This window comes from Schistocerca americana, chromosome 7 (assembly GCF_021461395.2).
Source record: "Schistocerca americana isolate TAMUIC-IGC-003095 chromosome 7, iqSchAmer2.1, whole genome shotgun sequence".
Lineage (NCBI taxonomy): Eukaryota > Metazoa > Arthropoda > Insecta > Orthoptera > Acrididae > Schistocerca > Schistocerca americana.
The window spans coordinates 30154208-30442565 of NC_060125.1; positions in this window are offsets into that span (position 1 = coordinate 30154208).

Sequence of the window (288358 nt, forward strand, 5' to 3'; positions counted from 1 at the left end):
TCCCTTGGACCATCTTATTGACGATGAAACACAGAAATTGCATCGGAATTAAATACAAAAGGCACAATGCCGACTTAAGTACATGAAGACCGACACTTCTTACTGACTATATTTTGAACCATTCCTGTGACACTAGTTATAGTTTCCGATGCTTCACTTCAGGTTCACTGTATCCCCTGGACCTTCTTAATGACGATGAAACGCAGAAATTGCATCGGGATTAAATACAATAGGCACAATGCCGACTTAAGTACATGAAGACCGACAGTTCTTAGTGACTATGTTTTGAACCATTCCTGTGACACTAGTTATAGATTCCGATGCTTCACTTCAGGTTTACTGTATCCCTTGGACGTTCTTATTGACGATGAAACACAGAAATTACATCGGAATTAAATACAAAAGGCACAATGCCGACTTAAGTACATGAAGACCGACACTTCTTACTGACTATGTTTTGGACCTTTCCTGTGACACTAGATATAGATTCCCATGCTTCACTTCGGGTTTACTGTATCCCTTGGACCTTCTTATTGACGATGAAACACAGAAATTGCATCAGAATTAAATACAAAAGGCAGAATGCCGACATAAGGACATGAAGATTGACTCTTCCTGCTGACAATTCCTGTGACACTAGTTATAGATGCCGATGCTTCACTCCAGGTTTACTGTATCCCTTGGACCTTTTTATTGACGATGAAGCCCAGAAATTGCATCGGAATTAAATACAAAAGGCACAATGCCGACTTAAGGACAAGAAGACTGACTCTTCCTACTGACCATTCCTGTGACACTAGTTATAGATTCCGATGCTTCACTTCAGGTTTACTGTATCCCTTGGACCTTCTTATTAACGATGAAACACAGACATTGCATCTGAATTAAATACAAAAGGCACAATGCAGACTTAAGGACAAGAAGACTGACTCTTCCTACTGACCATTCCTGTGTCACTAGTTAAAGATTCCGATGCTTCACTTCAGGTTTATTGTATCCCTTGGACCTTCTTATTGACGATGAAACACAGAAATTGCACCGGAATTAAATACAAAAGGCACAATGCCGACTTAAGGACATGAAGACCGAAACTTCTTACTGACTATATTTTGAACCATTCCTGTGACACTAGTTATAGTTTCCGATGCTTCACTTCAGCTTCACTGTATCCCCGGGACCTTCTTATTGACGATGAAAGGCAGAAATTGCATCGGGATTAATTACAAAAGGCACAATGCCGACTTAAGTACATGAAGACCGACGGTTCTTACTGACTATGTTTTGAACCATTCCTGTGACACTAGTTATAGATTCCGATGCTTCACTTCAGGTTTACTGTATCCCTTGGACCTTCTTATTGACGATGAAACACAGAAATTGCATCGGAATTAAATACAAAAGGCACAATGCCGACTTACGGACAAGAAGACTGACTCTTCCTACTGACCATTCCTGTGACACTAGTTATATATTCCGATGCTTCACTTCAGGTTTATTGTATCCCTTGGACCTTCTTATTGACGATGAAACACAGAAATTGCATCGGAATTAAATACAAAAGGCACAATGCCGACTTAAGAACATGAAGACCGAAACTTCTTACTGACTATATTTTGAACCATTCCTGTGACACTAGTTATAGTTTCCGATGCTTCACTTCAGGTTCACTGTATCCCCGGGACCTTCTTATTGACGATGAAAGGCAGAAATTGCATCGGGATTAAATACAAAAGGCACAATGCCGACTTAAGTACATGAAGACCGACGCTTCTTACTGACTATGTTTTGAACCATTCCTGTGACACTAGTTATAGATTCCGATGCTTCACTTCAGTTTTACTGTATCCCTTGGACCTTCTTATTGACGATGAAACACAGAAATTGCATCAGAATTAAATACAAAAGGCACAATACCGACCTAAGTACATGGAGACCGACACTTCTTACTGACTATGTTTTGAACCATTCCTGCAACACTAGTTATAGATTCCGACGCTTCACTTCAGGTTTACTGTATCCCTTGGACCTTCTTATTGACGATGAAACACAGAAATTGCATCGGAATTAAATACAAAAGGCACAATGCCGACTTAAGGACAAGAAGACTGACTCTTCCTACTGACCATTCCTGTGACACAAGTTATATATTCTGATGCTTCACTTCAGGTTTATTGTATCCCTTGGACATTCTTATTGACGATGAAACACAGAAATTGCATCGGAATTAAATACAAAAGGCACAATGCCGACTTAAGAACATGAAGACCGAAACTTCTTACTGACTATATTTTGAACCATTCCTGTGACACTAGTTATAGATTCCGATGCTTCACTTCAGGTTTACTGTATCCCTTGGACCTTCTTATTGACGATGAAACACAGAAATTGCATCAGAATTAAATAGAAAAGGCAGAATGCCGACATAAGGACATGAAGATTGACTCTTCCTGCTGACCATTCCTGTGTCACTAGTTATATATTCCGATGCTTCAATTCAGGTTTATTGTATCCCTTGAACCTTCTTATTGACGATGAAACACAGAAATTGCATCGGAATTAAATACAAAAGGCACGATGCCGTCCTAAGTACATGAAGACCGACACTTCTTACTGACTATATTTTGAACCATTCCTGTGACACTAGTTATAGTTTCCGATGCTTCACTTCAGGTTCACTGTATATCCTGGACCTTCTTATTGACGATGAAACGCAGAAATTGCATCGGGATTAAATACAAAAGGCACAATGCCATCTTAAGTACATGAAGACCGACAGTTCTTACTGACTATGTTTTGAACCATTCCTGTGACACTAGTTATAGATTCCGATGCTTCACTTCAGGTTTACTGTATCCCTTGGACCTTCTTATTGACGATGAAACACAGAAATTGCAGAGGAATTATATACCAAAGGCACAATGCCGACTTAAGAACATGAAGACCGACACTTCTTACTGACTATGTTTTGAAATATTCCTGTGACACTAGTTATAGATTCCGATGCTTCACTTCAGGTTTACTGTATCCCTTGGACCTTCTTATTAACGATGAAATACAGAAATTGCATCGGAATTAAATACAAAAGTCACAAAGCCGACTTAAGTATATGAAGACCGACGCTTCTTACTGACTATGTTTTGAACCATTCCTGTCACACTAGTTATATATTCCGATGCTTCACTTCAGGTTTATTGTATCCCTTGGACCTTCTTATTGACGATGAAACACAGAAATTGCAGAGGAATTATATACCAAAGGCACAATGCCGACTTAAGAACATGAAGACCGACACTTCTTACTGAGTATGTTTTGAACCATTCCTGTGACACTAGTTATAGATTCCGATGGTTCACTTCAGGTTTAGTGTATCCCTTGGACCTTCTTATTGACGATAAAACACAGAAATTGCATCGGAATTAAATATAAAATGCACAGCGCCGACTTAAGGACATGAAGACTGACTCTTCCTACTGACCATTCCTGTGACACTAGTTATAGATTCCGAAGCTTCACTTCAGGTTTACTGTATCCCTTGGACCTTCTCATTGACGATGAATCACAGAAATTGCATCGGAATGAAATACAAAAGGCACAATGCAGACTTAAGGACAAGAAGACTGACTCTTCCTGCAGACCATTCCTGTGACACTAGTTATATAATCCGATGCTTCACTTCAGGTTTATTGTATCCCTTGGACCTTCTTATTGACGATGAATCACAGAAATTGTATCGGAATTAAATACAAAAGGCACAATGCCGACTTACGTTCATGAAGACCGACACTTCTTACTGACTATGTTTTGAACCATTCCTGTGACACTAGGTATAGATTCCGATGCTTCACTTCTGGTTTATTGTATCCCTTGGACCTTCTTATTGACGATGAAACACAGAAGTTGCATCGGAATTAAATACAAAAGGCACAATGCCGACTTATGGACAAGAAGACTGACTCTTCCTACTGACCATTCCTGTGTCACTAGTTATATATTCCAATGCTTCACTTCAGGTTTATAGTATCCCTTGGACCTTCTTATTGATGATGAAACACAGAAATTGCATCGGAATTAAATACAAAAGGCACAATGCCGTCTTAAGTACCTGAAGACCGACACTTCTTACGGACTATATTTTGAACCATTCCTGTGACACTAGTTATAGTTTCCGATGCTTCACTTCAGGTTCACAGTATCCCCTGGACCTTCTTATTGACGATGAAACGCAGAAATTGCATCGGGATTAAATACAAAAGGCACAATGCCATCTGAAGTACATGAAGACCGACAGTTCTTACTGACTATGTTTTGAACCATTCCTGTGACACTAGTTATAGATTCCGATGCTTCACTTCAGGTTTACTGTATCCCTTGGACCTTCTTATTGACGATGAAACACAGAAATTGCATCGAAATTATATACCAAAGGCACAATGCCGACTTAAGTACATGAAGACCGACACTTCTTACTGACTATGTTTTGAACCATTCCTGTGACACTAGTTATAGATTCCGATGCTTCACTTCAGGTTTACTGTATCCCTTGGACCTTCTTATTGACGATGCAACACAGAAATTGCATCAGAATTAAATACAAAAGGCAGAATGCCGACATAAGGACATGAAGATTGACTCTTCCTGCTGACCATTCCTGTGACGCTAGTTATAGATTCCGATGCTTCACTCCAGGTTTACTGTATCCCTTGGACCTTCTTATTGACGATGAAACCCAGAAATTGCATCGGAATTAAATACAAAAGGCACAATGGCGACTTAAGGACCAGAAGACTCACTCTTCCTACTGACCATTCCTGTGACACTAGTTATAGATTCCGATGCTTCACTTCAGGTTTATTGTATCCCTTGGACCTTCTTATTGACGATGAAGCACAAAATTTGCATCGGAATTAAATACAAAAGGCACAATGCAGACTTAAGGACAAGAAGACTGACTCTTCCTACTGACCATTCCTGTGACACTAGTTATAGATTCCGATGCTTCACTTCAGGTTTACTGTATCCCTTGGACCTTTTTATTGATGATAAAACACAGAAATTGCATCAGAATTAAATACAAAAGGCACAATACCGACTTAAGTTCATGAAGTCCGACACTTCTTTCTGACTATGTTTTGAACCATTCCTGCAACACTAGTTATAGATTCCGATGCTTCACTTCAGGTTTACTGTATCCCTTGGACCTTCTTATTGACGATGAAACACAGAAATTGCATCGGATTTAAATACAAGAGGCACAAAGCCGACTTAAGGAAAAGTAGACTGACTCTTCCTACTGACCATTCCTGTGACACTAGTTATAGATTCCGATGCTTCACTTCAGGTTTACTGTATCCCTTGGACCTTCTTGTTGACGATGAAATACAGAAATTGCATCGGAATTAAATACAAAAGGCACATTGCCGACTTAAGGTCAAGAAGACTGACTGTTCCTACTGACCATTCCTGTGACACAAGTTATGTATTCCGATGCTTCACTCCAGGTTTACTGTATCCCTTGGACCTTCTTATTGACGATGAAACACAGAAATTGCATCAGAATTAAATACAAAAGGCAGAATGCCGACATAAGGACATGAAGATTGACTCTTCCTGCTGACCATTCCTGTGACACTAGTTATAGATGCCGATGCTTCACTCCAGGTTTACTGTATCCCTTGGACCTTCTTATTGACGATGAAACCCAGAAATTGCATCGGAATTAAATACAAAAGGCACAATGCCGACTTAAGGACAAGAAGAATGACTCTTCCTACTGACCATTCCTGTGACACTAGTTATAGATTCCGATGCTTCACTTCAGGTTTACTCTATCCCTTGGACCTTCTTATTAACGATGAAACACAGACATTGCATCGGAATTAAATACAAAAGGCACAATGCAGACTTAAGGACAAGAAGACTGACTCTTCCTACTGACCATTCCTGTGTCACTAGTTAAAGATTCCGATGCTTCACTTCAGGTTTATTGTATCCCTTGGACCTTCTTATTGACGATGAAACACAGAAATTGCACCGGAATTAAATACAGAAGGCACAATGCCGACTTAAGAACATGAAGACCGAAACTTCTTACTGACTATATTTTGAACCATTCCTGTGACACTAGTTATAGTTTCCGATGCTTCACTTCAGGTTCACTGTATCCCCGGGACCTTCTTATTGACGATGAAAGGCAGAAATTGCATCGGGATTAAATACAAAAGGCACAATGCCGACTTAAGTACATGAAGACCGACGGTTCTTACTGACTATGTTTTGAACCATTCCTGTGACACTAGTTATAGATTCCGATGCTTCACTTCAGGTTTACTGTATCCCTTGGACCTTCTTATTGACGATGAAACACAGAAATTGCATCGGAATTAAATACAAAAGGCACAATGCCGACTTACGGACAAGAAGACTGACTCTTCCTACTGACCATTCCTGTGACACTAGTTATATATTCCGATGTTTCACTTCAGGTTTATTGTATCCCTTGGACCTTCTTATTGACGATGAAACACAGAAATTGCATCGGAATTAAATACAAAAGGCACAATGCCGACTTAAGAACATGAAGACCGAAACTTCTTACTGACTATATTTTGAACCATTCCTGTGACACTAGTTATAGTTTCCGATGCTTCACTTCAGGTTCACTGTATCCCCGGGACCTTCTTATTGACGATGAAAGGCAGAAATTGCATCGGGATTAAATACAAAAGGCACAATGCCGACTTAAGTACATGAAGACCGACGGTTCTTACTGACTATGTTTTGAACCATTCCTGTGACACTAGTTATAGATTCCAATGCTTCACTTCAGGTTTACTGTATCCCTTGGACCTTCTTATTGACGATGAAACACAGAAATTGCATCGGAATTATATCCCAAAGGCACAATGCCGACTTAAGTACATTAAGACCGACACTTCTTACTGACTATGTTTTGAACCATTCCTGTGACACTAGTTATAGATTCCGATGCTTCACTTCAGGTTTACTGTATCCCTTGGACCTTCTTATTGACGATGAAACACAGAAATTGCATCAGAATTAAATAGAAAAGGCAGAATGCCGACATAAGGACATGAAGATTGACTCTTCCTGCTGACAATTCCTGTGTCACTAGTTATATATTGCGATGCTTCACTTCAGGTTTATTGTATCCGTTGGACCTTCTTATTGACGATGAAACACAGAAATTGCATCGGAATTAAATACAAAAGGCACAATGCCGTCCTAAGTACATGAAGACCGACACTTCTTACTGACTATATTTTGAACCATTCCTGTGACACTAGTTATAGTTTCCGATGCTTCACTTCAGGTTCACTGTTTCCCCTGGACCTTCTTATTGACGATGAAACGCAGAAATTGCATCGGGATTAAATACAAAAGGCACAATGCCATCTTAAGTACATGAAGACCGACACTTCTTACTGACTATGTTTTGAACCATTCCTGTGACACTAGTTATAGATTCCGATGCTTCACTTCAGGTTTACTGTATCCCTTGGACCTTCTTATTGACGATGAAATACAGAAATTGCATCGGAATTAAATACAAAAGGCACAAAGCCGACATAAGGACAAGAAGACTGACTCTTCCTACTGACCATTCCTGTGACACTAGTTATAGATTCCGATGCTTCACTTCAGGTTTACTGTATCCCTTGGACCTTCCTATTGACGATAAAACACAGAAATTGCATCGGAATTAAATATAAAATGCACAGCGCCGACTTATGGACAAGAAGACTGACTCTTCCTACTGACCATTCCTGTGACACTAGTTATAGATTCCGATGCTTCACTTCAGGTTTACTGTATCCCTTGGACCTTCTTATTGACGATGAATCACAGAAATTGCATCGGAATGAAATACAAAAGGCACAATGCAGACTTAAGGACAAGAAGACTGAGTCTTCCTACAGACCATTCCTGTGACACTAATTATATATTCCGATGCTTCACTTCAGGTTTATTGTATCCCTTGGACCTTCTTATTGACGATGAAACACAGAAATTGCATCGGAATTAAATACAAAAGGCACAATGCCGACTTACGTTCATGAAGACCGACACTTCTTACTGACTATGTTTTGAACCATTCCTGTGACACTAGTTATAGATTCCGATGCTTCACTTCAGGTTTATTGTATCCCTTGGACCTTCTTATTGACGATGAAACACAGAAATTGCATCGGAATTAAATACAAAAGGCACAATGCCGACTTATGGACAAGAAGACTGACTCTTCCTACTGACCATTCCTGTGACACTAGTTATATATTCCGATGCTTCACTTCAGGTTTATTGTATCCCTTGGACCTTCTTATTGACGATGAAACACAGAAATTGCATCGGAATTAAATACAAAAGGCACAATGCCGACTTAAGTACATAAAGACCGACACTTCTTACTGACTATATTTTGAAAAATTCCTGTGACACTAGTTATCGTTTCCGATGCTTCACTTCAGGTTCACTGTATCCCCAGGACCTTCTTATTGACGATGAAACGCAGAAATTGCATCGGGATTAAATACAAGGGCACAATGCCGACTTAAGTACATGAAGACCGACAGTTCTTACTGACTATGCTTTGAACCATTCCTGTGACACTAGTTATAGATTCCAATGCTTCACTTCAGGTTTACTGTATCCCTTGGACCTTCTTATTGACGATGAAACACAGAAATTGCATCGGAATTATATACCAAAGGCGCAATGCCGACTTAAGTACATGAAGACCGACACTTCTTACTGACTATGTTTTGAACCATTCCTGTGACACTAGTTATAGATTCCGATGCTTCACTTCAGGTTTACTGTATCCCTTGGACCTTCTTATTGACAATGAAACACAGAAATTGCATCAGAATTAAATACAAAAGGCAGAATGCCGACATAAGGACATGAAGATTGACTCTTCCTGCTGACCATTCCTGTGTCACTAGTTATATATTCCGATGCTTCACTTCAGGTCTATTGCATCCCTTGGACCTTCTTATTGACGATGAAACACAGAAATTGCATCGGAATTAAATACAAAAGGCACAATGCCGTCTTAAGTACCTGAAGACCGACACTTCTTACTGACTATATTTTGAACCATTCCTGTGACACTAGTTATAGTTTCCAAGCTTCACTTCAGGTTCACTGTATCCCCTGGACCTTCTTATTGACGATGAAACGCAGAAATTGCATCGGGATTAAATACAAAAGGCACAATGCCATCTTAAGTACATGAAGACCGACAGTTCTTACTGACTATGTTTTGAACCATTCCTGTGACACTAGTTATAGATTCCGATGCTTCACTTCAGGTTTACTGTATCCCTTGGACCTTCTTATTGACGATGCAACACAGAAATTGCATCAGAATTAAATACAAAAGGCAGAACGCCGACATAAGGACATGAAGATTGACTCTTCCTGCTGACCATTCCTGTGACGCTAGTTATAGATTCCGATGCTTCACTCCAGGTTTACTGTATCCCTTGGACCTTCTTATTGACGATGAAACCCAGAAATTGCATCGGAATTAAATACAAAAGGCACAATGGCGACTTAAGGACCAGAAGACTCACTCTTCCTACTGACCATTCCTGTGACACTAGTTATAGATTCCGATGCTTCACTTCAGGTTTACTGTATCCCTTGGACCTTCTTATTGACGATGAAGCACAAAATTTGCATCGGAATTAAATACAAAAGGCACAATGCAGACTTAAGGACAAGAAGACTGACTCTTCCTACTGACCATTCCTGTGACACTAGTTATAGATTCCGATGCTTCACTTCAGGTTTACTGTATCCCTTGGACCTTTTTATTGATGATAAAACACAGAAATTGCATCAGAATTAAATACAAAAGGCACAATACCGACTTAAGTTCATGAAGTCCGACACTTCTTACTGACTATGTTTTGAACCATTCCTGCAACACTAGTTATAGATTCCGATGCTTCACTTCAGGTTTACTGTATCCCTTGGACCTTCTTATTGACGATGAAACACAGAAATTGCATCGGATTTAAATACAAGAGGCACAAAGCCGACTTAAGGACAAGAAGACTGACTCTTCCTACTGACCATTCCTGTGACACTAGTTATAGATTCCGATGCTTCACTTCAGGTTTACTGTATCCCTTGGACCTTCTTATTGACGATGAAATACAGAAATTGCATCGGAATTAAATACAAAAGGCACATTGCCGACTTAAGGTCAAGAAGACTGACTGTTCCTACTGACCATTCCTGTGACACAAGTTATGTATTCCGATGCTTCACTCCAGGTTTACTGTATCCCTTGGACCTTCTTATTGACGATGAAAAACAGAACTTGCATCGGAAATAAATACAAAAGGCACAATGCCGACTAAAGTACTTGAAGACCGACACTTCTTACTGACTATGTTTTGAACCATTCCTGTGACACTAGTTATAGATTCCGATGCTTCACTTCAGGTTTACTGTATCCCTTGGACCTTCTTATTGATCATAAAACACAGAAATTGCATCGGAATTAAATATAAAATGCACAGCGCCGACTTAAGGACAAGAAGACTGACTCTTCTTACTGACCATTCCTGTGGCACTAGTTATATATTCCGATGCTTCACTTCAGGTTTATTGTATCCCTTGGACCATCTTATTGACGATGAAACACAGAAATTGCATCGGAATTAAATACAAAAGGCACAATGCCGACTTAAGTACATGAAGACCGACACTTCTTACTGACTATATTTTGAACCATTCCTGTGACACTAGTTATAGTTTCCGATGCTTCACTTCAGGTTCACTGTATCCCCTGGACCTTCTTAATGACGATGAAACGCAGAAATTGCATCGGGATTAAATACAATAGGCACAATGCCGACTTAAGTACATGAAGACCGACAGTTCTTAGTGACTATGTTTTGAACCATTCCTGTGACACTAGTTATAGATTCCGATGCTTCACTTCAGGTTTACTGTATCCCTTGGACGTTCTTATTGACGATGAAACACAGAAATTACATCGGAATTAAATACAAAAGGCACAATGCCGACTTAAGTACATGAAGACCGACACTTCTTACTGACTATGTTTTGGACCTTTCCTGTGACACTAGATATAGATTCCCATGCTTCACTTCGGGTTTACTGTATCCCTTGGACCTTCTTATTGACGATGAAACACAGAAATTGCATCAGAATTAAATACAAAAGGCAGAATGCCGACATAAGGACATGAAGATTGACTCTTCCTGCTGACAATTCCTGTGACACTAGTTATAGATGCCGATGCTTCACTCCAGGTTTACTGTATCCCTTGGACCTTCTTATTGACGATGAAGCCCAGAAATTGCATCGGAATTAAATACAAAAGGCACAATGCAGACTTAAGGACAAGAAGACTGACTCTTCCTACTGACCATTCCTGTGTCACTAGTTAAAGATTCCGATGCTTCACTTCAGGTTTATTGTATCCCTTGGACCTTCTTATTGACGATGAAACACAGAAATTGCACCGGAATTAAATGCAAAAGGCACAATGCCGACTTAAGGACATGAAGACCGAAACTTCTTACTGACTATATTTTGAACCATTCCTGTGACACTAGTTATAGTTTCCGATGCTTCACTTCAGGTTCACTGTATCCCCTGGACCTTCTTATTGACGATGAAACGCAGAAATTGCATCGGGATTAAATACAAGGGCACAATGCCGACTTAAGTACATGAAGACCGACAGTTCTTACTGACTATGCTTTGAACCATTCCTGTGACACTAGTTATAGATTCCAATGCTTCACTTGAGGTTTACTGTATCCCTTGGACCTTCTTATTGACGATGAAACACAGAAATTGCATCGGAATTATATACCAAAGGCGCAATGCTGACTTAAGTACATGAAGACCGACACTTCTTACTGACTGTGTTTTGAACCATTCCTGTGACACTAGTTATAGATTCCGATGCTTCACTTCAGGTTTACTGTATCCCTTGGACCTTCTTATTGACAATGAAACACAGAAATTGCATCAGAATTAAATACAAAAGGCAGAATGCCGACATAAGGACATGAAGATTGACTCTTCCTGCTGACCATTCCTGTGTCACTAGTTATATATTCCGATGCTTCACTTCAGGTTTATTGTATCCCTTGGACCTTCTTATTGACGATGAAACACAGAAATTGCATCGGAATTAAATACAAAAGGCACAATGCCGTCTTAAGTACCTGAAGACCGACACTTCTTACTGACTATATTTTGAACCATTCCTGTGACACTAGTTATAGTTTCCAAGCTTCACTTCAGGTTCACTGTATCCCCTGGACCTTCTTATTGACGATGAAACGCAGAAATTGCATCGGGATTAAATACAAAAGGCACAATGCCATCTTAAGTACATGAAGACCGACAGTTCTTACTGACTATGTTTTGAACCATTCCTGTGACACTAGTTATAGATTCCGATGCTTCACTTCAGGTTTACTGTATCCCTTGGACCTTCTTATTGACGATGAAACACAGAAATTACATCGGAATTATATACCAAAGGCACAATGCCGACTTACGTACATGAAGACCGACACTTCTTACTGACTATGTTTTGAACCATTCCTGTGACACTAGTTATAGATTCCGATGCTTCACTTCAGGTTTACTGTATCCCTTGGACCTTCTTATTGACAATGAAACACAGAAATTGCATCAGAATGAAATACAAAAGGCAGAATGCCGACATAAGGACATGAAGATTGACTCTTCCTGCTGATTATTCCTGTGACGCTAGTTATAGATTCCGATGCTTCACTCCAGGTTTACTGTATCCCTTGGACCTTCTTATTGACGATGAAACCCAGAAATTGCATCGGAATTAAATACAAAAGGCACAATGGCGACTTAAGGACCAGAAGACTCACTCTTCCTACTGACCATTCCTGTGACACTAGTTATAGATTCCGATGCTTCACTTCAGGTTTATTGTATCCCTTGGACCTTCCTATTGACGATGAAACACAGAATTTGCATCGGAATTAAATACAAAAGGCACAATGCAGACTTAAGGACAAGAAGACTGACTCTTCCTACTGACCATTCCTGTGACACTAGTTATAGATTCCGATGCTTCACTTCAGGTTTACTGTATCCCTTGGAACTTTTTATTGATGATAAAACACAGAAATTGCATCAGAATTAAATACAAAGGGCACAATACCGACTTAAGTTCATGAAGTCCGACACTTCTTACTCACTATGTTTTGAACCATTCCTGCAACACTAGTTATAGTTTACGATGCTTCACTTCAGGTTTACTGTATCCCTTGGACCTACTTATTGACGATGAAACACAGAAATTGCATCGGAATTAATTACAAAAGCACAAAGCCGACTTATGGACAAGAAGACTGACTCTTCCTACAGACCATTCCTGTGACACTAGTTATAGATTAAGATGTTTCACTTCAGGTTTACTGTATCCCTTGGACCTTCTTATTGACGATGAAATACAGAAATTGCATCGGAATTAAACACAAAAGGCACATTGCCGACTTAAGGTCAAGAAGACTGACTGTTCCTACTGACCATTCCTGTGACACAAGTTATGTATTCCGATGCTTCACTCCAGGTTTACTGTATCCCTTGGTCCTTCTTATTGACGATGAAACACAGAACTAGCATCGGAAATAAATACAAAAGGCACAATGCCGACTAAAGTACTTGAAGACCGACACTTCTTACTGACTATGTTTTGAACCATTCCTGTGACATTAGTTATAGATTCCGATGCTTCACTTCAGGTTTACTGTATCCCTTGGACCTTCTTATTGATCATAAAACACAGAAATTGCATCGGAATTAAATATAAAATGCACAGCGCCGACTTAAGGACAAGAAGACTGACTCTTCTTACTGACAATTCCTGTGACACTAGTTATATATTCCGATGCTTCACTTCAGGTTTATTGTATCCCTTGGACCTTCTTATTGACGATGAAACACAGAAATTGCATCGGAATTAAATACAAAAGGCACAATGCCGACTTAAGTACATGAAGACCGACACTTCTTACTGACTATATTTTGAACCATTCCTGTGACACTAGTTATAGTTTCCGATGCTTCACTTCAGGTTCACTGTATCCCCTGGACCTTCTTAATGACGATGAAACGCAGAAATTGCATCGGGATTAAATACAAAATTCACAATGCCGACTTAAGTACATGAAGACCGACAGTTCTTAGTGACTAAGTTTTGAACCATTCCTGTGACACTAGTTATAGATTCCGATGCTTCACTTCAGGTTTACTGTATCCCTTGGACCTTCTTATTGATGATGAAACACAGAAATTGCATCGGAATTATATACCAAAGGCACTATGCCGACTTAAGTACATGAAGACCGACACTTCTTACTGACTACGTTTTGAACCATTCCTGTGACACTAGTTATAGATTCCGATGCTTCACTTCAGGTTTACTGTATCCCTTGGACCTTCTTATTGACGATGAAACACAGAAATTGCATCAGAATTAAATACAAAAGGCAGAATGCCGACATAAGGACATGAAGATTGACTCTTCCTGCTGACCATTCCTGTGACACTAGTTATAGATTCCGATGCTTCACTTCAGGTTTACTGTATCCCTTGGACCTTTTTATTGATGATAAAACACAGAAATTGCATCGGAAATAAATACAAAAGGCACAATGCCGACTTAAGTACATGAAGACCGACGCTTCTTACTGACTATGTTTTGAACCATTCCTGTGACACTAGTTATAGATTCCGATGCTTCACTTCAGGTTTACTGTATCCCTTGGACCTTCGTATAGACGATAAAACACAGAAATTGCATCGGAATTAAATATAAAATGCACAGCGCCGATTAAAGGACAAGAAGTCAGACTCTTCCTACTGACCATTCCTGTGAAAGTAGTTATAGATTCCGATGCTTCACTTCAGGTTTACTGTATCCCTTGGACCTTCTTATTGACGATGAAACACAGAAATTGCATCGGAATTAAATACAAAAGGCACAAAGCCGACTTATGGACAAGAAGACTGACTCTTCCTACTGACCATTCCTGTGACACTAATTATAGATTCCGATGCTTCACTTCAGGTTTACTGTATCCTTTGGACCTTCTTATTGACGATGAAATACAGAAATTGCATCGGAATTAAATACAAAAGGCACATTGCCGACTTAAGGTCAAGAAGACTGACTCTTCCTACTGACCATTCCTGTGACACAAGTTATGGATTCCGATGCTTCACTCCAGGTTTACTGTATCCCTTGGACCTTCTTATTGACGATGAAACACAGAACTTGCATCGGAAATAAATACAAAAGGCACAATGCCGACTAAAGTACTTGAAAACCGACACTTCTTACTGACTATGTTTTGAACCATTCCTGTGACACTAGTTATAGATTCCGATGCTTCACTTCAGGTTTACTGTATCCCTTGGACCTTCTTATTGACGATAAAACACAGAAATTGCATCGGAATTAAATATAAAATGCACAGCGCCGACTTAAGGACAAGAAGACTGACTCTTCCTACTGACCATTCCTGTGACACTAGTTATAGATTCCGATGCTTAACTTCAGGTTTACCGTATCCCTTGGACCTTCTTATTGACGATGAAACACAGAATTTGCATCGGAATTACATACAAAAGGCACAATGCCGACTTAAGTACATGAAGACCGACACTTCTTACTGACTATGTTTTGAACCATTCCTGTGACACTAGTTATAGATTCCGATGCTTCACTTCAGGTTTACTGTATCCCTTGGACCTTCTTATTGACGATGAAACACAGAAATTGCATCGGAATTAAATACAAATGGCACAATGCCGACTTAAGGACAAGAAGACTGACTCTTTCTACTGACCATTCCTGTGACACTAGTTATATATCCCGATGCTTCACTTCAGGTTTATTGTGTCCCTTGGACCTTTTTATTGACGATGAAACACAGAAATTGCATCTCAATTAAATACAAAAGGCACAATGCCGACTTAAGTACATGAAGACCGACACTTCTTACTGACTATATTTTGAACCATTCCTGTGACACTAGTTATAGTTTCCGAAGCTTCACTTCAGGTTCACTGTATCCCTTGGAACTTCTTATTGACGATGAAACGCAGAAATTGCATCGGAATTAAATACAAAATGCTCAATGCCGACTTAAGTACATGAAGACCGACAGTTCTTACTGACTATGTTTTGAACCATTCCTGTGACACTAGTTATAGATTCCGATGCTTCACTTCAGGTTTACTGTATCCCTTGGACCTTCTTACTGACGATGAAACACAGAAATGGCATCGGAATTATATACCAAAGGCACAATGCCGACTTAAGTACATGAAGACCGACACTTCTTACTGACTATGTTTTGAACCATTCCTGTGACACTAGTTATAGATTGCGATGCGTCACTTCAGGTTTACTGTATCCCTTGGACCTTCTTATTGACGATGCAACACAGAAATTGCATCAGAATTAAATACAAAAGGCATTTAGCCGACATAAGGACATGAAGATTGACTCTTCCTGCTGACCATTCCTGTGACACTAGTAATAGATTCCGATGCTTCACTCCAGGTTTACTGTACCCCTTGACCTTCTTATTGACGATGAAACCCAGAAATTGCATCGGAATTAAATACAAAAGGCACAATGCCGACTTAAGGACAAGAAGACTGACTCTTCCTACTGACCATTCCTGTGACACTAGTTATAGGTCCCGATGCTTCACTTCAGGTTTACTGTATCCCTTGGACCTTCTTATTGACGATGAAACACAGAAATTGCATCGGAATTAAATACAAAAGGCACAATGCCGACTTAAGGACAAGAAGACTGACTCTTCCTACTGACCATTCCTGTGACACTAGTTATAGATTCCGATGCTTCACTTCAGGTTTACTGTATCCCTTGGACCTTCTTATTGACGATGAAACACAGAATTTGCATCGGAATTACATACAAAAGGCACAATGCCGACTTAAGTACATGAAGACCAACACTTCTTACTGACTATGTTTTGAACCATTCCTGTGACACTAGTTATAGATTCCGATGCTTCACTTCAGGTTTACTGTATCCCTTGGACCTTCTTATTGACGATGAAACACAGAAATTGCATCGGAATTAAATACAAAAGGCACAATGCCGACTTAAGGACAAGAAGACTGACTCTTCCTACTGACCATTCCTGTGACACTAGTTATTTATTCCGATGCTTCACTTCAGGTTTATTGTATCCCTTGGACCTTTTTATTGACGATGAAACACAGAAATTGCATCGGAATTAAATACAAAAGGCACAATGCCGACTTAAGTACATGAAGACCGACACTTCTTACTGACTATATTTTGAACCATTCCTGTGACACTAGTTATAGTTTCCGAAGCTTCACTTGAGGTTCACTGTATCCCTTGGACCTTCTTATTGACGATGAAACGCAGAAATTGCATCGGAATTAAATACAAAAGGCACAATGCCGACTTAAGTACATGAAGACCGACAGTTCTTACTGACTATGTTTTGAACCATTCCTGTGACACTAGTTATAGATTCCGATACTTCACTTCAGGTTTACTGTATCCCTTGGACCTTCTTACTGACGATGAAACACAGAAATTGCATCGGAATTATATACCAAAGGCACTATGCCGACTTAAGTACATGAAGACCGACACTTCTTACTGACTATGTTTTGAACCATTCCTGTGACACTAGTTATAGATTGCGATGCTTCACTTCAGGTTTACTGTATCCCTTGGACCTTCTTATTGACGATGAAACACAGAAATTGCATCAGAATTAAATACAAAAGGCAGAAAGCCGACATAAGGACATGAAGATTGACTCTTCCTGCTGACCATTCCTGTGACACTAGTTATAGATTCCGATGCTTCACTCCAGGTTTACTGTATCCCTTGACCATCTTATTGACGATGAAACCCAGAAATTGCATCGGAATTAAATACAAAAGGCACAATGCCGACTTAAGGACAAGAAGACTGACTCTTCCTACTGACCATTCCTGTGACACTAGTTATAGATCCCGATGCTTCACTTCAGGTTTACTGTATCCCTTGGACCTTCTTGTTGACGATGAAACACAGAAATTGCATCGGAATTAAATACAAAAGGCACAATGCAGGCTTAAGGACAAGAAGACTGACTCATCCTACTGACCATTCCTGTGACACTAGTTATATATTCCGATGCTTCACTTCAGGTTTATTGTATCCCTTGGACCTTCTTATTGACGATGACACACAGAAATTGCATCGGAATTAAATACAAAAGGCACGATGCCGACTTAAGTACATGAAGACCAAAACTTCTTACTGACTATATTTTGAACCATTCCTGTGACACTAGTTATAGATTCCGATGCTTCACTTCAGGTTTACTGTATCCCTTGGACCTTCTTATTGACGATGAAACGCAGAAATTGCATCGGAATTAAATACAAAAGGCACAATGCCGACTTAAGTACATGAAGACCGACAGTTCTTACTGACTATGTTTTGAACCATTCCTGTGACACTAGTTATAGATTCCGATGCTTCACTTCAGATTTACTGTATCCCTTGGACCTTCTAATTGCCGATGAAACACAGAAATTGCATCGGAATTATATACCAAAGGCACAATGCCGACTTAAGTACATGAAGACCGACACTTCTCACTGACTATGTTTTGAACCATTCCTGTGACACTAGTCATAGATTCCGATGCTTCACTTCAGGTTTACTGTATCCCTTGGACCTTCTTATTGACGATGAAACACAGAAATTGCATCAGAATTAAATACAAAAGGCAGAATGCCGACATAAGGACATGAAGATTGACTCTTCCTGCTGACCATTCCTGTGACACTAGTTATAGATTCCGATGCTTCACTCTAGGTTTACTGTATCCCTTGGACCTTCTTATTGACGATGAAACCCAGAAATTGCATCGGAATTAAATACAAAAGGCACAATGCCGACTTAAGAACAAGAAGACTGACTCTTCCTACTGACCATTCCTGTGGCACTAGTTATAGATTCCGATGCTTCACTTCAGGTTTACTGTATCCCTTGGACCTTCTTATTGACGATGAAATACAGAAATTGCATCGGAATTAAATACAAAAGGCACATTGCCGACTTAAGGTCAAGAGGACTGACTCTTCCTACTGACCATTCCTGTGACACAAGTTATGGATTCCGATGCTTCACTCCAGGTTTACTGTATCCCTTGGACCTTCTTATTGACGATGAAACACAGAACTTGCATCGGAAATAAATACAAAAGGCACAATGCCGACTAAAGTACTTGAAAACCGACACTTCTTACTGACTATGTTTTGAACCATTCCTGTGACACTAGTTATAGATTCCGATGCTTCACTTCAGGTTTACTGTATCCCTTGGACCTTCTTACTGACGATAAAACACAGAAATTGCATCGGAATTACATATAAAATGCACAGCGCCGACTTAAGGACAAGAAGACTGACTCTTCCTACTGACCATTCCTGTGACACTAGTTATAGATTCCGATGCTTCACTTCAGGTTTACTGTATCCCTTGGACCTTCTTATTGACGATGAAACACAGAATTTGCATCGGAATTAAATACAAAAGGCACAAAGCCGACTTATGGACAAGAAGACTAACTCTTCCTACTGACCATTCCTGTGACACTAGTTATAGATTCCGATGCTTCACTTCAGGTTTACTGTATCCCTTGGACCTTCTTATTGACGATGAAACACAGAATTTGCATCGGAATTACATACAAAAGGCACAATGCCGACTTAAGTACATGAAGACCAACACTTCTTACTGACTATGTTTTGAACTATTCCTGTGACACTAGTTATAGATTCCGATGCTTCACTTCAGGTTTACTGTATCCCTTGGACCTTCTTATTGACGATGAAACACAGAAATTGCATCGGAATTAAATACAAAAGGCACAATGCCGACTTAAGGACATGAAGACTGACTCTTCCTACTGACCATTCCTGTGACACTAGGTATATATTCCGATGCTTCACTTTAGGTTTATTGTATCCCTTGGACCTTTTTATTGACGATGAAACACAGAAATTGCATCGGAATTAAATACAAAAGGCACAATGCCGACTTAAGTACATGAAGACCGACACTTCTTACTGACTATATTTTGAACCATTCCTGTGACACTAGTTATAGTTTCCGAAGCTTCACTTCAGGTTCACTGTATCCCTTGGACCTTCTTATTGACGATGAAACGCAGAAATTGCATCGGAATTAAATACAAAAGGCACAATGCCGACTTAAGTACATGAAGACCGACAGTTCTTACTGTCTATGTTTTGAACCATTCCTGTGACACTAGTTATAGATTCCGATGCTTCACTTCAGGTTTACTGTATCCCTTGGACCTTCTTACTGACGATGAAACACAGAAATTGCATCGGAATTATATACCAAAGGCACATGCCGACTTAAGTACATGAAGACCGACACTTCTTACTGACTATGTTTTGCACCATTCCTGTGACACTAGTTATAGATTGCGATGCTTCACTTCAGGTTTACTGTATCCCTTGGAACTTCTTATTGACGATGAAACACAGAAATTGCATCAGAATTAAATACAAAAGGCAGAAAGCCGACATAAGGACATGAAGATTGACTCTTAATGCTGACCATTCCTGTGACACTAGTTATAGATTCCGATGCTTCACTCCAGGTTTACTGTATCCCTTGACCTTCTTACTGACGATGAAACCCAGAAATTGCATCGGAATTAAATACAAAAGGCACAATGCGGACTTAAGGACAAGAAGACTGACTCTTCCTACTGACCATTCCTGTGACACTAGTTATAGATCCCGATGCTTCACTTCAGGTTTACTGTATCCCTTGGACCTTCTTATTGACGATGAAACACAGAAATTGCATCGGAATTAAATACAAAAGGCACAATGCAGGCTTAAGGATAAGAAGACTGACTCTTCCTACTGACCATTCCTGTGACACTAGTTATAGATTCCGATGCTTCACTTCAGGTTTACTGTATCCCTTGGACCTTCGTAGTGACGATGAAACACAGAAATTGCATCAGAATTAAATACAAAAGGCAGAATGCCGACATAAGGACATGAAGATTGACTCTTCCTGCTGACCATTCCTGTGACACTAGTTATAGATTCCGATGCTTCACTTCAGGTTTGCTGTATCCCTTGGACCTTTTTATTGATGATAAAACACAGAAATTGCATCGGAAATAAATACAAAAGGCACAATGCCGACTTAAGTACATGAAGACCGACGCTTCTTACTGACTATGTTTTGAACCATTCCTGTGACACTAGTTATAGATTCCGATGCTTCACTTCAGGTTTACTGTATCCCTTGGACCTTCTTATAGACGATAAAACACAGAAATTGCATCGGAATTAAATATAAAATGCACAGCGCCGACTTAAGGACAAGAAGTCTGACTCTTCCTACTGACCATTCCTGTGACACTAGTTATAGATTCCGATGCTTCACTTCAGGTTTACTGTATCCCTTGGACCCCCTTATTGACGATGAAACACAGAAATTGCATCGGAATTAAATACAAAAGGCACATTGCCGACTTAAGGTCAAGAGGACTGACTCTTCCTACTGACCATTCCTGTGACACAAGTTATGGATTCCGATGCTTCACTCCAGGTTTACTGTATCCCTTGGACCTTCTTATTGACGATGAAACACAGAACTTGCATCGGAAATAAATACAAAAGGCACAATGCCGACTAAAGTACTTGAAAACCGACACTTCTTACTGACTATGTTTTGAACCATTCCTGTGACACTAGTTATAGATTCCGATGCTTCACTTCAGGTTTACTGTATCCCTTGGACCTTCTTACTGACGATAAAACACAGAAATTGCATCGGAATTAAATATAAAATGCACAGCGCCGACTTAAGGACAAGAAGACTGACTCTTCCTACTGACCATTCCTGTGACACTAGTTATAGATTCCGATGCTTCACTTCAGGTTTACTGTATCCCTTGGACCTTCTTATTGACGATGAAACACAGAATTTGCATCGGAATTACATACAAAAGGCACAATGCCGACTTAAGTACATGAAGACCGACACTTCTTACTGACTATGTTTTGAACCATTCCTGTGACACTAGTTATAGATTCCGATGCTTCACTTCAGGTTTACTGTATCCCTTGGACCTTCTTATTGACGATGAAACACAGAAATTGCATCGGAATTAAATACAAAAGGCACAATGCCGACTTAAGGACAAGAAGACTGACTCTTCCTACTGACCATTCCTGTGACACTAGTTATATATACCGATGCTTCACTTCAGGTTTATTGTATCCCTTGGACCTTTTTATTGACGATGAAACACAGAAATTGCATCGGAATTAAATACAAAAGGCACAATGCCGACTTAAGTACATGAAGACCGACACTTCTTACTGACTATATTTTGAACCATTCCTGTGACACTAGTTATAGTTTCCGAAGCTTCACTTCAGGTTCACTGTATCCCTTGGACCTTCTTATTGACGATGAAACGCAGAAATTGCATCGGAATTAAATACAAAAGGCACAATGCCGACTTAAGTACATGAAGACCGACAGTTCTTACTGACTATGTTTTGAACCATTCCTGTGACACTAGTTATAGATTCCGATGCTTCACTTCAGGTTTACTGTATCCCTTGGACCTTCTTACTGACGATGAAACACAGAAATTGCATTGGAATTATATACCAAAGGCACAATGCCGAATTAAGTACATGAAGACCGACACTTCTTACTGACTATGTTTTGAACCATTCCTATGACACTAGTTATAGATTGCGATGCTTCACTTCAGGTTTACTGTATCCCTTGGAAATTCTTATTGACGATGAAACACAGAAATTGCATCAGAATTAAATACAAAAGGCAGAAAGCCGACATAAGGACATGAAGATTGACTCTTCCTGCTGACCATTCCTGTGACACTAGTTATAGATTCCGATGCTTCACTCCAGGTTTACTGTATCCCTTGACCTTCTTATTGACGATGAAACCCAGAAATTGCATCGGAATTAAATACAAAAGGCACAATGCCGACTTAAGGACAAGAAGACTGACTCTTCCTACTGACCATTCCTGTGACACTAGTTATAGATCCCGATGCTTCACTTCAGGTTTACTGTATCCCTTGGACCTTATTATTGACGATGAAACACAGAAATTGCATCGGAATTAAATACAAAAGGCACAATGCAGGCTTAAGGACAAGAAGACTGACTCATCCTACTGACCATTCCTGTGACACTAGTAATATATTCCGATGCTTCACTTCAGGTTTATTGTATCCCTTGGACCTTCTTATTGACGATGACACACAGAAATTGCATCGGAATTAAATACAAAAGGCACAATGCCGACTTAAGTACATGAAGACCGACACTTCTGACTGACTATATTTTGAACCATTCCTGTGACACTAGTTATAGATTCCGATGCTTCACTTCAGGTTTACTGTATACCTTGGACCTTCTTATTGACGATGAAACGCAGAAATTGCATCGGAATTAAATACAAAAGGCACAATGCCGACTTAAGTACATGAAGACCGACAGTTCTTACTGACTATGTTTTGAACCATTCCTGTGACACCAGTTATAGATTCCGATGCTTCACTTCAGATTTACTGTATCCCTTGGCCCTGCTATTTGCCGATGAAACACAGAAATTGCATCGGAATTATATACCAAAGGCACAATGCCGACTTAACTACATGAAGACCGACACTTCATACTGACTATGTTTTGAACCATTCCTGTGACACTAGTTATAGATTCCGATGCTTCACTTCAGGTTTACTGTATCCCTTGGACCTTCTTATTGACGATGAAACACAGAAATTGCATCAGAATTAAATACAAAAGGCAGAATGCCGACATAAGGACATGAAGATTGAATCTTTTGCTGACCATTCCTGTGACACTAGTTATAGATTCCGATGCTTCACTCCAGGTTTACTGTATCCCTTGGACCTTCTTATTGACGATGAAACCCAGATACTGCATCGGAATTAAATACAAAAGGCACAATGCCGACTTAAGAACAAGAAGACTGACTCTTCCTACTGACCATTCCTGTGACACTAGTTATAGATTCCGATGCTTCACTTCAGGTTTACTGTATCCCTTGGACCTTCTTAGTGACGATGAAACACAGAAATTGCATCAGAATTAAATACAAAAGGCAGAATGCCGACATAAGGACATGAAGATTGACTCTTCCTGCTGACCATTCCTGTGACACTAATTATAGATTCCGATGCTTCACGTCAGGTTTACTGTATCCCTTGGACCTTTTCATTGATGATAAAACACAGAAATTGCATCGGAAATAAATACAAAAGGCACAATGCCGACTTAAGTACATGAAGACCGACGCTTCTTACTGACTATGTTTTGAACCATTCCTGTGACACTAGTTATAGATTCCGATGCTTCACTTCAGGTTTACTGTATCCCTTGGACCTTCTTATAGACGATAAAACACAGAAATTGCATCGGAATTAAATATAAAATGCACAGCGCCGACTTAAGGACAAGAAGTCTGACTCTTCCTACTGACCATTCCTGTGGCACTAGTTATAGATTCCGATGCTTCACTTCAGGTTTACTGTATCCTTTGGACCTTCTTATTGACGATGAAATACAGAAATTGCATCGGAATTAAATACAAAAGGCACATTGCCGACTTAAGGTGAAGAAGACTGACTCTTCCTACTGACCATTCCTGTGACACAAGTTATGGATTCCGATGCTTCACTCCAGGTTTACTGTATTCCTTGGACCTTCTTATTGACGATGAAACACAGAACTTACATCGGAAATAAATACAAAAGGCACAATGCCGACTAAAGTACTTGAAAACCGACACTTCTTACTGACTATGTTTTGAACCATTCCTGTGACACTAGTTATAGATTCCGATGCTTCACTTCAGGTTTACTGTATCCCTTGGACCTTCTTACTGACGATAAAACACAGAAATTGCATCGGAATTAAATATAAAATGCACAGCGCCGACTTAAGGACAAGAAGACTGACTCTTCCTACTGACCATTCCTGTGACACTAGTTATAGATTCCGATGCTTCACTTCAGGTTTACTGTATCCCTTGGACCTTCTTATTGACGATGAAACACAGAATTTGCATCGGAATTACATACAAAAGGCACAATGCCGACTTAAGTACATGAAGACCGACACTTCTTACTGACTATGTTTTGAACCATTCCTGTGACACTAGTTATAGATTCCGATGCTTCACTTCAGGTTTACTGTATCCCTTGGACATTCTTATTGACGATGAAACACAGAAATAGCATCGGAATTAAATACAAAAGGCACAATGCCGACTTAAGGACAAGAAGACTGACTCTTCCTACTGACCATTCCTGTGACACTAGTTATATATTCCGATGCTTCACTTCAGGTTTATTGTATCCCTTGGACCTTTTTATTGACGATGAAACACAGAAATTGCATCGGAATTAAATACAAAAGGCACAATGCCGACTTAAGTACATGAAGATCGACACTTCTTACTGACTATATTTTGAACCATTCCTGTGACACTAGTTATAGTTTCCGAAGCTTCACTTCAGGTTCACTGTACCCCTTGGACTTTCTTATTGACGATGAAACGCAGAAATTGCATCGGAATTAAATACAAAAGGCACAATGCCGACTTAAGTACATGAAGACCGACAGTTCTTACTGACTATGTTTTGAACCATTCCTGTGACACTAGTTATAGATTCCGATGCTTCACTTCAGGTTTACTGTATCCCTTGGACCTTCTTACTGACGATGAAACACAGAAATTGCATCGGAATTATATACCAAAGGCACAATGCCGACTTAAGTACATGAAGACCGACACTTCTTACTGACTATGTTTTGAACCATTCCTGTGACACTAGTTATAGATTGCGATGCTTCACTTCAGGTTTACTGTATCCCTTGGACCTTCTTATTGACGATGAAACACAGAAATTGCATCAGAATTAAATACAAAAGGCAGAAAGCCGACATAAGGACATGAAGATTGACTCTTCCTGCTGACCATTCCTGTGACACTAGTTATAGATTCCGATGCTTCACTCCAGGTTTACTGTATCCCTTGACCTTCTTATTGACGATGAAACCCAGAAATTGCATCGGAATTAAATACAAAAGGCACAATGCCGACTTAAGGACAAGAAGACCGACTCTTCCTACTGACCATTCCTGTGACACTAGTTATAGATCCCGATGCTTCACTTTAGGTTTACTGTATCCCGTGGACCTTCTTATTGACGATGAAACACAGAGATTGCATCGGAATTAAATACAAAAGGCACAATGCAGGCTTAAGGACAAGAAGACTGACTCATCCTACTGACCATTCCTGTGACACTAGTTATATATTCCGATGCATCACCTCAGGTTTATTGTTTCCCTTGGACCTTCTTATTGACGATGACACACAGAAATTGCATCGGAATTAAATACAAAAGGCACAATGCCGACTTAAGTACATGAAGACCGACACTTCTTACTGACTATGTTTTGAACCATTCCTGTGACACTAGTTATAGATTCCGATGCTTCACTTCAGATTTACTGTATCCCTTGGACCTTCTAATTGCCGATGAAACACAGAAATTGCATCGGAATTATATACCAAAGGCACAATGCCGACTTAAGTACATGAAGACCGACACTTCTTACTCACTATGTTTTGAACCATTCCTGTGACACTAGTTATAGATTCCGGTGCTTCACTTCAGGTTTACTGTATCCCTTGGACCTTCTTATTGACGATGAAACACAGAAATTGCATCAGAATTAAATACAAAAGGCAGAATGCCGTCATAAGGACATGAAGATTGACTCTTCCTGCTGACCATTCCTGTGACACTAGTTATAGATTCCGATGCTTCACTCCAGGTTTACTGTATCCCTTGGACCTTGTTATTGACGATGAAACCCAGAAATTGCATCGGAATTAAATGCAAAAGGCATAATGCCGACTTAAGAACAAGAAGACTGACTCTTCCTACTGACTATTCCTGTGACACTAGTTATAGATTCCGATGCTTCACTTCAGGTTTACTGTATCCCTTGGACCTTCTTAGTGACGATGAAACACAGAAATTGCTTCGGAATTAGATACAAAAGGCACAATGCAGACTTAATGACAAGAAGAGTGACTCTTCCTACTGACCATTCCTGTGACACTAGTTATAGATTCCGATGCCTCAATTCAGGTTTACTGTATCCCTTGGACCTTTTTATTGATGACAAAACACAGAAATTGCATCGGAATTAAATACAAAAGGCACAATGCCGACTTAAGTACATGAAGACCGACGCTTCTTACTGACTATGTTTTGAACCATTCCTGTGACACTAGTTATAGTTTCCGATGCTTCACTTCAGGTTTACTGTATCCCTTGGACCTTCTTATAAACGATAAACCACAGAAATTGCATCGGAATTAAATATAAAATGCACAGCGCCGACTTAAGGACAAGAAGACTGACTCTTCCTACTGACCATTCCTGTGACACTAGTTATAGATTCCGATGCTTCACATCAGGTTTACTGTATCCCTTGGACCTTCTTATTGACGATGAAACACAGAAATTGCATCGGAATTAAATACAAATGGCACAAAGCCGACTTAAGGACAAGAAGACTGACTCTTCCTACTGACCATTCCTGTGACACTAGTTATAGATTCCGATGATTCACTTCAGGTTTACTGTATCCCTTGGACCTTCTCATTGACGATGAAAAACAGAAATTGCATCGGAATTAAATACAAAAGGCTCATTGCCGACTTAAGGTCAAGAAGACTGACTCTTCCTACTGACCATTCCTGTGACACAAGTTATCTATTCCGATGCTTCACTCCAGGTTTACTGTATCCCTTGGACCTTCTTATTGACGATGAAACACAGAACTTGCATCGGAAATAAATACAAAAGGCACAATGCCGACTAAAGTACTTGAAGACCGACACTTCTTACTGACTATGTTTTGAACCATTCCTGTGACACTAGTTATTGATTCCGATGCTTCACTTCAGGTTTACTGTATCCTTTGGACCTTCTTATTGACGATAAAACACAGAAATTGCATCGGAATTAAATATAAAATGCACAGCGCCGACTTAAGCATAAGAAGACTGACTCTTCCTACTGACCATTCCTGTGACACTAGTTATAGATTCCGATGCTTCACTTCAGGTTTACTGTATCCCTTGGACCTTCTTACTGACGATGAAACACAGAAATTGCATCGGAATTAAATACAAAAGGCACAATGCCGACTTTAGTACATGAAGACCGACACTTCTTACTGACTATATTTTGAACCATTCCCGTGACACTAGTTATAGATTCCGATGCTTCGCTTCAGGTTTACTGTATCCCTTGGACCTTCTTATTGACGATGAAACGCAGAAATTGCATCGGAATTAAATACAAAAGGCACAATGCCGACTTAAGTACATGAAGACCGACAGTTCTTACTGACTATGTGTTGAACAATTCCTGTGACACTAGTTATAGATTCCGATGCTTCACTTCAGATTTACTGTATCCCTTGGACCTTCTAATTGCCGATGAAACACAGAAATTGCATCGGAATTGTATACCAAAGGCACAATGCCGACTTAAGTACATGAAGACCGACACTTCTTACTGAATATGATTTGAACCATTCCTGTGACACTAGTTATAGATTCCGATGCTTCACTTCAGGTTTACTGTATCCCTTGGACCTTCTTAGTGACGATGAAACACAGAAATTGCTTCGGAATTAAATACAAAAGGCACAATGCAGACCTAATGACAAGAAGACTGACTCTTCCTACTGACCATTCCTGTGACACTACTTATAGATTCCGATGCTTCACTTCAGGTTTACTGTATCCCTTGGACCTTTTTATTGATGATAAAACACAGAAATTGCATCGGAATTAAATACAAAAGGCACAATGCCGACTTAAGTACATGAAGACCGACGCTTCTTACTGACTATGTTTTGAACCATTCCTGTGACACTAGTTGCAGATTCCGATGCTTCACATCAGGTTTACTGTATCCCTTGGACCCTCTTATTGACGATGAAACACAGAAATTGCATCGGAATTAAATACAAATGGCACAAAGCCGACTTAAGGACAAGAAGACTGACTCTTCCTACTGACCATTCCTGTGACACTAGTTATAGATTCCGATGCTTCACTTCAGGTTTACTGTATCCCTTGGACCTTCTTATTGACGATGAAATACAGAAATTGCATCGGAATTAAATACAAAAGGCTCATTGCCGACTTAAGGTCAAGAAGACTGACTCTTCCTACTGACCATTCCTGTGACACAAGTTATCTATTCCGATGCTTCACTCCAGGTTTACTGCATCCCTTGGACCTTCTTATTGACGATGAAACACAGAACTTGCATCGGAAATAAATACAAAAGGCACAATGCCGACTAAAGTACTTGAAGACCGACACTTCTTACTGACTATGTTTTGAACCATTCCTGTGACACTAGTTATAGATTCCGATGCTTCACTTCAGGTTTACTGTATCCCTTGGACCTTCTTATAGACGATAAAACACAGAAATTGCATCGGAATTAAATATTAAATGCACAGCGCCGACTTAAGGACAAGAAGTGTGACTCTTCCTACTGACCATTCCTGTGACACTAGTTATAGATTCCGATGCTTCACTTCAGGTTTACTGTATCCCTTGGACCTTCTTATTGACGATGAAACACAGAAATTGCATCGGAATTAAATACAAAAGGCACAAAGCCGACTTATGGACAAGAAGACTGACTCTTCCTACTGACCATTCCTGTGACACTAGTTATAGATTCCGATGCTTCACTTCAGGTTTACTGTATCCTTTGGACCTTCTTATTGACGATGAAATACAGAACTTGCATCGGAATTAAATACAAAAGGCACATTGCCGACTTAAGGTCAAGAAGACTGACGCTTCCTACTGACCATTCCTGTGACACAAGTTATGGATTGCGATGCTTCACTCCAGGTTTACTGTATCCCTTGGACCTTCTTATTGACGATGAAACACAGAACTTGCATCGGAAATAAATACAAAAGGCACAATGCCGACTAAAGTACTTGAAAACCGACACTTCTTACTGACTATGTTTTGAACCATTCCTGTGACACTAGTTATAGATTCCGATGCTTCACTTCAAGTTTACTGTATCCCTTGGACCTTCTTATTGACGATAAAACACAGAAATTGCATCGGAATTAAATATAAAATGCACAGCGCCGACTTAAGGACAAGATGACTGACTCTTCCAACTGACCATTCCTGTGACACTAGTTATAGATTCCGATGCTTCACTTCAGGTTTACTGTATCCCTTGGACCTTCTTATTGACGATGAAACACAGAATTTGCATCGGAATTAAATACAAAAGGCACAATGCCGACTTAAGTACATGAAGATCGACACTTCTTACTGACTATGTTTTGAACCATTCCTGTGACACTAGTTATAGATTCCGATGCTTCACTTCAGGTTTACTGTATCCCTTGGACCTTCTTATTGACGATGAAATACAGAAATTGCATCGGAATTAAATACAAAAGGCACAATGCCGACTTAAGGACAAGAAGACTGACTCTTCCTACTGAAGATTCCTGTGATACTAGTTATATATTCCGATGCTTCACTTCAGGTTTATTGTATCCCTTGGACCTTTTTATTGACGATGAAACACAGAAATTGCATTGGAATTAAATACAAAAGGCACAATGCCGACTTAAGTACAAGAAGACCGACACTTCTTACTGACTATATTTTGAACCATTCCTTTGACACTAGTTATAGTTTCCGAAGCTTCACTTCAGGTTCGCTGTATCCCTTGGACCTTCTTATTGACGATGAAACGCAGAAATTGCATCGGAATTAAATACAAAAGGCACAATGCCGACTTAAGTACATGAAGACCGACAGTTCTTACTGACTATGTTTTGAACCATTCCTGTGACACTAGTTATAGATTCCGATGCTTCACTTCAGGTTTACTGTATCCCTTGGACCGTCTTACTGACGATGAAACACAGAAATTGCATCGGAATTAAATACAAAAGGCACAATGCCGACTTAAGTACATGAAGACCGACAGTTCTTACTGACTATGCTTTGACCCATTCCTGTGACACTAGTTATAGATTGCGATGCTTCACTTCAGGTTTACTGTATCCCTTGGACCTTCTTATTGACAACGAAACACAGAAATTGCATCAGAATTAAATACAAAAGGCAGAATGCAAACATAAGGACATGAAGATTGACTCATCCTGCTGACCATTCCTGTGACACTAGTTATAGATTCCGATGCTTCACTCCAGGTTTACTGTATCCCTTGGACCCTCTTATTGACGATGAAACACAGAAATTGCATCGGAATTAAATACAAAAGGCACAATGCAGGCTTAAGGACAAGAAGACTGACTCATCCTACTGACCATTCCTGTGACACTAGTTGTATATTCCGGTGCTTCACTTCAGGTTTATTGTATCCCTTGGACCTTCTTATTGACGATGAAACACAGAAATTGCTTCGGAATTAAATACAAAAGGCACAATGCCGACTTAAGTACATGAAGACCGACACTTCTTACTGACTATAATTTGAACCACTCCTGTGACACTAGTTATAGATTCCGATGCTTCACTTCAGGTTTACTGTATCCCTTGGACCTTCTTATTGACGATGAAACGCAGAAATTGCATCGGAATTAAATACAAAAGGCACAATGCCGACTTAAGTACATGAAGACCGACAGTTCTTACTGACTATGTTTTGAACCATTCCTGTGACACTAGTTATAGATTCCGATGCTTCACTTCAGATTTACTGTATCCCTTGGACCTTCTAATTGCCGATGAAACACAGAAATTGCATCGGAATTATATACCAAAGGCACAATGCCGACTTAAGTACATGAAGACCGACACTTCTTACTGACTATGTTTTGAACCATTCCTGTGACACTAGTTATAGATTCAGATGCTTCACTTCAGGTTTACTGTATGCCTTGGACCTTCTTATTGACGATGAAACACAGAAATTGCATCAGAATTAAATACAAAAGGCAGAATGCCGACATAAGGACATGAAGATTGACTCTTCCTGCTGACCATTCCTGTGACACTAGTTATAGATTCCGATGCTTCACTCCAGGTTTACTGTATCCCTTGGACCTTCTTATTGACGATGAAACCCAGAAATTGCATCGGAATTAAATACAAAAGGCACAATGCCGACTTAAGAACAAGAAGACTGACTCTTCCTACTGACCATTCCTGTGACACTAGTTATTGATTCCGATGCTTCACTTCAGGTTTACTGTATCCCTTGGACCTTCTTAGTGATGATGAAACACAGAAATTGCTTCGGAATTAAATACAAAAGGCACAATGCAGACTTAATGACAAGAAGACTGACTCTTCCTACTGACCATTCCTGTGACACTAGTTATAGATTCCGATGCTTCACTTCAGGTTTACTGTATCCCTTGGACCTTCTTACTGACGATGAAACACAGAAATTGCATCGGAATTATATACCAAAGGCACAATGCCGACTTAAGTACATGAAGACCGACACTTCTTACTGACTATGTTTTGAACCACTCCTGTGACACTAGTTATAGATTGCGATGCTTCACTTCAGGTTTACTGTATCCCTTGGACCTTCTTATTGACGATGAAACACAGAAATTGCATCAGAATTAAATACAAAAGGCAGAATGCCGACATAAGGACATGAAGGTTGACTCTTCCTGCTGACCATTCCTGTGACACTAGTTATAGATTCCGATGCTTCACTCCAGGTTTACTGTATCCCTTGGACCCTCTTATTGACGATGAAACACAGAAATTGCATCGGAATTAAATACAAAAGGCAAAATGCAGGCTTAAGGACAAGAAGACTGACTCATCCTACTGACCATTCCTGTGACTCTAGTTATATATTCCGATGCTTCACTTCAGGTTTATTGTATCCCTTGGACCTTCTTATTGACGATGAAACACAGAAATTGCATCGGAATTAAATACAAAAGGCACAATGCCGACTTAAGTACATGAAGAAAGACACTTCTTACTGACTATATTTTGAACAATTCCTGTGACACTAGTTATAGATTCCGATGCTTCACTTCAGGTTTACTGTATCCCTTGGACCTTCTTATTGACGATGAAACGCAGAAATTGCATCGGAATTAAATACAAAAGGCACAATGCCGACTTAAGTACATGAAGACCGACAGTTCTTACTGACTATGCTTTGACCCATTCCTGTGACACTAGTTATAGATTCCGATGCTTCACTTCAGATTTACTGTATCCCTTGGACCTTCTAATTGCCGATGAAACACAGAAATTGCATCGGAATTATATACTAAAGGCACAATGCCGACTTAAGTACATGAAGACCGACACTTCTTACTGACTATGTTTTGATCCATTCCTGTGACACTAGTTATAGATTCAGATGCTTCACTTCAGGTTTACTGTATCCCTTGGACCTTCTTATTGACGATGAAACACAGAAATTGCATCAGAATTAAATACAAAGAAGCAGAATGCCGACAGAAGGACATGAAGATTGACTCTTCCTGCTGACCATTCCTGTGACACTAGTTATAGATTCCGATGCTTCACTCCAGGTTTACTGTATCCCTTGGACCTTCTTATTGACGATGAAACCCAGAAATTGCATCGGAATTAAATACAAAAGGCACAATGCCGACTTAAGAACAAGAAGACTGACTCTTCCTACTGACCATTCCTGTGACACTAGTTATAGATTCCGATGCTTCACTTCAGGTTTACTGTATCCCTTGGACCTTCTTAGTGACGATGAAACACAGAAAGTGCTTCGGAATTAAATACAAAAGGCACAATGCAGACTTAATGACAAGAAGACTGACTCTTCCTACTGACCATTCCTGTAACACTAGTTATAGATTCCGATGCTTCACTTCAGGTTCACTGTTTCCCTTGGACCTTCTTATTGACGATGAAACGCAGAAATTGCATCGGAATTGAATACAAAAGGCACAATGCCGACTTAAGTACATGAAGACCGACAGTTCTTACTGACTATGTTTTGAACCATTCCTGTGACACTAGTTATAGATTCCGATGCTTCACTTCTGGTTTAATGTATCCCTTGGACCTTCTTATTGACGATGAAACACAGAAATTGCATCGGAAGTAAATACAAAAGTCACAATGCAGACTTAAGGACAAGAAGACTGACTCTTCCTACTGACCATTCCTGTGACACTAGTTATATATTCCGATGCTTCACTTCAGGTTTATTGTATCCCTTGGACCTTCTTATTGACGATGAAACGCAGAAATTGCATCGGAATTAAATACAAAAGGCACAATGCCGACTTATGTACATGAAGACCGACACTTCTTACTGACTATATTTTGAACCATTCCTGTGACACTAGTTATAGATTTCGATGCTTCACTTCAGCTTTACTGTATCCCTTGGACCTTCTTATTGACGATGAAACACAGAAATTGCACCGGAATTAAATACAAAAGGCACAATGCAGACTTAAGGACAAGAAGACTGACTCTTCCTACTGATCATTCCTGTGGCACTAGTTATTTATTCCGATGCTTCACTTCAGGTTCATTGTATCTCTTGGACCTTCTTATTGACGATGAAACACAGAAATTGCATCGGAATTAAAAACAAAAGGCACAATGCCGACTTAAGTACATGAAGACCGACACTTCTTACTGACTATATTTTGAACCATTCCTGTGACACTAGTTATAGATTTCGATGCTTCACTTCAGGTTTACTGTATCCCTTGGACCTTCTTATTGACGATGAAGCACAGAACTTGCATCGGAAATAAATACAAAAGGCACAATGCCGACTAAGGTACTTGAAAACCGACACTTCTTACTGACTATGATTTGAACCATTCCTGTGACACTAGTTATAGATTCCGATGCTTCACTTCAGGTTTACTGTATCCATTGGACCGTCTTATTGACGATAAAACACAGAAATTGCATCGGAATTAAATATAAAATGCACAGCGCCGACTTAAGGACAAGAAGACTGACTCTTCCTACTGACCATTCCTGTGACACTAGTTATATATTCCGATGCTTCACTTCAGGTTTACTGTATCCCTTGGACCTTCTTATTGACGATGAAACACAGAAATTGCATCGTAATTATATACTAAAGGCACAATGCCGACTTAAGTACATGAAGACCGACAGTTCTTACTGACTATGTTTTGAACCATTCCTGTGACACTAGTTATAGATTCCGATGCTTCACTTCAGGTTTACTGTATCCCTTGGACCTTCTTATTGACGATGAAACACAGAAATTGCACCGGAATTAAATACAAAAGGCACAATGCAGACTTAAGGACAAGAAGACTGACTCTTCCTACTGACCATTCCTGTGGCACTAGTTATTTATTCCGATGCTTCACTTCAGGTTCATTGTATCCCTTGGACCTTCTTATTGACGATGAAACACAGAAATTGCATCGGAATTAAATACAAAAGGCAGAATGCCGACTTAAGTACATGAAGACCGACACTTCTTACTGACTATATTTTGAACCATTCCTGTGACACTAGTTATAGATTTCGATGCTTCACTTCAGGTTTACTGTATCCCTTGGACCTTCTTATTGACGATGAAGCACAGAACTTGCATCGGAAATAAATACAAAAGGCACAATGCCGACTAAGGTACTTGAAAACCGACACTTCTTACTGACTATGATTTGAACCATTCCTGTGACACTAGTTATAGATTCCGATGCTTCACTTCAGGTTTACTGTATCCATTGGACCGTCTTATTGACGATAAAACACAGAAATTGCATCGGAATTAAATATAAAATGTACAGCGCCGACTTAAGGACAAGAAGACTGACTCTTCCTACTGACCATTCCTGTGACACTAGTTATATATTCCGATGCTTCACTTCAGGTTTACTGTATCCCTTGGACCTTCTTATTGACGATGAAACACAGAAATTGCATCGTAATTATATACTAAAGGCACAATGCCGACTTAAGTACATGAAGACCGACAGTTCTTACTGACTATGTTTTGAACCATTCCTGTGACACTAGTTATAGATTCCGATGCTTCACTTCAGGTTTACTGTATCCCTTGGACCTTCTTATTGACGATGAAACACAGAAATTGCACCGGAATTAAATACAAAAGGCACAATGCAGACTTAAGGACAAGAAGACTGACTCTTCCTACTGACCATTCCTGTGGCACTAGTTATTTATTCCGATGCTTCACTTCAGGTTCATTGTATCCCTTGGACCTTCTTATTGACGATGAAACACAGAAATTGCATCGGAATTAAATACAAAAGGCAGAATGCCGACTTAAGTACATGAAGACCGACACTTCTTCCTGACTATATTTTGAACCATTCCTGTGACACTAGTTATAGTTTCCGATGCTTCACTTCAGGTTCACTGTATCCCTTGGACCTTCTTATTGACGATGAAGCCCAGAAATTGCATCGGAATTAAATACAAAAGGCACAATGCCGACTTAAGTACATGAAGACCGACAGTTCTTACTGACTATGCTTTGAACCATTCCTGTGACACTATTTATAGATTCCGATGCTTCACTTCAGGTTTACTGTATCCCTTGGACCTTCTTATTGACGATGAAACACAGAAATTGCATCGGAATTATATACCAAAGGCACAATGCCGACTTAAGTACATGAAGACCGACAGTTCATACTGACTATGTTTTGAACCATTCCTGTGACACTAGTTATAGATTCCGATGCTTCACTTCAGGTTTACTGTATCCCTTGGACCTTCTTATTGACGATGAAACACAGAAATTGCACCGGAATTAAATACAAAAGGCACAATGCAGACTTAAGGACAAGAAGACTGACTCTTCCTACTGACCATTCCTGTGGCACTAGTTATTTATTCCGATGCTTCACTTCAGGTTCATTGTATCTCTTGGACCTTCTTATTGACGATGAAACACAGAAATTGCATCGGAATTAAAAACAAAAGGCACAATGCCGACTTAAGTACATGAAGACCGACACTTCTTACTGACTATATTTTGAACCATTCCTGTGACACTAGTTATAGATTTCGTTGCTTCACTTCAGGTTTACTGTATCCCTTGGACCTTCTTATTGACGATAAAACACAGAAATTGCATCGGAATTAAATATAAAATGCACAGCGCCGACTTAAGGACAAGAAGACTGACTCTTCCTACTGACCATTCCTGTGACACTAGTTTTAGGTTCCGATGCTTCACTTCAGGTTTACTGTATCCCTTGGACCTTCTTATTGACGATGATACAAAGAATTTGCATCGGAATTAAATACAAAGGCACAATGCCGACTTAAGTACATGAAGACCGCCACTTATTACTGACTATGTTTTGAACCATTCCTGTGACACTAGTTATAGATTCCGATGCTTCACTTCAGGTTTACTGTATCCTTTGGACCTTCTTATTGACGATGAAACACAGAAATTACATCGGAATTAAATACAAAAGGCACAATGCCGACTTAAGGACAAGAAGACTGACTCTTCCTACTGACCATTCCTGTGACACTAGTTATATATTCCGATGCTTCACTTCAGGTTTACTGTATCCCTTGGACCTTCTTATTGACGATGAAACACAGAAATTGCATCGGAATTATATACCAAAGGAACAATGCCGACTTAAGTACATGAAGACCGACAGTTCTTACTGACTATGTTTTGAACCATTCCTGTGACACTAGTTATAGATTCCGATGCTTCACTTCAGGTTTACTGTATCCCTTGGACCTTCTTATTGACGATGAAACACAGAAATTGCACCGGAATTAAATACAAAAGGCACAATGCAGACTTAAGGACAAGAAGACTGACTCTTCCTACTGACCATTCCTGTGGCACTAGTTATTTATTCCGATGCTTCACTTCAGGTTCATTGTATCTCTTGGACCTTCTTATTGACGATGAAACACAGAAATTGCATCGGCATTAAAAACAAAAGGCACAATGCCGACTTAAGTACATGAAGACCGACACTTCTTACTGACTATATTTTGAACCATTCCTGTGACACTAGTTATAGATTTCGATGCTTCACTTCAGGTTTACTGTATCCCTTGGACCTTCTTATTGACGATGAAGCACAGAACTTGCATCGGAAATAAATACAAAAGGCACAATGCCGACTAAGGTACTTGAAAACCGACACTTCTTACTGACTATGATTTGAACCATTCCTGTGACACTAGTTATAGATTCCGATGCTTCACTTCAGGTTTACTGTATCCATTGGACCGTCTTATTGACGATAAAACACAGAAATTGCATCGGAATTAAATATAAAATGCACAGCGCCGACTTAAGGACAAGAAGACTGACTCTTCCTACTGACCATTCCTGTGACACTAGTTTTAGGTTCCGATGCTTCACTTCAGGTTTACTGTATCCCTTGGACCTTCTTATTGACGATGATACAAAGAATTTGCATCGGAATTAAATATAAAATGCACAGCGCCGACTTAAGGACAAGAAGACTGACTCTTCCTACTGACCATTCCTGTGACACTAGTTATATATTCCGATGCTTCACTTCAGGTTTACTGTATCCCTTGGACCTTCTTATTGACGATGAAACACAGAAATTGCATCGTAATTATATACTAAAGGCACAATGCCGACTTAAGTACATGAAGACCGACAGTTCTTACTGACTATGTTTTGAACCATTCCTGTGACACTAGTTATAGATTCCGATGCTTCACTTCAGGTTTACTGTATCCCTTGGACCTTCTTATTGACGATGAAACACAGAAATTGCACCGGAATTAAATACAAAAGGCACAATGCAGACTTAAGGACAAGAAGACTGACTCTTCCTACTGACCATTCCTGTGGCACTAGTTATTTATTCCGATGCTTCACTTCAGGTTCATTGTATCCCTTGGACCTTCTTATTGACGATGAAACACAGAAATTGCATCGGAATTAAATACAAAAGGCAGAATGCCGACTTAAGTACATGAAGACCGACACTTCTTCCTGACTATATTTTGAACCATTCCTGTGACACTAGTTATAGTTTCCGATGCTTCACTTCAGGTTCACTGTATCCCTTGGACCTTCTTATTGACGATGAAACCCAGAAATTGCATCGGAATTAAATACAAAAGGCACAATGCCGACTTAAGTACATGAAGACCGACAGTTCTTACTGACTATGCTTTGAACCATTCCTGTGACACTATTTATAGATTCCGATGCTTCACTTCAGGTTTACTGTATCCCTTGGACCTTCTTATTGACGATGAAACACAGAAATTGCATCGGAATTATATACCAAAGGCACAATGCCGACTTAAGTACATGAAGACCGACAGTTCATACTGACTATGTTTTGAACCATTCCTGTGACACTAGTTATAGATTCCGATGCTTCACTTCAGGTTTACTGTATCCCTTGGACCTTCTTATTGACGATGAAACACAGAAATTGCACCGGAATTAAATACAAAAGGCACAATGCAGACTTAAGGACAAGAAGACTGACTCTTCCTACTGACCATTCCTGTGGCACTAGTTATTTATTCCGATGCTTCACTTCAGGTTCATTGTATCTCTTGGACCTTCTTATTGACGATGAAACACAGAAATTGCATCGGAATTAAAAACAAAAGGCACAATGCCGACTTAAGTACATGAAGACCGACACTTCTTACTGACTATATTTTGAACCATTCCTGTGACACTAGTTATAGATTTCGTTGCTTCACTTCAGGTTTACTGTATCCCTTGGACCTTCTTATTGACGATAAAACACAGAAATTGCATCGGAATTAAATATAAAATGCACAGCGCCGACTTAAGGACAAGAAGACTGACTCTTCCTACTGACCATTCCTGTGACACTAGTTTTAGGTTCCGATGCTTCACTTCAGGTTTACTGTATCCCTTGGACCTTCTTATTGACGATGATACAAAGAATTTGCATCGGAATTAAATACAAAGGCACAATGCCGACTTAAGTACATGAAGACCGCCACTTATTACTGACTATGTTTTGAACCATTCCTGTGACACTAGTTATAGATTCCGATGCTTCACTTCAGGTTTACTGTATCCTTTGGACCTTCTTATTGACGATGAAACACAGAAATTACATCGGAATTAAATACAAAAGGCACAATGCCGACTTAAGGACAAGAAGACTGACTCTTCCTACTGACCATTCCTGTGACACTAGTTATATATTCCGATGCTTCACTTCAGGTTTACTGTATCCCTTGGACCTTCTTATTGACGATGAAACACAGAAATTGCATCGGAATTATATACCAAAGGAACAATGCCGACTTAAGTACATGAAGACCGACAGTTCTTACTGACTATGTTTTGAACCATTCCTGTGACACTAGTTATAGATTCCGATGCTTCACTTCAGGTTTACTGTATCCCTTGGACCTTCTTATTGACGATGAAACACAGAAATTGCACCGGAATTAAATACAAAAGGCACAATGCAGACTTAAGGACAAGAAGACTGACTCTTCCTACTGACCATTCCTGTGGCACTAGTTATTTATTCCGATGCTTCACTTCAGGTTCATTGTATCTCTTGGACCTTCTTATTGACGATGAAACACAGAAATTGCATCGGCATTAAAAACAAAAGGCACAATGCCGACTTAAGTACATGAAGACCGACGCTTCTTACTGACTATATTTTGAACCATTCCTGTGACACTAGTTATAGATTTCGATGCTTCACTTCAGGTTTACTGTATCCCTTGGACCTTCTTATTGACGATGAAGCACAGAACTTGCATCGGAAATAAATACAAAAGGCACAATGCCGACTAAGGTACTTGAAAACCGACACTTCTTACTGACTATGATTTGAACCATTCCTGTGACACTAGTTATAGATTCCGATGCTTCACTTCAGGTTTACTGTATCCATTGGACCGTCTTATTGACGATAAAACACAGAAATTGCATCGGAATTAAATATAAAATGCACAGCGCCGACTTAAGGACAAGAAGACTGACTCTTCCTACTGACCATTCCTGTGACACTAGTTTTAGGTTCCGATGCTTCACTTCAGGTTTACTGTATCCCTTGGACCTTCTTATTGACGATGATACAAAGAATTTGCATCGGAATTAAATACAAAAGGCACAATGCCGACTTAAGTACATGAAGACCGACACTTATTACTGACTATGTTTTGAACCATTCCTGTGACACTAGTTATAGATTCCGATGCTTCACTTCAGGTTTACTGTATCCTTTGGACCTTCTTATTGACGATGAAACACAGAAATTACATCGGAATTAAATACAAAAGGCACAATGCCGACTTAAGGACAAGAAGACTGACTCTTCCTACTGACCATTCCTGTGACACTAGTTATATATTCCGATGCTTCACTTCAGGTTCATAGTATCCCTTGGACCTTGTTATTGACGATGAAACACAGAAATTGCATCGGAATTAAATACAAAAGGCACAATGCCGACTTAAGTACATGAAGACCGACAGTTCTTAATGACTATGCTTTTGAACCATTCCTGTGACACTAGTTATAGATTCCGAAGCAACACTTCACGTTTACTGTATCCCTTGGACCTTCTTATTGACGATGAAACACAGAAATTGCATCGGAATTAAATACAAAAGGCACAATGCCGACTTAAGTACATGAAGACCGACAGTTCTTACTGACTATGTTTTGAACCATTACTGTGACACTAGTTATAGATTCCGATGCTTCACTTCAGGTTTACTGTATCCCTTGGACCTTCTTATTGACGATGAGACACAGAAATTGCATCGGAATTAAATACAAAAGGCACAATGCCGACTTAAAGACAGAAAGACTGACTCTTCCTACTGACCATTCCTGTGACACTAGTTATGTATTCCGATGCTTCACTTCAGGTTTATTGTATCCCTTGGACCTTCTTATTGACGATGAAACACAGAAATTGCATCGGAATTAAATACAAAAGGCAGAATGCCGACTTAAGTACATGAAGACCGACACTTCTTCCTGACTATATTTTGAACCATTCCTGTGACACTAGTTATAGTTTCCGATGCTTCACTTCAGGTTCACTGTATCCCTTGGACCTTCTTATTGACGATGAAACCCAGAAATTGCATCGGAATTAAATACAAAAGGCACAATGCCGACTTAAGTACATGATGACCGACAGTTCTTACTGACTATGCTTTGAACCATTCCTGTGACACTATTTATAGATTCCGATGCTTCACTTCAGGTTTACTGTATCCCTTGGACCTTCTTATTGACGATGAAACACAGAAATTGCATCGGAATTATATACCAAAGGCACAATGCCGACTTAAGTACATGAAGACCGACAGTTCTTACTGACTATGTTTTGAACCATTCCTGTGACACTAGTTATAGATTCCGATGCTTCACTTCAGGTTTACTGTATCCCTTGGACCTTCTTATTGACGATGAAACACAGAAATTGCACCGGAATTAAATACAAAAGGCACAATGCAGACTTAAGTGCAAGAAGACTGACTCTTCCTGCTGTCTATGATTTGAACACATCCTGTGACACTAGTTATAGATTACGATGCTTCACTCCAGGTTTACTGTATCCCTCTGACCTTCTTATTGACGATGAAACACAGAAATTGCATCTTAATTAAATAGAAACAGCACAATGCTGACTTAAGTACAACAAGACTGACTCATCTTACTGTCTATGATTTGAACCATTCCTGTGACACTAGTTATAGATTCCGATGCTTCCCTTCAGGTTTACTGTATCCCTTGGACCTTCTTATTGACGATGAGACACAGAAATTGCATCGGAATTAAATACAAGAGGCACAATGCCGACTTAAAGACAGAAAGACTGACTCTTCCTACTGACCATTCCTGTGACACTAGTTATGTATTCCGATGCTTCACTTCAGGTTTATTGTATCCCTTGGACCTTCTTATTGACGATGAAACACAGAAATTGCATCGGAATTAAATACAAAAGGCACAATGCCGACTTAAGTACATGAAGACCGACACTTCTTCCTGGCTATATTTTGAACCATTCCTGTGACACTAGTTATAGTTTCCGATGCTTCACTTCAGGTTCACTGTATCCCTTGGACCTTCTTATTGACGATGAAACCCAGAAATTGCATCGGAATTAAATACAAAAGGCACAATGCCGACTTAAGTACATGAAGACCGACAGTTCTTACTGACTATGTTTTGAACCATTCCTGTGACACTAGTTATAGATTCCGATGCTTCACTTCAGGTTTACTGTATCCCTTGGACCTTCTTATTGACGATGAAACACAGAAATTGCATCGGAATTATATACCAAAGGCACAATGCCGACTTAAGTACATGAAGACCGACAGTTCTTACTGACTATGTTTGGACCATTCCTGAGACACTAGTTATAGATTCCGATGCTTCACTTCAGGTTTACTGTATCCCTTGGACCTTCTTATTGACGATGAAACACAGAAATTGCACCGGAATTAAATACAAAAGGCACAATGCAGACTTAAGGACAAGAAGACTGACTCTTCCTACTGACCATTCCTGTGGCACTAGTTATATATTCCGATGCTTCACTTCAGGTTCATTGTATCTCTTGGACCTTCTTATTGACGATGAAACACAGAAATTGCATCGGAATTAAAAACAAAAGGCACAATGCCGACTTAAGTACATGAAGACCGACACTTCTTACTGACTATATTTTGAACCATTCCTGTGACACTAGTTATAGATTCCGTTGCTTCACTTCAGGTTTACTGTATCCCTTGGACCTTCTTATTGACGATGACACACTGAAATTGCATCGGAATTAAATACAAAAGGCACAAAGCCGACTTATGGACAAGAAGACTGACTCTTCCTACTGACCATTCCTGTGACACTAGTTATAGATTCCGATGCTTCACTTCACGTTTACTGAATCCTTTGGACCTTCTTATTGACGACGAAGCACAGAACTTGCATCGGAAATAAATACAAAAGGCACAATGCCGACTAAGGTACTTGAAAACCGACACTTCTTACTGACTATGATTTGAACCATTCCTGTGACACTAGTTATAGATTCCGATGCTTCACTTCAGGTTTACTGTATCCCTTGGACCGTCTTATTGACGATAAAACACAGAAATTGCATCGGAATTAAATATAAAATGCACAGCGCCGACTTAGGGACAAGAAGACTGACTCTTCCTACTGACCATACCTGTGACACTAGTTTTAGATTCCGATGCTTCACTTCAGGTTTACTGTATCCCTTGGACCTTCTTATTGACGATGATACAAAGAATTTGCATCGGAATTAAATACAAAAGGCACAATGCCGACTTAAGTACATGAAGACCGACACTTATTACTGACTATGTTTTGAACCATTCCTGTGACACTAGTTATAGATTCCGATGCTTCACTTCAGGTTTACTGTATCCTTTGGACCTTCTTATTGACGATGAAACACAGAAATTACATCGGAATTAAATACAAAAGGCACAATGCCGACTTAAGGACAAGAAGACTGACTCTTCCTACTGACCATTCCTGTGACACTAGTTATATATTCCGATGCTCCACTTCAGGTTCATTGTATCCCTTGGACCTTGTTATTGACGATGAAACACAGAAATTGCATCGGAATTAAATACAAATGGCACAACGCCGACTTAAGTACAAGAAGTCCGACACTTCTTACTGACTATATTTTGAACCATTCCTGTGACACTAGTTATAGTTTCCGAAGCCTTACTTCAGGTTCACTGTATCCCTTGGACCTTCTAGTTGACGATGAAACGCAGAAATTGCATCGAAATTAAATACAAAAGGCACAATGCCGACTTAAGTACATGAAGACCGACACTTCTTACTGACTATATTTTGAACCATTCCTGTGACACTAGTTATAGAATCCGATGCTTCACTTTAGGTTTACTGTATCCCTTGGACCTTCTTATTGACGATGAAACGCAGAAATTGCATCGGAATTAAATACAAAAGGCACAATGCCGACTTAAGTACATGAAGACCGACATTTCTTACTGACTATGTTTTGAACCATTCCTGTGACACTAGTTATAGATTCCGATGCTTCACTTCAGGTTTACTGTATCCCTTGGACCTTCTTATTGACGATGAGACACAGAAATTGCATCGGAATTAAATACAAAACGCACAATGCCGACTTATGGACAAAAAGACTGACTCTTCATACTAACCATTCCCGTGACACTAGTTATATATTCCGATGCTTCACTTCAGGTTTATTGTATCCCTTGGACCTTCTTATTGACGATGAAACACAGAAATTGCATCGGAATTAAATACAAAAGGCACAATGCCGACTTAAGAACATGAAGACCGACACTTCTTAATGACTATATTTTGAACCATTCCTGTGACACTAGTTATAGTTTCCGATGCTTCACTTCAGGTTCACTGTATCCCTTGGTCCTTCTTATTGACGATGAAACGCAGAAATTGCATCGGAAATAAATACAAAAGGCACAATGCCGACTTAAGTACATGAAGACCGACAGTTCTTACTGACTATGTTTTGAACCATTCCTGTGACACTAGTTATAGTTTCCGAAGCTTCACTTCAGGTTCACTGTATCCCTTGGACCTTCTAGTTGACGATGAAACGCAGAAATTGCATCGAAATTAAATACAAAAGGCACAATGCCGACTTAAGTACATGAAGACCGACACTTCTTACTGACTATATTTTGAACCATTCCTGTGACACTAGTTATAGAATCCGATGCTTCACTTTAGGTTTACTGTATCCCTTGGACCTTCTTATTGACGATGAAACGCAGAAATTGCATCGGAATTAAATACAAAAGGCACAATGCCGACTTAAGTACATGAAGACCGACATTTCTTACTGACTATGTTTTGAACCATTCCTGTGACACTAGTTATAGATTCCGATGCTTCACTTCAGGTTTACTGTATCCCTTGGACCTTCTTATTGACGATGAGACACAGAAATTGCATCGGAATTAAATACAAAACGCACAATGCCGACTTATGGACAAAAAGACTGACTCTTCATACTAACCATTCCCGTGACACTAGTTATATATTCCGATGCTTCACTTCAGGTTTATTGTATCCCTTGGACCTTCTTATTGACGATGAAACACAGAAATTGCATCGGAATTAAATACAAAAGGCACAATGCCGACTTAAGAACATGAAGACCGACACTTCTTAATGACTATATTTTGAACCATTCCTGTGACACTAGTTATAGTTTCCGATGCTTCACTTCAGGTTCACTGTATCCCTTGGTCCTTCTTATTGACGATGAAACGCAGAAATTGCATCGGAAATAAATACAAAAGGCACAATGCCGACTTAAGTACATGAAGACCGACAGTTCTTACTGACTATGTTTTGAACCATTCCTGTGACACTAGTTATAGATTCCGATGCTTCACTTCAGGTTTACTGTATCCCTTGGACTTTCTTATTGACGATGAAACACAGAAATTGCATCGGAATTATATACCAAAGGCACAATGCCGACTTAAGTACATGAAGACCGACACTTCTTACTGACTAAGTTTTCAACCATTCCTGTGACACTAGTTATAGATTCCGATGCTTCACTTCAGGTTTACTGTATCCGTTGGACCTATTTATTGACGATGAAATACAGAAATTGCATCAGAATTAAATACAAAAGGCAGAATGCCGACATAAGGACATGAAGATTGACTCTTCCTGCTGACCATTCCTGTGACACAAGTTATAGATTCCGATGCTTCACTCCAGGTTTACTGTATCCCTTTGGCCTTCTTATTGACGATGAAACCCAGAAATTGCATCGGAATTAAATACAAAAGGCACTATGCCGACTTAAGGACAAGAAGAGTGACTCTTCCTACTGCCCATTCCTGTGACACTAGTTATAGATTCCGATGCTTCACTTCAGGTTTACTGTATCCCTTGGACTTTCTTATTGACGATGAAACACAGAAATTGCATCGGAATTAAATACAAAAGGCACAATGCAGACTTAAGGACAAGAAGACTGACTCTTGCTACTGACCATTCCTGTGACACTAGTTATAAGTCCGATGCTTCACTTCAGGTTTATTGTATCCCTTGGACCTTCTTATTGACGATGAAACACCGAAATTGCATCGGAATTAAATACAAAATGCACAATGCCGACTTAAGTACATGAAGGCCGACACTTCTTACTGACTATATTTTGAACCATTCCTGTGACACTAGTTATAGTTTCCGATGCTTCACTTCAGGTTTACTGTATCCCTTGGACCTTCTTATTGACGATGAAACGCAGAAATTGCATCGGAATTAAATACAAAAGGCACAATGCCGACTTAAGTACATGAAGACCGACAGTTCTTACTGGCTATGTTTTGAACCATTCCTGTGTCACTAGTTATAGATTCCGATGCTTCACTTCAGGTTTACTGTATTCCTTGGACCTTCTTATTGACGATGAGACACAGAAATCGCATCGGAATTAAATACAAAAGGCACAATGCCGACTTAAGGACAAGAAGACTGACTCTTCCTACTGACCATTCATGTGACACTAGTTATATATTCCGATGCTTCACTTCTGGTTTATTGTATCCCTTGGACCTTCTTATTGACGATGAAACACAGAAATTGCATCGGAATTAAATACAAAAGGCACAATGCCAACTTAAGTACATGAAGACCGACACTTCTTACTGACTAAGATTTGAACCATTCCTGTGACACTAGTTATAGATTCCGATGCCTCACTTCAGGTTTACTGTATCCGTTGGACCTTCTTATTGACGATGAAATACAGAAATTGCATCAGAATTAAATACAAAAGGCAGAATGCCGACATAAGGACATGAAGATTGACTCTTCCTGCTGACCACTCCTGCGACTCTAGTTATAGATTCAGATGCTTCACTCCAGATTTACTGTATCCCTTGGACCTTCTTATTGACGATGAAACACCGAAATTGCATCGGAATTGAATACAAAAGGCACAATGCCGACTTAAGTACATGAAGACCGACACTTCTTACTGACTATATTTTGAACTATTCCTGTGACACTAGTTCTAGTTTCCGATGCTTCACCTCAGGTTTACTGTATCCCTTGGACCTTCTTATTGACGATGAAACACAGAAATTGCATCAGAATTAAATACATAAGGCAGAATGCCGACATAAGGACATGAAGATTGACTCTTCCTGCTGACCATTCCTATGACACTAGTTATAGATTCCATTGCTTCACTCCAGGTTTACTGTATCCCTTGGACCTCCTTATTGACGATGAAACCCAGAAATTGCATCGGAATTAAATACAAAAGGCACAATGCCAACTTAAGGACAAGAAGACTGACACTTCCTACTGACCATTCCAGTGACACTAGTTATAGATTCCGATGCTTCACTTCAGGTTTACTGTATCCATTGGACCTGCTTATTGACGATGAAACGCAGAAATTGCAATGGAATTAAATACAAAAGGCACAATGCCGACTTAAGTACATGAAGACCGACACTTCTTACTGACTATGTTTTGAACCATTCCTGTGACACTAGTTATAGATTCCGATGCTTCACTTCAGGTTTACTATATCCCTTGGACCGTCTTACTGACGATGAAATACAGAAATTGCATCAGAATTCAATACAAAAGGCAGAATGTCGACATAAGGACATGAAGATTAACTCTTCCTGCTGACCATTCCTGTGACACTAGTTATAGATTCCGATGCTTCACTCCAGGTTTACTGTATCCCTTGGACCTTCTTATTGACGATGAAACCCAGAAATTTCATCGGAATTAAATACAAAAGGCACAATGCCGACTTAAGGACAAGAAGACTGACTCTTCCTACTGACCATTCCTATGACACTAGTTATATAGTCCGATGCTTCACTTCAGGTTTATTGTATCCCTTGGACTTTCTTATTGACTATGAAACACATAAATTGCATCGGAATTGAATACAAAAGGCACAATGCCGACTTAAGTACATGAAGACCGACACTTCTTACTGACTGTATTGTGAACCATTCCTGTGACACTAGTTATAGTTTCCGATGCTTCACTTCAGGTTTACTGTATCCCTTGGACTTTCTTATTGACGATGAAACGCAGAAATTGAATCGGAATTAAATACAAAAGGCATAATGCCGACCTAAGTACATGAAGACCGACAGTTCTTACTGACTATGTTTTGAACCATTCCTGTGACACTAGTTATAGATTCCGATGCTTCACTTCAGGTTTAATGTATCCCTTGGACCTTCTTATTGACGATGACACACAGAGATTACATCGGAATTTTATACCAAAGGCACAATGCCGACTTCAGTACATGAAGACTGGCTCCTCTTACTGACTATGTTTTAAACCATTCCTGTAACACTAGTTATAGATTCCGATGCTTCACTTCAAGTTTACTGTATCCCTTGGACCTTCTTATTGACGAAGAAACACAGAAATTGCATCAGAATTAAATACAAAAGGCAGAATGCCGACATAAGGACATGAAGATAGACTCTTCCTGCTGACCATTCCTGTGACACTAGTTATAGATTCCATTGCTTCACTCCAGGTTTACTGTATCCCTTGGACCTCCTTACTGACGATGAAACCCAGAAATTGCATTCGGAATTAAATACAAAAGGCACAATGCCGACCTAAGGACAAGAAGACTGACTCTTCCTACTGACCATTCCAGTGACACTAGTTATAGATTCCGATGCTTCACTTCAGGTTTACTGTATCCCTTGGACCTTCTTTTTGACGAAGAAACACAGAAATTGCATCGCAATTAAATACAAAAGGCACAATGCCGACTTAAGTACATGAAGACCGACACTTCCTACTGACTATATTTTGAACCATTCCTGTGACACTAGTTATAGTTTCCGAAGCTTCACTTCAGGTTCACTGTATCCCTTGGACCTTCTTATTGACGATGAAACGCAGAAATTGCATCGGAAATAAATACAAAAGGCACAATGCCGACTGAAGTACGTGAAGACCGACACTTCTCACTGACTATATTTTGAACCATTCCTGTGACACTAGTTACAGATTCCGATGCTTCACTTCAGGTTTACTGTATCCCTTGGACCTTCTTATTGACGATGAAACGCAGAAATTGAATCGGAATTAAATACAAAAGGCACAATGCCGACTTAAGTACATGAAGACAGACAGTTGTTTCTGACTATGTTTTGAACCATTCCTGTGACACTAGTTATGGATTCCGATGCTTCACTTCAGGTTTACTGTATCCCATGGACCTTCTTATTGACGATGAAACACAGAAATTGCATCGGAATTATATACCAAAGGTACAATGCCGACCTAAGTACATGAAGACCGACACTTCTTACTGACTATGTTTTGAATCTTTCCTGTGACACTAGTTATAGATTCCGATGCTTCACTTCAGGTTTACTGTATCCGTTGGACCTTCTTATTGACGATGAAATATAGAAATTGCATCAGAATCAAATACAAAAGGCAGAATGCCGACATAAGAACATCAAGATTGACTCATCCTGCTGACCATTCCTGTGACACTAGTTATATAGTCCGTTGCTTCACTTCAGGTTTATTGTATCCCTTGAACCTTCTTATTGACGATGAAACACATAAATTGCATCGGAATTGAATACAAAAGGCACAATGCCGACTTAAGTACATGAAGACCGACACTTCTTACTGACTGTATTTTGAACCATTCCTGTGACACTAGTTATAGTTTCCGATGCTTCACTTCAGGTTTACTGTATCCCTTGGACCTTCTTATTGACGATGAAACGCAGAAATTGAATCGGAATTAAATACAAAAGGCACAATGCCGACTTAAGTACATGAAGACCGACACTTCTTACTGACTATGTTTTGAACCATTCCTATGACACTAGTTATGGATTCCGATGCTTCACTTCAGCTTTACTGTATCCCTTGGACCTTCTTATTGACGATGAAACACAGAAATTGCATCAGAATTAAATACATATGGCACAATGCCGACTTAAGGAAAAGAAGACTGACTCTTCCTACTGACCATTCCAATGACACTAGTTATAGATTCCGATGCTTCACTTCAGGTTTACTGTATCCCTTGGACCTTCTTATTGACGATGAAACACAGAAAGAGCATCGGAATTAAATACAAAAGGCACAATGCCGGCTTAAGTACATGAAGACCGACACTTCTTACCGTCTATATTTTGAACCATTCCTGTGACACTAGTTTTAGTTTACGAAGCTTCACTTCAGGTTCACTGTATCCCTTGGACCTTCTTATTGACGATGAAACGCAGAAATTGCATCGGAATTAAATACAAAAGGCACAATGCCGACTTAAGTACATGAAGACCGACAGTTCTTACTGACTATGTTTTGAACCATTCCTGTGACACTAGTTATAGATTCCGATGCTTCACTTCAGGTTTACTGTACCCCTTGGACCTTCTTATTGACGATGAAACACAGAAATTGCATCGGAATCAATACAAAAGGCACAATGCCGACTTAAGTACATGAAGACCGACACTTCCTACTGACTATATTTTGAACCATTCATGTGACACTATTTATAGTTTTCGAAGCTTCACTTCAGGTTCACTGTATCCCTTGGACCTTCCTGTTGACGATGAAACGCAGAAATTGCATCGGAATTAAATACAAAAGGCACAATGCCGACTTAAGTACATGAAGACCGACAGTTCTTACTGACAATGCTTTGAACCATTCCTGTGACACTAGTTATAGATTCCGATGCTTCACTTCAGGTTTACTGTATCTCTTGGACCTTCTTACTGACGATGAAACACAGAAATTGCATCGGAATTATATACCAAAGGCACAATGCCGACTTAAGTACATGAAGACCGACTCTTTTAATTGACTATGTTTTGAACCATTCCTGTGACACTAGTTATAGATTCCGATGCTTCACTTCAGCTTTACTGTATCCCTTGGACCTTCTTATTGACGATGAAACACAGACATTGCATCGGAATTAAATACAAAAGGCACAATGCCGACTTAAGTACATGAAGACCGACACCTCTTACTGACTATATTTTGAACCATTCCTGTGACACTAGTTATAGTTTCCAAAGCTTCCCTTCAATTTCACTGTATCCCTTGGACCTTCTTATTGACGATGAAAAGCAGAAATTGCATCGGAATTAAATACAAAAGGCACAATGCCGACTTAAGTACGTGAAGACCGACACTTCTTACTGACTATGTTTTGAACCATTCCTGTGACACTAGTTATAGATTCCGATGCTTCACTTCATGTTTACTGTATCCCTTGGACCTACTTACTGACGATGAAACACAGAAATTGCATCGGAATTATATACCAAAGGCACAATGCCGACTTAAGTACAAGAAGACCGACACTTCTTACTGACTATGTTTTGAACCATTCCTGTGACACTAATTGTAGATTCCGATGCTTCACTTCAGCTTTACTGTATCCCTTGGACCTTCTTATTGACGATGAAACACAGAAATTGCATCAGAATTAAATACAAAAGGCACAATGCCGACTTAAGGACAAGAAGACTGACTCTTCCTACTGACCATTCCTGTGACACTAGTTATAGATTCCGATGCTTCACTTCAGGTTTACTGTATCTCTTGGACCTTCGTATTGACGATGAAACACAGAAATTGCATCGGAATTAAATACAAAAGGCACAATGCAGACATAAGGACAAGAAGACTGACTCTTCCTACTGACCATTCCTGTGACACTAGTTATATATTCCGATGCTTCACTTCAGGTTTATTGTATCCCTTGGACCTTCTTATTGACGTTGAAACATAGAAATTGCATCGGATTTATATACAAAAGGCACAATGCCGACTTAAGTACATGAAGACCGACACTTCTCACTGACTATATTTTGAACCATTCCTGTGACACTAGTTATAGATTCCGATGCCTCACTTCAGGTTTACTGTATCCCTTGGACCTTCTTATTGACGATGAAACGTAGAAATTGCATCGGAATTAAATACAAAAGGCACAATGCCGACTTAGGTACATGAAGGCCGACAGTTGTTACTGACTATGTTTTGAACCATTCCTGTGACACTAGTTATAGATTCCGATGCTTCACTTCAGGTTTACTGTATCCCTTGGACCTTCTTATTGACGATGAAACACAGAAATTGCATCGGAATTATATACCAAAGGCACAATGCCGACTTAAGTACATGAAGACCGACACTTCTTACTGACTATGTTTTGAATCATTCCTGTGACACTAGTTATAGATTCCGATGCTTCACTTCAGGTTTACTGTATCCGTTGGACCTTCTTATTGACGATGAAATACAGAAATTGCATCAGAATTAAATACAAAAGGCAGAATGCCGACATAAGGACATGAAGATTGACTCTTCCTGCTGACCATTCCTGTGACACTAGTATAGATTCCGATGCTTCACTCCAGGTTTACTGTATCCCTTGGACCTTCTTATTGACGATGAAACCCAGAAATTGCATCGGAATTAAATACAAAAGGCACAATGCCGACTTAAGGACAATAAGACTGACTCTTCCTACTGACCATTCCTATGACACTAGTTATATAGTCCGAAGCTTCACTTCAGGTTTATTGTATCCCTTGGACTTTCTTATTGACTATGAAACACATAAATTGCATCGGAATTGAATACAAAATGCACAATGCCGATTTAAGTACATAAAGGCCGACACATCTTACTGACTGTATTTTGAACCATTCCTGTGACACTAGTTATAGTTTCCGATGCTTCACTTCAGGTTTACTGTATCCCTTGGACATTCTTATTGACGATGAAACGCAGAAATTGAATCGGAATTAAATACAAAATTCACAATGCCGACTTAAGTACATGAAGACCGACAGTTCTTACTGACTATGTTTTGCATCATTCCTGTGACACTAGTTATAGATTCCGATGCTTCACTTCAGGTTTACTGTATCCCTTGGACCTTCTTATTGACGATGACACACAGAAATTACATCGGAATTATATACCAAAGGCACAATGCCGACTTCAGTACATGAAGACTGGCACCTCTTACTGATATGTTTTGAACCATTCCTGTGACACTAGTTATAGATTCCGATGCTTCACTTCAGGTTTACTGTATCCCTTGGACCTTCTTATTGACGATGAAACACAGAAATTGCATCAGAATTAAATACAAAAGGCAGAATGCCGACATAAGGACATGAAGATAGACTCTTCCTGCTGACCATTCCTGTGACACTAGTAATAGATTTCATTGCTTCACTCCAGGTTTACTGTATCCCTTGGACCTCCTTACTGACGATGAAACCCAGAAATTGCATCGGAATTAAATACAAAAGGCACAATGCCGACCTAAGGACAAGAAGACTGACTCTTCCTACTAACCATTCCAGTGACACTAGTTATAGATTCCGATGCTTCACTTCAGGTTTACTGTATCCCTTGGACCTTCTTATTGACGAAGAAACACAGAAATTGCTTCGGAATTAAATACAAAAGACACAATGCCGGCTTAAGTACATGAAGACCGACACTTCTTACTGACTATATTTTGAACCATGCCTGTGACACTAGTTTTAGTTTACGAAGCTTCACTTCAGGTTCACTGTATCACTTGGACCTTCTCATTGACGATGAAACGCAGAAATTGCATCGAAATTAAATACAAAAGGCACAATGCCGACTTAAGTACATGAAGACCGACAGTTCTTACTGACTATGTTTTGAACCATTCCTGTGACACTAGTTATAGATTCCAATGCTTCACTTCAGGTTTACTGTATCCCTTGGACCTTCTTATTGACGATGAAACACAGAAATTGCATCGGAATTATATACCAAAGGCACAATACCGACTTAAGTACATGAAGAAAGACACTTCTTACTGACTAAGTTTTGAACCATTCCTGTGACACTAGTTATAGATTCCGATGCTTCACTTCAGGTTTACTGTATCCGTTGGACCTTCTTATTGACGACGAAATACAGAAATTGCATCAGAATTAAATACAAAAGGCAGAATGCCGACATAAGGACATGAAGATTGACTCTTCCTGCTGACCATTCCTGTGACACTAGTTATAGATTCCGATGCTTCACTCCAGGTTTACTGTATCCCTTGGACCCTCTTATTGACGATGAAACCCAGAAATTGCATTGGAATTAAATACAAAAGGCACAATGCCGACTTAAGTACATGAAGACCGACACTTCTTACTGACTATATTTTGAACCATTCCTGTGACACTAGTTCTAGTTTCCGATGGTTCACTTCAGGTTTACAGTATCCCTTGGACCTTATTATTGACGATGAAACGCAGAAATTGCATCAGAATTAAATACAAAAGGCAGAATGGCGACATAAGGACATGAAGATTGACTCTTCCTGCTGACCATTCCTGTGACACTAGTTATAGATTCCATTGCTTCACTCCAGGTTCACTGTATCCCTTGGACCTCCTTATTGACGATGAAACCCAGAAATTGCATCGGAATTAAATACAAAAGGCACAATGCCGACTTAAGGACAAGAAGACTGACACTTCCTACTGACCAATCCAGTGACACTAGTTATAGATTCCGATGCTTCACTTCAGGTTTACTGTATCCCTTGGACCTTCTTATTGACGATGAAACACAGAAATTGCATCGGAATCAATACAAAAGGCACAATGCCGACTTAAGTACATGAAGACCGACACTTCCTACTGACTATATTTTGAACCTTTCCTGTGACACTAGTTATAGTTTTCGAAGCTTCACTTCAGGTTCACTGTATCCCTTGGACCTTCTTATTGACGATGAAAAGCAGAAATTACATCGGAATTAAATAAAAAAGGCACAATGCCGACTTAAGTACATGAAGACCGACACTTCTTACTGACAATGTTTTGAACCATTCCTGTGACACTAGTTATAGATTCCGATGCTTCACTTCATGTTTACTGTATCCCTTGGACCTACTTACTGACGATGAAACACAGAAATTGCATCGGAATTATATACCAAAGGCACAATGCAGACTTAAGTACAAGAAGACCGACACTTCTTACTGACTATGTTTTGAACCATTCCTGTGACACTAGTTGTAGATTCCGATGCTTCACTTCAGCTTTACTGTATCCCTTGGACCTTCTTATTGACGATGAAACACAGAAATTGCATCAGAATTAAATACAAAAGGCAGAATGCCGACATAAGGACATGAAGATTGACTCTTCCTGCTGACCATTCCTGCGACACTAGTTATAGATTCCGATGCTTCACTCCAGGTTTACTGTATCCCTTGGACCTTCTTATTGACGATGAAACTCAGAAATTGCATCGGAATTAAATACAATAGGCACAATGCAGACTTAAGGACAAGAAGACTGACTCTTCCTACTGACCATTCGTGTGACACTAGTTATATATTCCGATGCTTCACTTCAGGTTTATTGTATCCCTTGGACCTTCTTATTGACGTTGAAACACAGAAATTGCATCGGAATTATATACAAAAGGCACAATGCCGACTTAAGTACATGAAGACCGACACTTCTCACTGACTATATTTTGACCATTCCTGTGACACTAGTTATAGATTCCGATGCCTCACTTCAGGTTTACTGTATCCCTTGGACCTTCTTATTGACGATGAAACGCAGAAATTGCATCGGAATTAAATACAAAAAGCACAATGCCGACTTAGGTACATGAAGGCCGACAGTTGTTACTGACTATGTTTTGAACCATTCCTGTGACACTAGTTATAGATTCCGATGCTTCACTTCAGGTTTACTGTATCCCTTGGACCTTCTTATTGACGATGAAACACAGAAATTGCATCGGAATTATATACCAAAGGCACAATGCCGACTAAAGTACATGAAGACCGACACTTCTTACTGACTATGATTTGAATCATTCCTGTGACACTAGTTATAGATTCCGATGCTTCACTCCAGGTTTACTGTATCCCTTGGACCTTCTTATTAACGATGAAACACAGAAATTGCATCGGAATTAAATACAAAAGGCACAATGCAGACGTAAGGACAAGAAGACTGACTCTTCCTACTGAACATTCCTGAGACACTAGTTATATAGTCCGACGCTTCACTTCAGGTTTATTGTATCCCTTGGACCTTCTTATTGACGATGAAACACCGAAATTGCGTCGGAATTGAATACAAAATGCACAATGCCGACTTAAGTACATGAAGACCGACACTTCTTACTGACTATATTTTGAACCATTCCTGTGACACTAGTTCTAGTTTCCGATGGTTCACTTCAGGTTTACAGTAGCCCTTGGACCTTATTATTGACGATGAAACACAGAAATTGCATCAGAATTAAATACAAAAGGCAGAATGCCGACATAAGGACATGAAGATTGACTCTTCCTGCTGACCATTCCTGTGACACTAGTTATAGATTCCATTGCTTCACTCCAGGTTCACTGTATCCCTTGGACCTCCTTATTGACGATGAAACCCAGAAATAGCATCGGAATTAAATACAAAAGGCACAATGCCGACTTAAGGACAAGAAGACTGACACTTCCTACTGTCCATTCCAGTGACACTAGTTATAGATTCCGATGCTTCACTTCAGGTTTACTGTATCCCTTGGACCTTCTTATTGACGATGAAACACAGAAATTGCATCGGAATCAATACAAAAGGCACAATGCCGACTTAAGTACATGAAGACCGACACTTCCTACTGACTATATTTTGAACCATTCCTGTGACACTAGTTATAGTTTTCGAAGCTTCACTTCAGGTTCACTGTATCCCTTGGACCTTCTTATTGACGATGAAACGCAGAAATTGCATAGGAATTAAATACAAAAGGCACAATACCGACTTAAGTACATGAAGACCGACAGTTCTTACTGACTATGTTTTGAACCATTCCTGTGACACTAGTTATAGATTCCGATGCTTCACTTCAGGTTTACTGTATCTCTTGGACCTTCTTACTGACGATGAAACACAGAAATTGCATCGGAATTATATACCAAAGGCACAATGCCGACTTAAGTACATGAAGACCGACTCTTCCAATTGACTATGTTTTGAACCATTCCTGTGACACTAGTTATAGATTCCGATGCTTCACTTCAGCTTTACTGTATCCCTTGGACCTTCTTATTGACGATGAAACACAGAAATTGCATCGGAATTAAATACAAAAGGCACAATGCAGACTTAAGGACAAGAAGACTGACGCTTCCTACTGACCATTCCTGTGACACTAGTTATATATTCCGATGCTTCACTTCAGGTTTATTGTATCCTTTGGACCTTCTTATTGACGTTGAAACACAGAAATTGCATCGGAATTAAATACAAAAGCCACAATCCCAACTTAAGTACGTGAAGACCGACACTTCTCACTGACTATATTTTGAACCATTCCTGTGACACTAGTTATAGATTCCGATGCTTCACTTCAGGTTTACTGTATCCCTTGGACCTTCTTATTGACGATGAAAAGCAGAAATTGCATCGGAATTAAATACAAAAGGCACAATGCCGACTTAAGTACATGAAGACCGACACTTCTTACTGACTATGTTTTGTACCATTCCTGTGACACTAGTTATAGATTCCGATGCTTCACTTCAGGTTTACTGTATCCCTTGGACCTACTTACTGGCGATGAAACACAGAAATTGCATCGGAATTAAATACAAAAGGCACAATGCCGACTTAAGGACAAGAAGAGTGACTCTTCCTACTGACCATTCCTGTGAAACTAGTTATAGATTCCGATGCTTCACTTCAGGTTTACTGTATCCCTTGGACCTTCGTATTGACGATGAAACACAGAAATTGCATCGGAATTAAATACAAAAGGCACAATGCAGACTTAAGGACAAGAAGACTGACGCTTCCTACTGACCATTCCTGTGACACTAGTTATATATTCCGATGCTTCACTTCAGGTTTATTGTATCCTTTGGACCTTCTTATTGACGTTGAAACACAGAAATTGCATCGGAATTAAATACAAAAGGCACAATCCCGACTTAAGTACGTGAAGACCGACACTTCTCACTGACTATATTTTGAACCATTCCTGTGACACTAGTTATAGATTCCGAAGCTTCCCTTCAGGTTCACTGTATCCCTTGGACCTTCTTATTGACGATGAAAAGCAGAAATTGCATCGGAATTAAATACAAAAGGCACAATGCCGACTTAAGTACATGAAGACCGACACTTCTTACTGACTATATTTTGAACCATTCCTGTGACACTAGTTATAGATTCCGATGCTTCACTTCAGGTTTACTGTATCCCTTGGACCTACTTACTGACGATGAAACACAGAAATTGCATCGGAACTATATACCAAAGGCACAATGCCGACTTAAGTACATGAAGACCGACACTTCTTACTGACTATGTTTTGAACCATTCCTGTGACACTAGTTGTAGATTCCGATGCTTCACTTCAGCTTTACTGTATCCCTTGGACCTTCTTATTGACGATGAAACTCAGAAATTGCATCGGAATAAAATACAAAAGGCACAATGCCGACTTAAGGACAAGAAGACTGACTCGTCCTACTGACCATTCCTGTGAAACTAGTTATAGATTCCGATGCTTCACTTCAGGTTTACTGTATCCCTTGGACCTTCGTATTGACGATGAAACACAGAAATTGCATCGGAATTAAATACAAAAGGCACAATGCAGACTTAAGGACAAGAAGACTGACGCTTCCTACTGACCATTCCTGTGACACTAGTTATATATTCCGATGCTTTACTTCAGGTTTATTGTATCCTTTGGACCTTCTTATTGACGTTGAAACACAGAAATTGCATCGGAATTAAATACAAAAGGCACAATCCCGACTTAAGTACGTGAAGACCGACACTTCTCACTGACTATATTTTGAACCATTCCTGTGACACTAGTTACAGATTCCGATGCTTCACTTCAGGTTTACTGTATCCCTTGGACCTTCTTATTGACGATGAAACGCAGAAATTGAATCGGAATTAAATACAAAAGGCACAATGCCGACTTAAGTACATGAAGACAGACAGTTGTTACTGACTATGTTTTGAACCATTCCTGTGACACTAGTTATGGATTCCGATGCTTCACTTCAGGTTTACTGTATCCCTTGGACCTTCTTATTGACGATGAAACACAGAAATTGCATCGAAATTATATACCAAAGGCACAATGCCGACTTAAGTACATGAAGACCGACACTTCTTACTGACTATGTTTTGAATCTTTCCTGTGACACTAGTTATAGATTCCGATGCTTCACTTCAGGTTTACTGTATCCGTTGGACCTTCTTATTGACGATGAAATACAGAAATTGCATCAGAATCAAATACAAAAGGCAGAATGCCGACATAAGAACATCAAGATTGACTCATCCTGCTGACCATTCCTGTGACACTAGTTATATAGTCCGATGCTTCACTTCAGGTTTATTGTATCCCTTGGACCTTCTTATTGACGATGAAACACATAAATTGCATCGGAATTGAATACAAAAGGCACAATGCCGACTTAAGTACATGAAGACCGACACTTCTTACTGACTGTATTTTGAACCATTCCTGTGACACTAGTTATAGTTTCCGATGCTTCACTTCAGGTTTACTGTATCCCTTGGACCTTCTTATTGACGATGAAACGCAGAAATTGAATCGGAATTAAATACAAAAGGCACAATGCCGACTTAAGTACATGAAGACCGACAATTCTTACTGACTATATTCTGAACCATTCCTGTGACACTAGTTATAGATTCCGACGCTTCACTTCAGGTTTACTGTATCCCTTGGACCTTCTTATTGACGATGAAACACAGAAATTGCATCGGAATTATATACCAAAGGCACAATGCCGACTTAAGTACATGAAGACCGACTCTTCTAATTGACTATGTTTTGAACCATTCCTGTGACACTAGTTATAGATTCCGATGCTTCACTTCAGCTTTACTGTATCCCTTGGACCTTCTTATTGACGATGAAACACAGAAATTGCATCGGAATTAAATACAAAAGGCACAATGCAGACTTAAGTACAAGAAGACTGACTCTTCCTACTGACCATTCCTGTGACACTAGTTATATAGTCCGATGCTTCACTTCAGGTTTATTGTATCCCTTGGACCTTCTTATTGACGATGAAGCACATAAATTGCATCGGAATTGAATACAAAAGGCACAATGCCGACTTAAGTACATGAAGACCGACACTTCTTACTGACTGTATTTTGAACCATTCCTGTGACACTAGTTATAGTTTCCGATGCTTCACTTCAGGTTTACTGTATCCCTTGGACCTTCTTATTGACGATGAAACGCAGAAATTGAATCGGAATTAAATACAAAAGGCACAATGCCGACTTAAGTACATGAAGACCGACAATTCTTACTGACTATATTTTGAACCATTCCTGTGACACTAGTTATAGATTCCGACGCTTCACTTCAGGTTTACTGTATCCCTTGGACCTTCTTATTGACGATGAAACACAGAAATTACATCAGAATTATATACCAAAGGCACAATGCCGACTTCAGTACATGAAGACTGGCACTTCTTACTGACTATGTTTTGAACCATTCCTGTGACACTAGTTATAGATTCCGATGCTTCACTTCAGGTTTACTGTATCCCTTGGACCTTCTTATTGACGATGAAACACAGAAATTGCATCAGAATTAAATACAAAAGGCAGAATGCCGACATAAGGACATGAAGATAGACTCTTCCTGCTGACCATTCCTGTGACACTAGTTATAGATTCCATTGCTTCACTCCAGGTTTACTGTATCCCTTGGACCTCCTTATTGACGATGAAACCGAGAAATTGCGTCGGAATTAAATACAAAAGGCACAATGCCGACTTAAGGACAAGAAGACTGACTCTTCCTACTGACCATTCCAGTGACACTAGTAATAGATTCCGATGCTTCACTTCAGGTTTACTGTATCCCTTGGACCTTCTTATTGACGATGAAACACAGAAATTGCATCGCAATTAAATACAAAAGGCACAATGCGGACTTAAGTACATGAAGACCGACACTTCCTACTGACTATATTTTGAACCATTCCTGTGACACTAGTTATAGTTTCCGAAGCTTCACTTCACGTTCACTGTATCCCTTGGACCTTCTTAATGACGATGAAACGCAGAAATTCCATCGGAATTTAATACAAAAGGCACAATGCCGACTTAAGTACATGAAGACCGACAGTCCTTACTGACTAAGTTTTGAACCATTCCTGTGACACTAGTTATAGATTCCGATGCTTCACTTCAGGTTTACTGTATCCCTTGGACCTTCTTACTGACGATGAAACACAGAAATTGCATCGGAATTATATACCAAAGGCACAATGCCGACTTAAGTACATGAAGACCGACACTTCTTACTGACTATGTTTTGAACCATTCCTGTGACACTAGTTATAGATTCCGATGCTTCACTTCAGCTTTACTGTATCCCTTGGACCTTCTTATTGACGATGAAACACAGAAATTGCATCAGAATTAAATACAAAAGGCACAATGCCGACTTAAGGACAAGAAGACTGACTCTTCCTACTGACCATTCCAGTGACACTAGTTATAGATTCCGATGCTTCACTTCAGGTTTACTGTATCCCTTGGACCTTCTTATTGACGATGAAACACAGAAATTGCATCGGAATTAAATACAAAAGGCACAATGCAGACTTAAGGACAAGAAGACTGACGCTTCCTACTGACCATTCCTGTGACACTAGCTATATATTCCGATGCTTCACTTCAGGTTTATTGTATCCTTTGGACCTTCTTATTGACGTTGAAACACAGAAATTGCATCGGAATTAAATACAAAAGGCACAATGCCTACTTAAGTACGTGAAGACCGACACTTCTCACTGACAATATTTTGAACCATTCCTGTGACACTAGTTATAGATTCCGATGCTTCGCTTCAGGTTTACTGTATCCCTTGGACCTTCTTATTGACGATGAAACGCAGAAATTGAATCGGAATTAAATACAAAAGGCACAATGCCGACTTAAGTACATGAAGACAGACAGTTGTTACTGACTATGTTTTGAACCATTCCTGTGACACTAGTTATGGATTCCGATGCTTCACTTCAGGTTTACTGTATCCCTTGGACCTTCTTATTGACGATGAAACACAGAAATTGCATCGGAATTATATACCAAAGGCACAATGCCGACTTAAGTACATGAAGACCGACACTTCTTACTGACTATGTTTTGAATCTTTTTTCTGTGACACTAGTTATAGATTCCGATGCTTCACTTCAGGTTTACTGTATCCGTTGGACCTTCTTATTGACGATGAATTACAGAAATTGCATCAGAATCAAATACAAAAGGCAGAATGCCGACATAAGAACATCAAGATTGACTCTTCCTGCTGACCATTCCTGTGACACTAGTTGTAGATTCCGATGCTTCACTCCAGGTTTACTGTATCCCTTGGACCTTCTTATTGACGATGAAACCCAGAAATTGCATCGGAATTAAATACAAAGTGCACAATGCCGACTTAAGGACAAGAAGACTGACTCTTCCTACCGACCATTCCTGTGACACTAGTTATAGATTCCGGTGCTTCACTTCAGGTTTACTGTATCCCTTGGACCTTCTTATTGACGATGAAACACAGAAATTGCATCGGAATTAAATACAAAAGGCACAATGCAGACTTAAGGACAAGAAGACTGACTCTTCCTACTGACCATTCCAGTGACACTAGTTATAGATTCCGATGCTTCACTTCAGGTTTACTGTATCCCTTGTACCTTCTTATTGACGATGAAACGCAGAAATTGCATCGGAATTAAATACAAAAGGCACAATGCACACTTAAATACATGAAGACCGACAGTTCTTACTGACTATGTTTTGAACCATTCCTGCGACACTAGTTTTAGATTCCGATGCTTCACTTCAGCTTTACTGTATCCCTTGGACCTTTTTATTGACGATGAAACGCAGAAATTGCATCGGAATTAAATACAAAAGGCACAATGCCGACTTAAGTACATGAAGACCGACAGTTCTTACTGACTATGTTTTGAACCATTCCTGTGACACTAGTTATAGATTCAGATGCTTCACTTCAGGTTTACTGTATCCCTTGGACCTTATTATTGACGATGAAACTCAGAAATTGCATCGGAATTAAATACAAAAGGCACAATGCCGACTTAAGGACAAGAAGACTGACTCTTCCTACTGACCATTCCTGTGACACTAGTTATATATTCCGATGCTTCACTTCAGGTTTATTGTATCCCTTGGACCTTCGTATTGACGATGAAACACAGAAATTGCATCGGAATTAAATACAAAAGGCACAATGCCGACTTAAGTTCATGAAGACCGACACTTCTTACTGACTATATTTTGAACCAATCCTGTGACACTAGTTATAGTTTCCGATGCTTCACTTCAGGTTCACTGTATCCCTTGGACCTTCTTATTGACGATGAAACGCAGAAATTGCATCGGTATTAAATACAAAAGGCACAATGCCGACTTAAGTACATGAAGACCGACAGTTCTTACTGACTATGTTTTGAACCATTCCTCTGACACTAGTTATAGATTCCGATGCTTCACTTCAGGTTTACTGTATCCCTTGGACCTTCTTATTGACGATGAAACACAGAAATTGCATCGGAATTATATACCAAAGGCACAATGCCGACTTAAGTACATGAAGACCGACACTTCTTACTGACTATGTTTTGAACCATTCCTGTGACACTAGTTATAGATTCCGATGCTTCACTTCAGGTTTACTGTATCCCTTGGACCTCCTTTTTGTCGATGAAGCACAGAAATTGCATCAGAATTAAATACAAAAGGCAGAATACCGACATAAGGACATGAAGATTGACCCTTCCTGCTGACCATTCCTTTGACACTAGTTATAGATTCCGATGCATCACTCCAGGTATACTGTATCACTTGGACCTTCTTATTGACGATGAAACCCAGAAATTGCTTCGGAATTAAATACAAAAGGCACAATGCCGACTTAAGGAATAGAAGACTGACTCTTCCTACTGGCCATTCCTGTGACACTAGTTATATACTCCGATGCTTCGGTTCAGGTTTATTGTATCCCTTGGACCTTCTTATTGACGATGAAACACAGAAATTGCACGGAATTAATTACAAAGGCACAATGCCGACTTAAGTACATGAAGACCGACACTTCTTACAGACTACGATTTGAACCATTCCTGTGACACTAGTTATAGATTCCGATGCTTCACTTCAGGTTTACTGTATCCCTTGGACCTTCTTATTGACGATGAAACACAGAAATTGCATCGGAATTAAATACAAAAGGCACAATGCCGACTTAAGGACAAATAGACTGACTCTTCCTACTGGCCATTCCTGTGACACTAGTTATATATTCCGATGCTTCGGTTCAGGTTTATTGTATCCCTTGGACCTTCTTATTGACGATGAGACACAGAAATTGCATCGGAATTAAATACAAAAGGCACAATGCCGACTTAAGTACATGAAGACCGACACTTCTAACTGACTATATTTTGAACCATTCCTGTGACACTACTTATAGTTTCGGAAGCTTCACTTCAGGTTCACTGTATCCCTTGGAACTTGTTATTGTCGATGAAACGCAGAAATTGCATCGGAATTAAATACAAAAGTCACAATGCCCACTTAAGTACACGAAGACCGACAGTTCTTACTGACTATGTTTTGAACCATTCCTGTGACACTAGTTATAGATTCCGATGCTTCACTTCAGGTTTACTGTATATCTTGGACCTTCTTAATGACGATGAAACACAGAACTTGCATCGGAATTATATACCAAAGGCACAATGCCGACTTAAGTACCTGAAGACCGACACTTCTTACTGACTATGTTTTGAACCATTCCTGTGACACTAGTTATAGATTCCGATGCTTCACTTCAGGTTTACTGTATCCTTTGGACCTTCTTATTGACGATGAAACACAGAAATTGCATCAGAATTAAATACAAAAGGCAGAATGCCGACATAAGGACATGAAGATTGACTCTTCCTGCTGACCATTCCTGTGACACTAGTTATAGATTCCGATGCTTCACTCCAGGTTTTTACTGTATCCCTTGGACATTCTTATTGACGATGAAACCCAGAAATTGCATCGGAATTAAATACAAAAGGCACAATGCCGACTTAAGGACAAGAAGACTGACTCTTCCTACTGACCATTCCTGTGACACTAGTTATAGATTTCGATGCTTCACTTCAGGTTTACTGTATCCCTTGGACCTTCTTATTGACGATGAAACACAGAAAATGCATCGGAATTAAATACAAAAGGCACAATGCAGACTTAAGGACAAGAAGACTGACTCTTCCTACTGACCATTCCTGTGACACTAGTTATATATTCCGATGCTTCACTTCAGGTTTATTGTATCCCTTGGACCTTCTTATTGACGATGAAACACAGAAATTGCATCGGAATTAAATACACAAGGCGCAATGCCGACTTAAGTACATGAAGACCGACACTTCTAACTGACTATATTTTGAATCACTCCTGTGACACTAGTTACAGTTTCCGAAGCTTCACTTCAGGTTCACTGTATCCCTTGGACCTTCTTATTAACGATGAAACGCAGAAATTGCATCGGAATTAATTACAAAAGGCACAATGCCGACTTAAGTACACGAAGACCGACAGTCCTTACTGACTATGTTTTGAACCATTCCTGTGACACTACTTATAGATTCCGATGCTTCACTTCAGGTTTACTGAATCCCTTGGTCCTACTTACTGACGATGAAACACAGAAATTGCATCGGAATGATATACCAAAGGCACAATGCCGACATAAGTACATGAAGACCGACACTTCTTACTGACTATGTTTTGAACCATTCCTGTGACACTAGTTATAGATTCCGATGCTTCACTTCAGGTTTACTGTATCCCTTGGAACTTCTTATTGACGATGAAACACAGAAATTGCATCAGAATTAAAAACAAAAGGCAGAATGCCGACATAATAACATGAAGATTGACTCTTAATGCTGACCATTCCTGTGACACTAGTTATAGATTCCGATGCTTCACTCCAGGTTTACTGTATCCCTTGGACATTCTTATTGACGATGAAACCCAGAAATTGCATCGGAATTAAATGCAAAAGGCACAATGCAGACTTAAGGACAAGAAGACTGACTCTTCTTACAGACCATTCCTGAGACACTAGTTATATATACCGATGCTTCACTTCAGGTTTATTGTATCCCTTGGACCTTCTTATTGACGATGAAACACAGAAATGACATCGGAATTAAATACAAAAGGCACAATGCCGACTTAAGTACATGAAGACCGACACTTCTTACTGACTATATATTGAACCACTCCTGTGACACTAGTTATAGATTCCGATGCTTCACTTCAGGTTTACTGTATCACTTGGACCTTCGTATTGACGATGAAACGCAGAAATTGCATCGGAATTAAATACAAAAGGCACAATGCCGACTTAAGTACATGAAGACCGACAGTTCTTACTGACTATGTTTTGAACCATTCCTGTGACACTAGTTATAGATACCGATGCTTCACTTCAGGTTTACTGTATCCCTTGGACCTTCTTATTGACGATGAAACACAGAAATTGCATCGGAATTAAATACAAAAGACACAATTCCGACTTAAGGACAAGAAGACTGACTCTTCCTACTGACCATTCCTTTGACACTAGTTATATATTCCGATGCTTCACTTCAGGTTTATTGTATCCCTTGGACCTCCTTATTGTCGATGAAACACAGAAATTGCATCGGAAATTAATACAAAAGGCACAATGCCGACATAAGTACATGAAGACCTACACTTCTTACTGACAATATGTTGAACCATTCCTGTGACACTAGTTATGGTTTCCGATGCTTCACTTAAGGTTCACTGTATCCCTTGGACCTTCTTATTGACGATGAAACGCAGAAATGGCATCGGAATTAAATACAAAAGGCACAATGCCGACTTAAGTACATGAAGACCTACAGTTCTTACTGACTATGTTTTGAACCATTCCTGTGACACTAGTTACAGATTCCGATGCTTCACTTCAGATTTACTGTATCCCTTGGACCTTCTTATTGACGATGAAAGACAGAAATTGCTTCGGAATTATATACCAAAGGCACAATACCGACTTAAGTTCATGAAGACCGACACTTATTACTGACTATGTTTTGAACCATTCCTGTGACACTACTTACAGATTCCGATGCTTCACTTCAGGTTTACTGTATCCCTTGGACCTTCTTATTGACGATGAAACACAGAAATTGCATCTGAATTAAATACAAAAGGCAGAATGCCGACATAAGGACATGAAGATTGACTCTTCCTGCTGGCCATTCCTGTGACACTAGTTATGGATTCCGATGCTTCACTCCAGGTTTACTGTATCCCTTGGACCTTCTTATTGACGATGAAACCCAGAAATTGTATCGGAATTAAATACAAAAGGCACAATGCCGACTTAAGGACAAGAAGACTGACTCTTCCTACTGACCATTCCTGTGACACTAGTTATAGATTCCGATGCTTCACTTCAGGTTTACTGTATCCCTTGGACCTTCTTATTGACGATGAAACACAGAAATTGCATCGGAATTAAATACAAAAGGCACAATGCTGACTTAAGGACAAGAAGACTGACTCTTCCTACTGACCATTCCTGTGACACTAGTTATATAGTCCGAAGCTTCACTTCAGGTTTATTGTATCCCTTGGACCTTCTTATTGACGATGAAACACAGAAATTGCATCGGAATTGAGTACAAAAGGCACAATGCCGACTTAAGTACATGAAGACCGACACTTCTAACTGACTATATTTTGAACCATTCCTGTGACACTACTTATAGTTTCGGAAGCTTCACTTCAGGTTCACTGTATCCCTTGGAACTTGTTATTGTCGATGAAACGCAGAAATTGCATCGGAATTAAATACAAAAGTCACAATGCCCACTTAAGTACACGAAGACCGACAGTTCTTACTGACTATGTTTTGAACCATTCCTGTGACACTAGTTATAGATTCCGATGCTTCGCTTCAGGTTTACTGTATCCCTTGGACCTTCTTATTGACGATGAAACGCAGAAATTGAATCGGAATTAAATACAAAAGGCACAATGCCGACTTAAGTACATGAAGACAGACAGTTGTTACTGACTATGTTTTGAACCATTCCTGTGACACTAGTTATGGATTCCGATGCTTCACTTCAGGTTTACTGTATCCCTTGGACCTTCTTATTGACGATGAAACACAGAAATTGCATCGGAATTATATACCAAAGGCACAATGCCGACTTAAGTACATGAAGACCGACACTTCTTACTGACTATGTTTTGAATCTTTTTTCTGTGACACTAGTTATAGATTCCGATGCTTCACTTCAGGTTTACTGTATCCGTTGGACCTTCTTATTGACGATGAATTACAGAAATTGCATCAGAATCAAATACAAAAGGCAGAATGCCGACATAAGAACATCAAGATTGACTCTTCCTGCTGACCATTCCTGTGACACTAGTTGTAGATTCCGATGCTTCACTCCAGGTTTACTGTATCCCTTGGACCTTCTTATTGACGATGAAACCCAGAAATTGCATCGGAATTAAATACAAAGTGCACAATGCCGACTTAAGGACAAGAAGACTGACTCTTCCTACCGACCATTTCTGTGACACTAGTTATAGATTCCGGTGCTTCACTTCAGGTTTACTGTATCCCTTGGACCTTCTTATTGACGATGAAACACAGAAAATGCATCGGAATTAAATACAAAAGGCACAATGCAGACTTAAGGACAAGAAGACTGACTCTTCCTACTGACCATTCCTGTGACACTAGTTATATATTCCGATGCTTCACTTCAGGTTTATTGTATCCCTTGGACCTTCTTATTGACGATGAAACACAGAAATTGCATCGGAATTAAATACACAAGGCGCAATGCCGACTTAAGTACATGAAGACCGACACTTCTAACTGACTATATTTTGAACCACTCCTGTGACACTAGTTATAGTTTCCGAAGCTTCACTTCAGGTTCACTGTATCCCTTGGACCTTCTTATTAACGATGAAACGCAGAAATTGCATCGGAATTAATTACAAAAGGCACAATGCCGACTTAAGTACACGAAGACCGACAGTCCTTACTGACTATGTTTTGAACCATTCCTGTGACACTACTTATAGATTCCGATGCTTCACTTCAGGTTTACTGAATCCCTTGGTCCTACTTACTGACGATGAAACACAGAAATTGCATCGGAATGATATACCAAAGGCACAATGCCGACATAAGTACATGAAGACCGACACTTCTTACTGACTATGTTTTGAACCATTCCTGTGACACTAGTTATAGATTCCGATGCTTCACTTCAGGTTTACTGTATCCCTTGGAACTTCTTATTGACGATGAAACACAGAAATTGCATCAGAATTAAAAACAAAAGGCAGAATGCCGACATAATAACATGAAGATTGACTCTTCCTGCTGACCATTCCTGTGACACTAGTTATAGATTCCGATGCTTCACTCCAGGTTTACTGTATCCCTTGGACATTCTTATTGACGATGAAACCCAGAAATTGCATCGGAATTAAATGCAAAAGGCACAATGCAGACTTAAGGACAAGAAGACTGACTCTTCTTACAGACCATTCCTGAGACACTAGTTATATATACCGATGCTTCACTTCAGGTTTATTGTATCCCTTGGACCTTCTTATTGACGATGAAACACAGAAATGACATCGGAATTAAATACAAAAGGCACAATGCCGACTTAAGTACATGAAGACCGACACTTCTTACTGACTATATATTGAACCACTCCTGTGACACTAGTTATAGATTCCGATGCTTCACTTCAGGTTTACTGTATCACTTGGACCTTCGTATTGACGATGAAACGCAGAAATTGCATCGGAATTAAATACAAAAGGCACAATGCCGACTTAAGTACATGAAGACCGACAGTTCTTACTGACTATGTTTTGAACCATTCCTGTGACACTAGTTATAGATACCGATGCTTCACTTCAGGTTTACTGTATCCCTTGGACCTTCTTATTGACGATGAAACACAGAAATTGCATCGGAATTAAATACAAAAGACACAATTCCGACTTAAGGACAAGAAGACTGACTCTTCCTACTGACCATTCCTTTGACACTAGTTATATATTCCGATGCTTCACTTCAGGTTTATTGTATCCCTTGGACCTTCTTATTGTCGATGAAACACAGAAATTGCATCGGAAATTAATACAAAAGGCACAATGCCGACATAAGTACATGAAGACCTACACTTCTTACTGACAATATGTTGAACCATTCCTGTGACACTAGTTGTGGTTTCCGATGCTTCACTTAAGGTTCACTGTATCCCTTGGACCTTCTTATTGACGATGAAACGCAGAAATGGCATCGGAATTAAATACAAAAGGCACCATGCCGACTTAAGTACATGAAGACCGACAGTTCTTACTGACTATGTTTTGAACCATTCCTGTGACACTAGTTACAGATTCCGATGCTTCACTTCAGGTTTACTGTATCCCTTGGACCTTCTTATTGACGATGAAAGACAGAAATTGCATCGGAATTAAATACCAAAGGCACAATACCGACTTAAGTACATGAAGCCCGACACTTATTACTGACTATGTTTTGAACCATTCCTGTGACACTAGTTATAGATTCCGATGCTTCACTTCAGGTTTACTGTATCCCTTGGACCTTCTTATTGACGATGAAACACAGAAATTGCATCGGAATTAAATACAAAAGGCACAATGCCGACTTAAGTACATGAAGACCTACAGTTCTTACTGACTATGTTTTGAACCATTCCTGTGACACTAGTTACAGATTCCGATGCTTCACTTCAGATTTACTGTATCCCTTGGACCTTCTTATTGACGATGAAAGACAGAAATTGCTTCGGAATTATATACCAAAGGCACAATACCGACTTAAGTTCATGAAGACCGACACTTATTACTGACTATGTTTTGAACCATTCCTGTGACACTACTTACAGATTCCGATGCTTCACTTCAGGTTTACTGTATCCCTTGGACCTTCTTATTGACGATGAAACACAGAAATTGCATCTGAATTAAATACAAAAGGCAGAATGCCGACATAAGGACATGAAGATTGACTCTTCCTGCTGACCATTCCTGTGACTCTAGTTATAGATTCCGATGCTTCACTTCAGGTTTACTGTATCCCTTGGACCTTCTTATTGACGATGAAACACAGAAATTGCATCGGAATTAAATACAAAAGGCACAATGCTGACTTAAGGACAAGAAGACTGACTCTTCCTACTGACCATTCCTGTGACACTAGTTATATAGTCCGAAGCTTCACTTCAGGTTTATTGTATCCCTTGGACCTTCTTATTGACGATGAAACACAGAAATTGCATCGGAATTGAGTACAAAAGGCACAATGCCGACTTAAGTACATGAAGACCGACACTTCTAACTGACTATATTTTGAACCATTCCTGTGACACTACTTATAGTTTCGGAAGCTTCACTTCAGGTTCACTGTATCCCTTGGAACTTGTTATTGTCGATGAAACGCAGAAATTGCATCGGAATTAAATACAAAAGTCACAATGCCCACTTAAGTACACGAAGACCGACAGTTCTTACTGACTATGTTTTGAACCATTCCTGTGACACTAGTTATAGATTCCGATGCTTCGCTTCAGGTTTACTGTATCCCTTGGACCTTCTTATTGACGATGAAACGCAGAAATTGAATCGGAATTAAATACAAAAGGCACAATGCCGACTTAAGTACATGAAGACAGACAGTTGTTACTGACTATGTTTTGAACCATTCCTGTGACACTAGTTATGGATTCTGATGCTTCACTTCAGGTTTACTGTATCCGTTGGACCTTCTTATTGACGATGAAACACAGAAATTGCATCGGAATTATATACCAAAGGCACAATGCCGACTTAAGTACATGAAGACCGACACTTCTTACTGACAATGTTTTGAATCTTTTTTCTGTGACACTAGTTATAGATTCCGATGCTTCACTTCAGGTTTACTGTATCCGTTGGACCTTCTTATTGACGATGAATTACAGAAATTGCATCAGAATCAAATACAAAAGGCAGAATGCCGACATAAGAACATCAAGATTGACTCTTCCTGCTGACCATTCCTGTGACACTAGTTGTAGATTCCGATGCTTCACTCCAGGTTTACTGTATCCCTTGGACCTTCTTATTGACGATGAAACCCAGAAATTGCATCGGAACTAAATACAAAGTGCACAATGCCGACTTAAGGACAAGAAGACTGACTCTTCCTACCGACCATTCCTGTGACACTAGTTATAGATTCCGGTGCTTCACTTCAGGTTTACTGTATCCCTTGGACCTTCTTATTGACGATGAAACACAGAAATTGCATCGGAATTAAATACAAAAGGCACAATGCAGACTTAAGGACAAGAAGACTGACTCTTCCTACTGACCATTCCAGTGACACTAGTTATAGATTCCGATGCTTCACTTCAGGTTTACTGTATCCCTTGTACCTTCTTATTGACGATGAAACGCAGAAATTGCATCGGAATTAAATACAAAAGGCACAATGCACACTTAAATACATGAAGACCGACAGTTCTTACTGACTATGTTTTGAACCATTCCTGCGACACTAGTTTTAGATTCCGATGCTTCACTTCAGCTTTACTGTATCCCTTGGACCTTTTTATTGACGATGAAACGCAGAAATTGCATCGGAATTAAATACAAAAGGCACAATGCCGACTTAAGCACATGAAGACCGACAGTTCTTACTGACTATGTTTTGAACCATTCCTGTGACACTAGTTATAGATTCAGATGCTTCACTTCAGGTTTACTGTATCCCTTGGACCTTATTATTGACGATGAAACTCAGAAATTGCATCGGAATTAAATACAAAAGGCACAATGCCGACTTAAGGACAAGAAGACTGACTCTTTCTACTGACCATTCCTGTGACACTAGTTATATATTCCGATGCTTCACTTCAGGTTTATTGTATCCCTTGGACCTTCGTATTGACGATGAAACACAGAAATTGCATCGGAATTAAATACAAAAGGCACAATGCCGACTTAAGTTCATGAAGACCGACACTTCTTACTGACTATATTTTGAACCAATCCTGTGACACTAGTTATAGTTTCCGATGCTTCACTTCAGGTTCACTGTATCCCTTGGACCTTCTTATTGACGATGAAACGCAGAAATTGCATCGGGATTAAATACAAAAGGCACAATGCCGACTTAAGTACATGAAGACCGACAGTTCTTACTGACTATGTTTTGAACCATTCCTCTGACACTAGTTATAGATTCCGATGCTTCACTTCAGGTTTACTGTATCCCTTGGACCTTCTTATTGACGATGAAACACAGAAATTGCATCGGAATTATATACCAAAGGCACAATGCCGACTTAAGTACATGAAGACCGACACTTCTTACTGACTATGTTTTGAACCATTCCTGTGACACTAGTTATAGATTCCGATGCTTCCCTTCAGGTTTACTGTATCCCTTGGACCTCCTTTTTGTCGATGAAGCACAGAAATTGCATCAGAATTAAATACAAAAGGCAGAATACCGACATAAGGACATGAAGATTGACCCTTCCTGCTGACCATTCCTGTGACACAAGTTATAGATTCCGATGCATCACTCCAGGTATACTGTATCACTTGGACCTTCTTATTGACGATGAAACCCAGAAATTGCTTCGGAATTAAATACAAAAGGCACAATGCCGACTTAAGGAATAGAAGACTGACTCTTCCTACTGGCCATTCCTGTGACACTAGTTATATACTCCGATGCTTCGGTTCAGGTTTATTGTATCCCTTGGACCTTCTTATTGACGATGAAACACAGAAATTGCACGGAATTAATTACAAAGGCACAATGCCGACTTAAGTACATGAAGACCGACACTTCTTACAGACTACGATTTGAACCATTCCTGTGACACTAGTTATAGATTCCGATGCTTCACTTCAGGTTTACTGTATCCCTTGGACCTTCTTATTGACGATGAAACACAGAAATTGCATCGGAATTAAATACAAAAGGCACAATGCCGACTTAAGGACAAATAGACTGACTCTTCCTACTGGCCATTCCTGTGACACTAGTTATATATTCCGATGCTTCGGTTCAGGTTTATTGTATCCCTTGGACCTTCTTATTGACGATGAGACACAGATATTGCATCGGAATTAAATACAAAAGGCACAATGCCGACTTAAGTACATGAAGACCGACACTTCTAACTGACTATATTTTGAACCATTCCTGTGACACTACTTATAGTTTCGGAAGCTTCACTTCAGGTTCACTGTATCCCTTGGAACTTGTTATTGTCGATGAAACGCAGAAATTGCATCGGAATTAAATACAAAAGTCACAATGCCCACTTAAGTACACGAAGACCGACAGTTCTTACTGACTATGTTTTGAACCATTCCTGTGACACTAGTTATAGATTCCGATGCTTCACTTCAGGTTTACTGTATATCTTGGACCTTCTTAATGACGATGAAACACAGAACTTGCATCGGAATTATATACCAAAGGCACAATGCCGACTTAAGTACCTGAAGACCGACACTTCTTACTGACTATATTTTGAACCATTCCTGTGACACTAGTTATAGATTCCGATGCTTCACTTCAGGTTTACTGTATCCTTTGGACCTTCTTATTGACGATGAAACACAGAAATTGCATCAGAATTAAATACAAAAGGCAGAATGCCGACATAAGGACATGAAGATTGACTCTTCCTGCTGACCATTCCTGTGACACTAGTTATAGATTCCGATGCTTCACTCCAGGTTTTTACTGTATCCCTTGGACATTCTTATTGACGATGAAACCCAGAAATTGCATCGGAATTAAATACAAAAGGCACAATGCCGACTTAAGGACAAGAAGACTGACTCTTCCTACTGACCATTCCTGCGACACTAGTTATAGATTTCGATGCTTCACTTCAGGTTTACTGTATCCCTTGGACCTTCTTATTGACGATGAAACACAGAAAATGCATCGGAATTAAATACAAAAGGCACAATGCAGACTTAAGGACAAGAAGACTGACTCTTCTTACAGACCATTCCTGAGACACTAGTTATATATACCGATGCTTCACTTCAGGTTTATTGTATCCCTTGGACCTTCTTATTGACGATGAAACACAGAAATGACATCGGAATTAAATACAAAAGGCACAATGCCGACTTAAGTACATGAAGACCGACACTTCTTACTGACTATATATTGAACCACTCCTGTGACACTAGTTATAGATTCCGATGCTTCACTTCAGGTTTACTGTATCACTTGGACCTTCGTATTGACGATGAAACGCAGAAATTGCATCGGAATTAAATACAAAAGGCACAATGCCGACTTAAGTACATGAAGACCGACAGTTCTTACTGACTATGTTTTGAACCATTCCTGTGACACTAGTTATAGATACCGATGCTTCACTTCAGGTTTACTGTATCCCTTGGACCTTCTTATTGACGATGAAACACAGAAATTGCATCGGAATTAAATACAAAAGACACAATTCCGACTTAAGGACAAGAAGACTGACTCTTCCTACTGACCATTCCTTTGACACTAGTTATATATTCCGATGCTTCACTTCAGGTTTATTGTATCCCTTGGACCTTCTTATTGTCGATGAAACACAGAAATTGCATCGGAAATTAATACAAAAGGCACAATGCCGACATAAGTACATGAAGACCTACACTTCTTACTGACAATATGTTGAACCATTCCTGTGACACTAGTTATGGTTTCCGATGCTTCACTTAAGGTTCACTGTATCCCTTGGACCTTCTTATTGACGATGAAACGCAGAAATGGCATCGGAATTAAATACAAAAGGCACCATGCCGACTTAAGTACATGAAGACCGACAGTTCTTACTGACTATGTTTTGAACCATTCCTGTGACACTAGTTACAGATTCCGATGCTTCACTTCAGGTTTACTGTATCCCTTGGACCTTCTTATTGACGATGAAAGACAGAAATTGCATCGGAATTAAATACCAAAGGCACAATACCGACTTAAGTACATGAAGCCCGACACTTATTACTGACTATGTTTTGAACCATTCCTGTGACACTAGTTATAGATTCCGATGCTTCACTTCAGGTTTACTGTATCCCTTGGACCTTCTTATTGACGATGAAACACAGAAATTGCATCGGAATTAAATACAAAAGGCACAATGCCGACTTAAGTACATGAAGACCTACAGTTCTTACTGACTATGTTTTGAACCATTCCTGTGACACTAGTTACAGATTCCGATGCTTCACTTCAGATTTACTGTATCCCTTGGACCTTCTTATTGACGATGAAAGACAGAAATTGCTTCGGAATTATATACCAAAGGCACAATACCGACTTAAGTTCATGAAGACCGACACTTATTACTGACTATGTTTTGAACCATTCCTGTGACACTACTTACAGATTCCGATGCTTCACTTCAGGTTTACTGTATCCCTTGGACCTTCTTATTGACGTTGAAACACAGAAATTGCATCTGAATTAAATACAAAAGGCAGAATGCCGACATAAGGACATGAAGATTGACTCTTCCTGCTGACCATTCCTGTGACACTAGTTATGGATTCCGATGCTTCACTCCAGGTTTACTGTATCCCTTGGACCTTCTTATTGACGATGAAACCCAGAAATTGTATCGGAATTAAATACAAAAGGCACAATGCCGACTTAAGGACAAGAAGACTGACTCTTCCTACTGACCATTCCTGTGACACTAGTTATAGATTCCGATGCTTCACTTCAGGTTTACTGTATCCCTTGGACCTTCTTATTGACGATGAAACACAGAAATTGCATCGGAATTAAATACAAAAGGCACAATGCTGACTTAAGGACAAGAAGACTGACTCTTCCTACTGACCATTCCTGTGACACTAGTTATATAGTCCGAAGCTTCACTTCAGGTTTATTGTATCCCTTGGACCTTCTTATTGACGATGAAACACAGAAATTGCATCGGAATTGAGTACAAAAGGCACAATGCCGACTTAAGTACATGAAGACCGACACTTCTTACTGACTATATTATGAACCATTCCTGTGACACTAGTTATAGTTTCCGATGCTTCACTTCAGGTTTAATGTATCCCTTGGACCTTCTTATTGACGATGAAACGCAGAAATTGCATCGGAATTAAATACAACAGGCACAATGCCGACTCAAGTACATGAAGACCGACAGTTCTTACTGACTATGTTTTGAAACATTCCTGTGACACTAGTTATAGATTCCGATGCTTCACTTAGGTTTACTGTATCCCTTGGACCTTCTTATTGACGATGAAACACAGAAATTACATCGGAATTATATACCAAAGCCACAATGCAGACTTAAGTACGTGAAGACTGACACTTCTTACTGACTATGTTTTGAACCATTCGTGTGACACTAGTTATAGATTCCGATGCTTCACTTCAGGTTTACTGTATCCCTTGGACCTTCTTATTGACGATGAAACACAGAAATTGCATCGGAATTAAATACAAAAGGCACAATGCCGACTTAAGGACAAGAAGACTGACTCTTCCTACTGACCAATCCTGTGACACTAGTTAAAGATTCCGATGCTTCACTTCAGGTTTACTGTATCCCTTGGGCCTTCTTATAGACGATGAAACACAGAAATTGCATCGGAAATAAATACAAAAGGCTCAATGCCGACTTAAGTACATGAAGACCGACACTTCTTACTGACTATGTTTTGAACCATTCCTGTGACACTAGTAATAGATCCCGATGCTTCACTTCAGGGTTACTGTATCCCTTGGACCTTCTTATTGACGATGAGACACAGAAATTGCATCGGAATTAAATACGAAAGGCAGAATGCCGACATAAGGACGTGAAGATCGACTCTTCCTGCTGACCATTCCTGTGACACTAGTTATAGATTCCGATGCTTCATTCCAGTTTTTCTGTATCCCTTGGACCTTCTTATTGACGATGAAACACAGAAATTGCATCGGAATTAAATACAAAAGGCACAATGCCGACTTAAGGACAAGAAGACTGACTCTTCCTACTGACCAATCCTGTGACACTAGTTAAAGATTCCGATGCTTCACTTCAGGTTTACTGTATCCCTTGGACCTTCTTATTGACGATGAAACACAGAAATTGCATCGGAATTAAATACAAAAGGCACAATGCCGACTTATGTACATGAAGACCGACACTTCTTACTGACTATGCTTTGAACCATTCCTGTGACACTAGTAATAGGTCCCCATGCTTCACTTCAGGTTAACTGTATCCCTTGCACCTTCTTATTGACGATGAAACACAGAAATTGCATCGGAATTAAATACAAAAGGCACAATGCCGACTTAAAGGACAAGAAGACTGACTCTTCCTACTGACCATTCCTGTGACACTAGTTATAGATTCCGAAGCTTCACTTCAGGTTTACTGTATCCCTTGGACCTTCTTATTGACGATGAAACACAGAAATTGCATCGGAATTAAATACAAAAGGCACAATGCCGACTTAAGGACAAGCAGACTGATTCTTCCTACTGACCACTCCTGTGACACCAGTTATAGATTCCGATGCTTCACTCAAGGTTTACTGTATCCCTTGGACCTTCTTATTGACGATGAAACACAGAAATTGCATCGGAATTAAATACAAAAGGCACAATGCCGACTTATGTACATGAAGGCCGACACTTCTTACTGACTATGTTTTGAACCATTCCTGTGACACTAGTTATTGAGTCCGATGCTTCAGCTCAGGTTTACGGTATCCCTTGGACCCTCTTATTGACGATGAAACACAGAAATAGCATCGGAATTAAATACAAAAGGCACAATGCCGACTTAAGTACATGAAGACCGACACTTCTTACTGACTATGATTTCAACCATTCCTGTGACACTAGTTATAGATTCCGATGCTTCACTTCAGGTTTACTGTATCCCTTGTACCTTTTTATTGACGACGAAACACAGAAGTTGCATCAGAATTAAATGCAAAAGGCACAATGTCGACTTAAGGACAAGAAGACTGACTCTTCCTACTGACCAATCCTGTGACACTAGTTAAAGATTCCGATGCTTCACTTCAGGTTTACTGTATCCCTTGGACTTCTTATTGACGATGAAACACAGAAATTGCGTCGGAATTAAATACAAAAGGCACAATGCCGACTTAAGTACATGAAGACCGACACTTCTTACTGACTATGTTTTGAACCATTCCTGTGACACTAGTAATAGGTCCCCATGCTTCACTTCAGGTTTACTGTATCCCTTGCACCCTCTTATTGACGATGAACGACAGAAATTGCATCGGAATTAAATACAAAAGGCACAATGCCGACTTAAGGACAAGAAGACTGACTCTTCCTACTGACCATTCCTGTGACACTAGTTATAGATTCCGATGCTTCACTTCAGGTTTACTGTATCCCTTGGACCTTCATATTGACGATGAAACACAGACATTGCATCGGAATTAAATACAAAAGGCACAATGGCGACTTAAGGACAAGCAGACTGATTCTTCCTACTGACCATTCCTGTGCCACTAGTTATAGATTCCGATGCTTCACTCAAGGTTTACTGTATACCTTGGACCTTCTTATTGACGATGAAACACAGAAATTGCATCGGAATTAAATACAAAAGGCACAATGCCGACTTAAGGACAAGAAGTCTGACTCTTACTACTGACCATTCCTGTGACACTAGTTATAGATTCCGATTCTTCACTTTAGGTTTACTGTATCCCTTGGACCTTCTTATTGACGATGAAACGCAGAAATGGCATCGGAATTAAATACAAAAGGCACCATGCCGACTTAAGTACATGAAGACCGACAGTTCTTACTGACTATGTTTTGAACCATTCCTGTGACACTAGTTACAGATTCCGATGCTTCACTTCAGATTTACTGTATCCCTTGGACCTTCTTATTGACGATGAAAGACAGAAATTGCTTCGGAATTATATACCAAAGGCACAATACCGACTTAAGTTCATGAAGACCGACACTTATTACTGACTATGTTTTGAACCATTCCTGTGACACTACTTACAGATTCCGATGCTTCACTTCAGGTTTACTGTATCCCTTGGACCTTCTTATTGACGATGAGACACAGAAATTGCATCAGAATTAAATACAAAAGGCAGAATGCCGACATAAGGACTTGAAGATTGACTCTTCCTGCTGACCATTCCTGTGACACTAGTTATGGATTCCGATGCTTCACTCCAGGTTTACTGTATCCCTTGGACCTTCTTATTGACGATGAAACCCAGAAATTGTATCGGAATTAAATACAAAAGGCACAATGCCGACTTAAGGACAAGAAGACTGACTCTTCCTACTGACCATTCCTGTGACACTAGTTATAGATTCCGATGCTTCACTTCAGGTTTACTGTATCCCTTGGACCTTCTTATTGACGATGAAACACAGAAATTGCATCGGAATTAAATACAAAAGGCACAATGCTGACTTAAGGACAAGAAGACTGACTCTTCCTACTGACCATTCCTGTGACACTAGTTATATAGTCCGAAGCTTCACTTCAGGTTTATTGTATCCCTTGGACCTTCTTATTGACGATGAAACACAGAAATTGCATCGGAATTGAGTACAAAAGGCACAATGCCGACTTAAGTACGTGAAGACCGACACTTCTTACTGACTATATTATGAACCATTCCTGTGACACTAGTTATAGTTTCCGATGCTTCACTTCAGGTTTAATGTATCCCTTGGACCTTCTTATTGACGATGAAACGCAGAAATTGCATCGGAATTAAATACAACAGGCACAATGCCGACTCAAGTACATGAAGACCGACAGTTCTTACTGACTATGTTTTGAAACATTCCTGTGACACTAGTTATAGATTCCGATGCTTCACTTAGGTTTACTGTATCCCTTGGACCTTCTTATTGACGATGAAACACAGAAATTACATCGGAATTATATACCAAAGCCACAATGCAGACTTAAGTACGTGAAGACTGACACTTCTTACTGACTATGTTTTGAACCATTCGTGTGACACTAGTTATAGATTCCGATGCTTCACTTCAGGTTTACTGTATCCCTTGGACCTTCTTATTGACGATGAAACACAGAAATTGCATCGGAATTAAATACAAAAGGCACAATGCCGACTTAAGGACAAGAAGACTGACTCTTCCTACTGACCAATCCTGTGACACTAGTTAAAGATTCCGATGCTTCACTTCAGGTTTACTGTATCCCTTGGGCCTTCTTATTGACGATGAAACACAGAAATTGCATCGGAAATAAATACAAAAGGCTCAATGCCGACTTAAGTACATGAAGACCGACACTTCTTACTGACTATGTTTTGAACCATTCCTGTGACACTAGTAATAGATCCCGATGCTTCACTTCAGGGTTACTGTATCCCTTGGACCTTCTTATTGACGATGAGACACAGAAATTGCATCGGAATTAAATACGAAAGGCCGAATGCCGACATAAGGACGTGAAGATCGACTCTTCCTGCTGACCATTCCTGTGACACTAGTTATAGATTCCGATGCTTCATTCCAGTTTTTCTGTATCCCTTGGACCTTCTTATTGACGATGAAACACAGAAATTGCATCGGAATTAAATACAAAAGGCACAATGCCGACTTAAGGACAAGAAGACTGACTCTTCCTACTGACCAATCCTGTGACACTAGTTAAAGATTCCGATGCTTCACTTCAGGTTTACTGTATCCCTTGGACCTTCTTATTGACGATGAAACACAGAAATTGCATCGGAATTAAGTACAAAAGGCACAATGCCGACTTATGTACATGAAGACCGACACTTCTTACTGACTATGCTTTGAACCATTCCTGTGACACTAGTAATAGGTCCCCATGCTTCACTTCAGGTTAACTGTATCCCTTGCACCTTCTTATTGACGATGAAACACAGAAATTGCATCGGAATTAAATACAAAAGGCACAATGCCGACTTAAAGGACAAGAAGACTGACTCTTCCTACTGACCATTCCTGTGACACTAGTTATAGATTCCGAAGCTTCACTTCAGGTTTACTGTATCCCTTGGACCTTCTTATTGACGATGAAACACAGAAATTGCATCGGAATTAAATACAAAAGGCACAATGCCGACTTAAGGACAAGCAGACTGATTCTTCCTACTGACCACTCCTGTGACACCAGTTATAGATTCCGATGCTTCACTCAAGGTTTACTGTATCCCTTGGACCTTCTTATTGACGATGAAACACAGAAATTGCATCGGAATTAAATACAAAAGGCACAATGCCGACTTATGTACATGAAGGCCGACACTTCTTACTGACTATGTTTTGAACCATTCCTGTGACACTAGTTATTGAGTCCGATGCTTCAGCTCAGGTTTACGGTATCCCTTGGACCCTCTTATTGACGATGAAACACAGAAATAGCATCGGAATTAAATACAAAAGGCACAATGCTGACTTAAGTACATGAAGACCGACACTTCTTACTGACTATGATTTGAACCATTCCTGTGACACTAGTTATAGATTCCGATGCTTCACTTCAGGTTTACTGTATCCCTTGTACCTTTTTATTGACGACGAAACACAGAAGTTGCATCGGAATTAAATGCAAAAGGCACAATGCCGACTTAAGGACAAGAAGACTGACTCTTCCTACTGACCAATCCTGTGACACTAGTTAAAGATTCCGATGCTTCACTTCAGGTTTACTGTATCCCTTGGACTTCTTATTGACGATGAAACACAGAAATTGCGTCGGAATTAAATACAAAAGGCACAATGCCGACTTAAGTACATGAAGACCGACACTTCTTACTGACTATGTTTTGAACCATTCCTGTGACACTAGTAATAGGTCCCCATGCTTCACTTCAGGTTTACTGTATCCCTTGCACCCTCTTATTGACGATGAACGACAGAAATTGCATCGGAATTAAATACAAACGGCACAATGCCGACTTAAGGACAAGAAGACTGACTCTTCCTACTGACCATTCCTGTGACACTAGTTATAGATTCCGATGCTTCACTTCAGGTTTACTGTATCCCTTGGACCTTCATATTGACGATGAAACACAGACATTGCATCGGAATTAAATACAAAAGGCACAATGGCGACTTAAGGACAAGCAGACTGATTCTTCCTACTGACCATTCCTGTGCCACTAGTTATAGATTCCGATGCTTCACTCAAGGTTTACTGTATACCTTGGACCTTCTTATTGACGATGAAACACAGAAATTGCATCGGAATTAAATACAAAAGGCACAATGCCGACTTAAGGACAAGAAGTCTGACTCTTACTACTGACCATTCCTGTGACACTAGTTATAGATTCCGATTCTTCACTTTAGGTTTACTGTATCCCTTGGACCTTCTTATTGACGATGAAACACAGAAATTGCATCGGATTTAAATACAAAAGGCACAATGCCGACTTAAGGACAAGAAGACAGACTCTTTTTACTGACCATTCTTGTGACACTAGTTATTGTTTCCGATGTTTCACTTCAGGTTTACTGTATCCCTTGGACCTTCTTATTGACGATGAAACACAGAAATTGCATCGGAATTAAATACAAAAGGCACAATGCCGACTTAAGTACATGAAGACCGACACTTCTTACTGACAATGTATTGAACCATTCCTGTGACTCTAGTTATAGATTCCGATGCTTCACTTCAGGTTTACTGTATCCCTTGGACCTTATTATTGACGATGAAACACAGAAATTGCATCGGAATTAAAAACAAAAGGCACAATGCCGACATAAGTACATGAAGACCGACACTTCTTACTGACTATGTTTTGAACCATTCCTGAGACACTAGTTATAGATGCCGATGCTTCACTCTAGGTTTACTGTATCCCTTGGTATTTCTTATTGACGATGAAACACAGAAATTGCATTGGAATTAAATACAAAAGGCACAATGCCGACTTAAGTACATGAAGACCGACACTTCTTACTGACTATGATTTGAACCATTCCTGTAACACTAGTTATAGATTCCGATGCTTCACTTCAGGTTTACTGTATCCCTAGGACCTTCTTATTGACGATGAAACACAGAAATTGCATCGGAATTAAATACAAAAGCACAACGCCGACTTAAGGACAAGAAGACTGACTCTTCCTACTGACCATTCCTGTGACACTAGTTATAGATTCCGATGCTTCACTTCAGGTTTACTGTATCTCTCGGACCTTCTTATTGACGATGAAACACAGAAATTGCATCGGAATTAGATACAAAAGACCCAATGCTTACTTAAGTACATGAAGACCGACACTTCTTAATGACTATGTTTTGAACCACTCCTGTAACACTAGTAATAGATCCCGATGCTTCACTTCAGGGTTACTGTATCCCTTGCACGTTCTTATTGACGGTGAAACACAGAAATTTCATCGGAATTAAATACAAAAGGCACAATGCCGGCTTAAGGACAAGAAGTCTGACTCTTCCTACTGACCATTCCCGTGACACTAGTATTAGATTCCGATTCTTCACTTCAGGTTTACTCTATCCCTTGGACCTTCTTATTGACGATGAAACACAGGAGTTGCATCGGATTTAAATACAAAAGGCACAATGCCGACTTAAGAACAAGAAGACAGACTCCTTTTACTGACCATTCTTGTGACACTAGTTATTGTTTCCGATGTTCCACTTCAGGTTTACTGCATCCCTTGGACCTTCTTATTGACGATGAAACACAGAAATTGCATCGGAATTAAATACAAAAGCCACAATGCCGACTTAAGTACAATAAGACCGACACATCTTACTGACTATGCTTTGAACCATTCCTATGACATTAGTTATAGATTCCGATGCTTCACTTCAGGTTTACTGTATCCCTTGGACCTTCTTATTGACGATGAGACACAGAAATTGCATCGGAATTAAATACGAAAGGCAGAATGCCGACATAAGGACGTGAAGATCGACTCTTCCTGCTGACCATTCCTGTGACACTAGTTATAGATTCCGATGCTTCATTCCAGTTTTTCTGTATCCCTTGGACCTTCTTATTGACGATGAAACACAGAAATTGCATCGGAATTAAATACAAAAGGCACAATGCCGACTTAAGGACAAGAAGACTGACTCTTCCTACTGACTAAACCTGTGACACTAGTTAAAGATTCCGATGCTTCACTTCAGGTTTACTGTATCCCTTGGACCTTCTTATTGACGATGAAACACAGAAATTGCATCGGAATTAAATACAAAAGGCACAATGCCGACTTAAGTACATGAAGACCGACACTTCTCACTGACTATGCTTTGAACCATTCCTGTGACACTAGTAAGAGGTCCCCATGCTTCACTTCAGGTTAACTGTATCCCTTGCACCGTCTTATTGACGATGAAACACAGAAATTGCATCGGAATTAAATACAAAAGGCACAATGCCGACTTAAAGGACAAGAAGACTGACTCTTCCTACTGACCATTCCTGTGACACTAGTTATAGATTCCGATGCTTCACTTCAGGTTTACTGTATCCCTTGGACGTTCTTATTGACAATGAAACACAGAAATTGCATCGGAATTAAATACAAAAGGCACAATGCCGACTTAAGGACAAGCAGACTGATTCTTCCTACTGACCATTCCTGTGACACTAGTTATAGATTCCGATGCTTCACTCAAGGTTTACTGTATCCCTTGGACCTTCTTATTGACGATGAAACACAGAAATTGCATCGGAAGTAAATACAAAAGGCACAATGCCGACTTATGTACATGAAGGCCGACACTTCTTACTGACTATGTTTTGAACCATTCCTGTGACCCTAGTTATTGATTCCGATGCTTCAGCTCAGGTTTACGGTATCCCTTGGACCCTCTTATTGACGATGAAACACAGAAATTGCATCGGAATTAAATACAAAAGGCACAATGCCGACTTAAGGACAAGAAGACTGACTCTTCCTACTGACCATTCCTGTGACACTAGTTATAGATTCCGATGCTTCACTTCAGGTTTACTGTATCCCTTGGACCTTCTTATTGACGATGAAACACAGAAATTGCATCGGAATTAAATTCAAATGATACAATGCCGACTTAAGTACATGAAGACCGACACTTCTTACTAACTATGTTTTGAACCATTCCTGTGATACTAGTTATAGATTCCGATGCTTCACTTCAGGTTTACTGTATCCCTTGGACCTTCTTATTGACGATGAAACACAGAAATTGCATCTGAATTAAATACAAAAGGCACAATGTCGACTTAAGTACATGAAGACCGACACTTCTTACTGACTATGATTTGAACCATTCCTGTGACACTAGTTATAGATTCCGATGCTTCACTTCAGGTTTACTGTATCCCTTGGACCTTCTTATTGACGATGAGACACAGAAATTGCATCGGAATTAAATACGAAAGGCAGAATGCCGACAAAAGGACGTGAAGATCGACTCTTCCTGCTGACCATTCCTGTGACACTAGTTATAGATTCCGATGCTTCATTCCAGTTTTTCTGTATCCCTTGGACCTTCTTATTGACGATGAAACACAGAAATTGCATCGGAATTAAATACAAAAGGCACAATGCCGACTTAAGGACAAGAAGACTGACTCTTCCTACTGACTAAACCTGTGACACTAGTTAAAGATTCCGATGCTTCACTTCAGGTTTACTGTATCCCTTGGACCTTCTTATTGACGATGAAACACAGAAATTGCATCGGAATTAAATACAAAAGGCACAATGCCGACTTAAGTACATGAAGACCGACACTTCTTACTGACTATGCTTTGAACCATTACTGTGACACTAGTAATAGGTCCCCATGCTTCACTTCAGGTTAACTGTATCCCTTGCACCTTCTTATTGACGATGAAACACAGAAATTGCATCGGAATTAAATACAAAAGGCACAATGCCGACTTAAAGGACAAGAAGACTGACTCTTCCTACTGACCATTCCTGTGACACTAGTTATAGATTCCGATGCTTCACATCAGGTTTACTGTATCCCTTGGACCTTCTTATTGACGTTGAAACACAGAAATTGCATCGGAATTAAATACAAAAGGCACAATGCCGACTTAAGGACAAGCAGACTGATTCTTCCTACTGACCATTCCTGTGACACTAGTTATAGATTCCGATGCTTCACTCAAGGTTTACTGTATCCCTTGGACCTTCTTATTGACGATGAAACACAGAAATTGCATCGGAATTAAATACAAAAGGCACAATGCCGACTTATGTACATGAAGGCCGACACTTCTTACTGACTATGTTTTGAACCATTCCTGTGACCCTAGTTATTGATTCTGATGCTTCAGCTCAGGTTTACGGTATCCCTTGGACCCTCTTATTGACGACGAAACACAGAAATTGCATCGGAATTAAATACAAAAGGCACAATGCCGACTTAAGGACAAGAAGACTGACTCTTCCTACTGACCATTCCTGTGACACTAGTTATAGATTCCTATGCTTCACTTCAGGTTTACTGTATCCCTTGGACCTTCTTATTGACGATGAAACACAGAAATTGCATCGGAATTAAATACAAAAGATACAATGCCGACTAAAGTACATGAAGACCGACACTTCTTACTAACTATGTTTTGAACCATTCCTGTGACACTAGTTATAGATTCCGATGCTTCACTTCAGGTTTACTGTATCCCTTGGACCTTCTTATTGACGATGAAACACAGAAATTGCATCTGAATTAAATACAAAAGGCACAATGTCGACTTAAGTACATGAAGACCGACACTTCTTACTGACTATGGTTTGAACCATTCCTGTGACACTAGTTATAGATTCCGATGCTTCACTTCAGGTTTACTGTATCATTTGTACCTTCTTATTGACGATGAAACACAGAAGTTGCATCGGAATTAAATACAAAAGGCACAATGCCGACTTAAGGACAAGAAGACTGACTCTTCCTACAGACCAATCCTGTGATACTAGTTAAAGATTCCGATGCTTCACTTCAGGTTTACTGTATCCCTTGGACTTCTTATTGACGATGAAACACAGAAATTGCGTCGGAATTAAATACAAAAGGCACAATGCCGACTTAAGTACATGAGGACCGACACTTCTTACTGACTATGTTTTGAACCATTCCTGTGACACTAGTAATAGGTCCCCATGCTTCACTTCAGGTTTACTGTATCCCTTGCACCCTCTTATTGACGATGAACGACAGAAATTGCATCGGAATTAAATACAAAAGGCACAATGCCGACTTAAGGACAAGAAGACTGACTCTTCCTACTGACCAATCCTGTGACACTAGTTAAAGATTCCGATGCTTCACTTCAGGTTTACTGTATCCCTTGGACCTTCTTATTGACGATGAAACACAGAAATTGCATCGGAAATAAATACAAAAGGCTCAATGCCGACTTAACTACATGAAGACCGACACTTCTTACTGACTATGTTTTGAACCATTCCTGTGACACTAGTAATAGATCCCGATTCTTCACTTCAGGTTTACTCTGTCCCTTGGACCTTCTTATTGACGATGATACACAGAAATTTGCATCGGATTTAAATACAAAAGGCACAATGCCGACGTAAGGACAAGAAGACAGACTCTTTCTACTGACCATTCTTGTGACACTAGTTATTGTTTCCGATGTTTCACTTCAGGTTTACTGTATCCCTTGGACCTTCTTATTGACGATGAAACACAGAAATTGCATCGGAATTAAATACAAAAGCCACAATGCCGACTGAAGTACATGAAGACCGACACATCTTGCTGACTATGCTTTGAACCATTCCTGTGACATTAGTTTTAGATTCCGATGCTTCACTTCAGGTTTACTGTATCCCTTGGACCTTCTTATTGACGATGAAACACAGAAATTACATCGGAATTAAATACAAAAGGCACAATGCCGACTTAAGTACATGAAGACCGACGCTTCTTACTGACTATGTTTTGAACCATTCCTGTGGCACTAGTTATAGATTCCGATGCTTCACTTCAGTTTTACTGTATCCCTTGGACATTCTTATTGACGATGAAACACAGAAATTGCATCGGAATTAAATACAAAAGGCACAATGCCGAATTAAAGGACAAGAAGACTGACTCTTCCTACTGATCATTCCTGTGACACTAGTTATAGATTCCGATGCTTCACTTCAGGTTTACTGTATCCCTTGGACCTTCTTATTGACGATGAAACACAGAAATTGCATCGGAATTAAATACAAAAGGCACAATGCCGACTTAAGGACAAGCAGACTGATTCTTCCTACTGACCATTCCTGTGACACTAGTTATGGATTCCGATGCTTCACTCAAGGTTTACTGTATCCCTTGGACCTTCTTATTGACGATGAAACACAGAAATTGCATCGGAATTAAATACAAAAGGCACAATGCCGACTTATGTACATGAAGGCTGACACTTCTTACTGACTATGTTTTGAACCATTCCTGTGACCCTAGTTATTGATTCCGATGCTTCAGCTCAGGTTTACGGTATCCCTTGGACCCTCTTATTGACGATGAAACACAGAAATTGCATCGGAATTAAATACAAAAGGCACAATGCCGACTTAAGGACAAGAAGACTGACTCTTCCTACTGACCAATCCTGTGATACTAGTTAAAGATTCCGATGCTTCACTTCAGGTTTACTGTATCCCTTGGACTTCTTATTGACGATGAAACACAGAAATTGCGTCGGAATTAAATACAAAAGGCACAATGCCGACTTAAGTACATGAAGACCGACACTTCTTACTGACTATGTTTTGAACCATTCCTGTGACACTAGTAATAGGTCCCCATGCTTCACTTCAGGTTTACTGTATCCCTTGCACCCTCTTATTGACGATGAACGACAGAAATTGCATCGGAATTAAATACAAAAGGCACAATGCCGACTTAAGGACAAGAAGACTGACTCTTCCTACTGACCAATCCTGTGACACTAGTTAAAGATATCGATGCTTCACTTCAGGTTTACTGTATCCCTTGGACCTTCTTATTGACGATGAGACACAGAAATTGCATCGGAATTAAATACGAAAGGCAGAATGCCGACATAAGGACGTGAAGATCGACTCTTCCTGCTGACCATTCCTGTGACACTAGTTATAGATTGCGATGCTTCATTCCAGTTTTTCTGTATCCCTTGGACCTTCTTATTGACGATGAAACATAGAAATTGCTTCGGAATTAAATACAAAAGGCACAATGCCAAATTAGGGACAAGAAGACTGACTCTTCCTACTGACCAATCCTGTGACAGTAGTTAAAGATTCCGATGCTTCACTTCAGGTTTACTGTATCCCTTGGACCTTCTTATTGACGATGAAACACAGAAATTGCATCGGAATTAAATACAAAAGGCACAATGCCGACTTATGTACATGAAGACCGACACTTCTTACTGACTATGCTTTGAACCATTCCTGTGACACTAGTAATAGGTCCCCATGCTTCACTTCAGGTTAACTGTATCCCTTGCACCTTCTTATTGACGATGAAACACAGAAATTGCATCGGAATTAAATACAAAAGGCACAATGCCGACTTAAAGGACAAGAAGACTGACACTTCCTACTGACCATTCCTGTGACACTAGTTATAGATTCCGATGCTTCACTTCAGGTTTACCGTATCCCTTGGACCTTCTTATTGACGATGAAACACAGAAATTGCAACGGAATTAAATACAAAAGGCACAATGCCGACTTAAGGACAAGCAGACTGATTCTTCCTACTGACCATTCCTGTGACACTAGTTACAGATTCCGATGCTTCACTCAAGGTTTACTGTATCCCTTGGACCTTCTTATTGACGATGAAACACAGAAATTGCATCGGAATTAAATACAAAAGGCACAATGCCGACTTATGTACATGAAGGCCGACACTTCTTACTGACTATGTTTTGAACCATTCCTGTGACACTAGTTATTGAGTCCGATGCTTCAGCTCAGGTTTACGGTATCCCTTGGACCCTCTTATTGACGATGAAACACAGAAATTGCATCCGAATTAAATAAAAAAGGCACAATGCCGACTTAAGGACAAGAAGACTGACTCTTTCTACTGACCATTCCTGTGACACTAGTTATAGATTCCGATGCTTCACTTCAGGTTTACTGTATCCCTTGGTCCTTCTTATTGACGATGAAACACAGAAATTGCATCGGAATTACATACAAAAGATACAATGCCGACTTAAGTACATGAAGACCGACACTTCTTACTAACTATGTTTTGATCCATTCCTGTGACACTAGTTATAGGTCCCCATGCTTCACTTCAGGTTTGCTGTATCCCTTGCACCCTCTTATTGACGATGAACGACAGAAATTGCATCGGAATTAAATACAAAAGGCACAATGCCGACTTAAGGACAAGAAGACTGACTCTTCCTACTGACCATTCCTGTGACACTAGTTATAGATTCCGATGCTTCACTTCAGGTTTACTGTATCCCTTGGACCTTCATATTGACGATGAAACACAGAGATTGCATCGGAATTAAATACAAAAGGCACAATGCCGACTTAAGGACAAGCAGACTGATTCTTCCCACTGACCATTCCTGTGCCACTAGTTATAGATTCCGATGCTTCACTCAAGGTTTACTGTATCCCCTGGACCTTCTTATTGACGATGAAACACAGAAATTGCATCGGAATTAAATACAAAATGCACAATGCCGACTTAAGTACATGAAGGCCGACACTTCTTACTGACTATGTTCTGAACCATTCCTGTGACACTAGTTACAGATTCCGATGCTTCAGTTCAGGTTTACGGTATCCCTTGGACCGTCTTATTGACGATGAAACACAGAAATTGCATCGGAATTAAATACAAAAGGCACAATGCCGACTTACGGACAAGAAGTCTGACTCTTCCTACTGACCATTCCTGTGACACTAGTTATAGATTCCGATGCTTCACTTCAGGATTACTGTATCCCTTGGACCTTCTTATTGACGATGAAACACAGAAATTGCATTAGAATTAAATACAAAAGGCACAATGCCGACTTAAGGACAAGAAGTCTGACTCTTACTACTGACCATTCCTGTGACATTAGTTATAGATTCCGATTCTTCACTTCAGGTTTACTGTATCCCTTGGACCTTCTTATTGACGATGAAACACATAAATTGCATCGGATTTAAATACAAAACACACAATGCCGACATAAGGACAAGAAGACAGACTCTTTTTACTGACCATTCTTGTGACACTAGTTATTGTTTCCGATGTTTCTCTTCAGGTTTACTGTATCCCTTGGACCTTGTTATTGACGATGAAACACAGAAATTGCATCGGAAATAAATACAAAAGGCACAATGCCGACTTAAGTACATGAAGACCGACACTTCTTACTGACAATGTATTGAACCATTCCTGTGACACTAGTTATAGATTCCGATGCTTCACTTCAGGTTTACTGTATCCCTTGGACCTTATTATTGACGATGAAACACAGAAATTGCATCGGAATTAAAAACAAAAGGCACAATGCCGACATAAGTACATGAAGACCGACACTTCTTACTGACTATGATTTAAACCATTCCTGAGTCACTAGTTATAGATGCCGATGCTTCACTCTAGGTTTACTGTATCACTTGGGCCTTCTTATTGACGATGAAACACAGAAATTGCATTGGAATTAAATACAAAAGGCACAATGACGACTTAAGTACATGAAGACCGACAGTTCTTACTGACTATGTTTTGAACCATTCCTGTAACACTAGTTATAGATTCCGATGCTTCACTTCAGGTTTACTGTATCCCTTGGACCTTCTTATTGACGATAAAACACAGAAATTGCATCGGAATTAAATACAAAAGCACAACGCCGACTTAAGGACAAGAAGACTGACTCTTCCTACTGACCATTCCTGTGACACTAGTTATAGATTCCGATGCTTCACTTCAGGATTACTGTATCCCTTGGACCTTCTTATTGACGATGAAACACAGAAATTGCATTGGAATTAAATACAAAAGGCACAATGCCGACTTAAGGACAAGCAGAGTGATTCTTCCTACTGACCATTCCTGTGCCACTAGTTATAGATTCCGATGCTTCACTCAAGGTTTACTGTATCCCTTGGACCTTCTTATTGACGATGAAACACAGAAATTGCAATGCCGACTTAAGTACATGAAGGCCGACACTTCTTACTGACTATGTTCTGAACCATTCCTGTGACACCAGTTACAGATTCCGATGCTTCAGTTCAGGTTTACGGTATCCCTTGGACCGTCTTATTGACGATGAAACACAGAAATTGCATCGGAATTAAATACAAAAGGCACAATGCCGACTTACGGACAAGAAGACTGACTCTTCCTACTGACCATTCCTGTGACACTAGTTATAGATTCCGATGCTTCACTTCAGGATTACTGTATCCCTTGGACCTTCTTATTGACGATGAAACACAGAAATTGCATTGGAATTAAATACAAAAGGCACAATGCCGACTTAAGGACAAGAAGTCTGACTCTTACTACTGACCATTCCTGTGACACTAGTTATAGATTCCGATTCTTCACTTAAGGTTTACTGTATCCCTTGGACCTTCTTATTGACGATGAAACACAGAAATTGCATCGGATTTAAATACAAAAGGCATAATGCCGACTTAAGGACAAGAAGACAGACTCTTTTTACTGACCATTCTTGTGACACTAGTTGTTGTTTCCGATGTTTCACTTCAGGTTTACTGTATCCCTTGGACCTTCTTATTGACGATGAAACACAGAAATTGCATCGGAATTAAATACAAAAGGCACAATGCCGACTTAAGTACATGAAGACCGACACTTCTTACTGACAATGTATTGAACCATTCCTGTGACACTAGTTATAGATTCCGATGCTTCACTTCAGGTTTACTGTATCCCTTGGACCTTATTATTGACGATGAAACACAGAAATTGCATCGGAATTAAAAACAAAAGTCACAATGCCGACATAAGTACATGAAGACCGACACTTCTTACTGACTATGTTTTGAACCATTCCTGAGACACTAGTTATAGATGCCGATGCTTCACTCTAGGTTTACTGTATCCCTTGGGCTTTCTTATTGACGATGAAACACAGAAATTGCATTGGAATTAAATACAAAAGGCACAATGCCGACTTAAGTACATGAAGACCGACACTTCTTACTGTCTATGTTTTGAACCATTCCTGTAACACTAGTTATAGATTCCGATGCTTCACTTCAGGTTTACTGTATCCCTTGGACCTTCTTATTGACGATAAAACAGAGAAATTGCATCGGAATTAAATACAAAAGCACAACGCCGACTTAAGGACAAGAAGACTGACTCTTCCTACTGACCATTCCTGTGACACTAGTTATAGATTCCGATGCTTCACTTCAGGTTTACTGTATCTTTTGGACCTTCTTATTGACGATGAAACACAGAAATTGCATCGGAATTAGACACAAAAGACACAATGCTTACTTAAGTACATGAAGACCGACACTTCTTACTGACTATGTTTTGAACCATTCCTGTGACACTAGTAATAGATCCCGATGCTTCACTTCAGGGTTACTGTATCCCTTGCACGTTCTTATTGACGATGAAACACAGAAATTTCATCGGAATTAAATACGAAAGGCACAATGCCGACTTAAGGACAAGAAGTCTGACTCTTCCTACTGACCATTCCCGTGACACTAGTTATAGTTTCCGATTCTTCACTTCAGGTTTACTCTATCCCTTGGACCTACATATTGACGATGAAACACAGAAGTTGCATCGGATTTAAATACAAAAGGCACAATGCCGACTTAAGGACAAGAAGACAGACTCTTTTTACTGACCATTCTTGTGACACTAGTTATTGTTTCCGATGTTTCACTTCAGGTTTACTGTATCCCTTGGACCTTCTTATTGACGATGAACCACAGAAATTGCATCGGAATTAAATACAAAAGCCACAATGCCGACTTAAGTACATGAAGACCGACACATCTTACTGACTATGCTTTGAACCATACCTGTGACATTAGTTATAGATTCCGATGCTTCACTTCAGGTTTACTGTATCCCTTGGACCTTCTTATTGACGATGAGACACAGAAATTGCATCGGAATTAAATACGAAAGGCAGAATGCCGACATAAGGACGTGACGGAATTAAATACGAAAGGCAGAATGCCGACATAAGGACGTGAAGATCGACTCTTCCTGCTGACCATTCCTGTGACACTAGTTATAGATTCCGATGCTTCATTCCAGTTTTTCTGTATCCCTTGGACCTTCTTATTGACGATGAAACACAGAAATTGCATCGGAATTAAATACAAAAGGCACAACGCCGACTTAAGGACAAGAAGACTGACTCTTCCAACTGACCAAACCTGTGACACTAGTTAAAGATTCCGATGCTTCACTTCAGGTTTACTGTATCCCTTGGACCTTCTTATTGACGATGAAACACAGAAATTGCATCGGAATTAAATACAAAAGGCACAATGCCGACTTAAGTACATGAAGACCGACACTTCTTACTGACTATGCTTTGAACCATTCCTGTGACACTAGTAATATTTCCCCATGCTTCACTTCAGGTTAACTGTATCCCTTGCACCTTCTTATTGACGATGAAACACAGAAATTGCATCGGAATTAAATACAAAAGGCACAATGCCGACTTAAAGGACAAGAAGACTGACTCTTCCTACTGACCACTCCTGTGACACTAGTTATAGATTCCGATGCTTCACTTCAGGTTTACTGTATCCCTTGGACCTTCAGATTGACGATGAAACACAGAAATTGCATCGGAATTAAATACAAAAGGCACAATGCCGACTTAAGAACAAGCAGACTGATTCTTCCTACTGACCATTCCTGTGACACTAGTTATAGATTCCGATGCTTCACTCAAGGTTTACTGTATCCCTTGGACCTACTTATTGACGATGAAACACAGAAATTGCATCGGAATTAAATTCAAAAGGCACAATGCCGACTTATGTACATGAAATCCGACACTTCTTACTGACTATGTTTTGAACCATTCCTTTGACCCTAGTTATTGATTCCGATGCTTCAGCTCAGGTTTACGGTATCCCTTGGACCCTCTTATTGACGATGAAACACAGAAATTGCATCGGAATTAAATACAAAAGGCACAATGCCGACTTAAGGACAAGAAGACTGACTCTTCCTACTGACCATTCCTGTGACACTAGTTATAGATTCCGATGCTTCACTTCAGGTTTACTGTATCCCTTGGACCTCCTTATTGACGATGAAACACAGAAATTGCATCGGAATTAAATACAAAAGATACAATGCCGACTTAAGTACATGAAGATCGACACTTCTTATTAACTATGTTTTGAACCATTCCTGTGACACTAGTTATAGATTCCGATGCTTCACTTCAGGTTTACTGTATCCCTTGGACCTTCTTATTGACGATGAAACACAGAAATTGCATCGGAATTAAATACAAAAGGCACAATGTCGACTTAAGTACATGAAGACCGACACCTCTTACTGACTATGATTTGAACCATTCCTGTGACACTAGTTATAGATTCCGACGCTTCACTTCAGGTTTACTGTATCCCTTGTACCTTCTTATTGACGATGAAACACAGAAGTTGCATCGGAATTAAATACAAAAGGCACAATGCCGACTTAAGGACAAGAAGACTGACTCTTCCTACTGACCAATCCTGTGACACTAGTTAAAGATTCCGATGCTTCACTTCAGGTGTACTGTATCCCTTGGACTTCTTATTGACGATGAAACACAGAAATTGCGTCGGAATTAAATACAAAAGGCACAATGCCGACTTAAGTACATGAAGACCGACACTTCTTACTGACTATGTTTTGTACCATTCCTGTGACACTAGTAATAGGTCCCCATGCTTCACTTCAGGTTTACTGTATCCCTTGCACCCTCTTATTGACGATGAACGACAGAAATTGCATCGGAATTAAATACAAAAGGCACAATGCCGACTTAAGGACAAGAAGACTGATTCTTCCTACTGACCATTCCTGTGCCACTAGTTATAGTTTCCGATGCTTCACTCAAGGTTTACTGTATCCCTTGGACCTTCTTATTGACGATGAAACACAGAAATTGCATCGGAATTAAATACAAAAGACACAATGCCGACTTAAGTACATGAAGGCCGACACTTCTTACTGACAATGTATTGAACCATTCCTGTGACACTAGTTATAGATTCCGATGCTTCACTTTAGGTTTACTGTATCCCTTGGACCGTCTTATTGACGATGAAACACAGAAATTGCATCGGAATTAAATACAAAAGGCACAATGCCGACTTACGGACAAGAAGACTGACTCTTCCTACTGACCATTCCTGTGACACTAGTTATAGATTCCGATGCTTTACTTCAGGTTTACTGTATCCCTTGGACCTTCTTATTGACGATGAAACACAGAAATTGCGTTGGAATTAAATACAAAAGGCACAATGCCGACTTAAGGACAAGAAGTCTGACTCTTCCTACTGACCATTCCTGTGACACTAGTTATAGATTCCGATTCTTCACTTCAGGTTTACTGTATATCTTGGACATTCTTATTGACGATGAAACACAGAAATTGCATCGGATTTAAGTACAAAAGGCACAATGCCGACTTAAGGACAAGAAGACAGACTCTTTTGACTGACCATTCTTGTGACACTAGTTATTGTTTCCGATGTTTCACTTCAGGTTTACTGTATCCCTTGGACCTTCTTATTGACGATGAAACACAGAAATTGCATCGGAATTAAATACAAAAGGCACAATGCGGACTTAAGTACATGAAGACCGACACTTCTTACTGACAATGTATTGAACCATTCCTGTGACACTAGTTATAGATTCCGATGCTTCACTTCAGGTTTACTGTATCCCTTGGACCTTATTATTGACGATGAAACACAGAAATTGCATCGGAATTAAAAACAAAAGGCACAATGCCTACATAAGTACATGAAGACCGACACTTCTTACTGACTATGTTTTGAACCATTCCTGAGACACTAGTTATAGATGCCGATGCTTCACTCTAGGTTTACTGTATCCCTTGGGCCTTCTTATTGACGATGAAACACAGAAATTGCATTGGAATTAAATACAAAAGGCACAATGCCGACTTAAGTACATGAAGACCGACACTTCTTACTGACTATGTTTTGAACCATTCCTGTAACACTAGTTATAGATTCCGATGCTTCACTTCAGGTTTACTGTATCCCTTGGACCTTCTTATTGGCGATGAAACTCAGAAATTGCATCGGAATTAAATACAAAAGCACAAAACCGACTTAAGGACAAGAAGACTGACTCTTCCTACTGACCATTCCTGTGACACTACTTATAGATTCCGATGCTTCACTTCAGGTTTACTGTATCTCTTGGACCTTCTTATTGACGATGAAACACAGAAATTGCATCGGAATTAGATACAAAAGACACAATGCTTACTTAAGTACATGAAGACCGACACTTCTTACTGACTATGTTTTGAACCATTCCTGTGACACGAGTTATAGATTCCGATGCTTCACTTCAACTTTACTGTATCCCTTGGACCTTCTTATTGACGATGTAACACAGAAAGTGCATCGGAATTAAATACAAAAGGCACAATGCCGACTTAAGGACATGATGACCGACACTTCTTTCTGACTATGTTCTGAACCATTCCTGTGACACTAGTTATAGATTCCGATGCTTCACTACAGGTTTACTGTATCCCTTGGACCTTCTTATTGACGATGAAACACAGAAATTGCATCCGAATTAAATACAAAAGGCACAATGCCGACTTAAGTACATGAAGACCGACACTTCTTACTGACTATGCTTTGAACCATTCCTGTAACACTAGTTATAGATTCCGATGCTTCACTTCAGGTTTACTGTATCCCTTGGACCATCTTATTGACGCTGAAACACAGAAATTGCATCGGAATTAAATACAAAAGGCACAATGCCGTCTTAAGGACAAGAAGACTGACTCTTCCTACTGACCATTCCTGTGACACTAGTTATAGATTCCGATGCTTCACTTCAGGTATACTGTATCCCTTGGACCTTCTTATTGACGATGAAACACAGAAATTGCATCGGAATCAAATACAAAAGGCACAATGCCGACTTAAGTACAAGAAGACTGTTTCTTCTTACTGTCTATGTTTTGAACCAATCCTGTGACACTAGTTGTAGATTCTGATGCTTGACTTCAGTTTTACTATATCCCTTGGACCTTCTTATTGACGATGAAACACAGAAATTGCATATGAATTAAATACAAAAGGCACAATGCCGACTTAAGTAGAAGAGACTGACTCTTCTTACTGACGATGTTTTGATCCATTCCTGTGACACTAGTTATAGATTCCGATGCTTCACTTCAGGTTTACTGTATCCCTTGGACGTTCTTATTGACGATGAAACACAGAAATTGCATCGGAATTAAATACAAAAGGCACAATGCCGACTTAAGTGCAAGAAGACTGAAACTTTCTACTGTCTAAGTTTTGAACCATTCCTGTGACACTGGTTATAGATTCCGATGTTTGACTTCAGTTTTACTGTATACCTTGGACCTTCTTATTGACGATGAAACACAGAAATTGCATCGGAATTAAATACAAAATGCACAATGCCGACATAAGTACAAGAAGACTGACTCTTCTTACTGTCTATGTTTTGAACCAATCCTGTGACACTAGTTAGAGATTCCGATGCTTCACTTCAGGTTTACTGCATCCCTTTGACCATCTTATTGACGATAAAACACAGAAATTGCATCGGAATTAAATACAAAAGGCACAATGCCGACTTAAGTACAAAAAGACTGACTCTTCTTACTGACTATGTTTTGAACCGTTCATGTGACACTAGTTATAGATTCCGATGCTTCACTTCAGGTTTACTGTATCCCTCTGACCTTCTTATTGATGACGAAACACGGAAATTGCATCGGAATTAAATACAAAAGGCACAATGCCGACTTAATTACAAGAAGTCTGACTCTTCTTACTGACTATGTTTTGAACCATTCCTGTGACACTAGTTATAGATTCCGATGTTTGACTTTAGTTTTACTGTATCCCTTGGACCTTCTTATTGACGATGAAACACAGAAATTGCAACGGAATTAAATACAATAGGCACAATGCCGACTTAAGGACAAGAAGACTGACTCTTCCTACTGACCATTCCTGTGAAACTAGTTATAGATTCCGATGCATCACTTCAGGTTTACTGTATCCCTTGGACCTTGTTATTGACGATGAAACACAGAAAAAGCATCGGATTTAAATACAAAAGGCACAATGCCGACTTAAGTTTATGAAGACCGACACTTCTTACTGACTATGCTTTGAACCATTCCTGTAACACTAGTTACAGATTCCGATGCTTCACTTCAGGTTTACTGTATCCCTTGGACCTTCATATAGACGATGAAATACAGAAATTGCATCGGAATTAAATACAAAAGGCACAATGCAGACTTATGGACAAGAAGACTGACTCTTCCTACAGACCCTTTCTGTGACACTAGTTATAGATTCCGATGATTCACTTCAGGTTTACTGTATCCCTTGGACCTTCTTATTGACGATGAAACACAGAAATTGCATCGGAATTAAAAACAAAAGGCACAATGCCGACTTAAGTACATGAAGACCGACACTTCTTACTGACTATGTTTTGAACCATTCCTGAGACACTAGTTGTAGATTCCGATGCTTCACTCTAGGTTTACTGTATCCCTTGGACCTTCTCATTGACGATGAATCACAGAAATTGCATAGGAATTAAATACAAAAGGCACAATCCCGACTTAAGTACATGAAGACCGACACTTCTTACTGACTATGTTTTGAACCATTCCTGTAACACTAGTTATAGATTCCGAAGATTCACTTCACGTTTACTGTATCCCTTAGACCTTCTTATTGACGATGAAACTCAGAAATTGCATGGGAATTAATTACAAAAGCACAATGCCGTCTTAAGGAGAAGAAGACTGACTCTTCCTACTGACCATTACTGTGACACTAGTTATAGATTCCGATGCTTCACTGCAGGTATACTGTATCCCTTGGACCTTCTTATTGACGATGAAACACAGATATTGCATCGGAATCAAATACAAATGGCACAATGCCGACTTAAGTACAAGAAGACTGTATCTTCTTACTGACTATGTTTTGATCCAGTCCTGTGACACTAGTTACAGAGTCCGATGCTTCACTTCAGGTTTACTGTATCCCTTGGACGTTCCTATTGACGATGAAACACAGAAATTGCAACGGAATTAAATACAAAAGGCACAATGCCGACCTAAGTACATGAAGACCAACACTTCTTACTGACTATGTTTTGAACCACTCGTGTGACACTAGTTATAGATTCCGATGCTTCACTTCAGGTTTACTGTATCCCTTGGACCTTCTTATAGACGATAAAACACAGAAATTGCATCGGAATTAAATACAAAAGGCACAATGCCGACTTAGGTACATGAAGACCGACACTTCTTACAGACTATGTTTTCAACCATTCCTGGGACACCAGTTATAGATTCCGATGCTTCACTCCAGGTTTACTGTATCCCTTGGACCTCCTTATTGACGATGAAACACAGAAATTGGTTCGGAATTAAATACAAAAGGCACAATGCCGACTTAAGTTTATGAAGACCGACACTTCTTACTGACTATGCTTTGAACCATTCCTGTAACACTAGTTACAGATTCGGATGCTTCACTTCAGGTTTACTGTATCCCTTGGACCTTCTTATTGACGATGAAACACAGAAATTGCATCGGAATTAAATACAAAAGGCACAATGCCGACTTAAGGACAAGAAGACTGACTCTTCCTACAGACCCTTTCTGTGACACTAGTTATAGATTCCGATGATTCACTTCAGGTTTACTGTATCTCTTGGACCTTCTTATTGACGATAAAACACAGAAATTGCATCGGAATTAAAAACAAAAGGCACATTGCCGACTTAAGTACATGAAGACCGACACTTCTTACTGACTATGTTTTGAACCATTCCTGAGACACTAGTTATAGATTCCGATGCTTCACTCTAGGTTTACTGTATCCCTTGGACCTTCTCATTGGCGATGAATCACAGAAATTGCATAGGAATTAAATACAAAAGGCACAATGCCGACTTAAGTACATGAAGACCGACACTTCTTACTGACTATGTTTTGAACCATTCCTGTAACACTAGTTATAGATTCCGATGCTTCACTTCAGGTTTACTGTATCCCTTAGACCTTCTTATTGACGATGAAACTCAGAAATTGCATCGGAATTAATTACAAAAGGCACAATGCCGACTTAAGGAAAAGATGACTGACTCTTCCTACTGACCATTCCTGTGACACTAGTTATAGATTCCGATGCTTCACTGCAGGTTTACTGTATCCCTCGGACCTTCTTATTGACGATGAAACACAGAAATTGCATCGCAATTAAATACAAAAGGCACAATGCCGACTTAAGTACATGAGGATCGACACTTCTTACTGACTATGTTTTGAACCATTCCTGTGACACGAGTTATAGATTCCGATGCTTCACTCCAAGTTTACTGTATCCCTGGGACCTTATTGGCGATGAAACACAGAAAATGCATTGGAATTAAATACAAAAGGCACAATGCCGACTTAAGGACATGAAGACCGACACTTCCTACTGACTAAGTTCTGAACCATTCCTGTGACACTAGTTATAGATTCCGATGCTTCACTCCCGGTTTACTGTATCCCTTGGAGCTTCTTATTGACGATGAAACACAGAAATTGCATCCGAATTAAATACGAAAGGCACAATGCCGACTTAAGTACATGAAGACCGAAACTTCTTACTGACTATGCTTTGAACCATTCCTGTAACACTAGTTATAGATTCCGATGCTTCACTTCAGGTTTACTGTATCTCTTGGACCTTCTTATTGACGATGAAACACAGAAATTGCATCGGAATTAAATACAAAAGGCACAATGCCGTCTTAAGGGCAAGAAGACTGACTCTTCCTACTGACCATTCCTGTGACACTAGTTACAAATTCCGATGCTTCACTGCAGGTATACTGTATCCCTTGGACCTTCTAATTGACGATGAAACACAGTAATTGCATCGGAATCAAATACAAATGGCACAATGCCGACTTAAGTACAAGAAGACTGTATCTTCTTACTGACTATGTTTTGATCCATTCCTGTGACACTAGTTATAGATTCCGATGCTTCACTTCAGGTTTACTGTATCCCTTGGACGTTCCTATTGACGATGAAACACAGAAATTGCATCGGAATTAAATACAAAAGGCACAATGCCGACTTAAGTACAAGAAGACTGACTCTTCCTACCGTCTAAGTTTTGTACCATTCCTGTGACACTAGTTATAGATTGTGATACTTGACTTCAGTTTTACTGTATCCCTTTGACCTTCTTATTGACGATGATACACAGAAATTGCATCGGAATTAAATACAAAAGGCACAAAGCCGACTTAAGTACAAGAGACTGACTCTTCTTACTGACAATGCTTTGAACCATTCCTGTGCCACAAGTTGCAGATTCCGATGCTTCACTTCAGGTTTACTGTATCCCTTGGACGTTCCTATTGACGATGAAACACAGAAATTGCATCGGAATTAAATACAAAATGCACAATGCCGACATAAGTACAAGAAGACTGACTCTTCTTACTGTCTATGTTTTGAACCAATCCTGTGACACTAGTTAGAGATTCCGATGCTTCACTTCAGGTTTACTGCATCCCTTTGACCATCTTATTGACGATAAAACACAGAAATTGCATCGGAATTAAATACAAAAGGCACAATGCCGACTTAAGTACAAAAAGACTGACTCTTCTTACTGACTATGTTTTGAACCGTTCATGTGACACTAGTTATAGATTCCGATGCTTCACTTCAGGTTTACTGTATCCCTCTGACCTTCTTATTGATGATGAAACACGGAAATTGCATCGGAATTAAATACAAAAGGCACAATGCCGACTTAATTACAAGAAGTCTGACTCTTCTTACTGACTATGTTTTGAACCATTCCTGTGACACTAGTTATAGATTCCGATGCTTCACTTCAGGTTTACTGTATCCCTCTGACCTTCTTATTGACGATGTAACACTGAAATTGCATCGGAATTAAATAGAAAAGGCACAATGCCGACTTAAGTAAAAGAAGATTGACTCTTCTTACTGTCTATGTTTTGAACCATTCCTGTGACACTAGTTATAGATTACGATGTTTGACTTTAGTTTTAATGTATCCCTTGGACCTTCTTATTGACGATGAAACACAGAAATTGCATCGGAATTAAATACAATAGGCACAATGCCGACTTAAGGACGAGAAGACTGACTCTTCCTACTGACCATTCCTGTGAAACTAGTTATAGATTCCGATGCATCACTTCAGGTTTTTCTGTATCCCTTGGACCTTCTTATTGACGATGAAACACAGAAATAGCATCGGATTTGAATACAAAAGGCACAATGCCGACCTAAGTACATGAAGACCAACACTTCTTACTGACTATGTTTTGAACCACTCGTGTGACACTAGTTATAGATTCCGATGCTTCACTTCAGGTTTACTGTATCTCTTGGACCTTCTTATTGACGATAAAACACAGAAATTGCATCGGAATTATATACAAAAGGCACAATGCCGACTTAGGTACATGAAGACCGACACTTCTTACAGACTATGTTTTGAACCATTCCTGGGACACCAGTTATAGATTCCGATGCTTCACTCCAGGTTTACTGTATCCCTTGGACCTCCTTATTGACGATGAAACACAGAAATTGGTTCGGAATTAAATACAAAAGGCACAATGCCGACTTAAGTTTATGAAGACCGACACTTCTTACTGACTATGCTTTGAACCATTCCTGTAACACTAGTTACAGATTCCGATGCTTCACTTCAGGTTTACTGTATCCCTTGGACCTTCTTATTGACGATGAAACACAGAAATTGCATCGGAATTAAATACAAAAGGCACAATGCCGACTTAAGGACAAGAAGACTGACTCTTCCTACAGACCCTTTCTGTGACACTAGTTATAGATTCCGATGATTCACTTCAGGTTTACTGTATCCCTTGGACCTTCTTATTGACGATAAAACACAGAAATTGCATCGGAATTAAAAACAAAAGGCACAATGCCGACTTAAGTACATGAAGACCGACACTTCTTACTGACTATGTTTTGAACCATTCCTGAGACACTAGTTATAGATTCCGATGCTTCACTCTAGGTTTACTGTATCCCTTGGACCTTCTCATTGGCGATGAATCACAGATATTGCATAGGAATTAAATACAAAAGGCACAATGCCGACTTAAGTACATGAAGACCGACACTTCTTACTGACTATGTTTTGAACCATTCCTGTAACACTAGTTATAGATTCCGATGCTTCACTTCAGGTTTACTGTATCCCTTAGACCTTCTTATTGACGATGAAACTCAGAAATTGCATCGGAATTAATTACAAAAGGCACAATGCCGACTTAAGGAAATGATGACTGACTCTTCCTACTGACCATTCCTGTGACACTAGTTATAGATTCCGATGCTTCACTTCAGGTTTACTGTATCCCTCGGACCTTCTTATTGACGATGAAACACAGAAATTGCATCGCAATTAAATACAAAAGGCACAATGCCGACTTAAGTACATGAGGATCGGCACTTCTTACTGACTATGTTTTGAACCATTCCTGTGACACGAGTTATAGATTCCGATGCTTCACTCCAAGTTTACTGTATCCCTGGGACCTTCTTATTGGCGATGAAACACAGAAAATGCATTGGAATTAAATACAAAAGGCACAATGGCGACTTAAGGACATGAAGACCGACACTTCCTACTGACTAAGTTCTGAACCATTCCTGTGACACTAGTTATAGATTCCGATGCTTCACTCCCGCTTTACTGTATCCCTTGGAGCTTCTTATTGACGATGAAACACAGAAATTGCATCCGAATTAAATACGAAAGGCACAATGCCGACTTATGTACATGAAGACCGAAACTTCTTACTGACTATGCTTTGAACCATTCCTGTAACACTAGTTATAGATTCCGATGCTTCACTTCAGGTTTACTGTATCTCTTGGACCTTCTTATTGACGATGAAACACAGAAATTGCATCGGAATTAAATACAAAACGCACAATGCCGTCTTAAGGACAAGAAGACTGACTCTTCCTACTGACCATTCCTGTGACACTAGTTACAAATTCCGATGCTTCACTGCAGGTATACTGTATCCCTTGGACCTTCTAATTGACGATGAAACACAGATATTGCATCGGAATCAAATACAAATGGCACAATGCCGACATAAGTACAAGAAGACTGTATCTTCTTACTGACTATGTTTTGATCCATTCCTGTGACACTAGTTATAGATTCCGATGCTTCACTTCAGGTTTACTGTATCCCTTGGACGTTCCTATTGACGATGAAACACAGAAATTGCATCGGAATTAAATACAAAAGGCACAATGCCGACTTAAGTACAAGAAGACTGACTCTTCCTACCGTCTAAGTTTTGAACCATTCCTGTGACACTAGTTATAGATTGTGATGCTTGACTTCAGTTTTACTGTATCCCTTGGACCTTCTTATTGACGATGAAACACAGAAATTGCATCGGAATTAAATACAAAAGGCACAAAGCCGACTTAAGTACAAGAGACTGACTCTTCTTACTGACAATGTTTTGAACCATTCCTGTGCCACAAGTTGCAGATTCCGATGCTTCACTTCAGGTTTACTGTATCCCTTGGACGTTCTTATTGACGAAGAAACACAGAAATTGCATCGGAATTAAATACAAAATGCACAATGCCGACTTAAGTACAAGAAGACTGACCCTTCCTACTGTCTAAGTTTTGTACCATTCCTGTGACACTAGTTATAGATTCCGATGTTTGACTTCAGTTTTACTGTATCCCTTGGACCTTCTTATTGACGATGAAACACAGAAATTGCTGCGGAACTAAATACAAAAGGCACAAAGCCGACTTAAGTACAAGAGACTGACTCTTCTTACTGACAATGTTTTGAACCATTCCTGTGACACTAGTTATAGATTCCGGTGCTTCACTTCAAATTTACTGTATCCCTTGGACCTTCTTATTGACGATGAAACACAGAAATTGCATCGGAATTAAATACAGAAGGCACAATGCCGACTTAAGTACAAGAAGACTGACTCTTCCTACTGTCTAAGTTTTGAACCATTCCTGAGACACTGGTTATAGTTTCCGATGTTTGACTTCTGTTTTACTGTATCCCTTGGACCTTCTTATTGACGATGAAACACAGAAATTGCATCGGAATTAAATACAAAAGGCACAATGCCGACTTAAGTACAAGAAGACTGACTCTTCTTACTGTCTATGTTTTGAACCAATCCTGTGACACTAGTTAGTGATTCCGATGCTTCACTTCAGGTTTACTGCATCCCTTTGACCATCTTATTGACGATAAAACACAGAAATTGCATCGGAATTAAATACAAAAGGCACAATGCCGACTTAAGTACAAAAAGACTGACTCTTCTTACTGACTATGTTTTGAACCGTTCATGTGACACTAGTTATAGGATCCGATGCTTCACTTCAGGTTTACTGTATCCCTCAGACCTTCTTATTGATGATGAAACACGGAAATTGCATCGGAATTAAATACAAAAGGCACAATGCCGACTTAATTACAAGAAGTCTGACTCTTCTTACTGACTATGTTTTGAACCATTCCTGTGACACTAGTTATAGATTCCGATGCTTCACTTCAGGTTTACTCTATCCCTCTGACCTTCTTATTGACGATGTAACACTGAAATTGCATCGGAAATAAATAGAAAAGGCACAATGCCGACTTAAGTAAAAGAAGACTGACTCTTCTTACTGTCTATGTTTTGAACCATTCCTGTGACACTAGTTATCGATTACGATGTTTGACTTTAGTTTTACTGTATCCCTTGGACCTTCTTATTGACGATGAAACACAGAAATTGCATCGGAATTAAATACAATAGGCACAATGCCGACTTAAGGACGAGAAGACTGACTCTTCCTACTGACCATTCCTGTGAAACTAGTTATAGATTCCGATGCATCACTTTAGGTTTACTGTATCCCTTGGACCTTCTTATTGACGATGAAACACAGGAATAGCATCGGATTTAAATACAAAAGGCACAATGCCGACCTAAGTACGTGAAGACCAACACTTCTTACTGACTATGTTTTGAACCACTCGTGTGACACTAGTTATAGATTCCGATGCTTCACTTCAGGTTTACTGTATCCCTTGGACCTTCTTATAGACGATAAAACACAGAAATTGCATCGGAATTAAATACAAAAGGCACAATGCCGACTTAGGTACATGAAGACCGACACTTCTTACAGACTATGTTTTGAACCATTCCTGGGACACCAGTTATAGATTCCGATGCTTCACTCCAGGTTTACTGTATCCCTTGGACCTTCTTATTGACGATGAAACACAGAAATTGGTTTGGAATTAAATACAAAAGGCCCAATGCCGACTTAAGTTTATGAAGACCGACACTTCTTACTGACTATGCTTTGAACCATTCCTGTAACACTAGTTACAGATTCCGATGCTTCACTTCAGGTTTACTGTATCCCTTGGACCTTCTTATTGACGATGAAACACAGAAATTGCATCGGAATTAAATACAAAAGGCACAATGCCGACTTAAGGACAAGAAGACTGACTCTTCCTACAGACCCTTTCTGTGACACTGGTTATAGATTCCGATGATTCACTTCAGGTTTACTGTATCCCTTGGACCTTCTTATTGACGATGAAACACAGAAATTGCATCGGAATTAAAAACAAAAGGCACAATGGCGACTTAAGTACGTGAAGACCGACACTTCTTACTGACTATGTTTTGAACCATTCCTGTAACACTAGTTATAGATTCCGATGCTTCACTTCAGGTTTACTGTATCCCTTAGACCTTCTTGTTGACGATGAAACTCAGAAATTGCATCGGAATTAATTACAAAAGGCACAATGCCGACTTAAGGAAAAGAAGACTGACTCTTCCTACTGACCATTCCTGTGACACTAGTTATAGATTCCGATGCTTCACTTCAGGTTTACTGTATCCCTCGGACCTTCTTATTGACGATGAAACACTGACCATTCCTGTGAAACTAGTTATAGATTCCGATGCATCACTTTAGGTTTACTGTATCCCTTGGACCTTCTTATTGACGATGAAACACAGGAATAGCATCGGATTTAAATACAAAAGGCACAATGCCGACCTAAGTACATGAAGACCAACACTTCTTACTGACTATGTTTTGAACCACTCGTGTGACACTAGTTATAGATTCCGATGCTTCACTTCAGGTTTACTGTATCCCTTGGACCTTCTTATAGACATAAAACACAGAAATTGCATCGGAATTAAATACAAAAGGCACAATGCCGACTTAGGTACATGAAGACCGACACTTCTTACAGACTATGTTTTGAACCATTCCTGGGACACCAGTTATAGATTCCGATGCTTCACTCCAGGTTTACTGTATCCCTTGGACCTTCTTATTGACGATGAAACACAGAAATTGCATAGGAATTAAATACAAAAGGCACAATCCCGACTTAAGTACATGAAGACCGACACTTCTTACTGACTATGTTTTGAACCATTCCTGTAACACTAGTTATAGATTCCGATGCTTCACTTCAGGTTTACTGTATCCCTTAGACCTTCTCGTTGACGATGAAACTCAGAAATTGCATCGGAATTAATTACAAAAGGCACAATGCCGACTTAAGGAAAAGAAGACTGACTCTTCTTACTGACAATGTTTTGAACCATTCCTGTGCCACAAGTTGCAGATTCCGATGCTTCACTTCAGGTTTACTGTATCCCTTGGACGTTCTTATTGACGATGAAACACAGAAATTGCATCGGAATTAAATACAAAATGCACAATGCCGACTTAAGTACAAGAAGACTGACCCTTCCTACTGTCTAAGTTTTGTACCATTCCTGTGACACTAGTTATAGATTCCGATGTTTGACTTCAGTTTTACTGTATCCCTTGGACCTTCTTATTGACGATGAAACACAGAAATTGCTGCGGAACTAAATACAAAAGGCACAAAGCCGACTTAAGTACAAGAGACTGACTCTTCTTACTGACAATGATTTGAACCATTCCTGTGACACTAGTTATAGTTTCCGATGCTTCACTTCAAATTTACTGTATCCCTTGGACCTTCTTATTGACGATGAAACACAGAAATGGCATCGGAATTAAATACAAAAGGCACAATGCCGACTTAAGTACAAGAAGACTGACTCTTACTACTGTCTAAGATTTGAACCATTCCTGTGACACTGGTTATAGTTTTCGATGTTTGACTTCTGTTTTACTGTATCCCTTGGACCTTCTTATTGACGATGAAACACAGAAATTGCATCGGAATTAAATACAAAAGGCACAAAGCCGACTTAAGTACAAGAGACTGACTCTTCTTACTGACAATGTTTTGAACCATTCCTGTGACACTAGTTATAGATTCCGATGCTTCACTTCAAATTTACTGTATCCCTTGGACCTTCTTATTGACGATGAAACACAGAAATTGCATCGGAATTAAATACAAAAGGCACAATGCCGACTTAATTACAAGAAGTCTGACTCTTCTTACTGACTATGTTTTGAACCATTCCTGTGACACTAGTTATAGATTCCGATGCTTCACTTCAGGTTTACTGTATCCCTCTGACCTTCTTATTGACGATGAAACACAGAAATTGCATCGGAATTAAATACAATAGGCACAATGCCGACTTAAGGACGAGAAGACTGACTCTTCCTACTGACCATTCCTGTGAAACTAGTTATAGATTCCGATGCATCACTTCAGGTTTACTGTATCCCTTGGACCTTCTTATTGACGATGAAACACAGAAATAGCATCGGATTTAAATACAAAAGGCACAATGCCGACCTAAGTACATGAAGACCAACACTTCTTACTGACTATGTTTTGAACCACTCGTGTGACACTAGTTATAGATTCCGATGCTTCACTTCAGGTTTACTGTATCCCTTGGACCTTCTTATAGACGATAAAACACAGAAATTGCATCGGAATTAAATACAAAAGGCACAATGCCGACTTAAGTACAAGAAGACTGACTCTTCCTACTGTCTAAGTTTTGAACCATTCCTGTGACACTAGTTATAGATTGTGATGCTTGACTTCAGTTTTACTGTATCCCTTGGACCTTCTTATTGACGATGAAACACAGAAATAGCATCGGAATTAAATACAAAAGGCACAAAGCCGACTTAAGTACAAGAGACTGACTCTTCTTACTGACAATGTTTTGAACCATTCCTGTGCCACAAGTTGCAGATTCCGATGCTTCACTTCAGGTTTACTGTATCCCTTGGACGTTCTTATTGACGATGAAACACAGAAATTGCATCGCAATTAAATACAAAATGCACAATGCCGACTTAAGTACAAGAAGACTGACCCTTCCTACTGTCTAAGTTTTGTACCATTCCTGTGACACTAGTTATAGATTCCGATGTTTGACTTCAGTTTTACTGTAACCCTTGGACCTTCTTATTGACGATGAAACACAGAAATTGCAGCGGAACTAAATACAAAAGGCACAAAGCCGACTTAAGTACAAGAGACTGACTCTTCTTACTGACAATGTTTTGAACCATTCCTGTTACACTAGTTATAGATTCCGATGCTTCACTTCAAATTTACTGTATCCCTTGGACCTTCTTATTGACGATGAAACACAGAAATTGCATCGGAATTAAATACAAAAGGCTCAATTCCGACTTAAGTACAAGAAGACTGACTCTTCCTACTGTCTAAGTTTTGAACCATTCCTGTGACACTGATTATAGTTTCCGATGTTTGACTTCAGTTTTACTGTATCCCTTGGACCTTCTTATTGACGATGAAACATAGAAATTGCATCGGAATTAAATACAAAAGGCACAATGCCGACTTAAGTACAAGAAGACTGACTCTTCTTACTGTCTATGTTTTGAACCAATCCTGTGACACTAGTTAGAGATTCCGATGCATCACTTCAGGTTTACTGCATCCCTTGGACCTTCTTATTGACGATGAAACACAGAAATTGCATCGGAATTAAATACAAAAGGCACAATGCCGACATAGGTACATGAAGACCGACACTTCTTACTGACTATGTTTTGAACCATTCCCGGGACACCTGTTATAGATTCCGATGCTTCACTCCAGGTCTACTGTATCCCTTGGACCTTCTTATTGACGATGAAACACAGAAATTGCTTCGGAATTAAATACAAAAGGCACAATGCCGACTTAAGTTTAAGAAGACCGACACTTCTTACTGACTAGGTTTTGAACCATTCCTGTAACACTAGTTATAGATGCCGATGCTTCACTTCAGGTTTACTGTATCGCTTGGACCTTCTTATTTACGATGAAACACAGAAATTGCATCGGAATTAAATCCAAAAGGCACAATGCCGACTTAAGTACAAGAAGACTGACTCTTCCTACAGACCCTTACTGTGACACTAGTTATAGATTCCGAGGATTCACTTCAGGTTTACTGTATCCCTCGGACCTTCTTATTGACGATGAAACACAGAAATTGCATCGGAATTAAAAACAAAAGGCACAATGCCGACTTGAGTACATAAAGACCGACACTTCTTACTGACTATGTTTTGAACCATTCCTGAGACACTAGTCATAGATTCCGATGCTTCACTCTAGGTTTACTGTATCCCTTGGACCTTCTTATTGACGAAGAATCACAGAAATTGCATAGGAATTAAATACAAAAGGCACAATGCCGACTTAAGTACATGAAGACCGACACTTCTTTTAACTATGATTTGAACCATTCCTGTGACACTAGTTATAGATTCCGATGCTTTACTTCAGGTTCACTGTATCCCTTGGACCTTCTTATTGACGATAAAACACAGAAATTGCATCGGAATTAAATAAAAAAGGCACAATGCCGACTTAGGTACATGAAGACCGACACATCTTACTGACTATGTTTTGAACCATTCGTGGGACACCAGTTATATATTCCGATGCTTCACTCCAGGATTACTGTATCCCTTGGACCTTCTTATTGACGATGAAACACAGAAATTGCTGCTGAATTAAATACAAAAGGCACAATGCCGACTTAAGTATATGAAGACTGACACTTCTTACTCACTATGCTTTGTACCATTCCTGTAACACTAGTTATAGATTCCGATGCTTCACTTCAGGTTTACTGTATCCCTTGGACCTTCTTATTGACGATGAAACACAGAAATTGCATCGGAATTAAATACAAAAGGCACAATGCCGACTTAAGTACAAGAAGACTGACTCTTCCTACAGACCCTTTCTGTGACACTAGTTATAGATTCCGATGATTCACTTCAGGTTTACTGTATCCCTTGGACCTTCTTATTGACGATGAAACACAGAAATTGCATCGGAATTAAAAACAAAAGGCACAATGCCGACTTAAGTACATGAAGACCGACACTTCTTACTGACTATGTTTTGAACCAATCCTGAGACACTAGTTATAGATTCCGATGCTTCACTCTAGGTTTACTGTATCCCTTGGACCTTCTTATTGACGATGAATCACAGAAATTGCATAGGAATGAAATACAAAAGGCACAATGCCGACTTAAGTACATGAAGACCGGCATTTCTTACTGACTATGTTTTGAACCATTCCTGTAACACTAATTATAGATTCCGATGCTTCACTTCAGGTATACTGTATCCCTTGGACCTTCATATTGACGATGAAACGCAGAAATTGCATAGGAATTAAATATAAAAGGCACAATGCCGGCTTAAGGACAGGAAGACTGACTCTTCCTACTGACCATTCCTGTGACACTAGTTATAGATTCCGATGCTTCACTACAGGTTTACTGTATACCTCGGACCTTCTTAGTGACGATGAAACACAGAAATTGCATCGGAATTAAATACAAAAGGCACAATGCCGACTTAAGTACATGAAGACCGACACTTCTTACTGACTATGATTGGAACCATTCCTGTGACACGAGTTATAGATTCCGATGCTTCACTTCAAGCTCACTGTATCATTTGAACCTTCTTATTGACGATGAAACACAGAATTTACATCCGAATTAAATACGAAAGGCACAATGCCGACTTAAGTACATGGAGACCGACACTTCTTACTGACTATGCTTTGAACCATTCCTGTAACACTAGTTATAGATTCCGATGCTTCCCTTCGGGTTTAGTGTATCCCTTGGACGTTCTTATTGACGATGAAACACAGATATTGCATCGGAATTAAATACAAAAGGCACAATCCCGACTTAAGTACAAGAAGACTGACTCTTCCTACTGTCTAAGTTTTGAACCATTCCAGTGACACTAGTTATAGATTCCGATGCTTGACTTCAGTTTTACTGTATCCCTTGGACCTTCTTATTGACGATGAAGCACAGAAATTGCATCGGAATTAAATACAAAAGGCGCAAAGCCGACTTAAGTACAAGAGACTGACTCTTCTTACTGACAATGTTTTGAACCATTCCTGTGACACTAGTTATAGATTCCGATGCTTCACTTCAAATTTACTGTATCCCTTGGACCTTCTTATTGACGATGAAACACAGAAATTGCATCGGAATTAAATACAAAAGGCTCAATGCCGACTTAAGTACAAGAAGACTGACTCTTCCTACTGTCTAAGTTTTGAACCATTCCTGTGACACTGATTATAGTTTCCGATGTTTGACTTCAGTTTTACTGTATCCCTTGGACCTTCTTATTGACGATGAAACATAGAAATTGCATCGGAATTAAATACAAAAGGCACAATGCCGACTTAAGTACAAGAAGACTGACTCTTCTTACTGTCTATGTTTTGAACCAATCCTGTGACGCTAGTTAGAGATTCCGATGCTTCACTTCAGGTTTACTGCATCCCTTGGACCTTCTTATTGACGATGAAACACAGAAATTGCATCGGAATTAAATACAAAAGGCACAATGCCGACATAGGTACATGAAGACCGACACTTCTTACTGACTATGTTTTGAACCATTCCCGGGACACCTGTTATAGATTCCGATGCTTCACTCCAGGTCTACTGTATCCCTTGGACCTACTTATTGACGATGAAACACAGAAATTGCTTCGGAATTAAATACAAAAGGCACAATGCCGACTTAAGTTTAAGAAGACCGACACTTCTTACTGACTAGGTTTTGAACCATTCCTGTAACACTAGTTATAGATGCCGATGCTTCACTTCAGGTTTACTGTATCGCTTGGACCTTCTTATTTACGATGAAACACAGAAATTGCATCGGAATTAAATACAAAAGGCACAATGCCGACTTAAGTACAAGAAGACTGACTCTTCCTACAGACCCTTACTGTGACACTAGTTATAGATTCCGAGGATTCACTTCAGGTTTACTGTATCCCTTGGACCTTCTTATTGACGATGAAACACAGAAATTGCTTCTGAATTAAATACAAAAGGCACAATGCCGACTTAAGTATATGAAGACTGACACTTCTTACTCACTATGCTTTGTACCATTCCTGTAACACTAGTTATAGATTCCGATGCTTCACTTCAGGTTTACTGTATCCCTTGGACCTTCTTATTGACGATGAAACACAGAAATTGCATCGGAATTAAATACAAAAGGCACAATACCGACTTAAGTACAAGAAGACTGACTCTTCCTACAGACCCTTTCTGTGACACTAGTTATAGATTCCGATGATTCACTTCAGGTTTACTGTATCCCTTGGACCTTCTTATTGACGATGAAACACAGAAATTGCATCGGAATTAAAAACAAAAGGCACAATGCCGACTTAAGTACATGAAGACCGACACTTCTTACTGACTATGTTTTGAACCAATCCTGAGACACTAGTTATAGATTCCGATGCTTCACTCTAGGTTTACTGTATCCCTTGGACCTTCTTATTGACGATGAATCACAGAAATTGCATAGGAAATAAATACAAAAGGCACAATGCCTTCTTAAGTACATGAAGACCGACATTTCTTACTGACTATGTTTTGAACCATTCCTGTAACACTAATTATAGATTCCGATGCTTCACTTCAGGTATACTGTATCCCTTGGACCTTCATATTGACGATGAAACGCAGAAATTGCATAGGAATTAATTATAAAAGGCACAATGCCGGCTTAAGGACAGTAAGACTGACTCTTCCTACTGACCATTCCTGTGACACTAGTTATAGATTCCGATGCTTCACTACAGGTTTACTGTATACCTCGGACCTTCTTATTGACGATGAAACACAGAAATTGCATCGGAATTAAATACAAAAGGCACAATGCCGACTTAAGTACATGAAGACCAACACTTCTTACTGACTATGATTGGAACCATTCCTGTGACACGAGTTATAGATTCCGATGCTTCACTTCAAGCTTACTGTATCATTTGAACCTTCTTATTGACGATGAAACACAGAATTTACAACCGAATTAAATACGAAAGGCACAATGCCGACTTAAGTACATGGAAACCGACACTTCTTACTGACTATGCTTTGAACCATTCCAGTGACACTAGTTATAGATTCCGATGCTTGACTTCAGTTTTACTGTATCCCTTGGACCTTCTTATTGACGATGAAGCACAGAAATTGCATCGGAATTAAATACAAAAGGCGCAAAGCCGACTTAAGTACAAGAGACTGACTCTTCTTACTGACTATGTTTTGAACCATTCCTGTGACACTAGTTATAGATTCCGATGCTTCCCATCAGGTATACTGTATCCCTTGGACGTTCTTATTGACGATGAAACACAGATATTGCATCGGAATCAAATTCCAAAGGCACAATGCCGACTTAAGTACAAAAAGACTGTATCTTCTTACTGACTATGTTTTGATCCATTCCTGTGAAACTAGTTATAGATTCCGATGCTTCACTTCAGGTTTACTGTATCCCTTGGTCGTTCTTATTGACGATGAAACTCAGAAATTGCATCGGAATTAAATACAAAAGGCACAATGCCGACTTAAGTACAAGAAGACTGACTCTTCCTACTGTCTAAGTTTTGAACCATTCCTGTGACACTAGTTATAGATTCCGATGCTTCACTTCAGTTTTACTGTATCCCTTTTTAATTTCTTATTGACGATGAAACACAGAAATTACATCGGAATTAAATACAAAAGGCCCAAAGCCGACTTAAGTACAAGAGACTGACTCCTTTTACTGACAATGTTTTGAACCATTCCTGTGATACTAGTTATAGACTCCGATGCTTCACTTCAGGTTTACTGTATCCCTTGGACGTTCTTATTGACGATGAAACACAGAAATTGCATCGGAATTAAAAACAAAAGGCACAATGCCGACTTAAGTACATGAAGACCGACACTTCTTACTGACTATGTTTTGAACCATTCCTGAGACACTAGTTATAGATTCCGATGCTTCACTCTAGGTTTTCTGTATCCCTTGGACCTTCTCATTGACGATGAATCACAGAAATGGCATCGGAATTAAATACAAAAGGCACAAAGCCGACTTAAGTACAAGAGACTGACTCTTCTTACTGACAATGTTTTGAACCATTCCTGTGCCACTAGTTATAGATTCCGATGTTTCACTTCAGGTTTACTGTATCCCTTGGACCTTCTTATTAACGATGAAACACAGAAATTGCATCGGAATTGAATATAAAAGGCACAATCCCGACTTAAGTACAAGAAGACTGACTCTTCTTACTGACTATGTTTTGAACCAATCCTGTGACACTAGTTAGAGATTCCGATGCTTCGCTTCAGGTTTACTGCATACTTTTGACCTTCTTATTGACGATTAAACACAGAAATTGCATCGGAATTAAATACAAAAGGCACAATGTAGACTTAAGTACAAAAAGACTGACTCTTCTTACTGACTATGTTTCAACCGTTCATGTGACACTAGTTATAGATCCCGATGCTTCACTTCAGGTTTACTGTATCCCTTGGACCTCCTTATTGAAGATGAAACACAGAAATAGCATTGGATTAAATACAAAAATCACAATGCCGACTTAAGTACATGAAGACCGACACTTCTTACTGACTATGTTTTGAACCATTCCTGTGACATTAGTTATAGATTCCGATGCTTCACTTCAGGATTACTGTATCCCTTGGACCTTCTTATTGACGATGAAACACTGAAATTGCATCGGAATGAAATACAAAAGGCGCAAAGCCGACTTAAGTACAAGAGACTGACTCTTCTTACTGACTATGTTTTGAACCATTCCTGTGACACTAGTTATAGATTCCGATGCTTCCCATCAGGTATACTGTATCCCTTGGACGTTCTTATTGACGATGAAACACAGATATTGCATCGGAATCAAATTCCAAAGGCACAATGCCGACTTAAGTACAAAAGGACTGTATCTTCTTACTGACTATGTTTTGATCCATTCCTGTGAAACTAGTTATAGATTCCGATGCTTCACTTCAGGTTTACTGTATCCCTTGGTCGTTCTTATTGACGATGAAACTCAGAAATTGCATCGGAATTAAATACAAAAGGCACAATGCCGACTTAAGTACAAGAAGACTGACTCTTCCTACTGTCTAAGTTTTGAACCATTCCTGTGACACTAGTTATAGATTCCGATGCTTCACTTCAGTTTTACTGTATCCCTTTTTACCTTCTTATTGACGATGAAACACAGAAATTACATCGGAATTAAATACAAAAGGCCCAAAGCCGACTTAAGTACAAGAGACTGACTCCTTTTACTGACAATGTTTTGAACCATTCCTGTGATACTAGTTATAGACTCCGATGCTTCACTTCAGGTTTACTGTATCCCTTGGACGTTCTTATTGACGATGAAACACAGAAATTGCATCGGAATTAAAAACAAAAGGCACAATGCCGACTTAAGTACATGAAGACCGACACTTCTTACTGACTATGTTTTGAACCATTCCTGAGACACTAGTTATAGATTCCGATGCTTCACTCTAGGTTTTCTGTATCCCTTGGACCTTCTCATTGACGATGAATCACAGAAATGGCATCGGAATTAAATACAAAAGGCACAAAGCCGACTTAAGTACAAGAGACTGACTCTTCTTACTGACAATGTTTTGAACCATTCCTGTGCCACTAGTTATAGATTCCGATGTTTCACTTCAGGTTTACTGTATCCCTTGGACCTTCTTATTGACGATGAAACACAGAAATTGCATCGGAATTGAATATAAAAGGCACAATCCCGACTTAAGTACAAGAAGACTGACTCTTCTTACTGACTATGTTTTGAACCAATCCTGTGACACTAGTTAGAGATTCCGATGCTTCGCTTCAGGTTTACTGCATACCTTTGACCTTCTTATTGACGATTAAACACAGAAATTGCATCGGAATTAAATACAAAAGGCACAATGTAGACTTAAGTACAAAAAGACTGACTCTTCTTACTGACTATGTTTCAACCGTTCATGTGACACTAGTTATAGATCCCGATGCTTCACTTCAGGTTTACTGTATCCCTTGGACCTCCTTATTGAAGATGAAACACAGAAATAGCATTGGATTAAATACAAAAATCACAATGCCGACTTAAGTACATGAAGACCGACACTTCTTACTGACTATGTTTTGAACCATTCCTGTGACATTAGTTATAGATTCCGATGCTTCACTTCAGGATTACTGTATCCCTTGGACCTTCTTATTGACGATGAAACACTGAAATTGCATCGGAATTAAATAGAAAAGGCACAATGCCGACTTAAGTAAAAGATGACTGACTCTTCTTACTGTCTATGTTTTGAACCATTCCTGTGACTCTAGTTATAGATTCCGATGTTTGACTTTAGTTTTACTGTATCCCTTGGACCTTCTTATTGACGATGAAACACAGAAATTGCATCGGAATTAAATAGAATAGGCACGATGGCGACTTAAGGACAAGAAGACTGACTCTTCCTACTGACCATTCCTGTGAAACTAGTCGTAGATTCCGATGCATCACTTCAGGTTTACTGTATCCCTTGGACTTTCTTATTGACGATGAAGCACAGAAATGGCATCGGATTTAAATACAAAAGGCACAATGCCGACTTCAGTACATGATGACCGACACTTTATACTGACTATGTTTTGAACCATTCCTGTGACACTAGTTATAGATTCCGATGCTTCACTTCAGGTTTACTCTATCCCTTGGACCTTCTTATTGACGATAAAACACAGAAAATGCATCGGAATTAAATACAAAAGGCACAATGCCGAACTAGGTACATGAAGATCGACACTTCTTACTGACTATGTTTTGAACCATTACTGGGACACCAGTTATAGATTCCGATGCTTCACTCCAGGTTTACTGTATCCCTTGAACCTTCTTATTGACGATGAAACACAGAAATTGCTTCGGAATTAAATACAAAAGGCACAATGCCGACTTAAGTTTATGAAGACCGACACTTCTTACTCACCATGCTTTGTACCATTCCTGTAACACTAGTTATAGATTCCGATGCTTCACTTCAGGTTTACTGTATCCCTTGGACCTTCTTATTGACGATGAAACACAGAAATTGCATCGGAATTAAATGCAAAAGGCACTATGCCGACTTGAGGACAAGAAGACTGACTCTTCCTACAGACTCTTTCTGTGACACTAGTTATAGATTCCGATGTTTCACTTCAGGTTTAGTGTATCCCTTAGACCTTCTTATTGTCGATGATACACAGAAATTACATCGGAATTAAAAACAAAAGGCACAATGCCGACATAAGTACATGAAGACCGACACTTCTTACTGACTATGTTTTGAACCATTCCTGAGACACTAGTTATAGATTCCGATGCTTCACTCTAGGTTTACTGTATCCCTTGGACCTTCTTATTGACGATGAGTCACAGAAATTGCCTAGGAATTAAATACAAAAGGCACAATGCCGTCTTAAGTACATGAAGACCGACACTTCTAACTGACTATGTTTTGAACCATTCCTGTAACACTAGTTATAGATTCCGATGCTTCACTTCAAATTTACTGTATCCCTTGGACCTTCTTATTGACGATGAAACACAGAAATTGCTTCGGAATTAAATACAAAAGGCTCAATGCCGACTTAAGTACAAGAAGACTGACTCTTCCTACTGTCTAAGTTTTGAACCATTCCTGTGACACTGGTTATAGTTTCCGATGTTTGACTTCAGTTTTACTGTATCCCTTGGACCTTCATATTGACGATGAAACACAGAAATTGCATCGGAATTAAATACAAAAGGCACAATGCCGACTTAAGTACAAGAAGACTGACTCTTCTTACTGTCTATGTTTTGAACCAATCCTGTGACACTAGTTAGAGATTCCGATGCTTCACTTCAGGTTTACTGCATCCCTTGGACCTTCGTATTGACGATGAAACACAGAAATTGCATCGGAATTAAATACAAAAGGCACAATGCCGACATAGGTACATGAAGACCGACACTTCTTACTGACTATGATTTGAACCATTCCCGGGACACCTCTTATAGATTCCGATGCTTCACTCCAGGTTTACTGTATCCCTTGGACCTTCTTATTGACGATGAAACACAGAAATTGCTTCGGAATTAAATACAAAAGGCACAATGCCGACTTAAGTTTAAGAAGACCGACACTTCTTACTGACTAGGTTTGAACCATTCCTGTAACACTAGTTATAGATGCCGATGCTTCACTTCAGGTTTACTGTATCGCTTGGACCTTCTTATTTACGATGAAACACGGAAATTGCACCGGAATTAAATACAAAAGGCACAATGCCGACTTAAGTACAAGAAGACTGACTCTTCCTACAGACTCTTTCTGTGACACTAGTTATAGATTCCGATGATTCACTTCAGGTTTAGTGTATCCCTTAGACCTTCTTATTGACGATGAAACACAGAAATTACATCGGAATTAAAAACAAAGGGCACAATGCCGACATAAGTACATGAAGACCGACACTTCTTACTGACTATGTTTTGAACCATTCCTGAGACACTAGTTTTAGATTCCGATGCTTCACTCTAGGTTTACTGTATCCCTTGGACCTTCTTATTGACGATGAGTCACAGAAATTGCATAGGACTTAAATACAAAAGGCACAATGCCGTCTTAAGTACATGAAGACCGACACTTCTAACTGACTATGTTTTGAACCATTCCTGTAACACTAGTTATAGACTCCGATGCTTCACTTCAGGTTTACTGTATCCCTTGGACCTTCTTATTGACGATGAAACACAGAAATTGCATAGGAATGAAGTATAAAAGGCACAATGCCGACTTAAGGACAAGAATACTGACTCTTCCTACTGACCATTCCTGTGACACTAGTTATAGATTCCGATGCTTCACTTCAGGTTTACTGTATCCCTCGGACCTTCTTATTGACGATGAAACACAGAAATTGCATCGGAATTAAATACAAAAGGCACAATGCCGACTTAAGTACATGAAGACCGACACTTCTTACTGACTATGTTTTCAACCACTCCTGTGACACGAGTTATAGATTCCGATGCTTCACTTCAAGTTTACTGTATCCCTTGGACCATCTTATTGACGATGAAACACAGAAATTGCATCCGAATTAAATACGAAAGGCACAATGCCGTCTTAAGTACATGAGGACCGAATCTTCTTACTGACTATGCTTTGAACCATTCCTGTAACACTAGTTATAGATTCCGATGCTTCACTTCAGGTTTACTGTATCCCTTGTACCTTCTTATTGACGATGAAACACCGAAATTGCATCGGAATTAAATACAAAAGGCACAATGCTGACTTAAGTACAAGAAGACTTTATCTTCTTACTGACTATGTTTTGATCAATTCCTGTGACACTAGTTATGGATTCCGATGCTTCACTTCAGGTTTACTGTATCCCTTGGACTTTCTTATTGACGATGAAACACAGAAATTGCATCGGAATTAAATACAAAATACACAATGCCGACTTAAGTACAAGAAGACTGACCCTTCCTACTGCCTAAGTTTTGTACCATTCCTGTGACACTAGTTATAGATTCCGATGTTTGACTTCAGTTTTACTGTATCCCTTGGACCTTCTTACTGACGATGAAACACAGAAATTGCAGCGGAACTAAATACAAAAGGCACAAAGCCGACTTAAGTACAAGAGACTAACTCTTCTTACTGACAATGTTTTGAACCATTCCTGTGACACTAGTTATAGATTCCGATGCTTCACTTCAAATTTACTGTATCCCTTGGACCTTCTTATTGACGATGAAACACAGAAATTGCTTCGGAATTAAATACAAAAGGCACAATGCCGACTTAAGTTTAAGAAGACCGACACTTCTTACTGACTAGGTTTTTAACCATTCCTGTAACACTAGTTATAGATGCCGATGCTTCACTTCAGGTTTACTGTATCGCTTGGACCTTCTTATTTACGATGAAACACAGAAATTGCATCGGAATTAAATACAAAAGGCACAATGCCGACTTATGTACAAGAAGACTGACTCTTCCTACAGACCCTTTCTGTGACACTAGTTATAGATTCCGATGATTCACTTCAGGTTTACTGTATCCCTTGGACCTTCTTATTGACGATGAAACACAGAAATTGCATCGGAATTAAAAACAAAAGGCACAATGCCGACTTAAGTACATGAAGACCGACACTTCTTACTGACTATGTTTTGAACCATTCCTGAGACACTAGTTATAGATTCCGATGCTTCACTCTAGGTTTACTGTATCCCTTGGACCTTCTTATTGACGATGAATCACAGAAATTGCATAGGAATTAAATACAAAAGGCACAATGCCGACTTATGTACATGAAGACCGACACTTCTTTTGACTATGATTTGAACCATTCCTGTGACACTAGTTATAGATTCCGATGCTTCACTTCAGGTTTACTGTATCCCTTGGACCTTCTTATTGACGATAAAACACTGAAATTGCATCGGAATTAAATACAAAAGGCACAATGCCGACTTAGGTACATGAAGACCGACACTTCTTACTGACTATGTTTTGAACCATTCGTGGGACACCAGTTATATATTCCGATGCTTCACTCCAGGTTTACTGTATCCCTTGGACCTTCTTATTGACGATGAAACACAGAAATTGCTTCTGAATTAAATACAAATGGCACAATGCCGACTTAAGTATATGAAGACCGAAACTTCTTACTCACTATGCTTTGTACCATTCCTGTAACACTAGTTATAGATTCCGATGCTTCACTTCAGGTTTACTGTATCCCTTGGACCTTCTTATTGACGATGAAACACAGAAATTGCATCGGAATTAAATACAAAAGGCACAATGCCGACTTAAGTACAAGAAGACTGACTCTTCCTACAGACCCTTTCTGTGACACTAGTTATAGATTCCGATGATTCACTTCAGGTTTACTGTATCCCTTGGACCTTCTTATTGACGATGAAACACAGAAATTGCATCAGAATTAAAAACAAAAGGCACAATGCCGACTTAAGTACATGAAGACCGACACTTCTTACTGACTATGTTTTGAACCAATCCTGAGACACTAGTTATAGATTCCGATGCTTCACTCTAGGTTTACTGTATCCCTTAGACATTCTTATTGACGATGAATCACAGAAATTACATAGGAATTAAATACAAAAGGCACAATGCCGACTTAAGTACATGAAGACCGACATTTCTTACTGACTATGTTTTGAACCATTCCTGTAACACTAATTATAGATTCCGATGCTTCACTTCAGGTATACTGTATCCCTTGGACCTTCATATTGACGATGAAACGCAGAAATTGCATAGGAATTAAATATAAAAGGCACAATGCCGACTTAAGGACAGGAAGACTGACTCTTCCTACTGACCATTCCTGTGACACTAGTTATAGATTCCGATGCTTCACTACAGGTTTACTGTATACCTCGGACCTTCTTATTGACGATGAAACACAGAAATTGCATCGGAATTAAATACAAAAGGCACAATGCCGACTTAAGTACATGAAGACCGACACTTCTTACTGACTATGATTGGAACCATTCCTGTGACACGAGTTATAGATTCCGATGCTTCACTTCAAGCTTACTGTATCATTTGGACTTTCTTATTGACGATGAAACACAGAATTTGCATGTGAATTAAATACGAAAGGCACAATGCCGACTTAAGTACATGGAGACCGACACTTCTTACTGACTATGCTTTGAACCATTCCTGTAACACTAGTTATAGATTCCGATGCTTCCCTTCGGGTTTAGTGTATCCCTTGGACGTTCTTATTGACGATGAAACACAGATATTGCATCGGAATTAAATACAAAAGGCACAATCCCGACTTAAGTACAAGAAGACTGACTCTTCCTACTGTCTAAGTTTTGAACATTTCCAGTGACACTAGTTATAGATTCCGATGCTTGACTTCAGTTTTACTGTATCCCTTGGACCTTCTTATTGACGATGAAGCACAGAAATTGCATCGGAATTAAATACAAAAGAAGCAAAGCCGACTTAAGTACAAGAGACTGACTCTTCTTACTGACTATGTTTTGAACCATTCCTGTGACACTAGTTATAGATTCCGATGCTTCCCATCAGGTTTACTGTACCCTTGGACGTTCTTACTGACGATGAAACACAGATATTGCATCGGAATAAAATTCCAAAGGCACAATGCCGACTTAAGTACAAGAAGACTGTATCTTCTTACTGACTATGTTTTGATCCATTCCTGTGAAACTAGTTATAGATTCCGATGCTTCACTTCAGGTTTACTGTATCCCTTGGTCGTTCTTATTGACGATGAAACTCAGAAATTGCATCGGAATTAAATACAAAAGGCACAATGCCGACTTAAGTACAAGAAGACTGACGCTTCCTACTGTCTAAGTTTTGAACCATTCCTGTTACACTAGTTATAGATTCCGATGCTTCACTTCAGTTTTACTGTATCCCTTTTTACCTTCTTATTGACGATGAAACACAGAAATTACATCGGAATTAAATACAAAAGGCCCAAAGCCGACTTAAGTACAAGAGACTGACTCTTTTTACTGACAATTTTTGAACGATTCCTGTGACACTAGTTATAGATTCCGATGCTTCACTTCAGGTTTACTGTATCCCTTGGACGTTCTTATTGACGATGAAACACAGAAATTGCATCGGAATTAAATACAAAAGGCACAATGCCGACTTAAGTACAAGAAGACTGACTCTTCCTACTGTCTAAGTTTTGAACCATTGCTGTGACACTAGTTATAGATTCCGATGTTTGACTTAAGTTTTACTGTATCCCTTGGACCTTCTTATTGACGATGAAACACAGAAATTGCATCGGAATTAAATACAAAAGGCACAAAGCCGACTTAAGTACAAGAGACTGACTCTTCTTACTGACAATGTTTTGAACCATTCCTGTGACACTAGTTATAGATTCCGATGCTTCACTTCAGGTTTACTGTATCCCTTGGACCTTCGTATTGACGATTAAACACAGAAATTGCATCGGAATTAAATATAAAAGGCACAATGCCGACTTAAGTACAAGAAGACTGACGCTTCTTACTGACTATGTTTTGAACCAATCCTGTGACACTGGTTATAGTTTCCGATGTTTGACTTCAGTTTTACTGTATCCCTTGGACCTTCTTAATGACGATGAAACACAGAAATTGCATCGGAATTAAATACAAAAGGCACAATGCCGACTTAAGTACAAGAAGACTGACTCTTCTTACTGTCTATGTTTTGAACCAATCCTGTGACACTAGTTAGAGATTCCGATGCTTCACTTCTGGTTTACTGCATCCCTTGGACCTTCTTATTGACGATGAAACACAGAAATTGCATCGGAATTAAATAAAAAAGGCACAATGCCGACATAGGTACATGAAGACCGACACTTCTGACTGACTATGCTTTGAACCATTCCCGGGACACCTGTTATAGATTCCGATGCTTCACTCCAGGTTTACTGTATCCCTTGGACCTTCTTATTGACGATGAAACACAGAAATTGCTTCGGAATTAAATACAAAAGGCACAATGCCGACTTAAGTTTAAGAAGACCGACACTTCTTACTGACTAGGTTTGAACCATTCCTGTAACACTAGTTATAGATGCCGATGCTTCACTTCAGGTTTACTGTATCGCTTGGACCTTCTTATTTACGATGAAACACAGAAATTGCATCGGAATTAAATACAAAAGGCACAATGCCGACTTACGTACAAGAAGACTGACTCTTCCTACAGACCCTTTCTGTGACACTAGTTATAGATTCCGATGATTCACTTCAGGTTTACTGTATCCCTTGGACCTTCTTATTGACGATGAAACACAGAAATTGCATCGGAATTAAAAACAAAAGGCACAATGCCGACTTAAGTACATGAAGACCGACACTTCTTACTGACTATGTTTTGAACCATTCCTGAGACACTAGTTATAGATTCCGATGCTTCACTCTAGGTTTACTGTATCCCTTGGACCTTCTTATTGACGATGAATCACAGAAATTGCATAGGAATTAAATACAAAAGGCACAATGCCGACTTATGTACATGAAGACCGACACTTCTTTTGACTATGATTTGAACCATTCCTGTGACACTAGTTATAGATTCCGATGCTTCACTTCAGGTTTACTGTATCCCTTGGACCTTCTTATTGACGATAAAACACTGAAATTGCATCGGAATTAAATACAAAAGGCACAATGCCGACTTAGGTACATGAAGACCGACACTTCTTACTGACTATGTTTTGAACCATTCGTGGGACACCAGTTATATATTCCGATGCTTCACTCCAGGTTTACTGTATCCCTTGGACCTTCTTATTGACGATGAAACACAGAAATTGCTTCTGAATTAAATACAAATGGCACAATGCCGACTTAAGTATATGAAGACCGAAACTTCTTACTCACTATGCTTTGTACCATTCCTGTAACACTAGTTATAGATTCCGATGCTTCACTTCAGGTTTACTGTATCCCTTGGACCTTCTTATTGACGATGAAACACAGAAATTGCATCGGAATTAAATACAAAAGGCACAATGCCGACTTAAGTACAAGAAGACTGACTCTTCCTACAGACCCTTTCTGTGACACTAGTTATAGATTCCGATGATTCACTTCAGGTTTACTGTATCCCTTGGACCTTCTTATTGACGATGAAACACAGAAATTGCATCAGAATTAAAAACAAAAGGCACAATGCCGACTTAAGTACATGAAGACCGACACTTCTTACTGACTATGTTTTGAACCAATCCTGAGACACTAGTTATAGATTCCGATGCTTCACTCTAGGTTTACTGTATCCCTTAGACATTCTTATTGACGATGAATCACAGAAATTACATAGGAATTAAATACAAAAGGCACAATGCCGACTTAAGTACATGAAGACCGACATTTCTTACTGACTATGTTTTGAACCATTCCTGTAACACTAATTATAGATTCCGATGCTTCACTTCAGGTATACTGTATCCCTTGGACCTTCATATTGACGATGAAACGCAGAAATTGCATAGGAATTAAATATAAAAGGCACAATGCCGACTTAAGGACAGGAAGACTGACTCTTCCTACTGACCATTCCTGTGACACTAGTTATAGATTCCGATGCTTCACTACAGGTTTACTGTATACCTCGGACCTTCTTATTGACGATGAAACACAGAAATTGCATCGGAATTAAATACAAAAGGCACAATGCCAAATTAAGTACATGAAGACCGACACTTCTTACTGACTATGATTGGAGCCATTCCTGTAACACTAGTTATAGATTCCGATGCTTCACTTCAGATTTACTGTATCCCTTGGACCTTCTAATTGCCGATGAAGCACAGAAATTGCATCGGAATTAAATACAAAAGGCCCAAAGCCGACTTAAGTACAAGAGACTGACTCTTTTTACTGACAATTTTTGAACCATTCCTGTGACACTAGTTATAGATTCCGATGCTTCACTTCAGGTTTACTGTATCCCTTGGACGTTCTTATTGACGATGAAACACAGAAATTGCATCGGAATTAAATACAAAAGGCACAATGCCGACTTAAGTACAAGAAGACTGACTCCTCCTACTGTCTAAGTTTTGAACCATTGCTGTGACACTAGTTATAGATTCCGATGTTTGACTTAAGTTTTACTGTATCCCTTGGACCTTCTTATTGACGATGAAACACAGAAATTGAATCGGAATTAAATACAAAAGGCACAAAGCCGACTTAAGTACAAGAGACTGACTCTTCTTACTGACAATGTTTTGAACCATTCCTGTGACACTAGTTATAGATTCCGATGCTTCACTTCAGGTTTACTGTATCCCTTGGACCTTCTTATTGACGATTAAACACAGAAATTGCATCGGAATTAAATATAAAAGGCACAATGCCGACTTAAGTACAAGAAGACTGACGCTTCTTACTGACTATGTTTTGAACCAATCCTGTGACACTAGTTAGAGATTCCGATGCTTCACTTCAGGTTTACTGCGTACCTTTGACCTTCTTATTGACGATTAAACACAGAAATTGCATTGGAATTAAATACAAAAGGCACAATGCCGACTTAAGTACAAAAAGACTGACTCTTCCTATTGACTATGTTTCAACCGTTCATGTGAGACTAGTTATAGATCCCGATGCTTCACTTCAGGTTTACTGTATCCCTTGGACCTCCTTATTGAAGATGAAACACAGAAATAGCATCGGACTTAAATACAAAAATCACAATGCCGACTTAATTACAAGAGACTGACTCTTCTTACTGACTATGTTTTGAACCATTCCTGTGACACTAGTTATAGATTCCGATGCTTCCCATCAGGTTTACTGTATCCCTTGGACGATCTTATTGACGATGAAACATAGATATTGCACCGAAATCAAATTCCAAAGGCACAATGCCGACTTAAGTACAAGAAGACTGTATCTTCTTACTGACCATGTTTTGATCCATTCCTGTGAAACTAGTTATAGATTCCGATGCTTCACTTCAGGTTTACTGTATCCCTTGGTCGTTCTTATTGACGATGAAACTCAGAAATTGCATCGGAATTAAATACAAAAGGCACAATGCCGACTTAAGTACAAGAAGACTGACTCTTCCTACTGTCTAAGTTTTGAACCATTCCTGTGACACTATTTATAGATTCCGATGCTTGACTTCAGTTTTACTGTATCCCTTTTTAACTTCTTATTGACGATGAAACACAGAAATTACATCGGAATTAAATACAAAAGGCCCAAAGCCGACTTAAGTACAAGAGACTGACTCTTTTTACTGACAATGTTTTGAACCATTCCTGTGACACTAGTTATAGATTCCGATGCTTCACTTCAGGTTTACTGTATCCCTTGGACGTTCTTATTGACGATGAAACACAGAAATTGCATCGGAATTAAATACAAAAGGCACAATGCCGACTTAAGTACAAGAAGACTGACTCTTCCTACTGTCTAAGTTTTGAACCATTGCTGTGACACTAGTTATAGATTCCGATGTTTGACTTAAGTTTTACTGTATCCCTTGGACCTTCTTATTGACGATGAAACACAGAAATTGCATCGGAATTAAATACAAAAGGCACAAAGCCGACTTAAGTACAAGAGACTGACTCTTCTTACTGACAATGTTTTGAACCATTCCTGTGACACTAGTTATAGATTCCGATGCTTCACTTCAGGTTTACTGTATCCCTTGGACCTTCTTATTGACGATGAAACACAGAAATTGCATCGGAATTAAATATAAAAGGCACAATGCCGACTTAAGTACAAGAAGACTGACTCTTCTTACTGACTATGTTTCAACCGTTCATGTGACACTAGTTAGAGATTCCGATGCTTCACTTCAGGTTTACTGCATACCTTTGACCTTCTTATTGACGATTAAACACAGAAATTGCATCGGAATTAAATACAAAAGGCACAATGCCGACTTAAGTACAAAAAGACTGACTCTTCTTACTGACTATGTTTCAACCGTTCATGTGAGACTAGTTATAGATCCCGATGCTTCACTTCAGGTTTACTGTATCCCTTGGACCTCCTTATTGAAGATGAAACACAGAAATAGCATCGGACTTAAATACAAATATCACAATGCCGACTTAAGTACAAGAGACTGACTCTTCTTACTGACTATGTTTTGAACCATTCCTGTGACACTAGTTATAGATTCCGATGCTTCCCATCAGGTTTACTGTATCCCTTGGACGTTCGTATTGACGATGAAACACAGATATTGCATCGGAATCAAATTCCAAAGGCACAATGCCGACATAAGTACAAGAAGACTGTATCTTCTTACTGACTATGCTTTGATCCATTCCTGTGAAACTAGTTATAGATTCCGATGCTTCACTTCAGGTTTACTGTATCCCTTGGTCGTTCTTATTGACGATGAAACTCAGAAATTGCATCGGAATTAAATACAAAAGGCACAATGCCGACTTAAGTACAAGAAGACTGACTCTTCCTACTGTCTAGGTTTTGAACCATTCCTGTGACACTAGTTATAGATTCCGATGCTTCACTTCAGTTTTACTGTATGCCTTTTTACCTTCTTATTGACGATGAAACACAGAAATTACATCGGAATTAAATACAAAAGGCCCAAAGCCGACTTAAGTACAAGAGACTGACTCTTTTTACTGACAATGTTTTGAACCATTCCTGTGACACTAGTTATAGATTCCGATGCTTCACTTCAGGTTTACTGTATCCCTTGGACGTTCTTATTGACGATGAAACACAGAAATTGCATCGGAATTAAATACAAAAGGCACAATGCCGACTTAAGTACAAGAAGACTGACTCTTCCTACTGTCTAAGATTTGAACCATTGCTGTGACACTAGTTATAGATTCCGATGTTTGACTTAAGTTTTACTGTATCCCTTGGACCTTCTTATTGACGATGAAACACAGAAATTGCATCGGAATTAAATACAAAAGGCACAAAGCCGACTTAAGTACAAGAGACTGACTCTTCTTACTGACAATGTTTTGAACCATTCCTGTGACACTAGTTATAGATTCCGATGCTTCACTTCAGGTTTACTGTATCCCTTGGACCTTCTTATTGACGATGAAACACAGAAATTGCATCGGAATTAAATATAAAAGGCACAATGCCGACTTAAGTACAAGAAGACTGACTCTTCTTACTGACTATGTTTCAACCGTTCATGTGACACTAGTTAGAGATTCCGATGCTTCACTTCAGGTTTACTGCATACCTTTGACCTTCTTATTGACGATTAAACACAGAAATTGCATCGGAATTAAATACAAAAGGCACAATGCCGACTTAAGTACAAAAAGACTGACTCTTCTTACTGACTATGTTTCAACCGTTCATGTGAGACTAGTTATAGATCCCGATGCTTCACTTCAGGTTTACTGTATCCCTTGGACCTCCTTATTGAAGATGAAACACAGAAATAGCATCGGACTTAAATACAAATATCACAATGCCGACTTAAGTACAAGAGACTGACTCTTCTTACTGACTATGTTTTGAACCATTCCTGTGACACTAGTTATAGATTCCGATGCTTCCCATCAGGTTTACTGTATCCCTTGGACGTTCGTATTGACGATGAAACACAGATATTGCATCGGAATCAAATTCCAAAGGCACAATGCCGACATAAGTACAAGAAGACTGTATCTTCTTACTGACTATGCTTTGATCCATTCCTGTGAAACTAGTTATAGATTCCGATGCTTCACTTCAGGTTTACTGTATCCCTTGGTCGTTCTTATTGACGATGAAACTCAGAAATTGCATCGGAATTAAATACAAAAGGCACAATGCCGACTTAAGTACAAGAAGACTGACTCTTCCTACTGTCTAGGTTTTGAACCATTCCTGTGACACTAGTTATAGATTCCGATGCTTCACTTCAGTTTTACTGTATGCCTTTTTACCTTCTTATTGACGATGAAACACAGAAATTACATCGGAATTAAATACAAAAGGCCCAAAGCCGACTTAAGTACAAGAGACTGACTCTTTTTACTGACAATGTTTTGAACCATTCCTGTGACACTAGTTATAGATTCCGATGCTTCACTTCAGGTTTACTGTATCCCTTGGACGTTCTTATTGACGATGAAACACAGAAATTGCATCGGAATTAAATATAAAAGGCACAATGCCGACTTAAGAACAAGAAGACTGACGCTCCTTACTGACTATGTTTTGAACCAATCCTGTGACACTAGTTAGAGATTCCGATGCTTCACTTCAGGTTTACTGCATACCTTTGACCTTCTTATTGACGATGAAACACAGAAATTGCATCGGAATTAAATACAAAAGGCACAATGCCGACTTAGGTACATGAAGACCGACACTTCTTACTGACTATGTTTTGAACCATTCGTGGGACACCAGTTATATATTCCGATGCTTCACTCCAGGTTTACTGTATCCCTTGGACCTTCTTATTGACGATGAAACACAGAAATTGCTTCTGAATTAAATACAAATGGCACAATGCCGACTTAAGTATATGAAGACCGAAACTTCTTACTCACTATGCTTTGTACCATTCCTGTAACACTAGTTATAGATTCCGATGCTTCACTTCAGGTTTACTGAATCCCTTGGACCTTCTTATTGACGATGAAACACAGAAATTGCATCGGAATTAAATACAAAAGGCACAATGCCGACTTAAGTACAAGAAGACTGACTCTTCCTACAGACCCTTTCTGTGACACTAGTTATAGATTCCGATGATTCACTTCAGGTTTACTGTATCCCTTGGACTTTCTTATTGACGATGAAACACAGAAATTGCATCAGAATTAAAAACAAAAGGCACAATGCCGACTTAAGTACATGAAGACCGACACTTCTTACTGACTATGTTTTGAACCAATCCTGAGACACTAGTTATAGATTCCGATACTTCACTCTAGGTTTACTGTATCCCTTAGACATTCTTATTGACGATGAATCACAGAAATTACATAGGAATTAAATACAAAAGGCACAATGCCGACTTAAGTACATGAAGACCGACATTTCTTACTGACTATGTTTTGAACCATTCCTGTAACACTAATTATAGATTCCGATGCTTCACTTCAGGTATACTGTATCCCTTGGACCTTCATATTGACGATGAAACGCAGAAATTGCATAGGAATTAAATATAAAAGGCACAATGCCGACTTAAGGACAGGAAGACTGACTCTTCCTACTGACCATTCCTGTGACACTAGTTATAGATTCCGATGCTTCACTACAGGTTTACTGTATACCTCGGACCTTCTTATTGACGATGAAACACAGAAATTGCATCGGAATTAAATACAAAAGGCACAATGCCGACTTAAGTACATGAAGACCGACACTTCTTACTGACTATGATTGGAACCATTCCTGTGACACGAGTTATAGATTCCGATGCTTCACTTCAAGCTTACTGTATCATTTGGACCTTCTTATTGACGATGAAACACAGAATTTGCATGTGAATTAAATACGAAAGGCACAATGCCGACTTAAGTACATGGAGACCGACACTTCTTACTGACTATGCTTTGAACCATTCCTGTAACACTAGTTATAGATTCCGATGCTTCCCTTCGGGTTTAGTGTATCCCTTGGACGTTCTTATTGACGATGAAACACAGATATTGCATCGGAATTAAATACAAAAGGCACAATCCCGACTTAAGTACAAGAAGACTGACTCTTCCTACTGTCTAAGTTTTGAACCATTCCAGTGACACTAGTTATAGATTCCGATGCTTGACTTCAGTTTTACTGTATCCCTTGGACCTTCTTATTGACGATGAAGCACAGAAATTGCATCGGAATTAAATACAAAAGAAGCAAAGCCGACTTAAGTACAAGAGACTGACTCTTCTTACTGACTATGTTTTGAACCATTCCTGTGACACTAGTTATAGATTCCGATGCTTCCCATCAGGTTTACTGTACCCTTGGACGTTCTTACTGACGATGAAACACAGATATTGCATCGGAATAAAATTCCAAAGGCACAATGCCGACTTAAGTACAAGAAGACTGTATCTTCTTACTGACTATGTTTTGATCCATTCCTGTGAAACTAGTTATAGATTCCGATGCTTCACTTCAGGTTTACTGTATCCCTTGGTCGTTCTTATTGACGATGAAACTCAGAAATTGCATCGGAATTAAATACAAAAGGCACAATGCCGACTTAAGTACAAGAAGACTGACTCTTCCTACTGTCTAAGTTTTGAACCATTCCTGTTACACTAGTTATAGATTCCGATGCTTCACTTCAGTTTTACTGTATCCCTTTTTACCTTCTTATTGACGATGAAACACAGAAATTACATCGGAATTAAATACAAAAGGCCCAAAGCCGACTTAAGTACAAGAGACTGACTCTTTTTACTGACAATTTTTGAACCATTCCTGTGACACTAGTTATAGATTCCGATGCTTCACTTCAGGTTTACTGTATCCCTTGGACGTTCTTATTGACGATGAAACACAGAAATTGCATCGGAATTAAATACAAAAGGCACAATGCCGACTTAAGTACAAGAAGACTGACTCTTCCTACTGTCTAAGTTTTGAACCATTGCTGTGACACTACTTATAGATTCCGATGTTTGACTTAAGTTTTACTGTATCCCTTGGACCTTCTTATTGACGATGAAACACAGAAATTGCATCGGAATTAAATACAAAAGGCACAAAGGGGACTTAAGTACAAGAGACTGACTCTTCTTACTGACAATGTTTTGAACCATTCCTGTGACACTAGTTATAGATTCCGATGCTTCACTTCAGGTTTACTGTATCCCTTGGACCTTCTTATTGACGATTAAACACAGAAATTGCATCGGAATTAAATATAAAAGGCACAATGCCGACTTAAGTACAAGAAGACTGACGCTTCTTACTGACTATGTTTTGAACCAATCCTGTGACACTAGTTAGAGATTCCGATGCTTCACTTCAGGTTTACTGCATACCTTTGACCTTCTTATTGACGATTAAACACAGAAATTGCATTGGAATTAAATACAAAAGGCACAATGCCGACTTAAGTACAAAAAGACTGACTCTTCTTATTGACTATGTTTCAACCGTTCATGTGAGACTAGTTATAGATCCCGATGCTTCACTTCAGGTTTACTGTATCCCTAGGACCTCCTTATTGAAGATGAAACACAGAAATAGCATCGGACTTAAATACAAAAATCACAATGCCGACTTAATTACAAGAGACTGACTCTTCTTACTGACTATGTTTTGAACCATTCCTGTGACACTAGTTATAGATTCCGATGCTTCCCATCAGGTTTACTGTATCCCTTGGACGATCTTATTGACGATGAAACACAGATATTGCACCGAAATCAAATTCCAAAGGCACAATGCCGACTTAAGTACAAGAAGACTGTATCTTCTTACTGACTATGTTTTGATCCATTCCTGTGAAACTAGTTATAGATTCCGATGCTTCACTTCAGGTTTACTGTATCCCTTGGTCGTTCTTATTGACGATGAAACTCAGAAATTGCATCGGAATTAAATACAAAAGGCACAATGCCGACTTAAGTACAAGAAGACTGACTCTTCCTACTGTCTAAGTTTTGAACCATTCCCGTGACACTAGTTATAGATTCCGATGCTTGACTTCAGTTTTACTGTATCCCTTTTTACCTTCTTATTGACGATGAAACACAGAAATTACATCGGAATTAAATACAAAAGGCCCAAAGCCGACTTAAGTACAAGAGACTGACTCTTTTTACTGACAATGCTTTGAACCATTCCTGTGACACTAGTTATAGATTCCGATGCTTCACTTCAGGTTTACTGTATCCCTTGGACGTTCTTATTGACGATGAAACACAGAAATTGCATCGGAATTAAATACAAAAGGCACAATGCCGACTTAAGTACAAGAAGACTGACTCTTCCTACTGTCTAAGTTTTGAACCATTGCTGTGACACTACTTATAGATTCCGATGTTTGACTTAAGTTTTACTGTATCCCTTGGACCTTCTTATTGACGATGAAACACAGAAATTGCATCGGAATTAAATACAAAAGGCACAAAGCCGACTTAAGTACAAGAGACTGACTCTTCTTACTGACAATGTTTTGAACTATTCCTGTGACACTAGTTATAGATTCCGATGCTTCACTTCAGGTTTACTGTATCCCTTGGACCTTCTTATTGACGATGAAACACAGAAATTGCATCGGAATTAAATATAAAAGGCACAATGCCGACTTAAGTACAAGAAGACTGACGCTTCTTACTGACTATGTTTTGAACCAATCCTGTGACACTAGTTAGAGATTCCGATGCTTCACTTCAGGTTTACTGCATACCTTTGACCTTCTTATTGACGATTAAACACAGAAATTGCATCGGAATTAAATACAAAAGGCACAATGCCGACTTAAGAACAAAAAGACTGACACTTCTTACTGACTATGTTTCAACCGTTCATGTGAGACTAGTTATAGATCCCGATGCTTCACTTCAGGTTTACTGTATCCCTTGGACCTCCTTATTGAAGATGAAACACAGAAATAGCATCGGACTTAAATACAAAAATCACAATGCCGACTTAAGTACAAGAGACTGACTCTTCTTACTGACTATGTTTTGAACCATTCCTGTGACACTAGTTATAGATTCCGATGCTTCCCATCAGGTTTACTGTATCCCTTGGACGTTCGTATTGACGATGAAACACAGATATTGCATCGGAATCAAATTCCAAAGGCACAATGCCGACATAAGTACAAGAAGACTGTATCTTCTTACTGACTATGCTTTGATCCATTCCTGTGAAACTAGTTATAGATTCCGATGCTTCACTTCAGGTTTACTGTATCCCTTGGTCGTTCTTATTGACGATGAAACTCAGAAATTGCATCGGAATTAAATACAAAAGGCACAATGCCGACTTAAGTACAAGAAGACTGACTCTTCCTACTGTCTAGGTTTTGAACCATTCCTGTGACACTAGTTATAGATTCCGATGCTTCACTTCAGTTTTACTGTATGCCTTTTTACCTTCTTATTGACGATGAAACACAGAAATTACATCGGAATTAAATACAAAAGGCCCAAAGCCGACTTAAGTACAAGAGACTGACTCTTTTTACTGACAAAGTTTTGAACCATTCCTGTGACACTAGTTATAGATTCCGATGCTTCACTTCAGGTTTACTGTATCCCTTGGACCTTCTTATTGACGATGAAACACAGAAATTGCATCGGAATTAAATATAAAAGGCACAATGCCGACTTAAGTACAAGAAGACTGACGCTTCTTACTGACTATGTTTTGAACCAATCCTGTGACACTAGTTAGAGATTCCGATGCTTCACTTCAGGTTTACTGCATACCTTTGACCTTCTTATTGACGATTAAACACAGAAATTGCATCGGAATTAAATACAAAAGGCACAATGCCGACTTAAGTACAAAAAGACTGACTCTTCTTACTGACTATGTTTCAACCGTTCATGTGAGACTAGTTATAGATCCCGATGCTTCACTTCAGGTTTACTGTATCCCTTGGACCTCCTTATTGAAGATGAAACACAGAAATAGCATCGGACTTAAATACAAAAATCACAATGCCGACTTAAGTACATGAAGACCGACACTTCTTACTGACTATGTTTTGAACCATTCCTGTGACACTAGTTATAGATTCCGATGCTTCACTTCAGGATTACTGTATCCCTTGGACCTTCTTATTGACGATGAAACACAGAAATTGCTTCGGAATTAAATACAAAAGGCACAAAGCCGACTTAAGTACAAGAGACTGACTCTTCTTACTGACAATGCTTTGAACCATTCCTGTGACACTAGTTATAGATTCCGATGCTTCACTTCAGGTTTACTGTATCCCTTGGACCTTCTTATTGACGATGAAACACAGAAATTGCATCGGAATTAAATATAAAAGGCACAATGCCGACTTAAGTACAAGAAGACTGACGCTTCTTACTGACTATGATTTGAACCAATCCTGTGACACTATTTAGAGATTCCGATGCTTCACTTCAGGTTTACTGCATCCCTTTGACCTTCTTATTGACGATAAAACACAGAAATTGCATCGGAATTAAATAAAAAAGGCACAATGCCGACTTAAGTACAAAAAGACTGACTCTTCTTACTGACTAGGATTTGAACCGTTCATGTGACACTAGTTATAGATTCCGATGCTTCACTTCAGGTTTGCTGTATCCCTCTGACCTTCTTATTGATGATGAAACACAGAAATTGCATCGGAATTAAATAAAAATGGCACAATGCCGACTTAAGTACAAAAAGACTGACTCTTCTTACTGACTATGATTTGAACCGTTCATGTGACACTAGTTATAGATTCCGATGCTTCACTTCAGGTTTACTGTATCCCTCTGACCTTCTTATTGACGATGAAACACTGAAATTGCATCGGAATTAAATAGAAAAGGCACAATGCCGACTAAAGTAAAAGATGACTGACTCTTCTTACTGTCTATGTTTTGAACCATTCCTGTGACACTAGTTATAGATTCCGATGTTTGACTTTAGTTTTACTGTATCCCTTGGAACTTCTTATTGACGATGAAACACAGAAATTGCATCGGAATTAAATAGAATAGGCACAATGCTGACTTAAGGACAAGAAGACTGACTCTTCCTACTGACCATTCCTGTGAAACTAGTCGTAGATTCCGATGCATCACTTCAGGTTTACTGTATCCCTTGAACCTTCTTATTGACGATGAAGCACAGAAATGGCATCGGATTTAAATACAAAAGGATTAATGCCGACTTAAGTTTATGAAGACCGACACTTCTTACTCACCATGCTTTGTACCATTCCTGAGACACTAGTTATAGTCCTGAGACACTAGTTATAGATTCCGATGCTTCACTCTAGGTTTACAGTATCCCTTGGACCTTCTTATTGACGATGAGTCACAGAAATTGCATAGGAATTAAATACAAAAGGCACAATGCCGACTTAAGTACATGAAGACCGACACTTCTTACTGACTATGTTTTGAACCATTCCTGTAACACTAGTTATAGATTCCGATGCTTCACTTCAGGTTTACTGTATCCCTTGGACCTTCTTATTGACGATGAAACACAGAAATTGCATAGGAATTAAGTATAAAAGGCACAATGCCGACTTAAGGACAAGAAGACTGACTCTTCCTACTGACCATTCCTGTGACACTAGTTATAGATTCCGATGCTTCACTTCAGGTTTACTGTATCCCTCGGACCTTCTTATTGACAATGAAACACAGAAATTGCATCGGAATTAAATACAAAAGGCACAATGCCGACTTAAGTACATGAAGCCCGACTGTTCTTACTGACTATGTTTTCAACCACTCCTGTGACACGAGTTATAGATTCCGATGCTTCACTTCAAGTTTACTGTATCCCTTGGACCATCTTATTGACGATGAAACACAGAAATTGCATCCGATTTAAATACGAAAGGCACAATGCCGTCTTAAGTACATGAGGACCGAAACTTCTTACTGACTATGCTTTGAACCATTCCTCTAACACTAGTTATAGATTCCGATGCTTCACTTCAGGTTTACTGTATCCTTTGGACCTTCTTATTGACGATGAAACACAGAAATTGCATCGGAATTAAATACAAAAGGCACAATGCCGTCTTAAGGACAAGAAGACTGACTCTTCCTACTGACCATTCCTGTGACACTAGTTATATATTCCGATGCTTCACTTCAGGTATACTGTATCCCTTGGACCTTCTTATTGACGATGAAACACAGATATTGCATCGGAATCAAATACAAAAGGCACAATGCTGACTTAAGTACAAGAAGACTTTATCTTCTTACTGACTATGTTTTGATCCATTCCTGTGACACTAGTTATGGATTCCGATGCTTCACTTCAGGTTTACTGTATCCCTTGGACGTTCTTATTGACGATGAAACACAGAAATTGCATCGGAATTAAATACAAAAGGCACAATGCCGACTTAAGTACAAGAAGACTGGCTCTTCCTACTGATTAAGTTTTGAACCATTCCTGTGACACTAGTTATAGATTCCGATGCTTGACGTCAGTTTTACTGTATCCCTTGGACCTTCTTATTGACGATGAAACACAGAAATTGCATCGGAATTAAATACAAAAGGCACAATGCCGACATAGGTACATGAAGACCGACACTTCTTACTGACTATGTTTTGAACCATTCCCGGGACACCTGTTATAGATTCCGATGCTTCACTCCAGGTTTACTGTATCCCTTGGACCTTCTTATTGACGATGAAACACAGAAATTGCATCGGAATTAAATACAAAATTCACAATGCCGACTTAAGTACAAGAAGACTGACTCTTCCTACAGACCCTTTCTGTGACACTAGTTATAGATTCCGATGATTCACTTCAGGTTTACTGTATCCCTTGGACGTTCTTATTGACGATGAAACACAGAAATTGCATCGGAATTAAATACAAAAGGCACAATGCCGACTTAAGTACAAGAAGACTGACTCTTCCTACTGTCTAAGTTTTGAACCATTGCTGTGACACTAGTTATAGATTCCGATGTTTGACTTAAGTTTTACTGTATCCCTTGGACCTTCTTATTGATGATGAAACACAGAAATTGCATCGGAATTAAATACAAAAGGCACAAAGCCGACTTAAGTACAAGAGACTGACTCTTCTTACTGACAATGTTTTGAACCATTCCTGTAACACTAGTTATAGATTCCGATGCTTCACTTCAGGTTTACTGTATCCCTTGGACCTTCTTATTGACGATGAAACACAGAAATTGCATCGGAATTAAATATAAAAGGCACAATGCCGACTTAAGTACAAGAAGACTGACGCTTCTTACTGACTATGTTTTGAACCAATCCTGTGACACTAGTTAGAGATTCCGATGCTTCACTTCAGGTTTACTGCATACCTTTGACCTTCTTATTGACGATTAAACACAGAAATTGCATCGGAATTAAATACAAAAGGCACAATGCCGACTTAAGTACAAAAAGACTGACTCTTCTTACTGACTATGTTTCAACCGTTCATGTGAGACTAGTTATAGATCCCGATGCTTCACTTCAGGTTTACTGTATCCCTTGGACCTCCTTATTGAAGATGAAACACAGAAATAGCATCGGACTTAAATACAAAAATCACAATGCCGACTTAAGTACAAGAGACTGACTCTTCTTACTGACTATGTTTTGAACCATTCCTGTGACACTAGTTATAGATTCCGATGCTTCCCATTAGGTTTACTGTATCCCTTGGACGTTCGTATTGACGATGAAACACAGATATTGCATCGGAATCAAATTCCAAAGGCACAATGCCGACATAAGTACAAGAAGACTGTATCTTCTTACTGACTATGTTCTGATCCATTCCTGTGAAACTAGTTATAGATTCCGATGCTTCACTTCAGGTTTACTGTATCCCTTGGTCGTTCTTATTGACGATGAAACTCAGAAATTGCATCGGAATTAAATACAAAAGGCACAATGCCGACTTAAGTACAAGAAGACTGACTCTTCCTACTGTCTAAGTTTTGAACCATTCCTGTGACACTAGTTATAGATTCCGATGCTTCACTACAGTTTCACTGTATGCCTTTTTACCTTCTTATTGACGATGAAACACAGAAATTACATCGGAATTAAATACAAAAGGCCCAAAGCCGACTTAAGTACAAGAGACTGACTCTTTTTACTGACAATGTTTTGAACCATTCCTGTGACACTAGTTATAGATTCCGATGCTTCACTTCAGGTTTACTGTATCCCTTGGACGTTCTTATTGACGATGAAACACAGAAATTGCATCGGAATTAAATACAAAAGGCACAATGCCGACTTAAGTACAAGAAGACTGACTCTTCCTACTGCCTAAGTTTTGAACCATTGCTGTGACACTAGTTATAGATTCCGATGTTTGACTTAAGTTTTACTGTATCCCTTGGACCTTCTTATTGACGATGAAACACAGAAATTGCATCGGAATTAAATACAAAAGGCACAAAGCCGACTTAAGTACAAGAGACTGACTCTTCTTACTGACAATGCTTTGAACCATTCCTGTGACACTAGTTATAGATTCCGATGCTTCACTTCAGGTTTACTGTGTCCCTTGGACCTTCTTATTGACGATGAAACACAGAAATTGCATCGGAATTAAATATAAAAGGCACAATGCCGACTTAAGAACAAGAAGACTGACGCTTCTTACTGACTATGTTTTGAACCAATCCTGTGACACTAGTTAGAGATTCCGATGCTTCACTTCAGGTTTACTGCATACCTTTGACCTTCTTATTGACGATTAAACACAGAAATTGCATCGGAATTAAATACAAAAGGCACAATGCCGACTTAAGTACAAAAAGACTGACTCTTCTTACTGACTATGTTTCAACCGTTCATGTGAGACTAGTTATAGATCCCGATGCTTCACTTCAGGTTTACTGTATCCCTTGGACCTCCTTATTGAAGATGAAACACAGAAATAGCATCGGACTTAAATACAAAAATGACAATGCCGACTTAAGTACATGCAGACCGACACTTCTTACTGACTATGTTTTGAACCATTCCTGTGACACTAGTTATAGATTCCGATGCTTCACTTCAGGATTACTGTATCCCTTGGACCTTCTTATTGACGATGAAACACAGAAATTGCTTCGGAATTAAATACAAAAGGCACAAAGCCGACTTAAGTACAAGAGACTGACTCTTCTTACTGACAATGCTTTGAACCATTCCTGTGACACTAGTTATAGATTCCGATACTTCACTTCAGGTTTACTGTATCCCTTGGACCTTCTTATTGACGATGAAACACAGAAATTGCATCGGAATTAAATATAAAAGGCACAATGCCGACTTAAGTACAAGAAGACTGACGCTTCTTACTGACTATGTTGTGAACCAATCCTGTGACACTATTTAGAGATTCCGATGCTTCACTTCAGGTTTACTGCATCCCTTTGACCTTCTTATTGACGATAAAACACAGAAATTGCATCGGAATTAAATAAAAAAGGCACAATCCCGACTTAATTTCAAGAAGTCTGACTCTTCTTACTGACTATGTTTTGAACCATTCCTGTGACACTAGTTATAGATTCCGATGCTTCACTTCAGGTTTACTGTATCCCTCTGACCTTCTTATTGACGATGAAACACTGAAATTGCATCGGAATTAAATAGAAAAGGCACAATGCCGACTTAAGTAAAAGATGACTGACTCTTCTTACTGTCTATGTTTTGAACCATTCCTGTGACACTAGTTATAGATTCCGATGTTTGACTTTAGTTTTACTGTATCCCTTGGAACTTCTTATTGACGATGAAACACAGAAATTGCATCGGAATTAAATAGAATAGGCACAATGCTGACTTAAGGACAAGAAGACTGACTCTTCCTACTGACCATTCCTGTGAAACTAGTCGTAGATTCCGATGCATCACTTCAGGTTTACTGTATTCCTTGAACCTTCTTATTGACGATGAAGCACAGAAATGGCATCGGATTTAAATACAAAAGGCACAATGCCGACTTAAGTTTATGAAGACAGACACTTCTTACTCACCATGCTTTGTACCATTCCTGAGACACTAGTTATAGATTCCGATGCTTCACTCTAGGTTTACAGTATCCCTTGGACCTTCTTATTGACGATGAGTCACAGAAATTGCATAGGAATTAAATACAAATGGCACAATGCCGACTTAAGTACATGAAGACCGACACTTCTTACTGACTATGTTTTGAACCATTCCTGTAACACTAGTTATAGATTCCGATGCTTCACTTCAGGTTTACTGTATCCCTTGGACCTTCTTATTGACGATGAAACACAGAAATTGCATAGGAATTAAGTATAAAAGGCACAATGCCGACTTAAGGACAAGAAGACTGACTCTTCCTACTGACCATTCCTGTGACACTAGTTATAGATTCCGATGCTTCACTTCAGGTTTACTGTATCCCTCGGACCTTCGTATTGACGATGAAACACAGAAATTGCATCGGAATTAAATACAAAAGGCACAATGCCGACTTAAGTACATGAAGACCGACTCTTCTTACTGACTATGTTTTCAACCACTCCTATGACACGAGTTATAGATTCCGATGCTTCACTTCAAGTTTACTGTATCCCTTGGACCATCTTATTGACGATGAAACACAGAAATTGCATCCGAATTAAATACGAAAGGCACAATGCCGTCTTAAGTACATGAGGACCGAAACTTCTTATTGACTATGCTTTGAACCATTCCTGTAACACTAGTTATAGATTCCGATGCTTCACTTCAGGTTTACTGTATCCCTTGGACCTTCTTATTGACGATGAAACACAGAAATTGCATCGGAATTAAATACAAAAGGCACAATGCCGTCTTAAGGACAAGAAGACTGACTCTTCCTACTGACCATTCCTGTGACACTAGTTATATATTCCGATGCTTCACTTCAGGTATACTGTATCCCTTGGACCTTCTTATTGACGATGAAACACAGATATTGCATCGGAATCAAATACAAAAGGCACAATGCTGACTTAAGTACAAGAAGACTTTATCTTCTTACTGACTATGTTTTGATCCATTCCTGTGACACTAGTTATGGATTCCGATGCTTCACTTCAGGTTTACTGTATCCCTTGGACGATCTTATTGACGATGAAACACAGAAATTGCATCGGAATTAAATACAAAAGGCACAATGCCGACTTAAGTACAAGAAGACTGGCTCTTCCTACTGATTAAGTTTTGAACCATTCCTGTGACACTAGTTATAGATTCCGATGCTTGACTTCAGTTTTACTGTATCCCTTGGACCTTCTTATTGACGATGAAACACAGAAATTGCATCGGAATTAAATAGAAAAGGCACAATGCCGACTTAAGTAAAAGATGACTGACTCTTCTTACTGTCTATGTTTTGAACCATTCCTGTGACACTAGTTATAGATTCCGATGTTTGACTTTAGTTTTACTGTATCCCTTGGACCTTCTTATTGACGATGAAACACAGAAATTGCATCGGAATTAAATAGAATAGGCACAATGCCGACTTAAGGACAAGAAGACTGACTCTTCCTACTGACCATTCCTGTGAAACTAGTCGTAGATTCCGATGCATCACTTCAGGTTTACTGTATCCCTTGGACCTTCTTATTGACGATGAAGCACAGAAATGGCATCGGATTTTAATACAAAAGGCACAATGCCGACTTAAGTACATGAAGACCGACACTTCATACTGACTATGTTTTGAACCATTCCTGTGACACTAGTTATAGATTCCGATGCTTCACTTCAGGTTTACTGTATCCCTTGGACCTTCTTATTGACGATAAAACACAGAAAATGCATCGGAATTAAATACAAAAGGCACAATGCCGACTTAGGTACATGAATACCGACACTTCTTACTGACTATGTTTGAACCATTCCTGGGACACCAGTTATAGATTCCGATGCTTCACTCCAGGTTTACTGTATCCCTTGAACCTTCTTATTGACGATGAAACACAGAAATTGCTTCGGAATTAAATACAAAAGGCACAATGCCGACTTAAGTTTATGAAGACCGACACTTCTTACTCACCATGCTTTGTACCATTCCTGTAACACTAGTTATAGATTCCGATGCTTCACTTCAGGTTTACTGTATCCCTTGGACCTTCTTATTGACGATGAAACACAGAAATTTCATCGGAAGTAAATGCAAAAGGCACAATGCCGACTTAAGGACAAGAAGACTGACTCTTCCTACAGACTCTTTCTGTGACACTAGTTATAGATTCCGATGATTCACTTCAGGTATACTGTATCACTTGGACCTTCTTATTGACGATGAAACACAGGTATTGCATCGGAATCAAATACAAAAGGCACAATGCTGACTTAAGTACAAGAAGACTTTATCTTCTTACTGACTATGTTTTGATCCATTCCTGTGACACTAGTTATGGATTCCGATGCTTCACTTCAGGTTTACTGTATCCCTTGGACGTTCTAATTGACGATGAAACACAGAAATTGCATCGGAATTAAATACAAAAGGCACAATGCCGACTTAAGTACAAGAAGACTGACTCTTCCTACTGATTAAGATTTGAACCATTCCTGTGACACTAGTTATAGATTCCGATGCTTGACTTCAGTTTTACTGTATCCCTTGGACCTTCTTATTGACGATGAAACACAGAAATTGCATCGGAATTAAATACAAAAGGCACAAAGCCGACTTAAGTACAAGAGACTGACTCTTCTTACTGACAATGATTTGAACCATTCCTGTGACACTAGTTATAGATTCCGATGCTTCACTTCAGGTTTACTGTATCCCTTGGACCTTCTTATTGACGATGAAACACAGAAATTGCATCGGAATTAAATATAAAAGGCACAATGCCGACTTAAGTACAAGAAGACTGACTCTTCTTACTGACTATGTTTTGAACCAATCCTGTGACACTAGTTAGAGATTCCGATGCTTCACTTCAGGTTTACTGCATACCTTTGACCTTCTTATTGACGATTAAACACAGAAATTGCATCGGAATTAAATACAAAAGGCACAATGCCGACTTAAGTACAAAAAGACTGACTCTTCTTACTGACTATGTTTCAACCGTTCATGTGACACTAGTTATAGATCCCGATGCCTCACATCAGGTTTACTGTATCCCTTGGACCTCCATATTGAAGATGAAACACAGAAATAGCATCGGACTTAAATACAAAAATCACAATGCCGACTTAAGTACATGAAGACCGACACTTCTTACTGACTATGTTTTGAACCATTCCTGTGACACTAGTTATAGATTCCGATGCTTCACTTCAGGATTACTGTATCCCTTGGACCTTCTTATTGACGATGAAACACAGAAATTGCTTCGGAATTAAATACAAAAATCACAATGCCGACTTAAGTACATGAAGACCGACACTTCTTACTGACTATGTTTTGAACCTTCCTGTGACACTAGTTATAGATTCCGATGCTTCACTTCATGTTTACTGTATCGCTTGGACCTTCTTATTTACGATGAAACACAGAAATTGCATCGGAATTAAATACAAAAGGCACAATGCCGACTTAAGGACAAGAAGTCTGACTCTTCTTACTGTCTATGCTTTGAACCAATCCTGTGACACTATTTAGAGATTCCGATGCTTCACTTCAGGTTTACTGTATCCCTCTGACCTTCTTATTGATGATGAAACACAGAAATTGCATCGGAATTAAATACAAAACGCACAATCCGAACTTAATTACAAGAAGTCTGACTCTTCTTACTGACTATGTTTTGAACCATTCCTGTGACACTAGTTATAGATTCCGATGCTTCACTTCAGGTTTACTGTATCCCTCTGACCTTCTTATTGACGATGAAACACTGAAATTGCATCGGAATTAAATAGAAAAGGCACAATGCCGACTTAAGTAAAAGATGACTGACTCTTCTTACTGTCTATGTTTTGAACCATTCCTGTGACACTAGTTATAGATTCCGATGTTTGACTTTAGTTTTACTGTATCCCTTGGACCTTCTTATTGACGATGAAACACAGAAATTGCATCGGAATTAAATAGAATAGTCACAATGCCGACTTAAGGACAAGAAGACTGACTCTTCCTACTGACCATTCCTGTGAAACTAGTCGTAGATTCCGATGCATCACTTCAGGTTTACTGTATCCCTTGGACCTTCTTATTGACGATGAAGCACAGAAATGGCATCGGATTTAAATACAAAAGGCACAATGCCGACTTAAGTACATGAAGACCGACACTTTATACCGACTATGTTTTGAACCATTCCTGTGACACTAGTTATAGATTCCGATGCTTCACTTCAGGTTTACTGTATCCCTTGGACCTTCTTATTGACGATAAAACACAGAAAATGCATCGGAATTAAATACAAAAGGCACAATGCCGACTTAGGTACATGAAGACCGACACTTCTTACTGACTATGTTTTGAACCATTCCTGGGACACCAGTTATAGATTCCGATGCTTCACTCCAGGTTTACTGTATTCCTTGAACCTTCTTATTGACGATGAAACACAGAAATTGCTTCGGAATTAAATACAAAAGGCACAATGCCGACTTAAGTTTATGATGACCGACACTTCTTACTCACCATGATTTGTACCATTCCTGTAACACTAGTTATAGATTCCGATGCTTCACTTCAGGTTTACTGTATCCCTTGGACCTTCTTATTGACGATGAAACACAAAAATTGCATCGGAATCAAATACAAAAGGCACAATGCTGACTTAAGGACAAGAAGACTGACTCTTCCTACAGACTCTTTCTGTGACACTAGTTATAGATTCCGATGATTCACTTCAGGTATACTGTATCCCTTGGACCTTCTTATTGACGATGAAACACAGATATTGCATCGGAATCAAATACAAAAGGCACAATGCTGACTTAAGTACAAGAAGACTTTATCTTCTTACTGACTATGTTTTGATCCATTCCTGTGACACTAGTTATGGATTCCGATGCTTCACTTCAGGTTTACTGTATCCCTTGGACGTTCTTATTGACGATGAAACACAGAAATTGCATCGGAATTAAATACAAAAGGCACAATGCCGACTTAAGTACAAGAAGACTGACACTTTCTACTGATTAAGTTTTGAACCATTCCTGTGACACTAGTTATAGATTCCGATGCTTGACTTCAGTTTTACTGTATCCCTTGGACCTTCTTATTGACGATGAAACACAGAAATTGCATCGGAATTAAATACAAAAGGCACAAAGCCGACTTAAGTACAAGAGACTGACTCTTCTTACTGACAATGATTTGAACCATTCCTGTGACACTAGTTATAGATTCCGATGTTTCACTTCAGGTTTACTGTATCCCTTGGACGTTCTTATTGACGATGAAACATAGAAATTGCATCGGAATTAAATACAAAAGGCACAATGCCGACTTAATTACAAGAAGTCTGACTCTTCTTACTGACTATGTTTTGAACCATTCCTGTGACACTAGTTATAGATTCCGATGCTTCACTTCAGGTTTACTGTATCCCTCTGACCATCTTATTGACGATGAAACACTGAAATTGCATCGGAATTAAATAGAAAAGGCACAATGCCGACTTAAGTAAAAGAAGACTGACTCTTCTTACTGTCTATGTTTTGAACCATTCCTGTGACACTAGTTATAGATTCCGATGTTTGACTTCAGTTTTACTGTATCCCTTGGACCTCCTTATTGAAGATGAAACACAGAAAGAGCATCGGATGTGAATACAAAAGGCACAATGCCGACTTAAGTACATGAACACCGACACTTCTTACTGACTATGTTTTGAACCATTCCTATGACACTAGTTATAGATTCCGATGCTTCACTTCAGGTTTACTGTATCCCTTGGACCTTCTTATTGACGATGAAACACAGAAATTGCATCGGAATTAATTACAATAGGCACAACGCCGACTTAGGTACATGAAGACCGACACTTCTTACTGACTATGCTTTTAACCATTCTTGGGTCACCAGTTATAGATTCCGATGCTTCACTCCAGTTTTACTGTATCCCTTGGACCTTCTTATTGACGATGAAACACAGAAATTGCTTCGGAATTAAATACAATAGGCACAATGCCGACTTAAGTACATGAAGACCGACACTTCTTACTGACTATGTTTTGAACCATTCCTGTAACACTAGTTATAGATTCCGATGCTTCACTTCAGGTTTACTCTATCGCTTGGACCTTCTTATTTACGATGAAACACAGAAATTGCATCGGAATTAAATACAAAAGGCACCATGCCGACTTAAGGACAAGAAGACTGACTCTTCTTACTGACCCTTTCTGTGACACTAGTTATAGATTCCGATGCATCACTTCAGGTTAACTGTATCCCTTGGACCTTCTTATTGACGATGAAACACAGAAATTGCATCGGAATTAAATACAAAAGGCACAACGCCGACTTAAGTACATGAAGACCGACACTTCTTACTGACTATGTTTTGAACCATTCCTGAACACTAGTTACAGATTCCGATGCTTCACTTCAGGTTTACTGTATCCCTTGGACCATCTTAGTGTCGATGAAACATAGATATTGCATCGGAATTAAATACAAAAGGCACAATGCCGACTTTAGTACATGAAGATCGACACTTCTTACTGACTATGTTTTGAACCATTCCTGTGATACGAGTTATAGATTCCGATGCTTCACTTCAAGTTTACTGTATCCCTGGGACCTTCTTATTGACGATGAAACACAGAAAATGCATTGGAATTAAATACAAAAGGCACAATGCCGACTTAAGGACATGAAGACCGACACTTCCTACTGACTAAGTTCTGAACCATTCCTGTGACACTAGTTATAGATTCCGATGCTTCACTCCCGGTTTACTGTATCCCTTGGAGCTTCTTATTGACAATGAAACACAGAAATTGCATCCGAATTAAATACGAAAGGCACAATACCGACATAAGTACATGAAGACCGAAACTTCTTACTGACTATGCTTTGAACCATTCCTGTAACACTAGTTATAGATCCCTTGCTTCACTTCAGGTTTACTGTATCCCTTGGACCTTCTTATTGGCGATGAAACACAGAAATTGCATCGGAATTAAATACAAAAGGCACAATGCCGTCTTAAGGACAAGAAGACTGACTCTTCCTACTGACCATTCCTGTGACACTAGTTATAAATTCCGATGCTTCACTGCAGGTATACTGTATCCCTTGGACCGTCTTATTGACGATGAAACACAGATATTGCATCGGAATCAAATACAAATGGCACAATGCCGACTTAAGTACAAGAAGACTGTATCTTCTTACTGACTATGTTTTGATCCATTCCTGTGACACTAGTTATAGATTCCGATGCTTCACTTCAGGTTTACTGTATCCCTTGGACGTTCTTATTGACGATGAAACACAGAAATTGCATCGGAATTAAATACAAAAGGCACAATGCCGACTTAAGTACAAGAAGACTGACTCTTCCTACTGTCTAAGTTTTGAACCATTCCTGTGACACTAGTTATAGATTGTGATGCTTGACTTCAGTTTTACTGTATCCCTTGGACCTTCTTATTGACGATGAAACACAGAAATTGCATCGGAATTAAATACAAAAGGCACAAAGCCGACTTAAGTACAAGAGACTGACTCTTCTTACTGACAATGTTTTGAACCATTCCTGTGCCACAAGTTACAGATTCCGATGCTTCACTTCAGGTTTACTGTATCCCTTGGACGTTCTTATTGACGATGAAACACAGAAATTGCATCGGAATTAAATACAAAATGCACAATGCCGACTTAAGTACAAGAAGACTGACCCTTCCTACTGTCTAAGTTTTGTACCATTCCTGTGACACTAGTTATAGATTCCGATGTTTGACTTCAGTTTTACTGTATCCCTTGGACCTTCTTATTGACGATGAAACACAGAAATTGCAGCGGAACTAAATACAAAAGGCACAAAGCCGACTTAAGTACAAGAGACTGACTCTTCTTACTGACAATGTTTTTAACCATTCCTGTGACACTAGTTATAGATGCCGATGCTTCACTTCAGGTTTACTGTATCGCTTGGACCTTCTTATTTACGATGAAACACAGAAATTGCATCTTAATTAAATACAAATGCACAATGCCGACTTAAGTACAAGAAGACTGACTCTTCCTACAGACCCTTTCAGTGACACTAGTTATAGATTCCGATGATTCACTTCAGGTTTACTGTATCCCTTGGACCTTCTTATTGACGATGAAACACAGAAATCGGATCGGAATTAAAAACAAAAGGCACAATGCCGACTTAAGTACATGAAGACCGACACTTCTTACTGACTATGTTTTGAACCATTCCTGAGACACTAGTTATAGATTCCGATGCTTCACTCTAGGTTTACTGTATCCCTTGGACCTTCTTATTGACGATGAATCACAGAAATTGCATAGGAATTAAATACAAAAGGCACAATGCCGACTTAAGTACATGAAGACCGACACTTCATTTGACTATGATTTGAACCATTCCTGTGACACTAGTTATAGATTCCGATGCTTCACTTCAGGTTTACTGTATCCCTTGGACCTACTTATTGACGATAAAACACAGAAATTGCATCGGAATTAAATACAAAAGGCACAATGCCGACTTAGGTACATGAAGACCGACACTTCTTACTGACTATGTTTTGAACCATTCGTGGGACACCAGTTATATATTCCGATGCTTCACTCCAGGTTTACTGTATCCCTTGGACCTTCTTATTGACGATGAAACACAGAAATTGTTTCTGAATTAAATACAAAAGGCACAATGCCGACTTAAGTATATGAAGACCGACACTTCTTACTCACTATGCTTTGTACCATTCCTGTAACACTAGTTATAGATTCCGATGCTTCACTTCAGGTTTACTGTATCCCTTGGACCTTCTTATTGACGATGAAACACAGAAATTGCATCGGAATTAAAAACAAAAGGCACAATGCCGTGTTAAGTACATGAAGACCGACACTTCTTACTGACTATGTTTTGAACCAATCCTGAGACACTAGTTATAGATTCCGATGCTTCACTCTAGGTTTACTGTATCCCTTGGACTTTCTTATTGACGATGAATCACAGAAATTGAATAGGAATTAAATACAAAAGGCACAATGCCGACTTAAGTACATGAAGACCGACATTTCTTACTGACTATGATTTGAACCATTCCTGTAACACTAATTATAGATTCCGATACTTCACTTCTGGTATACTGTATCCCTTTTACCTTCATATTGACGATGAAACGCAGAAATTGCATAGGAATTAAATATAAAAGGCACAATGCCGACTTAAGTACAAGAAGACTGACTCTTCCTACTGTCTAAGTTTTGAACCATTTCTGTGACACTAGTTATAGATTCCGATGCTTCCCATCAGGTTTACTGTATCCCTTGGACGTTCTTATTGACGATGAAACACAGATATTGCATCGGAATCAAATTCCAAAGGCACAATGCCGACTTAAGTACAAGAAGACTGTATCTTCTTACTGACTATGTTTTGATCCATTCCTGTGAAACTAGTTATAGATTCCGATGCTTCACTTCAGGTTTACTGTATCCCTTGGACCTTCTTATTGACGATGAAACACAGAAATTGCTTCGGAATTAAATACAAAAATCACAATGCCGACTTAAGTACATGAAGACCGACACTTCTTACTGACTATGTTTTGAATCTTCCTGTGACACTAGTTATAGGTTCCGATGCTTCACTTCATGTTTACTGTATCGCTTGGACCTTCTTATTTACGATGAAACACAGAAATTGCATCGGAATTAAATAGAATAGGCACAATGCCGACTTAAGGACAAGAAGACTGACTCTTCCTACTGACCATTCCTGTGAAACTAGTCGTAGATTCCGATGCATCACTTCATTTTTACTGTATCCCTTGGACCTTCTTATTGACGATGAAGCACAGAAATGGCATCGGAATAAATACAAAAGGCACAATGCCGACTTAAGTACATGAAGACCGACACTTCATACTGTCTATGTTTTGAACCATTCCTGTGACACTAGTTATAGATTCCGATGCTTCACTTCAGGTTTACTGTATCCCTTGGACCCTCTTATTGACGATAAAACACATAAAATGCATCGGAATTAAATACAAAAGGCACAATGCCGACTTAGGTACATGAAGACCGACACTTCTTACTGACTATGTTTTGAACCATTCCTGGGACACCAGTTATAGATTCCGATGCTTCACTCCAGGTTTACTGTATCCCTTGAACCTTCTTATTGACGATGAAACACAGAAATTGCTTCGGAATTAAATACAAAAGGCACAATGCCGACTTAAGTTTATGAAGACCGACACTTCTTACTCACCATGCTTTGTACCATTCCTGTAACACTAGTTATAGATTCCGATGCTTCACTTCAGGTTTACTGTATCCCTTGGACCTTCTTATTGACGATGAAACACAGAAATTGCATCGGAATTAAATGCAAAAGGCACAATGCCGACTTAAGTACAAGAAGACTGACTCTTCCTACAGACCCTTTCAGTGACACTAGTTATAGATTCCGATGATTCACTTCAGGTTTACTGTATCCCTTGGACCTTCTTATTGACGATGAAACACAGAAATTGCATCGGAATTAAAAACAAAAGGCACAATGCCGACTTAAGTACATGAAGACCGACACTTCTTACTGACTATGTTTTGAACCATTCCTGAGACACTAGTTATAGATTCCGATGCTTCACTCTAGGTTTACTGTATCCCTTGGACCTTCTTATTGACGATGAATCACAGAAATTGCATAGGAATTAAATACAAAAGGCACAATGCCGACTTAAGTACGTGAAGACCGACACTTCATTTGACTATGATTTGAACCATTCCTGTGACACTAGTTATAGATTCCGATGCTTCACTTCAGGTTTACTGTATCCCTTGGACTTTCTTATTGACGATAAAACACAGAAATTGCATCGGAATTAAATACAAAAGGCACAATGCCGACTTAGGTACATGAAGACCGACACTTCTTACTGACTATGTTTTGAACCATTCGTGGGACACCAGTTATATATTCCGATGCTTCACTCCAGGTTTACTGTATCCCTTGGACCTTCTTATTGACGATGAAACACAGAAATTGTTTCTGAATTAAATACAAAAGGCACAATGCCGACTTAAGTATATGAAGACCGACACTTCTTACTCACTATGCTTTGTACCATTCCTGTAACACTAGTTATAGATTCCGATGCTTCACTTCAGGTTTACTGTATCCCTTGGACCTTCTTATTGACGATGAAACACAGAAATTGCATCGGAATTAAAAACAAAAGGCACAATGCCGTGTTAAGTACATGAAGACCGACACTTCTTACTGACTATGTTTTGAACCAATCCTGAGACACTAGTTATAGATTCCGATGTTTCACTCTAGGTTTACTGTATCCCTTGGACTTTCTTATTGACGATGAATCACAGAAATTGCATAGGAATTAAATACAAAAGGCACAATGCCGACTTAAGTACATGAAGACCGACATTTCTTACTGACTATGATTTGAACCATTCCTGTAACACTAATTATAGATTCCGATGCTTCACTTCAGGTATACTGTATCCCTTGGACCTTCATATTGACGATGAAACGCAGAAATTGCGTAGGAATTAAATATAAAAGGCACAATGCCGACTTAAGTACAAGAAGACTGACTCTTCCTACTGTCTAAGTTTTGAACCATTCCTGTGACACTAGTTATAGATTCCGATGCTTCCCATCAGGTTTACTGTATCCCTTGGACGTTCTTATTGACGATGAAACACAGATATTGCATCGGAATCAAATTCCAAAGGCACAATGCCGACTTAAGTACAAGAAGACTCTATCTTCTTACTGACTATGTTTTGATCCATTCCTGTGAAACTAGTTATAGATTCCGATGCTTCACTTCAGGTTTACTGTATCCCTTGGACCTTCTTATTGACGATGAAACACAGAAATTGCTTCGGAATTAAATACAAAAATCACAATGCCGACTTAAGTACATGAAGACCGACACTTCTTACTGACTATGTTTTGAATCTTCCTGTGACACTAGTTATAGGTTCCGATGCTTCACTTCATGTTTACTGTATCGCTTGGACCTTCTTATTTACGATGAAACACAGAAATTGCATCGGAATTAAATAGAATAGGCACAATGCCGACTTAAGGACAAGAAGACTGACTCTTCCTACAGACTCTTTCTGTGACACTAGTTATAGATTCCGATGATTCACTTCAGGTATACTGTATCCCTTGGACCTTCTTATTGACGATGAAACGCAGATATTGCATCGGAATCAAATACAAAAGGCACAATGCTGACTTAAGTACAAGAAGACTTTATCTTCTTACTGACTATGTTTTGATCCATTCCTGTGACACTAGTTATGGATTCCGATGCTTCACTTCAGGTTTACTGTATCCCTTGGACGTTCTTATTGACGATGAAACACAGAAATTGCATCGGAATTAAATACAAAAGGCACAATGCAGACTTAAGTACAAGAAGACTGACTCTTCCTACTGATTAAGTTTTGAACCATTCCTGTGACACTAGTTATAGGTTCCGATGCTTGACTTCAGTTTTACTGTATCCCTTGGACCTTCTCATTGACGATGAAACACAGAAATTGCATCGGAATTAAATACAAAAGGCACAAAGCCGACTTAAGTACAAGAGATTGACTCTTCTTACTGACAATGATTTGAACCATTCCTGTGACACTAGTTATAGATTCTGATGCTTCACTTCAGGTTTAATGTATCCCTTGGACGTTCTTATTGACGATGAAACACAGAAATTGCATCGGAATTAAATACAAAATTCACAATGCCGAGTTAATTACAAGAAGTCTGACTCTTCTTACTGACTATGTTTTGAACCATTCCTGTGACACTAGTTATAGATTCCGATGCTTCACTTCAGGTTTACTGTATCCCTCTGACCATCTTATTGACGATGAAAGACTGAAATTGCATCGGAATTAAATAGAAAAGGCATAATGCCGACTTAAGTAAAAGAAGACTGACTCTTCTTACTGTCTATGTTTTGAACCATTCCTGTGACACTAGTTATAGATTCCGATGTTTGACTTCAGTTTTACTGTATCCCTTGGACCTCCTTATTGAAGATGAAACACAGAAAGAGCATCGGATGTAAATACAAAAGGCACAATGCCGACTTAAGTACATGAACACCGACACTTCTTACTGACTATGTTTTGAACCATTCCTATGACACTAGTTATAGATTAAGATGCTTCACTTCAGGTTTACTGTATCCCTTGGACCTTCTTATTGACGATGAAATACAGAAATTGCATCGGAATTAATTACAATAGGGACAATGCCGACTTAGGTACATGAAGACCGACACTTCTTACTGACTATGTTTTTAACCATTCTTGGGTCACCAGTTATGGATTCCGATGCTTCACTCCAGGTTTAATGTATCCCTTGGACCTTCTTATTGACGATGAAACACAGAAATTGCTTCGGAACTAAATACAAAAGGCACAATGCCGACTTAAGTACATGAAGACCGACACTTCTTACTGACTATGTTTTGAACCATTCCTGAAACACTAGTTATAGATTCCGATGCTTCACTTCAGGTTTACTGTATCGCTTGGACCTTCTTATTTACGATGAAACACAGAAATTGCATCGGAATTAAATACAAAAGGCACAATGCCGACTTAAGGACAAGAAGACTGACTCTTCTTACTGACCCTTTCTGTGACACTAGTTATAGATTCCGATGCTTCACTTCAGGTTAACTGTATCCCTTGGACCTTCTTATAGACGATGAAACACAGAAATTGCATCGGAATTAAATACAAAAGGCACAATGCCGACTTAAGTACATGAAGACCGACACTTCTTACTGACTATGTTTTGAACCATTCCTGAACACTAGTTACAGATTCCGATGCTTCACTTCAGGTTTACTGTATCCCTTGGACCATCTTAGTGTCGATGAAACATAGATATTGCATCGGAATTAAATACAAAAGGCACAATGCCGTCTTAAGTACATGAAGATCGACACTTCTTACTGACTATGTTTTGAACCATTCCTGTGATACGAGTTATAGATTCCGATGCTTCACTTCAAGTTTACTGTATCCCTGGGACCTTCTTATTGACGATGAAACACAGAAAATGCATTGGAATTAAATACAAAAGGCACAATGCCGACTTAAGGACATGAAGACCGACACTTCCTACTGACTAAGTTCTGAACCATTCCTGTGACACTAGTTATAGATTCCGTTGCTTCACTCCCGGTTTACTGTATCCCTTGGAGCTTCTTATTGACAATGAAACACAGAAATTGCATCCGAATTAAATACGAAAGGCACAATGTCGACTTAAGTACATGAAGACCGAAACTTCTTACTGACTATGCTTTGAACCATTCCTGTAACACTAGTTATAGATTCCGATGCTTCACTTCAGGTTTACTGTATCCCTTGGACCTTCTTATTGACGATGAAACACAGAAATTGCATCGGAATTAGATACAAAAGGCACAATGCCGTCTTAAGGACAAGAAGACTGACTCTTCCTACTGACCATTCCTGTGACACTAGTTATAAATTCCGATGCTTCACTGCAGGTATACTGTATCCCTTGGACCTTCTTATTGACGATGAAACACAGATATTGCATCGGAAGCAAATACAAATGGCACAATGCCGACTTAAGTACAAGAAGACTGTATCTTCTTACTGACTATGTTTTGATCCATTCCTGTGACACTAGTTATAGATTCCGATGCTTCACTTCAGGTTTACTGTATCCCTTGGACGTTCTTATTGACGATGAAACACAGATATTGCATCGGAATCAAATTCCAAAGGCACAATGCCGACTTAAGTACAAGAAGACTGTATCTTCTTACTGACTATGTTTTGATCCATTCCTGTGAAACTAGTTATAGATTCCGATGCTTCACTTCAGGTTTACTGTATCCCTTGGACCTTCTTATTGACGATGAAACACAGAAATTGCTTCGGAATTAAATACAAAAATCACAATGCCGACTTAAGTACATGAAGACCGACACTTCTTACTGACTATGTTTTGAATCTTCCTGTGACACTAGTTATAGGTTCCGATGCTTCACTTCATGTTTACTGTATCGCTTGGACCTTCTTATTTACGATGAAACACAGAAATTGCATCGGAATTAAATAGAATAGGCACAATGCCGACTTAAGGACAAGAAGACTGACTCTTCCTACTGACCATTCCTGTGAAACTAGTCGTAGATTCCGATGCATCACTTCATTTTTACTGTATCCCTTGGACCTTCTTATTGACGATGAAGCACAGAAATGGCATCGGAATAAATACAAAAGGCACAATGCCGACTTAAGTACATGAAGACCGACACTTCATACTGTCTATGTTTTGAACCATTCCTGTGACACTAGTTATAGATTCCGATGCTTCACTTCAGGTTTACTGTATCCCTTGGACCCTCTTATTGACGATAAAACACATAAAATGCATCGGAATTAAATACAAAAGGCACAATGCCGACTTAGGTACATGAAGACCGACACTTCTTACTGACTATGTTTTGAACCATTCCTGGGACACCAGTTATAGATTCCGATGCTTCACTCCAGGTTTACTGTATCCCTTGAACCTTCTTATTGACGATGAAACACAGAAATTGCTTCGGAATTAAATACAAAAGGCACAATGCCGACTTAAGTTTATGAAGACCGACACTTCTTACTCACCATGCTTTGTACCATTCCTGTAACACTAGTTATAGATTCCGATGCTTCACTTCAGGTTTACTGTATCCCTTGGACCTTCTTATTGACGATGAAACACAGAAATTGCATCGGAATTAAATGCAAAAGGCACAATGCCGACTTAAGTACAAGAAGACTGACTCTTCCTACAGACCCTTTCAGTGACACTAGTTATAGATTCCGATGATTCACTTCAGGTTTACTGTATCCCTTGGACCTTCTTATTGACGATGAAACACAGAAATTGCATCGGAATTAAAAACAAAAGGCACAATGCCGACTTAAGTACATGAAGACCGACACTTCTTACTGACTATGTTTTGAACCATTCCTGAGACACTAGTTATAGATTCCGATGCTTCACTCTAGGTTTACTGTATCCCTTGGACCTTCTTATTGACGATGAATCACAGAAATTGCATAGGAATTAAATACAAAAGGCACAATGCCGACTTAAGTACGTGAAGACCGACACTTCATTTGACTATGATTTGAACCATTCCTGTGACACTAGTTATAGATTCCGATGCTTCACTTCAGGTTTACTGTATCCCTTGGACTTTCTTATTGACGATAAAACACAGAAATTGCATCGGAATTAAATACAAAAGGCACAATGCCGACTTAGGTACATGAAGACCGACACTTCTTACTGACTATGTTTTGAACCATTCGTGGGACACCAGTTATATATTCCGATGCTTCACTCCAGGTTTACTGTATCCCTTGGACCTTCTTATTGACGATGAAACACAGAAATTGTTTCTGAATTAAATACAAAAGGCACAATGCCGACTTAAGTATATGAAGACCGACACTTCTTACTCACTATGCTTTGTACCATTCCTGTAACACTAGTTATAGATTCCGATGCTTCACTTCAGGTTTACTGTATCCCTTGGACCTTCTTATTGACGATGAAACACAGAAATTGCATCGGAATTAAAAACAAAAGGCACAATGCCGTGTTAAGTACATGAAGACCGACACTTCTTACTGACTATGTTTTGAACCAATCCTGAGACACTAGTTATAGATTCCGATGTTTCACTCTAGGTTTACTGTATCCCTTGGACTTTCTTATTGACGATGAATCACAGAAATTGCATAGGAATTAAATACAAAAGGCACAATGCCGACTTAAGTACATGAAGACCGACATTTCTTACTGACTATGATTTGAACCATTCCTGTAACACTAATTATAGATTCCGATGCTTCACTTCAGGTATACTGTATCCCTTGGACCTTCATATTGACGATGAAACGCAGAAATTGCGTAGGAATTAAATATAAAAGGCACAATGCCGACTTAAGTACAAGAAGACTGACTCTTCCTACTGTCTAAGTTTTGAACCATTCCTGTGACACTAGTTATAGATTCCGATGCTTCCCATCAGGTTTACTGTATCCCTTGGACGTTCTTATTGACGATGAAACACAGATATTGCATCGGAATCAAATTCCAAAGGCACAATGCCGACTTAAGTACAAGAAGACTCTATCTTCTTACTGACTATGTTTTGATCCATTCCTGTGAAACTAGTTATAGATTCCGATGCTTCACTTCAGGTTTACTGTATCCCTTGGACCTTCTTATTGACGATGAAACACAGAAATTGCTTCGGAATTAAATACAAAAATCACAATGCCGACTTAAGTACATGAAGACCGACACTTCTTACTGACTATGTTTTGAATCTTCCTGTGACACTAGTTATAGGTTCCGATGCTTCACTTCATGTTTACTGTATCGCTTGGACCTTCTTATTTACGATGAAACACAGAAATTGCATCGGAATTAAATAGAATAGGCACAATGCCGACTTAAGGACAAGAAGACTGACTCTTCCTACAGACTCTTTCTGTGACACTAGTTATAGATTCCGATGATTCACTTCAGGTATACTGTATCCCTTGGACCTTCTTATTGACGATGAAACGCAGATATTGCATCGGAATCAAATACAAAAGGCACAATGCTGACTTAAGTACAAGAAGACTTTATCTTCTTACTGACTATGTTTTGATCCATTCCTGTGACACTAGTTATGGATTCCGATGCTTCACTTCAGGTTTACTGTATCCCTTGGACGTTCTTATTGACGATGAAACACAGAAATTGCATCGGAATTAAATACAAAAGGCACAATGCAGACTTAAGTACAAGAAGACTGACTCTTCCTACTGATTAAGTTTTGAACCATTCCTGTGACACTAGTTATAGGTTCCGATGCTTGACTTCAGTTTTACTGTATCCCTTGGACCTTCTCATTGACGATGAAACACAGAAATTGCATCGGAATTAAATACAAAAGGCACAAAGCCGACTTAAGTACAAGAGATTGACTCTTCTTACTGACAATGATTTGAACCATTCCTGTGACACTAGTTATAGATTCTGATGCTTCACTTCAGGTTTAATGTATCCCTTGGACGTTCTTATTGACGATGAAACACAGAAATTGCATCGGAATTAAATACAAAATTCACAATGCCGAGTTAATTACAAGAAGTCTGACTCTTCTTACTGACTATGTTTTGAACCATTCCTGTGACACTAGTTATAGATTCCGATGCTTCACTTCAGGTTTACTGTATCCCTCTGACCATCTTATTGACGATGAAAGACTGAAATTGCATCGGAATTAAATAGAAAAGGCATAATGCCGACTTAAGTAAAAGAAGACTGACTCTTCTTACTGTCTATGTTTTGAACCATTCCTGTGACACTAGTTATAGATTCCGATGTTTGACTTCAGTTTTACTGTATCCCTTGGACCTCCTTATTGAAGATGAAACACAGAAAGAGCATCGGATGTAAATACAAAAGGCACAATGCCGACTTAAGTACATGAACACCGACACTTCTTACTGACTATGTTTTGAACCATTCCTATGACACTAGTTATAGATTAAGATGCTTCACTTCAGGTTTACTGTATCCCTTGGACCTTCTTATTGACGATGAAATACAGAAATTGCATCGGAATTAATTACAATAGGGACAATGCCGACTTAGGTACATGAAGACCGACACTTCTTACTGACTATGTTTTTAACCATTCTTGGGTCACCAGTTATGGATTCCGATGCTTCACTCCAGGTTTAATGTATCCCTTGGACCTTCTTATTGACGATGAAACACAGAAATTGCTTCGGAACTAAATACAAAAGGCACAATGCCGACTTAAGTACATGAAGACCGACACTTCTTACTGACTATGTTTTGAACCATTCCTGAAACACTAGTTATAGATTCCGATGCTTCACTTCAGGTTTACTGTATCGCTTGGACCTTCTTATTTACGATGAAACACAGAAATTGCATCGGAATTAAATACAAAAGGCACAATGCCGACTTAAGGACAAGAAGACTGACTCTTCTTACTGACCCTTTCTGTGACACTAGTTATAGATTCCGATGCTTCACTTCAGGTTAACTGTATCCCTTGGACCTTCTTATAGACGATGAAACACAGAAATTGCATCGGAATTAAATACAAAAGGCACAATGCCGACTTAAGTACATGAAGACCGACACTTCTTACTGACTATGTTTTGAACCATTCCTGAACACTAGTTACAGATTCCGATGCTTCACTTCAGGTTTACTGTATCCCTTGGACCATCTTAGTGTCGATGAAACATAGATATTGCATCGGAATTAAATACAAAAGGCACAATGCCGTCTTAAGTACATGAAGATCGACACTTCTTACTGACTATGTTTTGAACCATTCCTGTGATACGAGTTATAGATTCCGATGCTTCACTTCAAGTTTACTGTATCCCTGGGACCTTCTTATTGACGATGAAACACAGAAAATGCATTGGAATTAAATACAAAAGGCACAATGCCGACTTAAGGACATGAAGACCGACACTTCCTACTGACTAAGTTCTGAACCATTCCTGTGACACTAGTTATAGATTCCGTTGCTTCACTCCCGGTTTACTGTATCCCTTGGAGCTTCTTATTGACAATGAAACACAGAAATTGCATCCGAATTAAATACGAAAGGCACAATGTCGACTTAAGTACATGAAGACCGAAACTTCTTACTGACTATGCTTTGAACCATTCCTGTAACACTAGTTATAGATTCCGATGCTTCACTTCAGGTTTACTGTATCCCTTGGACCTTCCTATTGACGATGAAACACAGAAATTGCATCGGAATTAAATACAAAATGCACAATGCCGACTTAAGTACAAGAAGACTGACCCTTCCTACTGTCTAAGTTTTGTACCATTCCTGTGACACTAGTTATAGATTCCGATGTTTGACTTCAGTTTTACTGTATCCCTTGGACCTTCTTATTGACGATGAAACACAGATATTGCATCGGAATCAAATACAAAAGGCACAATGCTGACTTAAGTACAAGAAGACTTTATCTTCTTACTGACTATGTTTTGAGCCATTCCTGTGACACTAGTTATGGATTCCGATGCTTCACTTCAGGTTTACTGTATCCCTTGGACGTTCTTATTGACGATGAAACACAGAAATTGCATCGGAATTAAATACAAAAGGCACAATGCCGACTTAAGTACAAGAAGACTGATTCTTCCTACTGATTAAGTTTTGAACCATTCCTGTGACACTAGTTATAGGTTCCGATGCTTGACTTCAGTTTTACTGTATCCCTTGGACCTTCTCATTGACGATGAAACACAGAAATTGCATCGGAATTAAATACAAAAGGCACAAAGCCGACTTAAGTACAAGAGACTGACTCTTCTTACTGACAATGATTTGAACCATTCCTGTGACACTAGTTATAGATTCCGATGCTTCACTTCAGGTTTAATGTATCCCTTGGACGTTCTTATTGACGATGAAACATAGAAATTGCATCGGAATTAAATACAAAAGGCACAATGCCGAGTTAATTACAAGAAGTCTGACTCTTGTTACTGACTATGTTTTGAACCATTCCTGTGACACTAGTTATAGATTCCGATGCTTCACTTCAGGTTTACTGTATCCCTCTGACCATCTTATTGACGATGAAACACTGAAATTGCATCGGAATTAAATAGAAAAGGCACAATGCCGACTTAAGTAAAAGAAGACTGACTCTTCTTACTGTCTATGTTTTGAACCTATCCTGTGACACTAGTTATAGATTCCGATATTTGACTTCAGTTTTACTGTATCCCTTGGACCTCCTTATTGAAGATGAAACACAGAAAGAGCATCGGATGTAAATACAAAAGGCACAATGCCGACTTAAGTACATGAACACCGACACTTCTTACTGACTATGTTTGAACCATTCCTATGACACTAGTTATAGATTCCGATGCTTCACTTCAGGTTTACTGTATCCCTTGGACCTTCTTATTGACGATGAAACACAGAAATTGCATCGGAATTAATTACAATAGGCACAATGCCGACTTAGGTACATGAAGACCGACACTTCTTACTGACTATGTTTTTAACCATTATTGGGTCACCAGTTATAGATTCCGATGCTTCACTCCAGGTTTACTGTATCCCTTGGACCTTCTTATTGACGATGAAACACAGAAATTGCTTCGGAACTAAATACAAAAGGCACAATGCCGACTTAAGTACATGAAGACCGACACTTCTTACTGACTATGTTTTGAACCATTCCTGTAACACTAGTTATAGATTCCGATGCTTCACTTCAGGTTTACTGTATCGCTTGGACCTTCTTATTTACGATGAAACACAGAAATTGCATCGGAATTAAATACAAAAGGCACAATGCCGACTTAAGGACAAGAAGACTGACTCTTCTTACTGACCCTTTCTGTGACACTAGTTATAGATTCCGATGCTTCACTTCAGGTTAACTGTATCCCTTGGACCTTCTTATTGACGATGAAACACAGAAATTGCATCGGAATTAAATACAAAAGGCACAATGCCGACTTAAGTACATGAAGACCGAGACTTCTTACTGACTATGTTTTGAACCATTCCTGAACACTAGTTACAGATTCCGATGCTTCACTTCAGGTTTACTGTATCCCTTGGACCATCTTAGTGTCGATGAAACATAGATATTGCATCGGAATTAAATACAAAAGGCACAATGCCGACTTAAGTACATGAAGATCGACACTTCTTACTGACTATGTTTTGAACCATTCCTGTGATACGAGTTATAGATTCCGATGCTTCACTTCAAGTTTACTGTATCCCTGGGACCTTCTTATTGACGATGAAACACAGAAAATGCATTGGAATTAAATACAAAAGGCACAATGCCGACTTAAGGACATGAAGACCGACACTTCCTACTGACTAAGTTCTGAACCATTCCTGTGACACTAGTTATAGATTCCGTTGCTTTACTCCCGGTTTACTGTATCCCTTGGAGCTTCTTATTGACAATGAAACACAGAAATTGCATCCGAATTAAATACGAAAGGCACAATGCCGACTTAAGGACAAGAAGACTGATTCTTCTTACTGACCCTTTCTGTGACACTAGTTATAGATTCCGATGCTTCACTTCAGGTTAACTGTATCCCTTGGACCTTCTTATTGACGATGAAACACAGAAATTGCATCGGAATTAAATACAAAAGGCACAATGCCGACTTAAGTACATGAAGACCGAGACTTCTTACTGACTATGCTTTGAACCATTCCTGTAACTCTAGTTATAGATTCCGATGCTTCACTTCAGGTTTACTGTATCCCTTGGACCTTCTTATTGACGATGAAACACAGAAATTGCATCGGAATTAAATGCAAAAGGCACAATGCCGTCTTAAGGACAAGAAGACTGACTCTTCCTACTGACCATTCCTGTGACACTAGTTATAAATTCCGATGCTTCACTGCAGGTATACTGTATCCTTTGGACCTTCTTATTGACGATGAAACACAGATATTGCACCGGAATCAAATACAAATGGCACAATGCCGACTTAAGTACAAGAAGACTGTATCTTCTTACTGACTATGTTTTGATCCATTCCTGTGACACTAGTTATAGATTCCGATGCTTCACTTCAGGTTTACTGTATCCCTTGGACGTTCTTATTGACGATGAAACACAGAAATTGCATCGGAATTAAATATAAAAGGCACAATGCCGACTTAAGTACAAGAAGACTGACTCTTCCTACTGTCTAAGTTTTGAACCATTCCTGTGACACTAGTTATAGATTGTGATGCTTGACTTCAGTTTTACTGTATCCCTTGGACCTTCTTATTGACGATGAAACACAGAATTTGCAACGGAATTAAATACAAAAGACACAAAGCCGACTTAAGTACAAGAGGCTGACTCTTCTTACTGACAATGTTTTGAACCATTCCTGTGCCACAAGTTGCAGATTCCGATGCTTCACTTCAGGTTTACTTTATCCCTTGGACGTTCTTATTGACGATGAAACACAGAAATTGCATCGGAATTAAATACAAAATGCACAATGCCGACTTAAGTACAAGAAGACTGACCCTTCCTACTGTCTAAGTTTTGTACCATTCCTGTGACACTAGTTATAGATTCCGATGTTTGACTTCAGTTTTACTGTATCCCTTGGACCTTCTTATTGACGATGAAACACAGAAATTGCAGCGGAACTAAATACAAAAGGCACAAAGCCGACTTAAGTACAAGAGACTGACTCTTCTTACTGACAATGTTTTGAACCATTCCTGTGACACTAGTTATAGATTCCGATGCTTCACTTCAAATTTACTGTATCCCTTGGACCTTCTTATTGACGATGAAACACAGTAATTGCATCGGAATTAAATACAAAAGGCACAATGCCGACATAGGTACATGAAGACCGACACTTCTTACTGACTATGCTTTGAACCATTCCCGGGACACCTGTTATAGATTCCGATGCTTCACTCCAGGTTTACTGTTTCCCTTGGACCTTCTTATTGACGATGAAACACAGAAATTGCTTCGGAATTAAATACAAAAGGCACAATGCCGACTTAAGTTTAACAAGACCGACGCTTCTTACTGACTAGGTTTTGAACCATTCCTGTAACACTAGTTATAGATGCCGATGCTTCACTTCAGGTTTACTGTATCGCTTGGACCTTCTTATTTACGACGAAACACAGAAATTGCATCGGAATTAAATACAAAAGGCACAATGCCGACTTAAGTACAAGAAGACTGACTCTTCCTACAGACCCTTTCTGTGACACTACTTATAGATTCCGATGATTCACTTCAGGTTTACTGTATCCCTTGGACCTTCTTATTGACGATGAAACACAGAAATTGCATCGGAATTAAAAACAAAAGGCACAATGCCGACTTAAGTACATGAAGACCGACACTTCTTACTGACTATGTTTTGAACCATTCCTGAGACACTAGTTATAGATTCCGATGCTTCACTCTAGGTTTACTGTATCCCTTCGACCTTCTTATTGACGATGAATCACAGAAATTGCATAGGAATTAAATACAAAAGGCACAATGCCGACTTAAGTACATGAAGACCGACACTTCATTTGACTATGATTTGAACCATTCCTGTGACACTAGTTATAGATTCCGATGCTTCACTTCAGGTTTACTGTATCCCTTGGACCTTCTTATTGACGATAAAACACAGAAATTGCATCGGAATTATATACAAAAGGCACAATGCCGACTTAGGTACATGAAGACCGACACTTCTTACTGACTATGTTTTGAACCATTCGTGGGACACCAGTTATATATTCCGATGCTTCACTCCAGGTTTACTGTATCCCTTGGACCTTCTTATTGACGATGAAACACAGAAATTGTTTCTGAATTAAATACAAAAGGCACAATGCCGACTTAAGTATATGAATACCGACTCTTCTTACTCACTATGCTCTGTACCATTCCTGTAACACTAGTTATAGATTCCGATGCTTCACTTCAGGTCTACTGTATCCCTTGGACCTTCTTATTGACGATGAAACACAGAAATTGCATCGGAATTAAATACAAAAGGCACAATGCCGACTTAAGTACAAGAAGACTGACACTTCCTACAGACCCTTTCTGTGACACTAGTTATAGATTTCGATGATTCACTTCAGGTTTACTATATCCCTTGGACCTTCTTATTGACGATGAAACTCAGAAATTGCATCGGAATTAAAAACAAAAGGCACAATGCCGACTTAAGTACATGAAGACCGACACTTCTTACTGACTATGTTTTGAACCAATCCTGAGACACTAGTTATATATTCCGATGCTTCACTCTATTTTTACTGTATCCCTTGGACCTTCTTATTGACGATGAATCACAGAAATTGCATAGGAATTAAATACAAAAGGCACAATGCCGACTTAAGTACATGAAGACCGACATTTCTTACTGACTATGTTTTGAACCATTCCTGTAACACTAATTATAGATTCCGATGCTTCACGTCAGGTATACTGTATCACTTGGACCTTCATATTGACGATGAAACGCAGAAATTGCATAGGAATTAAATATAAAAGGCACAATGGCGACTTAAGGACAGGAAGACTGACTCTTCCTACTGACCATTCCTGTGACACTAGTTATAGATTCCGATGGTTCACTACAGGTTTACTGTATACCTCGGACCTTCTTATTGACGATGAAACACAGAAATTGCATCGGAATTAAATAAAAAAGGCACAATGCCGACTTAAGTACATGAAGACCGACACTTCTTACTGACTATGATTGGAACCATTCCTGTGACACGAGTTATAGATTCCGATGCTTCACTTCAAGCTTACTGTATCATTTGGACCTTCTTATTGACGATGCAACACAGAATTTGCATCCGAATTAAATACGAAAGTCACAATGCCGACTTAAGTACATGGAGACCGACACTTCTTACTGACTATGCTTTGAACTATTCCTGTAACACTAGTTATAGATTCCGATGCTTCCCTTTGGGTTTAGTGTATCCCTTGGACGTTCTTATTGACGATGAAACACAGATATTGCATCGGAATTAAATACAAAAGGCACAATCCCGACTTAAGTACAAGAAGACTGACTCTTCCTACTGTCTAAGTTTTGAACCATTCCAGTGACACTAGTTATAGATTCCAAAGCTTGACTTCAGTTTTACTGTATCCCTTGGACCTTCTTATTGACGATGAAGCACAGAAATTGCATCGGAATTAAATACAAAACTCGCAAAGCCGACTTAAGTACAAGAGACTGACTCTTCTTACTGACTATGTTTTGAACCATTCCTGTGACACTAGTTATAGATTCCGATGCTTCCCATCAGGTTTACTGTATCCCTTGGACGTTCTTATTGACGATGAAACACAGATATTGCATCAGAATCAAATTCCAAAGGCACAATGCCGACTTAAGATCAAGAAGACTGTATCTTCTTACTGACTATGTTTTGATCCATTCCTGTGAAACTAGTTATAGATTCCGATGCTTCACTTCAGGTTTACTGTATCCCTTGGTCGTTCTTATTGACGATGAAACTCAGAAATTGCATCTGAATTAAATACAAAAGGCACAATGCCGACTTAAGTACAAGAAGACTGACTCTTCCTACTGTCTAAGTTTTGAACCATTCCTGTGACACTAGTTATAGATTCCGATGCTTCACTTCAGTTTTACTGTATCCCTTTTTACCTTCTTATTGACGATGAAACACAGAAATTACATCGGAATTAAATACAAAAGGCCCAAAGCCGACTTAAGTACAAGAGACTGACTCTTTTTACTGACAATGTTTTGAACCATTCCTGTGACACTAGTTATAGATTCCGATGCTTCACTTCAGGTTTACTGTATCCCTTGGACGTTCTTATTGACGATGAAAAACAGAAATTGCATCGGAATTAAATACAAAAGGCACAATGCCGACTTAAGTACAAGAAGACTGACTCTTCCTACTGTCTAAGTTTTGAACCATTGCTGTGACACTAGTTATAGATTCCGATGTTTGACTTAAGTTTTACTGTATCCCTTGGACCTTCTTATTGACGATGAAACACAGAAATTGCATCGGAATTAAATACAAAAGGCACAAAGCCGACTTAAGTACAAGAGACTGACTCTTCTTACTGACAATGTTTTGAACCATTCCTGTGACACTAGTTATAGATTCCGATGCTTCACTTCAGGTTTACTGTATCCCTTGGACCTTCTTATTGACGATGAAACACAGAAATTGCATCGGAATTATATATAAAAGGCACAATGCCGACTTAAGTACAAGAAGACTGACTCTTCTTACTGACTATGTTTTGAACCAATCCTGTGACACTAGTTAGAGATTCCGATGCTTCACTTCAGGTTTACTGCATACCTTTGACCTTCTTATTGACGATTAAACACAGAAATTGCATCGGAATTAAATACAAAAGGCACAATGCCGACTTAAGTACAAAAAGACTGACTCTTCTTACTGACTATGTTTCAACCGTTCATGTGACACTAGTTATAGGTCCCGATGCTTCACTTCAGGTTTACTGAATCCCTTAGACCTCCTTATTGAAGATGAAACACAGAAATAGCATCGGACTTAAATACAAAAATCACAATGCCGACTTAAGTACATGAAGACCGACACTTCTTACTGACTATGTTTTGAACCATTCCTGTGACACTAGTTATAGATTCCGAAGCTTCACTTCAGAATTACTGTATCCCTTGGACCTTCTTATTGACGATGAAACACAGAAATTGCTTCGGAATTAAATACAAAAATCACAATGCCGACTTAAGTACATGAAGACCGACACTTCTTACTGACTATGTTTTGAACCTTCCTGTGACACTAGTTATAGATTCCGATGCTTCACTTCATGTTTACTGTATCGCTTGGACCTTCTTATTTACGATGAAACACAGAAATTGCATCGGAATTAAATACAAAAGGCACAATGCCGACTTAAGGACAAGAAGTCTGACCCTTCTTACTGTCTATGTTTTGAACCAATCCTGTGACACTATTTAGAGATTCCGATGCTTCACTTCAGGTTTACTGCATCCCTTTGACCTTCTTATTGACGATAAAACACAGAAATTGCATCGGAATTAAATACAAAAGGCACAATGCCGACTTAAGTACAAAAAGACTGACTCTTCTTACTGACTATGATTTGAACCGTTCATGTGAGACTAGTTATAGATACCGATGCTTCACTTCAGGTTTACTGTATCCCTGTGACCTTCTTATTGATGATGAAACACAGAAATTGCATCGGAATTAAATACAAAACGCACAATCCCGACTTAATTACAAGAAGTCTGACTGTTCTTACTGACTATGTTTTGAACCATTCCTGTGACACTAGTTATAGATTCCGATGCTTCACTTCAGGTTTACTGTATCCCTCTGACCTTCTTATTGACGATGAAACACTGAAATTGCATCGGAATTAAATAGAAAAGGCACAATGCCGACTTAAGTAAAAGATGACTGACTCTTCTTACTGTCTATGTTTTGAACCATTCCTGTGACACTAGTTATAGATTCCGATGTTTGACTTTAGTTTTACTGTATCCCTTGGACCTTCTTATTGACGATGAAACACAGAAATTGCATCGGAATTAAATAGAATAGGCACAATGCCGACTTAAGGACAAGAAGACTGACTCTTCCTACTGACCATTCCTGTGAAACTAGTCGTAGATTCCGATGCATCACTTCAGGTTTACTGTATCCCTTGGACCTTCTTATTGACGATGAAGCACAGATAAGGCATCGGATTTAAATACAAAAGGCACAATGCCGATTTAAGTACATGAAGACCGACACTTCATACTGTCTATGTTTTGAACCATTCCTGTGACACTAGTTATAGATTCCGATGCTTCACTTCAGGTTTACTGTATCCCTTGGAGCTTCTTATTGACGATAAAACACAGAAAATGCATCGGAATTAAATACAAAAGGCACAATGCCGACTTAGGTACATGAAGACCGACACTTCTTACTGACTATGTTTTGATCCATTCCTGGGACACCAGTTATAGATTCCGATGCTTCACTCCAGGTTTACTGTATCCCTTGAACCTTCTTATTGACGATGAAACACAGAAATTGCTTCGGAATTAAATACAAAAGGCACAATGCCGACTTAAGTTTATGAAGACCGATACTTCTTACTCACCATGCTTTGTACCATTCCTGTAACACTAGTTATAGATTCCGATGCCTCACTTCAGGTTTACTGTATCCCTTGGACCCTCTTATTGACGATGAAACACAGAAATTGCATCGGAATTAAATGCAAAAGGCACAATGCCGACTTAAGGAAAAGAAGACTGGCTCTTCCTACAGACTCTTTCTGTGACACTAGTTATAGATTCCGATGATTCACTTCAATTTTAGTGTATCCTTTAGACCTTCTTATTGACGATGAAACACAGAAATTGCATCGGAATTAAAAACAAAAGGCATAATGCCGACATAAGTACATGAAGACCGACACTTCTTACTGACTATGTTTTGAACCATTCCTGAGACACTAGTTACAGATTCCGATGCTTCACTCTAGGTTTACTGTATCCCTTGGACCTTCTTATTGACGATGAGTCACAGAAATTGCATAGGAATTAAATACAAAAGGCACAATGCCGACTTAAGTACATGAAGACCGACACTTCTTACTGACTATGTTTTGAACCATTCCTGTAACACTAGTTATAGATTCCGATGCTTCACGTCACGTTTACTGTATCCCTTGGACCGTCTTATTGACAATGAAACACAGAAATTGCATAGGAATTAAGTATAAAAGGCACAATGCCGACTTAAGGACAAGAAGACTGACTCTTCCTACTGACCATTCCTGTGACACTAGTTATAGATTCCGATGCTTCACTTCAGGTTTACTGTGTCCCTTGGACCTTCTTATTGACGATGAAGCACAGAAATTGCATCGGAATTAAATACAAAAGGCACAAAGCCGACTTAAGTACAAGAGACTGACTCTTCTTACTGACAATGTTTTGAACCATTCCTGTGACACTAGTTATAGATTCCGATGCTTCACTTCAGGTTTACTGTATCCCTTGGACCTTCTTATTGACGATGAAACACAGAAATTGCATCGGAATTATATATAAAAGGCACAATGCCGACTTAAGTACAAGAAGACTGACTCTTCTTACTGACTATGTTTTGAACCAATCCTGTGACACTAGTTAGAGATTCCGATGCTTCACTTCAGGTTTACTGCATACCTTTGACCTTCTTATTGACGATTAAACACAGAAATTGCATCGGAATTAAACACAAAAGGCACAATGCCGACTTAAGTACAAAAAGACTGACTCTTCTTACTGACTATGTTTCAACCGTTCATGTGACACTAGTTATAGATCCCGATGCTTCACTTCAGGTTTACTGTATCCCTTGGACCTCCTTATTGAAGATGAAACACAGAAATAGCATCGGACTTAAATACAAAAATCACAATGCCGACTTAAGTACATGAAGACCGACACTTCTTACTGACTATGTTTTGAACCATTCCTGTGACACTAGTTATAGATTCCGATGCTTCACTTCAGGATTACTGTATCCCTTGGACCTTCTTATTGACGATGAAACACAGAAATTGCTTCGGAATTAAATACAAAAATCACAATGCCGACTTAAGTACATGAGGACCGACACTTCTTACTGACTATGTTTTGAACCTTCCTGTGACACTAGTTATAGATTCCGATGCTTCACTTCATGTTTACTGTATCGCTTGGACCTTCTTATTTACGATGAAACACAGAAATTGCATCGGAATTAAATACAAAAGGCACAATGCCGACTTAAGGACAAGAAGTCTGACCCTTCTTACTGTCTATGTTTTGAACCAATCCTGTGACACTATTTAGAGATTCCGATGCTTCACTTCAGGTTTACTGCATCCCTTTGACCTTCTTATTGACGATAAAACACAGAAATTGCATCGGAATTAAATACAAAAGGCACAATGCCGACTTAAGTACAAAAAGACTGACTCTTCTTACTGACTATGATTTGAACCGTTCATGTGACACTAGTTATAGATTCCGATGCTTCACTTCAGGCTTACTGTATCCCTCTGACCTTCTTATTGATGATGAAACACAGAAATTGCATCGGAATTAAATACAAAACGCACAATCCCGACTTAATTACAAGAAGTCTGACTCTTCTTACTGACTATGTTTTGAACCATTCCTGTGACACTAGTTATAGATTCCGATGCTTCACTTCAGGTTTACTGTATCCCTCTGACCTTCTTATTGACGATGAAACACTGAAATTGCATCGGAATTAAATAGAAAAGGCACAATGCCGACTTAAGTAAAAGATGACTGACTCTTCTTACTGTCTATGTTTTGAACCATTCCTGTGACACTAGTTATAGATTCCGATGTTTGACTTTAGTTTTACTGTATCCCTTGGACCTTCTTATTGACGATGAAACACAGAAATTGCATCGGAATTAAATAGAATAGGCACAATGCCGACTTAAGGACAAGAAGACTGACTCTTCCTACTGACCACTCCTGTGAAACTAGTCGTAGATTCCGATGCATCACTTCAGGTTTACTGTATCCCTTGGACCTTCTTATTGACGATGAAGCACAGAAATGGCATCGGATTTAAATACAAAAGGCACAATGCCGACTTAAGTACATGAAGACCGACACTTCATACTGTCTATGTTTTGAACCATTCCTGTGACACTAGTTATAGATTCCGATGCTTCACTTCAGGTTTACTGTATCCCTTGGAGCTTCTTATTGACGATAAAACACAGAAAATGCATCGGAATTAAATACAAAAGGCACAATGCCGACTTAGGTACATGAAGACCGACACTTCTTACTGACTATGTTTTGATCCATTCCTGGGACACCAGTTATAGATTCCGATGCTTCACTCCCGGTTTACTGTATCCCTTAAACCTTCTTATTGACGATGAAACACAGAAATTGCTTCGGAATTAAATACAAAAGGCACAATGCCGACTTAAGTTTATGAAGACCGACACTTCTTACTCACCATGCTTTGTACCATTCCTGTAACACTAGTTATAGATTCCGATGCCTCACTTCAGGTTTACTGTATCCCTTGGACCCTCTTATTGACGATGAAACACAGAAATTGCATCGGAATTAAATGCAAAAGGCACAATGCCGACTTAAGGAAAAGAAGACTGGCTCTTCCTACAGACCCTTTCTGTGACACTAGTTATAGATTCCGATGATTCACTTCAATTTTAGTGTATCCTTTAGACCTTCTTATTGACGATGAAACACAGAAATTGCATCGGAATTAAAAACAAAAGGCACAATGCCGACATAAGTACATGAAGACCGACACTTTTTACTGACTATGTTTTGAACCATTCCTGAGACACTAGTTATAGATTCCGATGCTTCACTCTAGGTTTACTGTATCCCTTGGACCTTCGTATTGACGATGAGTCACAGAAATTGCATAGGAATTAAATACAAAAGGCACAATGCCGACTTAAGTACATGAAGACCGACACTTCTTACTGACTATGTTTTGAACCATTCCTGTAACACTAGTTATAGATTCCGATGCTTCACTTCAGGTTTACTGTATCCCTTGGAACTTCTTATTGACGATGAAACACAGAAATTGCATAGGAATTAAGTATAAAAGGCACAATGCCGACTTAAGGGCAAGAAGACTGACTCTTCCTACTGACCATTCCTGTGGCACTAGTTATAGATTCCGATGCTTCACTTCAGGTTTACTGTGTCCCTTGGACCTTCTTATTGACGATGAAGCACAGAAATGGCATCGGATTTAAATACAAAAGGCACAATGCCGACTTAAGTACATGAAGACCGACACTTCATACTGTCTATGTTTTGAACCATTCCTGTGACACTAGTTATAGATTCCGATGCTTCACTTCAGGCTTACTGTATCCCTTGGACCTTCTTATTGACGATAAAACACAGAAAATGCATCGGAATTAAATACAAAAGGCACAATGCCGACTTAGGTACATGAAGACCGACACTTCTTACTGACTATGTTTTGATCCATTCCTGGGACACCAGTTATAGATTCCGATGCTTCACTCCAGGTTTACTGTATCCCTTGAACCTTCTTATTGACGATGAAACACAGAAATTGCTTCGGAATTAAATACAAAAGGCACAATGCCGACTTAAGTTTATGAAGACCGACACTTCTTACTCACCATGCTTTGTACCATTCCTGTAACACTAGTTATAGATTCCGATGCGTCACTTCAGGTTTACTGTATCCCTTGGACCTTCTTATTGACGATGAAACACAGAAATTGCATCGGAATTAAATGCAAAAGGCACAATGCCGACTTAAGGACAAGAAGATGGGCTCCTCCCACAGACTCTTTCTGTGACACTAGTTATAGATTCCGAATATTCACTTCAATTTTAGTGTATCCTTTAGACCTTCTTATTGACGATGAAACACAGAAATTGCATCGGAATTAAAAACAAAAGGCACAATGCCGACATAAGTAAATGAAGACCGACACTTCTTACTGACTATGTTTTTAACCATTCCTGAGACACTAGTTATAGATTCCGATGCTTCACTCTAGGTTTACTGTATCCCTTGCACCTTCTTATTGACGATGAGTCACAGAAATTGCATAGGAATTAAATACAAAAGGCACAATGCCGACTTAAGTACATGAAGACCGACACTTCTTACTGACTATGTTTTGAACCATTCCTGTAACACTAGTTATAGATTCCGATGCTTCACTTCAGGTTTACTGCATCCCTTGGACCTACTTATTGACGATGAAACACAGAAATTGCATAGGAATTAAGTATAAAAGGCACAATGCCGACTTAAGGACAAGAAGACTGACTCTTCCTACTGACCATTCCTGTGACACTAGTTATAGATTCCGATGCTTCACTTCAGGTTTACTGTATCCCTCGGACCTTCTTATTGACGATGAAACACAGAAATTGCATCGGAATTAAATACAAAAGGCACAATGCCGACTTAAGTACATGAAGACCGACACTTCTTACTGACTATGTTTTCAACCACTCCTGTGACACGAGTTATAGATTCCGATGCTTCACTTCAAGTTTACTGTATCCCTTGGACCATCTTATTGACAATGAAACACAGAAATTGCATCCGAATTAAATACGAAAGGCACAATGCCGTCTTAAGTACATGAGGACCGAAACTTCTTACTGACTATGCTTTGAACCATTCCTGTAACACTAGTTATAGATTCCGATGCTTCACTTCAGGTTTAATGTATCCCTTGGACCTTCTCATTGACGATGAAACACAGAAATTGCATCGAAATTAAATACAAAAGGCACAATGCCGTCTTAAGGACAAGAAGACTGACTCTTCCTACTGACCATTCCTGTGACACTAGTTATATATTCCGATGCTTCACTTCAGGTATACTGTATCCCTTGGACCTTCTTATTGACGATGAAACACAGATATTGCATCGGAATCAATTACAAAAGGCACAATGCTGGCTTAAGTACAAGAAGACTTTATCTTCTTACTGACTATGATTTGATCCATTCCTGTGACACTAGTTATGGATTCCGATGCTTCACTTCAGGTTTACTGTATCCCTTGGACGTTCTTATTGACGATGAAACACAGAAATTGCATCGGAATTAAATACAAAAGGCACAATGCCGACTTAAGTACAAGAAGACTGACTCTTCCTACTGATTAAGTTTTGAACCATTCCTGTGACACTAGTTATAGATTCCGATGCTTGACTTCAGTTTTACTGTATCCCTTGGACCTTCTTATTGACGATGAAACACAGAAATTGCATCGGAATTAAATACAAAAGGCACAAAGCCGACTTAAGTACAAGAGACTGACTCTTCTTACTGACAATGATTTGAACCATTCCTGTGACACTAGTTATAGATTCCGATGCTTCACTTCAGGTTTACTGTATCCCTTGGACGTTCTTATTGACGATGAAACATAGGAATTGCATCGGAATTAAATACAAAAGGCACAATGCCGACTTAATTACAAGAAGTCTGACTCTTCTTACTGTCTATGTTTTGAACCATTCCTGTGACACTAGTTATAGATTCCGATGTTTGACTTCAGTGTTACTGTATCCCTTGGCCTCCTTATTGAAGATGAAACACAGAAAGAGCATCGGATGTAAATACAAAAGGCACAATGCCGACTTAAGTACATGAACACCGACACTTCTTACTGACTATGATTTGAACCATTCCAATGACACTAGTTATAGATTCCGATGCTTCCCTTCAGGTTTACTGTATCCCTTGGACCTTCTTATTGACGATGAAACACAGAAATTGCTTCGGAATTAAATACAAAAGGCACAATGCCGACTTAAGTACATGAAGACCGACACTTCTTACTGACTATGTTTTGAACCATTCCTGTAACACTGGTTATAGATTCCGATGCTTCTCTTCAGGTTTACTGTATCGCTTGGACCTTCTTATTTACGATGAAACACAGAAATTGAATCGGAATTAAATACAAAAGGCACAATGCCGACTTAAGGACAAGAAGACTGACTCTTCTTACTGACCCTTTCTGTGACACTAGTTATAGATTCCGATGCTTCGCTTCAGGTTAACTGTATCCCTTGGACCTTCTTATTGACGATGAAACACAGAAATTGCATCAGAACTAAATACAAAAGGCACAATGCCGACTTAAGTACATGAAGACCGACACTTCTTACTGACTATGTTTTGAACCATTCCTGAACACTAGTTACAGATTCCGATGCTTCACTTCAGGTTTACTGTATCCCTTGGACCATCTAAGTGTCGATGAAACATAGATATTGCATCGGAATTATATACAAAAGACACAATGCCGACTTAAGTACATGAAGACCGACACTTCTTCCTGACTATGTTTTGAACCATTCCTATAACACTAGTTATAGATTCCGATGCTTCACTTCAGGTTCACTGTATCACTTGGACCTTCTTATTGACGATGAAACACAGAAATTGCATCGGAATTAAATACAAAAGGCATGATGCCGACTTAAGGACAAGAAGACTGACTCTTCTTACTGACCATTCCTGTGACACTTGTTATAGATTCCGATGCTTCACTTCAGGTTTACTGTATCCCTTGGACCTTCTTATTGACGATGAAACACAGAAATAGCAGCGGATTTAAATACAAAAGGCACAATGCCGACTTAAGTACATGAAGACCGACACTTCTTACTGACTATGATTTTAACCATTCCTGTGACACTAGTTATAGATTCCGATGCTTCACTTCAGGTTTACTGTATCCCTTGGACATTCTTATTGACGATGAAACACAGAAATTGCATCGGAATTAAATACAAAAGGCACAATGCCGACTTGAGGGCAAGAAGACTGACTCTTTCTACTGACCATTCCCGTGACACTAGTTATAGATTCCGATGCTTCACTTCACGTTTACTGTATCCTTTGGACCTTTTTACCGACGATGAATCACAGAAATTGCATCGGAATTAAATACAAAAGGCAAAATGCCGACTTAAGGACATGAAGACCGACACTTCTTACTGACTATGTTTTGAACCATTCCTGTGACACTAGTTACAGATTCCGATGCTTCACTTCAGGTTTACTGTATCCCTTGGACATTCTTATTGACGACGAAACACAGAAATTGCATCGGAATTAAATACAAAAAGCACAATGCCGACTTAAAGACAAGAAGACTGACTCTTACTACTGACCATTCCTGTGACACTAGTTATAGATTCCGATGCTTCACTTCAGGTTTACTGTATCACTTGGACCTTCTTATTGACGATGAAACACAGATATTGCATCGTAATTAAATACAAAAGGCACAATGCCGACTTAAGTACATGAAGACCGACACTTCGTACTGACAATGTTTTGAACCATTCCTGTGACACTAGTTACAGATTCCGATGCTTCACTTCAGGTTTACTGTATCCCTTGGACATTCTTATTGACGACGAAACACAGAAATTGCATCGGAATTAAATACAAAAAGCACAATGCCGACTTAAAGACAAGAAGACTGACTCTTACTACTGACCATTCCTGTGACACTAGTTATAGATTCCGATGCTTCACTTCAGGTTTACTGTATCCCTTGGACCTTCTTATTAACGATGAAACACAGAAATTGCATCGGAATTAAATACAAAAGGCACAATGCCGACTCAAGGACAAGAAGACTGACTCTTCCTACTGACCATTCCTGTGAAACTAGTTATAGATTACGATGCATCACCTCAGGTTTACTGTATCCCTTGGACCTTCTTATTGACGATGAAACACAGAAATAGCATCAGATTTAAATACAAAAGGAACAATGCCGACTCAAGTGCATGAAGACCGACACTTCTTACTGACTATGTTTTGAACCATTCCTGTGACACTAGTTATAGATTCCGGTGCTACACTTCAGGTTTACTGTATCCCTTGGACCTTCTTATTGACGATGAAACACAGAAATTGCACCGGAATTAAATACAAAAGGCACAATGCCGACTTAGGTACGTGAAGACCGACACTTCTTACTGACTATGCTTTGAACCATTCCTGGGACACCAGTTATAAATTCCGATGCTTCACTCCAGGTTTACTGTATCCCTTTGACCTTCTTATTGACGATGAAACACAGAAATTGCTTCGGAATTTAATACAAAAGGCACAATGCCGACTTTAGTTTATGAAGACCGACACTTGTTACTGACTATGCTTTGAACCATTCCTGTAACACTAGTTATAGATTCCGATGCTTCACTTCAGGTTTACTGTATCCCTTGGACCTTCTTATTGACGATGAAACACAGAAATTACATCGGAATTCAATACAAAAGGCACAATGCCGACGTAAGGACAAGAAGACTGACTCTTCCTACTGACCCTTTCTGTGACACTAGTTATAGATTCCGATGCTTCACTTCAGGTATACTGTATCCCTTGGACCTTCTTATTGACGATGAAACACAGAAATTGCATCGGAATTAAATACAAAAGGCACAATGCCGACTTAAGTACATGAAGACCTACACATCTTACTGTCTATGTTTTGAACCATATCTGTAACACTAGTTATAGATTCCGATGCTTCACTTCGGGTTTACTGTATCTCTCGGACCATCTTAGTGACGATGAAACACAGAAATTGCATCGGAATTGAATACGAAAGGCACAATATCGACTTAAGTACATGACGACCGACACTTCTTATTGACTATGTTTTGAACCATTCCTGTAACACTAGTTAAAGATTCCGATGCTTCACTTCAGGTTTACTGTATCCCTTGGACCTTCTTATTGATGATGAAACACAGAAATTGCATCGGAATTAAATACAAAAGGCACAATGCCGACTTAAGGACAAGAAGACTGACTCTTCTCACTGACCATTCCTGTGACACTAGTTATAGATTCTGATGCTTCACTTCAGGTTTACTGTGTCCCTTGGACCTTCTTATTGACGATGAAACACAGAAATTGCATCGGAATTAAATACAAAAGGCACAATGCCGACTTAAGTACATGAAGACCGACACGTCTTACTTGTTATGTTTTGAACCATTCCTGTGACACTAGTTATAGATTCCGATGCTTCACTTCAGGTTTACTGTATCCCTTGGACCTTCTTATTGACGATGAAACACAGAAATTGCACCGGAATTAAATACAAAAGGCGCAATGCCGACTTAAGGGCGAGAAGACTGACTATTCCTACTGACCATTTCTGTGACACTATTTATAGATTCCGATGCTTCAATTCAGGTTTACTGTATCCCTTGGACCTTTTTACCGACGATGAAATACAGAAATTGCATCGGAATTAAATACAAAAGGCACAATGCCGACTTAAGTACATGAAGACCGACACTTCTTACTGACTATGTTTTGAACCATTCCTGTAACACTAGTTAAAGATTCCGATGCTTCACTTCAGGTTTACTGTATCCCTTGGACCTTCTTATTGACGATGAAACACAGAAATTGCATCGGAATGAAATAGAAAAGGCACGATGCCGACTTAAGGACAAGAAGACTGACTCTTCTCACTGACCATTCCTGTGACACTAGTTATAGATTCCGATGCTTCACTTCAGGTTTACTGTGTCCCTTGGACCTTCTTATTGACGATGAAACACAGAAATTGCATCGGAATTAAATACAAAAGGCACAATGCCGACTTAAGTACATAAAGACCGACACTTCTTACTGGTTATGTTTTGAACCATTCCTGTGACACTAGTTATAGATTCCGATGCTTCACTTCAGGTTTACTGTATCCCTTGGCCCTTCTTATTGACGATGAAACACAGAAATTGCATCGGAATTAAATACAGAAGGCGCAATGCCAACTTAAGGGCGAGAAGACTGACTCTTCCTACTGACCATTTCTGTGACACTAATTATAGATTCCGATGCTTCAATTCAGGTTTACTGTATCCCTTGGACCTTTTTACCGACGATGAAACACAGAAATTGCATCGGAATTAAATACAAAAGGCACAATGCCGACTTAAGTACATGAAGACCGACACTTCGTACTGACAATGTTTTGAACCATTCCTGTGACACTGGTTATAGATTCCGATTCATCACCTCAGGTTTACTGTATCCCTTGGACCTTCTTATTGACGATGAAACACAGAAATAGCATCGGATTTAAATACAAATGGCACAATGCCGACATAGGTACATGAAGACCGACACTTCTTACTGACTATGTTTTGAACCATTCCTGTGACACTAGTTATAGATTCCGATGTTTCACTTCAGGTTTACTGTATACCTTGGACTTTCTTATTGACGATGAAACACAGAAATTGCATCGGAATTAAATACTAAAGGCACAATGCCGACTTAGGTACATGAAGACCGACACTTCTTACTGACTATGTTTTGAACCATCCCTGGGACACCGGTTATAGCTTCCGATGCTTCACTACAGGTTTACTGTATCCCGTGGACCTTCTTATTGACGATGAAACACAGAAATTGCTTCGGAATTAAATACAAAAGGCACAATGCCGACTTTAGTTTATGAAGACCGACACTTCTTACTGACTATGTTTTGAACCATTCCTGTAACACTAGTTATAGATTCCGATGCTTCACTCAGGTTTACTGTATCCCTTGGACCTTTTTATTGACGATGAAACACAGAAATTGCATCGGAATTCAATACAAAAGGCACAATGCCGACGTAAGGACAAGTAGACTGACTCTTCCTACTGAACCTTTCTGTGACACTAGTTATAGATTCCGATGCTTCACTTCAGCTTTACTGTATCCCTTGGACCTTCTTATTGACGATGAAACACAGAAATTGCATCGGAATTAAATACAAGAGACACAATGCCGACTTAAGTACATGAAGACCTACATTTCTTACTGTCTATGTTTTGAACCATTCCTGTAACACTAGTTATAGATTCCGATGCTTCACTTCAGGTTTACTGTATCCCTTTGCCCATCTTAGTGACGATGAAACACAGAAATTGCATCGGAATTAAATACAAAAGGCACAATGCCGACTTAAGTACATGACGACCGACACTTCTTACTGACTATGCTTTGAACCATTCCTGTAACACTAGTCATAGATTCAGATGCTTCACTTCAGGTTTACTGTATCCCTTGGACCTTCTGATTGACGATGAAACACAGAAATTGCATCGGAATTAAATACAAAAGGCACAATGCCGACTTAAGGACAAGAAGACTGACTCTTCTTACTGACCATTCCTGTGACGCTAGTTATAGATTCCGATGCTTCACTTCAGGTTTACTGTGTCCCTTGGACCTTCTTATTGTCGATGAAACACAGAAATTGCATCGGAATTAAATACAAAATTCACAATGCCGACTTAAGTACATGAAGACCGACACTTCTTACTGGTTATGTTTTGAACCATTCCTGTGACACTAGTTATAGATTCCGATGCTTCACTTCAGGTTTACTGTATCCCTTGGACCTTCTTATTGACGATGAAACACAGAATTTGCATTGGAATTAAATACAAAAGGCGCAATGCCGACTTAAGGGCAAGAAGACTGACTCTTCATACTGACCATTTCCGTGATACTAGTTATAGATTCCGATGCTTCACTTCAGGTTTAATGTATCCCTTGGACCTTTTTACCGACGATGAAACACAGAAATTGCATCGGAATTAAATACAAAAGGCACAATGCCGACTTAAGTGCATGAAGACCGACACTTATTACTGACTATGTTTTGAAACATTCCTGTGACACTAGTTACAGATTCCGATGCTTCACTTCAGGTTTACTGTATCCCTTGGACCTTCTTATTGACGATGAAACACAGAAATAGCATCGGATTTAAATACAATAGGCACAATGCCGACCTAAGTACATGAAGACCGACACTTCTTACTGACCTTGCTTTGAACCATTCCTGTGACACTAGTTAAAGATTCCGATGCTTCACTTCAGGTTTACTGTATCCCTTGGACCTTCTTATTGACGATGAAACACAGAAATTGCATCGGAATTAAATACAAAAGGCACAATGCCGACTTAGGTACATGAAGAACGACACTTCTTACTGACTATGTTTTGAACCAGTCCTGGGACACCAGTTATAGATTCCGATGCTTCACTCCAGGTTTACTGTATCCCTTGGACCGTCTTATTGACGATGAAACACAGAAATTGCTTCGGAATTAAATACAATAGGCACAATGCCGACTTTAGTTTATGAAGACCGACACTTCTCACTGACTATGTTTTGAACCATTCCTGTAACACTAGTTATAGATTCCGATGCTTCACTTCAGGTTTACTGTATCCCTTGGACCTTCTTATTGACGATGAAACACAGAAATTGCATCGGAATTCAATGCAAAAGGCACAATGTCGACGTAAGGACAAGAAGACTGACTCTTCCTACTGACCCTTTCTGTGACACTAGTTACAGATTCCGATGCTTCACTTCAGGTTTACTGTATCCCTTGGACCTTCTTATTGACTATGAAACACGGAAATTGCATCGGAATTAAATACAAAAGGCACAATGCCGACTTAAGTACATGAAGACCTACACTTCTTACTGTCTATGTTTTGAACCATTCCTGTAACACTAGTTATAGATTCCGATGCTTCACTTCAGGTTTACTGTATCCCTTGGACCTTCTTATTGACGATGAAACACAGAAATTGCATCGGAATTAAATACAAAAGGCACAATGCCGACTTAAGGACAAGAAGACTGACTCTTATTACTGACCATCCCTGTGACACTAGTTATAGATTACGATGATTCACTTCAGGTTTACTGTGTCCCTTGGACCTTCTTATTGACGATGAAACACAGAAATTGCATCGGAATTAAATACAAAAGGCACAATGCCGACTTAAGTACATGAAGACCGACACTTCTTACTGGTTATGATTTGAACCATTCCTGTGACACTAGTTATAGATTCCGATGCTTCACTTCAGGTTTACTGTATCCCTCGGACCTTCTTATTGACGATGAAACACAGAAATTGCATCGGAATTAAATACAAAAGGCGCAATGCCGACTTAAGGGCAAGAAGACTGACTCTTCCTATTGACCATTTCTGTGACACTAGTTATAGATTCCGATGCTTCACTTCGGGTTTACTGTATCTCTTGGACCATCTTAGTGACGATGAAACACAGTAATTGCATCGGAATTGAATACAAAAGGCACAATATCGACTTAAGTACATGGTGACCGACACTTCTTACTGACTATGTTTTGAACCATTCCTGTGACACTAGTTACAGATTCTATAAAGGCACATTTGCATGCCGAGCGTGAGTTTCCTCGGAAACGCGAGATATTAATTAAATAAATAATCAGTGACAAATAAATAAAGCCTATGGCACACAACTGCAGCGCTGTGTCGCTGATAAAACAAAAGTACATTTTCGTTAGTCGTATGTTTGATTAAAAAAAAAGGAGAGCTTTCGTTGAAGTGGTGCGAGAAGCACGTATTTTAGTTTATTGTCTGGCACACCGCCATATTTCATGATATAGAAAATTACTGCGAGTTGCAACCATACTAGGCACTCGATACTGTAAAGAATTTATATTTATAAAAGTAAGTAGGATTATAAACTGTAGGCTTATTCATTGAATATATCTGATTTAACTAACTGTGTAATTTTTTGTTTAGTAGACAATCACCTCTGCACGACGTTTTGGCATGGCTGGCAAATTATTGTAATATTGAGATTTAGATTATGAGTCCGCACCTACCGCAGCAGTCTTTGGAAACGATTTAATTACGAAGTCCGATTATTTCAGTTTTATTTCACGGTCAACTACGAGTAACATTGCCTTTACGAAAAAGCCATTGTCAAGCGTCTGATACCGAATAATCAAAACCTGACGACTCATAGGAGAGCCAATCAGACAGATAAAAATAATTAATATTTTATTTTATTTTATTTTATTTTATTTATTTTATATTGGCGACTGCGTGTCGGACTTGTTATTTTGTCATTTGTTACATTGTTCTCTTTGTTTCATGTGAAAAATCAACCTTCTGGTCCTGGACTTGACTATATGAGAAATAAAAAAAATCAGAAGATATTTGCCAATTATAAAATTTTGCGGGAAGACGCAAAGAAGCTTCCAGCAAAATAAGGTAAGACGCAGCATCTTTGCATTAGCAGGCTTGACCAGACGTATAATTCAGTGTATTAGCTTTTCAGTAAAATTCTGTAGTGTTTCTTTTCCGCATAACAGTTTCAGTGATAAATTCCATTCTCAGTATTTTTCCTTAAACAATAACGTATGCAACAATACCAATACACGAGTGTACAATATGGCCGACTTCTGTACGATATCATGTAACATGGCCAGCAGTCATTACCAATAATCTCAAATTCAGTTTATATTTTTAAATTAACAGACAGCCATTGTTGCTACGACCGATTCATACTCAACTGTATTTTATTTTAAAATCAGTGTCAAATATTTTCTTGAAACATATATCACGTGTGGCATGGTAATAACTAGAAAACAATACGCAAAAATGGAACAGCAAAGACGTACTATTCAGACGCAATCCGACTCGGACGAGAGACAAATGTTAGAAAATGACTTTACGACAGCAACCGGTAGTGACGATACATCAAATATTGACGCAAGTGTCAACGGAAATTTTGACAATAGGCCGTCCACCACAAAAATTTCAAAGTCTCAGTCAGAGCCCATGTTAATACATGACGTCACGTCTAATGACGCGGCGGGGGCAGAGACCTTGCAAACAGTAAACATTGCCAACATGTTACAAATGCTAATGAAACAAAACGCAGAAAATATGGCAACCTTAAGGATGCAGAACGCGGAAAACATGGCAACCTTAAAGACACAAAATGAACAGTTAAAGACACAAAATGACGAAATTAAATCTGATCTCATAGCAATCAAGGCATGTAATGACACTTTGTGTAAACGTGTAGAACTTATAGACGCCACACTGACCGAACAGATGACTGAACTCAGTACGAAATTTTCCAGGCTTAATACGAGACAAGAAAAGACTACAAATGACGTAGCACTTTTACAGAAACAATTAAAAAACCTTAATGTCACGTGTGAAGCTCTTACTGAACAAATTCAAACATATCCTTCAGTACACGACAACCTTGAAAAACGAATTACTGACGTGCAGAATAAATTTGACGATGTTGAACAACACCTGACTGACATCTTACAATCTGATGCCACAGCTCATTTTCAAAATATTAATAAAGAATTTCATGATTGGGTAGAGAACAAAGACAAACATTTTGATAGATGCATACGTGAAAATTTACCAACAATTGTGCACGACTCCGTAGCGGAATACATCACTAATAACAAACAGCTGATTAGTGACGCAGTACAATCCGTCACTGCACCCATGAGACAATTCACCGATCAACCACAGTCTGAATGTAACGAAAATATCAGTCAAAATGTACAGTTCAGAAACCAATATACATTCGAGTATGACGCACACATACCGCACACCACAAACACACAAGAACAAAACACACCACGACAACAACACATACCACAACGTGCAAACACAAACACAAGCTATTATCATGGTAAACCACAGCAACATTATCGTAATTACTCGCCAGCTGAGCATTGCAGTAATTACAGTGGAACAAATCCATATCATAATGCAAAGGAAGACGAAAGCTTAATAAAACACAGGCAATTTCAGGCTTTTATCCCAGAGAAACGAACCATTCATCCGGTGATTTTTCTTAAATCTTTTGGTAACGCATTTCCACGCACTTGGAGTGACCGGAAAAAGATTTCATATATTGTCGGTTACATCCAAGGCGATGCAGCTGTCTGGGCATACAGTCAAGCTGACGTATGTACCACGTACAGTGAGTTTGAGCGTGCCTTTCTGAACAAATTCTGGTCGCAATCCGTCCAGGAGCGACTCAGGAGACAAATTTTAGAACCTGAAACTTTTAACAGTAAAAATGGTAACTTACGCAGATATTTTGAAAAATACTTGAACATGGGACATTTTTTAGACGAACCAGTCGCAACACGTGATATACTCCGAGCGTTGAAGGCCAAATTGCCTTTCAACATTAAGGAAAAACTTCTACATATCCCGGATGACGATTCAGATTATTTTTTAACAGCTTTAGATTCGGTTGACATGTTACTTGAAGATCAGCGCTTCGCGCGGCAAAACAGCAGCCACAATGTTTACACTAGTGGTATGCAAAACATGCAGGCTTGCCAACACAATTCTGGCGCGCCCACAGTTGGATACGCGGTACAACAAAAACAGCAAACTCACATGCCGTCTCAGTACGGAAATCAAAATCAACACGCGTATTCCAATACGAACAATAGTTACAACAGTAATAACATTTCATGCGGCAATCCATACAAAAGGCACCGCGGTAATAACTGCAACGGTAACAACGGATACAAAGGTAATAACAAAAACACAAACAGAAATAGAAATAATAATAACTACGAGCCAAGACAGCATCAAGGTTGGACTCGTAACGATCAGTACTTTCATTCAAACTCTGCTTTACCACAGCAGCCACCAGGTCAAAATTGGAGCATACCTTACGACCGACAGGTAAGTTATAATGCGCAACAGCAACAACAACCGCAAAAGTTTGGAGATCATAATAGGCAATATCCGAATGTGAATATAATAGAAATGACACCTGATGCACAACCTCAATCTGTGTCAGTACCTAGTACAAATGATAATCCAACAAACTAGAAACAGTCACTACTTTGCCCCAGGTCGTGGCTGAAGAATCCTTGGGGGGCGGCTTCAATGTTAATCAGTTATTTGACACCACACTTGAACAACAGAATAATGATATGCCGAGTAATTCTAAACAAAAACTACCTGTTTTATTTATAAGATACAACCACAATAACAATATATCAGATGAACTTTTACAAGACAGTACACAATGTCGTTTAAACACAAATGAAATTGTTTTAGCATCCACTACTGGTGTAGTAGGTGGGATTCCAACTACTATTATCCTAGATACAGGTGCAGCTGTGAGCGTTTTATCTTTTAATTTTTATAAAAAGATGTGTGAATTGGAACCTGTGCCTGAGTTTCCTGCCCAAAACTGTAAAATAACTACTGCACTAGGTAATAAGTCATGTAGGGTTACGAAGCAAGTTTTTGTAAACGTTAAAATAGGTAATGGAACCGTACAATGGCCATTCCTGGTTGTACAAAACCTTGTGACAAATTGCATATTAGGAATAGATATTATGAGCGAGAAGGACTGCATTATAGACTTCTCCAAAGGTAAATGTATTTTAAATGATAAAGGCAGTGTAATTATTATTGATTTGGACAGGAGAACTCTAAAGCATGACAAACACTGTACAGGGTACAAGGTACAGTTAGTACTTGACAAAGACATTCAAGACATGCAAACACACTCATCTGACAGAGAGCTAATGGACTTGAAAACATTGCATGATCATAAGATAAGTAAAGCTACAGCTCTCAGTGTACATGAACGTATAAAACTACAGGAAGTGTTATCCAAATATTTACAAGTTTTTACCAAACGATTAGGTGTTATCAACACGTATGTGTACAAGATTGAAGTTAAGCCTCACAAGATCTTCTACCATAAGACATATAACGTACCGTTATCTCAACGACCTGCTGTGTGGCAAGAATTAAAACAAATGTTAGACTGGAAGGTCATTGAACCATCCACCTCACCTTATTGTAGTCCTCTACTTGTTGTCAAAAAATCAAATGGAGGCATTAGGTTAGTGTTAGACGCACGAGCTATTAATGAAATAATTTTACCGGTTCACACAAAACCTGAAAATTTAGAAGAGCAATTACAGAAATTTCTAGATGCAAAATATTTTTCCACAATAGATCTCGCTAATTCGTTTTGGCAGGTGGGTATCACTCCTGATTCTCGGAAATATACTGCATTTATGTTCGGGGGGCGAACCTATCAGTTTTGTGTTCTACCCTTCGGACTGAATGTCAGCTCTGGGGTATTCATTACAGCCCTGGATACCGTGCTTGGCGACGATTTAGTTGAGACAGTCACACACTATGTAGATGATATACTGATAGCTACACAATCCTGGAATGAACACGTTGACACACTTCAAAGAATTTTAGAAAAATTTGCACAAGCTGGAGTCACAGCCAACCTAAGAAAATCAAAATTTGGTTGCAGTGAGATAAAGTATTTAGGACATATCATTAATTCACAGGGCATACGTCCGGATCCCAGTAGATTAGATGCTATCAGAAACTTTCCTAGCCCTCGAACTAAAAAGCTTACAGTTACTTTTACATGTCATACATAGACCTTATGTGATCATCTTCTTATACAAAAATGCACCTAAAGATGATGAACAGCCCACGTGCAATTATACCCAGCAAGCTCTGGAGGCGTCAAATATATCTTAGCTTTTTACGATATATTTTCTAAACACGTAAAACTTTATGCTTTAAAATCCGCCACTGCAAATGCTATAATACGAAGATTCTCAAGTGATTACCTGACGCACGTGGGAAAACCTAAAGCAATTCTGTCAGATAATGCAGCATACTACTCTGGGTACAAATGGAGAAATTTCTTGAAGGACAATAACATTAAAAGTATATTTATTTCGAGGTTTAGTCCACAATGTAACGCGACTGAGAGACTTTTCCGAGAATTAAATCGATTCATGAGGACCTATATTTCATCAAAACATACTAATTGGGTGTCCTACCTAAGTCTTTTCGAAGACGTACACAATAACTTAAATATTTACGATACAAATTACACACCTAACGAGATCATGTTCAATTGCAAACAGAACGATCAGTGGATAGAACCATTACCTAAGTTGTCAGACAAGGAAATCACACCTGAACAGAAAATAAAAGAAGTATTGACTACGCTGACACATCACGCACAGATACGAAACAAACATCACAGAAACATAATAAAAAGAAAACAAAAATTCGAGGTAGGAATGCTTGTACTACTTCGTACTCATCATAAATCTGTTGCACTCAAACGACGCAACGCTAAGTGGCGTCTGCTATATGAAGGACCTTATATAATTGTTAACATACCGCACCCTGGTGCGTATCTGTTACAACATCGTAGAACTAACAAAATTATTGGACTATACGCACACCGAGATCTTAGAGCATTTCATGCTGAATAATGTAAAAGTCATACCCATCAAAATATTGCTAAGCAACTCGAAAAACTCTGTTGCTACAACACAGATAATAAGTAGTATAGAAATTTTCATTTCAGCGTTCCAGAGTCGCAGTTGAAGACAGAAGAACTTTTCTTTCAACGCCGCGGTTCCACCGAGAAGACTGAATATTAAAGTAAAATTTATGATTACGTAGCAGTGAATGATATATAAATTTTTCACGGAACATTTGTGACTGTAGGTACCACTGACTTGCTATGACACCTGACGAACCGACAGACGTCATCTGTGAAGCGATCTTTTACTTCGCGAAATAGATTAGACGCACATCTCTCAGCAAGAAAAGCATCTACCAGTAGTCAAGGCCACACAGACACACTACACACACGCACAAAACGCGAGGAATCGAACATTTTCTCTCTCTTACTATTTTGAATATTTATTGAGTAGTGAAAACGCCTGGTCTTGCCTACTGATGTAATGAATGTTGTGTCTAACCTATCTTAATTTCAGATGACATCACAAAAAACATCGATAATATCCCAGCAAAACCGCTAAAGAGGATGTAAATATCTGCAATTCATGTAATCAAATATGACACAATGTAATAACCTATAGCTATGTAATGATGATGTAAACATGTTTATGTGCAACTGTATTATGTTTATGCTAAGAAAATATGTGACGTGTGTATGTATTATTACTTATGTTTTTTTTAAACTGATGTATAATGTAACTGTTACTGTGTGAAAATTTGAACGATAACGAGTGCCAAAATGTGAAAAACTTTTTTAAAAAAAAAAAAAAAAAATTGCGTAGTGAACCACTATTCACGGACATTAACGTACATTACTAAGTCTGCAACTACGCAGAAACCTATGTGAAAGAAACTGTTAATGACATTCATGATGCATCGTACCTTTGTTAACGCGATGAACGATTTCTTCGATGAGTAACCACGAACATTTAGGTGAGCTATATTTAAAAAAAAAAAACTGAATATGTGAAGTGCATAATTCGTGCATCGTCTAGTGACATTACTACAGTACCCAACTTCAAGATGTTAACTGGATTAAATGGACACAAAGTGCCTGTCCAGAAAACAACACGACGGGTGGAAGAATTTTGGTTGGAACTTCAGGGAATGAAATGTTCTCGAAATGTGACGGACACGCTTACCTGGACTGTCCAAGGATCGACGCCAGCTATGTGCCGTCCGAGGTTCTGCAACCAAGCTTCCACGGAATATCGAAAACGAACTGCATATGGACTAATTACTCGACGGGTCACGTCTGATCTGTAATAAACAATGCTTTTTGTCACAACGAACTGCATCACAACGACTATAATAGAAATAGGAAATTGACATGCTTATGTATCAATCACGTTGTTATACAACGATGTTACTGAGATCAAAAAAACTTTACCACGACGATACTAACCTGTAAAAAATTATTGTGCAGCAGATGAATATGAACTGTGATAACGACACCATGTGTATAGGTCAACGCACCTGAAAAATACGGACATTTTTCTTTGAAGCATTTCATTGCAATGCTATGTAACTAAGAACATTCAACAATCTAAAGTTGTATTGTATTATAACAAATATTGTAATTTTAAAACTAAGTTACCTGTCATAGAATGTAGTCTTCATATGTAATCTTGGTGGAATATCTTCTTTGTGCAACGACTAAGAAATGCGCGCGCACACGAACAATATGAACTGCAATACTGTGCCGCGTGATCTAAATTTACGAAATAACGGCAGTGCCGTAGTTACACAGACGCTTCTGCGCATGCGCGCACTCTGTTTTGCCAACATAAGAACTTTTTCGGCGCACGCGCGTCATTCAAATTTTGTGTATAATATACAGTATAATGTAAGTCATGTAAATAGTTGTAGATAACTTAGATTTTCTTGTGCCTTTAGGTGAATTGCTCGCCTGCAGGTGTGTCCTTTCGCCTCGCAATTCAGGGGGCAATATAAAGGCACATTTGCATGCCGAGCGTGAGTTTCCTCGGAAACGCGAGATATTAATTAAATAAATAATCAGTGACAAATAAATAAAGCCTATGGCACACAACTGCAGCGCTGTGTCGCTGATAAAACAAAAGTACATTTTCGTTAGTCGTATGTTTGATTAAAAAAAAAGGAGAGCTTTCGTTGAAGTGGTGCGAGAAGCACGTATTTTAGTTTATTGTCTGGCACACCGCCATATTTCATGATATAGAAAATTACTGCGAGTTGCAACCATACTAGGCACTCGATACTGTAAAGAATTTATATTTATAAAAGTAAGTAGGATTATAAACTGTAGGCTTATTCATTGAATATATCTGATTTAACTAACTGTGTAATTTTTTGTTTAGTAGACAATCACCTCTGCACGACGTTTTGGCATGGCTGGCAAATTATTGTAATATTGAGATTTAGATTATGAGTCCGCACCTACCGCAGCAGTCTTTGGAAACGATTTAATTACGAAGTCCGATTATTTCAGTTTTATTTCACGGTCAACTACGAGTAACATTGCCTTTACGAAAAAGCCATTGTCAAGCGTCTGATACCGAATAATCAAAACCTGACGACTCATAGGAGAGCCAATCAGACAGATAAAAATAATTAATATTTTATTTTATTTTATTTTATTTTATTTATTTTATAATTCCGATGCTTCACTTCAGGTTTACTGTATCCCTTGGACCTTCTTATTGACGATGAAACACAGATATTGCATCGGAATTAAATACAAAAAGCACAATGCCGACTTAAGGACAAGAAGACTGACTCTTCCTACTGACCATTCCTGTGTCACTAGTTATAGATTCCGATGCTTCACGTCAGGTTTACTGTATCCCTTGGACCTTCTTATTGACGATGAAACACAGAAATTGCATTGGAATTAAATACAAAAGGCACAATGCCGACTTAAGTACATGAAGACCGACACTACGTACTGACAATGTTTTGAACCATTCATGTGACACTGGTTATAGATTCCGATGCATCACCTCAGGTTTACTGTATCCCTTGGACCTTCTTATTGACGATGAAACACAGAAATAGCATCGGATTTAAATACAATAGGCACAATGCTGACCTAAGTACATGAAGACCGACACTTCTTACTGACCTTGCTTTGAACCATTCCTGTGACACTAGTTAAGATTCCGATGCTTCACTTCAGGTTTACTGTATCCCTTGGACCTTCTTATTGACGATGAAACACAGAAATTGCATCGGAATTAAATACAAAAGGCACAATGCCGACTTAAGGACAAGAAGACTGACTCTTCTTACTGACCATTCCTGTGACGCTAGTTATAGATTCCGATGCTTCACTTCAGGTTTACTGTGTCCCTTGGACCATTTTAATGACGATGAAACACAGAAATTGCATCGGAATTAAATACAAAATTCACAATGCCGACTTAAGTACATGAAGACCGACACTTCTTACTGGTTATGTTTTGAACCATTCCTGTGACACTAGTTATAGATTCCGATGCTTCACTTCAGGTTTACTGTATCCCTTGGACCTTCTTATTGACGATGAAGCACAGAATTTGCATTGGAATTAAATACAAAAGGCGCAATGCCGACTTAAGGGCAAGAACACTGACTCTTCATACTGACCATTTCTGTGATACTAGTTATAGATTCCGATGCTTCACTTCAGGTTTACTGTATCCCTTGGACCTTTTTACCGACGATGAAACACAGAAATTGCATCGGAATTAAATACAAAAGGCACAATGCGGACTTAAGTACTTGAAGACCGACACTTCTTACTGACTATGTCTTGAACCATTCCTGTGACACTAGTTGCAGATTCCGATACATTACTTCAGGTTTACTGTATCCCTTGGACCTTCTTATTGACGATGAAACACAGAAATTGCATCGGAATTAAATACAAAAAGCACAATGCCGACTTAAGGACAAGAAGACTGACTCTTCCTACTGACCATTCCTGTGTCACTAGTTATAGATTCCGATGCTTCACGTCAGGTTTACTGTATCCCTTGGACCTTCTTATTGACGATGAAACACAGAAATTGCATCGGAATTAAATACAAAAGGCACAATGCCGACTTAAGTACATGAAGACCGACACTACGTACTGACAATGTTTTGAACCATTCATGTGACACTGGTTATATATTCCGATGCATCACCTCAGGTTTACTGTATCCCTTGGACCTTCTTATTGACGATGAAACACAGAAATAGCATCGGATTTAAATACAATAGGCACAATGCCGACCTAAGTACATGAAGACCGACACTTCTTACTGACCTTGCTTTGAACCATTCCTGTGACACTAGTTAAGATTCCGATGCTTCACTTCAGGTTTACTGTATCCCTTGGACCTTCTTATTGACGATGAAACACAGAAATTGCATCGGAATTAAATACAAAAGGCACAATGCCGACTTAGGTACATGAAGACCGACACTTCTTACTGACTATGTTTTGAACCATTCCTGGGACACCAGTTATAGATTCCGATGCTTCACTCCAGGTTTACTGTATCCCTTGGACCGTCTTATTGACGATGAAACACAGAAATTGCTTCGGAATTAAATACAATAGGCACAATGCCGACTTAAGTTTATGAAGACCGACACTTCTCACTGACTATGCTTTGAACCATTCCTGTAACACTAGTTATAGATTCCGATGCTTCACTTCAGGTTTACTGTATCCCTTGGACCTTCTTATTGACGATGAAACACAGAAATTGCATCGGAATTCAATCCAAAGGCACAATGCTGACGTAAGGACAAGAAGACTGACTCTTCCTACTGACCCTTTCTGTGACACTAGTTATAGATTCCGATGCTTCACTTCAGGCTTACTGTATCCCTTGGACCTTCTTATTGACGATGAAACACGGAAATTGCATCGGAATTAAATACAAAAGGCACAATGCCGACTTAAGTACATGAAGACCTACACTTCTTACTGTCTATGTTTTGAACCATTCCTGTAACACTAGTTATAGATTCCGATGCTTCACTTCAGGTTTACTGTATCCCTTGGACCTTCTTATTGACGATGAAACACAGAAATTGCATCGGAATTAAATACAAAAGGCACAATGCCGACTTAAGGACAAGAAGACTGACTCTTCTTACTGACCATTCCTGTGACACTAGTTATAGATTACGATGATTCACTTCAGGTTTACTGTGTCCCTTGGACCTTCTTATTGACGATGAAACACAGAAATTGCATCGGAATTAAATAGAAAAGGCACAATGCCGACTTAAGTACATGAAGACCGACACTTCTTACTGGTTATGTTTTGAACCATTCCTGTGACACTAGTTATAGATTCCGATGCTTCACTTCAGGTTTACTGTATCCCTTGGACCTTTTTACCGACGATGAAACACAGAAATTGCATCGGAATTAAATACAAAAGGCACAATGCCGACTTAAGTACATGAAGACCTACACTTCTTACTGTCTATGTTTTGAACCATTTCTGTAACACTAGTTATAGATTCCGATGCTTCACTTCGGGTTTACTGTATCTCTTGGACAATCTTAGTGACGATGAAACACAGAAATTGCATCGGAATTGAATACAAAAGGCACAATATCGACTTAAGTACATGGGGACCGACACTTCTTACTGACTATGTTTTGAACCATTCCTGTGACACTAGTTACAGATTCCGATGCTTCACGTCAGGTTTACTGTATCCCTTGGACCTTCTTATTGACGATGAAACACAGAAATTGCATCGGAATTAAATACAAAAAGCACAATGCCGACTTAAGGACAAGAAGACTGACTCTTCCAACTGACCATTCCTGTGACACTAGTTATAGATTCCGATGCTTCACTTCAGGTTTACTGTATCCCTTGGACCTTCTTATTGACGATGTAACACAGAAATTGCATCGGAATTAAATACAAAAGACACAATGCCGACTTAAGTACATGAAGACCGACACTTCGTACTGACAATGTTTTGAACCATTCCTGTGACACTGGTTATAGATTCCGATGCATCACCTCAGGTTTACTGTATCCCTTGGACCTTCTTATTGACGATGAAACACAGAAATAGCATCGGATTTAAATACAAAAGGCACAATGCCGACATAGGTACATGAAGACCGCCACTTCTTACTGACTATGTTTTGAACCATTCCTGTGACACTAGTTATAGATTCCGATGCTTCACTTCAGGTTTACTGTATCCCTTGGACTTTCTTATTGACGATGAAACACAGAAATTGCATCGGAATTAAATACAAAAGGCACAATGCCGACTTAGGTACATGAAGACCGACACTTCTTACTGACTATGTTTTGAACCATTCCTGGGACACCGGTTATAGATTCCAATGCTTCACTCCAGGTTTACTGTATCCCGTGGACCTTCTTATTGACGATGAAACACAGAAATTTCTTCGGAATTAAATACAAAGGGCACAAATCCGACTTTAGTTTATGAAGACCGACGCTTCTTACTGACTATGTTTTGAACCATTCCTGTAACACTAGTTATAGATTCCGATGCTTCACTCAGGTTTACTGTATCCCTTGGACCTTTTTATTGACGATGAAACACAGAAATTGCATCGGAATTCAATACAAAAGGCACACAGCCGACGTAAGGACAAGAAGACTGACTCTTCCTACTGACCCTTTCTGTGACACTAGTTATAGATTCCGATGCTTCACTTCAGGTTTACTGTATCCCTTGGACCTTCTTATTGACGATGAAACACAGAAATTGCATCGGAATTAAATACAAGAGGCACAATGCCGACTTAAGTACATGAAGACCTACCCTTCTTACTGTCTATGTTTTGAACCATTCCTGTAACACTAGTTATAGATTCCGATGCTTCACTTCAGGTTTACTGTATCCCTTGGCCCATCTTAGTGACGATGCAACACAGAAATTGCATCGGAATTAAATACAAAAGGCACAATGCCGACTTAAGTACATGACGACCGACACTTCTTACTGATGATGCTTTGAACCATTCCTGTAACACTAGTCATAGATTCCGATGCTTCACTTCAGGTTTACTGTATCCCTTGGACCTTGTTATTGACGATGAAACACAGAAATTGCATCGGAATTAAATACAAAAGGCACAATGCCGACTTAAGGACAAGAAGACTGACTCTTCTTACTGACCATTCCTGTGACGCTAGTTATAGATTCCGATGCTTCACTTCAGGTTTACTGTGTCCCTTGGACCTTCTTATTGACGATGAAACACAGAAATTGCATCGGAATTAAATACAAAATTCACAATGCCGACTTAAGTACATGAAGACCGTTACTTCTTACTGGTTTTGTTTTGAACCATTCCTGTGACACTAGTTATAGATTCCGATGCTTCACTTCAGGTTTACTGTATCCCTTGGACCTTCTTATTGACGATGAAACACAGAATTTGCATTGGAAGTAAATACAAAAATCGCAATGCCGACTTAAGGGCAAGAAGACTGACTCTTCATACTGACCATTTCTGTGATACTAGTTATAGATTCCGATGCTTCACTTCAGGTTTACTGTACCCCTTGGACCTTTTTACCGACGATGAAACACAGAAATTGCATCGGAATTAAATACAAAAGGCACAATGCCGACATAAGTACATGAAGACCGACAACTCTTACTGACTATGTTTTGAACCATTCCTGTGACACTAGTAACAGATTCCGATGCTTCACTTCAGGTTTACTGTATCCCTTGGACCTTCTTATTGACGATGAAACACAGAAATAGCATCGGAATTAAATACAAAAGGCACAATGCCGACTTAAGTACATGAAGACCGACACTTCGTACTGACAATGTTTTGAACCATTCCTGTGACACTAGTTAAAAATTCCGATGCTGCACTTCAGGTTTACTGTATCCCTTGGACCTTCTTATTGACGATGAAACACAGAAATTGCATCGGAATTCAATACAAAAGGCACAATGCCGACGTAAGGACAAGAAGACTGACTCTTCCTACTGACCCTTTCGGTGACACTAGTTACAGATTCCGATGCTTCACTTCGGGTTTACTGTATCCCTTGGACCTTCTTATTGACGATGAAACACGGAAATTGCATCGGAATTAAATACAAAAGGCACAATGCCAACTTAAGTACATGAAGACCTACACTTCTTACTGTCTATGTTCTGAACCATTCCCGTGACACTAGTTATAGATTCCGATGCTTCACTTCAGGTTTACTGTATCCCTTGGACCTTCTTATTGACGATGAAACACAGAAATTGCATCGGAATTAAATACAAAAGGCGCAATGCCGACTTAAGGGCAAGAAGACTGACGCTTCCTACTGACCATTTCTGTGACACTAGTTATAGATTCCGATGCTTCACTTTAGGTTTACTGTATCCCCTCGACCTTTTTACCGACGATGAAACACAGAAATTGCATCGGAAATAAATACAAAAGGCACAATGCCGACTTAAATACATGAAGACCGAAACTTCTTACTGACTATGTTTTGAACCATTCCTGTGACACTAGTTACAGATTCCGATGCTTCACTTCAGGTTTACTGTATCCCTTGGACATTCTTATTGACGACGAAACACAGAAATTGCATCGGAATGAAATACAAAAAGCACAATGCCGACTTAAGGACAAGAAGACTGACTCTTCCTACAGACCATTCCTGTGACACTAGTTGTGGATTCCGACGCTTCACGTCAGGTTTACTGTATCCCTTGGACCCTCTTATTGACGATGAAACACAGAAATTGCATCGGAATTAAATACAAAAGGCACAATGCCGACTTAAGTACATGGAGACCGACACTTCGTACTGACAATGTTTTGAACCATTCCTGTGGCACTGGTTATAGATTCCGATGCTTCACTCCAGGTTTACTGTATCCCTTGGACCTTCTTATTGTCGATGAAATACAGAAATTGCATCGGAATTACATACAAAAGGCACAATGCAGACTTAAGTACATGAAGACCGACACTTCTTACTATGTATGTTATGATCCATTCCTGTAACACTAGTTACTGATTCTGATGGTTCACTTCAGGTTTACTGTATCCCTTGGACCTTCTTATTGACGATGAAACACAGAAATTGCATCGGAATTAAATACAAAAGGCACAATGCCGACTTAAGTACATTAAGACCGACACCTCTTTCTGACTATGTTTTGTACCATTCCTGTGACACTAGTTATAGATTCCGATGGTTCAATCCAGTTCTACTGTATCCCTTGGACCTTCGTATTGACGATGAAACACAGAAATTGCATCGGAATTAAATACAAAAGGCACACGCCGACTTAAGTAAATGAAGACCGACACCTCTTACTGACTATGTTCTGAACCGTTCCTGTAACACTAGTTATAGATTCCCATGCTTCACTTCATGTTTACTGGATCCCTTGGACCTTCTTATTGACGTAGAAACACATAAATTGCATCGGAATTAAATACTAAAGGCTCAATGCCGTCTTAAGGACAAGAAGACTGACTCTTCCTACTGACCATTCCTGTGACACTAGTTATAGATTCCGAAGCTTCACTTCAGGTATACTGTATCCCTTGGACCTTCCTATTGACGATGAAACACAGAAACTGCATCGGAATTAAATACAAAAGGCACAATGCCGACTTAAGTACATGAAGACCGACACTTCTTACTGACTTTGATTTGAACCATTCCTGTGATACTAGTTATAGATTCCGATGCTTCACTCCAGGTTTACTGTATCCCTTGGACCTTCTTAATGACGATTAAACACAGAAATTGCATCGGAATTAAATACAAAAGGCACAATGCCGACTTAAGTACATGAAGACGGACACTTCCTACTGACTATGATTTGAACCATTCCTGTGACACTAGTTATAGATTCCGATGCTTCACTTCAGGTTTACTGTATCGCTTGGACCATCTTATTGACGATGAAACACAGAAATTGCATCGGATTAAATACAAAAGGCACAATGCCGACTTAAGGACAAGAAGACTGACTCTTCCTACTGACCACTCCTGTGACACTAGTTATAGATTCCGATGCTTCGCTTCAGGTTTTCTGTATCACTTGGACCTTCTTATTGACGATGAAACACAGAAATTGCATCGGAATTAAATGCAAAAGGCACAATGCCGACTTAAGTACATGAAGACCGACACTTCTTACTGACTATGTTTTGAACCATTCCTGTGACACTAGTTACAGATTCCGATGCTTCACTTCAGGTTGACTGTATCCCTTGGACCTTCTTATTGACGATGAAACACAGAAATTGCATCGGAATTAAATACAAAAAGCACAATGCCGACTTAAGGACAAGAAGACTGACTCTTCCTACTGACCATTCCTGTGACACTAGTTATAGATTCCGATGCTTCAATTCAGGTTTACTGTATCCCTTGGACCTTCTTATTGACGATGAAACACAGAAATTGCATCGGAATTGAAAACAAAAGGCACAATGCCGACTTAAGTACATGAAGACCGACAATTCGTTCTGACAATGTTTTGAACCATTCCTGTGACACTAGTTATAGATTCCGATGGTTCACTCCTGGTTTACTGTATCCCTTGGACCTTCTTATTGACGATGAAACACAGAAATTGCATCGGAATTACATACAAAAGGCACAATGCCGACTTAAGTACATGGAGACCGACACTTCTTACTGAGTATGTTTTGAACCATTCCTGTAACACTAGTTATTGATTCTGATGGTTCACTTCAGGTTTACTGTATCCCTTGGACCTTCTTATTGACGATGAGACACAGAAATTGCATCGGAATTAAATACAAATGGCACAATGCGGACTTAAGGACAAGAAGACTGACTCTTCCTACTGACCATTCCTGTGACACTAGTTATAGATTCCGATGCTTCACTTCAGGTATACTATATCCCTTGGACCTTCTTATTGACGATGAAACACAGAAACTGCAACGGAATTAAATACAAAAGGAACAATGCCGACTTAAGTACATGAAGACCGACACTTCTTACTGACTATGTTTTGAACCATTACTGTGACACTAGTTATAGATTCCGATGCTTCACTACAGGTTTACTGTATCCCTTGGACCTTTTTATTGACGATGAAACACAGAAATTGCTTCGGCATTAAATACAAAAGGCACAATGCCGACTTAAGGACAAGAACACTGACTCTTCTTACTGAACATTACTGTGACACTAGTTATAGATTTCGATGCTTCACTTCAGGATTTCTGTATCCCTTGGACCTTCTTATTGACGATGAAACACAGAAATTGCATCGGGATTAAATACAAAAGGCACAATGCCGACTTAAGTACATTTAGACCGACACTTCTTACTGACTATGTCTTGAACCATTCCTGTGACACTAGTTATAGATTCCGATGCTTCACTTCAGGTTTTCTGTACCCCTTGGACCTTCTTATTGACAATGAAACACAGAAATTGCATCGGAATTAAATACAAAAGGCACAATGTCGACTTAAGTACATGAGGGCCGATACTTCTTACTGACTATGTTATGAACCATTCCTGTGACACTAGTTATAGATTTCGATGCTTCACTTCGGGTTTACTGTATCCCTTGGACCTTCTTATTGACGATGAAGCACAGAAATTGCATCGGAATCAAAAACAAAGGGCACAGTGAAGACTTAAGTACAAGTAGACTGTATCTTCTTACTGTCTATGTTTTGAACCATTCCTGTGACACTAGTTATAGATTCCGATGCTTCACTTCTGGTTTACTGTATCCCTTGGACGTTCTTATTGACGATGAAACACAGAAATTGCATCGGAATTGAATACAAAAGGCACAATGAAGACTTAAGTACAAGAAGACTGACTCTTCCTACTGTCTAAGTTTTGAACCATTCCTGTGACACTAGTTATAGATTCCGATGTTTGACTTCAGTTTTACTGTATCCCTTGGACCTTCTTATTGACGATGAAACACAGGAATTGCATCGGAATTAAATACAAAAGGCACAATGCCGACTTAAGTACAAGAGACTGACTCTTCTTACTGACTATGTTTTGAACCATTCCTGTGACACTAGTTATTGATTCCGATGCTTCACTTCTGGTTTACTGTATCCCTTGGACCTTTTTATTGACGATGAAACACAGAAATTGCATCGGAATTAAATACAAAAGGCACAATGCCGCTTAAGTACAAGAAGACTGACTCTTCTTACTGTCTATGTTTTGAACCAATCCTGTTACACTAGTTAGAGATTCCGATGCTTCACTGCCGGTTTACTGCATCCCTTGGACCTTCTTATTGACGATGAAACACAGAAATTGCATCGGAATTAAATACAAAATGCACAATGCCGACTTAAGTACAAAAAGACTGACTCTTCTTACTGACTATGTTTTGAACCGTTCCTGTGACACTAGTTATAGATTCCGATGCTTCACTTCAGGGTTACTGTATCCCTCTGACCTTCTTATGGATGATAAAACACAGAAATTGCATCGGAATTAAATACAAAAGGCACAATGCCGGCTTAAGTACAAGAAGACTGACACTTCTTACTGACTATGTTTTGAACCATACCTGTGACACTACTTATAGACTCCGAGGCTTCACTTCACGTTTACTGTACCCCTCTGACCTTCTTATTGACGATGAAACACTGAAATTGCATCGGAAATAAATAGAAAGGGCACAATGCCGACTTAAGTACAAGATGACTGACTCCTCTTACTGGCTATGTTTTGAACGATTCCTGTGACACTAGTTATAGATTCCGATGTTTGACTTCAGTTTTACTGTTTCCCTTGGACCTTCTAATTGACGATGAAACACAGAAATTGCATCGGAATTAAATACAAAAGGCACAATGCCGACTTAAGTACAAGAGACTGATTTTTCTTACTGACTATCTTTTGAACCATTCCTGTGACACTAAATTTAGATTCCGATGCTTCACTTCAGATTTACGGTATCCCTCTGACGTTCTTATTGACGATGAAACACAGAAATTGCATCGGAATTAAATAGAAAAGGCACAATGCCGACTTAAGTACAAGAAGACTGACTCTTCTTACAGACTATGTTTTGAACCATTCCTGTGACACTAGATATAGATTCCGATGCTTCTCTTCAGATTTACTGTATCCCTCTGACCTTCTTGTTGACTATGAAACACAGAAATTGCATCGGAATTAAATAGAAAAGGCACAATGCCGACTTAAGTACAAGAGGACTGACTCTTCCTACTGTCTATGTTTTGAACCATTCCTGTGACACTAGTTATAGATTCCGATTCTTCACTCCAGGATTACTGTACCCCTTGGACCTTCTTATTGACGATGAAAAAAGAAGTTGCATCGGAATTAATTACAAAAGGGATAAGGCCGATTTAAGGACAAGAAGACTGTCTTCTCTTACTGACTATGGTTTGAACCATTCCTGTGGCATTAGTTATAGATTCCGATGCTTCACATCAGGTTTACTGTATCCCTCTGATCATCTTATTGACGGTTAAACACTGAAATTGCATCTGAATTAAATACAAAAGGCACAATGCCGACTTAAGTACAAGAAGACTGACTCTTCTCACTGTCTATGTTTTGAACCATTCCATTGACACTAGTTATAGATTCCGATGCTTCACTCCAGGTTTACTGTATCCCTTGGACCATCTTATTGACGATGAAACCCTGAAATTGCATCGGAAGTAAATAGAAAAGCACAATGCCGACTTAAGTACAAGAAGACTGACTCTTGTTACTGTCTATGTTTTGAACCGTTCCTGCGACACTAGTTATGGATTCCGATGCTTGACTTCAGTTTCACTGTATTCCTTGGACCTTTTTATTGACGATGAAACACAGAAATTGCATTGGAATTAAATACAAAAGGCACAATGACGACTTAAGTACATGAAGACTGACTCTTCTTACTGATTATGTTTTGAACCATACCTGTGACACTAGTTATAGATTCCGATGCTACACTCCAGGTTTACTGTATCCCTTGGACCTTCTTATAGACGATGAAACACAGAAATTGCATCGGAAAAAATACAAAAGGCACAATGCCGACTTAAGGACAACAAGACTGACTCTTCTTACTGACCATGTTTTGAACCATTCCTGTGACACTAGTTATAGATTCCGATGCTTCACATCAGGTTTACTGTATCCCTCTGATCATCTTATTGACGATGAAACACTGAAATTGCATCGGAATTGAATAGAATAGCACAATGCCGTCTTAAGTAGAAGAAGACTGACTCTTCTTACTGTCTATGTCTTGAACCAATCCTGTGACACTAGTTATAGATTCCGATGCTTCTCTTCAGGTTTACTGTATCCCTTCCGTCCTTCTTATTGACGATGAAACACATATATTGCTTTGGAATTAAATACAAAAGGCACAATGCTGACTTAAGTACAAAAAGACTGACTCTTCTTACTGACAATGTTTTGAACCATTGCTGTGACACTAATTATAGATTCCGATGTTTGACTTCTGTTTTACTGTATCCCTTGGACCTTCTTATTGACGATGAAACACAGAAATTGCATTGGAATTAAATACAAAAGGCACAATGCCGACTTAAGTACATGAAGACCGACACTTCTTACTGACTAAGTTTTTAAACATTCCTGTGACACTAGTTATAGTTTCCGATGCTTCACTTCTGGCTTACTGTATCCCTTGGACAATCTTATTGACGATGAAACACAGAAATTGCATTATTATTAAATACAAAAGACACAATGCCAACTTAAGCACATGAAGACCGACAATTCTTACTGACTATCTTTTGAACCATTTCTGTAACACTAGTTATAGATTCCGATGCTTCACTTCTGGTTTACTGTATCCCTTGGACCTTCTTATTGACGATGAAAGACAGAGATTGCATCGGAATTAAATACAAAAGGCACTATGCCGACTTAAGGACGAGAAGACTGACTCTTCCAACTGACCATTCCTGTGACACTAGTTATATATTACGATGCTTCACTTCAGGTTTACTGTATCCCTTGGACCTTCTTATTGACGATGAAACACAGAAATTGCATCGGAATTAAATACAAAAGGCACAATGCCGACTTGAGTACATGAAGACCGACACTTCATACTGACTATGTTTTGAACCATTCCTGTGACACTAGTTATAGATTCCGATGCTTCACTTCAGGTTTACTGTATCCCTTGGACCTACTTATTGACGATGAAACACAGAAATTGCATCGGAATTAAATACAATAGGCACAATGCCGACATAAGGACAAGAAGACTGACTCTTCCTACTGACCACTCCTGTGACACTAGTTATAGATTCCGATGCTTCACTTCAGGTTTACTGTATCCCTTGGACCTTCCTATTGACGATGAAACACAAAAATTGCATCGGATTTAAATACGAAAGGCACAAAGCCGACTTAAGCACATGAAGACCGACACTTCTTACTGACTATGTTTTGAACCATTCCTGTGACACTAGTTATAGATGCCGATGCTTCACTTCAGGTTTACTGTATCCCTTGGTCCTTCTTATTGACGATGAAACACAGAATTTGCATCGGAATTAAATACAAAAGGCACAATGCTGACTTAAGGACGAGATAACTGAGTCTTCCGACTGACCATTCCTGTGACACTAGTTATAGATTCCGATGCTTCACTTCAGGTTTACTGTATCCCTTGGACCTTCTTGTTGACGATTAAACACAGAAATTGAATCGGAATTAAATACAAAAGGCACAATGCCGACTTATGTACATGAAGGCCGACACTTCTTACTGACAATGTTTTGAACCATTCCTGTGACACTAGTTATAGATTCCGATGCTTCACTCCAGGTTTACTGTATCCCTTGGACCTTCTTATTGACGATGTAACACAGAAATTCCATCTGGATTAAATACGAAAGGCACAATGCCGACTTAAGTACACGAAGACCGACACTTCTTACTGACTAAGTTTTGAACCATTCCTGTGACACTACTTATAGATTCCGAGGCTTCACTTGACGGTTACTGTACCCCTCTGACCTTTTTATTGATGATGAAACACTGAAATTGCGTCGGAATTAAATAGAAAAGGCACAATGCCGACTTAAGTGCATGATGACTGACTCCTCTTACTGGCTATGTTTTGAACCATTCCTGTGACACTAGTTATAGATTCCAATGTTTGACTTCAGTTTTACTGTTTCCCATGGACCTTCTAATTGACGATGAAACCCAGAAATTGCATCGGAATTAAATACAAAAGGCACAATGCCGACTTAAGTACAAGAGACTGATTCTTCTTACTGACTATCTTTTGAACCATTCCTGTGACACTAAATTTAGATTCTGATGCTTCACTTCAGATTTACTGTATCCCTCTGACGTTCTTATTGACGGTGAAACACAGAAATTGCATCGGAATTAAATAGAAAAGGCACAATGCCGACTTAAGTACAAGAGGACTGACTCTTCCTACTGTCTATGTTTTGAACCATTCCTGTGACACTAGTTATAGATTCCGATGCTTCACTTAAGGTTTACTGTATCCCTGGCACCTTCGTATTGACGATGAAACACAGAAATTGCATCGGAATTAAATACAAAAGGCACAATGTCGATTTAAGTACTGTCTATGTTTTGAACCATTCCTGTGACACTAGTTATAGATTCCGATGCTTCACTCCAGGTTTACTGTATTCTTTGGACCATCTTATTGACGATGAAACACTTAAATTGCATCGGAATTAAATAGAAAAGGCACAATGCCGACTTAAGTACAAGAAGACTGACTCTTGTTACTGTCTATGTTTTGAACCATTCCTGCGACACTAGTTATGGATTCCGATGCTTGACTTCAGTTTTACTGTATCCCTTGGACCTTCTTATTGACGATGAAACACAGAAATTGCATCGGAATAAAATTCAAAAGGCACAATGCCGACTTAAGTACAGGAGACTGACTCTTCTTACAGTCTATGATTTGAAATATTCCTGTGACACTAGTTATAGATTCCGATGCTTCACTTAAGGATTACTGTATCCCTTGGACCTTCTTATTGACGATGAAACACAGAAATTGCATCGGAATTAAATACAAAAGGCACAATGAAGACCGACACTTCTTACTGACTATCTTTTGAACCATTTCTGTAACACTAGTTATAGATTCCGATGCTTCACTTCAGGTTTACTGTATCCCTCTGACCATCTTATTGACGAAGAAACACTGAAATTGCATCGGAATTAAATAGAATAGCACAATGCCGTCTTAAGTACAAGAAGACTGACTCTTCTTACTGTCTGTGTCTTGAACCAATCCTGTGACACTAGTTATAGATTCCGATGCTTCTCTTCAGGTTTACTGTATCCCTTCCGTCCTTCTTATTGACGATGAAACACAGAAATTGCATCGGAATTAAATACAAAAGGCACAATGCCGACTTAAGTACAAAAAGACTGACTCTTCTTACTGACTATGTTTTGAACCATTTCTGTGACACAAGTTATAGATTCCGATGCTTCACTTGAGGTTTGCTGTATCCCCCTGATCTTCTTAGTGACCATGAAACACATAAATTGCATCGGAATTAAATAAAAATGCACAATGCCGAATTAAGTACCAGAGGACTGACACTTCTTACTGACTATGTTTTGAACCATTCCTGTGACACTAGTTATGGATTCCGATGTTTCACTTCAGGTTTACTGTATCCCTCTGATCATCTTATTGACGATGAAACACCGACATTGCATAGCAATTAAATGCAAAAGGCACAATGCCGACTTAAGTACAAGAAGACTGACTCTTCTTACTGTCTATGTTTTGAACCATTCCTGTGACACTAGTTATAGATTCCGATGTTTGACTTCAGTTTTACTGTATCCCTTGGACCTTCTTATTGACGATGAAACACAGAAATTGCATTGGAATTAAATACAAAAGGCACAATGCCGACTTAAGTACATGAAGACCGACACTTCTTACTGACTATGTTTTTAACCATTCCTGTGACGCTAGTTATAGTTTCCGATGCTTCACTTCTGGTTTACTGTATCCCTTGGACCATCTTATTGACGATGAAACACAGAAATTGCATCGGAATTATATACAAAAGGCACAATGCCGACTTAAGTACATGAAGACCGACACTTCTTAATTACTATGTTTTGAACCATTCCTGTGACACTAGTTATAGATTCCGATGCTTCACTCCAGGTTTACTGCATCCCTTGGACCTTCTTATTGACGATGAAACACAGAAATTGCATCATAATTAAATACAAAAGACACAATGCCGACTTAAGTACATGAAGACCGACACATCTTACTGACTATTATTTTGAACCATTCCTGTGACACTAGTTATAGATTCCGATGCTTCACTTCTGGATTACTGTATCCCTTGGACCTTCTTATTGACGATGAAACACAGAAATTGCATCGGAATTAAATACAAAAGGCACAATGCCAACTTAACTACATGAAGACCGACACTTCTTACTGACTATCTTTTGAACCATTTCTGTTACACTAGTTATAGATTCCGATGCTTCACTTCAGGTTTACTGTATCCCTTGGACTTTCTTATTGACGATGAAACACAAAAATTGCATCGGATTTAAATTCAAAAGGCACAAAGCCGACTTAAGCACATGAAGACAGACACTTCTTACTGACTATGTTTTGAACCATTCCTGTGACACTAGTTATAGATTACGATGCTTCACTTCAGGTTTACTGTATCCCTTGGTCCTTCTTATTGACGATGAAACACAGAATTTGCATCGGAATTAAATACAAAAGGCACAATGCTGACTTAAGGACGAGATAACTGACTCTTCCGACTGACCATTCCTGTGACACTAGTTATAGATTCCGATGCTTCACTTCAGGTTTACTGTATCCCTTGGACCTTCTTGTTGACGATTAAACACAGAAATTGCATCGGAATTAAATACAAAAGGCACAATGCAGACTTATGTACATGAAGGCCGACACTTCTTACTGACAATGTTTTGAACCATTCCTGTGACACCAGTTATACATTCCGATGCTTCACTCCAGGTTTACTGTATCCCTTGGACCTTCTTATTGACGATGTAACACAGAAATTCCATCGGAATTAAATACAAAAGGCACAATGCCGACTTAAGTACACGAAGACCGACACTTCTTACTGACTAAGTTTTGAACCATTCCTGTGACACCAGTTATACATTCCGATGCTTCACTCCAGGTTTACTGTATCCCTTGGACCTTCTTATTGACGATGAAACACACAAATTGCTTCGGAATTAAATACAAAAGGCACAATGCCGACTTAAGGACAAGAAGACTGACTCTTCCTACTGACCATTCCTGTGACACTAGTTATAGATTCCGATGCTTCACTTCAGGTTTACTGTATTCCTTGGACCTTCTTATTGACGGTGAAACACAGAAATTGCATCGGAATTAAATACAAAAGGCACAATGCCGACTGAAGTACATGAAGACCGACACTTCTTACTGACTTTGTTTTGGACCCTTCCTGTGACACTAGTTATAGATTCCAATGCTTCACTCCAGGTTTACTGTATCCCTTGGACCTTCTTATTGACGATGAAACACAGAAATTGAATCGGAATTAAATACAAAAGGCCCAATGCCGACTTAAGTTCATGAAGACGGACACATCGTACTGACTATGTTTTGAACCATCCCTTTACACTAGTTATAGATTCCGATGCTTCACTTCAGGTATACTGTATCCCTTGGACCATCTTATTGACGATGAAACACAGAATTAGCATCGGAATTAAATACAAAAGGCACAATGCCGACTTAATTACAAGAAGGCTGACGCTTCATACAGACTATGTTTTGAACCATTCCTGTGACACTAGTTATAGATTCCGATGCTTCACTTCAGGTTTACTGTATCCCTCTGACCTTCTTATTGACGATGAAACACTGAAATTGCATCGGAATTAATTAGAAGAGGCACAATGCCGACTTAAGTAAAAGAAGACTGACTCTTCTTACTGTCTATGTTTTGAACCATTCCTGTGACACTAGTTATAGATTCCGATGCATCACTTCAGGTTTACTGTATCCTTGGACCTTCTTATTGACGATGAAACACAGAAATTGCATCGGAATTAAATACAAAAGGCACAATGCCGACTTAGGTACATGAAGACCGACACTTCTTAATGACTACGTTTTGAACCATTCCTGGGACACCAGTTATAGATTCCGATGCTTCACTCCAGGTTTACTGTATCCCTTGGACTTTCTTATTGACGATGAGACACAGAAATTGCTTCGGAATTAAATACAAAAGGCACAATGCCGATTTAAGTTTATGAAAACCGACACATCTTACTGACTATGATTTGAACCATTCCTGTAACACTAGTTATAGATTCCGATGCTTCACTTCAGGTTTACTGTATCGCTTGGACCTTCTTATTTAATATGAAACACAGAAATTGCATCGGAATTAAATACAAAAGGCACAATGCCGACTTATAGACAAGAAGACTGACTCTTCCTACTGACCCTTTCTGAGACACTAGTTATAGATTCCGATGCTTCACTTCAGGTTTACTGTATCCCTTGGACCTTCTTATTGACGATGAAACACAGAAATTGCATCGGAATTAAATACAAAAGGCAGAATGCCGACTTAAGTACATGAAGACCGACACTTCTTACTGACTTTGTTTTGAACCATTCCTGTAACACTAGTTACCGATTCCGATGCTTCACTTCAGGTTTACTGTATCCCTTGGACCATCTTAGTGACGATGAACCATAGAAATTGCATCGGAATTAAATACAAAAGGCGCAATGCCGACTTAAGTACATGAAGACCGACACTTCTTCCTGACTATGCTTTGAACCATTCCTGTAACACTAGTTAGAGATTCCGATGCTTCACTGCAGGTTTACTGCATCCCTTGGAACTTCTTATTGACAATGAAACACAGAAATTGCATCGGAATTAAATACAAAATGCACAATGCCGACTTAAGTACAAAAAGACTGACTCTTCTTACTGACTATGTTTTGAACCGTTCCTGTGACACTAGTTATAGATTCCGATGCTTCACTTCAGGGTTACTGTATCCCTCTGACCTTCTTATGGATGATGAAACACAGAAATTGCATCGGAATTAAATACAAAAGGCACAGTGCCGGCTTAAGTACAAGAAGACTGAAACTTCTTACTGACTATGTTTCGAACCATTCCTGTGACACTACTTATAGATTCCGAGGCTTCACTTCACGTTTACTGTACCCCTCTGACCTTTTTATTGATGATGAAACACTGAAATTGCGTCGGAATTAAACAGAAAAGGCACAATGCCGACTTAAGTGCAAGATGACTGACTCCTCTTACTGGCTATGTTTTGAACCATTCCTGTGACACTAGTTATAGATTCCAATGTTTGACTTCAGTTTTACTGTTTCCCTTGGACCTTCTAATTGACGATGAAACCCAGAAATTGCATCGGAATTAAATACAAAAGGCACAATGCCGACTTAAGTACAAGAGACTGATTCTTCTTACTGACTATCTTTTGAACCATTCCTGTGACACTAAATTTAGATTCTGATGCTTCACTTCAGATTTACTGTATCCCTCTGACGTTCTTATTGACGGTGAAACACAGAAATTGCATCGGAATTAAATAGAAAAGGCACAATGCCGACTTAAGTACAAGAAGACTGACTCTTCTTACAGACTATGTTTTGAACCATTCCTGTGACACTAGATATAGATTCCGATGCTTCTCTTCAGATTTACTGTATCCCTCTGACTTTCTTGTTGACTATGAAACACAGAAATTGCATCGGAATTAAATAGAAAAGGCACAATGCCGACTTAAGTACAAGAGGACTGACTCTTCCTACTGTCTATGTTTTGAACCATTCCTGTGACACTAGTTATAGATTCCGATGCTTCACTTAAGGTTTACTGTATCCCTTGCACCTTCGTATTGACGATGAAACACAGAAATTGCATCGGAATTAAATACAAAAGGCACAATGTCGATTTAAGTACTGTCTATGTTTTGAACCATTCCTGTGACACTAGTTATAGATTCCGATGCTTCACTCCAGGTTTACTGTATTCTTTGGACCATCTTATTGACGATGAAACACTTAAATTGCATCGGAATTAAATAGAAAAGGCACAATGCCGACTTAAGTACAAGAAGACTGACTCTTGTTACTGTCTATGTTTTGAACCATTCCTGCGACACTAGTTATGGATTCCGATGCTTGACTTCAGTTTTACTGTATCCCTTGGACCTTCTTATTGACGATGAAACACAGAAATTGCATCGGAATAAAATTCAAAAGGCACAATGCCGACTTAAGTACAGGAGACTGACTCTTCTTACAGTCTATGATTTGAACCATTCCTGTGACACTAGTTATAGATTCCGATGCTTCACTTCAGGATTACTGTATCCCTTGGACCTTCTTATTGACGATGAAACACAGAAATTGCATCGGAATTAAATACAAAAGGCACAATGCCAACTTAAGTACATGAAGACCGACACTTCTTACTGACTATCTTTTGAACCATTTCTGTAACACTAGTTATAGATTCCGATGCTTCACTTCTGGTTTACTGTATCCCTCTGACCATCTTATTGACGAAGAAACACTGAAATTGCATCGGAATTAAATAGAATAGCACAATGCCGTCTTAAGTACAAGAAGACTGACTCTTCTTACTGTCTATGTCTTGAACCAATCCTGTGACACTAGTTATAGATTCCGATGCTTCTCTTCAGGTTTACTGTATCCCTTCCGTCCTTCTTATTGACGATGAAACACAGAAATTGCATCGGAATTAAATACAAAAGGCACAATGCCGACTTAAGTACAAAAAGACTGACTCTTCTTACTGACTATGTTTTGAACCATTTCTGTGACACAAGTTATAGATTCCGATGCTTCACTTGAGGTTTGCTGTATCCCCCTGATCTTCTTAGTGACCATGAAACACATAAATTGCATCGGAATTAAATAAAAATGCACAATGCCGAATTAAGTACCAGAGGACTGACGCTTCTTACTGACTATGTTTTGAACCATTCCTGTGACACTAGTTATGGATTCCGATGTTTCACTTCAGGTTTACTGTATCCCTCTGATCATCTTACTGACGATGAAACACCGACATTGCATAGCAATTAAATGCAAAAGGCACAATGCCGACTTAAGTACAAGAAGACTGACTCTTCTTACTGTCTATGTTTTGAACCATTCCTGTGACACTAGTTATAGATTCCGATGTTTGACTTCAGTTTTACTGTATCCCTTGGACCTTCTTATTGACGATGAAACACAGAAATTGCATTGGAATTAAATACAAAAGGCACAATGCCGACTTAAGTACATGAAGACCGACACTTCTTACTGACTATGTTTTTAACCATTCCTGTGACGCTAGTTATAGTTTCCGATGCTTCACTTCTGGTTTACTGTATCCCTTGGACCATCTTATTGACGATGAAACACAGAAATTGCATCGGAATTATATACAAAAGGCACAATGCCGACTTAAGTACATGAAGACCGACACTTCTTAATTACTATGTTTTGAACCATTCCTGTGACACTAGTTATAGATTCCGATGCTTCACTCCAGGTTTACTGCATCCCTTGGACCTTCTTATTGACGATGAAACACAGAAATTGCGTCATAATTAAATACAAAAGACACAATGCCGACTTAAGTACATGAAGACCGACACATCTTACTGACTATTATTTTGAACCATTCCTGTGACACTAGTTATAGATTCCGATGCTTCACTTCTGGATTACTGTATCCCTTGGACCTTCTTATTGACGATGAAACACAGAAATTGCATCGGAATTAAATACAAAAGGCACAATGCCAACTTAACTACATGAAGACCGACACTTCTTACTGACTATCTTTTGAACCATTTCTGTTACACTAGTTATAGATTCCGATGCTTCACTTCAGGTTTACTGTATCCCTTGGACTTTCTTATTGACGATGAAACACAAAAATTGCATCGGATTTAAATTCAAAAGGCACAAAGCCGACTTAAGCACATGAAGACAGACACTTCTTACTGACTATGTTTTGAACCATTCCTGTGACACTAGTTATAGATTACGATGCTTCACTTCAGGTTTACTGTATCCCTTGGTCCTTCTTATTGACGATGAAACACAGAATTTGCATCGGAATTAAATACAAAAGGCACAATGCTGACTTAAGGACGAGATAACTGACTCTTCCGACTGACCATTCCTGTGACACTAGTTATAGATTCCGATGCTTCACTTCAGGTTTACTGTATCCCTTGGACCTTCTTGTTGACGATTAAACACAGAAATTGCATCGGAATTAAATACAAAAGGCACAATGCAGACTTATGTACATGAAGGCCGACACTTCTTACTGACAATGTTTTGAACCATTCCTGTGACACCAGTTATACATTCCGATGCTTCACTCCAGGTTTACTGTATCCCTTGGACCTTCTTATTGACGATGTAACACAGAAATTCCATCGGAATTAAATACAAAAGGCACAATGCCGACTTAAGTACACGAAGACCGACACTTCTTACTGACTAAGTTTTGAACCATTCCTGTAACACTAGTTATAGATTCCGATGCTTCACTTCAGGTTTGCTGTATCCCTTGGACCTTCTTATTGACGATGAAACACACAAATTGCATCGGAATTAAATACAAAAGGCACAATGCCGACTTAAGGACAAGAAGACTCACTCTTCCTACTGACCATTCCTGTGACACTAGTTATAGATTCCGATGCTTCACTTCAGGTTTACTGCATCCCTTTGACCTTCTTATTGACGATTAAACACAGAAATTGCATCGGAATTAAATACAAAAGGCACAATGGGGACTTAAGTACAAAAAGACTGACTCTTCTTACTGAATATGTTTTGTACCGTTCATGTGACACTAGTAATAGATTCCGAGTCATCACTTCAGGTTTACTGTATCCCTCTGACCTTCTGATTGATGATGAAACACAGAAATTGCATCGGAATTAAATACAAAAGGCACAATGCCGACTTAATTACAAGAAGGCTGACGCTTCATACAGACTATGTTTTGAACCATTCCTGTGACACTAGTTATAGATTCCGATGCTTCACTTCAGGTTTACTGTATCCCTCTGACCTTCTTATTGACGATGAAACACTGAAATTGCATCGGAATTAATTAGAAGAGGCACAATGCCGACTTAAGTAAAAGAAGACTGACTCTTCTTACTGTCTATGTTTTGAACCATTCCTGTGACACTAGTTATAGATTCCGATGCATCACTTCAGGTTTACTGTATCCTTGGACCTTCTTATTGACGATGAAACACAGAAATTGCATCGGAATTAAATACAAAAGGCACAATGCCGACTTAGGTACATGAAGACCGACACTTCTTAATGACTACGTTTTGAACCATTCCTGGGACACCAGTTATAGATTCCGATGCTTCACTCCAGGTTTACTGTATCCCTTGGACTTTCTTATTGACGATGAGACACAGAAATTGCTTCGGAATTAAATACAAAAGGCACAATGCCGATTTAAGTTTATGAAAACCGACACATCTTACTGACTATGATTTGAACCATTCCTGTAACACTAGTTATAGATTCCGATGCTTCACTTCAGGTTTACTGTATCGCTTGGACCTTCTTATTTACGATGAAACACAGAAATTGCATCGGAATTAAATACAAAAGGCACAATGCCGACTTATAGACAAGAAGACTGACTCTTCCTACTGACCCTTTCTGAGACACTAGTTATAGATTCCGATGCTTCACTTCAGGTTTACTGTATCCCTTGGACCTTCTTATTGACGATGAAACACAGAAATTGCATCGGAATTAAATACAAAAGGCAGAATGCCGACTTAAGTACATGAAGACCGACACTTCTTACTGACTTTGTTTTGAACCATTCCTGTAACACTAGTTACCGATTCCGATGCTTCACTTCAGGTTTACTGTATCCCTTGGACCATCTTAGTGACGATGAACCATAGAAATTGCATCGGAATTAAATACAAAAGGCACAATGCCGACTTAAGTACATGAAGACCGACACTTCTTCCTGACTATGCTTTGAACCATTCCTGTAACACTAGTTATAGATTCCGATGCTTCACTTCAGGTTTACTGTATCCCTTGGACCTTCTTATTGACGATGAAACACAGAAATTGCATCGGAATTAAATACAAAAGGCACAATGCCGACTTAAGGAAAAGAAGACTGACTCTTCTTACTAATGATTCCTGTGACACTAGTTATAGATTCCGATGCTTCACTTCAGGTTTACTGTATCCCTTGGACCTTTTTACCGACGATGAAACACAGAAATTGCATCGGAATTAAATACAAAAGGCACAATGCCGACTTCAGTACATGAAGACCGACACTTCTTACTGACTATGTTTTGAACCATTCCTGTGACACTAGTTACTGATTCCGATGCTTCACTTCAGGTTTACTGTATCCCTTGGACCTTCTTATTGACGATGAAACACAGAAATTGCATCGTAATTAAATACAAAAAGCACAATGCCGACATAAGGACAAGAAGACTGACTCTTCCTACTGACCATTCCTGTGACACTAGTTATAGATTCCGATGCTTCACTTCAGGTTTACTGTATCCCTTGGACCCTCTTATTGACGATCAAACACAGAAATTGCATCGGAATTAAATGCAAAAGGCACAATGCCGACTTAAGTACATGAAGACCGACACTTCGTACTGACAATGTTTTGAACCATTCCTGTGACACTCGTTATAGGTTCCGATGCTTCACTTCAGGTTTACTGTATACCTTGGACCTTCTTATTGACGATGAAACACAGAAATTGCATCGGAATTACATCCAAAAAGCACAATGCCGACTTATGTACATGAAGACCGACACTTCTTACTGAGTATGCTATGAAGCAATCCTGTAACACTAGTTATTGATTCTGATGGTTCACTTCAGGTTTACTGTATCCCTTGGACCTTCTTATTGACGATGAAACACAGAAATTGCATCGGAATTAAATACAAATGGCACAATGCCGACTTAAGGACAAGAAGACTGACTCTTCCTACTGACCATTCCTGTGACACTAGTTATTGATTCCGATGCTTCACTTCAGGTTTACTGTATCCCTTGGACCTTCTTATTGACGATGAAACACAGAAATTGCATCGGAATTAAATACAAAAGGCACAATGCCGACTTAAGTACATGAAGACCGACACTTCTTTCTGACTATGATTTGAACCATTCCTGTGACACTAGTTATAGACTCCGATGCTTCAATCCAGGTTTACTGTATCCCTTGGACCTTCTTATTGACGATGAAACACAGAAATTGCATCGGAATTAAAAACAAAAAGCACACGGCGACTTAAGTACATGAAGACCGACACTTCTTACTGACTATGTTTTGAGCGATTCCTGTAACACTAGTTATAGATTCCGATGCTTCACTTCATGCTTACTGTATCCCTTGGACCTTCTTATTGACGAAGAAACACATAAATTGCATCGGAATTAAATACAAAAGACACAGTGCTGACTTAAGAACAAGAAGACCGACTCTTCCTACTGACAATTCCTGTGAAACTAGTTATAGAATCCGATGCATCACTTCAGGTTTACTGTCTCCCTTGGACCTTCTTATTGACGATGAAACACAGAAATAGCATCGGATTTAAATACATAAGGCACAATGCCGAATTAAGTACATGAAGACCGACACTTCTTACTGACTATGTTTTGAACGATTCCTGTGACACTAGTTATAGATTCCGATGCTTCACTTCAGGTTTACTGTATCCCTTGGACCTTCTTATTGACGATGAAACACAGAAATTGCATCGGAATTAAATACAAAAGGCACAATGCCGACTTAGGTACATGAAGACCGACACTTCTTACTGACTATGTTTTGAACCATTCCTGGGACACCAGTTATAGATTCTGATGCTTCACTCCAGGTTTACTGTATCCCTTGGACCTTCGTATTGACGATGAAACACAGAAATTGCTTCGGAATTAAATACAAAATTCACAATGCCGACTTTAGTTAATGAAGACCGACACTTCTTACTGACCATGTTTTGAACCATTCCTGTAACACTAGTTATAGATTCCGATGCTTCACTTCAGGTTTACTGTATCCCTTGGACCATCTTATTGACGATGAAACACAGAAATTGCATCGGAATTAAATACAAAAGGCACAATGCCGACTTAAGGACAAGAAGACTGACTCTTCCTACTGACCCTTTCTGTGACACTAGTTATAGATTCCGATGCTTCACTTCAGGTTTACTGTATCCCTTGGATCTTCTTATTGACGATGAAACACAGAAATTGCATCGGAATTAAATACAAATGGCACAATGGCGACTTAGGTACATGAAGACCGACACTTCTTACTGACTATGTTTTGAACCATTCCTGGGACACCAGTTATAGATTCCGATGCTTCATTCCAGGTTTACTGTATCCCTTGGACCTTCTTATTGACGATGAAACACAGAAATTGCTTCGGAATTAAAATCAAAAGGCACAATGCCGACTTTAGAGTATATAGACCGACACTTCTTACTGTCTATGTTTTGAACCATTCCTGTAACACTAGTTATAGATCCCGATGCTTCACTTCAGGTTTACTGTATCGCTTGGACCTTCTTATTTACGATGAAACACAAAAAATTGCATCGGAATTAAATACAAAAAGCACAATGCCCCCTTAAGGACAAGAAGACTGACTCTTCCTACTGACCCTTTCTGTGACACTAGTTATAGATTCCGAAGCTTCACTTCAGGTTTACTGTATCCCTTGGACCTTCTTAATGACGATGAAACACAGAAATTGCATCGGAATTAAATACAAAAGGCACAATGCCGACTTAAGTACATGAAGACTGACACTTCTTACTGACTATGTTTTCACCCATTCCTGTAACACTAGTTACAGATTCCGATGCTTGACTTCAGGTTTACTGTATCCCTTGGACCATCTTAGTGACGATGAAACATAGAAATTGCATCGGAATTAAATACAAAAGGCAGAATGCCGACTTAAGTACGTGAAGACGGACACTTCTTCCTGACTATGTTTTGAACCATTCCTGTAACACTAGTTATAGATTCCGATGCTTTACTTCCGGTTTACTGTATCACTTGGACCCTCTTATTGACGATGAAACACAGAAATTGCATGGGAATTAAATACAAAATGCACAATGCCGACTTAAGTACATGAAGACCGACACTTATTACTGAGTATGATTTGAACCATTCCTGTGACACTAGTTACAGATTGCGATGCTTCACATCAGGTTTACTGTATCCCTTGGACCTTCTTATTGACGATGAAACACAGAAATTGCATCGGAATTAAATACAAAAAGCACAATGCCGAGTTAAGGACAAGAAGACTGACTCTTCCTACTGATCATTCCTGTGACACTAGTAATTGATTCCGATGTTTCACTTCAGGTTTACTGTATCCCTTGGACCTTCTTATTGACGATGAAACACAGAAATTGCATCGGAATTAAATACAAAAGGCTCAATGCCGACTTAAGTACATGAAGACCGACACTTCTTTCTGACTATGATTTGAACCATTCCTGTGACACTAGTTATAGATTCCGATGCTTCAATCCAGGTTTACTGTATCCCTTAACCTTCTTATTGACAATGAAACACAGAAATTGCACCGGAATTAAATACAAAAATCACACAGCGACTCAAGTACATGAAGACCGACACTTCTTACTGACTATGCTTTGAACGATTCCTGTAACACTAGTTATAGATTCCGATGCTTCACTTCATGCTTACTGTATCCCTTGGACCTTCTTATTGACGAGGAAACACATAAATTGCATCGGAAAAATAATACAAAAGGCACAATGCCGACTTAAGGACAAGAAGACTGACTCTTCCTACTGACCATTCCTGTGAAACTAGTTATAGACTCCGATGCATCACTTCAGGTTTACTGTATCCCTTGGACCTTCGTATTGACGATGAAACACAGAAATAGCATCGGATTTAAATACAAAAGGCACAATGCCGACTTAAGTACATGAGGACCGACACTTCTTTCTGACTATGCTTTTGAACCATTCCTGTGACACTGGTTATAGATTCCGATGCTTCACTTCAGGTTTACTGTATCCCTTGGACCTTCTTATTGACGATGAAACACAGAAATTGCATCGGAATTAAATACAAAGGCACAATGCCGACTTAGGTTAATGAAGACCGACACTTCTTACTGACTATGTCTTGAACCATTCCTGGGACACCAGTTGAAGATTCAGATGCTTCACTCCAGGTTTACTGTATCCCTAGAACCTTCTTATTAACGATGAAACACAGAAATTGCATCGGAATTAAATACAAAAGGCACAATGCCGACTTACGTACATGAAGACCTACACTTCTTACCGTCTATGTTTTGAACCATTCCTGTTACACTAGTTATATATTCCGATGCTTCACATCAGGTTTACTGTATCCCTTGGACCATCTTAGTGACGATGAAACACTGAAATTGCATCGGAATTAAATACAATGGGCACAATGCCGACTTAAGTACATGACGACCGACACTTCTTACTGACTATGTTTTGAACCATTCCTGTAACACGAGTTATAGATTCCGATGCTTCACTTCAGGTTTACTGTATGCCTTGGACCTTCTTGTTGACGATGAAACACAGAAATTGCATCTAAATTAAATACAAAAGGCACAATGCCGACTTAAGGACAAGAACACTGACTCTTCTTACTGACCATTCCTGTGACATTAGTTATAGATTAAGATGCTTCACTTCAGGTTTACTGTATCCCTTGGACCCTCTTATTGACGATGAAACGCAGATATTGCATGGGAATTAAATACAAAAGGCACAATGCCGACTTAAGTACATGAAGACCGACACTTCTTACTGACTATGTTTTCAACCATTCCTGTGACACTAGTTATAGATTGCGATGCTTCACTTCAGGTTTACTGTATCCCTTGGACCTTCTTATTGACGATGAAACACAGAAATTGCATCGGAATTAAATACAAAAGGCACAATGCCGACTTAAGTACAAGAAGACCGACACTTCGTACTGACAATGTTTTTAACCATTCCTGTGACACTAGCTATAGATTCCGATGCTTCACTCCAGGTTTACTGTATCCCTTAAACATTCTTATTGACGATGAAACACAGAAATTGCATCGGAATTACATACAAAAGGCACAATGCCGACTTAAGTACATGAAGACCGACACTTCTTACTGAGTATGGTTCGAACCATTCCTGTAACACTAATTATTGATTCTGATGGTTCACTTCAGGTTTACTGTATCCCTTGGACCATCTTATTGACGATGAAACACAGAAATTGCATCGGAATTAAATACAAATGGCACAATGCCGACTTAAGGACAAGAAGACTGACTCTTCCTACTGACCATTCCTGTGACACTAGTTATTGATTCCGATGTTTCACTTCAGGTTTACTGTATCCCTTGGACCTTCTTATTGACGATGAAACACAGAAAATGCATCGGAATTAAATACAAAAGGCACAATGCCGACTTAAGGGCAAGAACACTGACTCTTCCTACTGACCATTCCTGTGACACTAGTTATAGATTCCGATGCTTCACTTCAGGTTTTCTGTATCCCTTGGACCTTTTTACCGACGATGAAACACAGAAATTGCATGATAATTAAATACAAAAGGCACAATGCCGACTTAAGTACATGAAGACCGACACTTCTTACTGACTATGTTTCGAACCATTCCTGTGACACTAGTTACAGATTGCGATGCTTCACATCAGGTTTACTGTATCCATTGGACCTTCTTATTGACGATGAAACACAGAAATTGCATCGGAATTAAATACAAAAAGCACAATGCCGACTTAAGGACAAGAAGACTGACTCTTCCTACTGACCATTCCTGTGACACTAGTTATAGATTCCGATGCTTCACTTCAGGTTTACTGTATCCCTTGGACCTTCTTATTGACGATGAAACACAGAAATTGCATCGGAATTAAATACAAAAGGCACAATGCCGACTTAAGTACAAGAAGACCGACACTTCGTACTGACAATGTTTTTAACCATTCCTGTGACACTAGCTATAGATTCCGATGCTTCACTCCAGGTTTACTGTATCCCTTAAACATTCTTATTGACGATGAAACACAGAAATTGCATCGGAATTACATACAAAAGGCACAATGCCGACTTAAGTACATGAAGACCGACACTTCTTACTGAGTATGGTTCGAACCATTCCAGTAACACTAATTATTGATTCTGATGGTTCACTTCAGGTTTACTGTATCCCTTGGACCATCTTATTGACGATGAAACACAGAAATTGCATCGGAATTAAATACAAATGGCACAATGCCGACTTAAGGACAAGAAGACTGACTCTTCCTACTGACCATTCCTGTGACACTAGTTATTGATTCCGATGTTTCACTTCAGGTTTACTGTATCCCTTGGACCTTCTTATTGACGATGAAACACAGAAATTGCATCGGAATTAAATACAAAACGCACAATGCCGACTTAAGTACATGAAGACCGACACTTCTTTCTGACTATGTTTTATACCATTCCTGTGACACTAGTTATAGATTCCGATGCTTCAATCCAGGTTTACTGTATCCCTTGGACCTTCTTAGTGACGATGAAACACAGAAATTGCTCCGGAATTAAATACGAAAGGCACAATGCCGACTTAAGTTCATGAAGACGGACACATCGTACTGACTATGTTTTGAACCATCCCTTTACACTAGTTATAGATTCCGATGCTTCACTTCAGGTGTACTGTATCCCTTGGACCTTCTTAGTGACGATGAAACACTGAAATTGCATTGGAATTAAATACAATAGGCACAATGCCGACTTAAGTACATGACGACCGACACTTCTTACTGACTATGTTTTGAGCCATTCCTGTAACACTAGTTATACATTCCGATGCTTCACTTCAGGTTTACTGTATCCCTTGGACATTCTTATTGACGATAAAACACAGAGATTGCATCGGAATTAAATACAAAAGGCACAATGCCGACTTAAGGACAAGAAGACTGACTCTTCTTACTGACCATTCCTGTGACACTAGTGTTAGATTCTGATGCTTGACTTCAGGTTTACTGTATCCCTTGGACCTTCTTATTGACGATGAAACACAGAAATTGCATCGGAATTAAATACAAAACGCACAATGCCGACTTAAGTACATGAAGACCGACACTTCTTACTGACTATGTTTTGAACCATTCCTGTGACAGTAGTTATAGATTCCGATGCTTCACTTCAGGTTTACTGTATCCCTTGGACCTTCTTATTGACGATGAAACACAGAAATTGCATCGGAATTAAATACATAAGGCACAATGCCGACTTAAGGGCAAGAAGACTGACCCTTCCTACTGACCATTCCTGTGACACTAGTTATAGATTCCGATGCTTCACTTCAGGTTTAGTGTATCCCTTCGACCTTTTCACCTTCGATGAAACGCAGATATTGCATCGGAATTAAATACAAAAAGCACAATGCCGACTTAAGGACAAGAAGACTGACTCTTCCTACTGACCATTCCTGTGACACTAGTTATAGATTCCGATGCTTCACATCAGGTTTACTGTATCCCTTGGACCTTCTTATTGACGATGAAACACAGAAATTGCATCGGAATTAAATACAAAAGACACATTGCCGACGTAAGAACATGAAGACTGACACCTTGCACTGACTTAGTTTTGAACCATTCCTGTGACACTAGTTATAGATTCCGATGCTTCACTCCAGGTTTACTGTATCCCTTGGACCTTCTTATTGACGATGAAACACAGAAATTGCATTGGAATTACATACAAAAGACACAATGCCGACTTAAGTACATGAAGACCGACACTTCTTACTGAGTATGTTTTGATCCATTCCTGTAACACTAGTTATTGATTCTGATGGTTCACTTCAGGTTTACTGTATCCCTTGGACCTTCTTATTGACGATGAAACACAGAAATTGCATCGGAATTAAATACAAAAGGCACAATGCCGACTTAAGTACATGAAGACCGAGACTTCTTTCTGACTATGTTTTGAACCATTCCTGTGACACTAGTTATAGATTCCGATACTTCAATCCAGGTTTACTGTATCCCTTGGACCTTCTTATTGGCGATGAAACACAGAAATTACATCCTAATTAAATACAAAAGGCACAATGCCGACTTAAGTACATGAAGACGGACACTTCCTACTGACTATGTTTTGAACCATTCCTGTGACACTAGTTATAGATTCCGATGCTTCACTTCAGGTTTACTGTATCCCTTGGACCATCTTATTGGCGATGAAACACAGAAATTGCATCGGATTAAATACAAAAGGCACAATGCCGACTTAAGGATAAGAAGACTGACTCTTCCTACTGACCACTCCTGTGACACTAGTTATAGATTCCGATGCTTCACTTCAGGTTTTCTGTATCACTTCGACCTTCTTATTGACGATGAAACACAGAAATTGCATCGGAATTAAATACAAAAGGCACAATGCCGACTTAAGTACATGAAGACCGACACTTCTTACTGACTATGTTTTGAACCATTCCTGTGACACTAGTTATAGATTCCGATGCTTCACTCCAGGTTTACTGTATCCCTTGGACCTTCTTATCGACGATGAAACACAGAAATTGCATCGGAATTAAATACAAAAAGCACAATGCCGACTTAAGTACAAGAAGACTGACTCTTCCTACTGACTATGTTTGAACCACTCCTGTAACACTAGTTATTGATTCTGATGGTTCACTTCAGGTTTACTGCATCCCTTATACCTTCTTATTGACGATGAGACACAGAAATTGCATCGGAATTATGTACAAATGGCACAATACCGACTAAAGGACAAGAAGACTGACTCTTCCTACTGACCATTCCTGTGACACTAGTTATAGATTCCGATGCTTCAATCAAGGTTTACTGTATCCCTTGGACCTTCTTATTGACGATGAAAGACAGAAACTGCATCGGAATTAAATACAAAAGGCACAATGCCGACTTAAGTACATGAAGACTGACACTTCCTACTGACTATGTTTTGAACCATCCCTTTACACTAGTTATAGATTCCGATGCTTCACTTCAGGTGTACTGTATCCCTTGGACCTTCTTAGTGACGATGAAACACTGAAATTGCATTGGAATTAAATACAATAGGCACAATGCCGACTTAAGTACATGACGACCGACACTTCTTACTGACTATGTTTTGAACCATTCCTGTAACACTAGTTATACATTCCGATGCTTCACTTCAGGTTTACTGTATCCCTTGGACATTCTTATTGACGATAAAACACAGAGATTGCATCGGAATTAAATACAAAAGGCACAATGCCGACTTAAGGACAAGAAGACTGACTCTTCTTACTGACCATTCCTGTGACACTAGTGTTAGATTCTGATGCTTGACTTCAGGTTTACTGTATCCCTTGGACCTTCTTATTGACGATGAAACACAGAAATTGCATCGGAATTAAATACAAAACGCACAATGCCGACTTAAGTACATGAAGACCGACACTTCTTACTGACTATGTTTTGAACCATTCCTGTGACAGTAGTTATAGATTCCGATGCTTCACTTCAGGTTTACTGTATCCCTTGGACCTTCTTATTGACGATGAAACACAGAAATTGCATCGGAATTAAATACAAAAGGCACAATGCCGACTTAAGGGCAAGAAGACTGACCCTTCCTACTGACCATTCCTGTGACACTAGTTATAGATTCCGATGCTTCACTTCAGGTTTAGTGTATCCCTTCGACCTTTTCACCTACGATGAAACGCAGATATTGCATCGGAATTAAATACAAAAAGCACAATGCCGACTTAAGGACAAGAAGACTGACTCTTCCTACTGACCATTCCTGTGACACTAGTTATAGATTCCGATGCTTCACATCAGGTTTACTGTATCCCTTGGACCTTCTTATTGACGATGAAACACAGAAATTGCATCGGAATTAAATACAAAAGACACATTGCCGACGTAAGAACATGAAGACTGACACCTTGCACTGACTTAGTTTTGAACCATTCCTGTGACACTAGTTATAGATTCCGATGCTTCACTCCAGGTTTACTGTATCCCTTGGACCTTCTTATTGACGATGAAACACAGAAATTGCATTGGAATTACATACAAAAGACACAATGCCGACTTAAGTACATGAAGACCGACACTTCTTACTGAGTATGTTTTGATCCATTCCTGTAACACTAGTTATTGATTCTGATGGTTCACTTCAGGTTTACTGTATCCCTTGGACCTTCTTATTGACGATGAAACACAGAAATTGCATCGGAATTAAATACAAAAGGCACAATGCCGACTTAAGTACATGAAGACCGACACTTCTTTCTGACTATGTTTTGAACCATTCCTGTGACACTAGTTATAGATTCCGATACTTCAATCCAGGTTTACTGTATCCCTTGGACCTTCTTATTGGCGATGAAACACAGAAATTACATCCTAATTAAATACAAAAGGCACAATGCCGACTTAAGTACATGAAGACGGACACTTCCTACTGACTATGTTTTGAACCATTCCTGTGACACTAGTTATAGATTCCGATGCTTCACTTCAGGTTTACTGTATCCCTTGGACCATCTTATTGGCGATGAAACACAGAAATTGCATCGGATTAAATACAAAAGGCACAATGCCGACTTAAGGATAAGAAGACTGACTCTTCCTACTGACCACTCCTGTGACACTAGTTATAGATTCCGATGCTTCACTTCAGGTTTTCTGTATCACTTCGACCTTCTTATTGACGATGAAACACAGAAATTGCATCGGAATTAAATACAAAAGGCACAATGCCGACTTAAGTACATGAAGACCGACACTTCTTACTGACTATGTTTTGAACCATTCCTGTGACACTAGTTATAGATTCCGATGCTTCACTCCAGGTTTACTGTATCCCTTGGACCTTCTTATCGACGATGAAACACAGAAATTGCATCGGAATTAAATACAAAAAGCACAATGCCGACTTAAGTACAAGAAGACTGACTCTTCCTACTGACTATGTTTGAACCACTCCTGTAACACTAGTTATTGATTCTGATGGTTCACTTCAGGTTTACTGCATCCCTTATACCTTCTTATTGACGATGAGACACAGAAATTGCATCGGAATTATGTACAAATGGCACAATACCGACTAAAGGACAAGAAGACTGACTCTTCCTACTGACCATTCCTGTGACACTAGTTATAGATTCCGATGCTTCAATCAAGGTTTACTGTATCCCTTGGACCTTCTTATTGACGATGAAAGACAGAAACTGCATCGGAATTAAATACAAAAGGCACAATGCCGACTTAAGTACATGAAGACTGACACTTCCTACTGACTATGTTTTGAACCATTCCTGTGACACTAGTTATAGATTCCGATGCCTCACTTCAGGTTTACTGTATCCCTTGGACCAACGTATTGACGATGAAACACAGAAATTGCATCGGATTAAATACAAAAGGCACAATGCCGACTTAAGGACAAGAAGACTGACTCTTCCTACTGACCACTCCTGTGACACTAGTTGTAGATTCCAATGCTTCACTTCAGGTTTTCTGTATCACTCGGACCTTCGTATTGACGATGAAACACAGAAATTGCATCGGAATTAAATACAAACGGCACAATGCCGACTTAAGTACATGAAGACTTACACTTCTTACTGACTATGTTTTGAACCATTACTGTGACACTAATTATAGATACCGATGCTTCACTTCAGGTTTTCTGTATCCCTTGGACCTTCTTATTGACGATGAAACACAGAAATTGCATCGGAATTAATTACAAATGGCACAATGCTGACTTAAGGACAAGAAGACTGAATCTTCCTACTGACCATTCCTGTGACACTAGTTATAGATTCCGACGCTTCACTTCAGGTTTACTGTAACCCTTGGACCTTCTTATTGACGATGAAACACAGAAATTGCATCGGAATTAAATACAAAAGGCACAATGTCGACTTAAGTACTTGAAGGCCGATACTTCTTACTGACTATGTTATGAAATATTCCTGTGACGTTATTTATAGATTCCGATTCTTCACTTCAGGTTTACTGTATCCCTTGGACCTTCTTATTGACGACGAAACACAGAAATTGCATCGGAATTAAATACAAGAGGCACAATGCCGACTTAAGTACATGAAGACCGACACTTCTTACTGACTATGCTTTGAACCATTCCTGTGACACTAGTTATAGATGCCGACGCTTCACTCCAGGTTTACTGTCTCCCTTGGACCTTCTTATTGACGATGAAACACAGAAATTGCATCGGAATTAGATACAAAAGGCACAATGCCGACTTAAGTACATGAAGGCCGACACTTCTTACTGACTATGTTTTGAACCATTCCTGGGACACCAGTTGAAGATTCCCATGCTTCACTCCAGGTTTACTGTATCCCTTGAACCTTCTTATTGACGATGAAACACAGAAATTGCTCCGGAATTAAATACGAAAGGCACAATGCCGACTTTAGTTTATGAAGACCGACACTTCTTACTGACAATGTTTTGAACCATTCCTGTAACACTAGTTATAGATTCCGATGCTTCACTTCAGGTGTACTGTATCCCTTGGACCTTCTTAGTGACGATGAAACACTGAAATTGCATCGGAATTAAATACAATAGGCACAATGCCGACTTAAGTACATGTCGACCGACACTTCTTACTGACTATGTTTTGAACCATTCCTGTAACACTAGTTATAGATTCCGATGCTTCACTTCAGGTTTACTGTATCCCTTGGACATTCTTATTGACGATAAAACACAGAGATTGCATCGGAATTAAATACAAAAGGCACAATGCCGACTTAAGGACAAGAAGACTGACTCTTCTTACTGACCATTCCTGTGACACTAGTGTTAGATTCTGATGCTTGACTTCAGGTTTACTGTATCCCTTGGACCTTCTTATTGACGATGAAACACAGAAATTGCATCGGAATTAAATACAAAACGCACAATGCCGACTTAAGTACATGAAGACCGACACTTCTTACTGACTATGTTTTGAACCATTCCTGTGACAGTAGTTATAGATTCCGATGCTTCACTTCAGATTTACTGTATCCCTTGTACCTTCTAATTGACGATGAAACACAGAAATTGCATCGGAATTAAATACAAAAGGCACAATGCCGACTTAAGGGCAAGAAGACTGACCCTTCCTACTGACCATTCCTGTGACACTAGTTATAGATTCCGATGCTTCACTTCAGGTTTAGTGTATCCCTTCGACCTTTTCACCTACGATGAAACGCAGATATTGCATCGGAATTAAATACAAAAAGCACAATGCCGACTTAAGGACAAGAAGACTGACTCTTCCTACTGACCATTCCTGTGACACTAGTTATAGATTCCGATGCTTCACTTCAGGTTTACTGTATCCCTTGGACCTTCTTATTGACGATGAAACACAGAAATTGCATCGGAATTAAATACAAAAGACACATTGCCGACGTAAGAACATGAAGACTGACACTTCGCACTGACTTAGTTTTGAACCATTCCTGTGACACTAGTTATAGATTCCGATGCTTCACTCCAGGTTTACTGTATCCCTTGGACCTTCTTATTGACGATGAAACACAGAAATTGCATTGGAATTACATACAAAAGACACAATGCCGACTTAAGTACATGAAGACCGACACTTCTTACTGAGTATGTTTTGATCCATTCCTGTAACACTAGTTATTGATTCTGATGGTTCACTTCAGGTTTACTGTATCCCTTGGACCTTCTTATTGACGATGAAACACAGAAATTGCATCGGAATTAAATACAAAAGGCACAATGCCGACTTAAGTACATGAAGACCGACACTTCTTTCTGACTATGTTTTGAACCATTCCTGTGACACTAGTTATAGATTCCGATGCTTCAATCCAGGTTTACTGTATCCCTTGGACCTTCTTATTGACGATGAAACACAGAAATTACATCGGAATTAAATACAAAAGGCACAATGCCGACTTAAGTACATGAAGACGGACACTTCCTACTGACTATGTTTTGAACCATTCCTGTGACACTAGTTATAGATTCCGATGCTTCACATCAGGTTTACTGTATCCCTTGGACCATCTTATTGGCGATGAAACACAGAAATTGCATCGGATTAAATACAAAAGGCACAATGCCGACTTAAGGATAAGAAGACTGACTCTTCCTACTGACCACTCCTGTGACACTAGTTATAGATTCCGATGCTTCACTTCAGGTTTTCTGTATCACTTCGACCTTCTTATTGACGATGAAACACAGAAATTGCATCGGAATTAAATACAAAAGGCACAATGCCGACTTAAGTACATGAAGACCGACACTTCTTACTGACTATGTTTTGAACCATTCCTGTGACACTAGTTATAGATTCCGATGCTTCACTCCAGGTTTACTGTATCCCTTGGACCTTCTTATCGACGATGAAACACAGAAATTGCATCGGAATTAAATACAAAAAGCACAATGCCGACTTAAGTACAAGAAGACTGACTCTTCCTACTGACTATGTTTGAACCACTCCTGTAACACTAGTTATTGATTCTGATGGTTCACTTCAGGTTTACTGCATCCCTTATACCTTCTTATTGACGATGAGACACAGAAATTGCATCGGAATTATGTACAAATGGCACAATACCGACTAAAGGACAAGAAGACTGACTCTTCCTACTGACCATTCCTGTGACACTAGTTATAGATTCCGATGCTTCAATCAAGGTTTACTGTATCCCTTGGACCTTCTTATTGACGATGAAAGACAGAAACTGCATCGGAATTAAATACAAAAGGCACAATGCCGACTTAACTACATGAAGACGGACACTTCCTACTGACTATGTTTTGAACCATTCCTGTGACACTAGTTATAGATTCCGATGCCTCACTTCAGGTTTACTGTATCCCTTGGACCAACGTATTGACGATGAAACACAGAAATTGCATCGGATTAAATACAAAAGGCACAATGCCGACTTAAGGACAAGAAGACTGACTCTTCCTACTGACCACTCCTGTGACACTAGTTGTAGATTCCAATGCTTCACTTCAGGTTTTCTGTATCACTCGGACCTTCGTATTGACGATGAAACACAGAAATTGCATCGGAATTAAATACAAACGGCACAATGCCGACTTAAGTACATGAAGACTTACACTTCTTACTGACTATGTTTTGAACCATTACTGTGACACTAATTATAGATACCGATGCTTCACTTCAAGTTTTCTGTATCCCTTGGACCTTCTTATTGACGATGAAACACAGAAATTGCATCGGAATTAATTACAAATGGCACAATGCTGACTTAAGGACAAGAAGACTGAATCATCCTACTGACCATTCCTGTGACACTAGTTATAGATTCCGACGCTTCACTTCAGGTTTACTGTAACCCTTGGACCTTCTTATTGACGATGAAACACAGAAATTGCATCGGAATTAAATACAAAAGGCACAATGTCGACTTAAGTACTTGAAGGCCGATACTTCTTACTGACTATGTTATGAAATATTCCTGTGACGTTATTTATAGATTCCGATGCTTCACTTCAGGTTTACTGTATCCCTTGGACCTTCTTATTGACGACGAAACACAGAAATTGCATCGGAATTAAATACAAGAGGCACAATGCCGACTTAAGTACATGAAGACCGACACTTCTTACTGACTATGCTTTGAACCATTCCTGTGACACTAGTTATAGATGCCGACGCTTCACTCCAGGTTTACTGTCTCCCTTGGACCTTCTTATTGACGATGAAACACAGAAATTGCATCGGAATTAGATACAAAAGGCACAATGCCGACTTAAGTACATGAGGGCCGACACTTCTTACTGACTAAGTTTTGAACCCTTCCTGTAATACTAGTTATAGATTCCGATGCTTCACTTCAGGTTTACTGTATCCCTTGGACCTTCTTATTGACGATGAAACTCAGAAATTGCATCGGAATCAAAAACAAATTGCACAATGCCGACTTAAGTACAAGAAGACTGGATCTTCTTACTGTCTATGTTTTGAACCATTCCTGTGACACTAGTTATAGATTCCGATGCTTCACTTCTGGTTTACTGTACCCCTTGGACGTTCTTATTGACGATGAAACACAGAAATTGCATTGGAATTAAATACAAATGGCACAATGCCGACTTAAGTACAAGAAGACTGACTCTTCCTACTGTCTAAGATTTGAACCATTCCTGTGACACTAGTTATAGATTCCGATGTTTGACATCAGTTGTACTGTATCCCTTGGACCTTCTTATTGACGATGAAACACAGAAATTGCATCGGAATTACATACAAAAGACACAATGCCGACTTAAGTACATGAAGACCGACACTTCTTACTGAGTATGTTTTGATCCATCCCTGTAACAATAGTTATTGATTCTGATGGTTCACTTCAGGTTTACTGTATCCCTTGGACCTTCTTATTGACGATGTAACACAGAAATTGCATCGGAATTAAATACAAATGGCACAATGCCGACTTAAGGACAAGAAGACTGACTCTTCCTACAGACCATTCCTGTGACACTAGTTATAGATTCCGATGCTTCACTTCAGGTTTACTGTATCCGTTGGACTTCCTTATTGACGATGAAACACAGAAATTGCATCGGAATTAAATACAAAAGGCACAATGCCGACTTAAGTACATGAAGACCGACACTTCTTTCTGACTATGTTTTGAACCATTCCTGTGACACTAGTTATAGATTCCGATGCTTCACTTCAGGTTTTCTGTATCCCTTGGACCTTCTTATTGACGATGAAACACAGAAATTGCATCGGAATTAATTACAAATGGCACAATGCCGACTTAAGTACATGAAGACGGACACTTCCTACTGACTATGTTTTGAACCATTCCTGTGACACTAGTTATAGATTCCGATGCTTCACTTCAGGTTTACAGTATCCCTTGGACCATCTTATTGGCGATGAAACACAGAAATTGCATCGGATTAAATACAAAAGCACAATGCCGACTTAAGGACAAGAAGACTGACTATTCCTACTGACCACTCCTGTGACACTAGTTATAGATTCCGATGCTTCACTTCAGGTTTTCTGTATCACTTGGACCTTCTTATTGACGATGAAACACAGAAATTGCATCGGAATTAAATACAAAAGGCACAATGCCGACTTAAGTACATAAAGACCGACAATTCGTACTGACAATGTTTTGAACCATTCCTGTGACACTAGTTATAGATTCCGATGCTTCACTCCAGGTTTACTGTATCCCTTGGACCTCCTTATCGACGATGAAACACAGAAATTGCATCGGAATTACATACAAAAGGCACTATGCCGACTTAAGTACATGAAGACCGACACTTCTTACTGACTATGTTTTGAACCATTCCTGTAACACTAGTTATTGATTCTGATGTTTCACTTCAGGTTTACTGTATCCCTTATACCTTCTTATTGACGGTGCAACACAGAAATTGCATTGGAATTAAATACAAAAGGCACAATGCCGACTTAACTACATGAAGACCGACACTTGTTTCTGACTATGTTTTGAACCATTCCTGTGACACTAGTTATGGATTCCGATGCTTCAATCAAGGTTTACTGTATCCCTTGGACATTCTTATTAACGATAAAAGACAGAAACTGCATCGGAATTAAATACAAAAGGCACAATGCCGACTTAAGTACATGAAGACCGACACTTCTTACTGACTTTGATTTGAACCATTCCTGTGACACTAGTTATAGATTCCGATGCTTCACTCCAGGTTTACTGTATCCCTTGGACCTTCTTATCGACGATGAAACACAGAAATTGCATCGGAATTAAATACAAAAAGCACAATGCCGACTTAAGTACAAGAAGACTGACTCTTCCTACTGACTATGTTTTGAACCACTCCTGTAACACTAGTTATTGATTCTGATGGTTCACTTCAGGTTTACTGCATCCCTTATACCTTCTTATTGACGATGAGACACAGAAATTGCATCGGAATTATGTACAAATGGCACAATACCGACTAAAGGACAAGAAGACTGACTCTTCCTACTGACCATTCCTGTGACACTAGTTATAGATTCCGATGCTTCAATCAAGGTTTACTGTATCCCTTGGACCTTCTTATTGACGATGAAAGACAGAAACTGCATCGGAATTAAATACAAAAGGCACAATGCCGACTTAAGTACATGAAGACGGACACTTCCTACTGACTATGTTTTGAACCATTGCTGTGACACTAGTTATAGATTCCGATGCCTCACTTCAGGTTTACTGTATCCCTTGGACCAACGTATTGACGATGAAACACAGAAATTGCATCGGATTAAATACAAAAGGCACAATGCCGACTAAAGGACAAGAAGACTGACTCTTCCTACTGACCACTCCTGTGACACTAGTTGTAGATTCCAATGCTTCACTTCAGGTTTTCTGTATCACTCGGACCTTCGTATTGACGATGAAACACAGAAATTGCATCGGAATTAAATACAAACGGCACAATGCCGACTTAAGTACATGAAGACTTACACTTCTTACTGACTATGTTTTGAACCATTACTGTGACACTAATTATAGATACCGATGCTTCACTTCAGGTTTACTGTATCCCTTGGACCTTCTTTTTGACGATGAAACACAGAAATTGCTTCGGAATTAAATACAAATGGCACAATGCCGACTTAAGGACAAGAAGACTGACTCTTCCTACTGACAATTCCTGTGACACTAGTTATAGATTCCGATGCTTCACTTCAGGATTTCTGTATCCCTTGGACCTTCTTATTGACGATGAAACACACAAATTGCATCGGAATTAAATACATAAGGCACAATGCCGACTTAAGTACATAGAGACCGACACTTCTTACTGACTATGTTTTGAACCATTCCTGTGACACTAGTTATAGATTCCGATGCTTCACTTCAGGTTTTCTGTATCCCTTGGACCTTCTTATTGACGATGAAACACAGAAATTGCATCGGAATTAAATACAAAAGGCACAGTGCCGACTTAAGGACAAGAAGACTGACTCTTCCTACTGACCATTCCTGTGACACTAGTTACAGATTCCGATGCTTCACTTCAGGTTTACTGTATACCTTGGACCTTCTTATTGTCGATGAAACACAGAAATTGCAACGGAATTAACTACAAAAGGCACAAAGCCGACTTAAGTACATGAAGACCGACACTTCTTACTGACTATGTTTTAAACCATTCCTGTAACACTAGTTATAGATTCCGATGCTTCACTTCAGGTTTTCTGTATCCCTTGGACCTTCTTATTGACGATGAAACACAGAAATTGCATCGGAATTAATTACAAATGGCACAATGCCGACTTAAGGACAAGAAGACTGAATCGTCCTACTGACCATTCCTGTGACACTAGTTATAGATTCCGACGCTTCACTTCAGGTTTACTGTAACCCTTGGACCTTCTTATTGACGATGAAACACAGAAATTGCATCGGAATTAAATACAAAAGGCACAATGTCGACTTAAGTACTTGAAGGCCGATACTTCTTACTGACTATGTTATGAAATATTCCTGTGACGCTATTTATAGATTCCGATGCTTCACTTTAGGATTACTGTATCCCTTGGACCTTCTTATTGACGACGAAACACAGAAATTGCATCGGAATTAAATACAAGAGGCACAATGCCGACTTAAGTACATGAAGACCGACACTTCTTACTGACTATGCTTTGAACCATTCCTGTGACACTAGTTATAGATGCCGACGCTTCACTCCAGGTTTACTGTCTCCCTTGGACCTTCTTATTGACGATGAAACACAGAAATTGCATCGGAATTAGATACAAAAGGCACAATGCCGACTTAAGTACATGAAGGCCGACACTTCTTACTGACTAAGTTTTGAACCCTTCCTGTAATACTAGTTATAGATTCCGATGCTTCACTTCAGGTTTACTGTATCCCTTGGACCTTCTTATTGACGATGAAACTCAGAAATTGCATCGGAATCAAAAACAAAGGGCACAATGCCGACTTAAGTACAAGAAGACTGGATCTTCTTACTGTCTATGTTTTGAACCATTCCTGTGACACTAGTTATAGATTCCGATGCTTCACCTCTGGTTTACTGTACCCCTTGGACGTTCTTATTGACGATGAAACACAGAAATTGCATCGGAATTAAATACAAATGGCACAATGCCGACTTAAGTACAAGAAGACTGACTCTTCCTACTGTCTAAGATTTGAACCATTATGTGACACTAGTTATAGATTCTGATGTTTGACATCAGTTGTACTGTATCCCTTGGACCTTCTTATTGACGATGAAACACAGAAATTGCATCGGAATTACATACAAAAGACACAATGCCGACTTAAGTACATGAAGACCGACACTTCTTACTGAGTATGTTTTGATCCATCCCTGTAACAATAGTTATTGATTCTGATGGTTCACTTCAGATTTACTGTATCCCTTGGACCTTCTTATTGACGATGTAACACAGAAATTGCATCGGAATTAAATACAAATGGCACAATGCCGACTTAAGGACAAGAAGACTGACTCTTCCTACAGACCATTCCTGTGACACTAGTTATAGATTCCGATGCTTCACTTCAGGTTTACTGTATCCGTTGGACTTTCTTATTGACGATGAAACACAGAAATTGCATCGGAATTAAATACAAAAGGCACAATGCCGACTTACGTACATGAAGGCCGACACTTCTTTCTGACTATGTTTTGAACCATTCCTGTGACACTAGTTATAGATTCCGATGCTTCACTTCAGGTTTTCTGTATCCCTTGGACCTTCTTATTGACGATGAAACACAGAAATTGCATCGGAATTAATTACAAATGGCACAATGCCGACTTAAGTACATGAAGACGGACACTTCCTACTGACTATGTTTTGAACCATTCCTGTGACACTAGTTATAGATTCCGATGCTTCACTTCAGGTTTACTGTATCCCTTGGACGATGTTATTGGCGATGAAACACAGAAATTGCATCGGATTAAATACAAAAGCACAATGCCGACTTAAGGACAAGAAGACTGACTCTTCCTACTGATAACTCCTGTGACACTAGTTATAGATTCCGATGCTTCACTTCAGGTTTTCTGTATCACTTGGACCTTCTTATTGACGATGAAACACAGAAATTGCATCGGAATTAAATACAAAAGGCACAATGCCGACTTAAGTACATGAAGACCGACACTTCTTACTGACTGTGTTTTGAACCATTCCTCTGACACTAGTAAAAGATTCCGATGCTTCACTTCAGGTTTACTGTATTCCTTGGACCTTCTTATTGACGATGAAACACAGAAATTGCATCGGAATTAAATACAAAAAGCACAATGCTGACTTAAGGACAAGAAGACTGACTCTTCCTACTGACCATTCCTGTGACACTAGTTATAGATTCCGATGCTTCACTTCAGGTTTACTGTATCCCTTGGACCTTCTTATTGACGATGAAACACAGAAATTGCTTCGGAATTAAATACAAAATCCACAATGCCGACTTAAGTACATAAAGACCGACAATTCGTACTGACAATGTTTTGAACCATTCCTGTGACACTAGTTATAGATTCCGATGCTTCACTCCAGGTTTGCTGTATCCCTTGGACCTCCTTATCGACGATGAAACACAGAAATTGCATCGGAATTACATACAAAAGGCACTATGCCGACTTAAGTACATGAAGACCGACACTTCTTACTGACTATGTTTTGAACCATTCCTGTAACACTAGTTATTGATTCTGATGGTTCACTTCAGGTTTACTGTATCCCTTATACCTTCTTATTGACGGTGCAACACAGAAATTGCATTGGAATTAAATACAAAAGGCACAATGCCGACTTAAGTACATGAAGACCGACACTTGTTTCTGACTATGTTTTGAACCATTCCTGTGACACTAGTTATAGATTCCGATGCTTCAATCAAGGTTTTCTGTATCCCTTGGACATTCTTATTAACGATGAAAGACAGAAACTGCATCGGAATTAAATACAAAAGGCACAATGCCGACTTAAGTACATGAAGACCGACACTTCTTACTGACTTTGATTTGAACCATTCCTGTGACACTAGTTATAGATTCCGATGCTTCACTCCAGGTTTACTGTATCCCTTGGACCTTCTTAATGACGATGAAACACAGAAATTGCATCGGAATTAAATACAAAAGGCACAATGCCGACTTAAATACATGAAGACGGACACTTCCTACTGACTATGTTTTGAACCATTCCTGTGACACTAGTTATAGATTCCGCTGCCTCACTTCAGGTTTACTGTATCCCTTGGACCAACGTATTGACGATGAAACACAGAAATTGCATCGGATTAAATACAAAAGGCACAATGCCGACTTAAGGACAAGAAGACTGACTCTTCCTACTGACCACTCCTGTGACACTAGTTGTAGATTCCAATGCTTCACTTCAGGTTTTCTGTATCACTCGGACCTTCTTATTGACGATGAAACACAGAAATTGCATCGGAATTAAATACAAAAGGCACAATGCCGACTTAAGGACAAGAAGACTGACTCTTCCTACTGACCATTCCTGTGACACTAGTTACAGATTCCGATGCTTCACTTCAGGTTTACTGTATACCTTGGACCTTCTTATTGACGATGAAACACAGAAATTGCAACGGAATTAATTACAAAAGGCACAAAGCCGACTTAAGTACATGAAGACCGACACTTCTTACTGACTATGTTTTAAACCATTCCTGTAACACTAGTTATAGATTCCGATGCTTCACTTTAGGTTTTCTGTATCCCTTGGACCTTATTATTGACGATGAAACACAGAAATTGCATCGGAATTAATTACAAATGGCACAATGCCGACTTAAGGACAAGAAGACTGAATCTTCCTACTGACCATTCCTGTGACACTAGTTATAGATTCCGTCGCTTCACTTCAGGTTTACTGTAACCCTTGGACCATCTTATTGACGATGAAACACAGAAATTGCATCGGAATTAAATACAAAAGTCACAACGTCGACTTAAGTACTTGAAGGCCGATACTTCTTACTGACTATGTTATGAACCATTCCTGTGACACTAGTTATAGATTCCGATGCTTCACTTCAGGTTTACTGTATCCCTTGGACCTTCTTATTGACGATGAAACACAGAAATTGCATCGGAATTAAATACAAGAGGCACAATGCCGACTTAAGTACATGAAGACCGACACTTCCTACTGACTATGCTTTGAACCATTCCTGTGACACTAGTTATAGATGCCGACGATTCACTCCAGGTTAACTGTCTCCCTTGGACCTTCTTATTGACGATGAAACACAGATATTGCATCGGAATTAGATACAAAAGGCACAATGCCGACTTAAGTACATGAAGGCCGACACTTCTTACTGACTAAGTTTTGAAGCCTTCCTGTAATACTAGTTATAGATTCCGATGCTTCACTTCAGGTTTACTGTATCCCTTGGACCTTCTTATTGACGATGAAACACAGAAATTGCATCGGAATCAAAAACAAAGGGCACAATGCCGACATAAATACAAGAAGACTGGATCTTCTTACTGTCTATGTATTGAACCATTCCTGTGACACTAGTTATAGATTCCGATGCTTCTCTTCTGGTTTACTGTATCCCTTGGACGTTCTTATTGACGATGAAACACAGAAATTGCATCGGAATTAAATACAAATGGCACAATGCCGACTTAAGTACAAGAAGACTGACTCTTCCTACTGTCTAAGTTTTGAGCCATTCCTGTGACACTAGTTATAGATTACGATGTTTGACATCAGTTTTACTGTATCCCTTGGACCTTCTTATTGACGATGAAACACAGAAATTGCATCGGAATTAAATACAAAAGGCACAATGCCGACTTAAGTACAAGAAGACTGCCCCTTCTTACTGTCTATGCTTTGAACCAATCCTGTGACACTAGTTAGAGATTCCGATGCTTCACTGCAGGTTTACTGCATCCCTTAGACCTTCTTATTGACAATGAAACACAGAAATTGCATCGGAATTAAATACAAAATGCACAATGCCGACGTAAGTACAAAAAGACTGACTCTTCTTACTGACTATGTTTTGAACCGTTCCTGTGACACTAGTTATAGATTCCGATGCTTCACTTCAGGGTTACTGTATCCCTCTGACCTTCTTATGGATGGTGAAACACAGAAATTGCATCGGAATTAAATACAAAAGGCACAATGCCGACTTAAGTACAGGAAGACAGACACTTCCTACCGACTATTTTTTGAACCATTCCTGTGACACTACTTATAGATTCCGAGGCTTCACTTCACGTTTACTGTACCCCTCTGACCTTCTTATTGACGATGAAACACTGAAAGTGCATCGGAATTAAATAGAAAAGGCACAATGCTGACTTAAGTACTGTCTATGTTTAGAACCATTCCAGTGACACTAGTTATAGATTCCGATGCTTCACTCCAGGATTACTGTCTCCCTTGGACCTTCTTATCGACGATGAAAACAGAAGTTGCATCGGAATTAATTACAAAAGGGATAAGGCCAACTTAAGGACAAGAAGACTGTCTCCTCTTACTGACTATGTTTTGAACCATTCCTGTGACACTAGTTATAGATTCCGATGCTTCACATCAGGTTTACTGTATCCTTCTGACCGTCTTATTGAAGATGAAACACAGACATTACACCGGAATTAAATACAAAAAGCACAATGCCGACTTAAGTACAAGAAGACTGACTCTTCTCACTGTCTACGTTTTGAATCATTCCGTTGACACTAGTTATAGATTCCGATGCTTCACTCCAGGTTTACTGTATCTCTTGGACCTTCTTATTGACGATGAAACACTGAAATTGCATCGGAATTAAATAGAAAATGCACAATGCCGACTTAAGTACAAGAAGACTGACTCTTGTAACTGTCTATGTTTTGAACCATTCCTGCGACACTAGGAATGGATTCCGATGCTTGACTTCAGTTTTACTGTATCCCTTGGACCTTCTTATTGACGATGAAACACAGAAAATGCATCGGAATTAAATTCAAAAAGCACAATGCCGACTAAAGTACAGGAGACTGACTCTTCATACTGTCTATGATTTGAACCATTCCTGTGACATTAGTTATAGATTCTGATGCTTCACTTCAGGTTTACTGTATCCCTTGGACATTTTTATTGACGATGAAACACAGAAATTGCATCGGAATTAAATTCAAAAGGCACAATGCCGACTTATGAACATGAAGACTTACTCTTCTTACTGACAATGTTTTGAACCATTCCTGTGACACTAGTTATAGATTCCGATGCTACACTCCAGGTTTACTGTATCCCTTGGATCTTCTTATTGACGATGAAACACAGAAATTGCATCGGAAGTAAATACAAAAGGCACAATGCCGATTTAAGGACAGCATGACTGACTCTTCTTACTGACTATGTTTTGAACCATTCCTGTGACACTAGTTATAGATTCCGATGCTTCACTTCAGGTTTACTGTATCCCTCTGACCATCTTATAGACGATGAAACACTGAAATTGCAGCGGAATTAAATACAAAAGGCACAATGCCGACTTAAGTACATGAAGACCGACACTTCTTACTGACTATTATTTTGAACCATTCCTGTGACACTAGTTACAGATTCCGATGCTTCACTTCAGGATTACTGTATCCCTTGGACCTTCTTATTGACGATGAAACACAGAAATTGCTCCGGAATGAATATAAAAGGCACAATGCCGTCTTACGTACATGAAGACCGATACTTCTTACTGACTATGTTTTTACCATTCCTGTAACACTAGTAATAGATTCCGATGCTTCACTTCAGGTTTACTGTATACCTTGGACCTTATTATTGACGATGAAACACAGAAATTGCATCGGAATGAAATACTAAATTCACAATGCCGACTTAAGGACAAGAAGACTGACTATTCCTACTGACCATTCCTGTGACACTAGTTATAGTTTCCGATACCTCACTTCTGGTTTACTGTATCCCTTGGACCTTCTTATGGACGATGAAACACAGAAATTGCATCGGAATTAAATACAAAAGGCACAATGCCGACTTAAGTACAAAAAGACTGCCTCTTCTTACTGACTATGATTTGAACCATTTTTGTGACACTAGTTATAGATTCCGATGCTTCACTTTAGGTTTGCTGTATCCCTCTGACCTTCTTATTGACCATGAAACACAGAAATTGCAACGGAATTAAATAAAAATGCACAATGCCGAATTAAGTACCAGAAGACTGACTCTTCTTACTGACTATGTTTTGAACCATTCCTGTGACACTAGTTATGTGTTCCGATGCTTCACTTCATGTTTACTGTATCCCTCTGATCTTTTTATTGACGATGAAACACCGAAATTGCATCGGAATTAAATGCAAAAGGCACAATGCCGACTTAAGTACAAGAAGACTGACTCTTCTTACTGTCTATGTTTTGAACCATTCCTGTGACACTAGTTATAGATTCCGATGTTTGACTTCAGTTTTACTGTATCCCTTGGACCTTCTTATTGATGATGAAACACAGAAATTGCTTCGGAATTAAATACAAGAGGCACAATGCCGACTTAAGTTCATGAAGACCGACACTTCTTACTGACTATGTTTTTAACCGTTCCTGTGACACTAGTTATAGTTTCCGATGCTTCACTTCTGGTTTACTGTATCCCTTGGGCCATCTTATTGACGATGAAACACAGAAATTGCATCGGAATTAAATACAAAAGGCACAATGCCGACTTAAGTACATGAAGACCGACACTTCTTACTTACTATGTTTTGAACCATTCCTGTGACACTAGTTATAGATTCCGATGCTTCACTCCAGGTTTACTGCATCCCTTGGACCCTCTTATTGACGATGAAACACAGAAATTGCATCGGAATTAAATACAAAAGGCACAACGCCGACTTAAGTACATGAAGACCGACACTTCTTACTGACTATTATTTTGAACCATTCCTGTGACACTAGTTATAGATTCCGATGCTTCACTTCAGAATTACTGTATCCCTCTGACCTTCTTATTGACGATGAAACACAGAAATTGCTTCGGAATTGAATATAAAATGCACAATGCCGACTTACGTACAAGAAGACCGATACTTCTTACTGACTATGTTTTTACCATTCCTGTAACACTAGTAATAGATTCCGATGCTTCACCTCAGGTTTACTGTATCCCTTGGACCTTATTATTGACGATGAAACAAAGAAATTGCATCGGAATGAAATACAAAAGACACAATACCGACTTAAGGACAAGAAGACTGACTATTCCTACTGACCATTCCTGTGACACTAGTTATAGATTCCGATGCTTCACTTCTGGTTTACTGTATCCCTTGGACCTTCTTATTGACCATGAAACACAGAAATTGCAACGGAATTAAATAAAAATGCACAATGCCGAATTAAGTACCAGAAGTCTGACTCTTCTTACTGACTATGATTTGAACCATTCCTGTGACACTAGTTATAGATTCCGATGTTTGACTTCAGTTTTACTGTATCCCTTGGACCTTCTTATTGATGATGAAACACAGAAATTGCATCGGAATTAAATACAAAAGGCACAATGCCGACATACGTACATGAAGACCGACACTTCTAACTGACTATGTTTTTAACCGTTCCTTTGACACTAGTTATAGTTTCCGATGCTTCACTTCTGGTTTACTGTATCCCTTGGGCCATCTTACTGACGATGAAACACAGAAATTGCATCGGAATTAAATACAAAAGGCACAATGCCGACTTAAGTACATGAAGACCGACACTTCTTACTTACTATGTTTTGAACCATTCCTGTGACACTAGTTATAGATTCCGATACTTCACTCCAGGTTTACTGCATCCCTTGGACTCTCTTATTGACGATGAAACACAGAAATTGCAGCGGAATTAAATACAAAAGGCACAATGCCGACTTAAGTACATGAAGACCGACACTTCTTACTGACTATTATTTTGAACCATTCCTGTGACACTAGTTACAGATTCCGATGCTTCACTTCAGGATTACTGTATCCCTTGGACCTTCTTATTGACGATGAAACACAGAAATTGCTTCGGAATTGAATATAAAAGGCACAATGCCGTCTTACGTACATGAAGACCGATACTTCTTACTGACTATGTTTTTACCATTCCTGTAACACTAGTAATAGATTCCGATGCTTCACTTCAGGTTTACTGTATACCTTGGACCTTATTATTGACGATGAAACACAGAAATTGCATCGGAATGAAATATAAAATTCACAATGCCGACTTAAGGACAAGAAGACTGACTATTCCTACTGACCATTCCTGTGACACTAGTTATAGTTTCCGATACCTCACTTCTGGTTTACTGTATCCCTTGGACCTTCTTATGGACGATGAAACACAGAAATTGCATCGGAATTAAATACAAAAGGCACAATGCCGACTTAAGTACATGAAGACCGACACTACTTACTGACTATGCTTTTGAACCATTCCTGTAACACTAGTTATAGATTCCGATGCTTCACTCCAGGTTTACGGTATCCCTTGGACCTTCTTAGTAACGATGAAACACAGAAATTGTATCGAAATTAAATACAAAAGTCACAATGCCGACTTAAGTACATGAAGACCGACACTTCTTACTGACTATTTTTGAACCATTTCTGTAACTTTAGTTATAGATTCCGATGCTTTACTTCAGGTTTACTGTATCCCTCTGACCATCTTATTGACGATGAAACACTGAAATTGCATCGGAATTAAATAGAAAAGCACAACGCCGTCTTAAGTACAAGAATACTGACTCTTCTTACTGTCTATGTTTTGAACCAATCCTGTGACACTAGTTATAGATTCCGATGCTTCTCTTCAGGTTTACTGTATCCCTTCCGTCCTTCTTATTGACGATGAAACACAGAAATTGCATCGGAATTAAATACAAAAGGCACAATGCCGACTTAAGTACAAAAAGACTGACTCTTCTTACTGACTGTGATTTGAACCATTTTTGTGACACTAGTTATAGATTCCGATGCTTCACTTTAGGTTTGCTGTATCCCTCTGACCTACTTATTGACCATGAAACACAGAAATTGCAACGGAATTAAATAAAAATGCACAATGCCGAATTAAGTACCAGAAGACTGACTCTTCTTACTGACTATGTTTTGAACCATTCCTGTGACACTAGTTATGGATTCCCATGCTTCACTTCAGGTTTACTGTATCCCTCTGATCTTTTTATTGACGATGAATCACCGAAATTGCATCGGAATTAAATGCAAAAGGCACAATGCCGACTTAAGTACAAGATGACTGACTCTTCTTACTGTCTATGTTTTGAACCATTCCTGTGACACTAGTTACAGATTCCGATGTTTGACTTCAGTTTTACTGTATCCCTTGGACCTTCTTATTGATGATGAAACACAGAAATTGCATCGGAATTAAATACAAAAGGCACAATGCCGACTTAAGTACATAAAGACCGACACTTCTTACTGACTATGTTTTTAACCGTTCCTGTGACACTAGTTATAGTTTCCGATGCTTCACTTCTGGTTTACTGTATCCCTTGGGCCATCTTATTGACGATGAAACACAGAAATTGCATCGGAATTAAATACAAAAGGCACAATGCCGACTTAAGTACATGAAGACTGACACTCCTTACTTACTATGTTTTGAACCATTCCTGTGACACTAGTTATAGATTCCGATGCCTCACTCCAGGTTTCCTGCATCCCTTGGACCCTCTTATTGACGATGAAACACAGAAATTGCATCGGAATTAAATACAAAAGGCACAATGCCGACTTAAGTACATGAAGACCGACACTTCTTACTGGCTATTATTTTGAACCATTCCTGTGACACTAGTAATAGATTCCGATGCTTCACTTCAGGATTACTGTATCCCTTGGACCTTCTTATTGACGATGAAACACGGAAATTGCTTCGGAATTGAATATAAAAGGCACAATGCCGACTTACGTACATGAAGACCGATACTTCTTACTGACTATGTTTTTACCATTCCTGTAACACTAGTAATAGATTCCGATGCTTCACTTCAGGTTTACTGTATCCCTTGGACCTTATTATTGACGATGAAACACAGAAATTGCATCGGAATGAAATACAAAAGGCACAATGCCGACTTAAGGACAAGAAGACTGACTATTCCTACTGACCATTCCTGTGACACTAGTTATAGATTCCGATGCTTCACTTCTGGTTTACTGTATCCCTTGGACCTTCTTATGGACGATGAAACACAGAAATTGCATCGGAATTAAATACAAAAGGCACAATGCCGACTTAAGTACATGAAGACCGACACTTCTTACTGACTATGCTTTTGAACCATTCCTGTAACACTAGTTATAGATTCCGATGCTTCACTCCAGGTTTACGGTATCCCTTGGACCTTCTTAGTAACGATGAAACACAGAAATTGTATCGAAATTAAATACAAAAGTCACAATGCCGACTTAAGTACATGAAGACCGACACTTCTTACTGACTATCTTGTGAACCATTTCTGTAACTTTAGTTATAGATTCCGATGCTTCACTTCAGGTTTACTGTATCCCTCTGACCATCTTATTGACGATGAAACACTGAAATTGCATCGGAATTAAATAGAAAAGCACAATGCCGTCTTAAGTACAAGAATACTGACTCTTCTTACTGTCTATGTTTTGAACCAATCCTGTGACACTAGTTATAGATTCCGATGCTTCTCTTCAGGTTTACTGTATCCCTTCCGTCCTTCTTATTGACGATGAAACACAGAAATTGCATCGGAATTAAATGCAAAAATCACAATGACGACTTAAGTACAAGAAGACTGACACTTCTTACTGTCTATGTTTTGAACCATTCCTGTGACACTGTTTATAGATTCCGATGTTTGACTTCACTTTTACTGTATCCCTTGGACCTTCTTATTGATGATGAAACACAGAAATTGCATCGGAATTAAATACGAAAGGCACAATGCCGACTTAAGTACATGAAGTCCGACACTTCTTACTGACTATGTTTTTAACCATTCCTGTGACACTAGTTATAGTTTCCGATGCTTGACTTCTGGTTTACTGTATCCCTTGGACCATCTTATTGACGATGAAACACAGAAATTGCATCGGAAGTAAATACAAAAGGCACAATGCCGACTTAAGGACAACAAGACTGACTCTTCTTACTGACTATGTTTTGAACCATTCCTGTGACTCTAGTTATAGATTCCGATGCTTCACTTCAGGTTTACTGTATCCCTCTGACCATCTTATTGACGATGAAACACTGAAATTGCATCGGAATTAAATAGAAAAGCACAATGCCGTCTTAAGTAGAAGAAGACTGACTCTTCATACTGTCTATGTTTTGAACCAATCCTGTGACACTAGTTATAGATTCCGATGCTTCTCTTCAGGTTTACTGTATCCCTTCCGTCCTTCTTATTGACGATGAAACACAGAAATTGCATCGGAATTAAATACAAAAGGCACAATGCCGACTTAAGTACAAAAAGACTGACTCTTCTTACTGACTATGATTTGAACCATTTTTGTGACACTAGTTATAGATTCCGATGCTTCACTTTAGGTTTGCTGTATCCCTCTGACCTTCTTATTGACCATGAAACACAGAAATTGCAACGGAATTAAATAAAAATGCACAATGCCGAATTAAGTACCAGAAAACTGCCGGCCGAAGTGGCCGTGCGGTTAAAGGCGCTGCAGTCTGGAACCGCAAGACCGCTCCGGTCGCAGGTTCGAATCCTGCCTCGGGCATGGATGTTTGTGATGTCCTTAGATTAGTTAGGTTTAACTAGTTCTAAGTTCTAGGTGTCTAATGACCTCAGCAGTTGAGTCCCATAGTGCTCAGAGCCATTTGAACCAGATAACTGACTCTTCTTACTGACTATGTTTTTAACCATTCCTGTGACACTAGTTATGGATTCCGATGCTTCACTTCAGGTTTACTGTATCCCTCTGATCTTCTTATTGACGATGAAACACCGAAATTGCATCGGAATTAAATGCAAAAATCACAATGCCGACTTAAGTACAAGAAGACTGACTCTTCTTACTGTCTATGTTTTGAACCATTCCTGTGACACTGGTTATAGATTCCGATGTTTGACTTCACTTTTACTGTTTCCCTTGGACCTTCTTATTGATGATGAAACACAGAAATTGCATCGGAATTAAATACAAAAGGCACAATGCCGACTTAAGTACATGAAGTCCGACACTTCTTACTGACTATGTTTTTAACCATTCCTGTGACACTAGTTTTAGTTTCTGATGCTTGACTTCTGGTTTACTGTATCCCTTGGGCCATCTTATTGACGATGAAACACAGAAATTGCATCGGAATTAAATACAAAAAGCACAATGCCGACTGAAGTACATGAAGACCGACACTTCTTACTTACTATGTTTTGAACCATTCCTGTGACACTAGTTATAGATTCCGATGCTTCACTCCAGGTTTACTGCATCCCTTGGACCTTCTTATTGACGATGAAACACACAAATTGCATCGGAATTAAATACAAAAGGCACAATGCCGACTTAAGTACATGAAGACCGAGACTTCTTACTGACTATTATGTTGAACCATTCCTGTGACACAAGTTATAGATTCCGATGCTTCACTTCAGGATTGCTGTATCCCTTGGACCTTTTTATTGACGATGAAACACAGAAATTGAATCGGAATTAAATACAAAAGGCACAACGCCGACTTAAGTACATGAAGACTGACTCTTCTTACTGACTATGTTTTGAACCATTCCTGTGACACTAGTTATAGATTCCGATGCTACACTCCAGGTATACTGTATCCCTTGGACCTTCTTATTGACGATGAAACACAGAAATTGCATCGGAAGTAAATACAAAAGGCACAATGCCGACTTAGGGACAACAAGACTGACTCTTCTTACTGACTATGTTTTGAACCATTCCTGTGACTCTAGTTAAAGATTCCGATGCTTCACTTCAGGTTTACTGTATCCCTCTGACCATCTTATTGACGATGAAACACTGAAATTGCATCGGAATTAAATAGAAAAGCACAACGCCGTCTTAAGTACAAAAAGACTGACTCTTCTTACTGTCTAAGATTTGAACCATTTTTGTGACACTAGTTATAGATTCCGATGCTTCACTTTAGGTTTGCTGTATCCCTCTGACCTTCTTATTGACCATGAAACACAGAAATTGCAACGGAATTAAATAAAAATGCACAATGCCGAATTAAGTACCAGAAGACTGACTCTCCTTACTGACTATGTTTTGAACCATCCCTGTGACACTAGTTATGGATTCCGATGCTTCACTTCAGGTTTACTGTATCCCTCTGATCTTCGTATTGACGATGAAACACCGAAATTGAATCGGAATTAAATACAAAAGGCACAATGCCGACTTAAGTACATGAAGACTGACTCTTCTTACTGTCTATGTTTTGAACCATTCCTGTGACACTAGTTATAGATTCCGATGTTTGACTTCAGTTTTACTGTATCCCTTAAACATTCTTATTGATGATGAAACACAGAAATTGCATTGGAATTAAATACAAAAGGCATAATGCCGACTTAAGTACATGAAGACCGACACTTCTTACTGACTATGTTTTAACCATTCCTGTGACACTACTTATAGTTTCCGATGCTTCACGTCTGGTTTACTGTATCCCTTGGGCCATCTTACTGACGATGAAACACAGAAATTGCATCGGAATTATATACAAAAGGCACAATGCCGACTTAAGTACATGAAGACCGACACTTCTTACTGACTATTATTTTGAACCATTCCTGTGACACTAGTTATAGATTCCGATACTTCACTTCAGGATTACTGTATCCCTTGGACCTTCTTATTGACGATGAAACACAGAAATTGCTTCGGAATTGAATACAAAAGGCACAATGCCGACTTACGTACATGAAGACCGATACTTCTTACTGACTATGTTTTGAACCATTCCTGTAACACTAGTTATAGATTCCGATGCTTCACTTCTGGTTTACTGTATCCCTTGGACCTTATTATTGACGATGAAACACAGAAATTGCATCGGAATTAAATACAAAAGGCACAATGCCGACTTAAGGACAAGAAGACTGACTCTTCTTACTGACCATTCCTGTGACACTAGTTATAGATTCCGATGCTTCACCTCTGGCTTACTGTATCCCTTGGACCTTCTTATGGACGATGAAACACAGAAATTGCATCGGAATTAAATACAAAAGGCACAATGCCGACTTAAGTACATGAAGACCGACACTTCTTACTGACTATGTTTTGAACCATTCCTGTAGCACGAGTTATAGATTCCGATGCTTCACTACAGGTTTACTATATCCCTTGGACCTTCTTAGTGACGATGAAACACAGAAATTGTATCGAAATTAAATACAAAATTCACAATGCCGACCTAAGTACATGAAGACCGACACTTCTTACTGACTATCTTTTGAACCATTTCTGTAACACTAGTTATAGATTCCGATGCTTTACTTCAGGTTTACTGTATCCCTCTGACCGTCTTATTGACGATGAAACACTGAAATTGCATCGGAATTAAATAGAAAAGCACAATGCCGTCTTAAGTACAAGAAGACTGACTCTTCTTACTGTCTATGTTATGAACCAATCCTGTGACACTAGTTATAGATTCCGATGCTTCTCTTCAGGTTTACTGTATCCCTTCCGTCCTTCTTATTGACGATGAAACACAGAAATTGCAACGGAATTAAATACAAAAGGCACAATGCAGATTTAAGTACAAAAAGACTGACTCTTCTTACTGACTATGATTTGAGCCATTTTTGTGACACTAGTTATAAATTCCGATGCTTCACTTTAGGTTTGCTGTATCCCTCTGACCTTCTAATTGACCGTGAAACACAGAAATTGCAACGGAATTAAATAAAAATGCACAATGCCGAATTAAGTACCAGAAGACTGACTCTTCTTACTGACTATGATTTGAAACATTCCTGTGACACTAGTTATGGATTCCGATGCTTCACTTCAGGTTTACTGTATCCCTCTGATCTTCTTATTGACGATGAAACACCGAATTTGCATCGGAATTAAATGCAAAAGGTACAATGCCGACTTAAGTTCAAGAAGACTGACTCTCCTTACTGTCTATGTTTTGAACCATTCCTGTGACACCAGTTATAGATTCCGATGTTTAACTTCAGTTTTACTGTATCCCTTGGACCTTCTTATTGATGATGAAACACAGAAATTGCATCGGAATTAAATACAAAAGGCACAATGCCGACTTAAGTACATGAAGACCGACACTTCATACTGACTATGCTTTTAACCATTCCTGTGACACTAGTTATAGTTTCCGATGCTTGACGTCTGGTTTACTGTATCCCTTGGGCAATCTTATTGACGATGAAACACAGAAATTGCATTGGAATTAAATACAAAAGGCACAATGCCGACCTAAGTACATGAAGACCGACACTTCTTACTTACTATTTTTTGAACCATTCCAGTGACACTAGTTATAGATTCCGATGCTTCACTCCAGGTTTACTGCATCCCTTGGACCTTCTTATTGACGATGAAACACGGAAATTGCATCGGAATTAAATTCATAAGGCACAATGCCGACTTAAGTACATGAAGACCGACACTTCTTACTGACTATTATTTTGAACCATTTCTGTGACACTAGTTATAGATTCCGATGCTTCACTTCAAGATTACTGTATCCCTTGGACGTTCTTATTGACGATGAAACACAGAAATTGCTTCGGAATTGAATACAAAAGGCACAATGCCGACTTACGTACATGAGGACCGATACTTCTTACTGACTATGTTTTGAACCATCCCTGTAACACTAGTTATAGATTCCGATGCTTCACTTCAGGTTTACTGTATCCCTTGGACCTTATTATTGACTATGAAACACAGAAATTGCATCGGAATTAAATACAAAAGGCAAAATGCCGACTTAAGGACAAGAAGACTGACTCTTCCTACTGACCATTCCTGTGACACTAGTTATAGATTCCGATGCTTCACTTCTGGTTTACTGTATCCCTTGGACCTTCTTATGGACGATGAAACACAGAAATTGCATCGGAATTAAATACAAAAGGCACAATGCCGACTTAAGTACATGAAGACCGACACTTCTGACTGACTATGATTTGAACCACTCCTGTAACACTAGTTATAGATTCCGATGCTTCACTCCAGGTTTACTGTATCCCTTGGACCTTCTTAGTGACGATGAAACACAGAAATTGTATCGAAATTAAATACAAAAGGCACAATGCCGACTTAAGTACATGAAGACCGACACTTCTTACTGACTATCTTTTGAACCATTCCTGTAACACTAGTTATAGTTTCCGGTGCTTCACTTCAGGTTTAATGTATCCCTTGGACCTTCTTATTGACGATGAAACACAGAAATTGCATCGGAATTAAATACAAAAGGCACAATGCCGACTTAAGTACATGAAAACCGACACTTCTTACTGACTATGTTTTGAACCATTCCTGTGACATTTGTTATAGATTCCGATGCTTCACCTCAGGTTTACTGTATCCCTTGGACCTTCTTAGTGACGATGAAACACAGAAATTGTATCGAAATTAAATACAAAAGGCACAATGCCGACTTAAGGACAAGAAGACTGACTCTTCCTACTGACCATTCCTGTGACACTAGTTACAGATTCCGATGCTTCACTTCAGGTATACTGTATCCCTTGGACCTTCTTATTGACGATGAAACACAGAAATTGCATCGGATTTAAATACAAAAGGCACAATGCCGACTTAACCACATGAAGACCGACACTTCTTACTGACTATGTTTTGAACCACTCCTGTGACACTAGTTATAGATTCCGATGCTTCACTTCAGGTTTACTGTATCCCTTGGTCCTTCTTATTGACGATGAAACACAGAATTTGCATCGGAATTAAATACAAAAGGCACAATGCCGACTTAAGGACGAGATAACTGACTCTTCCGACTGACCATTCCTGTGCCACTAGTTATAGATTCCGATGCTTCACTTCAGGTTTACTGTATCCCTTGGACCTTCTTGTTGACGATGAACCACAGAAATTGCATCGGAATTAAATACAAAAGGCACAATGCCGACTTATGTACATGAAGACCGACACTTCTTACTGACAATGTTTTGAACCATTCCTGTGACACTAGTTACAGATTCCGATGCTTCACTCCAGGTTTACTGTATCCCTTGGACCTTCTTATTGACGATGAAACACAGAAATTCCATTGGAATTAAATACAAAAGGCACAATGACGACTTAAGTACACGAAGACAGACACTTCTTACTGACTATGTTTTGAACCAATCCTGTGACACTAGTTATAGATTCCGATGTTTCACCTCAGGTTTACTGTATCCCTTGGACCTTCTTAGTGACGATGAAACACAGAAATTGTATCGAAATTAAATACATAAGGTACAATGCCGACTTCAGTACATGAACATCGACACTTCTTACTGACTATCTTTTGAACCATTCCTGTAACACTAGTTATAGATTCCGATGCTTCACTTCAGGTTTACTGTATCCCTTGGAACTTCTTATTGACGATGAAAGACAGAAATTGCATCGGAATTAAATACAAAAGGCACTATGCCGACTTAAGGACGAGAAGACTGACTCTTCCTGCTGACCATTCCTGTGACACTAGTTATAGATTCCGATGCTTCACTTCAGGTATACTGTATCCCTTGGACCTTCTTATTGACGATGAAACACAGAAATTGCATCGGATTTAAATACAAAAGGCACAATGCCGACTTAACCACATGAAGACCGACACTTCTTACTGACTAAGTTTTGAACCATTCCTGTGACACTAGTTTTAGATTCCGATGCTTCACTTCAGGTTTACTATATCTCTTGGACCTTCTTATTGACGATGAAACACAGAAATTGCATCGGAATTAAATACAAAAGGCACAATGCCGAGTTAAGGACAAGAAGACTGACTCTTCCTACTGACCTTTCCTGTGACACTAGTTATAGATTCTGATGCTTCACTTCAGGTTTACTGTATCCCTTGGACCTTCTTATTGACGGTGAAACACAGAAATTGCATCGGACTGAAATACAAAAGGCACAATGCCGACTTAAGTACATGAAGACCGACACTTCTTACTGACTATGTTTTGAACCATTCCTGTGACACTAGTTGTAGATTCCGATGCTACACTCTAGGTTTACTGTATCCCTTGGACCTTCTTATTGACGATGAAACACAGAAATTGCATCGGAATTAAATACAAAAGGCACAATCCCGACTTAAGTACATGAAGACCGACACTTCTTACTGATTATGTTTTGAATCATTCCTGTAACACTAGTTATAGATTCCGATGCTTCACTTGAGGTTTTCTGTATCCCTTGGACCTTCTTATTGACGATGAAACATAGAAATTGCATCGGAATTAAATACAAAAGGCACAATGCCGACTTAAGGACAAGAAGACAGACTCTTCCCACTGACCATTCCAGTGACACTAGTTATAGATTCCGATGCTTCACATCAGGTTTACTGTATCCCTTGGAACTTCTTATTGACGATGAAACACAGAAATTGAATCGGAATTAAATACAAAAGGCATAATGCCGACTGAAGTACATGAAGACCGACACCTCTTACTGACTTTGTTTTGAACCATTCCTGTGACACTAGTTATATATTCCAATGCTTCACTCCAGGTTTACTGTATCCCTTGGACCTTCTTATTGACGATGAAACACAGAAATTTCATCGGAATTAAATACAAAAGGCACAATGCCGACTTAAGTACATGAAAACGGACACATTGTACTGACTATGTTTTGAACCATTCCTGTGACACTAGTTATAGATTCCGATGCTTCACTTCAGGTTTACTGTATCCCTTGGACAATCTTATTGAGGATGAAACACAGAAATAGCATAGGAATTAAATACAAAAGGCACAATGCCGACTTAAGGACAAGAAGACTGACTCTTCCTACTGACCATTCCAGTGACACTAGTTATAGATTCCGATGCTTCACATCAGGTTTACTGTATCCCTTGGACCGTCTTATTGACGATGAAACACAGAAATTGAATCGGAATTAAATACAAAAGGCATAATGCCGACTGAAGTACATGAAGACCGACACTTCTGACTGACTATGATTTGAACCACTCCTGTAACACTAGTTATAGATTCCGATGCTTCACTCCAGGTTTACTGTATCCCTTGGACATTCTTAGTGACGATGAAACACAGAAATTGTATCGAAATTAAATACAAAAGGCACAATGCCGACTTAAGTACATGAAGACCGACACTTCTTACTGACTATCTTTTGAACCATTCCTGTAACACTAGTTATAGTTTCCGGTGCTTCACTTCAGGTTTAATGTATCCCTTGGACCATCTTATTGACGATGAAAGACAGAAGTTGCATCGGAATTAAATACAAAAGCACTATGCCGACTTAAGGACGAGAAGACTGACTCTTCCTACTGACCATTCCTGTGACACTAGTTATATATTCCGATGCTTCACTTCAGAATTACTATATCGCTTGGACCTTCTTATTGACGATGAAACACAGAAATTGCATCGGAATTAAATACAAAAGGCACAATGCCGACTTAAGTACATGAAAACCGACACTTCTTACTGACTATGTTTTGAACCATTCCTGTGACGTTAGTTATAGATTCCGATGCTTCACCTCAGGTTTACTGTATCCCTTGGACCTTCTTAGTAACGATGAAACACAGAAATTGTATCGAAATTAAATATAAAAGGCACAATGGCGACTTAAGTACATGAAGACCGACACTTCTTACTGACTATCTTTTGAACCATTCCTGTAACACTAGTTATAGATTCCGATGCTTCACTTCAGGTTTGCTGTATCCCTTGGACCTTCTTATTGACGATGAAAGACAGAAATTGCATCGGAATTAAATACAAAAAGCACTATGCCGACTTAAGGACGAGAAGACTGACTCTTCTTGCTGACCATTCCTGTGACACTAGTTATAAATTCCGATGCTTCACTTCTTTATTACTGTATCCCTTGGACCTTCTTATTGACGATGAAACACAGAAATTGCATCGGAATTAAATACAAAAGGCACAATGCAGACTTAAGTACATGAAGACCGCCACTTCTTACTGACTATGTTTTGAACCATTCCTGTGACACTAGTTATAGATTCCGATGCTTCACTTCAGGTTTACTGTATCCCTTGGACCTTCGTATTGACGGTTAAACACTGAAATTGCATCTGAATTAAATACAAAAGGCACAATGCCGACTTAAGGACAAGAAGACTGACTCTTCCTACTGACCATTCCTGTGACACTAGTTACAGATTCCGATGCTTCACTTCAGGTATACTGTATCCCCTGGACCTTCTTATTGACGATGAAACACAGAAATTGCATCGGATTTAAATACAAAAGGCACAATGCCGACTTAACCACATGAAGACCGACACTTCTTACTGACTATGTTTTGAACCACTCCTGTGACACTAGTTATAGATTCCGATGCTTCACTTCAGGTTTACTGTATCCCTTGGTCCTTCTTATTGACGATGAAACACAGAATTTGCATCGGAATTAAATACAAAAGGCACAATGCCGGCTTAAGGACGAGATAACTGACTCTTCCGACTGACCATTCCTGTGACACTAGTTATAGATTCCGATGCTTCACTTCAGGTTTACTGTATCCCTTGGACCTTCTTGTTGACGATGAAACACAGAAATTGCATCGGAATTAAATACAAAAGGCATAATGCCGACTTATGTACATGAAGACCGACACTTCTTACTGACAATGTTTTGAACCATTCCTGTGACACTAGTTACAGATTCCGATGCTTCACTCCAGGTTTACTGTAACCCTTGGACCTTCTTATTGACGATGAAACACAGAAATTCCATCGGAATTAAATACAAAAGGCACAATGCCGACTTAAGTACACGAAGACCGACACTTCTTACTGACTATGTTTTGAACCAATCCTGTGACACTAGTTATAGATTCCGATGTTTCACCTCAGGTTTACTGTATCCCTTGGACCTTCTTAGTGACGATGAAACACAGAAATTGTATCGAAATTAAATACATAAGGCACAATGCCGACTTCAGTACATGAACACCGACACTTCTTACTGACTATCTTTTGAACCATTCCTGTAACACTAGTTATAGATTCCGATGCTTCACTTCAGGTTTACTGTATCCCTTGGTCCTTCTTATTGACGATGAAAGACAGAAATTGCATCGGAATTAAATACAAAAGGCACTATGCCGACTTAAGGACGAGAAGACTGACTCTTCCTGCTGACCATTCCTGTGACACTAGTTATAGATTCCGATGCTTCACTTCAGGTATACTGTATCCCTTGGACCTTCTTATTGACGATGAAACACAGAAATTGCATCGGATTTAAATACAAAAGGCACAATGCCGACTTAACCACATGAAGACCGACACTTCTTACTGACTAAGTTTTGAACCATTCCTGTAACACTAGTTATAGATTCCGATGCTTCACTTCAGGTTTACTATATCCCTTGGACCTTCTTATTGACGATGAAACACAGAAATTGCATCGGAATTAAATACAAAAGGCACAATGCCGAGTTAAGGACAACAAGACTGACTCTTCCTACTGACCATTCCTGTGACACTAGTTATAGATTCTGATGCTTCACTTCAGGTTTACTGTGTCCCTCGGACCTACTTATTGACGGTGAAACACAGAAATTGCATCGGAATGAAATACAAAAGGCACAATGCCGACTTCAGTACATGAAGACCGACACTTCTTACTGACTATGTTTTGAACCATTCCTGTGACACTAGTTATAGATTCCGATGCTACACTCTAGGTTTACTGTATCCCTTGGACCTTGTTATTGACGATGAAACACAGAAATTGCATCGGAATTAAATACAAAAGGCACAATCCCGACTTAAGTACATGAAGACCGACACTTCTTACTGATTATGTTTTGAATCATTCCTGTAACACTAGTTATAGATTCCGATGCTTCACTTCAGGTTTACTGTATCCCTTGGACCTTCTTATTGACGATGAAACACAGAAATTGCATCGGAATTAAATACAAAAGGCACAATGCCGACTTAAGGACAAGAAGACTGACTCTTCCTACTGACCATTCCAGTGACACTAGTTATAGATTCCGATGCTTCACATCAGGTTTACTGTATCCCTTGGACCTTCTTATTGACGATGAAACACAGAAATTGAATCGGAATTAAATACAAAAGGCATAATGCCGACTGAAGTACATGAAGACCGACACCTCTTACTGACTTTGTTTTGAACCATTCCTGTGCCACTAGTTATATATTCCAATGCTTCACTCCAGGTTTACTGTATCCCTTGGACCTTCTTATTTACGATGAAACACAGAAATTGCATCGGAATTAAATACAAAAGGCACAATGCCGACTTAAGTACATGAAAACGGACACATTGTACTGACTATGTTTTGAACCATTCCTGTGACACTAGTTATAGGTTCCGATGCTTCACTTCAGGTTTACTGTATCCCTTGGCCCTTATTATTGACGATGAAACACAGAAATTGCATCGGAATTAAATACAAAAGGCACAATGCCGACTTAAGGGCAAGAAGACTGACTCTTCCTACTGACCATCCCTGTGACACTAATTACAGATTCCGATGCTTCACTTCAGATACACTGTATCCCTTGGACCTGCTGACCATTCCTGTGACACTAGTTATAAATTCCGATGCTTCACTTCTTTATTACTGTATCCCTTGGACCTTCTTATTGACGATGAAACACAGAAATTGCATCGGAATTAAATACAAAAGGCACAATGCCGACTTAAGTACATGAAGACCGACACTTCTTACTGACTATGTTTTGAACCATTCCTGTGACACTAGTTATAGATTCCGATGCTACACTTCAGGTTTACTGTATCCCTTGGTCCTTCTTATTGACGATGAAACACAGAATTTGCATCGGAATTAAATACAAAAGGCACAATGCCGGCTTAAGGACGAGATAACTGACTCTTCCGACTGACCATTCCTGTGACACTAGTTATAGATTCCGATGCTTCACTTCAGGTTTACTGTATCCCTTTGACCTTCTTGTTGACGATGAAACACAGAAATTGCATCGGAATTAAATACAAAAGGCACAATGCCGACTTATGTACATGAAGACCGACACTTCTTACTGACAATGTTTTGAACCATTCCTGTGACACTAGTTACAGATTCCGATGCTTCACTCCACGTTTACTGTAACCCTTGGACCTTCTTATTGACGATGAAACACAGAAATTCCATCGGAATTAAATACAAAAGGCACAATGCCGACTTAAGTACACGAAGACCGACACTTCTTACTGACTATGTTTTGAACCAATCCTGTGACACTAGTTATAGATTCCGATGTTTCACCTCAGGTTTACTGTATCCCTTGGACCTTCTTAGTGACGATGAAACACAGAAATTGTATCGAAATTAAATACATAAGGCACAATGCCGACTTCAGTACATGAACACCGACACTTCTTACTGACTATCTTTTGAACCATTCCTGTAACACTAGTTATAGATTCCGATGCTTCACTTCAGGTTTACTGTATCCCTTGGTCCTTCTTATTGACGATGAAAGACAGAAATTGCATCGGAATTAAATACAAAAGGCACTATGCCGACTTAAGGACGAGAAGACTGTCTCTTCCTGCTGACCATTCCTGTGACACTAGTTATAGATTCCGATGCTTCACTTCAGGTATACTGTATCCCTTGGACCTTCTTATTGACGATGAAACACAGAAATTGCATCGGATTTAAATACAAAAGGCACAATGCCGACTTAACCACATGAAGACCGACACTTCTTACTGACTAAGTTTTGAACCATTCCTGTAACACTAGTTATAGATTCCGATGCTTCACTTCAGGTTTACTATATCCCTTGGACCTTCTTATTGACGATGAAACACAGAAATTGCATCGGAATTAAATACAAAAGGCACAATGCCGAGTTAAGGACAACAAGACTGACTCTTCCTACTGACCATTCCTGTGACACTAGTTATAGATTCTGATGCTTCACTTCAGGTTTACTGTGTCCCTTGGACCTACTTATTGACGGTGAAACACAGAAATTGCATCGGAATGAAATACAAAAGGCACAATGCCGACTTAAGTACATGAAGACCGACACTTCTTACTGACTATGTTTTGAACCATTCCTGTGACACTAGTTATAGATTCCGATGCTACACTCTAGGTTTACTGTATCCCTTGGACCTTGTTATTGACGATGAAACACAGAAATTGCATCGGAATTAAATACAAAAGGCACAATCCCGACTTAAGTACATGAAGACCGACACTTCTTACTGATTATGTTTTGAATCATTCCTGTAACACTAGTTATAGATTCCGATGCTTCACTTCAGGTTTACTGTATCCCTTGGACCTTCTTATTGACGATGAAACACAGAAATTGCATCGGAATTAAATACAAAAGGCACAATGCCGACTTAAGGACAAGAAGACTGACTCTTCCTACTGACCATTCCAGTGACACTAGTTATAGATTCCGATGCTTCACATCAGGTTTACTGTATCCCTTGGACCTTCTTATTGACGATGAAACACAGAAATTGAATCGGAATTAAATACAAAAGGCATAATGCCGACTGAAGTACATGAAGACCGACACCTCTTACTGACTTTGTTTTGAACCATTCCTGTGCCACTAGTTATATATTCCAATGCTTCACTCCAGGTTTACTGTATCCCTTGGACCTTCTTATTTACGATGAAACACAGAAATTGCATCGGAATTAAATACAAAAGGCACAATGCCGACTTAAGTACATGAAAACGGACACATTGTACTGACTATGTTTTGAACCATTCCTGTGACACTAGTTATAGGTTCCGATGCTTCACTTCAGGTTTACTGTATCCCTTGGACCTTATTATTGACGATGAAACACAGAAATTGCATCGGAATTAAATACAAAAGGCACAATGCCGACTTAAGGGCAAGAAGACTGACTCTTCCTACTGACCATCCCTGTGACACTAATTACAGATTCCGATGCTTCACTTCAGATACACTGTATCCCTTGGACCTGCTGACCATTCCTGTGACACTAGTTATAAATTCCGATGCTTCACTTCTTTATTACTGTATCCCTTGGACCTTCTTATTGACGATGAAACACAGAAATTGCATCGGAATTAAATACAAAAGGCACAATGCCGACTTAAGTACATGAAGACCGACACTTCTTACTGACTATGTTTTGAACCATTCCTGTGACACTAGTTATAGATTCCGATGCTACACTCTAGGTTTACTGTATCCCTTGGACCTTGTTATTGACGATGAAACACAGAAATTGCATCGGAATTAAATACAAAAGGCACAATCCCGACTTAAGTACATGAAGACCGACACTTCTTACTGATTATGTTTTGAATCATTCCTGTAACACTAGTTATAGATTCCGATGCTTCACTTCAGGTTTACTGTATCCCTTGGACCTTCTTATTGACGATGAAACACAGAAATTGCATCGGAATTAAATACAAAAGGCACAATGCCGACTTAAGGACAAGAAGAGTGACTCTTCCTACTGACCATTCCAGTGACACTAGTTATAGATTCCGATGCTTCACATCAGGTTTACTGTATCCCTTGGACCTTCTTATTGACGATGAAACACAGAAATTGAATCGGAATTAAATACAAAAGGCATAATGCCGACTGAAGTACATGAAGACCGACACCTCTTACTGACTTTGTTTTGAACCATTCCTGTGACACTAGTTATATATTCCAGTGCTTCACTCCAGGTTTACTGTATCCCTATGACCTTCTTATTGACGATGAAACACAGAAATTTCATCGGAATTAAATACAAAAGGCACAATGCCGACCTAAGTACATGAAAACGGACACATTGTACTGACTATGTTTTGATCCATTCCTGTGACACTAGTTATAGATTCCGATGCTTCACTTCAGGTTTACTGTATCCCTTGGACAATCTTATTGAGGATGAAACACAGAAATAGCATAGGAATTAAATACAAAAGGCACAATGCCGACTTAAGGACAAGAAGACTGACTCTTCCTACTGACCATTCCAGTGACACTAGTTATAGATTCCGATGCTTCACATCAGGTTTACTGTATCCCTTGGACCTTCTTATTGACGATGAAACACAGAAATTGAATCGGAATTAAATACAAAAGGCATAATGCCGACTGAAGTACATGAAGACCGACACTTCTGACTGACTATGATTTGAACCACTCCTGTAACACTAGTTATAGATTCCGATGCTTCACTCCAGGTTTACTGTATCCCTTGGACATTCTTAGTGACGAGGAAACACAGAAATTGTATCGAAAATAAATACAAAAGGCACAATGCCGACTTAAGTACATGAAGACCGACACTTCTTACTGACTATCTTTTGAACCATTCCTGTAACACTAGTTATAGTTTCCGGTGCTTCACTTCAGTTTTAATGTATCCCTTGGACCTTCTTATTGACGATGAAAGACAGAAGTTGCATCGGAATTAAATACAAAAGCACTATGCCGACTTAAGGACGAGAAGACTGACTCTTCCTACTGACCATTCCTGTGACACTAGTTATATATTCCGATGCTTCACTTCAGGATTACTATATCGCTTGGACCTTCTTATTGACGATGAAACACAGAAATTGCATCGGAATTAAATACAAAAGGCACAATGCCGACTTAAGTACATGAAAACCGACACTTCTTACTGACTATGTTTTGAACCATTCCTGTGACACTAGTTATAGATTCCGATGCTTCACCTCAGGTTTACTGTATCCCTTGGACCTTCTTAGTGACGATGAAACACAGAAATTGTATCGAAATTAAATATAAAAGGCACAATGGCGACTTAAGTACATGAAGACCGACACTTCTTACTGACTATCTTTTGAACCATTCCTGTAACACTAGTTATAGATTCCGATGCTTCACTTCAGGTTTACTGTATCCCTTGGACCTTCTTATTGACGATGAAAGACAGAAATTGCATCGGAATTAAATACAAAAAGCACTATGCCGACTTAAGGGCGAGAAGACTGACTCTTCCTGCTGACCATTCCTGTGACACTAGTTATAGATTCCGATGCTTCACTTCAGGTATACTGTATCCCTTGGACCTTCTTATTGACGATGAAACACAGAAATTGCATCGGATTTAAACACAAAAGGCACAATGCCGACTTAACCACATGAAGACCGACACTTCTTACTGACTAAGTTTTGAACCATTCCTGTAACACTAGTTATAGATTCCGATGCTTCACTTCAGGTTTACTATATCCCTTGGACCTTCTTATTGACGATGAAACACAGAAATTGCATCGGAATTAAATACAAAAGGCACAATGCCGAGTTAAGGACAAGAAGACTGACTCTTCCTACTGACCATTCCTGTGACACTAGTTATAGATTCTGATGCTTCACTTCAGGTTTACTGTATCCCTTGGACCTACTTATTGACGGTGAAACACAGAAATTGCATCGGAATGAAATACAAAAGGCACAATGCCGACTTAAGTACATGAAGACCGACACTTCTTACTGACTATGTTTTGAACCATTCCTGTGACACTAGTTATAGATTCCGATGCGACACTCTAGGTTTACTGTATCCCTTGGACCTTGTTATTGACGATGAAACACAGAAATTGCATCGGAATTAAATACAAAAGGCACAATCCCGACTTAAGTACATGAAGACCGACACTTCTTACTGATTATGTTTTGAATCATTCCTGTAACACTAGTTATAGATTCCGATGCTTCACTTCAGGTTTACTGTATCCCTTGGACCTTCTTATTGACGATGAAACACAGAAATTGCATCGGAATTAAATACAAAAGGCACAATGCCGACTTAAGGACAAGAAGACTGACTCTTCCTACTGACCATTCCAGTGACACTAGTTATAGATTCCGATGCTTCACATCAGGTTTACTGTATCCCTTGGACCTTCTTATTGACGATGAAACACAGAAATTGAATCGGAATTAAATACAAAAGGCATAATGCCGACTGAAGTACATGAAGACCGACACCTCTTACTGACTTTGTTTTGAACCATTCCTGTGACACTAGTTATATATTCCAATGCTTCACTCCAGGTTTACTGTATCCCTTGGCCCTTCTTATTTACGATGAAACACAGAAATTGCATCGGAATTAAATACAAAAGGCACAATGCCGACTTAAGTACATGAAAACGGACACATTGTACTGACTATGTTTTGAACCATTCCTGTGACACTAGTTATAGGTTCCGATGCTTCACTTCAGGTTTACTGTATCCCTTGGACCTTATTATTGACGATGAAACACAGAAATTGCATCGGAATTAAATACAAAAGGCACAATGCCGACTTAAGGGCAAGAAGACTGACGCTTCCTACTGACCATCCCTGTGACACTAATTACAGATTCCGATGCTTCACTTCAGATACACTGTATCCCTTGGACCTTCTTATTGACGATGAAACACAGAAATTGCATCGGAATTAAATACAAAAGGTACAATGCCGACTTAAGTACATGAAGACCGACACTTCTTACTGACTATGTTTTGAACCATTCCTGTGACACTAGTTACAGATTCCGATGTTTCACTTCAGGTTTACTGTATCCCTTGGCCCATCTTATTGATGATGAAACACAGAAATTGCATAGGAATTAAATGGAAAAGGCACAATGCCGACATAAGGACAAGAAGACTGACTCTTCCAACTGACCATTCCTGTGACACTAGTTATAGATTCCGATGCTTCACTTCAGGTTAGCTGTATCCCTTGGACCTTCTTACTGACGATGAAACACAGAAATTGCATCGGAATTAAATACAAAAGGCACAATGCCGACTTAAGTACATGAAGACCGACACTTCTTACTGACTATGTTTTGAACCATTCCTGTGACACTAGTTATAGTTTCCGATGCTTCACATCAGGTTTACTGTATCCCTTGGACCTTCTTACTGACGAAGAAACACAGAATTTGCTTCGGAATTAAATACAAAAGGCACGCTGCCAACTTAAGGACAAGAAGATTGACTCTCCTTACTGAACATTCCTGTGATACTAGTTATAGATTCCGATGCTTCACTTCAGGTTTACTGTATCCCTTGGACCTTCTTATTGACGATGAAACACAGAAACTGCATCGGAATTAAATACAAAATGCACAATGCCGACTTAAATACATGAAGACCGACACTTCTTACTGACTACGATTTGAACCATTCCTGTAACACTAGTTATAACTTCAGAAGCTTTTCTTCCGGTTCACAGTATCCCTTGGACCTTCTTATTGACGATGAAACACCGAAATTGCATCGGAATTAAATACAAAAGTCAAAATGCCGACTTAAGGACAAGTAGACTGACTCTTCCTACTGACCATTCCTGTGACACTAGTTATAGATTCCGATGCCTCACTCCAGGTTTACTGTATCTCTTGGACCTTCGTATTGACGATGAAACACGGAAATTGCATCGGAATTAAATACAAAAGGCACATTGCCGACTTAAGTACAAGATGGCCGACACTTCTTACTGACTACGTTTTGAACCATTCCTGTAACACTAGTTATAGATTCCGATGCCTCACTTCAGGATTACTGTTCCCTTGGACCTCCTTATTGACGATGAAACACAGAAATTGCATCGGAATTAAATTCAGAAGGCACAATGCCGACTTAAGGACAAGATGACTGACTCTTCCAACTGACCAGTCCTGTGACTCTAGTTATAGATTCCGATGCTTCACTTCAGGTTTACTGTATCCCTTGGACCTTCGTATTGACGATGAAACACAGAAATTGCGTCGGAATTAAATACAAAAGGCACAATGCCGACTTAAGTACATGAAGACCGACACTTTTTACTGACTACTCTTTGAACCATTCCTGTAACACTAGTTATAGATTCCGACGCTTCACTTCAGGTTTTCTGTATCCCTTGGATCTTCTTATTGACGATGAAACACAGAAATTAAATCGGAATTAAATACAAAAGGCACAATGCCGAATTAAGTACATGAAGGCCGACACTTCTTACTGACTATGTTTTGAACCTTTCCTGTGACACTAGTTATTGATTCCGATGCTTCACTTCAGGCTTACTGTATCCCTTGAACCTTCTTATTGACGATGGAACACAGAAATTGCATCGGAATTAAATACAAAAGGCACAATGCCGACATAAGTACATGAAGACCGACACTTCTTACTGACTATGTTATAAACCATTCCTGTGACACTAGCTATAGATTCCGATGCTTCACTCTAGGTTTACTGTATCCCTTGGACCATCTTATTGACGATGAAACACAGAAATTGCATCGGAATTAAATACAAAAGGCACAATGCCGACTTAAGTACATGAAGACCGACACTTCTTACTGACTATTATTTTGAACCATTCCTGTGACACTAGTTATAGATTCCGATGCTTCACTTCAGGATTACTGTATCCCTTGGACCTTCTTATTGACGATGAAACACAGAATTTGCTTCGGAATTGAATACAAAAGGCACAATGCCGAATTACGTACATGAAGACCGATACTTCTTACTGACTATGCTTTGAACCATTCCTGTAACACTAGTTATAGATTCCGATGCTTCACTTCAGGTTTACTGTATCCCTTGGACCTTATTATTGACGATGAAACACAGAAATTGCATCGGAATTAAATACAAAAGGCACAATGCCGACTTAAAGACAAGAAGACTGACTCTTCCTACTGACCACTCCTGTGACACTAGTTATAGATTCCGATGCTTCACTTCTGGTTTACTGTATCCCTTGGACCTTCTTATGGACGATGAAACACAGAAATTGCATCGGAATTAAATACAAAAGGCACAATGCCGACTTAAGTACATGAAGACCGACACTTCTTACTGACTATGTTTCTAACCAGTCCTGTAACACTCGTTATAGATTCCGATGCTTCACTCCAGGTTTACTGTATCCCTTGGACCTTCTTAGTGACGATGAAACACAGAAATTGTATCGAAATTAAATACAAAAGGCACAATGCCGACTTAAATACATGAAGACCGACACTTCTTACTGACTATCTTTTGAACCATTTCTGTAACACTAGTTATAGTTTCCGATGCTTCACTTCAGGTTTACTGTATCCCTTGGACCTTCTTATTGACGATGAAACACAGAAATTGCATCGGAATTAAATACAAAAGGCACAATGCCGACTTAAGTACATGAAGACCGACACTTCTTACTGACTATGTTTTGAACCATTCCTGTGACACTAGTTATTGATTCCAATGCTTCACCTGAGGTTTACTGTATCCCTTGGACCTTCTTAGTTACGATGAAACACAGAAAATGTATCGAAATTAAATGCAAAAGGCACAATGCCGAATTAAGTACATGAAGACTGCACTTCTTACTGACTATCTTTTGAACCATTCCTGTAACACTAGTTATAGATTCCGATGCTTCACTTCAGGTTTACTGTATCCCTTGGACCTACTTATTGACGATGAAAGACAGAAATTGCATCGGAATTAAATACAAAAGGCACTATGCCGACTTAATTACGAGAAGACTGACTCTTCCTGCTGACCATTCCTGTGACACTAGTTATAGATTCCGATGCTTCACTTCAGGATAACTGTATCCCTTGGACCTTCTTATGGACGATGAAACACAGAAATTGCATCGGATTTAAATACAAAAGGCACAATGCCGACTTAAGCACATGAAGACCGACACTTCTTACTGACTATGTTTTGAACCATTCCTGTGACACTTTTTATAGATTCCGATGCTTCACTTCGGGTTTACTGTATCCCTTGGTCCTTCTTACTGACGATGAAACACAGAATTTGCATCGGAATTAAATACAAAAGGCACAATGCCGACTTAAGTATATGAAGACCGACACTTCTTACTGACTATGTTATAAACCATTCCTGTGACACTAGTTATAGATTCCGATGCTTCACTCTAGGTTTACTGTATCCCTTGGACCATCTTATTGACGATGAAACACAGAAATTGCATCGGAATTAAATACAAAAGGCACAATGCCGACTTAAGTACATGAAGACCGACACTTCTTACTGACTATTATTTTGAACCATTCCTGTGACACTAGTTATAGATTCCGATGCTTCACTTCTGGATTATTGTATCCTTTGGACCTTCTTATTGACGATGAAACACAGAATTTGCTTCGGAATTGAATACAAAAGGCACAATGCCGAATTACGTACATGAAGACCGATACTTCTTACTGACTATGCTTTGAACCATTCCTGTAACACTAGTTATAGATTCCGATGCTTCACTTCAGGTTTACTGTATCCCTTGGACCTTATTATTGACGATGAAACACAGAAATTGCATCGGAATTAAATACAAAAGGCACAATGCCGACTTAAAGACAAGAAGACTGACTCTTCCTACTGACCACTCCTGTGACACTAGTTATAGATTCCGATGCTTCACTTCTGGTTTACTGTATCCCTTGGACCTTCTTATGGACGATGAAACACAGAAATTGCATCGGAATTAAATACAAAAGGCACAATGCCGACTTAAGTACATGAAGACCGACACTTCTTACTGACTATGTTTTGAACCAATCCTGTAACACTAGTTATAGATTTCGATGCTTCACTCCAGGTTTACTGTATCCCTTGGACCTTCTTAGTGACGATGAAACACAGAAATTGTATCGAAATTAAATACAAAAGGCACAATGCCGACTTAAATACATGAAGACCGACACTTCTTACTGACTATCTTTTGAACCATTTCTGTAACACTGGTTATAGTTTCCGATGCTTCACTTCAGGTTTACTGTATCCCTTGGACCTTCTTATTGACGATTAAAGACAGAAATTGCATCGGAATTAAATACAAAAGGCACTATGCCGACTTAAGGACGAGAAGACTGACTCTTCCTACTGACCATTCCTGTGACACTAGTTATATATTCCGATGCTTCACTTCAGGTTTACTGTATCCCTTGGACCTTCTTATTGACGATGAAACACAGAAATTGCATCGGAATTAAATACAAAAGGCACAATGCCGACTTAAGTACATGAAGACCGACACTTCTTGCTGACTATGTTTTGAACCATTCCTGTGACACTAGTTATAGATTCCGATGCTTCACCTCAGGTTTACTGTATCCCTTGGACCTTCTTAGTTACGATGAAATACAGAAAATGTATCGAAATTACATACAAAAGGCACAATGCCGACTTAAGTACATGAAGACTGCACTTCTTACTGACTATCTTTTGAACCATTCCTGTAACACTAGTTATAGATTCCGATGCTTCACTTCAGGTTTACTGTATCCCTTGGACCTTCTTATTGACGATGAAAGACAGAAATTGCATCGGAATTAAACACAAAGGGCACTATGCCGACTTAATTACGAGAAGACTGACTCTTCCTGCTGACCATTCCTGTGACACTAGTTATAGATTCCGATGTTTCACTTCAGGATTACTGTATCCCTTGGATCTTCTTATTGACGATGAAACACAGAAATTGCATCGGAATTAAATTCAAAAGGCACAATGCCGACTTAAGTACATGAAGACCGACACTTCTTACAGACTATGTTTTGGACCATTCCTGTGACACTAGTTATAGATTCCGATGCTTCACTTCTGGTTTACTGTATCCCTTGGACCTTCTTATTGACGATGAAACACAGAATTTGCTTCGGAATTGAATACAAAAGGCACAATGCCGAATTACGTACATGAAGACCGATACTTCTTACTGACTATGCTTTGAACCATTCCTGTAACACTAGTTATAGATTCCGATGCTTCACTTCAGGTTTACTGTATCCCTTGGACCTTATTATTGACGATGAAACACAGAAATTGCATCGGAATTAAATACAAAAGGCACAATGCCGACTTAAAGACAAGAAGACTGACTCTTCCTACTGACCACTCCTGTGACGCTAGTTATAGATTCCGATGCTTCACTTCTGGTTTACTGTATCCCTTGGACCTTCTTATGGACGATGAAACACAGAAATTGCATCGGAATTAAATACAAAAGGCACAATGCCGACTTAAGTACATGAAGACCGACACTTCTTACTGACTATGTTTTGAACCAATCCTGTAACACTAGTTATAGATTCCGATGCTTCACTACAGGTTTACTGTATCCCTTGGACCTTCTTAGTGACGATGAAACACAGAAATTGTATCGAAATTAAATACAAATGGCACAATGCCGACTTAAATACATGAAGACCGACACTTCTTACTGACTATCTTTTGAACCATTTCTGTAACACTAGTTATAGTTTCCGATGCTTCACTTCAGGTTTACTGTATCCCTTGGACCTTCTTATTGACGATTAAAGACAGAAATTGCATCGGAATTAAATACAAAAGGCACTATGCCGACTTAAGGACGAGAAGACTGACTCTTCCTACTGACCATTCCTGTGACACTAGTTATATATTCCGATGCTTCACTTCAGGTTTACTGTATGCCTTGGACCTTCTTATCGACGATGAAACACAGAAATTGCATCGGAATTAAATACAAAAGGCACAATGCCGACTTAAGTACATGAAGACCGACACTTCTTACTGACTATGTTTTGAACCATTCCTGTGACACTAGTTATAGATTCCGATGCTTCACCTCAGGTTTACTGTATCCCTTGGACCATCTTAGTTACGATGAAACATAGAAAATGTATCGAAATTACATACAAAAGGCACAATGCCGACTTAAGTACATGAAGACTGCACTTCTTACTGACTATCTTTTGAACCATTCCTGTAACACTAGTTATAGATTCCGATGCTTCACTTCAGGTTTACTGTATCCCTTGGACCTTCTTATTGACGATGAAAGACAGAAATTGCATCGGAATTAAACACAAAAGGCACTATGCCGACTTAATTACGAGAAGACTGACTCTTCCTGCTGACCATTCCTGTGACACTAGTTATAGATTCCGATGTTTCACTTCAGGATTACTGTATCCCTTGGATCTTCTAATTGACGATGAAACACAGAAATTGCATCGGAATTAAATTCAAAAGGCACAATGCCGACTTAAGTACATGAAGACCGACACTTCTTACAGACTATGTTTTGGACCATTCCTGTGACACTAGTTATAGATTCCGATGCTTCACTTCTGGTTTACTGTATCCCTTGGACGTTCTTATTGACGATGATACACAAAAATTTCATCGGAATTAAATACAAAAGGCACAATGCCGACTTCAGGACAGGAAGACTGACTCTTCCTACTGACCATTCCTGTGACACTAGTTATAGATTCCGATGCTTCACTTCAGGTATACTGTATCCCTTGGACCTTCTTATTGACGATGAAACACAGAAATTGCATCGGATTTAAATACAAAAGGCACAATGCCGACTTAAGCACATGAAGACCGACACTTCTTACTGACTATGTTTTGAACCATTCCTGTGACACTTTTTATAGATTCCGATGCTTCACTTCAGGTTTACTGTATCCCTTGGTCCTTCTTATTGAAGATGAAACACAGAAATTGCATCGGAATTAAATACAAAAGGCACAATGCCGACTTAAGTACATGAAGACCGACACTTCTTACTGACTATGTTATAAAACATTCCTGTGACACTAGTTATAGATTCCGATGCTTCACTCTAGGTTTACTGTATCCCTTGGACCATCTTATTGACGATGAAACACAGAAATTGCATCGGAATTAAATACAAAAGGCACAATGCCGACTTAAGTACATGAAGACCGACACTTCTTACTGACTATTATTTTGAACCATTCCTGTGACACTAGTTATAGATTCCGATGCTTCACTTCAGGATTACTGTATCCCTTGGACCTTCTTATTGACGATGAAACACAGAATTTGCTTCGGAATTGAATACAAAAGGCACAATGCCGAATTACGTACATGAAGACCGATACTTCTTACTGACTATGCTTTGAACCATTCCTGTAACACTAGTTATAGATTCCGATGCTTCACTTCAGGTTTACTGTATCCCTTGGACCTTATTATTGACGATGAAACACAGAAATTGCATCGGAATTAAATACAAAAGGCACAATGCCGACGTAAAGACAAGAAGACTGACTCTTCCTACTGACCACTCCTGTGACACTAGTTATAGATTCCGATGCTTCACTTCTGGTTTACTGTATCCCTTGGACCTTCTCATGGACGATGAAACCCAGAAATTGCATCGGAATTAAATACAAAAGGCACAATGCCGACTTAAGTACATGAAGACCGACACTTCTTACTGACTATGTTTTGAACCAATCCTGTAACACTAGTTATAGATTCCGATGCTTCACTCCAGGTTTACTGTATCCCTTGGACCTTCTTGGTGACGATGAAACACAGAAATTGTATCGAAATTAAATACAAAAGGCACAATGCCGACTTAAATACATGAAGACCGACACTTCATACTGACTATCTTTTGAACCATTTCTGTAACACTAGTTATAGTTTCCGATGCTTCACTTCAGGTTTACTGTATCCCTTGGACCTTCTTATTGACGATGAAAGACAGAAATTGCATCGGAATTAAATACAAAAGGCACTATGCCGACTTAAGGACGAGAAGACTGACTCTTCCTACTGACCATTCCTGTGACACTAGTTATATATTCCGATGCTTCACTTCAGGTTTACTGTATCCCTTGGACCTTCTTATTGACGATGAAACACAGAAATTGCATCGGAATTAAATACAAAAGGCACAATGCCGACTTAAGTACATGAAGACCGACACTTCTTACTGACTATGTTTTGAACCATTCCTGTGACACTAGTTATAGATTCCGATGCTTCACCTCAGGTTTACTGTATCCCTTGGACCTTCTTAGTTACGATGAAACACAGAAAATGTATCGTAATTAAATACAAAAGGCACAATGCCGACTTAAGTACATGAAGACTGCACTTCTTACTGACTATCTTTTGAACCATTCCTAAAACACTAGTTATAGATTCCGATGCTTCACTTCAGGTTTACTGTATCCCTTGGACCTTCTTATTGACGATGAAAGACAGAAATTGCATCGGAATTAAATACAAAAGGCACTATGCCGACTTAATTACGAGAAGACTGACTCTTCCTGCTGACCATTCCTGTGACACTAGTTATAGATTCCGATGCTTCACTTCAGGATTACTGTATCCCTTGGGCCTTCTTATTGACGATGAATCACAGAAATTGCATCGGAATTAAATACAAAAGGCACAATGCCGACTTAAGTACATGAAGACCGACACTTCTTACAGACTATGTTTTGGACCATTCCTGTGACACTAGTTATAGATTCCGATGCTTCACTTCTGGTTTACTGTATCCCTTGGACGTTCTTATTGACGATGAAACACAGAAATTGCATCGGAATTAAATACAAAAGGCACAATGCCGACTTAAGTACATGAAGACCGACACTTCTTACTGACTATGTTTTGAACCAATCCTGTAACACTAGTTATAGATTCCGATGCTTCACTCCAGGTTTACTGTATCCCTTGGACCTTCTTAGTGACGATGAAACACAGAAATTGTATCGAAATTAAATACAAAAGGCACAATGCCGACTTAAATACATGAAGACCGACACTTCTTACTGACTATCTTTTGAACCATTTCTGTAACACTAGTTATAGTTTCCGATGCTTCACTTCAGGTTTACTGTATCCCTTGGACCTTCTTATTGACGATTAAAGACAGAAATTGCATCGGAATTAAATACAAAAGGCACTATGCCGACTTAAGGACGAGAAGACTGACTCTTCCTACTGACCATTCCTGTGACACTAGTTATATATTCCGATGCTTCACTTCAGGTTTACTGTATGCCTTGGACCTTCTTATTGACGATGAAAGACAGAAATTGCATCGGAATTAAACACAAAAGGCACTATGCCGACTTAATTACGAGAAGACTGACTCTTCCTGCTGACCATTCCTGTGACACTAGTTATAGATTCCGATGTTTCACTTCAGGATTACTGTATCCCTTGGATCTTCTTATTGACGATGAAACACAGAAATTGCATCGGAATTAAATTCAAAAGGCACAATGCCGACTTAAGTACATGAAGACCGACACTTCTTACAGACTATGTTTTGGACCATTCCTGTGACACTAGTTATAGATTCCGATGCTTCACTTCTGGTTTACTGTATCCCTTGGACGTTCTTATTGACGATGATACACAAAAATTTCATCGGAATTAAATACAAAAGGCACAATGCCGACTTCAGGACAGGAAGACTGACTCTTCCTACTGACCATTCCTGTGACACTAGTTATAGATTCCGATGCTTCACTTCAGGTATACTGTATCCCTTGGACCTTCTTATTGACGATGAAACACAGAAATTGCATCGGATTTAAATACAAAAGGCACAATGCCGACTTAAGCACATGAAGACCGACACTTCTTACTGACTATGTTTTGAACCATTCCTGTGACACTTTTTATAGATTCCGATGCTTCACTTCAGGTTTACTGTATCCCTTGGTCCTTCTTATTGAAGATGAAACACAGAAATTGCATCGGAATTAAATACAAAAGGCACAATGCCGACTTAAGTACATGAAGACCGACACTTCTTACTGACTATGTTATAAAACATTCCTGTGACACTAGTTATAGATTCCGATGCTTCACTCTAGGTTTACTGTATCCCTTGGCCCATCTTATTGACGATGAAACACAGAAATTGCATCGGAATTAAATACAAAAGGCACAATGCCGACTTAAGTACATGAAGACCGACACTTCTTACTGACTATTATTTTGAACCATTCCTGTGACACTAGTTATAGATTCCGATGCTTCACTTCAGGATTACTGTATCCCTTGGACCTTCTTATTGACGATGAAACACAGAATTTGCTTCGGAATTGAATACAAAAGGCACAATGCCGAATTACGTACATGAAGACCGATACTTCTTACTGACTATGCTTTGAACCATTCCTGTAACACTAGTTATAGATTCCGATGCTTCACTTCAGGTTTACTGTATCCCTTGGACCTTATTATTGACGATGAAACACAGAAATTGCATCGGAATTAAATACAAAAGGCACAATGCCGACGTAAAGACAAGAAGACTGACTCTTCCTACTGACCACTCCTGTGACACTAGTTATAGATTCCGATGCTTCACTTCTGGTTTACTGTATCCCTTGGACCTTCTCATGGACGATGAAACCCAGAAATTGCATCGGAATTAAATACAAAAGGCACAATGCCGACTTAAGTACATGAAGACCGACACTTCTTACTGACTATGTTTTGAACCAATCCTGTAACACTAGTTATAGATTCCGATGCTTCACTCCAGGTTTACTGTATCCCTTGGACCTTCTTGGTGACGATGAAACACAGAAATTGTATCGAAATTAAATACAAAAGGCACAATGCCGACTTAAATACATGAAGACCGACACTTCATACTGACTATCTTTTGAACCATTTCTGTAACACTAGTTATAGTTTCCGATGCTTCACTTCAGGTTTACTGTATCCCTTGGACCTTCTTATTGACGATGAAAGACAGAAATTGCATCGGAATTAAATACAAAAGGCACTATGCCGACTTAAGGACGAGAAGACTGACTCTTCCTACTGACCATTCCTGTGACACTAGTTATATATTCCGATGCTTCACTTCAGGTTTACTGTATCCCTTGGACCTTCTTATTGACGATGAAACACAGAAATTGCATCGGAATTAAATACAAAAGGCACAATGCCGACTTAAGTACATGAAGACCGACACTTCTTACTGACTATGTTTTGAACCATTCCTGTGACACTAGTTATAGATTCCGATGCTTCACCTCAGGTTTACTGTATCCCTTGGACCTTCTTAGTTACGATGAAACACAGAAAATGTATCGTAATTAAATACAAAAGGCACAATGCCGACTTAAGTACATGAAGACTGCACTTCTTACTGACTATCTTTTGAACCATTCCTAAAACACTAGTTATAGATTCCGATGCTTCACTTCAGGTTTACTGTATCCCTTGGACCTTCTTATTGACGATGAAAGACAGAAATTGCATCGGAATTAAATACAAAAGGCACTATGCCGACTTAATTACGAGAAGACTGACTCTTCCTGCTGACCATTCCTGTGACACTAGTTATAGATTCCGATGCTTCACTTCAGGATTACTGTATCCCTTGGGCCTTCTTATTGACGATGAATCACAGAAATTGCATCGGAATTAAATACAAAAGGCACAATGCCGACTTAAGTACATGAAGACCGACACTTCTTACAGACTATGTTTTGGACCATTCCTGTGACACTAGTTATAGATTCCGATGCTTCACTTCTGGTTTACTGTATCCCTTGGACGTTCTTATTGACGATGAAACACAGAAATTGCATCGGAATTAAATACAAAAGGCACAATGCCGACTTCAGGACAAGAAGACTGACTCTTCCTACTGACCATTCCTGTGACACTAGTTATAGATTCCGATGCTTCACTTCAGGTATACTGTATCCCTTGGACCTTCTTATTGATGATGAAACACAGAAATTGCATCGGATTTAAATACAAAAGGCACAATGCCGACTTAAGCACATGAAGACCGACACTTCTTACTGACTATGTTTTGAACCATTCCTGTGACACTTTTTATAGATTCCGATGCTTCACTTCAGGTTTACTGTATCCCTTGGTCCTTCTTATTGACGATGAAACACAGAAATTGCATCGGAATTAAATACAAAAGGCACAATGCCGACTGAAGTACATGAAGACCGACACTTCTTACTGACTATTATTTTGAACCATTCCTGTGACACTAGTTATAGATTCCGATGCTTCACTTCAGGATTACTGTATCCCTTGGACCTTCTTATTGACGATGAAACACAGAATTTGCTTCGGAATTGAATACAAAAGGCACAATGCCGAATTACCTACATGAAGACCGATACTTCTTACTGACTATGCTTTGAACCATTCCTGTAACACTAGTTATAGATTCCGATGCTTCACTTCAGGTTTACTGTATCCCTTGGACCTTATTATTGACGATGAAACACAGAAATTGCATCGGAATTAAATACGAAAGGCACAATGCCGACTTAAAAACAAGAAGACTGACTCTTCCTACTGACCACTCCTGTGACACTAGTTATAGATTCCGATGCTTCACTTCTGGTTTACTGTATCCCTTGGACCTTCTTATGGACGATGAAACACAGAAATTGCATCGGAATTAAATACAAAAGGCACAATGCCGACTTAAGTACATGAAGACCGACACTTCTTACTGACTATGTTTTGAACCAATCCTGTAACACTAGTTATAGATTCCGATGCTTCACTCCAGGTTTACTGTATCCCTTGGACCTTCTTAGTGACGATGAAACACATAAATTGTATCGAAATTAAATACAAAAGGCACAGTGCCGACTTAAATACATGAAGACCGACACTTCGTACTGACTATCCTTTGAACCATTTCTGTAACACTAGTTATAGTTTCCGATGCTTCACTTCAGGTTTACTGTATCCCTTGGACCTTCTTATTGACGATGAAAGACAGAAATTGCATCGGAATTAAATACAAAAGGCACTATGCCGACTTAAGGACGAGAAGACTGACTCTTCCTACTGACCATTCCTGTGAGACTAGTTATATATTCCGATGCTTCACTTCAGGTTTACTGTATCCCTTGGACCTTCTTATTGACGATGAAACACAGAAATTGCATCGGAATTAAATACAAAAGGCACAATGCCGACTTAAGTACATGAAGACCGACACTTCTTACTGACTATGTTTTGAACCATTCCTGTGACACTAGTTATAGATTCCGATGCTTCACCTCAGGTTTACTGTATCCCTTGGACCTTCTTAGTTACGATGAAACACAGAAAATGTATCGAAATTAAATACAAAAGGCACAATGCCGACTTAAGTACATGAAGACAGCACTTCTTACTGACTATCTTTTGAACCATTCCTGTAACACTAGTTATAGATTCCGATGCTTCACTTCAGGTTTACTGTATCCCTTGGACCTTCTTATTGGCGATGAAAGACAGAAATTGCATCGGAATTAAATACAAAATACACTATGCTGACTTAATTACGAGAAGACTGACTCTTCCTGCTGACCATTCCTGTGACACTAGTTATAGATTCCGATGCTTCACTTCAGGATTACTGTATCCCTTGGACCTTCTTATTGACAATGAGACACAGAAATTGCATCGGAATTAAATACAAAAGGCACAATGCCGACTTAAGTACATGAAGACCGACACTTCTTACAGACTATGTTTTGGACCATTCCTGTGACACTAGTTATAGACTCCGATGCTTGACTTCTGGTTTACTGTATCCCTTGGACGATCTTATTGACGATGAAACACAGAAATTGCATCGGAATTAAAGACAAAAGGCACAATGCCGACTTAAGCACAAGAAGACTGACTCTTCCTACTGACCATTCCTGTGACACTAGTTATACATTCCGATGCTTCACTTCAGGTATACTGTATCCCTTGGACCTTCTTATTGACGATGAAACACAGAAATTGCATCGGATTTAAATACAAAAGGCACAATGCCGACTTAAGCACATGAAGACCGACACTTCTTACTGACTATGTTTTGAACCATTCCTGTGACACTAGTTATAGATTCCAATGCTTCACTTCAGGTTTACTGTATCCCTTGGACCTTCTTATTGACGATGAAAAACAGAAATTGCATCGGAATTAAACACAAAAGGCACAATGCCGACTTAAGTACATGAAGACCGACACTTCTTACTGATTATGTTTTGAATCATTCCTGTAACACTAGTTATAGATTCCGATGCTTCACTTCAGGTTTACTGTATCCCTTGGACCTTCTTAAGGACGATGAAACATAGAAATTGCATCGGAAATAAACAGAAAAGGCACAATGCCGACTTAAGGCCAAGAAGACTGACTCTTCCTACTGACCATTCCAGTGACACAAGTTATAGATTCCGATGCTTCACATCAGGTTTACTGTATACCTTGGACCTTCTTATTGACGATGAAACACAGAAATTGCATCGGAATTAAATACAAAAGGCACAATACCGACTGAAGTACATGAAGACCGACACCTCTTACTGACTTTGTTTTGAACCATTCCTGTGACACTAGTTATAGATTCCAATGCTTCACTCCAGGTTTACTGTATCCCTTGGACCTTCTTATTGACGATGAAACACAGAAATTGCATCGGAATTAAATACAAAGGGCACAATGCTGACTTAAGTACATGAAGACCGACACTTCTTACTGACTTTGTTTTGAACCATTCCTGTGACACTAGTTATAGATTCCTATGCTTCACTCCAGGTTTACTGTATACCATGGACCTTCTTATTGACGATGAAACACAGAAATTGCATAGGAATTAAATACAAAAGGCACAATGCCGACTTAAGGGCAAGAAGACTGACTTTTCCAACTGACCATTCCTGTGACACTAGTTATAGATTCCGATGCTTCACTTCAGGATTACTGTATCCCTTGGACCTTCTTATTGACGATGAAACACAGAAATTGCATCGGAATTAAATACAAAAGGCACAATGCCGGCTTAAGTACATGAAGACCGACACTTCTTACTGACTATGTTTTGAATCATTCCTGTGAAACTAGTTATAGATTCCGATGCTACACTCTAAGTTTACTGTACCCTTTGGACCTTCTTATTGACGATGAAACACAGAAAGTGCATCGGTATTAAATACAAAAGGCACAATGCCGTTTTAAGTACATGAAGACCGACACTTCTTACTGATTATGATTTGAATCATTCCTGTAACACTAGTTATAGATTCCGATGCTTCACTTCAGGTTTACTGTATCCCTTGGACCTTCTTATTGACGATGAAACACAGAAATTGCATCGGAATTAAATACAAAAGGCACAATGCCGACTTAAGGCCAAGAAGACTGACTCTCCCTACTGACCATTCCAGTGACACTAGTTATAGATTCCGATGCTTCACATCAGGTTTACTGTATCCCTTGAACCTTCTTATTGACGATGAAACACAGATATTGCATCGGAATTAAATACAAAAGGCACAACGCCGACTGAAGTACATGAAGACTGACACCTCTTACTGACTTTGTTTTGAACCATTCCTGTGACACTAGTTATAGATTCCAATGCTTCACTCCAGGTTTACTGTATCCCTTGGACCTTCTTATTGACGATGAAACACAGAAATTGCATCGGAATTAAATACAAAAGGCACAATGCCGACTTAAGTACATGAAGACTGCACTTCTTACTGACTATCTTTTGAACCATTCCTAAAACACTAGTTATAGATTCCGATGCTACACTTCAGGTTTACTGTATCCCTTGGACCTTCTTATTGACGATGAAAGACAGAAATTGCATCGGAATTAAATACAAAAGGCACTATGCCGACTTAATTACGAGAAGTCTGACTCTTCCTGCTGACCATTCCTGTGACACTAGTTATAGATTCCGATGCTTCACTTCAGGATTACTGTATCCCTTGGGCCTTCTTATTGACGATGAAACACAGAAATTGCATCGGAATTAAATACAAAAGGCACAATGCCGACTTAAGTACATGAAGACCGACACTTCTTACAGACTATGTTTTGGACCATTCCTGTGACACTAGTTATAGATTCCGATGCTTCACTTCTGGTTTACTGTATCCCTTGGACGTTCTTATTGACGATGAAACACAGAAATTGCATCGGAATTAAATACAAAAGGCACAATGCCGACTTCAGGACAAGAAGACTGACTCTTCCTACTGACCATTCCTGTGACACTAGTTATAGATTCCTATGCTTCACTTCAGGTATACTGTATCCCTTGGACCTTCTTATTGACGATGAAACACAGAAATTGCATCGGATTTAAATACAAAAGGCACAATGCCGACATAAGCACATGAAGACCGACACTTCTTACTGACTATGTTTTGAACCATTCCTGTGACACTTTTTATAGATTCCGATGCTTCACTTCAGGTTTACTGTATCCCTTGGTCCTTCTTATTGACGATGAAACACAGAAATTGCATCGGAATTAAATACAAAAGGCGCAATGCCAACTGAAGTACATGAAGACCGACACTTCTTACTGACTATTATTTTGAACCATTCCTGTGACACTAGTTATAGATTCCGATGCTTCACTTCAGGATTACTGTATCCCTTGGACCTTCTTATTGACGATGAAACACAGAATTTGCTTCGGAATTGAATACAAAAGGCACAATGCCGACTTAAGTACATGAAGACCGACACTTCTTACTGACTATGTTTTGAACCAATCCTGTGAAACTAGTTATAGATTCCGATGCTACACTCTAGGTTTACTGTATCCCTTGGACCTTCTTATTGACGATGAAACACAGAAATTGCATCGGAATTAAATACAAAAGGCACAATGCCGACTTAAGTACATGAAGACCGACACTTCTTACTGATTATGATTTGAATCATTTCTGTAACACTAGTTGTAGATTCCGATGCTTCACTTCAGGTTTACTGTATCCCTTGGACCTTCTTATTGATGATGAAACACAGAAACTGCATCGGAATTAAATACAAAAGGCACAATGCCGACTTAAGGCCAAGAAGACTGACTCTTCCTATTGACCATTCCAGTGACACTAGTTATAGATTCCGATGCTTCACATCAGGTTTACTGTATCCCTTGAACCTTCTTATTGACGATGAAACACAGAAATTGCATCGGAATTAAATACAAAAGGCACAACGCCGACTGAAGTACATGAAGACTGACACCTCTTACTGCCTTTGTTTTGAACCATTCCTGTGACACTAGTCATAGATTCCAATGCTTCACTCCAGGTTTACTCTATCCCTTGGACCTTCTTATTGACGATGAAACACAGAAATCGCATCGGAATTAAATACAAAAGGCACAATGCCGACTTAAGTACAAGAAGACTGACTCTTCTTACTGTCTATGTTTTGAACCATTCCTGTGACACTAGTTGTAGATTCCGATGCTTCACTTCAGATTTACTGTATCTCTTGGACCATCGTATTGACGACGAAACACAGAAATTGCATCGCAATTAAATAGAAATGGCACAATGCCGACTTAGGTACAAGAAGACTGACTCTACCTAATGTCTATGATTTGAACCATTCCTGTGACACTAGTTCTAGATTCCGATGCTTCCCTTCAGGTTTACTGTATCCCTCTGACCTTCTTTTTGACGATGAAACACAGAAATTGCATCGGAATTAAATTCAAAATTCACAATGCAGACTTAAGTACAAGAAGACTGACTCTTCTTACTGACTATGTTGTGAACATTTCCTGGGAGACCAGTTTTAGATTCCGCTGCTTCACTATATGTTTACTGTATCCCTTGGACCTTCTTATTGACGATGAAACACAGAAATTGCATCGGAATTAAATACAAAAGGCACAGTGCCGACTTAAGTACAAGAAGACCGACTCTTCTTACTGTCTATTTTTTAACCATTCCTGTGACACTAGTTATAGATTCCGATGCTTCACTTCAGGTTTACTGTATCCCTCTGACCTCCTTATTGACGATGAAACAAAGAAATTGCATCAGAATTAAATAGAAAAGGCACAATGCTGACTTAAGTACAAGAAGACAGACTCTTCTTACTGTCTGTGATTTGAACCATTCCTGTGACACTAGTTAAAGATTCCGATGCTTCACTTCAGGTTTTCTGTACCCCTCTGACCTTCCTATTGAAGATGAAACACAGAAATAGCATCGGAAG